The 253569-nt window shown below is 37.1% G+C and overlaps 3 protein-coding genes and 1 non-coding gene across 6 annotated transcripts; 1 reads left to right on the forward strand and 3 right to left on the reverse strand.

Moving 5' to 3' along the window:
- Positions 1–49261: 49261 nt before the first annotated feature.
- On the reverse strand, positions 49262–54660 carry LOC149838289 (protein kinase STUNTED-like). Its single transcript, XM_090007654.1, has 11 exons — positions 53918–54660; positions 52986–53080; positions 52733–52851; positions 52493–52611; positions 51551–52381; positions 51113–51361; positions 50861–51018; positions 50697–50773; positions 50453–50600; positions 50183–50332; positions 49262–49855 (listed from the first exon to the last, which is right to left on the reverse strand). Exons 1-11 carry the CDS (start codon positions 54090–54092, stop codon positions 49589–49591), a joined length of 2388 nt encoding a protein of 795 aa, XP_089863780.1. The 5' UTR covers positions 54093–54660; the 3' UTR covers positions 49262–49588.
- A 10305-nt stretch (positions 54661–64965) lies between these two features.
- TOP3A (topoisomerase 3alpha) lies at positions 64966–213494 on the reverse strand. Of its 3 annotated transcripts, none has more exons than XR_016431952.1 (25): positions 213019–213494; positions 212754–212932; positions 212605–212677; positions 212160–212282; positions 211948–212069; positions 211780–211852; positions 211233–211349; positions 187520–187603; positions 170827–171006; positions 170599–170727; positions 169237–169311; positions 139042–139131; positions 134544–134648; positions 131539–131573; positions 113632–113761; positions 97987–98039; positions 97826–97919; positions 97599–97637; positions 69704–69782; positions 69504–69600; positions 68124–68207; positions 66164–66316; positions 65933–66085; positions 65625–65745; positions 64966–65292 (listed from the first exon to the last, which is right to left on the reverse strand). XR_016431952.1 is itself a non-coding variant. In XM_090006501.1 (25 exons), exons 1-25 carry the CDS (start codon positions 213304–213306, stop codon positions 65064–65066), a joined length of 2880 nt encoding a protein of 959 aa, XP_089862627.1. In that variant the 5' UTR covers positions 213307–213494; the 3' UTR covers positions 64989–65063. The 3 variants fall into 3 exon arrangements, 1 of the variants encoding a protein (XP_089862627.1); XM_090006501.1 differs by having other exon boundaries at positions 64989–65292; positions 69529–69600; XR_016431951.1 differs by lacking the exon at positions 64966–65292 and having other exon boundaries at positions 65447–65745.
- Positions 213495–237802: 24308 nt separating this feature from the next.
- On the forward strand, positions 237803–244587 carry LOC149838291 (glutathione S-transferase TCHQD-like). The gene is made up of 3 exons (XM_090007655.1): positions 237803–237903; positions 243331–243662; positions 243740–244587. Exons 2-3 carry the CDS (start codon positions 243454–243456, stop codon positions 244329–244331), a joined length of 801 nt encoding a protein of 266 aa, XP_089863781.1. The 5' UTR covers positions 237803–237903; positions 243331–243453; the 3' UTR covers positions 244332–244587.
- Positions 244588–246813: 2226 nt separating this feature from the next.
- On the reverse strand, positions 246814–246885 carry TRNAP-CGG (transfer RNA proline (anticodon CGG)). The gene has a single exon. It is a non-coding gene; the product is annotated as a tRNA-Pro (tRNA).
- Between the last annotated feature and the right edge of the window lie 6684 nt (positions 246886–253569).

Consider the following 253569-nt stretch of genomic DNA (forward strand, 5'->3'; position numbering starts at 1 on the left):
GAATTGTCTAGACTCGGCTCAGTTCCAAGCTCGAGTTGAGTCGAGCTTGAATGACATTGCCAAAAGGAAGAGGGTTTGGAGAATATGGGATTCAAACACCAACCTCTGTGAATGTTGCACAAATGACCCACTGTTATGCCAGATCATGCTTTTTGTTTATTATGACGTAAAAAAAGTTACAAATACTAAAAATCCCTCCTAGATTATCATACAACGAAAAAGTAAAAGGCATGAATTTGAATTCAACACCTATTAAAGAAAAGACTAATGCCCTACCCATTATGATAACTATGACTTTGCTTTTATTTTGAAAACCTATTATATATATACTTTATGCGAGCTTAACCGAGTTCAACGACTTGATCAAGCTCGGCTTGAGCCTGAATTTGTATTAAAGCTCATATCATTTATATTCATAAACAAGCTCAAGTCAAGCTTAAACAAGCTGAGTTCAAGATAGCTTGGCTCATTACGCACCGCTATTGTTGACCAAGCCATCCAACCTAGGTCTATATATATACCCCATGAAAGGTCCCTTGTTTGTGTGTGACATGCTAGGTGCAAACTCTCTTATTAATATTTTCACTCTCATCATTTTTTTTGTTTTCTCTTCAAAGTGATCAAGGTAGTTGTTTCGTGGTGACAGTCTTCTCAATACTATGAGTAGTTGGTATTGCACGTGAGGTGCAGACTTGGTTGTATCCTAAAAGCGAGGTTGTGTTCAACCACACTACACTCAGATTCAATCTCAGTTGTGCAACTATCGCTTTTAAAAAAGCGACATTATTGTGCGCCTTCAAGCCAGTTCGGTTCTTGTTATTACCATGGTTGCCATCTTGATCATGCGAAAATTCCAACACTGGTCAAATCTTTCCAAGATGCTTATTAAATCCATGTTTAAGTTGGAACAATGAATTCTAGTTCTGGATTTTATTATTGTCACAGAATAATTGCTTTATCTAGTAAAATAAAAAATTCATCTTGGGCCTGGAAGAAAGTAAAATGGGGATTGCAAATTATAGTAGTAGCAACTAAAAGGACTTTTATGAATAGCTCGAACATTGAGTTTTGGTAAGACCCATGGGTGGATTATTGTTCTCTTGTATTTTATTTCCTTATGTCATTAATGTTAGGATTATAAATTGTTCCATCATATTAAAATTGCAGACATGCATGTTTTTTTTTTTTATAGGAAAGCTAGGGTTGGGCAAACCCCTACCAGATATCTCTTAAACCCTATGTGGCAGAGGGATTCGAACTTGGGCATTTAGCTTGGCACAAGACCCCACTTACCATATGGGGATACCACCTCAAGGGCTAAATTGCAGACATATTTTTATCTAAATCCCCATTTTGTAACTTAGCTAATCATAATTCCATCATTCCTCATGATGTACCTGACATTATGATTCATCAATGTCGGAACATCAACAAAGTTGATACCTTTGTTTAGACCATAGTTACCCGAAGCTTCTTCTTACTTGGGAAAACTGACTTCTTAAAAAGCTCGCTTAAGAAGCGGGAGGCTCCTCACTTTCCCAAAAGGAGGGAAAGCTTTGAAAACCCCATTTCTAAAATATGAGAAACTTGATTCCCTTTATTAGGTAGTTGTGATCATCGCAAAAAAATTTCCTCTCTTGTGGTTTCTCTCTCTTCCTTCTCTTTATCTTTCTATCCTTTATTTCCTCCTTTTTGAAGGGAGAAGATAAAAGACAGAAAAAAAAGAGAGAAGAGAAAAGAAAAGAAAGCAGAGAAAGAGAAATTATTTTGCGGTGTCTCACTTGACTTTAATTTGAAAATATTTAGGAAAATAACTCACCTCCGTTTTGAAAATATTTGCGGGAAAACTGGGAGACGGGATCCGCTCGTCGGTACGATGTTCGACCGTTCCTTGCGCCTTTACCAGGGGTAATCGAACCAAGGGCCGAATTCATGTCTTTTGCTTTGCCTTAATATTACCTAAGAATTTATCCTAAGTCTAAATGCACAAAGAATCATGCTTGTGCAATGCAGGGATGTATGCTCTTTTTGAAAAATGATTTGGAAATCTCCAAGTGTTTCTGAGATGAGTTTGATAATAGACTAAAGAAATAGTTTCTAACTCAGAACTTAAGAGATAAAAAATCTGAATTTTTGGAACAATCAGAGCTTGGGAAAATAATCTAGACTTTTGAAAGAAAGGATCTTGAAATTGAGATAAAAGGAGAAGAAAGGAAACTTCAAAGTCATAAATGGATTTTGGATTAGGGTTTAGAACTTGGATAAATGTTTTGAATTCTAACTTTGAAGTTCTAAGAGATTCAAATAAGGTTGATAAATGGAATTGGCTTTTGGATTTTTTTTAGAAATCAAGATAAACTTGGTTTTTGAAATCTAGAATGAAATGGAGTTGGATTTGAAAAATTGGAATTGAGAATGGATTTTGAATCCAAGGTCTGGATCTAAAATAGATTTGAAATCCAAGATGAAATTGAATTCTGGATTTAGAATGGAATTGGATCCAAGATCTGGAATAGAATTTGGATCTGAGATCTAAGGTAAAATTGGATTCTGGATCCTAAAGGGATTTTGGACCTGAAGTCTAAGATCCGAGAGGGAATTGGATTCTAGATGGAATTTGGACCTGAGATCTAATATGGAACTGGATTCTGGATCCTAAAATGAATTTTAGATCTGAAGTCTAAGATCCAAGGTGAAATTGGGTTCTAGGTCTTAGAATAGATTTTGGATCTGAAGTCTGAGATCCAAGATGAAATTGGATTCTAGATCCTAAGAATGGATTTTGGATCTGAAGTCTGAGATCCAAAAAGTGGAGGTTTGTACTTGGAAATCTGGATCCAAGTTGGGAAGAGCATCTAACTTGGGATTTGGATTCTGAAAGTCCAAATGGGACCTTCGAAGACGGATCTGGGTTTTGAAAACCCGTATTTGAATTTAAAGTTTAAGAAGAGTCAAGTTTTGAGATTCAAAAATCTCAAACTTTGATTTTGAATGAGAAAAATAAACTTGATTTCGAAATAGAAAATAACTTCAAAGTTAAATTGAACTTTTGAAGTTTGGATGTTGATTTGGAAATTAAAATTTGAATGTAAACATGGTTTTGAAATTTCAAAGTCAAATTGGACTTTGAAATTGAATTTTTGAATTTAGGAATGAGATAGAATTGAATTTGAATTTAGAAATAAGATTTGATCCGAGAAATGAAGAAAAAGAATCACTTGGAATTTTTAAAAAGGAAATTTTGAAAAAGATGATGCAATTCTATCCTAAATGATGAATGGATTTAAAGATTTTGGAATGGGATTTTGGAAGTCATATTTCATTCTTTAAATGAATATAAATAAGATTAATGATATAATACACTCCTAACTATGGTCATTGAATGTATTATATAATAATCATATCTAAATTCAAATAAAGAATCAAACATATTTTAGTGCTTTTATAGAGTTTAGAAAAAAAAAAATTAACTCTCAGTATACCCTCACTATGGCCATTGGTATACGTATTGAACTAATTTTTTTTAAACTAAACTCTGATAAAAGAGGAAAATATTTAAAGAAAGTATGATGAATTTTTAAAAATAATCCAGTGTGGATCTAGTGTTATTTTATAAAAGATAAAAATACTAAGTTTTGTTTACATCCTGACTATGACCATTGATGTAAATCATCAACTTAGGATTAATTAACTCTTACGAAATGGTGCACGTGCCATTCGTGTTCCCATTTGTAGATTTTGAGAAAAAATGATATGAAAACAAACGATTTATGATATTTATAATGCTCATTCATTCTAATCTAAGACTATAAAGTTTTCATTTAATATCTAACTTATTATAACATTGAAAGGGGATTTTGAGATGACAAAATTCTAATCTGAAAAGAAGATCAACATTTCTCATACATCCTTGCAAAATAAAGTTAATGTAAAACAACAGGCCAAGGATAGGGAATGTACCTTGGCAAAATTGACATATTCATTTGCTTTCATATGATATTTACCTCCAATAAAAGAAACTTATGTATAAATGTCAATGAGGGAAATATATACACGTTGATCATGTAGACAAGCATTTATATTAAAGGGGAAATTCATATGAAAAGAGATGCTCATATTACATAAAATAAAAATATATATTCTAGGCTAATGAAAGGGGGGGGGGGGCATATATATGTATATGCATACATATATACCTATATTATATATATATATGTATATATATAAGCATGATATTTATATTGAAATGGGGAATATACATATTTATATATGGTATATACGATGTGTTGAATGAGTACTAAGTGAAGGAAGAGTTGTATACAGGTGAGTGTATGACTCCCATAAGTAACTGTGAAAATGTGATGTAAATCATGGTAGTGAACAGTGTATGAAGGCAGCAATGTGAAGAGTGCTGGAATATGGGTGATAGGCATGACTGCATATATTGAGACTACATGTAGGTGCTGAGGAATCGTGAAGGGCTGGCTTAATAGGTGATGCTGAGCATAAGGTATGTCAAGAAATATTCATACAACAGGTAAATGGTACGATGACGGGTGTGTTTACCACGACGCTGCGGGGCATACAAGAGGCTACAACAATGCTTGACACTGCTGTAGATATACAAAAGGTTTACAACAGTGTTAAGCACTGCTGTGAATAGAGATTACAGCAGCACAACTGTGAGTGGACGAAACATCACAACAGTACTAGGCACTACTGTGAATGAATGAGGTTTTACTGCAGTGACCACTACTGTGAGTGTGTGGAAATTCCAGCAGTGTTTAAACACTACTGTGAGTGAGTGGACTGGGTAATGCTTGTACAAAGTATACAGATAATAAATAGTTTCTAAAGAGAAGCAATCATGATACCAGCCTCTTTCTGAATCCATATTGATATACTAAGTGAAGAGGATGATGTTGGGTGCCATAGTGAATACTGAAGCTATGGCAGTGGCAAATGAAGAAAGTGCAATACTGTGCACAGTGTAGAGGGCATACACAACATGTGTGTGCACTATGGGGTACAAAGAATTGGAGTGAAATTGTAACATGAGCATAGTGAAAATATTGTAGCAGACGAGCATGAATGATGCAATATATATATGTGCACAGGTTTTATCCCTCTTCAAGTGTTTTACAGGTCCACACAAACACTAGACAATCCTGTGTCATCAAAAAGCATCCCTTGAAGCTGCATTTCTTCAAAGAGTTCCAGGGCTTCCGTGAATTTGTCATACCAGTTGAGGAGCACATTGTAATATCACGACAATGGACCATTCTATGGTTGAAAGGCAACACACTTTGCTGCTGCTAAAATGATTGTAATAATATCACACGAGGTACTGGAACTGCTGACTTGTGGATCTGATTTATTCACTCTGTGGGAGTTCCAGAAGGCATCATACAATTGGATGAGGAGAGTCCACAGAAGGCTTCTACCAAGTTCTTATGACAAACCCAATGTAAACCCAATTCCACTTAGTTGAGCAGGGCATTTCATAGCAGATCGATTTATCCAGGAACGAACAAAAATCTGGAGATGAGGATGACGAACTAAAGTGATGCACACTCTCTAACATGAGCTTAAACTGACACACAGGGACTGTGCAAAAAATGTAATGAAGGGAGGTGGTGTTGTGAGGTGTTATGGCATACAGGTTCACAACACATAAGGTGCCAACATATATGCAGGGGGGACACAAGCGCCGGAGGTGTTGCACAATGGTGTGTTGTGTAAGTGATTAAATACTGCAAATCAACTAAGTATTCTAGTTACGAAATCATTGAGTGAATCTAGTATCCAAATAAGGAAGTCAGCTAAAAAAAAACTAATTGAATCTCGTTACTAAGTATTTCTAATTACGAAATAGTTAACAACTGGCTTGATTACTTGCTAACAACTAGTTAATTACTTAACTAAACAACTTTCTTAACTAATGACAGACAGTTTATTTAATTAATCAACTAACGATATTCGATTAACTAATACTGAAGATTTACATGGGGAATCAACAATTGAAACAGTAGAAATTACACTAAAAAGCATTTAACAATCAGCAAAGAAAGCAAGAGAAAAGTTTCTGTTTAAACTTAACAATAACAAACAGTATTAGCAAGACTCAATTAACGATATTGAAATTGCAATAGACTCTGAACATCCCAAAATCGCAGTGAAGTTAAACATTTAGATTATTCACCAGAACTTTGAACAACAGCTGGAATCCAAATATATACCGGAGGTCAACAGCAAACCATAATAAAGATTAAAGACAAAGTGATTCCAAGGATCAACTGCAAATCGTAACAAAGGTCAGCAGCTTGGTTTCAAAGATCAATAATAAATCGTAAGGAATTTCATAACAACAACAGTAATTCTGAAGCTTCAAAAAAATAAATAAGAAAAATATGTGGAAGCATCAGATGGCATCATACTCAATATAACCAAATATGTGTGTCCCAAAAAAATTTTTGTAGGCTGAGGATCTTTCTGATGATACATGTGGGAGTGTAGGTTTTGCAGAGAATCTAAAGAGAAACAAGAACAGAGACAACACGCAAGGCATGAGGATGAAATGCATCTAATGAGAATGATACAATGAAATACTAACTGTAATGAAGATGCAGCCATGTCAGATAATACTGGTATAAAAAGAACAGTCGTACAATGTGCAATGACACCATGATAACATAGAAATGCTATGGGATGCAACGAAAAGGTCAAAAATACCCTTAATCGAGGGATGCAAATAGAAAAATGATATGCTATGCTGTGATGAACCAAATTGAAGTAAATGACAGTTGTAGATGATGATCCAATGTTATGAACATAAATGAAAAGCATATAAGGAAAAGAGGCAAATGAAAATGCAGAAACCATGTAAACAGGGTAAAACTATTACAGAGAAAACAAAGTCTAGTGATGTAAACTTGCATGATGCAGAAATACAAGAATATATGATGTAAGTAGATCGGCTGAATAGGAATAAGATGTAGATGAGGATTTTTTTTTTGAAATGCAAATGGAAATACTCATTGGCTGAGAGAAGTAATTCTAAAATCAAATCAAGTGACCAGGAGACATTAGATGGGTATAAAAATGGGATGAAAATTAATGCTATGCAAGAACCAAAACAGAATGGTAATTTCTAGCCATTAGGTTCTGTACCAACAACATTTTACTCTTGTAAAAGGGGTTCTAAAAATAGACTCCACCCTGTTAATACGATGTCACCTGATTCCAGCAGTAGAGACCGAGAAGTGGTGATTGGTGATAGGCTGTTGCTAACGCTATATAGGGTGACTGTTTGAAGGAGTGGTATGATAGATGAGAAAGCAAACTATCCATTGGGACTCGGCTTCTGCGGCTCAAGCAATCTATAGATTATTTCGAGCAGCAGTAAAATGGTTCTTATACATTAGATGCAATATAAGGGATACGTAAGACAGGGATTGAAAATTTAAACAGAATTCCCTGAGCTAACGAATGATGAATTTTGAGAGATCAAATAATACTGAATAAAAAAAAATTACACAAAGAGATGCAATGGAACATGATCTTAACATAGATCTAAAGTTAGAGAGAGCTTGCAGATCTACAAAAAAGGAATACTCAGAACATAGGCAAATCAGCAGAGGGGAATTGAGAATACACTAATTGAAATGAGAAAAGAAAACCATGGTGAGACTTAAGAAATCATAACTCGAAAGAAAATACAAATCGGACATCGAAAAAAAGAAGAAGAAGAAAAAAAAACGTGAATAAGAAATCATGCATAAACAGATAACGAGAATAAAGCATGAAAGTCAAGTATGAATAAACAATCAATCGAAGGAGCAGAGACTTCAATAATTACGAAAGGAATTGTTGGAGTAATACTCCGTTAATCTTGCACAGGGATGGACTGAGGTTGATACGAGCAACTCAGCACCACCTATCGTGATTTTAATGGGATAGTAAACAAGAAAAATTCTGCAACTAAGAAAACTTCCAAGAGATGGGGGATGAAGATAAGGAATTGGAAATATGAATGACAAATAAAAGAAAACAGATAATGAAAACTAGAAAACGAAATCAAAGGAAATCATAAATTGGAAAACTCGAGAGTGAAAGAAAAGAAAGAGATGCTAAAAATGATCTCAATGAAGGGCGTATCCGCTTATTTGAGGCATAAATAAACCAGGGAGACTCTGACAAAGCAAAGAGGGAGGAGGCGAGTAACTTACCTCTGGCTATCGTGGGATTTTCTCTTCTTCAAGCGATTATGGCCTTACTGCCAAGGTGGATCTCCTTCCGCTGATGAGAGAAAGAGGGGGATGTTGCTTTGCAGAAGAGGATTCGTTCAGCTCTTGTAGAGGAAGCACTTGGTTCTTCGTTACCGGATTAATCTAGATAGCTGGAGGACCGATCGACCGTAGCCTTATTTTGCAGAAGAGGATTCGATGTTCAGCTGCTTGGTTGATGCTTCATGATCGAAGCTCTTTCAATCAATGGGGAAGACCAGCAGAATAGAAGAAGATGATGGATCAGAGGGTAAAAATGATTGAGAAATCAGGAAGCGTCGAAGTGGAGGGGTGAAAACAGGTCTTCTTCTTCAGCCGATTAGGGGAAGATCGAAAGGAAAAGAAAGAGAAATGAAGAAGAAACAGAAGTAAAAGAAGACACGGAAAAAAAGATGGAAGAAGAAAGGATCGATATACACATAAGGGGAAAGGGTGAAGATGGATGCCGATTGGGAGCCCTATGTGCTCTTTTTAAAGAGGAAAAGGGGAAGGTTCGGCAGGGTGGTCGGTTGGAGATGAGCGGAGGAGGAGGGTTTCGGTGGGTTCGTTGGAGATGGGTGGCGACGGAGAAAGGCGATGGGAAAAAGGGTTCCAAGGGTTTCATGAAAGGGAAGCCGAGAAGGGGAGAGAGGGAGAAGGAGAAAGAAAGGGTTTGGAAGAGGGTTTTTCCATAGGGGTTTTGTGAAGGCTCAGAGAGAGAGGCGATGCGAGAGAGCCTCTGTAACCCTAGAAAAAAAAATGAATTTTTCATTTTAAGAAAGTTTTTTATCGAAAATTTCAAAGGCCGGTTCTTTTTTTTTTTTAAGTTTTTTTGTAAAAACTAGTTTTTGTTAAAAAGATTGTTTTTTTTTTCAAAAAAATCGAGTTTTGTTTCTTATATATATATATATATATATTTATCTTTTTTTTTGTATTTTCCTACATTTTTTGTATTTTTAAGAATAAAAATTCTGGAACTAGGGAAAATGAGAGATTAAACTATTTTCGGAATTTTTTGAGAAATATTTACATAAGAGGGGTTTTATGAGAATTTTAACGTTGCGCTTTGGAAAATTCTTTAGAAAATGGGTTAGAAATGAAAATTGGGCCTGGTTTCCAACAAATCCGAGAAATGAATGGAAATTTTATCAAAAAATGACCTGATTATTCAAAAAGATGGACTCAGGGGCAAAGAAGGAATTTTTGGATTTTTTTGGAAAATTTGGGGTGTTCACAGTAGTTTGCTTTCTCTTTTTTCTTCAAACTGGTTCATTTTATCTTCCTTAAAGTTTTTCTCTCACTTATCACCTCCTACTCACTTTTCTCTCAAACTTGCATGTTGGTTTTATATCAGATTATATTTGTATTCATGTCATTCTTTATTTTGCTTTCACCCATGCTTTATATTGTTGTCTTAGTTTTCTTTTCTTGTGCTTGCATAATCACTTCATAACCGTATCTCACTTTCTGCTTCATACTACTTTTTAGTAGTCACTTTCTCGCTTTCACTGGCTCAAAATCACCAAATGTATTTTTATCTCATTGTTGGTATCTCGGTTTTACGTTGAGTGACTCCTCAATAGGGTCAATGAATGAGCGGAGCTTGGGTTGTTCAGGCCTGCCCTTTAAGGGCAAACTCCTATGTTGGTTTGATTCATGAGCTCATCACAAGCCGAGCGATATGATCCAATCACGATTAGCTAATTTTTTAACATAAATTTATTCTTAAGTGTTATTTTTATTTTAGTAATATATATAGGAAAATCTATAGTTGCCTACTACTCGCTTACCCCGAGCGAACATGTGTTTTTGAGTTGTTTTTTCACAAATCTAACACTGCAGATGTGACATGATCAATATGCTAGGAAAATACACTTGGATCATGGTTTTTGATAAAAAAAATATGTTTTTTAAGTTTAGATATTTATGAAAATATTAGATCATCGATTTTTAAATATTTTAAAAACCTACTTGTGTGTCCGAATCAAATGATTCAAAGAGTCAATTCCTATAAAATCAAGCATGCAGAACACATCTGTATGATCAAATTTAAGAAAAACATAGAAAAGCCTGAAACTATATAGAACACATATATATATATATATATTAAAGTGCCTAAATGTTGTAATTTGATGGTTAGAGACTTAGCAAGGTTAGCTGCATACAAAGGCTTCACTCATCTGGTAGGGGTGGCTTGTGAAGGTCACCTAGTTGACAGGATGTCACAAGTTCGAAACCCACAAATGGCATCCCTTGCCACAAGGTCGAAGCTGGGTGTACTCCCCAGTAAGAAGTGGGGACCCCAAGGGTCTTACCAACCAGTGGGTGTGTTTGAGGAGGGTTGATGTTCCATTGGACTAAAAAAAAAAGGTTAGCATTAGTTCCTAGTTATTTTAGGAAGGACAAACCCCTTTATTGGCATGCATCCCGCATCGGTATTGATATTTGCATTAGCAAATCACTCTCTTCAGAGACAACCGATAAAATTCGAACGATAAAGAGTAAATCATTTTGTCTTATCATATTTTCTAATGAACTGGTAGGGGTCGGCCTAACCTTAGCTACGAATGGGTTGGACCAAGGTCAGGTCTGGGTCGACCCTAATTTGCCTGTATTATTGGTGCCCAGGTTCAAGTTTGGTTTCAGATAATTATCGAATCAGCCATGAGAAGTCCCATAATCGACAAGTAAATATTTCAAACACTCTAACCAGAGTTACCAGTTACCACGGCCGGGTTGTAAATTTTTGTTGAGAATAATGAAGAGTTTTTTTTATAAAATCAATGAGGACGACGAGAAGTCATTGTATACAAAATAGAATGAGTGTGCCAACCGATGGAATAAGTACAGATGGATAGCTAGTTAAAAGATTACAGCAAAAAAAATAAAAGGACCCAAGAGGCAAGAACACATCCACTATAAATCCTGGCTGGAACCAGATTAGGTCATGCTGAACTTGAGCCTTCTGCTTATGCCAAAATCGTAGCCGACCATTAAACGTTTAGGATGAAGGCCGCATGGCACCTTAACGCACTCATTAACTGTTGTTTTTTCTTCAATGGTTGAATGAAAAAAAATATTAAAAAACAAGCATACAGACCCCCAAAGATGCAGTCCCTCTCATTTTTCTACTGGAAAGGGAATGTAATAGCTTCAATGAAGCACCTAAACCGAAATCGGACTATTGCCTTCTTCCAGTCCAATGAAGCACTAAAATTTCAACAAGAGGAAAACTGAAATCTGTGGATTAGCGACAGACGATATCCAACGCTAATCTGTCACTGAACGGTTTAGCGAAGGATTGGTGATGGCTTAGCGATGGATAGCGTTCGTCGCAATTCCTTGGTCGCTAATTAGCGAAAGAACTCATCTGTCGCTACTTCCATCGCTAATTTGCGACGAATTAGTGAATGTCATGATCCGTCGTGAGTCCGTCGCTAAATAAGCACTGATTTGGTTTTGCAAAAGATATATATCTGTCGCTAATTCATCGAAAAAATTTAATGATGAATACATATCCGCCTTTAAATTTTATCGCAAATTTAGCGATGAATTAATGTTGAATTATATTCCATCGCAAAACATCGACTGATTAAGTTTTTGAGATAGATAAATATCTGTCCCTAATCCATCACTAAATTTGCGACGGATATTATTCATTGCCAAATATCATCACCATTTTGCGATTGAATTTTTTCAGAAAATCCATCACTGAATATTAGCGACGGATAATATCCATCATTAATCCATCACAAAATTTAAAAAAAATAAAACAATTTTGTTTGAAATATAAATATCGAGAAAAAAATTCTTGTTATATAATTTATATAACTTGTGTATAAAAAATAAAGTACACATAAAAAATACATATACAAAGTAGGTGAAACAAATTTAACGCAAGTTATAAGTGAAACAAATTTAACAACCCAGTATAATCCTCGCCAAGTTCTAATTAGTTACAAGTGAACATATATAAAGAGTTTTGTTTGAAACAACAAGTACGTGAAACAAATTAAACACATGAAGTTACTCCTCGCCAAGATTCAGAGCATCATCCTCTTCATTGTCTCGATCTGCCCCTTCATCCATGCCTCTATCAGCTCATCTACGCTGATCATCTCCAGCATCCTACAAGAGAACCAAAATGTTAGTATTGATAAACAAAATATAATAAAATAAATTATATGCAATGCACCTAATTAAAGGCAATCAAAGTAACATGACTGAATGACATATAAACTAGCAATAAAGTGAAGGACATTAACAGAATTTAGAGGTTTGCAGAAAACAAAATTTCAGCAATATTGTTGTGAAAAGGTGCAAGGGGTGATCATATTACTGTAATTGCAGCAATATTGTTGTGAAAAGATGGGATATGTATATCTAAATGATGTGCACATGTAGTCACATATATTGACATGACATGCAGGTGGCAGAGGCTGAGTGTAACTGCTATTGTAGTTGCAGCAGTGAAGGGAAAGGGTATGCTCAGGCTGCTGCAAACAGTACTGTAGCAACCAAGTGGGTATGTGCATAGTGAAGTGAATATACAGGGGCAAGAAGAAGGTTGTGTATTGGATGCAGGTACAGATGGAGGGGTTTGCAGAAAACAAAACAATGTGGTAAAATGCTACAGATAAAAGAACTGGGTGCTGTGAAGTGAAGGTGGAGTAATAAAACTACAGAAAATGAAGTAGTTAAATTTATGTGTTGTGCAGGTTAGTAATGTCTAAAGCTCATCAGACAAGAAATCTTCTGCCATTCGATTTCATGAGAGTTACTAAAATGATCTGTTAGTCCCATCTATATTCGTGTTATGAAAGGTACCAAAATATAATGAAGATTGAGAATGATAAAGAAAGGGACAAAGCGTTGGAATTGTATTATATGAAGCAATATCCATCAGATATTGAGGCTGAAGATCAAATGAAGTATGAGGAAGAACTAAAGATGAAGAAGAAGAATGATGAAAAGAAGAAAATTAAAGCAAAGGAAAGAGGAGGAGGATGAAAAGCAAAGGCAAATGAAGGAGGAGAAGAGGGAGAGGGAAAGACAAAGGAAGAAGGAGGAGGAGGAGAGAGAAAGGCAAAGAAAGAATAAGGAGGAGGAGAAAGAGAAAGAAAGACAATTGAAGAAGAAGGAGGAGGAGGAAGAGAAGGAAAGGCAATTGAAGAAGGAAAGGCGAAGGAAGGAGAAAGAGGACGAGGAAGAGAAGGAAAGGAAAAGGAAGGAGAAGGAGGACAAGGAAGAGAAGGAAAGGCAAAGAAAAAAAGAGGATGGGGAAGATAAGGAAAGATAAAGGAAGAAGCAAGAGGAGAAAGAGAAGGAAAGGGAAAGAAAAAAGCAGGAGGAGGAAGAAAAGGAAAGAGAAAGGAAGAAGCAAAAGGAAGAGAAGAAAAAAGAAAGGAAGGAAGAAATTGAAAAGCAGAATAGGGAGCCGAAGAAGCAAAGGAAGGAAAAAGAAAGGCAAAGGATGGAGGGAGGGAATGAAGAGGAGAAAAGTGTGACCAAGGTACGTAAATCAATCATGTCTATCATGATTTACTATGATAGTTATTACTATGTATAGCAATTAATGTGAACAATTTATTGTTATAGGTATGATTATGTATAGCGATTACTGTGAACGATTTATTGTTATAGGTATGATTATGTATAGCAATTACTATGAACGATTTACTGTGATAGCGATTACAGTGAACGATTTACTGTTATAGGTATGATTATGTACAACGATTATTGTGATAGCGATTACTATGTATAGCGAGTATGCAACAATTATTATTTATAGCGATTACTGTATACAACGACGTGTAAAAGTACAAATGAGACTAATTTTGATTTGATACGAATAATATGTTATTTTGTGTTATAGGGAGGTCACAAGAGAAATAGAAAACCAGGTGAAAAGCTCATAGGGTGTTGTCAATGGCCTGTAGTTCTGTCGTGATATGGACAACTGAGTGAATATCAGAAGGATCGATTGTGAAATATGCACTTCGGCGGCCTTTTGGACCAACATTCTTTTAGAACGTGCTGGAACACCATAACACACCTAGTGAGTAAGTGGAATAATAAGACGAACACAATTCATTTTGATTCTTTTGAGATCACGATGACCCTAGAAGATATGACACGAATTCCAGGGCTTAAGTGTCATAGAAGTGTTGTCCTATTATAAAATTCAAACTATACCACAAGGGACAAGTGCATGACCCTTCTAGGAATGTCGATGGAGGAATGAAGGCAATGTATTTCTGGTGAAAGCAATTCCACATCGCTAAAAGTTTATTCTTTCTGTAATAAATGAGAAGGTCAGTTCGCTACATGTGCATCCAAAAGTGATGACCAAGAGTTGCTCGACTTTCTTCTTTATTTTTTTGGCTTTACTTTATTTTTTGATTTGTCTAGTTCGATGATAAGTTACCTGTGGTTGCAATTCTTGGAAGACTTAGATATAGTCGACAACTATGCATGGGGTGCTGCTATGCTCGCACACTTGTACAATCAACTTTATCGTGCGAGTAATGGTACAAAAACCATCACAGGGTTTTGGTCATTTGTCTAGGTAATTGTTTATTACATATTTTGTAGTTATAGACTAAGATAGTTGAAGGTTATAGTCTTACTAATATATATGATTTTGTAGGCCTGGTTGTGAAAGCATATTATCGCCTTGTATCCTCAGTGTGGCCCTGCACTTTGTGGTTTTCCAAAGATCGGCCGATGGGCTAGAATAAATGTAAAGCAAGATAATGCTAAGTTTATTTTAGATGATCTGCAATTAAATGAGGTAAATGGTTTAAAATTGTTTAAAATTGTTTCAATATTTATCATTCATTAGTATAAATCGTTGAAATGTTTAGCATTCTTAAATAATCATCGCTGCAAGATTTACACTTCGTTAGTACAAATCATTTTAATGTTTAACATTCTTAAGTATTGATCGTTGCATAATTTTATATTCCTTAGTACAAATCATTATCACTTTAGCATTTAACTTTTATTAGTGTAAATCGTTATAATCGTTAGCATTCTTAAGTAATGATCGTTGCATGATTTTGTATTCCTTAGTACAAATCGTTACCATGTGTAAATCATTGTAATCATTAGCTTTCTTAGGTAATGATCATTGTAGGATTATTTCTTCGTTAGTACAAAGCGTTATCATTTTACCATTTAGCATTCGTCATTGTAAATCATTGTAATATGTAGCATGCATGAGTGTAAATCATTTTAATACAAAGCTCTCATTAGTAACAATCGTTGTAATATATTTAGCACTTGTTATTATAAATTATTTTAATATTTAGCATTCATTAGCATGTATAATTATGTCTATACCTAAACCATAATGTCCAATGTACAGGTTGTGTGGAGACCGTAAGGAGATGGGAAGGACGAGGACCAAGAGATTATTGCTGAGGCTGCGAGACTGTCTGGCTACAATATTTGGCTGTTTAGCAATTATGAAGCTAAGTTGCAGCATGGTAGTCGAGTTCTCTTACAAGCTAGCTTGGGACAGTCTACCCCAAAGCAACCTGTGGAAGTGAGAAGGAAGATGAAAAGTGGTGGGGTCAGGAACATGAATTGGCATGATCGCTTCAGGAAATAATTAGATAGCTGGAACAAAGGAGGTGTTCGTGCCATAGCATATGATTATAAAGAACGATAATATGACCCCAACTATTTCAAAAAATATTGGGAACCTATGCGTCAAAATCTGAAGATTGAGAATAAGGAACGTGGAAATGTTGGGAACCTATGCATCCCTCCTATCCCCCATCATGTCATCTCCCATCATAGAAAACATGTTTATCGCGTCCATCCGACTACAACAACGATTCTCTTAGTTATAGTACACGATGAAGAGCAAACACAACTCACAAAAGAGAAGGTAGTCTTCGCCATAAGGTTTGAGATGCTGGAGAAGGAGAATAAAGAGTTATGGAAGCAGGTGAGGAATTTGGGGAGACAAATGCGGTCACTGGTAGAGCTGATTACCACTGGTTTTAATAAGATCACGAGAACCAAGAGGCCATCGAGGAAAGAGAGTCCACCAAGAAAAAGAAAGAGACGATTTGTATATCAAAGTCCATCTGAGTCGTCAAGTGCCACTGAATAAACATTCTATGACTTTTTTATCCCAATATTTATTTATTGTAATTCTATAATTCTTTGTTGTAATTCTATAATTCTTTTTTATAAAGTGATATTTTATAATTATATAATTCTTTTTTTAATAAGCGTAACACACAAGTGCTACTAAACAAATCGTTGATAAAAGGATGAAATGATTTGCACATATAAAGACTACGTACTATCGTGATTTGCTACATCATGATCTGTACAACCATGCTACAAAAACCCATCAAATAATCGAACCAAATCTGTTTGAATATCCTATTGTGATTTGCCTTTACGAGATTTGTCTAAGCGAACAATATGTTCCATCGCGATTTACACAATGACATTCATATATGGCAGAAAAGAAAACTAAACAAATTGACGCGATGTTTAAACGTAGTAAAAAACAAATCGAGTTAACTTCAAAAATACAAATCCACTTAGAACCATAATTCTTTAAGTATCATAATATAATAATATTTTCCTCTAGTGATTTGCTTTTACGAGCTATGTCTATGTGAATGATATGTCCATCATGATTTACACAATGACTGATTCATAAAAGGTGAAAAAGAACAAAAAAATTGACACGATGTTTAAACTTAGTAAACTACCAATCCTGAAATAGTAGCAAATCGATTTCACTATAACGATACTTGCTATAGCGATTTGCTTGATACCGATTGTCCTCTCGTGAATTAATTTTATGAACTTTGTATATATGAACAACATGTCCTATCGTGACTTACACAATGACTGATTCATAAAAGGAAAAAAAGAAAAACAATAAACAAATCGATACAATGTTTAGACTTAGTAAACTATAAATCGAGTTAACTTCAACGATACATTACAACCACATTCATTTACAAAATATATAAGTATTTAGTTGCAATACATGATCATCATCATCAAAGAAAATAGATACCATCATCAACATCATCCCCATGTCCAAATAGTTATGTGCTTCGAGTGCAATCCAGGTGCACATGAAATCCAGCTTGCTTTCAGACAGAACTGAAGTATATCGAAGGTATGGATTGTAACAAACAGAGAAGATGCAACCCACATGACTAGCATCTACAGTCCTAACTAAGTGGCCTTCGGTAGTCACTGGTTATGATAGAAGACAAATCTATCTACCAATGGAGGTCCTTATCTCTTTGGAAGTTTTTTTGCAGCACATAGTGATAATTTCAGTTGTTAGCTCCATTTCCTATGTGAATTTCTTGATTATGCATAGACTTGTTCCCATGTGTTCCTCCTACTACAAAATGATTGTATATGCAGCTGAGGATACATCCTCTCCAAAAAATGAACTCATTAGTAATGGCAGCCCACTGCACCATTTTGTCATGAAGTATATCGAAGATTAGGCAGATATTTTTCCAAATGCGAAGTATGGTATGCGAACAATAGAGAGACCAACAGTAGGAATATATCAAATAGATGGACATCAACATCACCCCCTGTCTATCATGCAGAATATCTGTGCTTGCTCTGGTATGGCGACAACAATTGAAGATGATTATGGTCGTTATATTCAGCGTAAGCTTCGATATACTTCATGATAAATACGCCATAGTCGTATATGTCATGAATATATCGACGTATACACAGAAGATTATACAGATCTTCCTCATAGAGTGAAACAACTACGTTATCAGCATCAAACCCCATATATCAAGCACAGGTAGAAGGAACACAAAAAAACAAAGAAGAAAAAAAATACAAGGAATAAGAAGAAGACGAAAGCGAATGAGAAAAAAGAAGAAGAAGAAACTGTGTTGCCGCAGAAAAGAGGAAGTGAGGTTAAATAGATTAAGGTTTTAGACCTGGACAATGGGTCAGGTCGGGTCAGGTAGGGTTTTGCATAGAATAGGGTTTTACACAGATCTATATTAGGGTTTTACATAGAATATGGTTTTTACCCACATGTACACAAATTGACACGACATTTAGACTGTTTTATAACTAGTTGATTTACATTTATGAGTGTTGTCTATGTGAACAATGTCCTATCGCGATTTACACAATGCTATATTAGTAAGAACCTGTTATTATAAATCGTCATCTCACGTTTAGCAATCATAAATAAAAATCACGATTTACACAATAATGCTATATTAGTAAGAATCAGGATTAGGGTTTGTTGTCCTATCGTGATTTGCTTTTACGAGCATTTTCTATGTGAACGATATGTCGTATCCCGATTTACACAATGACTGATTCATAAAAGGTAGAAAGGAAAAACAATAAGCAAATCGACACAATGTTTAGACTTAGTAAACTATAAATCGAGGTAACTTCATAAATACAAATCGACGTAACTTCATAAATACAAATCAACATCGTTCACAAAGACAAACAAGACATATCGTTGTCGTGGTAACTTCATAACTACAAATCGACATGATTTATAACCACATTCATTTACAAAATATATGAGTATTTAGTTACAATATATCATGACCAATGGTTTGGCTTAGATACAGTACATGACCATCATCGTCAAAGAAAATAGACATCATCATATGCCCAATCGTGATTAGGGTTTAGGATTTTATGGGTTTAGGATTCAGGGTTTGGGGTTTGCGGTTTAGGGTTTTAGGGGTTTAGGGTTTTAGGGTTTTAGGGTTTAGGGTTCAGGTGTTAAAGGTTTAGGGTATAGGATTTAGGTTTTTGGGTTTTATGTTGTAGGGATTGGAATTTAGGTTTTAGGGTTTAGGTTTTAGGGGTTTAGGTTTTAGGCTTAGGGGTTTAGGGTTTAGAGTTTAGGGGTTAGGATTTAGGTTTTTAGGTTTTATGTTGTAGGGATTGGGGTTTAAGTTTTAGGGTGTAGGGTTTAGGGTGTAGGGTTTAGGTTTTAGGGTTTAGGGTTTAGGTTTATGGGTTTAGGGTTTAGGTTTTAGGTTTTAGGGTTTAGGGTTTAGGGTTTAGGGTTTTAGGGGTTTAGGATTTAGGGTTTAAGTTTTAGGATTTAGGTTTAGGGTTTTAGGGGTTAGGTTTAGGGTTTTAGGAGTTTAGGGTTTAGGTTTTAGGATTAGGTTTAGGGGTTTAGGGTTTAGGGTTTAGGGTTTAGGGTTTAGGGGTTTAAGGTTTAGGGTCTAAGTTTAGGGTTTAGGGTTTAGGGTTTATGGTTTAGGATTTGAGTTTATAGTTTTAGGGTTCAGGGTTTAGGTTTTAGGGTTTAGAGTTAAGGGTTTTAGGGGTTTAGGATTTAGGTTTAGGGTTTTAGGGGTTTAGGGGTTTAGGGTCTAGGTTTAGGGTTTTAGGGGTTTAGGGTTTAAGGTTTAGGGTTTAGGGTTTGGGGTTTTATGTTTTAGGGATTGGGGTTTAGGGTTGATGAACTTTGTCTATGTGAACGATATATCCTATCGCGATTTACACAATGACTGATTAATAAAAGGCAGAAAATTAAATCGACACGATGGTAATGTGAATGATTTATCCTATCGCAATTTGTTGTTACGAGCTTTGTCAATGTGAATGATATGTCAAGAAATTCATGGTATAAATCGACACGATGTGTAGACACAGTAAACTACAAATCGAGACCTAGTTGTAAATCGATTTCACTTAACGATACATGCTATTGCGATTTGCTTGATACATCCTATCGCGTTGACTAGTTTTGTAAAAGGTAGATGAAACGATGTTTTTTAATTTAATTAATGAGCAATATAATTTATTTGCTCGTGCTTTTTGAAAACTGGTGGTATTTTTTGAAAACTGGCGGTATGTGAAACATCGTTTCCTTTATATATGAATGGCATGTCACACAAGTTCAAGAGGGTTTAGGGTTTAGGGTTTAGGATTTATGTTATAGGGTTTTATGTTTTAGGGATTAGAGTTTAGGGTTTTAGGATTTAGGGTTTAGGTTTTGGGTTTGGGGTTTAGGGTTTAGGTGAACTAGATAAAGTAAAAATTGAGGTAACTTCATAAATGCAATTTGTCATATAGCGATTTACGTTGATGAGCTTTGTCTATGTTAACGATTTGTCCTATCGTGATTTACACAATGACTGCTAAAAACAAAAAAGATGAAGAAAAAACAATCAAGACGATATTTATTGAAAAACTACAAATCTAGTTAACTTGATAAATACAAATCAACTTAAGTAAAGTTATAACAGAATTGAGTCAACTATTTCAATTAAGATGCAATATCTACTTCTAATTCAGGACAATCAGTCCTTTGTTTTTTTCAAGACCTTTCAACTCAAGCTGCTATGGTACCAAAAATACAAAAGGCATGCATCTAAAGAATGAAGTTGCTTGTTAGCATTCAAGGGACAAATATAAGAATCACCCAATCAATATGCATTTGCACAACCAAGTCCATATCAGCTTGACAACATAACGAAAAAAAAAGATACTGGTCACGTACATACGTGTTTCACATTTACTTCCACAAGCTCCACATGCTGAAGGAAATGTCATCACCTGAAACAATAAAGCAGCAAAATGATAAACCCAAAAATTTCATGGCACAATGTATTTAGCATGCCAATGGTCTCCAACAACATAAACATACTTCTTCAGGTGCAGAATACTTAAACAAGGCTGCAACAACTTCCTCACTAGTGCCCCGAGCAATAGCTCGATGACCTGCGGTAGCTCCCATTGAACCGTGTGATTCTCTCTTTGTTCCAGCAGGGACATATCTGCTTTTCTCTGCTAAAACTTCACTATCAGAAGGTTCAGCAACTCCAGATGATGATGGATCAACAAGAAAACCTAGTGAAGCCTGTTGTTCAGGTGTCCGATCATAAAACCTAATAGTCAACAATGGATCCACAGATGGTGCATACCTGTTAAAGCAAACAAAAATTTGAGCAATTTTGAGCACCTATTAAATGGAGTAAGTTAATTATATAATGGTGGTAAGTGGCCAACTTAATAATAGATTGTCACAACCATAACTGATAAATGCCAATTTGATAATATAAAGATATACCAAAAATAGCAAGAGAATTAATTTACAAATCAAATAAAGTTCTGTTAAACTTCATAATTGAAACAACTTCATACAAATTAGAAGTAGATATTAAACAACTGACATTTTTGTCTTTTTCTCAAACCGTCGTTTCTCTTCTTTTGAATGGAGGACATTTTTGTCCTTTTCTTGAACCATCATTTCATGACGAGAATAACAAGAAAGGGTACTTAAGTCTTTGCAACCGCACCAAACTCCGATGCTAAGTAATGCCAACACACACGAGGATACGAGCCCCACATGCTTATATACATGGCGCTCATTCGGACCCCAAACATGCACTGTAGCAAACAATGCATCTTTGGGGGAGAACACAACACCCTCCCAACACCCTCCAAAATGTGCGTTAAGTGCCACACTGTGCTCATCCAAAATGTTTAACAGTCGACCACGATTTTGGCATGAGCAGAAGGCTCATGTTCAACATCACCTGGTCTGCTTCCATGTTGGATGGCTCATGCAAATTTGCTACTGAGGGTTCATTACCTATAGGTTCAATATGCATTACTATTAGGTTTCTGCAACCATTATCGCTGAAACTAATGTTAGGGCATGTTTTCTTGCATCTCATTTGATTTGAAATTACATGAGATTTCATTTTTGTTACTATTAGGAATCAATCATATAATCCAAAATCACAAGTTGGAGAATCTGTCGTGGAATCATATGAAAAGTGAGTAAGAATGGGCTCAGATGTAATCTCAAATATAACCCCTCCATGTTCTCATGTTTACTTGCATATGACAATCATTTTTGTCTTCAATATGCTAAATAATGATTCTCATTTAGCGCCAAGCAAACGTTCCCTAAGGGCATGTTTGATAACTCGTTCTGTGTGTTACACGGGATGAAAAAGACATTCAAAATGGTTTTTGTTGGATGCGGCGGATGGCGTTTTGCACGTTCGCAGTGTTAACTTGCATTATTTTTTATCCACCTCCCCCATATAAAAAAAGAACAGAAACAAAGGGAGCTATTAAAAAAAATGCATGGACGGGCGTTGTTAAAAAAAAAAGAACAGAAACAGAGGGAACTATTAAAAAAATGCATCGACGGGCGTGCTCTCTCCACCTCTGGCATCAAGAGGATGGTGGGGACTCTGGAGGCGGTGGCGGTGGTGCGCCTTTCCAGCCCGACCTCTACCTGCGACCACCTCTTCGCCTCCACCACAACTCTCACTGGCTTCCCAGGTTCACCGCCCCCAATGGCTTTCTGGCCACTACCGTCGACGTTGAGTTTCGATGCCTCCTCCCCGATGATGAACGCACCCTCGCCAGGCACCACCACCGACGCTAACTTGATGAGTTTCTATGTATTCTGACGGTCGAAGCCCCTTCACCAGCCACCACCACCGACGACAACTAGGTGCACGCCTGAATGATCAAAACCGGCATCGAACGCGACACTTTTGCAGCCAGCAGGGTCATCATTTTCTCTGCAACCAGAGACTCCGGCAGCCTCGACTATGCGAGGTTCGTATTCCTCGGCGTCAAAGAGCCCAATTCCTTCATTTGGCATACCACACTTGGAGGGTTCATGAAGCACGAACTCCCTAAAGATGCCTTCAGTTTCTTTCTTAAAATGGTGGGTGTGTTGGGTCCGACTGGGGGTTTTTCGGCGAGGCCTCAATCGGCGTTCCGCAGCGTGGTGATGGCCCTGCATAAAAAGAAAACAGCAGAGCATACCTGATGCCGCCATTGATGGAGCTACTGTGGTCGCCAGAATTGGTCGCCGGAGTTTTTTGCTCAGCCGGACTGCAGCCCTTCACGAGCCTAGGCTACCAGATGCAGTCGGTGAGTAGACCTTCGATTTCCCGTCTTGTACTCACGTTTTATGGGTCGCTCATGATACCAAGTCTTTATAAAGCATACGGTGGGAACGGTTTGCATAACCGTTCTCCTTTATCGTATGAATATTTATCGGATGGATCATCCCTGATGTGGGGATGTATCCACATCGTGGATAACCACCACGTCTATCGTGGTGGTTAATCCAACATTCTCCCACTTGATTCGACGATAAATCTTTTAACCAGAAAACCTTATGGGAATAACTTGATGAATAGAATGGCCTTTATAATCTATTCTAAAGGTCCTTAGTTGAATCTCTAATCCTTAGGAGATTGACAACAACCATAATGAGAATCAAAACTGAAAGTGATCACTTTATTTATATGCATATGTCAAAAAGAGTTTAACAATCCCATCCTCATTACATGTTCGGAATATAATCCTGGTGCTAGCCCTTTAGTAAGAGGATCAACGATCATCTCTTTGGTACCAATATTAACAATATGCACTAAATGATTCTCCGTCCTTTATTTAACAACAAAATACTTCAATTCCATATGCTTGCATGACATAGTACTTTTGTTGTTGTTCGAAAAGGACACCGCAGCTTCATTATCACAGTAGACCTTTAGTGGCTTCCCAATGAAATCGACCACCTTTAACTGTGATATAAAGTTCTTTAACCATATAGCCTGCGATGTAGTCTCGTACAATGCTATGAATTCTGCCTCCATGGTGTGGGCAGCAGTGGTCGTCTGCTTTCCACTCCTCCAAGAGATCGCTCTCCCAGCAAGTAAGAAGACATACCCAGTAGTAGACTTTCTACTATCAAGGCATCCTCCTAAATCCGCATCTGAGTAGCCAATGACCTCGAGGTGATCAACTTTATGATACGTTAACATATAGTCTTTTGTCCCTTGCAAGTACCGCAAGACTTTCTTGGCAACCTTCCAATGGGGTAAACCTGGGTTAGACTGAAATCTGCCAAGTACCCCTACTGCAAAAGAAATATCTGGTCGAGAACATGTCTGCGCGTACTGCAAGCTGCCAACAACTGAAGCATATGGATAAGCACTCATCTGTGCTTTGTCAATATCGTTCTGTGGACAATCCTTTAGGCTCAGCTTGTCACCTTTTGATGTGGGTGTAGAACTAGGAGAACAATTCTCCATCCCATATCGCTTTAACACCTTTTCTATATAGGATCTTTGGGAGAGGCCTAAAAACCCTTTTGCTCGGTCTCGACGAATCTCAATGCCAAGAACGTAAGCAGCCTCACCCATATCTTTCATATCAAAATGTGATGCAAGAAACTGTTTTGTCTCTGAAAGCAACTTTATATCGTTGGTTGCAAGTAAGATGTCATCCACATACAACATCAATATAATGAACTTACTCCCACTTTCCTTAAGGTATATACATTGATCAATAATGTTTTTTGTAAACCCGAAAGTCACAATGACTTGGAAAAATTTAATATACCACTGTCGGGAGGCCTGTTTAAGTCCATATATTGATTTGTTAAGCTTACAAACCAAACAATCATTTTCAGAGAAACCAAGAGGTTGTTCCATGTATACCTCTTCATTCAGATCCCCGTTGAGGAACGTTGTTTTCACATCCATCTGATGTAGCTCTAAGTCATAATGAGCTACGAGGGTCAGAATAATCCTCATTGACTCCTTAGTTGAGACAGGAGAGAATGTCTCATTATAGTCAATGCCCTCCATTTGGGTGAATCCTTTAGCAACCAATCTTGCTTTATGTCTCTCTATGTTACCTTTGGAGTCCTTCTTGGTCTTAAAGACCCATTTACACCCTACGGGCTTTACTCCTTTAAGTAACGTGACAAGATCCCACACTTGATTTTTAGCCATAGAGTCTAACTCTTCTTTCATGGCTTCAATCAAGTGCGAAGATTGTTTGCTTTCAACAGCTTCTATAAAATTTAACGGGTCATCATCCATATCTATGAAATCACCAGGCTCCTGAGGGTACACCATATAATCAGGATGTATGGCAGATCTCCTAATCCTTGTGGATCTCCAAACAAGTCGTTCCTCAGGCTCAGATGGAACCTGATCATCCTGTTCGTGCTCTTCCGCATTGTCCACAATAGGTTCACTTTGGATTTATGCATTAACAATCAAATGATCAACCGCACCATCATTAGGAATAACAATGTGGTATCTTTCGATGTTTTCCATAACAGGTGATGAAACTGGATCCTGTATTTCCTCAAAACCAATGCTTTGAAGTGCACTTAATCCTACTGAACCATCTTCTAGGAATTTAGCCTTATTCGTTTCAACAATCTGTGGTGAGTGAGATGGGCAATAAAACCTGTACCCTTTTGATCTTTCTGGATAACCAATGAAATATCCACTGGTTGTTCTTGGATGAAAGGCTTTAATGTGGGGGTTATACAGTTTAGCCTTTGCAGAACATCCCCATATGTGCATATAAGACAATGATGGTTTTCTACCTGTCCACAGTTCGTAAGGAGTTTTAGGCACAGATTTTGTAGGAACCTTATTCAAAATATGCACAACGGTCCTTAAGGCTTCACCCCACAACTTTATGGGAAGTGTTGAATAATTCAACATGACTCTGACCATTTCTTTAAGCGTACGATTTCTTCTTTCAGCTACACCATTCTGATAGGCACTACCAGGCATGGTATATTGAGGCACTATGCCTTCCTCTTTCAGAAATCACGCTAATGGTCCTTCCCTTTGTCCCATCTTAGTAAACCTACCATAATATTCACCACCTCTATCAGACCTGACTATCTTAATAACCTTATCAGTTTGTTTCTCTACTTCTTTCTTAAATTTCTTAAACATCTGAAAAATATCAGATTTTTCGAAAATCAAGTAGAGATACATATACTAAGAATAGTCATCAATAAAGGTGACAAAATATTTTTCGCCTGTGTAACAGGGAGAAAACGGTCCACATACATCCGTATGGACTATTTTTAATATCTCACTACTGCGTTTGACACCCTCTTTATATGTGTTTGTATGCTTAGCCTTTATGCAATCAACACAAGGGTCATTGTCAGTAAAATCTAGAGATTGCAAGATCCCTTCATTTACAAGTCTCTTTATTCTCTTTTCAGAGATATAACCCAACCTTCGATGCCAAAGCATGTAAGATTTATCATTCATCATGCTACGTTTATTTCCAACTAATGCATATTCAGAAGTCAAAGACTCCTGAGTTTGGATCTTCACATTCAATCTATATAAACCATCATAAACTGATGCAGAACCAATTTCAATTGAATTTCTGAATATGAACAATTTGAAATTTTCAAACTTAAAACAATATCCAAATTTATCCAACTTTGAAATTGAAATTAACTTTCTACTATACGATGGAATATAAAAGGCATCATGAAGATCTAAAACTACGCCCGTATCCAGAGTAATCCTGCAGGTTCCAACACCCTTCACATGTGAACGCATCTTGTTTCCCGAATAAATGTTTTTCTCATGCATTGTTGGTTCCCTTCTGCTCAGGAACAACTGTTGACAGTTGTAAATATGAACAGTAGCACCAGAATCAATCCACCAGCTATTTTTAGGAATTTGTAATAAATTACATTCATGAGAAACAAATGACAAATTACCTCTCTTTTCCAACCACTTCTTATACTTTATGCAATCTGTCTTCATGTGTCCCTTCTTCTTGCAAAAGAAGCACTTTATGGGAGCAGAGTTGGATTGCTTGTCTTGGGATGACTTATCTCCAGTTGGCTTCTTCCTAGCATTTCTCTTAAATGCATTCTTCCTTGGTCCTACCTTGGACGTATGAGAAACCATATGTGCACTCTGCACCTTCTCACCTTTCATCCTCTCTTCTTCTTCAACACACTTAGACATAAGTTCATTAAATGTCCATTCATCATTATGTGTGTTGTACGAGATTTTGAAAGGTCTGTATTCCAAGGGTAAGGATGTTAGGACTAAATGCACTAGGAAAGAATCAGAGATGGTGAGTTTCATGTCATTCAGCTGAGACGCTATGTTTCTCATCTCCAAAATGTGCTTGCGAATGTTTCCCCCTCCAGTATATTTCATAGATATCAGTTTTGACATCAGGGTACTGGCTCTGGCCTTGTTTGAACTCACAAACTGTGCCTCAATGGCATTCATAAATTCCCTCACTGTTCTGCATTGTGGGATAACACTTCGAATGTTCTTAGCTACTTTAGATTGCAAAAGCAACAAGCTAAGTCTATTCGAGCGCTCCCACTTCTCAAAAACAATCTTTTGATCACCAGTACTCTGATCAGTGAGGGCAGCAGGTTCATCTATCCTTAAGGCCAGATCTAGATCCATATACTCTAATGCAAATAAAACAGTTTCTTTCCAATCACTAAAATTGGATCCATCTAGAAAAGGTATAGAGCGCTAGAGCCATCTAAAATCACAGAACTCGAAACTGCATGACAAAAAACACGTATCAAGAAACATTCTTACGAGACTAAAACTTTAGTGGAAAAAACAAAATAATAAAGGCCCTTGATATGCTTCTTTCCAGGCGAGTGAAGGGGGTCATCAGAGTCTTACTTTGGTAAGAGCTCCAACACGCGAAACCACTTTGCCTACCGACCATATTCGGTAAAACTAAGGTTCTTGTAAAGTTAGACCATCAACACAAGGTACCTTTGGATACTCATGTGTGATGTATCTCGACACATTTACCTTATTCTACCCTACTTAAATTCCAAACACGATAAAACTACCTTTGGGTCGTTTATCATTTTATGAATATAAGTACAATAGTAATATTGACTAAAACCATATGATAGTACAATATTTTGACAACATACGTGTATTCAGTCACTTTGGTGACATGAATACACTAAGTTATCTGACTATCCTTAATGCCAATATTATATATATAAAATAATATCTTAAAATAGTTCATAAACTGAATGGACTAGACATATGACTCTCGAAATGGTTCTAAAACTGAATGAATCTGTTATATGTTTCACGAATTAGTCTTAAAGCACTTTGAACCGGTCTGAAACAACCCCGAATCGGTCATCCAAGGGTCCGAACCGGTTCTGAACCTTATGAACCGGGTCAAGTATGAACAAAAGTTCATAAAAACCCTATAACCGTATGCCAAAATCCCTGTATTTCCTTATATTTAAGAAAACAGGGTCTTAGCATCTCGGAACCGGTGAGAAACTGGAAGGAACCGGCCAAAAACGGCTCTGAACCGGTCCCGGAAAGGGGCTGAGTCAGTCCCTGATCCGGTTCAGGCCAAATAGTGCCTGGACCCTCCTGGATCCGGGTCAGACCCGACTGCAAACTGGATCCGGGTCAGACCCGGGATTATCTAGATTCGGGTCAGACCCGATAAAATCTGGATCCGGGTCAGACCCGGTTAATACCTGGATCTGGGTCAGACCCGATAAGATCTGGATCCGGGCCAGACTCGGTTAATACCTGGATCTGGGTCAGACCCGGTACAAACCGAATCCGGGTCAGAACCGGTACAAACCGGATCCGGGTCGGGCCCGATAATGACTGGATCCGGGTCGGACCCAGTATTGTCCGGATCCGGGTCGGACCCGGTAATGACTGGATCCGGGCCGGACCCGGTACTGTCCGGATCCGGGTTGGACCCGGTAATGGATGGATCCGGGTCGGACCCAGTATTACTGGATCCGGGTCTGACCCGGAGTTTACTTTATCCGGGTCGGACCCGAGCGGGTCCCCACCCGAATCCCGAATCCGATTTGAATCAACTTTATGGATCGGATTCGGGTGGGCGTGTCCGGTTTAGAAAATGAACCCGACCTGAAACAACAAAAAAAAATTGAAAAAGGGCAGAAAACCCGATCTTTTAGAAAAGAGGGGTTTTCCCCTTCTTTTCATTGCCGACGACCAATGTCGTCGGTCGGCGACCAACGTCGCCTGCCGGTAGGGGTGGCAATCGGGTTGGCGGGTCGGGTTGGCGTGTCAGCATACCTCAACCCGAACCCGACCCGTTTATTAAACGGGTCGGCTGTGGCAAACACGAACCCGACCCGTTTAATAAACGGGTAACCCGACACGACCCGCCAACCCATTTAATAAATGGGTTGGGTCGGGTAAACGAGTTTTCAGGTTCGCGGGTCAGGTTGGCGGGTTGGCAGGTAGTCAGGTTGGCGGGTCGGGTTGACGGGTTGACGGGTCGGGTTGGCAGACGGGTTGGCGGGTCGGGTTGACGGGTTGGCGGGTCGGGTTGACGGGTTGGCGGGTCGACCCACCCGCCTAACCCGTTTATTAAACGGGTCAGCCGGGTTGGCGGGTTGGCATACCCCCAACCCGAACCCGACCTGTTTAATAAACGGGTTACGCGGGTCAACCCGTTTATTAAATGGGTTGGCTTAAGCCCAACCCGAACCCACCTAAGAGGCGGGTTGGCGGGTCGTGTCAGAAATTGCCACCCCTACCTGCCGGCGACCCACGCCGCCTGCCGGCAACCCACGCCGCCTGCCGGCGACCCACGCCGTCGACGACCAACACCGCCGCTCCTGATGGCGTTTCTCCCCCAGCGAAAACAACCACCGGCGAAAAACTGAAACCACAGAAGCTTTTTCAGAAATCTGGCGACTCAATAGTCGTCGGCGACGGTCCCAGCAGCGCTTTAATGGCGGATGAAGGAGTGAAACGCCGGCGGTGTCCTCGCCGACAGAAAAACCCCCAAAACAGAGGTAACAAAGATTTTTTTTTTAATCAGAGTGTCGCCCAACGGCGACAGTCGCCGGTGCCGGTGACCAGCAGCAGCGTCACCCCACGGTGACCTGCTTTGCTGGTCGACCCAGAGCACACCCCGCAGCGGAAGCGGGGTGTGGGCCCATAACCCAATGTTGGGAACGTTTGGGGGTTTTCCGGCGAGGCCTCAATCGGCGTTCCGCAGCGTGGTGATGGCCCTGCATAAAAAGAAAACAGCAGAGCGTACCTGATGCCGCCATTGATGGAGCTACTGTGGTCGCCAGAATTTTCTGCTCAGCCGGACTGCAGCCCTTCACGAGCCTAGTCTACCAGATGCAGTCAGTGAGTAGACCTTCGATTTCCCGTCTTGTATTCACTTTTTATGGGTCGCTCATGATACCCAGTCTTTATAAAGCATACAGTGAGAACAGTTTGCGTAACCGTTCCCCCTTATCGTATGCATATTTATCGGATGGATCATCCCTGATGTGGGGATGTATCCACATTTTGGATAACCACCACGTCTATCGTGGTGGTTAATCCAACAGGGTGGTGATGTGGTGGGTGATAATTACACGTAACCACTTGTGTTAAGAGTTGCAGCGGTTGAAAATATGGGTGTTGATGAGTTGCAGCGGTTTCTTTCTTAGAATGGTGGGCGGTGGTGTTTGTGCTGAATTCATTGATGCATTTGTACGCCTCGGTTGAAAATATAGGTGTTGCGCTCCAAGTGTTTGAACGGAGTTTTGAGAGAATATATCGAAGGGGAAATATATATAACGAAAAAACAATAAAAATTAATAGTTTTCCGAAAAAAAGTTATCCCTAGTTCCATGAGTACTGGCAACCTTATTTTGCATTTAGTTGTAATTTCAAGTTTGTCGATACAAATCCTGTGCATTTTGTTTTCTTAAATCTCATTATAATTTTTCAACCATTATATTTGGCTCATTAGAATGCAATTTTTCAAATTCATCATGGTGCAAAATTGGAAACATTAAAATGTTGTTGCCTAACTAGAAAACCGAATTAAAATTAATTTTAGTAAATATGTATATGGATGATGTCATGGTGTCTTAAGATGAGGTACCAAGCACATAAAGCATCCAAACCTTAGAAGGACCTGCGGCATGAAGACAGTTACATGCCTCCAAGCCATCTTTCTCTGAAGTTATTGTGCAAAATTATGATACCAAAGCTTTATCATGAAAACTAGAAGTTTACAAGAAACACGTAATCCTATTTGTTTGTTTAACTATTCAAATTCCACATTAACAAGGCTGAATTCACATCTATATTTTTGCTGTGGCAAAGACTACGGCTGTGTTATGCAACTAATGAACTAAAATCCCACGTGCCCAGATTATCTTGAGCTTTTCTCTCATTGTCTTCAACATGGTTGCTCAATCTTCTGTAATTTGAGTATCAATGAGGAAATCATTGCACCAATTTTAGATGGCAATCCTTCTTTGCCTGCTAAAGATGATCATAGGACATGAGATGCAAATTTGATCCAATGACCAAAGCCATTGAATCTTTCTGCAATGAATAAGGACTCTAACATACTCAATTGCTATGACTCAGGCTTTGTTTCTGACTTCAATATTTTATTCAGCTGCAATGAATAAGTCTTTGTTTCTGACTTGAATATTTTTTTGTTGGTTATTTTTCTTTTGTGCTTCTTTTGATGGGGAGAACAGGACGGCAGTTCAATTGCTATGACTCAGGCTAATTATGTGTTGTATGATGTACTAGAATAAACAGGTCTATAGGATTATCATGAAGAGTAGGCCTCTATTCTTGAACCTATGAACTCTGGCATGCATTTACTCTAAAGGCAAAATTAATGTGATCTCATTAATATGTTGATGCTATATTAGGAGATGGTTGAGCAAGCTTATTACAAACAAGGCACCATCTGTCTTTGTTGTGAAAAATCGTCAGCATTCTAGTGTTGCATGTGATTGTGATAGAATTAGTTTCTCCATAAAGCAGAGTCGCCATTGAGGAGTATTTTCCTGTTATTTACCTTATGGTGCAAAAATCTTTGATTTTAGATATAATTTAAGATTTTAGATATAATTTCATAATTGGATCCATATCCAGGCAAAAAACCATAATAAACTTGTTAAAACATGTAAAATGGTGGACGGGTTGGGTCATACGATCCAAAATGAAGTAATTCAACCCATATCCATGACTGTCCAAATTGTTCGTGTCATCAAACAACAAACATTTGGAACATAACATTTGAGTACGAGCTAAACAAACATTGGACTTGGAACAATTGTTATAGAATGAAAAAAACCAATGTTCTGTTCCGTTCTTTTTGTTCATTATGTTCAGCCCTGGACAAGCCATCAAACATACCCTAAAAGAGGGGAGAGGTTTTACTCATTCATTTCTCAAGCTTGTTGTGAAGGATATTTTATGGAGCCTTGATGACTGTCTCATAATTTGCAAATTTGTGTGAGCCTGTTTGGAGAGAGCAGATCAGGTGATCCTAAGTGATTTGCCATCTTCACCGTTCATTTCTTCATCCCACGTACGATGACCCCACGGTCTTTATGCAATTTGTGGACGGTGAGGATGCGTAATCACTTTCCTTAAAGTGATTTGGCAGATCACCTGATCTGCTCTCTACTGATGGTCAAGAAGCATTGTTATTGCTCTCTCCTAATTAGTTCTGAGCTAGGGCTCGTAAAAGAGCCGAGCAAAGAGAATGTGAGGTGTTCAAGCTTGGCTCATTTTTGTGGCGGGTCTCCAGCAGAGCTAAGGCCAACTAAATGAGTCAAACATGGGCCAGCTCATTATATATATATATATATAACCAAAAGTGATAGGATTTAAACTTTAGACATATTGACTATTGAAGCTCAAGTTAACTAGCTTACAAAAAAAATGCATATTGTTTCATAGCTGAAACCTATAGGATTTGAAGTCATACAATTTTACTTATTTTGCATGTCTTCTATCATAAAATATATTTAAAAATATACTTCTTACTACTTAACGAGCCTGTGCAATTCGACTTGAGGAACACCGGTTGTTCATGCTCAGCTGGTCGGGCCTATTTTAGGAGTTTGGATGAGCTCTTTACGAGCCAAACCACATGGCGGCTCATCTCATTTCTTACCTCTATTTCCAATCAAAAGAGCCGGACTGTCAAACTCTAGACCTTAGACTTGCAAAAAGTATGTTGAATCTTTAAGGGAATGGCCGGGATCGCCATAAGCATCACCTAGATACATAAAATTAAGCCGGAAACCTATATGTGATATTCAGGCCCTTCTTTCTGACAAAACCAAGTTCATTTTGGTGACCTACCCTAAAAATACACAAAACCAATTGAGGGGCAAATCTTGTTCCGAATCTCTCTCTCTCTCTCTCTCTCTCTCTCTCTCTGATACAATCCTATAAACAACAACCAATCACCACCCTAGGTTTTGCTTCCTGGCCATCCTTCTCTCTCTCCCCTCAAAAGTGGGGGATATGCAACCCAACCTTACCTTCCTACCCTTCCTCTCTTTGACCATGTCCACCATGTGAAACCCCACACCCCACACCCCAACCCTCCAACCCTCCCCATCTTGGCTTCCAATCCCAGAAGCCACCATTATCACCACCATTCTTCTGAACAAAATCCCATCTTTTTCCCATTCTGAGTATTTCTTCTTCATGAAAATAATATGAATATACATCTCAATTTGTTCTCTATCCCTTGGTGAGGTTCTTTTTTTATTGGTCATTCAAATGATATGAACATCTATCGATCCCAATGTGTTCTCTTAGAAATCCAATAACGACACAACCAAAACCAGCTTCGGAAGCAAACCTGCATCTGCATTTGCCTGTGTTATCATCTTCCTCGTGATCTCGATGCCGCCTTCCGATGAAGGGTCGGAAAGCATTTGCCTTTGGTTGGTCTCTTGTCTTCTATTCTCCGCCACAATTGTCGGCGGGATCCTCCTTGTGCTAGTGATTGCACTCCCAGAGGCTGATACCAAGTGGTTCCCAGAGATCGGGCTCCTTCTCGTTTGCAGTCCATGGATTTTTTGGGTTGTCACGGCGTTATATCGGTGGTTTCGTTCGGGTGCTACCGCTGGTGGTGGAGGCGGCAAATCACCGGAGACCGGTGCAATTGCTGCCTCAAAAGATGCAGCTGATGATGGAGGTGGTTCGCCGGGCGCAAGGCGGGTGCGGTTCGGATCAGCGATGGTCGTCGGCGACTCGCAGACGGCGAGTGGGACCAACACGTCGGCAGACGCCATGGCTCTGGAACTGCTGGAAGGTGATGCATCGGATGGGGCTGAGTTGGCCACAGGCTCAAGCGGGTCCATTGGACCAGACTCTTCTGCTGCATCCAGCATGAGCCGTGAGTGTGAATTGCCTCTAACTCTTGCCATGTCTTCTTGAGTTTGTTATATAGAAAACACACGTTCAATGTGAAGAAATATATATAGAATATGAGAATTATTTCCTCTCTCTCTCTCTCTCTCTCTCTGTGTGTGTGTGTGTGTGTCCTAGATCCACCATATATATGTCGCATGGAAACATTGTTTCGTAGAAATAGGCATCAAGCAAATGTTCCCTTAATAAAAAATTTAGATGGATCCCTTCCTTTAACTTCTGTTTAACATGACTCGTCTAACTGCGTTACATAATACTTATATATACAGCTCGATTGATAGATGTCATTATCTTTCTACACAAGATTTTGGGAGAGTGCCACCCGTTAGGCTACCTTGAAATAGCGTTCATTATATATTCCATGTTTTTTTTTTATAGGCAAGCTCGGGTTAGGCAGACCCCTACCAGATATCTCTTAAGCCTCATGTGGCAGAGGGATTCGAACCTGGGCCTTCAGCTTGGCACAGGACCCCGCTTACCACATGGGATACCACCTGGGTGGTATTATATATTCCATGTTAGATACATGGAAGTGCCCTCTTGGTTAGATTCATAGATGGATTCATGCAATAATAGTGTCTCAATGAAATCCCAATTTTGGTATCTTTATGAAGATATGTATCATGTTTCCTTCTTTCCTTTTAGCTCTATTTTTTGTCCATTTATTATGTTATGTACCAACCATTTTTTTTTTACAATAATGTATCGACCACTTGGTTAAATTAAGTAGAACTAACTATTAATAGAGTAATTTATGTGCTTGTGTGTGTGTGTGTGTGTGTGTGTGTGTGTGTGTGTGTGATGCTTTTCTCATGGAAATACTCTCTAAGTTAAAAAGCATAATATGGGTATTGTTGATGATAAGCGTAAAAATATGTACGTAAACTAAAGGATTACTATTGTTGGACATGAAAAGCGGTCCTAAAATGTTTGAATTTATGCATCTTGATATTCATAATATTGGATCAACTTGAGGTGCTAATAGGAATTTGCGCATCCATTGGTGATGATTTGAATTCTATTGGAATTTATCCTAAAAAATGTGTATTTTGAATTTAAGTTATTCCAATAACTACTTGAGATGAAAATAATCAGGCAATAGTATGATGTTCTATAGACAAGAAAGACCATATATTTTTTTATCCATAAAGTTATGTGATTATTAAATCTAGAATAAAACATTCTATAAAGTCATGAAAAGCACATGTTTGGCAATAAAGGCATAATTAGTGATTAATTGCGTAGGAACTTAGAAACACAAGAGTTGTACCTCAATTACTAAGAAATTATGAACTGATTCCCAACATTTTGACCCATTGAATTGGACATCTAGACTACTCATGCAACCAATAATATATCATCATGTTATGCATCTCTTTACATACTGTAATTTGTCCTACTTTAATTCATGAAACCAAAAGAAAAAAATTTGCAATTTGCAGTACAAGGAATGACTAAAGAACACCCCTCTTCGTTGTTTCATTTTTATAGAGCTCATTGGGCTTTCAAAATAAGGAACAGCCACTTTCCCCACTACCAAATGGTTGAAAATACCTAATTATTCTTTTCTCTTCCAATTGGTGATTTTCTCTCTTGTTTTATAGGTGAGACAGCCAAAACTAAGGGCACACACACATGCTTATAGATGTGTTTGATGGTACTGAAAGAGCTCTTTGTCATTTGAAATATTAGAGCATAATAATCAAGGCACACTTTTGCCTGAAAGATGACAAAATTGACCTTGTTAAATTGAAAAAGAATTGTTCCATTCATGTCAAGCAAAAACCTCCTATATATTCCATAATATGGGTATGTACTTGTTCCCCAAAACCCTTTTGGTTCTTGCTTGTTATCTAGCATTGGCCTTCAAAATGGCAGATGATAATGCTCCACTTGATGCAAACAAGCTACTCTAATCTGAACCAAGATTTGTTAAGGTGCCGACTGACAATCTATTCATAAATTCCCCTTTTCAGCATTTAACTCGCCGCCCCCGCCATGCAACTAAGATGTTCATTTGATTGACAAAAGTTCTGTGCTGCTCACCACTCCCAGAGGCCAAGGACGGAGTCGAACCATGGCCAGGATTTGCAGTCTGATACATTTCCATTATGTTACCTAGCCAAACACATGCACCACCTCATGTGATAAAGTCCAATGGTCGTTCTTCCTTCCTGGCTCCTTTTTCTCTATCCATGTGGAAAAACTTTCCATTGACATGCATCGATCTAAACCTTTATATATATATATGGTTGACTTGACTTCACATTTTCTGAATTCTGCCTAAATAGTTCTTTGGTGATACCTGGCTGATTTAATCCATATCCCAGACCCAAATGTAGCATCACACTGAAGCAATTGAAATCAAATAAAAGTCCGATCCACCGATCATTGACTGCAATGGGTGAACTGATCATTGTTCGTTTTTTTCAATGTCTGTACTTTGTTATATTTTGGTGTGCTATTGTTAGTCTGTAAATGGGTTATATCCATATTGGATCAATTTGTCTCCCTAGTTGACTTGTTCCAAATTCGCGTTCATACGAGCCAATGTGGTTGCCTCCTGGGCCAGGTTTCCTTGTTAGATCTTTTTATCTAACTTGGTGAAACTACTGCTATGGTTTGGATGTCCCGTTACAGACCAAAATGCGTTATGTTGACCATGGGCCTGAGTTGGTGTCCACAGTGCAAAACTCCATGAGTACTTTCCCCTGCCTACCCCATTTGACTTGGCCTTGCGGCAAAAGAACACCCCCAGTATCAAAGTCTAAGGCTCTGTTTGGAAACTAAGAGCTGGGATAGCTTATGCATTTGGGATGGGAAGTGAGGTCCCCTCTCACCTTTGTATTTACACTAAAGAATGGAATCCATAGTTAACACCTCCAAGAAAGAGAGAGGATCCAGGGAGGGCTTAAGTGCCCCTAATATATATATGTGATGCAGCCAATCACACGACAACATTCAATGTGGGGCCTACAATCTGCTGCTGCAATGCTGTCATGTGATTGGCTGTGTCACACACCCAGGGCACTTAAGCACTCCCTGAATCCCCTCTATCCAAGAGGTGGTAGCTTTCAAATCCAAGATTTGGCGGTTTCTACTTCCTCAAATGGGACTTCCTATCTAGGGATGGCAGTGGATCGGGAGAAAACGGGCTCCCGCCCCGCCTCACCCTGTTTGGACCCAGGGCATAAAACGGAGAATGGATCAGGGGTGGTAGCTTTCTTGCTGTGAACTAGAATCTCTTATTGTCTTATACCCCCAATCCTCTAAGGTGGTGTCATCTGTAATGCTGGGGATGGAGGAAGCCATGGGGATAGTACCTCATCTGTTGTTCTTCTCTTTGAACAAACTCATGGGCCAAACTTGAGTTGACATCTTTCTCTGAAAGGTCACTAAAATAACTTCAAGAAGCTTTTCGGCCGTTTTCTTCCGTCGTGCCCACAACATGATATTACGCAGTTAGTTCTCCAATTTTCATCTTTTATTAGTGTCAATTTACTTTACTGTTCTTTCAAAATATCAATTTGAGTACTAGTGCTACAAGGATTCCCAACAAAAATTGCTCATTTTTTTTTTCCTGCCAACCATGGCAAAACCATCCTTAAGGTAACTAGACATCACATGCATGACCAAGGAGTGATTTTGTCGTAACATTTTGAAATGTAAGACGATTTGGGAGATCAAATAAGGTAGATAATTTTTGGTATAAAATGGAAATTATAAAATGACTCTAAAATCTTCTTTACAAACACTGTAAAGACACTACTATGCTGTTATATGGCATGAAAGATTCTCCCCCAGGGAAGGGACAACAGACATGTTGCTACCGAGGCCGTCCTCACGCATATAGTTTGTAGCACATAAAGGTCTCCACTGTGAAGTCGATGGATGAAACAGGTGCATTTGTCACCACAAATGTGAACAATTTTATGAACCCATAAATTTTGTGCTTGTATCTTTCACTTGGCCATCCTGACATCATTACCAAAAAATTTGGTCATTCTACATGTTTCATGCTCAATACCATGGACCAAAGTACTTATGATCATACCATACAATGGTCTCAAACTGGACATCATTGATTGAAAATAGTATATATATATATATATATATATATATATATATATATATATATATATATATATATATATATATATATATATATATATATATATATATATATAGAGAGAGAGAGAGAGAGAGAGAGAGAGAGAAGTCCAGGGTCCAAGTCATCATGTTTATGCAAGCCACCTTGGGTCCCATCCAGGGGCGTAGCTAGGATTCATGTGTGTGTGTGTGGTGGTTAGGGGGGTGGAAATACGGGTGTAGCAAAAAAAAATTTGGTGTGATAGTCGGGGGTTCGGGGTAGCGGCCCCAATTTTTTTTTGAGATAAAATAAAAAATGGTTACAATTATTAATAAAAATATATTTCATATGGACAAATCAAACTATCTGTTGCAGTCTTTCTCAACCTCAACGGAAAGTTCTTAAACATTATCTAATGGCAATATATAACACTGGTGCGATAATTTGAAGTTCATAACAATGCATAAATTTTAACTATGATAAAATAAATCAAAATACAAAAGTATCAATTAAAATGGACCCCGACGGTTACCCACAACATAAAATTCATCTATATGAGAATCTATAACTAAAGTCATAGTATATTCTTGTTCGATGTAAAATGTCATACAGTCAGCAAGAAAACCATGGTCTATTTTGTTACGAATTTTTGTCTTCACATGCTTTATCACTGAAAATGCTCATTCTGTAGTGGCCGTAGAAACTGGTAATGTCAATATAAGATGAAATAATCTAGTTAGCATGACATAACTTTCTGACCTTCCACTTGCAACCAACTTTTGATACAAATTAGGTAGAGTAGGTACTTGAAATCGAGGATCAAAAACCACATCAATCTGATAATGATGTAACTCTGCTTTCAATTAAAATATATCTTGTGGTGTAAAATCTTGAGGATAAAACTTCTCTGCAAGCTTGCAAATATCAGCTATATTAAAGGATTCAAATGAGTTTCTAGGATCCAATGTCGCATTGAGAGAAAGAAGTTCGACTGATGTGTCATTAAATCTAGTATTTAACTCCACCAACAAGAAATCTATAGCTTTATTGAAAACATCAAAATGATAGTTATTCTCAACTGAGGGATACTCACGACAACAGGATCGACCAACCATATATGAACCACTGAAGTCAGGTAGGCAAATATCATTTGTTGAATAAAATGATGTTATCTATTGAAGGAATTCTTCCCAACCATCTTCTCTCAAAGCTTGAAGCACAGTCTTTTTAGTGTAGACAAATCTAATAGCAGTCAAGATATTTTAATTTTTTTTCTGAAGGGCCTGACATAGAATATCAGTAACTGCAAATATTTGATTCATCAAATGCAAGACAAATACAAATTTAAAACCTGTAATGCAAGTGTATGCACCATCAACTTCAGCCTCAGATCTAGCACTTGAAGAATTTTCAATCAGGCACTCAAATACTTTACATGTTGCAACGTACATATTCATCAAGCTCTTTACAGATTCATAATGAGAACTCCAACGAGTAGCTCCAGCTCTATGCAATTTCCCAATCTGATTAGCCCTACTTCCTATCGACCGTTCCCCAGTTTCTAACAAATGCTTAATTTATTTTCTATGTGTAGCTTTCAACTCACCAACACACTTAGGGGAAGAAGTAATAATGTTAACAACATTATCCAAATGAGAAAAGAATTGCCAAATGTCATGAACATCCTTAGATGCAGAAACCAATATTAATTACAAACGATGCGCAAAACAATAGACATAATATGTATAAGGACAATCCTTCAGAAATAAAGCTTGGAGCCCATTCCAAGCACCCCACATATTACTAGCACTACCGTACCCTTGTCCTCGCATATTCTGAATTTGAAGGTTGTGACTACTAAGAATATCAGAAATTTGATTTTTCAGATTCAACGAGGTAGTATCACAAATACTTTTAATTGCAAAAAATCGCTCTCTTAAAATTTTCTCTTCATTGACAAACCTCAATACAATGTACATTTGTTCTCGTTTAGATGTATATCGTGCTTCATCAACAAGGATACAATACGGTGCATCTCCAACTTCATTATGAATCATACCTTGTACTTGGTTTGCCATAATATGTAAAATCTTCCTCTGGATATCTAGAGAAGTGTATGTGACAATTTCTTAGAGCATTAGCCAAAAAAACTTTATCAACATCTGCATTCTTTTTTTCAAAATAATCAACCATTTCAATAAAATTTCCATGATTTAATAAAGATAAAGATTCATCATGACCCCTAAATGCGCAACCTTAGAGCGCTAACCACTGAAGAGCTAATATTGAGGTTCTTACTCTCAAACAAGCTTTCTGACGTTCCTCTTGGAATACAACATTCATCACTTTGTCAATGTGATAACCCAGTCTTATCCAAATCTCTGCATTTCTTATACATACATTATGATATGAAGACGGTGAAGAACCGACATGGGTAAGAAAAGCATATTTTTCTCCTTAACTAACCCGCTTCCAATTATTAAACCCAACCATTGCCAATGCTGAGAGATTCGAAGAAGGGCTATTATCAAGAAAAAGAAAGCAATAAAAACAATATGCTTTATCTTTTGTCGAAGAATACTCTAGCCAATGAAACTTATCATACCAATGTTCTTGACATCGACACACTTGTTTACCACATTGTCTACTTGAGTATTGTGCAAGTTTTGGTTGAAAAGGTCCCGCCCTTAGATAAACTCATCTAATTTGATCTATTAAATTAACAGGGTGATCACACATACACTTTCTTTTACCTGAATCTCTTTTAATATAAAAATTAAATTCTGAAGTTGGATTCGGAGATGGAATATGCTCAGGTGATAAAGGAATGGTTGGAGTAGGACTTGGAGTTTCCTCAACTTGTCCATCTGAAGAGTTGTCTAAGTTCGAAAAAAATGATAACACATTTTTTCTTTTCTTAGTGCTCGAAGATTGTCCTCTTTCCATTTCAAATTCTACAAATAAATAGAATACTACATGAGCATAACTTTGACTGTTTCAACTTATAGAAGTATTACTTTAACCGTTCAACATAAAAATTATACATAAGTACACCGAATCAGATACAATTACTGATTGGTGATAAATAATAAAAAAATAATTGAATAACATCATGTTAAGGTAGTGAAAAAACTAGAGAAAAGCAAGTATAAAATTTTCACCGAATCATATACAATTACTGATTTGTGATAAAATTATTAATCAAATAAGTAAACTATAAAAAATCTACACAAATAATCATTAAAATTCTACACAAGTATATCGAATCAGATAAAGTTACTGATTGATGCTAAAATTATTAATCAAACACATAAACTATCAATAATCTACACAATTAATCATTACAATTCTACACAAGTACATCGAATCAAATACAATTATTGATTGATGATAAAATTATTAATCAAACACATAAACTATCAATAATCTACACAATTAATCATTACAATTCTACACAAGTACACTAAATCAGATACAATTACTGATTGATGATAAATGATATAAATATACTAATATAACACTATAAGTCTATACCAATTAATAAATTAACACTATAGCAATTAACACTTAACAACTATAACAAACTAGTAATCGTGCATAGGGTATGGATGAGGATAAATAACAATAATAAATTTGTAAATTGAAACTAGATAAGAGTTAAGCATATACTCACAAGTCACTAGGAGAGTAACTAGATAAGAGTTAGCACCGCTGAAACAATATTCACTAATTCGCAACCTTCAAATATATCTTCTTGTCCTTCAAATAAATTCACTGCTTCTCCTACTGTCCAAAGATAATTAATTTGGATATCAGAACATTAAAACACAAGTTAGAAGTGAGGACTTTTATATAATTCTATATAATTTGAGTAGATAAAGTAGATAATGTAGATAATGGATTCTATAATTCAGAAATCAGGACTTATTCTAAAATTCAAAAGTTGCTGATTCACAGCCTTCTCCTATCTTTGTTCCAACTAAAATGAGTAGATAAAGTAGAATTATTGCACCCAAAAACATAAATCACCATCAACAGTCAACATTCATCTTCCACTTTAATTTAATTTATGAGTCAAACAATTAACATGAGATAAAAAACTGAAAGACATCTGCATATATGTATATATGTATATAATATATACATATATACATAGGAATATATGCATAGGAGCTCATTTAGGAACAAAAAATAGGATTTATCCCCAAAATGGGTAAATTGTTTTTTTATTTTAAATAAAATTTAATCAAAAATAAATTTAGTAAATTGTTTTAGGTTAGGATCAACCCTACTTCAGAGTTGATTTGATTAAATCTACTCTAATCCACATATAATTTGATTAAATCAAACTAGCACATATTTGATTAGTCAAATTACCCAAAAGATCGGTGTCTCATCGTCGTGCTCGGTCGGTGTCTCGTCATCTCACTCACTCAGAAGCACAAAAGCAGTGTTGGAGGCTTGGAGGAGAAGCGTGGGCGCCCGACGTCGGAGGAGAAGCTCGCCCGATGTCGGAGAAGAAGCTGGGCGACAAATCAATCATCGGGAGTCGGGGGATTTGGGGAAGACGAGGGCAAGGGCTAGGTCACTCAAAATCAAGATTGAAGAAAAAGAGGGGCTGAGGGGTAATAAGTTAAATGGGTCGGATCTAGCACGGGCGGGTTCCCGCCCTCACCAGGTGCTAGATCTGACTCGAGAATCAGAGCTGGGCTTTTAAATTTTTATTTATTTTTAATTGGGTCGGAAGGCAGCTGCCCCCCCCCCCCAGCTCCGCCTTTGGTCCCATCCTCATTAATATCATCAAAGAAATTTTCAATTGAGTGGCAAACTTGCAAAATTTATATTCACCACCAGAATTTGACCTTAAGTAACCAATCTTAGAATGAAATTCATCAGCAACAAATCCTTTGAATTGACAAAACTTTTCAAACTCCTTAATTTTTTTTCTTAAAAAAATATACCCAAGTCTATCTATTAAAACCATCAATAAATGATACCATATATTGCAATCCTTTGTGTGAGGGTGCACGTACCTTTTCAAACACATCGGTATGCACCAATTCAAGTGGCCGAGAAGTTATCGTGTTGCTCTCACTTAAAGAAAATTTGCATAATTTTTCATACTGACAATTAGCGCAAACTATGTATGGTTTGGCTTCCAACAATGGCAAATTGCGTACCAAGTCATGCTACTGCATATATATATGAGTCTACCATAACTCACATGATTAAGTCTTCAATGCCATAAGTTAGTAGTCTCATGTTTCAAAGTACAATCCACATAGTAGACATAGCATATAACTTATCAATCTTTTTACCATATCACCTGACTTTAGTGTTGCCATATACTTTCACATCATTAGGGTCGACCAAATATAAACAAGTAATATGAAGAACTTAGATAAAATTCTTTTTCATAACTGGCACATAGTATATGTCCTTCACTGGTTGAGAAGTACCTAAAGATATAGTCAAAACCAAGTCGCCCACATTGTCAATTGGACATATTATACCATCTACACAAGCATGTAAACAACGCTCTCCAGCTAGTCAAGTGATTGGAACACCCAAAATCAATGATCCAATCATAAGTGAAGTTAATTCCTTATAACTTTGGTAACCCAAAAGCACATACATCAATAATTGTTGAAGTGAGTGCCTATCCTTTTGTATCTGCCCCTCGAATAGTACTATGAGAAGCATAGGTACCCTGTTTAATCTTTGCCCAGCAATCTTTGTGAACATGGCTACTTTTTTCACATGCATGTCAAGTTCTTCTAAACTGACTTTTTATTATTATTAGGTCGATAAAAATTCCTCTGCTTATCATCTTAAGTGCCTCTCTTTTCCTTCTTTTCTTTTGAAAACTTATTGAAAAGCTTTTTTTCTTTTTCATAAAACAAAGCTTTATCCTCTTTCTTAGAGGATTCACCAACTTAATTCATTTGATTCACTAATAAATTTTTTAATTCATCTTCGATGTTGATGTGAAGATCCTTCTCTATGGTTGCTTGAATTACAAACATAGTTTTTCCATACTTGACCCTCCAATTTTTCTTTCTTTCGACATGTACATCATCATTGGGTGGCAGTTTGATATTCGATCCATTAACTACCCCCACAAAATTAACCCAATCAAGTAAAACTTGATGCAAGATTTTCAATATAAATAAATTTTTTTTTTAAGCTTCTTGATTCTGAGAATCATGCTATTTGATACATCCCCATGACTTAAATATGAAATAAATAGAGTTTCCAAACGATCCAAAACCTTGAATCAATATAGTGACAATCCTAACATCAATTGTCACCCTTTGATAAAAGGAAACACAATCCTCTACTCGAACTACTAATAAACCATGAAACCAATTCACAATCGTAACTTCTAAACAATAGAATCTCGAATAAATAAGGCATGTACCTCCAAGTGCCACCACTCCCTTAACTCAGATACCATGTTGGGATGAACCCATACCTTAAAGCCACCAATGCAAATATGTAAAATATGAGTGACTTGCGAGAAAAGATCGAGACAACGAAAAGAGGGGCCACCTTAAATTAAAAAAAATTAAACTTTTAATTTTCATTAACTCATAAGCATACTCATTGCATTCATGTTGACACCCTAACATATAGGCTCCTGTTTATAAACGAGGCTTCCTACCATAGGTAGAAGTCAATAAGGGATGTCCTTCTCTAATGAGTATCTCCATAAGACTCCTACATAACATTGAACTATTCACTACTCTAACAACTCTTATAATAACTCAACTACCATTAAGAAACAAAAATACCAAAACTACCCAACCCAATTAGAATTCAAACTAATACAAAAATAAACATGGTGAAAGACTCAGTCAACACTAAACTTCAACAAAAGCCTTTCATAGGAAAATAGATTCAGTCATATTCAATATCACCATTTTTTACAAAAAAAAAAGAAAAAGTATCACACTGCCCGTAAAAAGAAGAATTTCACTCATAAGGACTCCACCTTCATAGCTAAAAGGGACCATAGCTTGCCACTTTTTTTTTTTTTTTGAGATTTACTCGGAGAAATCGTCCAAGGCGCAGAGACCTAGCCATAGCTTGCCACTTGACATGGAACGACCACGGACCGAAATGTCATGGCGACATCTCTTGATGCAAGGTCGAAGCTGGGTGTACTCTCCGGTGAAAAGGAGAAACCTCACGCCAATCAGAGGCCTACCAATTGGCGATGAAAGGGTTTTCCTTATAATTGGCCTAGCCAAAAAAACAGAAAAAACCCTTTTTTTAAATTCTTATGATCAAGATTATACTAATGGATGCTACATTCCTCAAAAAGTAGTTAGAACGTCCTTAACCTTGACTACTTCTTTAAGGAAATGTGCATTACAGCCTTGAGTGTAAGAAAATGCCAAGAATTCGAAAAATGACCTACAAACCACCCATCCATGCCCCATGATTTTGTAAATGTTTACAAAGTGGAAAAAAAATTCCACAAGCATGCCCTCAAATCTCTCCTCAAGTAGCAGTAAGGACAAGGAAAACTATGTCAAGCCATCTTCCTTTCATTAGGTGAGGACCACCAAGGAGCCTATATGTGGTTGGTATTCTATATTACAAAAAATTGTTGATATTGAACATGACAGGATCGCTTCTGCAGTTATTCCATGGTCCTTATCCATCAATTACTGCTAATCCTTTCAATTACAGATACAATTTTTAGTGAGCAGTATGCTTAATGAATTCACAGAGCTATTTAGCTCCAGTCAACTTGTATAATAATTGACTTCAATATTGGTGTGCCACTACTGGTACGACTTTGGGTCATATTTCGTTTCTCCGTTCTCCATCATTTGATTATTATATAAGTTGTAAGGTCATTTTTTTATTAAAACAATGCAAAATCTATAAATGCATACTTTTCAAAAAGATGGGTTTTGCTTCTATTCTCTTGAAGCAAGATGCGGGGCAACCCCCCACAAGAGTGGTAAGGTATAACCCTGTCTAGATTATATTTGATTCCTCCATCCTCCATTCTTCATTCTTTTTTTGTTGTTTCTTTTGGAGGTTGTAAGGTAAAATTTTCATTAAAGCATCGCAAAGATTGCAAAAGTATACACGTTATATGTCCTCTTCACAAAAGTAAGGGTGTCAATGGGTCGGGTTTGGTTCAGAACCAGGTGGAACCCGACCCAAACCTGACTTGAGATGATGGTACCGGGTCCGGAATCAGGTCTAATCGGATCCACCATAAGAGAAATCATACCCGAATCCTATAGGCATTACATGAACCAGACCCGGTAAAATAATATTTTTTATCATTTTTACATTGAAAAATTATGGATCTTAATCGGAACTCGGATTGGGCCCAAGTCTGGTATGAAATTTCACAAACCATACCCGGATCAATATATTAATCAGACCCTTCGGGTCCAACCTGGATTCTAATCGAGCCTTCTTATTTACCACCAAACCCTGACCCTATAGGGTTTGGTACCAGTCGGGTCTGGGTCAAACACGACCGATTGACACCCCTACTCAAAAGGCACACATTTGGGTGAAAAAGATGTACATGCCAAATGTATCATTATCCACCCAAAGGTATAACCCAGCGTTCCTTTTCCTTTTTAATTGTCAAGATGGTAGATGCTGTCCCATGATGGAGTGCAAACAAGAGGCTAATCATTCTTCTTGGTTCCTTTGGTTACAAGTAGGAAAAATTCCATCTAGGGAGGGGGCCAACCTTTTTTTTTTTTTTAAATATTAGGGGCCAACATTTTCTCCTAAATTCCAGAATTAGGCCAACCTTTTTTGAAAGTCCTGATAACAGCCACAGGTTTCATGGAAACTATCAAATAGGGACTTCAGGTTAACATTCATCACCTTAAAAATCATTATTTATTTTGGTCTCCCATATTGCCTCTTAGAATTGAAAAATACTCACTCATCTTCATAAGAAAGAAAGAAAATGGAAAATATTTTGAATATAGGACTGGTAAACGAGCAGAATGAACTGAACAAAAGGTGTTCGGGCTCGTTTCATTTACCACTGAAAGGTGTTCGAGCTCGTGCTCATGTTCATATCTAAGTGAGCTCGATCCTGACCTTGAGCTAGATGAGCTGGTAAATGAGCTGAATGAATTGAACACGAAGGTGTTCGGGCTCAGTTCATTTACCACTGAAAGGTGTTCGGGCTCAGGCTCATGTTCATATCTAACTGGGCTCGAGCTTCACCTTGAGCTAAATAGGCTGAACATGAGTTGGCTTGTATAAACAAGGCACATGCATTTTAAAATACCAAGGATATTTGAACCCAAAACCTCTATTTTGAGAGTCTTCTGCTATATCCAGCTATACCATGTTACATTTCATCATGACATACCTTAAAACCTTTTTTTCATGAGGAACGTAGGGGTGATCTGCCCTCGGGATCAGAGACTAAAACCTATACATTTTTATCTATATAAGCTCACCCAAGCCAAGTTTATTTTTATCTAGATACCCACTGCGTGGCTGCCGGAGGGCGACCTTTGGGGTGGCGATCTGCCCTTCAGGGGTTCAGTTGGGATGGCTTGTTCTCATGGATAGGGTTAAGACAGGAGAGTTTTTGAAGGGTCGTGGTTTCTGTATGGCTAGTCGGGTGTTCGATGTGCCTGGCGGAGGAGGAATCAACGACGCATCTCTTCTGGGAGTGCTCCTTAGCTTGACGTGGGATATGGGGAGGCTCATCTCAGAAATCTCATCCTGGCTAGGCACCTTAATAAGTTAGGGGCTAAGTGGAAGTTTCATTAGGGAAGTGTTGGTTGCTGATAACTTGGAGATGCATCTGGTTCCAAAGGAATAATCAGGTGTTCAGGGAGTCGAGGTGCGACATAGAGGAGATTCTTCTCAAGATCAGATGGGAATTAATGTATAGGGCTAAGCTCAAATGGCCCAATGCTGACATCAGTTGGATTGGAAACAGAATTTCTTTGGATTTGTTGGACAGTGTGGGAAGCATACGTTCCCACGGATTGAATTCGTTTTTTTTTTTTGTTGTTGTTTTTCGAGAGTGATACCTCATCTCTTTGTAGATTTTCTGTCGTGATTAATGAATTTCTTTTTCTCTCAAAAAAAGAATAAAGGTAGGTCATTGTTTGCTAGTGAGAGGCCCACATCAGAAAATTCAGAAATGCGAGCTCATTTTGAGAATCAATGGCAAAAGGTTGCCCCTAAATGAAATTTTCCTTAAAACCTCCCCCTCTCTCTCTCTCTCTCTCATATGTTCCTTGGAAGTCAAAAAGCTGTAGCCTCACTAGAGACCACGTGATACACAGACAAAAGAGAAAACAAACGAATAGAAATCTAATCAAATGCGAGCAAGACATTGTGTTTGTTGCGTGGTCCACATTACAGACCCCACATTACAGACCCGTCCCAATCATGTCATTGGTTTCTAGTGCATATTCTTCAATGCGTCAGACTAACATTTTTGTGGACTACAGAAGTTGAATTCTCCATATCATTGCTGATCTACGCAACACCCTATGCATGCTTTGTTGTCAATTCAATGCGTATGCATGTGTGTGCGTGTGTACCTGTTGGACCATTTTTGACAAGGTCACAAGGTCGAGGGTTGTGTGTGTGGTGCACACGTCTGATTGAACATGCAGTAGACAAAAAACGGCCTCACATGACCAAGAGGCATATTACAAAGAGAGAAGGATGTCAGGAATTTAAGTTAATTATTTAGTCATATGAAGCTAATTTTCAGTTTTCCTAAGATAAAGCTTTTTACTGTAGCAAGAGAAACACACACACACACACACACACACACACACACACATATATATATATATATATATATATATATATATATATATATATATATATATATATATATATAACAAAAAAATGCAAAGCATATGTGGCTTGTAAAAGTCTTATGTGAAAACTATACAACAAAAGGGCAGTTTGCCTTCACATTAAAACCAAAAAATATTCTCAAGAGCTTTCTCTCATAAAGACAACAGGCTAACAATTTTTTCCAACCAGGCCAGACAAGCAAGAGATGTGTCTGATCCTTATCAGGCAAGGAAGAGGGCACGAGTTCCTCAAGCAACCTCTCATACAAGGCCTTGCGTAAAATGCAGAAAGCCTGAAAAAAATGAACAAATAAAGGGACTATACAGGATCATGTGCATGATTACAAACAATCAAACAAAGCTTGATGAAAAGCTTCCTCTTCTCTGCAGGTAATCCACCAAAGAGCTGTTTTCGGTGAATGAAGCAAAGCTTCGCTCCCTACTGCCAATTGACAGCAAGTCATCTTCTACATCAAGCAAAGCAAGGTCTACATAAGATTGAATATCAGATGCAGAGAACGATTCATCATCTAGCCCATCAAACTCCTCTGAAGCCACATCGACTTCAAACTTCGCCCACTTTGTTGTGTCTTCATCTCCTTGCAGTATCTTCAAGACCTGGATTCAGACATTGATCAATATAAGACATAAAAGGAAAACTATTATCTCATGAAGTTGTAGTTAATTCAATTCTGGTCATTCCAAACAACTTTAATTGATAATTTAAATGAAATATTCTTGTAACCTACTAGATTGTTTGGCTGTTGTGACAGTCAATGTTTGGGTGTGAAAAGATTATTTCATTTTAGCAAGCTCAACCAACTTCCAAAATGGTGATCATGCTGTTTAAATGGGTACTTTCCTGCAAGCCACATTCCTCCTACTGATATGAAAAATTTCAAGTGAATTACATTGGAGCATTAATCTTCAGAAGACAGTGGTTACCATTCCCATTCCAGGTCTTAAGTGTGGTGCACGTCTTAGACACATTGAAGCAGCTAGCATCATTCTTTGCATCTGGTTATTATCGTAGTTGTCCCCTAAACATGGATCAAGGACCTCAGTAATTTCTCCGTTTTGTAGAAGTGGCATTGCCTGTTCATTAACCCCGCAGGGGAGAAAAGAAACACAAAAAGAATGATCAGCTCAATCGAGCATGGAACCATTTATGTAAGTCCAGCATTTCAGCAGAAGAAATACAAAGTAGGCTCTTACCCACATGACCAAGCTCTCTTGGCCTTTTGGATAGTCATTACTGATTGGCTTCCTGCCAGACAATAGCTCAAGGAGGACAACACCAAAAGAGTATACATCAATCTTGTCATTTACCTTCCCATACATGAAATACTCAGGTGCCAGGTACCTGTAGCAAGGGAAGTGAACCACTTTAATAATCTCATCAGGCATACCCTTTCATAAGTTTTGATCGATCATTCATGAGTGAGGAGAAGATGCAAACCCAAAGGTCCCAGCAACATCACTGCATGTTATATGAGAAGCAGTAGATGCCCACTTAGCCAGGCCAAAATCAGAGAGCTGAAATCCAGTAAGAAACACAATAATGTTAGTAGATATACAGAAGCGATGCAGCACATGCCTTGCCTTCTATGAGAAACTCAGTACCTGGGGTTCAAATGCTTCAGAGAGAAGAATGTTTGATGATTTTACATCCCTATGTAGTACTGGATTAGAATTTCCATTATGAAGATAATCAAGTGCCCGAGCCACACCAATTGCCACCTTGCATCTCTCAGTCCATGGTAAATGTTTATCCTTTGAACCTGCAGAACATAAGATTGCAGATAAGAAACTAAACATTGTCTAATAATATTATCTTTTTGTCTGATAATATGATCTTTCTAAAATGGAACTCACCATGAAGGATTTCTTCCAGGCTTCCTCTAGATATGAAATCATAAACAAGAAAAAAGTTATTTTCTCTTAAACAAAAACCAACTAAGGATACTATGTTCTTATGTTTCAAGGAGGTGATAATTTCAATCTCCAGCAGGAATTCTTTCCAAGCATCATCGAAGGACTTCAAGATTTTCACAGCTATATCTTTACCATCACAAAGACAACCCTTGTAGACACGACTGCTTCCTCCTTTTCCTATTAAACTGTCTGAGGTGCCAGGGAAAAAAAAACAAAGAACAATTCAGGTTCAACCATAAATAAAATAAAAAACTGTCTAAATTCTGGTAAAATCATGAACATTTTGAAAAGACAATAGTTTGGGTAAATTTCTTGAAAAAGTTAATCAGAAAATAAAAAAGCTAGTGACATTTTCTAACCACAAAGAAGCTAAATAACCTGATGAGAATTGTGATGTAGCACATGCAAGTTCCTCGTAGCTGAACAATCTACACGCAGAAGCATGCTTTTCATAAAGAATCTTCATCTCCTTTGGCAAATTCTGATACTCCTTGCTCTGAAATTTACCATCTGCATTGCCAAATTGACCTAATTCCTGACTTCCATTACTGGTACAAGTTTTATCAAGGGCAGCTATGGAAGTACTCTTGTTCTTAGGCCTGTAGTCAGAATTTAATGCTGCGGTATACCTGCTTGGCAACTGCATTGCCCATCGAACAATAGGGATCTGCCTCACAGAATTTGAATCTCCCCTGTTTGGCAAGATCTCCCTTTTCACAAGAGGGCAACCAGGTCTCAACTCGGGAACCACTTTCAATAAGAGAGAAATGGAGCTTGAAGCAGCTTCTAACTTTTGCACAACTATGGGATTCTTTCCATCTTCTACAGTCGAGCAGTCACTTACATGAGGCCCATAACCTAAAGAACCTTTCATATCATTATCATTGGAATCCGTGTGTTCCACTTTTCCCTCCAAATCTGCCATGCAAATCTGGCAGGTTTTTCTCTGAGCATTCAACTCCAAGACATCAGTAAAAACTGTTCCACCCTCATCAATATTAGTCATAGAGGCCAAATCTCTGCCACTAGCCAAAAACGTGGTACAGCATTGAGGTGAATCCCCGGGCTCAGAGTATGTTTCACAGTCTGAATTCTTTCCACAGTCTTCATTTGTTGATGCATCATCAGTACTATCACTCAAGACCTTTGGCTTCTTGCGTAATGTCCAATGCAACACACCAAGTATTCTAGCTCTACGTGATTCATTCACTACACCAGTTCCAAGGAAACCAAAGTGAACAAGTGGGAAAACAGCTTAATCTCATTGTTGAAAACCAATAAATCTTAAGAAATGAACTGTTTTAGAAGTTGAAAATAAACCTTTATGATTCACTCCTGATGCTTCTCGTTGAAACATCACCTTTCCATTACAGACAGCTAAAACTGAACAGTTACGTGATAATTGTCTAGCACAATATCTAGCAATTGAGACCAAGGACCTAGGAGACAGGAAACACTTATCAAGAATGAGGAAGAGAAACAAACCGTTTCCCAGTAACAACTGTTCATGAAAGTCAATTAAAAAATATGGCAAACAGAAAAACCAATATCCGTTCATACCGAAGAGTGGTGCTCTTGGTTACACCGACTATAACTGCTAACGCACCAAATGTTTTTGCCTCCTGTACTAATGTTCTGCGAATAGAAGTTCCACGAGTGATCTTCACTTTAAGATCTACCTGTAGTAATAGGACACCATGTAAATTACATTCACTTTTCTGATGCCAATTGCAAGACAAACTTCCATCATTATTTGGGAGGAGAAGAAAAGGAATCTAGCAAGAACTTGGCAGAAAGCGAAACAAAGACATACCTGTTTCAAGTTGCAGAAGCCTTCATAGACTGAAAGAACGGTGTCAAATGTATTCACCAGACAAACCACAGAAGATTTATCCTTTGAATGAACTTCTGCAGAACAAATCAGCTCCAAAAACTCAATAAAATAAGTGTAACATAATTCTCTCTTAATGTGAAACTCAAAAAAGAAAAATCAAAGAAAAGTAGATAAATAGTTAATAAAGAACATTATGAGATGCACAATATGGACCAAATTATCCCAAAGGCTTAACAACAAAAACAAGAAAAACCTAGAAAAAGGGCAAGTTCCCTGCTCAAATTCCCAAGATGCCTTCATAACCTCAATGGCCCCGGGGGGACTCCCATTAAAACCCAGCCAACGCACAAACCAAAAAATGGAGAAAAAAAACGTAACACCTACGCCCTATGATATGAAAAAAAAAGAAGAAGGTAAAAGCAGATAAACTATGCTGAAAGGTGCAGAACATAACAAATGGAAGCCAAACTAGATCATTTGCCACAGGCATCCATCAGTATATAAATGAAAAGATAAAACCAACTATTCTTAATTGCACATTACATACAAAAAACCGAATAGCCAATGTACTCGAAACCACAAAATGGAAAAAAAAATCCTAAAATGTAAACTAAAAAGTGAACGAAGAAATAAAATGAGTATGCAAATAAACTAAAACCACATTTAAAATGCCAAATAATAGGACAAAATGGCAGAATCAAAGCCATGAAATTGCCAACATAGTTATCACCATAACACACAACAGGAATTTCCAGAGAGAGAGAGAGAGACGAATCAAAGATATCAACATTACGACAGGTTCAACAGACGTTGAAACCGGCAAACAAAACACACAGGACCCAGACCGACAAAGAACACATAAGCCAATGAGAGAGAGAGAGAGAGAGAGAGAGATCTGATTCAGGGAATACCTGGACCATTCAGAACATGAAGAGCGATAACTCGATCTCCCGGTTGAGCAACTTTGACAAGAGCCCATGTGAGCAATTCCTTACTCTGGGAATCCAAATTCACCCCAACCAGCACCGTCTTTCCTCCTGCAACACCCCTACCATTCTCCTCCTCCAAATTCCCCGTTCTAGTCATCTCACAAGAGAAAGGAATGAATCACCAACACAACCACCGCCACTCACAAAATCCCCTGCTCTAAGGCTTATAAAAGTGAACAAAACCCCATATGTTCCGCTACCACCATGGTGGACGTGGCTTTTCCTACTAAATGAGAGAGAGAGGACCTTTTGTTTATGCTGACCATAGATACAGAAAATGGGACGTTTGGCTCTTTTTCTTAGATGGACAACAAATGCGAATGCAAGGAAGCAAATCAAGTTCTCCGCTTGAGAGAGAGAGAGAGAGAGAGAGAGAGAGAGAGAGAGAGGCAACAATAACCGCTCTATATGGAAAACAGAACAAAGGGAAACCCAGAATTCTTCAAAACACACTCATGGTGATGAATGACCATCACCCCAGAACTCTGAGAGAGAGAAGCCAAGGAATTCTTCAAAACGTGCTCATGGTCATCACCATCATGCCGAAATTGAGAGAGAGAGAGAGAGAGAGAGAGAGAGAGAGAGAGAGAGAGAGAGAGAGAGTTTGTGGGCCTAAATCCCTTGGCCATCACTCTAAATAATTTTCACCAATAACAGACTGTCCCACGCTCCCCCTTGTTCTTACCAATTTTTATTCCCTGGGCCTTTCCTACTCCAAATATGACTTGGAATGATATTTATTATCATGTCTTTAGAAGTGAATGTCTTTTAACCTTATTAAGACAACTTCTTTAATTCAAAAAACCAAGAGATTTGCCGCTTTACAAGGGTGTGCCTGCAACTGTGCAAGGCCTCTTATTATGCTTTCCCTAGTTAAGTGCTTAGCCTCGTCCAAAACCCATCATGTTGTTCTCGTTCAACCCTTGCTTGCAGAAAACCCTTGTTTTCAAGAAATATCAATGAGAAATCCATGTGGTCATATATATATATATATATTGGGCTGAAAAGATATATTTTCAAAATATCACCATAAAATCTGATATATATATATATATATATATATATATATCTTGCAAAAATGCAATATTCTAAAAAGTAGATATTTTCAAAGTATCAATTGTTTTTGTATAATATTGGCCTCTGAAATATAATGATATGATCACGATATATACAAGAAATCGTAAAGAAAAATAGGTAGAAAATCGTAAAGAAAGATGCGAGAGAATCGTTTACGGTGGTTTGGACATATTCGGCGAAGGCCTAATGATGCTCCAGTTAGAAGGTTGGAGAAATGGGAAAATATATTAGTTAAAAGAGGTCGGGGTAGGCCTAGGAAGACTTGGATGGAGATGATAGGAAAGGATATGAATGCTTTGAACCTCACCGAGGACATGGCGTTGGATAGAAATGATTGGAGGAAAAGGATTCATGTGGAAGACCCAAAATGAATTTCTTTTTTGGTTCATATCGCTGACCCCAATTGTTTTGGGATGAAGGCGTAGTTGTTGTTGTTGTTGTTGTGTACTTTCATATCGGTATAAAAATGTGATATTTTTCATAACATGTGGTAATGGTCAACTGCTGCAGTGTACGGCGGTTCATATCTTTGGCTGGATTGACAAACCAAGATTCTCCCTGCCCCTGATTATATGGTAATTAATAAAATAATCCAAAAGATTAAGATAAAATCACAGGCTAACGTGACCCGTGGAACATTGATATTGGATAATGACTTAAGCAAGCCAATAGAAACCATGGTTGTTAATCAATCATTTCGTTATCTTAATTATTATTGTATTAAGTGTATCATGGTTAGTCTACCATATGATAACAATAGTCATAATTTTAATAAGATGCATGGATTATAAGCGACTGATATTTTTTTCTTTTTTTTTTGAGGAAATTAGGCGATTAATGTTTTTTACTTCTTTGTGCCTTGCACATTGGTCTTAACTGTTGCGTTGCGGGAACATCATCCTTCTCATTAGACAAAGACCAACCAAACGGGCCTGCACCCAGCATTTGACTAGACTGTACCTGACCCATTCACCTTGGTCTGGATTTATGCTCGAGTCAATCTCGGGCTAGTTTATCCAAGACTTGGAAGAAGTCCATAAGATTGGTTCGATCCGAGTCCTTCGAGTTTACTACTTTATTCTCTTAACAAAGTTGACAACTGTGTGCCATCGGGGCTCCGCTCATCTGGCAGGAGCAGTTAGTGGATGTCACCTTGTGTTGGGATGTTGGAAGTTCGAATCCCATTGGTATATGGTTGTATAACTGGTAGGGGTCTGCCTAACTCCAGCTTTCTCTGTCTAAAAAAAGTTCATTTAGGGTCCTGTGTTTAGGGGAAACGACATATGAGCACGCCATGATGTACCGAGGGGAATTATTTTACAACACTTCTATGGCTTTTAATTATATTTTCAATGATATATTTTTCATTGAAATACTTTTTAGTGTTTTTGATCAATTAAATAATAAAATTTTTTTGTGTAATCTTCTATTTTTCAAAATAAATTTCCAAATTCACGTCTCGTACTTGAGTCCTAGTTCGTGTGTCTTTGTGACACCGGTTGACTACCGGCTCAAGCAAACTTCAAGCCAAGAGACTTTCAGGAGTACCGACTCTCACATACTAGAAATCATGTTGGTGGTTGTATCTTCTCAATTAAACCTTAATCATGCTTTGGATCATGTTTTCAGAGCATAAAAGTAAGATTTTTTAAGTCATGAAATTTTGAGCCGTTGTTTTTTAAATGTCTTAAAAAATATACATATTTGCTATAATCACATGATCCAAAACTTGTTTTTTACTAAACAATGCTTTTATAGATCATATCAACACAAATATTAGCTTTTTGCGTTTATCAGGCTTTTATTGTGATATTGACACGATGAGAACTCTTTTGTCCATAGTTTTATATTATTATACTTCTACTTAGATTTATATATGTTTACATTTTATGTATTTTATACATTTTCTAGAGACCCACAAGTAAAAATTATTTTTTCAAAATATCGCTATTTTCTAGGTTGACAAAAAGAACACCCGCCTTCTTACAAGTCATTAGGTAACCCCCACCTCCACTAAACCCAGCTTTCATTAAACAGTTTTAAATAGTTGCATTCAAAATTCTAGTAACTTTGTTTGCTTCATAAAAATCAATTAAGAAACCCTAAATCCCTGTTTGGAATCTAGGTAGCTATGGAATCCACAAATCCAATAGATTTGGTACTTCCCATCTGCTTGTTTTTCCGGCAAAAACTTTCAAATCCATTATTGAAGCTGTTTGGAAGGATGTGCGGATTTCATAGTTACCTCTTCAGCTCCGCGAATTCCAAACAAACATGCAGACATGATATTTGCATTTGCCTTTGAGAAACCAATATATCATTCCATTACTCATTTCATATATTAAGCCAATATCACATGCATGAACTAAATTTGATGTAATTTATGAACTAAAATTTTATTAAAAAAGACATGTTCGAAAAAAAAAACATTATCATAAAAGCCTCTTGTCGCAATGGTTGCGTGTACCTCTCGACCAACAAGAAGATCTTGAGGGAACTGGGGTCGGCGTGGGTGTTGCCAACTACCACCTATCCATGGTGATAGTCGAAACGTGGAACTGGCTTTGGCTTTGGCTTTGGCTTTGGCTTTTCTCATGTCAGTTTCATGCTTTTACTTAGTCCCAAACGAAGAAAAAAGATGTGAATTCCCTAATTGATTGAACAAAAAAATGAAAAGGGCGAGGTAAAACCAAACCAGCAGGTTCAATCAAGTTCGTAACCTTGTCATGACAAGGCCGGTCAATGGGTTCGGTATGATCAGATTTTGACCCAAATCAGATCTAATACAGCCTGAGTTGAGATATAGTGAAAGCGATCATTTTTTATGCAGCGGGACTTAGCTCCGCTGCCGATGACCGTTCATCTCAACATTTATCGAGATGGACACGACACCCATCTTGAGAAATGTTGAGATGGGTGGCTGTCAAGCAGGTCGCTGCACGCCCACCATGCAGCAAGGCTGCATATAAGGTGAGGTCATAAATCATAAATGAAGTAGCTCATAGGGCCTACAGGATCCAAGTAGAGTATGGTTTACGAAATTTCCTAGTGGACCCAAGTCTGACCCTTTTACTGATCTGTTACTTCCAATCCGAAAAAATTGAGTGAATAAAATTTTATGGGTCTGGTTTATGTTATTTATAACCGAACTCTGGTCCGGTTCTTCATATGCTAGGCCCGGTAGGACTGGACCGGACTTGGTACCGGAATCTCAGAGTTGGACTGGGTCCGGTCTGTTACCAAGAACATCTTGGTCACTAATTAATAAAATATCATGTCATAGTTTCCCTTAAAAGGCACGGCTCATGTCACGGCTCCCGTCCCCACCATCCCTTGGGTCAGGTTTGGTTCAGACCAAGGTGGAACCAGACCAAACCCTGATTTTTGGGTATGGTATCGGGTCTGGAACCGAGTCTAATTGGACCCACCATAAGAGAAACCATACCCAGACCCGATAAGAACTACATTTACCAGACCTGGATCATACCCATTAAAACAATATTTTTATCATTTTTACATTGAAAAATTGTGGGTCTTAATCGGAACTCGGGTTGAGACCCGAGTCTGATATAAAATTTCACAAACTATACCTGGGTCCATGTATTAATCGGACCTTCGAGTCCAGACACAGCTCTTAATCGGGTCTTCTTATTTATCACCATACCCGAACCCTATAGGGTTTGGTTCGGATCAGGTCCAGGTAAACCCGTTGACACCCCCACCCAGAAGGCAACAGTTCGTGCGTTGCACGTGGGGTTAATTCATTTTTGTAATCTGCCAAGGGGACTTTTCAATATGACTTAACTACCCCTGTAATTATCCTTAATGACATTTTCTTTCTTTTTTACTGAAAAGAGGTACATTATGTGTAGGGTAATTTTTTTGGGAACAGACAGATATGGGGATTGTGTCTTTGAAAATCATAGTTTTAAGAGATTTATGCTAGTTTTGAATATTTTGAAGAGGTAAAAAAAAATCAATGGTTGATTTTGTACTAAAATTTGATGATAAAGTATTTACATGTTTACATCGAATCAATTTGAAACAAAGTTTGATTCTTAATAAATAAGCAATGATAAATACATCTAATGGTTCAGATATAACATAAAACACCTAAAACTATAATTTTAAGAGGGTCAACCTGACCTAACAAAAAAAGTAGCACAATCCCCATCTTCTCTCACTCTCCCTCTATATATATAATCACTAATTTTGGCACAAAGTAATTGTGTATCTGGCCCCTTATATGCTAGCATACAACTATCCCAATTGACATGGGCTTATATCATACCCCACTTTTCTAGCGAATCCATGTTGTACATGGACAGAATAATAGGCATCGTTTGGTATTTTATGATTTTGACACTACATGTGCAAGCTAAAGGTTTTATTTTAAGGAACAAACCATCTGTTATACAACTCATACCATTGGGTTTTCAACTTGAAACGTCCAACACAAGGTGACGTGCACTAACTGCTCCTACCAAACAAGTGGCGCAGATCAGGTCATGCTGAACATGAGCGCTTTTGCTCATGCGAACATCGTGGCCGTCTGTTTGCATTTTGGATGAATGCCACATGGTTTTGTTGACTTTAGAGCTTTTTAAAATGCAAATCGGATGTCAGCATGAGAAAAAATGCTCATGTTCAGCATGACCTGATCAGCTTCCCCAAACAAGAGCCATCCGTTGGTGTGCAAGCAGGTTTGTAAACACAAAGACACATGTTTGGCCTAAACAAATTCAATGCAAGACCATCTCTAACAAACATGTGTATATATATATATATATATATATATATATATATATATATATATATATATATATATATATATATATATATATATATATATATATATATATCGAAGCAGGTTATATGTTCCCCCGCCCCCCCCGAAACACGCAGGTGCGTATTTTCGAGTCTGAATGAGCGCCATGTATGTAAGCACGTGGGGCTCATTTCCCCGTGTGTGTCAACATCACTTAGCATCAGAGTCTGGTGCGTTTGCAAAGACTTAAGTATCTTTTCCCACATTAGCGCCAAAAAATGATGTTTCGAGTAAAGGAAAAAAATGTCCTCTCGCTAGAAAGGGTTAAAATCATCATTGTTTTCGCCTTAAGGAGTAAACTCCTCTGCTTTAACAGGAGCTACTCGCAATATGTCGCCCTAAGCATCCTGGATCACCCTTTGGTGATGCACTATCTGCTGTAACAAAAGTTTTGATTGACAATGCACCATTTGCCGTCGTCTGCTGTCATCGGAGCATCATTTGTCATTGTTTGCTGCCGTCAGAGCACCCTTTATCGTCGTCTATTATCGCTGGAGCACCCTTTGTCGTCGTTTGTTTATGAGAAATAGTTGAACTACCAGAAAAATCAGCATTTTGTCTATTGTTCATCATGATACGATGATGCAAACGTCAAACTGAGTAGACAGAGAATAACGATTTACAATAGAGATAATGATGACAACATCAAACTGAGTAAAGTAGCAATTTATAATAGAAATCAGATAAGAGAGTAACAATTTACAGTAGAAATCAAATTAGAGAGTAGCAATTTACAGTAGAAATCAAATCAGAGAGTAGCGATTTATAATATAAATCAGATAAGAGAGTAGCTATTTACAGTAGAAATCAGATAAGAGAGTAGCAATTTATAGTAGAAATCAAATCAGAGAGTAATGATTTACAGTAAAAATCAGATAAAAAAATAGCAATTTATAGTAAAAATCATATCAGAGAGTAGCGATTTACAGTATAAATCAGATAAGAGAGTAGTGATTTACAGTAGAAATCAAATCAACGAGTAGCGACTTACAGTAGAAATTAGATAAGAGAGAAGCGATTTACAGTAGAAATCAAATCAGAGAATATCGATTTACAATAAAAAGCAAATAAGAGAGTACCGATTTACAATAGAAATTAAATCAGAGAATAGCGATTTACAATAAAAATCAGATCAAAGAGTAGCAATTTACAGTATAATTCAAATCAGAGAATAGCGATTTATAGTACAAATCAAAATTTTACTGTAAATTGTTATTCTCTGATTTGATTTTCTACTGTAAATCACTACTCTCTGATCTGATTTCTACTGTAAATCGCTACTCTTTGATTTGATTTCTACTGTAAATCGTTACTCTTTGATTTGTTTTCTACTGTAAATCGCTACTCTTTTATCTGATTTTTATTGTAAATCCCTATTCTTATATCTAATTTTTATTGTAAATCGTTACTCTCTAATTTGATTTCTACTGTAAATCGCTATTCTCTGATTTGATTTCTACTGTAAATTATTATTTTCAACAGAGAGAGAATAAATAAAACCACGACCACTCAGAGAGAAATCTTGTTGCCATTTTCAATAGTTACAAGAGAGAAAAAAAAGAAAGAAAAGAAAGAATTTATACAAGGCAAGGGCGACAACCCTAACCCTAAACGACTTGGGTCTGATCCATAAAAAACTGAGTCTCAAACATAAGCAAAAAAAAATTCTTCTAGGGGGCATTGCCCCCCACGACCCCCCATCAGGCGCGACCTCCCCTGGATCCCCTCCCACTGACCGCGCAGCGGGACCCGCATCGGAGGAGCCCCCGAACTCCCTTTCTGTAAGGGCAAAAACTTTGAATCAGGCGTCACAACTCATCAGGCAGAAACGAGAAGGCGGTCACGTGTTGTAACACAAGCTAAAAACAAAGGCGAAATGTGCAAATCTATTTATGGGGAGCGGGAGGACATTTTCATCCAACACATATTTATCTTATCAGAGGACATTTCTGTCAAAAGCATATCTACCTTTTTTATATGTTATTTTATTATAAAGTGATCGTGGGCAACATTGGCATATGAATTATCGCGGATCCCAAGATATTCCTCCGTACACACAGGAACATGTGAATTTGTGTTTCGGAGAGAACACACACCACCCTCCCTATATGGGTAGGTGCTTAATGCATAGGTGCTGAACTCATGCTTAATCACGTTGACGAACAATCAGTATGAAAAAAAAATTGCTTCAAAAAACACTAAACAATGCCAAAACACACAAAAAGAGGTTTTAGTGGCTCTTAAAGGGTCACGGGGACATGCGCGCAACCTTGTGACAGTTTAGTGGCGGTTTTGAGCACCGGTAAAAGTTTTTTTGCTTGTTCCGAAGTTTTTTAGTGTTTTCTTTCATTTTTTGTACGCTAATCGTCCATCAACACACGCAATGGATGGTCAGCATGATTAAGCACGAGTTTAGCACCTATGTGAACTGAACATATTAGGCCCCATTTTCTCATTCTGCCCCATTAGGGCCTATAGTTTGAAGTGTTTTATGATAGATCTGAACCATTAGATGTATTTAGTATGCTGGATTTTGTGGGAATTGACTTTTGGATCATGTTTTTTTTTTACAAAAAAATTTATTTTTAGGAGCCTGAAAAAATTATGCCTTCATAGTCATTGATTTTGGATCACCAGAAAACCCTGTATACAGGTCAGACTCCAGTGATCCAAAAGCCGGTTTTCACTAAACAAAACCTATAGATCACATCTATGGTGTTAGATGTGAGAAAAAATCATAAAACTATGGTTTTTGAAGGGTCTTAACAGGAAAGAACGAGAAAAGGGGGGCAGCACCAGCTCATTACTCTCTCTCTCTCTCTCTCTCTCTCTCTCTCTATATATATATATATATATATATATATATATATATATATATATATATATATATATATATATATATATATATATATATATATATATATATACACGAATGTCATAATGCACCAGCTTTCACAACAAAAGAACAAATGCATGACGTAGTTATAAATATTCAAAAAAACAATTTTGATCATATATATTATTATACAGATAGATTACATTTGGCTCCTATCAATAGATACGGATGCAGGAACGAGACATGATACCAATACATTTGGTACAACAAGGCAGTTATCTTTAGCACAACGGGGTTTCCACTTGTCTAGCAAGGGCAGTTAGTGCACGTCACCTTGTATTGGGACGTTGCAAGTTCCAACCCCAAATGGTATGGTTGTATAACTGGTAGGGGTTTGCCTAATCCAGGTTTTATCTGTCGCAAAAAAAATGAATAAAAATAGGACTTGTTTACATTTTTGTCAACTTTCAATTTGCAAAAAACAGCACGTGTGGCAAAAGAAGGATGCCTCACCAATACAAAATGGTTGTCTATGCCGGTTGAAGTGTTTCTTTGACCCCAAAGCTCCTGCAAAGAGGAGAAAATACTATTCACCCTCACTCGTTCTTTTACCATTTCAGAGTTGGTTCAATTGGAAATGATTCAGAATTGATTGGGAAATCTAATACTGAATCAAGATTTGAGTAAGTTAAATAGCTAATTGGGTATAGCCTTTGCATCAAATTCAAATATCCATCACATTCAAAATCGGTTCAGACCACCGAGGTGGTATCCCATGTGGTAAGCAGGGTCCTGTGCCAAGCTGAAGGCCCAGGTTCGAATCCCACTGCCACATGGGGCTTAAGAGATATCTGGTAGGAATCTGCCTAACCCCAGCTTACCTTTCAAAAAAAAAATGGGTTCGGACTCGGATTTGGATTTCAATGTAATATTCTACGCCGATCGCAATCCCATTATTAATCGGACATTGTTTGTTCTGTCAAATGCAACTAAACACATTAGATTTTTGTTGAGTTCCTTGGATATCCTGACTGAATCCAAACCATTAACATGGGCTATAGTCATTGACGCATTATATTGCGCTGGCATTCAAGGTCTTCTAAGTGCCAATAGTTTTCAATGGAAAACAATGGAATATGGCAACAATAGTAACAGGAGAATTCTATTGTTTGAAATCAAACTTTAACAATGAACAGGTATAACAACACGTAAGGCTGGGTGGCCGTGAGTCCTCAACCCGGAGTTTTACCTCGCAGAGATGCAGGCCCATTAAATTACCCAATTCTCAGTGAGGTTTTTCCTTTATCATAAAAAAAAAACAGACAATGTACAGGTATAACAACTGAGCCATATGAACTTGGTGAATGAGCTACTTGAGCTACATAGGTTAGTTCTTCGACTCAATCTGATTCTGGTGAACATCATAGTGGAGAATGGTTTAATATGTTGAAGCATATCAAAGATCTTAAACACCAACGCTGCTGATCACAAAGAATTCAGGGCACGTTTGCTTGGCAAATGAGAATCATTCTCACAATGGCGAGAGAACAAATCCTGTTAGATCTGTATTTCATGTGCAAGCAAAGATGAAATGGGGCAGTAAGATTTGAAATCACATTCGAGCGCTATTTACTAGCTTTTCATGTGATTCCAAATCACATTCTCCACCTTATGGTTTTGAATCATGATTCCGAATCACATAAGATGGAATCAAGTGATTTCAAATCAAATGAGACGCAAATAGACTGCCCTAAATCGTCATGCTAAATATAATCATTTTTTAATAATGTTACATTTTTGGAATTTATTCCACGTTAAGCATCCGGCTAGGTTGTTAATCAGTAATTAATCACAGGCTAATGCCCACACGGGCTCGAACACCTAGTTGAGAGTGGATTGCTTTCCCCTGAGATGAAGGGACATCTTGAGTTCAAAACCTAAAGGGGTGTGTGTCCCTTGCACAAGCGAGTTTCAATTCTTCCATGCCTCCAAACAAGCAAAGTTCCAGGCATCAAAGATGCCTCCTACCTAAAGGTTTAAGCTAACAATGTTGAGGGATCGGAGTAGTAGCACCTTGCACATTCAAGTGGGAGAGAACAAACATAAAGATGCACCGTAGGTGCATTTCACATTCTAACATAGAGGGAAGTGGAAGATGCAAGTGATAGATCTACTAGATAGCAGGACACATGCATGCACACACACACAAACATCATGCAAAAGCCTCACATATATAAAGAGAGTATGGATAACCAAAATTCGAGAATGGCTCATAGAAGATTCAAATGCTTTACTGTACAACATTGCCCTTAAATAGCATCAAATAGTCATGAACCTCGATTTGGGCAAACATTTGCAAAGTGAGAAGGGTCGCCACACACAAAACACCTCCTCTCGGCAGGTTCACCAGTGGCCATCACAAAGCTTCCTCCAGCACTTCGTCCTCTTTGACGTCCCCGCCCTCTGCTAGCTTGATTATCTCTTTGGTTACGGTTCGATCGGCTGCCAATACGAGATGCTCCACCCTCGCTATTATTCTGAAGGTTATCTTCCCATCTGATAATTAACACATTGCTGGCTTAAATAAGAAAAAAGCAAATGCTGTGTGCAATAACAGAATAAGTTCCAATGAGATTAGGATGGAAATCTACAGTTCACTATTTAATTAAAAGAAGATTTTCAGTATCCTTTAAATGAATGAAGAATCAACATATTAAACCTCAAAAATTTCACTGGAAATTCAATGAAGTCCAAGAAAAAAGAGAAATCAAATGGTAACTTTACATGAATGGAAAACTCAACATGTCACTATATTCAATAGAAGAGAAGCTAGGTGCTTTCAACGTTTTAAGCTGTAAAATGTTTTGGAAATAAACGAAACTACGTACACAAAAAAATTGCACTCTCTAGACTGGCAGGTGTAAAACTTCCTTCCTCTGTTATTTGATGTATTAGCAGTTCGCATCACACAAGGCATTTGACATACATCACAGAGGATCTCTTGTCTCCCTGCAGTATCAGAAGCAAATATATATTCAAAACAAAACATGGAAAAACAAGGAAAAAGAAAAGATCAAGACTTGTTGGGGCCCCAAAGGAAGCCCATCTACACATGCAAGTGAGAATTTTCATTGTCTGCAGGAACTAAAATATTTTGAAGGATAAACAATTACTTTTGCTAGTTGGAGTTAATTACCAAGACTTGAGTCTGGAACCATTTGAAGGCTAGAAACTGAGGCAGGGCAACTGTTTGCAGAATGGCCCACTCGTCTGCACTGGGTACACAATACCTGTCCTGAGTTCCCTCTGTGAGTGTTTCTAGAGGATCGCACCGATCGTTGTTCCTGAGCTACACAGGAGAAGAGATTGTTTATAAGACCTAAATATTTTGAAAAAAAAAATACTTACGCGAGTTGGAGTTAATTACCAAGACTCGAGTCTGGAACAATGGGAGGGCCTGAAACCAGGGCAGGACAATTGTTGGCAGAATGGCCCACTTGTCTGCACTGAGTACACGATACCTGCCCGGGGTTCCCTCCATGAGTATTTCTAGAGGATTGCACCGGTTGTCGCTCCTGAGCTACACATGAGAACAAATAACTGTTTGATCCTCTAATTTCTTATCTCAACCAGTTACCTTCATGATATGTATAAAACGAATAATTTAATAGACATCTCACTGGATCCCAAAACTATGCCATTCTCATGTGTGTTCTGTGATTTCTTTGTGACAGTTGCAAAGCCTTTCAATCTCAGGGTTGATGGCATGTGATTTCCTTGAGATATAACCTCAATCATTCAAAGTAGCTGCATCAGGGTTGATGACATCCTAAAATACCTCAACATTCATGGGCCATTTTGTTCACAACAAATAATCTAAAAAAGTTTCATCTTTCATTTACTATTTTTTAGCGTTTAATTTTTGCAAAGGATGTGCCAGAACTCCATGCAGTCATGCAAAACAAGGCACCCCTCCCCTTACCCCCAGACCAAAGCATAAGTCTCACACATATTCATTCAAGCAAGGGAAGGTGTTTGTAAACATAATGGATCATATGTTAAAAACCAGGATAACCTGTAGTAACACTATTAGTTCATAGCTACCTTATTTTAGCTCAATTATTCCATATAGCAACAGAGAAAACCCAACTTTTGATCAACATATCCATTTCTCTTCTGCAATTTGCAGATGCTCACAGGTAACACTGAACAAAGTATATTCAAATTACTTTTGAAGCTATTGTGACAAAAAAGGAGGAAAATATGCCTGAGCTTTTGTCAGACCTGCTAAAACCAGCAAAAGGCATTGGTGGATTCTCTTTTCGACCATAACTAATGGAAATCCAACGTTTAAGAATCACACATCTTTGTAGATTTGGTAAAAAAACTACTAATTCAGGATGATGGATGTCGGCAAACATAAAGATGCCTTAAGAGACTCGGGTTGTAACTCAAATGAGGTTTGCACCTGAGACTATAGTGGACAGACAGCTGTATCAACACACAGATCAGCCACAGTTTGTCTCTTTGGTTCAGATTCACACACAGCCATATTTAGAACTGCATTCCTTGGTGAACTGAGGTGTTCTCCTCAATTCAATCAACTTTCTAAATCAAGCTATACACCACAAGATAAACACTGATGTCTAATGTTGGCCAGATGGCTTAAATAAAAACATGCAGCAAGTTTTTTTTTCAATATAAAACATGACTTTTTCCTAAGCGTGTCTATAATTTTTTTTTCCAAAATCTCCAAATGGAACATTTTTAACAGGTAGTTGGACATGATTAAGTTCGCCAGATGGCCCCAGGAGACCTACTATGCAATATGTGGAGCTTGAGAATGAATTTTAAGCCCAAAGAGCATGGAACCAGGTAAGACCAGCATATAGATAGGCAGAGCTTGTGTGTAGGTTTCCAAGCATACTTCAGGCCAATCTAACGCTGATTCCAAACTTTATTCTGAAGAGTTTCAGGATGTTCTATGGCCTAGGCTCTAGAAGTGGGAGTTGGTGAAACCCAATGTACTTCTAGCCATATTGAGGCCTTGTAAGCCTGGATTGAGCACATCTTGACAATACCCACCACTACCAATTGGTAGCCAAATCATCATTCAAATTATCAAGACTGAGGTCAACAAGATCATTTATAGGCAGGTATTTGCTCAACATATTGAACTTGAAATGACATTTTGTGCACTATGTTGTCCGTGCAGTTATCAGCAGAGCATTTCAAAAATTGGACTCAGAACAAATGTCCTCTAGTTCTTTCAGTACAAATTAGGTGAAACATTGACTTGACAAAGATAGAGGACTTTTGTCATAGAACAAACGGTAGTGATAGGCCAATACTTTCTCTAAACATCGGAGACATGCAAACCATCATACCTGGTGGAGCAGAATGATTCCGTGAGCCAGTTCCACATGCCTCCTTCAGTTCATGTAGGATCTCATCGCAGCCCCCTATGCAACCTGAAATGAAAAGCAACATTTGATCAAAATAACCCATTCCAGAAACACATGCATATCATTAATACAAGGAATAATTTTAGAGTGCTGAATTACTGTCAAGTGACAGTGTCCAAATACAATGCTTATTGTACCAGTCCCATCCAAAAGATAGGAAAACTTCTATGCTTTAAGAACTAAAATTCCTTTTAATTATTGAACCAAAAAAAAAACTTATAAATCATCTGTCACAAGGATACTACTAAGACCCAACATGAGACCAGAGTACAAGTGTACAATGCACGAGTTCCACACTTTATGAAAAATAGGACATGGAAACATGGATTTTTTATTTTTAATCAATAAAAAACTATTTTTTTGATACTTTATGAACACTATGAAACCAGTCAGTAAACGAGATCCAGCTGGGCAACAAATGGAGGTGGAAACTAAATACATGCCGTGACTTTGAAAGTGATAACAGATTCATCTTGTTAAGCATACCTAGCTTGCCATGAGCAAAACCTAACAAAGACACATTTCACTTTGATGCAACAAGGTGTCAACACTTTAGCCTCAAACACTTTCCCAAATAGACCAAGAAAGATCTTAGGACAAAAAATTAATTAATCAACAATACAAACCAAGCATTCAAATGAGAAAAGCTCCAAATATATTAAGCAAGTAGGAGGCAAATAAGGCCTGACCTACTCAGGAAACCATAAATAAGAATTCATATGTGCTAATCAAGTAAATTAGAACCTACACGTTTACCATGCTTTCTTTAAAGCAAAACATGCTTTGGGATAGAATTATTTTAATCAGTCTTAATCTTAGATCATGCAATCAGTGTGACAGAGGCCATTAACTCTTGTCAGACTTGGAAAACTTATTTAAACAAGTACAATCGACCTGAAGCACACAGGTGACTAAATGGTCTATGAAGATCTCATCTGCTGGATCTGGTTGACAAGGTCTTGCATTAGATCCATAGAAATTGACAGATATTACTAGATACTGCCAGACAACCTGTATGTGTGTGTCTTTGTGTGCATAATTCAAACTTCTAAAACACATTTATGAAATGTAAACTACCAAGTAAAAATGCAAGAATCTCCAGTATGCAACCATCTGCAGCATTTGAATATCTCTTACATATGCAAATTAGTTCTATCAAAAGTCTATCAACCTATCAAAATTTTTGTATTTGCTTAGGTGTATTCTTCATGTGGTTATCATGCATGATGCAAGTAAAAAAATCAAACCAAGATGCAAATGTACTCATGTGCAATTTTTAAAGCCTGACAAATTCATGCTCACACTTGATTTCTGAATTGATACACACCCAAGTGATCTACACTGAAGGTAGGGGGTATCTCCATTCTCCGAAATTTGAATTGTATCTTGAATATAGGCCCTGAAAAGAAACAGAGAACAAATGGGTGTGGTCAGAAAAGAAATTTATTTGGTTTATCTGTGAAGGAGCAGTTATAAGAGAACAATGCACATTTGAAATATACCTGGGGTGCAAGTATTGCAGATATTTTCACTAACAAATGCTTCTGAAATCACCCCTGGAAGCCAAACAGCATTCCTGCACTGTTAAATAAACATCAACAATAATAAATAATAACAAACTGTAATGTGTACATAGGAGACTTTCTATCTGTAAACAAGGACGATACCTTTTCAAACATTTAGGAAGATTTACAGGAGAAAGAGAAACAGATCACTGCTAAGAGAAATTACAGTTTCTCCACACAGATTTTGGACTGTTTTTTGTTACAAAACATGGTCACTCTATCTTTTTTCAGCTTATGTCCAAGTGTCATAAACTCTCAGTGACTGTTTCCTAAGATATGACTATTTTCAAGTAATTGTTTTCACAAATTTTCATTGTAATCATTTTAGATCCTTTTTCACTTTGAATAACACCTTTTTAAATAAATAAGGCTCTACTAAAGTAATATTCACCTATTTCATAAGCTAACAAAATAAAAAAGGAATCTTCTTTTAGTTTACTATGATTAGTGAAGACAAGAAAGAAGAGAACTATTATGGGGAAAAGACCCATTACTTAATTTTTGTGTTTATTGTAATAGTGAAAGTGATCAATAGAAGACATTACGGAACATATATTTTTAATCCTTAATACTTGTCAAAGATTTGTCCTTCAAATAGCCTAACACTTCTAAAACGCTTTATGCACTTGTAGTAAATATTTGACAGTTGATTTATTTTGCAATTTTTTGTGTGACTTATGTCTTTCTTTTTATTATTTTTTAATCTTTCATCTAAGTCTTTCATTTTTTATGAAAATAAAAAAAACAACATATTAAACAAAAGGCCACTTGTGACGATATCTCACAAGGGAAACAAAATACTCTAACCTCTAATAACATGTTCAACAAATATACTTTTACAACATCATAATTATGGTTGTCTTCATTTGCTAAACATTACATATTTATTCATATTCTATTTGTTTCATAATTAAGTTTAACCAATTTCCAGTTTAACTACAGAAATGAGTTTTATATTTGTGGTCATATTTTTTAATTTTTATGATTTTATTTTATTTTCTATTTTTAATTTTGTATTCATTTTAAATCTTTTTCTATGTATCTTATGATACGATGCAATATGGTACAATAAACCCAACCCTTCTGACATGTGTTACAATATGCTTTTCACAACACTAGATAAAGTCTAGAAAAGTAAAGTGTGACTAGTGCCTATGCTGTGTGTTTTTTACTTGGACGAATTTAGTGTATGTAGCTAAGTTTCTAAATTTATGCAGAAATAAAACTATATATAAATATACATATACATGTGAAATATATATGTATATATATATATATATATATATATATATATATATATATATATATATATATATATATATATATATATATATATATAACAGCCTATATATTTAACCACCCTTCCTCAAACTGATGGTGAGATCACCAAAAGTTTGGTTAGGAGAAAGGAGAACCGAGAGGATGGCTTTGGTGAAAAAAATCTTCAAGTTGATACTGTGAGGTGGCATATGGAAGTTGAATGGTGCCCCGCAAAAACTCATCCCGAATATAATGACAGTACATCTCGATGTGCTTTGTTCGTTCATGTAAAGTATGGTTATAGACAATGTAGATTACACTTTTGTTGTCGCAACACAACTTTGAAGGAATAGAGATGATGACACTCATATTTTTGAGTAGGCTTTTTAACCAGATAAGTTCAATTGTAGTTGTGGCTATTGCTCTATACTCGATTTTTGTGGAAGATAGAGACCAGAGTTACCGGAAGCGCCTAGGCAAAAGGGGAAGCGCGAAACGTCGCGCTTCCGAAGCGTGAGGGGAAGCGTCCCCCTTTTTTGGGAAGCGTGCTTCCCTTTTATGGGAAGCGTGTCCCCCTTTTATGGGAAACGCGCTTCCCATAAATGGGAAGCGCGCTTCCCCCACGTTTTCCCCACGCTTCCCCCTCGCTTCCCCATTTTTTCATTTTTTTCGCTTCCCCTCGCTTCCGGTTTGTTTCCTAGGTCGCTTCTGGTTCGCTTCCTAGGTCGTTTCCGAGACGGTTCGGAATTTTCTTCTAAGTGGTCCCACGCTTCCCCGCTTCCTAAATTTTTGAAAGTGCCTCGCTTCCAGCTCCCGCTTCCCGTATCGCTTCCCGCTCCCGCTTCCTCGACTGGTAACTCTGATAGAGACACATTTTGTTGCTTCTTACATCCCCCAAGAATTAATGATTCTATAAGAAAAGCACAATAACATGTGGTAGAAATATGATCATTGAAGATACAACTCCAATCACAGTCAATATAAGGAATTAAATTTGGAGATAGAAGAAGATAAGAATAGCCTTTTTATTATTGTTTCATTCAAATATCTGATAATTCACATGACAGCAACCATGTGAATAGTAGTAAGAGCATTTTCAAATTGACTTGCATTATGAACGGCATGAGCAATATCTGCCTTAATAGACAAATGTTAGCAATTCAATCAATTGACGATAAGGAGTGGGATCTTCTAAAGGAGTTCCATCAATGACTCTCATCTTAGCACTAATTATTTCTAGAGTCTCCACCTTCTTTTCATCAGTTAAGTCAGACTTGGCAAACATGTCAGATGCAAGTTTCATTTGAGAAAGAACATATACTCTAGGAGAATATGCAACTTCAATGCCTAGAAAATACCTTAAAAATTCAAGGTCTGACATATCAAAATTGTTTCTAAGAACATTTTCAATAAACTCAATGTCCCTTTTATCATTCCTAGTGATGATCATGTCATCCACATATAACAACAAAATAGTTATGTTGTCCCCTGCATTCTTAACAAAAAGAGCAGGTATAACAATAAATAAATTCACTATCAAGAACAACTTTACTAAAGCAGTCGTACCAAGCTTTTGAAGCTTATTTAAGACTCTAAAGAGCTTTATTAAGTTGAAGAGTTTTCCCTTTTCAATTTCAAGACCAGACGAGAGATCCATATAGAATTCTTAACAAAGATCTACTTTTAAAAAAACATTTTTGACATCCAATCGGTACATAGATCATTGTTTGTAGATGCCAAGGCTATTAAAGTTCTTACACTAATCATCCTAGCAACCGAGGCAAAAGTTTCTTCATAATCAATTTCATATTCTTGAGAATACCCATGACCAATCAACCTATCCTTATACCTTTCTAATGATCTAGCACTTTTTGTTTTTACTTTACAAACTCATCTGCACCCAATAGCCTTTTTTTTCAAAGGAAGAGTTACCACTTTCCAAGTGTCAACTTTGTTGAGTGCCTCTAATTCTAGTGTCATGGAATCTACTTAATGTGAATGTTGTTTAGCTTCTTTAAAGTTTGGGGGGCCGTGATGGGAATGGATCATCATTAGACAAGCTCTATAATTTGAGGAAAATGAATCATACGATACAAATCTTTGAAGAGGTCTACATTTCTAGGAGAATCATCTAAAGAGAGATTGTGAATATATACCAAAAGCATTTTGATGTTCATTTTTCTCATATCGTCGGGTATACATTAAGATTCTCATTAGGAGAATCATCCCTTTGGGGAGAATTGTTATCATAAGCAATTATATCATCACAAATTATATCATTAGAAACATTAGAATAATTTCCAGGTAATAAATCAAATAAAAAATAATAATCAACACCTTCCTTGGGCTTTTAGTGTTTAAATCCATTTTAACCCTCAAGAATAGTCACATTTCTTAAAATATAAACTTTGTTATTTTTAACATCATAACACCTATATCCTTTTTTTATTTTCACCATAGCACATAAAAGCACATTCAAAGAGCCTTTGGTGAAAGTTTGTCTTATCCTCGAAAAAGAACAAAACATTTACAACCAAAGATTCTCAACCTTTTAAAATCCAGAGACATTTTGAATAATTTTTCAAAAGGAGAAACATTTTTTAGAAGCGAAGATGGCATCCCATTTATAAGATGTGGAAAAAGCGGCTTCAACCCAAAAAGTTTTTGAAACATTTTTAAAATAAGAAGAGTTCTTGTAGTTTCAATAAGATGCCTATTTTTTCTTTCGGGAAGACCATTTTCTTGAGTACTTTAGGGCAGAATCTTTGATGAATAATGTCAATTTGTTTGAGATAATTTTGAAATTCATTTGACATGTATTTTCCTCTGAAATCGGATCTAAAAATAACAATATTATTTTAAATTGATTTTGAATAAGGATATGAAATTCTTTAAAAATAGAAAATATATCTAATTTGAACCTAAGTAAACCCAAGTGTATCTAGTAAAATCATCAACAAAAACAACATAACAAGAATATCCTCTCTTAGATACGACGGGTGTCGGTCCCCATACATCTGAATGCACTAGCTCAAAAGGTCGCTTTGAAATGAAGTTGCTACGTTGAAAATGAAGAGAATGCATTTTTTCAAGAATATAATCATTGTATGTAAATTCCTTTTTATTATAATTTTTTTTCTAAAAAAGAAAGAGATATAACATAGAAACACTAGGATGACAAAGCATTTTATGCCAAGTAATAACTTTAGGGGGAACATGATTATAAAAAAACTTAGATGGTAAAGACAAAAAATTCATATAATATAAGTCCCCTCTTCTATGGCCTTGCCCAATCCGCTTCCCGGACTGGAGATCATGTACAACAATTTGTAGGTGAAAAAGAAAATACAACCAAGATCAGATATTTAAGAAACCAAAAAAAGATTTAAAATGAGTTTTTGAATAATTTTAATTTTTAGAACATAAAACACTTTGCCTTTATTCAAAATCTTTTCAAGGTTTCCTATTCCATTAATATCTAAGGTTGTATCTGTCAGAAATCGATGTGGCACCACAAATTTATTCAGCAAGAGAATATGAGAAAGGAGAGGAGGAACAGAAACTTGACGGCAGCCACACCTCTTGTTTGGCGTGCCCTAATGATTTTATATTACTTTATGTTACAAAAGACATAAAGGCCCTTTGGTAAAAGGACTAAATTACAAAGTATATACTACACCTACGTAGTACATAAGTTTACACGATAACATGGATTTGGATCTATTTCAAACCCAATCCAATACAAGAATAAATCGCGTGTTCTCACCCTCCCTCAAGTTGTGCATGATCTTGAATCATGGACAACTTGTTCTTTAAGAACCAATAATGGTGTTTTGTTAGACCTTTTGTAAACAAGTCAGCTACTTGATTTTCAGTCCTAACGTGTTGAGGCATGATTTCTTTTTCCTCCACCTTTTGCCGGATGAAATGTGGATCAATCTCAATGTGCTTTATGCGGCTGTGGTGAATCGGATTAAAAGAGATATTGATGGCACTCTGGTTGTCACATAACAATAATGAGCTTGTGATAACTTCTCCTAGATCATGTAGTAAGTGCCTCGCCCAAGTTGCTTCTGTTGTTCCAGCTGCCATGGACCGATACTCTGCTTCTGTGCTAGATCTGGCAACAGTCTTTTGTTTCTTACTACTCCATGATACTAGGTTATTTCCTATGAAGATGCAATAACCAGAAACAAACCTTCTTTCATCTGGATCACCTGCCCAGTCTGCATCAGTATAAGTAAGTATTTCATGACCCTTCTTGCTTGACCAACTTCTTTGATAAGCAAGTCGATCTCCAATGGTTACCTTCAAGTACCTCAAGATTCTCTTCACAGCTTCAACATGTCCAGTTCTCGGTTCATGCATGAACTGAGATACTTGATTCACAACATATACAATGTCTGGTCTGGTGAATGTTAGATATTGTAACATTCCAACAATGCTTTGATATCTAGTGGGGTCATGGTATATGTCTCCATCTTGCGAACTTAACCTTTCGTTTATAGCACTGAGAGTAGTCAAGGGTTTGCAATTTGTCATCCCAGCTTTACTCAATAAGTCAAGGGTGTACTTGTGTTGTATAAGAGTCAAAACATCGCCCTTCTTATCCACTTCAACACCAAGAAAATATCATAATTCCACTAGATCTTTCATCTTAAAATCTTGCATTAGCAAACCTTTCACCACCTATATGTGATCGTCAGAATTTCCAGTGATGACTATATCATCAACATATATGAGCAACAAAGTAGTCACATGTTCATTTCTGTAAATGAACAAGGAATGGTCAAGAAAACACCTACGAAAACCATGATTTTGTATTTTGAATGAGAAGCTTTCAAACCAAGATCTAGATGCTTGCTTTAACCCATAGAGGGCTCTTTTCAGCCTGCACACATATGCTTGTGGATCTCCTTCAGCATAGCCGGAAGGTTGCTCTATATATACCTCTTCCGTCAAATCTCCATGCAAAAAATGCATTCTTTACATCTAAATGACTCAACACCCATCTATGTTCAACTGCTAAGGAAAGGAAGATACGAATAGTTCCCATATTAACAACAAGACTAAAAGTCTCATCATAGTCTTCTCCATACTCTTGAGTAAAGCCTCGAGCAACGAGCCTTGCTTTATGACGTTCTATACTTCCATTCGGCTTGTATTTAATTTTATAAACCCACTTTGATCCTACAACATTTTTGCCTTCAGGTCTAGGAACAATCACCCAAGTTTGGCACTCATGTAGGGCTTCCATTTCTTCATTCATTGCTTCAATCCACTTACATGACTTGATGGCTTAATGAAATGCAATAGGTTCGTCTTGCTTCTCAACCCGTGACATGAATAACTGAAAATCCAGAGAAAAGTTGTCATATCTAACCCATCTCTAGATTGGATGGTGATTCCTTCTAGACCTTCTTGTAGTGGGTTGGTTCATGCTCTCTTCTACATTGTCGAAAGAAGGATTCTTATCTCTTCTAGTATATGCTTGGGCTGAAAATTTTTTAAAACCTTCAGATGCAGCAGGCGCCGCTTCTTCTGATATGAGCTGTTCTTGATGATTTTCCTCTCTTATCTCAGTTCTATCACAAGAAGATTGGCTAAACTCTCTTTCACTGGCAAATAACTCTCCACTCATCCAGGGATCGTAGACTTCTATATTGCAAGGCTGACTTTGCTGAGATGAAAACTCACCTTCAAAATCCTGTTCATCAAAAATAACATTTCTGGAGATTTTAACACGTTTGGTAATGGGATCATAACAACTATAGCCCTTGTAGTCTTCTGCATACCCCCACAAATCTACATTTGGAGGCCTTATCCTGGAATTTGTTTCTTAGAGATTTATCAATGTGCACATAGCAAACACAACCAAAGACTCACAAATTATTATAGTCAGGATGACGCTAAAAAAGAACAAAATAAGGAGATTTATATGCAAGAACTGTCATAGGCAGGCGATTGATAACATGTAAGGCAGTGTGAAAGGCTTCTAACCAAAGACTAGCAGAAACATTATTGTCATGGAGCATGCTCATGGCACTCTCAACAATATGGCGATGTTTCCGTTCAGCCACTCCATTTTGTTGAGGTGTATGGGTGCAAGATACTCGCCGACTTATCCCATTATTTTGAAGAAAGTCAATAAAGTCGGTTGAGGAATACTCCCCCCCCCCCCTCGCATTGGAAATGCATGATATTGGTGGAAAATTGATTTCTAACCATTGCACAAAAATGTTGGAATAACTTAAAGACTTCAGATTTGTGTTTCATGAAGTGTATCCAAGTATAGCGGGAAAAGCTATCTATAAAAAGAACATAATATCGACTTCTAGAAGAGAAACATACAGGAGCAGGTCCCCATACATCAGAGTACACATTTTCAAAAGGTCTTGAAGCTCTTTTATTTATAGAAGAAAATGGAAGAACATGACTCTTGCATAACCGACAACTAGAACACTTCTTAACATCGGACTCAGAAAGTAGACTAAACTCTGGGAAAAAATTATTCGACACAAGCTTTTCAATGAAAGTACGACTACAATGACCAAGACGACCATGCCATATATATGCCTTATTGCATTGACTTATACTCAAAACATTCGAAGAACTCGACTCTGGAAGTTGTGACGGTGATTTTGAGACAAAAGATGGCTTCAAGATAGCAGTAGAAGGATCGTCGTTGAAGACGTACATATTCTCTTGTCGCTCCCCTCTAGCGAATGTCTCCTTCGTTTGAAGATCCTTGACATGCACAGAAGAGGGAGTAAATTCAACTAAAGAATTTGTATTATCGACAAGTTTAGATACAAAAATAATATTCTTTTTTATATTAGGAGCAAGAAGAACATGAGACAAATTAAGGTTAGAAGATGACAATGAAATTTGTGCATTTCCAGTGTGAGTAATAGAATGATGTGTTCCATCGCTAGTAACAATACTGCCTTTTCCAAAATAAGGAAATAAGTTAATGAGCTTACCCGAATTACCTGTCACATGGGTGGCTGCTCCAGAGTCTATATACCACTCTCCATGATCATTCTGCTTAATATTCATCTGTGAAAAGACTGCAAGTAAGAGTTGTTGTACATCTCCAGAAAGCTTCGATCCCTTAGTTTCCCTTTTTCTCTCTGCTATGTTATTTCCGCCTTTGTTTTGAGGGTTGAACCAACAATTTGCTTTGATAGGCCCCTTTTTGTTACAGAGAAAGCATGTAGGAATATTTTGATTTCCCATTGTAGAGTTTCCTGACATATTTACAGTAGGAAGAAGCCACGACCTCCTTGTCCATGACGACCATGACCTCTTCCACCTCGAAAATTATTCCCACCATGAGCATCACCTTGATATATATCTGTAACCAAAACATTTTGTATTAAACTGTTCTTTCCTAGTAGTCAATCTGTTCAGACTCATCTCATATTATAAAAACCTAGCTCAAAAGTCTTCAAAACATGGTAATTCTGGCAGGCACAACAATGATGTGGTAAGAGCATGATATTCTTCCCCGAGGCCATTCAAACTTTGTTGTACTATCTCCTTGTCTGATACTATACTTCCAACAATAGCAAGCTGATCCGTTATTGTCTTCATTTTGTTAAAGTACTCCATAATGGACATGATGCCCTTTTGGAGAGTTTGGAATTCCCGCTTCAAGAACAAGACTCTAGCCTCTGATATTTGGGAATATGTTTGAACAAGCTTATTCCATAACTCTGCGGCAATGCAATCATCAGGAATCGATATCAATGTTAGATTTTCAGCCTCCAGGTCGTTCCACGCGTGAGAGCTGAGAAAGGGAGAGAGAAGTTGGGGAAAAAAAACCGATACCCTATTATCTTAGGGTTGGCTGTTGTGTATACTCATTTATATTAACATGCTATTACAAAAATTAGGGTACTAAAGTACCCTCATTACAATAAATTATATTACACAATGCCATTAATGAGAAGTTAATGTCACGGGTCTGGATCTCCAGATCCATGACCCGTAACAAGGGAAAACACTTCTTTTCACCCTCCCTTAAGTTGTGCATGATCTTGAACCATGAACAACTTGCCTTTTTAACATCCAAAATCTGTCTTTTGTCAATCCTTTTGTAAATATATCCGCCACTTGATTTGTAGTTCGTACAAATTTAGGCTCAATCTCTTTCTCTTCTACCTTTTGTCTCACAAAATGTTGGTCTATTTCAATATGTTTGGCACGACTGTGATGGATTGGATTAAAGGACATACTAATGGCACTCTGGTTGTCACACAAAAGAAGTGATCGAGAGATCGATTCTCCTACTTCTCTTAGTAGGTGTCTAATCCAAGTAGCCTCAGCAGTGGCGACTACCATTGACCTGTATTCAGCCTTTGTACTGGATCTGGCAACAGCCTTTTGTTTCTTACTACTCCAAGAAACCGAATTCATCCCAACAAACACACAATAACCGGATACTGATCTGCGTTCATCTGGGTCTCCTGCCCAGTCCGCATCAGAATAAACAGTGATCTCATGTGCATTTTGCCCATTTGTCCTTCGCTTATATATGAGGCCATCCCCAACCGTTCCCTTCAGATATCGAAGTATCCGTTTAACTGCTTCCATATGCCCTTCACATGATGCATGCATAAACTGAGAAACTTGATTCATCGAGTAGACTATATCTGGGCGAGTAAAAGTGAGGTATTGTAACATACCCACTATGCTACGGTACTGTGTGGGATTATCAAATGGATCTCCGTCTTGAGAGCTAAGCTTTTGATGAAGAACGCTAGGAGTGCTCAAGGGCTTGCAGTCTTTCATACCCGCTTTATTGAGAACATCAATGGTATACTTATGTTGAGCGAGCTTCAACTCCAAGAAAGTACCGTAGTTTGCCAAGGTCCTTCATTTTGAACCTCTGATTCAAGAGATGTTTGACTTCTTCAATGTGCTCATTGGAATTACCAGTGATGATGATACCATCCACATATATCAACAACAGAGTAATTGTGTCTTGGTTCTTAAATATAAATAAGGAGTGGTCAAGAAGAGATTTCTTAAAACCATATTTTTGTATTTCAAGAGAAAAGCTGTCGAACCAAGATCGAGATGCCTGCTTCAATCCGTATATCGCCCTTTTTAGTCTGCAGACATATTTTATAGGATTACCTTCTGCGTAACCAGTGGGTTGTTCCATGTATACTTCTCTCAAATCTCCATGAAGAAAAGCATTCTTCACATCAAGTTGGCTAATAGTCCATTGATGTTCAATAGCTAAAGAAAGTATGACTCTGATTGTCCCCATCCGCACCTCTGGACTAAAAGTTTCATCATAATCTTGTCCTTGCTCCTGTGTAAAACCTTTGGCTACAAGTCTCGCCTTATATCGCTCTATAGTCCCATCTGGTTTACACTTTATTTTGTACACCCATTTCGAACCAACAGCGTTTCTGTCAGGTGGTCTTGATACGACATCCCACGTACCACATTCATGTAGAGCTTCCATCTCCTCATTCATTGCTTCAATCCATCTTCTGGAATTTGATGCTTGAGAGAACGTTGTGGGTTCATCTTCTTTATTCAATGTTGTTAGAAAGAGTTGAAAATCTAATGAGAAATTTTCATAACTGACCCACCTTTCAATTGGATGGCGAGAACGTGTGGATCTTCTAGTATCAACAATGTTGGATGTAGAGGATGCGTCCATATCCGAATTAACTATGGTGGGCGGCTCTCTTTCTCGTCGAGTGTAGACGAGGCCTTTATACCTTTCTGGATTAAAAGTTGGGTCTGTATTTTCATGAGCAATCATTTCATCAGTAGACACAGGTTTCTTATCCTTTTGAGTGCAGTTTGAGCAAACATCACTAGCTCCTGAGAGAAGTTCATAATTCAACCAAGGATAATAAGCTTCAACTTTAGGTTTTTATTCTGAAGAACTAGTACATCGACAATCAAAATTCAATTCATCGAAGATGACATTTCTTGATATTTTGATGCGCTTGCTCACCGAATCATAACACCTGTACCCTTTATAGTCATCAGCATAACCCACAAACCTGCACTTCAGGGTCTTGTCCTGAAACTTATGTCTCATTGAACTGTCAACATGAACATAGCATAAACAACCAAACACATGCAAATCATAGTAGTTGGGATGTACACCAAAAAGAGACAAGTAAGGAGACTTGTTTTCCAAAATAGTCATGAGCAATCGATTTATCACATGAACTGCAGAATGAAAAGCCTTTGTCCATAAAGTGATCGGAAGACTACTGTCATGCATCATGCTCATCGCACTCTCAACAATATGGCGATGCTTCCTTTCAGCAATCCCATTCTGCTGAAGTGTGTGTGGGCAAGACACCTTTTTCCTTATCCCGTGACTTTGAAGAAAGTTAGTAAAGTCAATGGAAGAGAATTCACCTCCTCCGTCACATTAGAAACTTAGGATGTTTTCAGAAAATTGGTTTTGACAAAAGAATGGAAGTTTCAGAACAACTTGAAAGTCTCAGATTTGTGTTTCATGAAAAATATCCAAGAATAGCGAGAATAACTGTCAACAAATAAAAGATAATATCTAATTCCAGATATGGAAGCAACTAGAGCAGGCCCCCAAACATCAGAACAAAGTCTCAAAAGGTCTTGAAGCTCTTTTATTGATAAAATGAAATGGTAAAACATGACTCTTACATAAGAGACAACTAGAACATTTGTTGTCAATGACATTTATTCCTAAACTTCACTTGGGAATGAGGTTATTTAAAACAAGCTTTTCAATGAAACTACTACTGCAGTGACCTATACGACCATGCCAAAGGTTTGGCTTATTGATTTCAGAGACACTAAAAACACAGGTAGGATTTTCAGAAGGCAACGATGATTGGAGCTTCAAGTTTGGGTCTGCAGAGCGAATATGTGTTGAAGGATCTTCTTGAAAGACATACATATTGCCTTGTCGTTTTCCTCTAGCGAATGTCTCCTTCGTGTAGAGACCCTTGACAAGAACAGAAGAGGGAGTAAATTCAACTGAGGCTTTGATATCATCAACAAGTTTAGAAACTGAAACGATGTTTTTCGTGATATTAGGAGCATAAAGAACTTTTGAAAGGTTGCTGGAAGATTCGGGCAAGGGTATAATGGAGTTTCCAATATGAGAGACAGAATGGTGTGATCCATCTCCAATAACTATACTACTTCTACCAATGTAAGGAACAAGTTTTAGGAGCTTACCTGCATCACCAGTAACGTGAGTCGTTGCGCCAGAGTCCACATACCAAGTACCTTGCTCATTTTGTTTCAGATTCAATTCTACTAAAGCTGACAACAATAACTCTTTTACTTCTCCGTTGGTCCTTGTACTGTCTGTGCCTCTTTTTGCTTCAGTTTGTGTTGATTTTCCTTTATTTAGGGGATTGAACCATCAGTTAGCTTTGATATGCCCATTTTCATTACACAGAAAGCAGGTAGGAATTGGCCTCTGTCTTTGTGGATTGGTATATGTGTTGGGTGTAGGCAATAATCCACGACCTCCTTGACCACTTCTCCCTTGTGCTCCCTTTCCCTTGAAATCATAACTTCCTCGTCCTCGTGCATAAGTAACCCCTGTAGCAAGAACTTCTTGTGCCCCAGTATGTATAGATGATTCTTTAAAAAATCCCTTTAGATTCATCTCATATTGTAACAATTTTGCACGCGAACCTTCAAAGTTGGGCAACTCTAGTAAACATAACAGGGAAGTGACAATCATATGATAGTCGTGTCCCAATCCACTGAGGGTTTGTTGTACCAAATATTTATCAGTTACTGTACTTCCAACAACTGCTAGCAGATCTGTGATAACCTTCGTTTTGTTCAAGTATTTCATGATGGTCATGAAATCCTTTCTTAACATTTGAAATTCTCTTTTAAGAAACATAATCCTGGCCTGAGAAACCTGTGAGTATGTCTGAACAAATCTGTTCCAAAGTTGCATGGCAGTGCAGTCATCTGGAATGGTTACAAGTACCTCTTGTGACAGTGTAGATGTAATATAAGCAACTAGCGCTTGGTCTATTTTCATCCAAGCCACAAATTCAGGATTTCTAACTTATACTGTAGTAGATTCCCCTTTGTTGCCCCTTTCTTCTCGTGATATGAACTCAAGAGGAACTGGAATAGATCCATCCAAATGTCCAGAAAGATCCTGACTCCTAATGAAAGGTATGATTTGTCTCTACCAAGTCAAGAAGTTACCATTATTTAATTTTTCAGACACGAGTTGGCTGAGGAAACTTGAAGAAAGAACCGACTGGCTAGGAAATGAATCCATGTTTCACAGTATTAAGAGTGTGTTCAGCACAATCTGCCTACAGTTTCTGTAACCTTTTTTTTTTGCAGAAACTAATTCAGATCAATGGCTATCAGATTGCTTATTTGAAACAGAAATTGAATATCTATAAGATTTGTGATTTGTATAGGAAATGGAATATTGGATATGAAAATCACAAAAAAATTGTGAATATGAATTCCCACTCGGTATTGACGCAATGCTTTCAAGATAAAGGAGATAAAATGGTAGAAATGAGAGTGTATCGGCTTGATCAGATCTGATCAAGGGTGTAGCTGGATCAAAATAGGGCCCCGATTGCGTGATTAGATCACGATGTGATCAAGAACGATAAACAAGGTATATTGATGACATAATGAAGAATGAAAGAAAAAGGTATATTCAAGAAAGGGTTTGGGGTCGAAAATCTGGGCTGAGTCACTCAGTCCTCTCTGAGTTGACTCAGATTAGGTAGGAAGATAGTTTGATCAGATCTGATTAACGTCAGATCTGAAAAAAAAGGAAGGAAGGCAGAAGAAGGAAGGCAGATCTGATTATCGTCAGATCTGAATAATGTCAGATCTGATTGAGAAGAAAAGAATGGACTGGGTCAGACGTAAACAGAAAAAAAAAATTCAGACGATGGGGAGACAGAAAAAAAAAATCTTGACTTAGAAGAGAAAATCGAGAAGAGATAGATCTTTCAGACGTACCTTTGAGATCGATTTCAGTTTCAACTGAAGCGTGGCTCTGATACCATGTTAGATTTTCAGTCTCCAGGTCGTTCCACGCGTGAGAGCTGAGAAACAGAGAGAGATAGAGAAAGGGAGAGAGAAGTTGGGGAAAAAAAACTGATACCCTATTATCTTAGGGTCGGCTGCTGTGTATACTCATTTATATTAACATGCTATTACAAAAATTAGGGTACTAAAGTACCCTCATTACAATAAATTATATTACACAATGCCATTAATGAGAAGTTAATGTCACGGGTTTGGATCTCCAGATCCATGACCCGTAACAAGGGAAAACACTTCTTTTCAATCAAGACCTCTTGTGACAAGGTCGAAGTAATGTAGGCCACTAAGGCCTGATCCTGCTTCACCCAAGTCGTGAACTCCAGATTTCGTGTTAACTGAATCGATACATTCCCTTTGTCATCCGTTGTTTCCTGTGAAATAAATTATGGTGGGGTAGGAATTGATCCATCTAGATGCCCAGACAGATCCTGACTCCTTATAAAAGGAACGATTTGTCTTTTCCAAGTCAGAAAATTAGAATGGTTTAATTTTTCAAACACAAGCTGACTGAGGAAATTTCAAGAAAGACCAGTATGGGAAGAAGAAAAATTCATATTAAGAACGGAAACGAAAGGAAAGATGAATAAAAAACTTGCCCTGCAGTTCAACCAAACCAGCAGCTGTATATGCCTTTCTTTTTGTTTTTGATGTCAGACGGTTCCCAACAGATTAGTCTGAAGCGCGATATCAGACGTTCCCAAACAGCGTAAGTTGTTCTTTTGTGGTTGTTCCCAAACAACGTGAGCTGCTCCAATCGAGTATACAAGTGGTGGCTTTAGGATTTATAATGAAAGTTGCTTGAAACAAAGGCTCTTGTTCCATATATGATCCAAAAGAAGAACAGAAGAAATCTTACCAGATCTGATGTAGTCCAGATCTGATCCAAAAGGACAGAAAGAAAAAGACATTCAAGACGCAGAAAGGAGATTTAAAATGAATTAAGATGTGAATCAGGTGTAGGAACAAAGTGCAGATCTATGTCACATGGGTGCGGGTGCGGGTGCGGGTGCGACACGGGTGCGGCACAATTTTAAAATTTTTGGACACGGGGACTCGGCAAAAAAAAAAAAAAAAAAATATATATATATATATATATATATATATATATATATATATATATATATATTTTTTTTAAAATGCCACAGTTGTCTGTGCACAGTCACAGACTGTGCACTGTGCACAGTCACAGTGCCTTTTTTTATATATTTTTTTTAAATAAAAAATATAAAAAAATAGTTTTTTAGGGACATTTTTGGACTCTGTCAAAGTTGACCGAGTCCAAAATGTGGACGGACTCGGCCTGGACTCGTTGACCGAGTCCGACTCGGCGTTGACCGAGTCCGGGCCGAGTCCGAAGCCGCACCCGAGTCCGCACCCGTGTCGGGGCGTGTCGACTCGGGTGCGGCACCTCCTTAGCCGAGTCCGTGTGACATAGGTGCAGATCTGTTGTAGAGACGAAATCAGATGCAGATCTGATCTATTAAACAAGAAGACCGATAGATCTGTTTTAGGGTTCGTAAAACGCATATCTGACTTGAAAGATGTGAGAGAGAATATTTGAAACAGAGAGAAGGTCTTCTAACTTGGAATTCAAACCGTAGATCTATTTAGGCATACCTTTTGGAAGAATACGCTACCCTTTGCTTTGATACCATGTCAGAAATCGATGTGGCACCACAGATTTATTCAGCAGAGGAACAAAAACTTGACGGCAGCCACACCTCTTGTTTGGTGTGCCCTAATGATTTTATATTACTTTATGTTACAAAAGACATAAAGGCCCTTTGGTAAAAGGACTAAATTACAAAGTATATCCTACACCTACGCAGTACATAAGTTTACACGATAACATGGATTTGGATCTATTTCAGACTCAATCCAATACAAGAATAAATCACGTGTTTTCAGTATCATGAGCCACAGACAAATGATTTAAAAGAGTTAATGCTTAATTCGGATAAAAGAGATGCATTTGGTGTGGAAGAGTTGTTTCTTATAAATTGTTAAAGTGTTTTCATAAGTTGAGTAATGGAGTCCTTAATGTCTCCATCCCTTTTATATTTTTCATTTGTATTGCTTAGGTTATCTCCAACAGAAGTCACATTTCTTTTAAGCTTAGGATAATCGGGTCTAAGATGTCCCGGTACATTACAAAAATGACAATTTTCTTCCTCTACCATTGTTCCTGTGGAAACTTTAATGGAGTACACAGGAACAGAGGCAGAGAGAGAGAGGTCGGCAGAGAAAGAGGAAAACTCGTTATTCACTTTAGGGCTAATCACCTCTAGTTTAAATAGAGGTCAGCCTAAAAGAGAAAAATTACATACGGGTCCCTCGTTATATATAAAATATCAAAGAACCAACTTTAAGAAAAATAAAGCTTGAAACTTTAGAAGGTCGACTAATCTTAACAGTTCCTATAGTTATTTTTTCAAAAATGAGGTTTATATGTCCTCATATTGTTGCCCGGGTAGAAACCACGTGAACATCAATATCTTTTCTAAGGGTCAGGCGAGTTTCTTTTTGGAATAGATCGGCAAGAACTTCAATAAGAGGAGTTGATACCCTATGAAGTAGGGATCCTCTTAGTTGCTCAAATTCCGGTCGAATCCCATGAATAAAAAAAAAATCCATCTCTCTTCATTTGCTCTTGCCTCATGAAAATAGCATTTTCTTCCCATTGAGGTTCAAGGAAAGCAAGTTCATCTCACAGAGGGGATAAAGTACAATAAAAATCTCTAATACTCGTATCCCCTTGCTTGGTTCCTCTTACTTTTTCTTGCAAAAAGAAATGCCTAGTAAGGTCTTTTTTAGTATACATACATTTCATGAAGAACCATGATTCATTTGCCTTTTTTTAAATTTGACTAGAACAACACAAATTTTGACATCCACATTATTCATAAACCACGTCAATATTTTAGCATGCTCACTTTCCCAATCTTCAACTTTAGATTGATATTCTTGAATAGCCTTGGATTTTTCTTCTTCATTCAAGGTTTTTTCTTCATTTCCTTCTTAGTGAGCTTTAATTGAGGTTCTGGAATGATGTCACATACATATCCCCAAAGTTTCTTGTCTTTGAAGTTGTTTTTCATAGTGGCTGCCCACATTCTATAGCTGGTCCCATTCAATTTGAATGAGAGATCAATCTTTGCATCTTTATCAGCCATTGTGGAAGAGAGGAAGAAAAGAACAAGTGTGTAAAATTTAAGCACACAAAAAACAATACAAAATTGACCCCCAAGAGTGTTCAAACACCTAGGGGCTCTGATACCATGTAATGAAACACAAGTACCAAAAACAATGTCTTAAAGTGACTACAAAGACACAAACACATAAACAAGATAACACTAATGGGCAAGATATAATAAGCCACAAAAAGCAAATCACCAAACACTCACAATATGAGAAACGAGACAATTAAAATATAAAGAATAATATATTGAAAATGCTTAGAAAAGCATTTAGAATGGGAGGCCAAAGACCCCCAATTATACAACTTATGGGGACCAAGGGAACTGTTTAGTTATACACTGCCGGTCCCAAGCCCGGATAAAGGAGAAGGGTTGCGGTAGGCCAGTGACAGCAAACATAAAAACTTAGTCACACCCTATGAATATGAACTAATATGAGAATTTCGTTGGGGCGTTCCTTATTGAGCGACGCGTTGTACTCTATAGGCCCGGAGGCAGTGATAAATGGGAAAGGGTTGCTAGGTTGTCGCCCAGAAGCGACGCGTCACACTGGCGCCCGGGTGTGGTGTCAAATAGGCAAGGGTTCCCTCACTTTGTTGGATGGGTGGGGGTAAAAAAGTTAGTCCAAGACCATAAAATTAGGTTAGCCAATTGGAACATAGGGTCTTTAACTGGTAAGTTGGTAGAGTTAGTAGATGTTATGTGTAGGAGAAAGATAGATATTTTATGTCTACAAGAGACCAAATGGGTAGGTGAGAAAGCAAAAGTGATAGAACCTTGGGGATTTAGATTTGGTATACAGGAATAAATAAGAATAAAAATGGAATAGGGATTGTTATTAGTCGTGAGTTTATAGATAATATAGTTGAGGTCCGTAGGAAGGGTGATAGGATTTCACTTATTAAATTAATATTAGGTATGGATATTATTAATATTATTAGTGTTTATGCACCTCAAGTTGGTTTAGATGATTCCATTAAGCGTCAATTTTGAGAAGATTTAGATGGAGTAGTACAAGGGATATCTCATGGAGAAAAGTTTTTCATAGGCGATGACCTTAATGGACATGTAGGCATTAGTAAAGATGGATTTGAGAGTATCCATGGAGGCTATGGTATAGGATAAAGAAACGAAAGTGGAGAAAGGATTTTAGATTTTGGTTTGTCCTATGATATGATCTTAGCAAACACTTGGTTTAGGAACAGGGAGTCTCACCGAGTAATATTTAAAAGTGGGGTTAATACGAATCAGATAAATTTTTTCCTACTTAGAAAGAGAGATAGGGGTTGTTGCATCGATTGTAAGGTAATACCGGGAGAAAGTGTAGCTACACAACATAGAGTCTTAATTTTAGATCTTAGAATTAGAAAATGCCGCAAAAGGGATAGACATAGGATAGATCCTAGAATTAAGTGGTGGGCACTGAAAGGAGCTAAACAAGGAATGTTTGTAGAGCATGTTGTTAAGGAAGTTGATTGGTGTCTCGAGGAGAATTCAGAATCAATGTGGAATAAGATAGCGGGTGGCATGAGAAAGGTGGCTAAGGAAGTATCGGGTGAGTCTAAAGGCGGTGCACCGCTAGGTAAGGATACATCATGGTGGAACGAGGATGTCAAATTAGCAATTAAGGTTAAAAGAGAGTGTTATAGAAATCTAAGTAAGATTCGTGATAATGAGAATTTGAAAAAGTGGTTCAAAACGCGAGGGATAAGGTATATAAGGAGGTTTATGACAAGTTGGATACCAAAGATGGCGAGAAGGATATTTAAAAGCTTCCAAAGATGAGAGATAGGAAATCGAGGGATCTGGGTATGGTTAGATGTATCAAAGATGAAACACAAAGGGTTTTCATCAAGGATGAGGAGATTAAGGAGAGATGGAAAGATTATTTTCATAAGCTATTTAATGAAAGTCATGATCAGGATCTTGGAGACTTCTCCATTCCTTTTCATGAGATGAATCGTGACTTCATGCGCAAGATTCAAAAGAAAGAAATTGCAGAGGCTTTGAAGAAAATGAAATCAAGAAGGGCAGTTGGCCCAGATGGTATACCTATCGAGGCTTGGAAATGCTTGGGAGATAAAGGTTTAAAATGGTTGACAAATCTTTTTAACAAGATTTGGTGGACAAATAAGATGCCTAATGAGTGGAGGAAGAGTACTTTGGTGCCTTTATATAAGAATAAGGGTGATATACAAGATTGCACAAACTATCGTGGTATAAAACTCATGAGTCATACTATGAAACTTTGGGAGAGGGTGATTGAGTCTAGGTTGAGGAAGGTTGTCATGATATCAGAGAATCAATTTGGTTTTATGCCTAGAAGATCAACTATGGAGGCTATACATCTTCTTAGACAACTTATTGAAAGATATAGATAGAGGAACAAAGATTTGCGTATGGTTTTTATTGATTAAGAGAAGCCATACGATAGAGTACCTAGGGACGTTCTCTGGTGGACAATGATGAAGAAAGGTGTTTCTCTCAAGTACATTAGTATAATTAAAGATATGTATGAAGGAGTAGTAACCAATGTCCACACTTGTGGAGGGGTGACAACCAATTTTCCTATAACGGTTGGGTTACATCAAGGATCTGCTTTAAGCCCTTTCCTATTTGCTATAGTGATGGATGCGCTTACGAGATCAATTAAAGAAAATGTGTCGTGGTGTATGTTGTTTGTTGATGATATTGTTTTGATTGATGAGTCTAGAGCTGGGGTTAATGCTAAGTTAGAATTATGGAGACAGACATTAGAAGCAAGAGGTTTTAAGTTGAGTAAGAGTAAGACAGAATATATGGAATGTCGGTTTAGTAAGCAACGAAGTAGTAATGGGAGTGTAGTGAAGTTTGGTGAGCAAGAAATACCGGTGGATGACTGTTTCAAATATTTGGGATCCATCATTCAAAAGTATGGAGAAATTGATGGAGATGTAAATCATAGAATAAAGGTTGGGTGGATGAAATGGAAAAGTGCAACTGGAGTGTTGTGCGATTGTAGAATGTCATTGCGATTGAAGGAAATGTTTTATAGGACGACAATTAGGCCCGCTTTACTATATGGTACGGAATGTTGGGCTGCCAAAAGACATCATATTCAAAAAATGATTTAGTCAAATAAAGAAAAGAAAAAGAAGAAGAATAAATAAAGAAACCCAGAAATGTCCCTAGTGGACATGAATATTTACCTAGGTACAAAAAGACTAAATTGACCCTAGTGGGCATTACAAAAGACAAAAATAAAACTATATAAATATATATATATATATGACAAAAGCATAATATATATATATGTGTATACGCACACACACACCCACATATATATATATATATATATATATGATAACCAATATATTTTAACAGGGGATACATTTTACTTAAATATTATTTTGTTTCTTTGTACAATATAAAGAAATGTATCATTTCCTGAACCAACTTATCATGTAATGGATATGGTAATTGTAGAAGCTACATAAATAGGGAATGTTCCTATGACTACTCATCAGTCTCCCGGTAGTTTTAATTTTTTTAAGTAATTGGAGTGTGGTGGCATAAATCTCGGGCTGGGTCAGGACGGGCCTATTATCTAATAATATTATGTTATATATAATGTACTTTATATATAAAATAATATTATATTCTATGTAATATATAATACATTCTATGTTATATATATACATGCACGGGCCGGGCTGGGCAGCAGCCCAGCCTGATGCCCATCCCTACATGTTGTTGCTTTATATTATGAACTTATGATGGATCTCATGATGGTCAATAATTTCCTGAGTGTTGATCAAGTTGTATGTGTTCTCCACCACACTCCAGCACTGACTATCATGGCAGAAGTCGCACACTTCTACAAAAATTTGTTTCTCAAATGCTGCTGCCCATGATTCTCACCCATGTAATATTTGTAGGGTAGGGTGGCAACTGTTAAAATATAGCTTGCGTATGGATCTGGATCCAGATCCATACGCATGGTATGTTAAATGAAACACATGCTGAATATAATCTCATTAATGGCATCCTTGTAATATCTCTGATATTACAAGGATCGTTGTATACCTGTTTTATATATATAAAGGTTAGGGCTTGGAGGTCGAGCAACTGAGTGTCGCCCCAGCCGATTCTCTCTCTCTTTCTCTCTCTCTCTCTCTCTCTCTCTCTCTCTCTCTCTCTCTACTTTCCTGTGCAGGCTGAACCACAGATACGAAATCTCATATGGTATCTGAGCTCAAGGTTGCGGAATCCTGTTAGAGGCGTGTTCAGCGAGATCTGAAGAACCAGGTTTTGGCTCGTCTTCCGTTTTTCATTCTTCTCTCTCAATCTGTCTATGCAACTCATCTCTTCCCCTTATTGCAACTCGTCTCTTCCCCTTATTGCAACTCCCAATCTGTCTATACAACTCGTCTCCCAATCTGTCACTCATTGCAACTCGTCTTTTCCCCTTTTTTATTCTCCTCTCTGACTGCAGCCATAAACGACTGATTGCAGCCATCAGTTGCTTCATTTTTTTGGTTGTAGTCACCATTTTTTTTTATTCTGATGTTCTCGATTCTTAACGTGATAGCAATCCCTTCGTCTGCTACTCATTTTTTATTCTCGTTCATCAACGACTGATTCCAAACAATCTCTTTGATTTCCACTCTTAACGTCTCTTAGTTTTATTCATTCTTTGATTCCAGAATTTTTGTTTTTTCACAATCTTTTGATTTCCACTTTTAACGTCTGTCAGTTTTTTATTCATTCTTTGATTCCAGAAATTTTTTCCTTCATTGCTATTTTAGTGTCCCCTGTGCAACGCCTACAGACAGATTGTAACTGTTTACAATCTCGATTCTGTTTTAAAAAAAAAAGGTTATTTCCAGATATCGATCGCACAGGTACATGTCTTGTTGAAGTTCTACTGATTGATTAAGTGATCTCAAACCTGTTTGTTTCTTCCATTCGTTTTGTTTGCTTATTCACTGTCCCATTGATATGGATTACTCATCGTCATCCGATCCCTCTGCAAATTTCTTGAGTCAACTCGTTACAGAAAAACTTACTCATTCTAATTTTTTGACTTGGAATAGGCAAATCCTTCCTTTTATACGGAGTCAGGATCTCGATGAACATCTGGATGGTTTAGTTCCTATACCACCACGACTTATTTTGCAGGAAACCAAGGACGAGAAGGGTGACACAATTACCATTTCTGTTAAGAATCCAGAGTATACAGCTTGGAGGAAGCGAGATCAGTCTTTGGTTGCTTATATTACATCAACACTCTCTCAAGAAGTGTTGGTTACTCTTTCAGATGATTGTACTGCGGCGGATCTGTGGAGTAAGCTGTCTCAGACATATTCTCAGATATCAGAAGCCCGAGTTATATACTTAAAAAATGAATTTCAAAGTTTGAAGAAAGGCTCCATGACAGTCATGGAATACATAGGCCGCTTGAAGAGTATTACTGATCAATTGGCGGTTATTGGAAGTGCTATTGCAGATAAAGATAAAGTTCAACAACTTCTCAATGGATTGGGTCCTGATTTTGACATGCTTACCACAGCTTTATCATGCCTTTCGCAGTTGCCCACTTTTGACGATCTTCAAGCGAAACTTCTCCATCATGAGATGATTATGAAACAAAGGGCAGAAGGAAATGAATTAGCTCGTCCTCATTCAGTTTTGGCCATGGACACTTCTGTAGGTTTAAGACGAGGGAATGGAGGGCATCAAGGAGGCAGAGGCCGCGGACGTTTTGGGCAGGGAGGACGTGGTATCTTGCCTACACCTAATATTTCAGGGGTTTTTAATACAGGGAATCAGATGAGAGTGCCCACTTGTTTCTTATGTAACAAAAAAGGACATGTGAAAGCTGATTGTTGGTTTAATCTACAGAACAGAGAAAAAATAAACAAAATTGAGAATAAATCAGCTACCACTGTGGACACAAAAGTGCCATCCACAGATGTGCAACAACTTTTGTTATCAGCATTGTCACAGATGACGATCAAGCAAAATGAACAAGGCGAATGGTATGTTGATTCAGGTGCTGCCACACATGTTACAGGTAATGCGGGTAAGTTATCTCACTTATTGCCTTATTTTGAAAAAGGTAGTATAGTTACGGGAGATGAAACTTATCACTCCATTAGTCATACTGGCAGTGCACATATCCCTATGTCAAAGTCCTCACTTCACTTGTTCAATGTCCTTCTTGCTCCTAATATTAAAAAGAACATTGTTTCTGTAGCTAAACTTGTTGACGATATGAATTCTTCCGTCGAATTTACTCTCTCTTCTGTTTATGTTAAGGATCTACGAACGAAGGAGACGTTCGCTAAGAGGGAGCGACAAAGAAACATGTACGTCTTCAAGGAGATTCCTTCAGTGTCTTCGTCTTCAGTCACAGTTCTCCAGTTGAAGTCGTCCAAGCATTCTTAGTGTCTTCACCTTCAGAGTCTTTGTTTTTCCCTTCATTGGAAGTTTTTAATTCATCTCATTGTAATAAGTCAGATATTTGGCATAGTCGTTTGGGAAATTGTAGTCGGGGTTTCGTTCAAAATCTTGCATCTGATGGTCTCCTTCCAGAGTCTAGTTTATGTTCATTTTTTGATAATAATAATAAATGTTCTTCATGCGAACTCTGCAAAAGTCATGTTCTTCCTTTTCATATTATAAATAAAAGAGCTTCAAAGCCATTTGAGATTATTTGTTCTGATGTTTGGGGACCCGCACCTATTCCTTCTCTTTCTGGCAGTCGTTACTATGTTATCTTTATTGATTCTTATTCCTGTTATACTTGGATATATTTCTTAAAACACAAGCATGAAGTTTTTCAAATATTTCGAGAATTCCATTCGATGGTCAAAACAAAGTTTGCTTGTGATATTGTGCATTTACAATGTGATGGTGGAGGAGAGTATTCATCGAATGAGTTTATTGCCTTTCTTCGGGATAAAGGAATAAGTCGACAGGTTTCTTGCCCTCATACTCCTCAACAAAATGGGGGTTACGGAGAGGAAACACAGGCATATTGTCGAGAGCGCGATGAGCATGTTACATGATAGCAATGTGCCCGTTAGTCTCTGGACAGAAGTTTTTTACACATCTGTTCATATCATAAATCGTCTTCCTATGGCACTTTTGGATCGAAAATCTCCCTATTATACTTTATTCGGGCAACATCCCTCTTACGATGACCTGCGTGTTTTTTGTTGTGTATGTTATGTACATGTTGATTCATCTCTGCGAAATAAGTTTCAGGACAAGGTTGTCAAATGCAGATTTGTTGGGTATGCAGATGAATACAAAGGTTATCGATGCTATGATCCTACTACAAAATGTATTAGGACCTCCAGAAATGTTGTTTTTGACGAACGAAATTTTCAGGTCCATGACTCTGCAGCGTTGCCATCTAGAGAATTAGAAGTATATGATTCATGGATGAGCGCAAATCTTTTTGCTAATACAGGAGAAACATGTCAGACAAATTGTCCTTCCTTTGGCTTGAGTAGGGAGTTGAATGACTCACAGATGCATGTTGAATTATCTTCAGTTGAGTCTCCAGTTGAGCCACCCCCAGTAGAACGCTTCTCTGGGCAGATATACACTAGACGGGACAAAAATACAGAGCCGAGGAATGTGGAAAGCATCGCCAATGATCCGGCTCAAAGGCCGTCACACATTAAGCATCCTATTCAACGATGGGTGAGTTATGAGACCTTCTCCCTTGATTTTCAGTTGTTTATGTATCAGCTCACAAAACAGGATGAACCCACTTGTTTTAATCAAGCTCTTCAATCCCGTCATTGAACTGAAGCTATAAATGAAGAAATGAAAGCTCTTCATGAATGCCAGACTTGGGAAATAGTCCCTTGGCCAGAAGGAAAGAATGTAGTTGGCTCAAAATGGATTTATAAAACAAAGTATAAGCTTGAAGGAAGCATTGACAGATATAAGGCACGACTTGTTGCTCGAGGATTCACACAACAATATGGTGAAGACTACAATAAAACTTTTAGTCCGGTAGTCAAAATGGGTACTACTCGTGTCATCATATCCCTAGCAGTCGATCGAGGTTGGAGCCTTAGCCAGATGGATGTTAAAAATGCATTTTTGCATGGAACTTTAAAGGAATAAGTGTATATAGAGCAACCTCCTGGTTATGCCGAGAAGGATCCTACTGCCTGGGTGTGCAAACTAAGAAAATCTCTGTATGGGTTAAAACAGGCGTCTCGTTCCTGGTTTGAAAGTTTCTCTATGCAAATTCAGAGTTATGGTTTTAGAAGATGCTCTACAAGACGTGAAGCAGTTTTTAATGAAAACTTTCAAGATGAAAGATTTAGGAGAGTTGAGGTACTTTCTTGGTGTGGAAGTTGACAGACAACAAGACACATTGACACTCATGCAACAAAAATACACTCTTGACCTTCTTGAAAGAGTCGGAATGACGAATTGCAAACCAGTCAGTACTCATAGTGTATTACATCAAAGGCTGAGCTATGAAGATGGTCATCTTTGTGTCAACCCTACAACGTATAGAAGTTTCGTGGGGATGTTACAATACTTGACCTTTACCAGACCTGATATAGTTTATGTTGTCAATCAGGTATCTCAGTTTATGCATGCTCCAACGGAGGGTCATATGGAAGTTGTGAAGCGCATTCTACGCTATTTAAAAAGAACTATAGGAGACAGACTTGTTTATCGCAAGAACGATAATCTGCATAGAGGACATGAACTCATCACTTATACAGACGCAGATTGGGCAGGGGATCCAGATGAGAGACGATCTGTCTCTGGATATTGTGTATATATTAGACACAATTTAGTGTCCTGGAGCAGCAGAAAACAAAAGGCAGTGGCACGATCGAGTACAGAGGCGGAATACAGATCGATGGCTGCAGAGCACGACAGAAGCCACATGGATTAGACACTTATTGAGTGATCTTGGGGAGACAATTATTTGATCTTTTCTTTTATGTGACAATCAAAGCGCAATAAACATTGCATGTAATGTTAAATGAAGCGTCATTTTTGGCTATTGCAAGACGTGAAGCGTCATTTTTGGCTATTGAAGAGCAAGTTGTACATGCTCCAAAATCACGTACAACTTGAGGGAGGGTGTTAAAATATAGCTTGCGTATGGATCTGGATCCAGATCCATACGCATGATATGTTAAATGAAACACATGCTGAATATAATCTCATTAATGGCATCCTTGTAATATCTCTGATATTACAAGGATCGTTGTATACCTGTTTTATATATATATAAAGGTTAGGGCTTGGAGGTCGAGCAACTGAGTGCCGCCCCAGCCGATTCTCTCTCTCTCTCTCTCTCTCTCTCTCTCTCTCTCTCTCTCTCTCTCTCTCTCTCTCTCTCTCTACTTTCCTGTGCAGGCTGAACCACAGATACGAAATCTCATAGCAACCACCCGTCGTGTGTGTCACAGTAACATTATACTATACCTCATGTACTGTTCATTCTTGTAAATTGAATACACATACAAGAAACAAGTGTAAAATTACTTATGGCTGATACCATACATAGAATATACAGAAGAGATATTCCATCATTCCTGGCTACCGATTCTCTTGCCTCTCTCTTGAACTCTTCTCTCTCCTATAACACGAATTCTGCTAAACCATTAACGGCCAGAATGAATAATATTGCAAAAGAGTTGACACTTCAACCAAAGAATGAATAATATTTTCATGAAAGCTTACATCAATAGACAAAAGAGTTGACACTTCAACCAAAGAAATCACTATGCCCATGTCCTACACCTTGATCTGGTGAAATTACAAATGTCAGACTGTCACACGGATACCCTATTTTGACTGCCGTTACATATCCCCTTGTATACTAGTTATATTGAAAACTTAATAAAATGGTCCTGTATCCCCGTATCTTCAGCTGTATCCATGTCACAGATGTCAGCTGAAGTATGCATGTTCTCACAAAATTTAACAAGTTCAAATGGTTACAGCAAAATGCACCCAAATAATAGGAACCCCAGAGATGAACTACATCAACTTGAAGCCAGAAAAGCATTCCCCGGAAAAAACATTGTATAATATGGTCCATGAAGAAAGATGTTCAAACTGTTGGTGGTTAATAAAAATGTTTAATATGCCTATGTAGTACTAAAAATTAAACCATAAATGTCCAATATGTCTATGTAGCACTGAAAATTAATCCATAAGGGAAGAATGGAAAATGAGTTCTAGTCACAGACAGAGAGAGAGAGAGTGAATATTAAAGGTGCCACTTATAACTCAATCAATAAAGAAAAACTTACAAGTGGGAAGCGTCGGCATCCAACCATGTAATTGCCATCCTGCAAATATGGTAGTTAATGTGCAAACATTAGATAAAATTAAAAGTTACTGAAGTTTAACTACATGATAATTTTATGGAAAATCTGAAGAATGTCGTGCTGTAAATTGCTTAGAAAATATTTGAAGAAACAACACGCCACTCGGTAAAACCAGCCAAGTCATGTTGCTAAAGATAAAAAAGACATACAGGTTTTCTTCTCAAGACCATCTCTGACTCTTGGCACAGATTACAAGAGCGCACGATCGTCCCATGATTATCATCACTAGTATTCCTGTTAGATCTATAGGAACAAAAGTTAGAAAATTAGATCACCAAAATTGTACAACAAAACATGGACCTGCAATCACCTTTCGAAAAAGATATCCATTGCTTCCATAAGCTTTACCTTTTGAACCCTTGCCTAGATAGACAACAACGATCAGTCAAAAAAAAATTAAGCCATTTATATGTAACCAAAAAAGAAAAAAACTATTGAGTTCAGGTTATTGAAATGGTTTTTATCGGCTCAAACACATAGAGAGAACTTTGTCAAATAGGAATTCAGTATAGAAAATCCAGTGATTGAAATCATCAAGCTTGCCGCAGGTCAAAATGGCATGTTTCTTATCTCCATTGATAGTGAAAACAAGATGAGATATATCATGAGGAACGGAACTTGGAACGTCCCTGGCAGATCTCTCACTGTGAAACCGATGGCAACCAGGTATGCACTGCAAATTGAAAGCAACTAATACTGTGCCTCAATGGTTCGTCTCCTAGATTTTATCTGCTGAATTTTGGATGCATGATTTATTTGCAGGTATTGCCAGATATCTTGAAACCAAGCTCTTAGAAATTGATCATATCACCTCTAACAGAGAGATTGCATTCTATGAAGATATGCATTGAGGTCCCAACAATATTCTCCCCAATTAGAGAAGTTGAAATTCCATAGAGAACGGAAGGCGGTTTTTGTAATGAAATCAGCAGAAGATAAATATGAGTCTACTAAGGGCATACAAAAAGCACAATTTAATGTGCACAATCACAGGTCCACTAGGGACAATACAAAGAGCCTACAAGGGCTTTACAACAAACATAAAAAATATGAGATTTTATCGATAATATGCTTAGCAAAAGCATTGAAGAATAAAGGGGGACAAACACCCCTATATATACACACATACAAGAGAGAGGACACTGGGGAGCTCCCAATGGTCATGTTTATGACCGTTGGGGAGCCCCCAACGACTCTATGGTAAAATGCCCATAGAGCTCATGCTCTATTTAATAAAGACAAAAAGGATAACAAAAAGTAGGAAATAAAAAAATTGTTCCTAATGAACAATGCCTATTACAAGTGAAAAAAGATCAAACTGCCCCTGACTATCAAAACAAATACTAGATATATATATAAATAAATATATATATATATATGTTATTTTAATTTTTAACACGTCCCTCAAACTTACAGTGTAAACACATAAAGTTTGTTGAAAAGAAACAAAAGACGAGGAATAGCAAGAGCCTTGGTAAAGAAATATGCAAGCTGAAATTCTGATGTGACATATGGAAACTCAATAGTTCCTCTCAAAAATTCATCACGGATATAATGACAGTTCATCTCAATGTGTTTGGTGCGCTCATGGAATGTGTGGTTGGCAATGTAAATTGCACTTTTATTATCGTAACACATATTCGAAGGTTTGGAGATGGCAACCCCCGAATCTCTGAGAATATTTATTAACCATACAAACTTCATAGTTGTCGTGATCATAGCTCTATACTCAGCTTCAGTAGATGACAATGAAACCTTTTGTTGCTTCTTGCATCTTTTTGTAATCAACGAAACTTTTAGAAATACACAAAAACCAGTAGTTGAGATTTTATCATTGGGATTTCCTCCCCAATCTGCATCAGTATAAGCAAGTAAATCTAAAAATGAAGATGAGGATAAGAAAAACCCTTTAGTTACGTTATTCTTAAGATATTTGACAATACCTAATACAACACTCATGTGTATGGTTGCTGGAGCATGCTGGAATTGACTAGCAAAATGAACTATATGAGCTATATCTGGTCTGGTGAAAGACAGAAAAGTGAGTGACCAAATCAGTTGTCTATAAGGTGTAGGATCTTCAAGAAATGTCTCATCTTCAAGTTTTAATTTAGCATTTACCACTTCAGGAGTCTCCATTTTTTTATCATCTGAAATATCAGATTTAGCACAAATATCTGCAACAAGATTTAGTTGAGAAAGAATGTACCCTCTAGGAGAATAAACAACTTCAATACCTACAAAATATCTTAAGAAACCCAAATCAGACATCATTTTTTTTTAAACATTTTTAATATCATTAACTCTTTGTTTGTCACTTCTGGTTATAATCATGCCATCTACATGTAGTAGAAGAATAACAATACTTTTGACAAAAAGGGCAGTGTTAGTATAACTAGAAAGCAAACCCAAATAAGTCATAGTATTAGTGAATTTATCATACCAGGCCTTGGGAGCCTATTTAAGACCATATAGGGTCTTTCTAAGTTTAAGAGTATTTTCTTTTTCAATATTAAATCCTAGCGAAGGATCCATATAAACTTATTTATTTAATTATCCATTGAGAAATGCATTTTTTATGTCTAATTGATATATAGTGTAATACCCGTAAAAAATACGATGGGTAGTTTTGTTCATATTGGACCCGGGATCCGTTACCCGGATCCAAAAAGGGAATATATCTATATATGTGTGTTAAAAATATATATAATAACAATATTTAATAAATAAATAAATAAAATTATTTTTTAAGAGAATAATATTAGTATAAAAGTGAATTACTTGGGGTTGGATCCGTGGTTGGACCCAAATGGATCCAACCTGCAGATCCAGAATCCGTTACAGATCCACATTCATCGTGGATCTAGGGGGAGAGCTAACCTGGATCCACACAATGGTGGATCCAGCATAGCGGGTCACTGGGTTCGGACCCGATGCCATTTTAAATGGGGGCCGATTACAAGAATCGTGCCTTGCAAAAGAGCCAAAGTAGGGGGAGGTTACATAGGGTAACCAACCCCACCCTTCTCGAAGAGAAGGGGGTGGAGTCGACTCGTTAAAGGGGGCTGGAGGGGGGTCTCTCCACCTCGTCTCTGTCGCTCATCTCTCTCTTTCCCTCCGCCTCTCGTCTTTCTCTCAATTCATCGGGCGAAAGCAGGTCCACGGCGCCGGCAACCTCCCCAACCACGTCAACTGCCTCCTGTGCTTCTCTAGTCACCGGAAAAAGGTAGGTTTTCTGCCTTTTTGTGAGTATAGCTTGAATCTGCCTGGGGTTGGGTCAGTCATGGGGAAACTTGATCGTGCTTTTTCAAGCATGTCAATGCCTTTCGTGGATGTTGGAAAAACCCAACTCTGTGAGTCAGGGATTTTCCGGTAGCAGGGACTTGGAGTTGGGAGCTCCTTTGCCCGACCCTACACCGGAAGTCCCAAATCCCCTTGATTTGGGGATTTTCATATTTAAACCCTAACATGAAAACCCCAAATCAAATCGATCGGGGGTTTGGCTGAGGTATTGAATGGCCAGCCGTGGGAGGGGTTTCCGAGTCTTGGTGTCTGATAAATCCCTGATTTGAGGATTTTCCTATTTTTGGATTCGATAAACTGAATGAGGAAGTTGGGGGTTCGGGAGATGTGATTTACTGGGAGATCTTGGTTCATAGGTGGTATGGTAGGGATTTCAAAATCTTTCTTGTTGGGTATAGATTGATCTAGATGAGTTGGGGGTTTGTCAAGAAATTGGGGGTCCCTGCAACTTTGGTACTCTGAGCATAGATTTATTTTCTTCTGTATGCTTTTTCTTTGTTTCCTCTCTGAATGTTCTTAACCGGCCTAGTTCTTGTTTTGATTTCTGTTTTTGTTTCTGTACATCAAGTGACTAACACTGGTGGTTCAAATTTCTTGTGTATCATTGGATCTTTTTTTTATGGCATGTTGGAGTTTCAAGGATGATATCTGATATTGCAACATGAAACTTCCATTACCTATTGGCTGTTATCTTTAGAGGAAATGTTATTAAATAATTGAATTAATGTTTGATGACTTTCCTCCTAATAGGTGCCTATGCTTAGTTGGTGACTTTATATGCTACGACTAGTATTTTTGAGCAGTACCTTAAATTAAAAAGGGTTTTGGATGGTTGTATGATTGTCGAGACCTTGCCCATTTGTATGTCTGCATCACTGTCCTGTTATCGCTAGTAGATTTCAATTGCTGTTGAAAGGCGGTGAAGGCCTCCCAACTAAAAGAGGATGGCAGAGAATGAGGGATGCACCTTACTGATTGGGAGTTGGTTATGCCTGGAGCAGTAAACTTGGACTAGGGATCATAAAATTTTGGACTACTTAACCATTCATGATGATGTAATGACTTGTGGATGGTGTTGGTTACGATCAGATGTGGACATACTGGGTACCTCTAGGTTTTGGAAAAACATTCTTGAGGGAAAAAGGATCAAACATTATTAGGGATTTTCAATATTGATTTTGGATGCTTTATAGAGGACATTAATATACATGTGATCCATATGCTTGTGGAAAAGAAATCTGGTCAATGTGCTTTTGGAAGTATTTGTGGCATTTGGGATGATCAGTTTGAAGACACTTGGTTGAAGCTTATTATAAGTTGTTAATAACTATTAACTTACAACTGAGAGGATATCATCCTGTGGATCATTGTAATCTGGTCTATGAAAATTATGATAGTGGTGTTTCATGCCTTTGCACCATGACTATATTTTAGGGTGCTATACAAACTGGCCCTGTTAGAGAATGCCTAGGTTAAGATATTTTCAATGTAAACAATGTCTCTACAATTTATTTGGTTGAGAGGGAAAACTATTTTTTTATGATATTGGTTGCATATCTCAAAAGATCATAAACTAGATCTTTGAAAATTTGGGAGGACTAATAGCATCTTATGTGCATATGACCACAGGGACTCGAATTTGGGATACTACCCAAACTATCTCTGACAAACTGAGCAATCCTTATGTTAATTATTGATTAACTGAATGTGTTCATTTTGTGGTATCGGCTCCTGGTATTATGCAAGCTGTATTCTTCTCTCATGGAAGTCCATGAAATTTTAATATGATTGGCTGACATATAGTCGGTTGGACTGAATTTAGTCGGCTAGACTGAATTGACTATTTTTAGCTAGAAAGATGGGGGTTCGGGATTGGCAAGCTCGACCACCCTCCTTAGCCTATGCAAAAACTTACACTTCTGCCTGGTGAATACGTGAAATGTTATCTTAGCATTTCATTGTACTGGTTGTGCATTTATGAATGAGATCATAGCTCGGTTAGTGATATTTTTGATGTGCACACTCACACACTCAAAAGAGATATGCATTGGTTAATACGCGTATGTGATGTAGGTAACACACATAGTAAGGATGCATATGATTGGGAAATGGCATGCTTATGATTGGGTTTGTATTTGCGTGAGTGCACATGCATTTAGGACATGTCAACATGCTTTATAATTTGCAACATGTGAGGTATTTGGTGCCTGTTAAACTATTATTGCAAAGTTGGTTAAGGAAAGTGCATACATGAAATCAATGTGTGTTTAGCATATAAAATCATGCATAAATGTTCTTATGTACTTATGAATTATGGATGAATGTATGTGTGTTAAGTGATTACACAAAAGCACTTGCATATGGATGGTGAACACATGCATATGATTATGGTAACTCATGCACATTGTTAAATTGGTTTGAATGGATGTGTATTTGAAGGCATGCTGACCTCATTGCATAAATTGCAAGTTGTTATGATTTCTAAATGAATCATCACAGGCCTGGAGAGCCTTGAGCTTTGGTTCGCTCTTTCTTTAATTGTTTAAATGCATCGCAAAAATCATATTTTATTTTATTGTTCTATATTGCATTGTTCAATATGTTTCTACAAGCTGGAGTCTCATGATGGTTCTCGCAGAGGTAGATGCAAGCTTTTGCCTTGTTTTTGCATGTTGAATTGCAAAACTCAATAATTGGCTTTTAAAAAAAAGATAATGAATAAGAACAGTGTAATATATGTTCTGGGATATCTCATCTGGAGTATGAGAATATTAGAGAACCAATCTTGGGGAGACTGTGAGGATACAAAAACTCTGTGTGCTGTTAATTTATCCCCTGAACCCGATATTGAGGTTCATTCTCCTGACCACTGTTTTAGGGGAGAGTCTGTCACTTTACCTAGGGGTGGTGTGTTGGTCACAACTGTGAGATTGTTTTGATACCAAGAAAGTGACACTTGTGGGCGTGGGGTGTCCCTTGTGTCCCCGACATTAGATGTAGAGGTCTAATGTTCCGAAGGTGATTCGGTTGAGGGCTAAGTTGGAACTCATTAATAAAATACAAATTGTGTGCTAAGCTACTCTGTGAACCTACTTGACCTCGAAGATTTTACCCGTTTGGTGTATTCGTGGCCAACGGTAATTAAAAAAAAGAACTTAAATTGTATCCATTTAATAGGGCATGCATATAGAAAAGGAAGACCTTAAGGAAAGATAATAAAGGATTCATGCATTGCACATAAATCGTGTATATTCATGCTATGCATTAGAACATGCATATGTTATATGTTTCCTTAATTGTTATATGTTTGGTGGATGCATGATGTTTAATTTCTAATGCATGTTAAATGCTCTGTTTTACTTGATTTGTAATTCATGGTATTGATTGGTGTTCTTTTATGCCTAGTGGATGTACCATGTGGTATGAATGCTTACCTGAATTATGAATTGTCATAATTGCCTTCCTCTGAATAATTGTGTGGATTCGTAATTGTTGTTGTGGGATATATATAAATGTTGCTATTGATGTTTCCTGCACGTTAGCTTCTGATAAATGGTTGACAGTCGTAATATAGACCTTTGTTTATTTTTGGTATATACTGAACATCATACTTGACACCCATATCACATACTGGATTCATGATGTATCACATTAAAAGTTACAGATTTCCTACTTATACAGTTGTAGTCTAAGTCCTATAAATTTTCAGGTGAAGAATTGCAGTTAGCAGCAGCTGCGGGATGAGACTTCAATCGGGATTTTGTATTTATTGTTCCAAGGATAGTATGAGAACTCTGATCTTAATTTTCATTGATATTGAAAAGAAAAGAATGTTGTTTCCGATGTATTAAAAAAAATCCTCAAAAAAATTGGGTTAAGATTTCGAGGCGTTACATATAGGCAAGTTTTTAGTAGAAGCAACCACTATGAGGATCCTAACACAAGTTATCATAGCTACGAGTGCAAAAGTTTCTTCGTAGTCAAGTCCATATTTGTCGAAATAACCTTTGCCTACTAACCATGCCTTATATCAACTCAGAGTTTCATCTCTCTTGGTTTTAACAATGAATATTAATCTCCAACCTATGGTTTTCTTTCCTAAAGGCAAAGTAAATATTTCTCATGTCTTAACTTTCTTAAGGGCATCTAATTTTACTTTCATAGCCTCAACCCAATGAAAAAAAAATCTAATTTTATTGTAATGAGATGCTTCATGATAAGAATGTAGTGCTATTAAGCAATCTCTATAGTTTGAGGATAAGGAGTCATAAGGCACAAACCTATTTGGTAGAATGGAAGCTCGAATAGATCTTAAACACCGGATTTTTCTATAGGGGAATACAACAACAACAACGCCTTCATCCCAAACAATTGGGGTCGGCGATATGAACCAAAAAGAAAATCATTTTGGGTTCTCCACCTGAATCCTTCTCCTTCAATCATTTCTATCCAATGTCATGTCCTCGGTGAGGTTCAAAGCATTCATATCCTTTCTTATCATCTCCATCCAAGTCTTCTTAGGCCTACCCCGACCTCTTTTAGCTAATATATTTTCCCATTTCTCCATCCTTCTAACTGGAGCATCATTAGGCCTTCGCCGAATATGCCCAAACCATCGTAAACGATTCTCACTCATCTTATTTTCAATGGATGCAACGCCTACCTTCTTACGTATTTCCTCGTTCTGAATCTTATCTCTTAGTGTCTTTCCACACATCCATCGAAGCATATGCATCTCAGATACACTCATTTTTTGAATATGATGTCTCTTGGCAGCCCAGCATTCCGTACCATATAGTAAAGCGGGTCTAATTGTCGTCCTATAAAACTTCCCCTTCAACCGCAATGGCATTCTACGATCGCACAACACACCAGTTGCACTTTTCCATTTCATCCACCCAACCTAAATCTTATGATTTACATCTCCATCAATTTCTCCATTCTTTTGAATGATAGATCCCAAATATTTGAAACAGTCAGGATTCTTCTATAGTGGAATCACGATCAATTTCTAAGTTACTATCTAAGGTCTTTTCTTTGGGAGAAGAGTATTTTTTAATGTATTTTTGAGGATTTCTTAGCTCACGCCAAGTATAAACACTTATATCTTTAGTAGGTCTCATATCTTCTATATCACTATCTTTACTCTTTAGTAGAACTATCACAAGGTTCTACACTTTCATCATTAGGATGATTATCACTAACAACTTCATAATTCAAAGATTCATCACAATTAGTCTATTTCCTCTTTTCTAATGCCTTTATCAAAACCATTTTCATTTTCTAAAAAAAGTCACATCTTTAGAGACATAAAGTTTGTTATTTTTTAAATCATTACATCTATATCCCTTTTGACTTTCTCCATATTCAATGAAAACACATTCAATGTCTTTTAGAGATAATTTATATCTTTGGTTTAGGAGTACAAAACATTTACAACAAACAATTTTTTACAAGAAGAAATATTTTGTAAAGATGATGATGCCATACGATTTATTAAATAAGTTGAAGTTAGAACGACTTCGACCCAAATGATTTTGAAATATCTTTAGAAATAAGAAGGGTCTGAGTGGTTTTCATAATATCTCTATGTTTTCTTTCCGCTAATGTAAAACCCGAAAATTTTTGTTACAAAATATTTTAAAATATGCAAATTGGGCCTAGATCCAAATTTCAGATCCAGGACCCATAAAGGGATTTTTCGAATAAATTACCTCATAAAAATGATATGTATGTATATGTACAATAATTTTTAATTAATTAAATAATTTGTGGGATAACTATTTATGATGATGCGTAGATGGGTCCGGGATCCACCTTCCGGATCCATATACTCGTATATATATATATTTTAGTATATATATATATAAAAAAAACCATAATAAAATAAAGAATGCAGTAAATAGTGGAGGCGGATCCACTCTTTATCCAGCCCGGATCCAAATTGGGATTTGGATCCTGAGTCGTAGAGTTCGGATCCATTACCCGAATCCGTAAATAAACCACAAATGGGGGTTAAATTATAAGTATAATGTTAAATTCAAATTAAATAAATAATTAATATTAATTATAAAAAAAAATTCTGGTGCGGGGGTCGGACCCACAGTTGGACCCACAAGGATCCAACTGAGGATCCGCTAGCTTTTGGCAACCCGGATCCAGTTGTAAACTGGATTTGGTATCGCGGGTCACGGGTTCGGACCCGGGGCATGCCTTATAAAACCTGTAAAAGAGAATCGTGCCTAGGGCACGATTCTTTCTATTAAGGAAAGGGGCAGGGGGGGTTACGCAGGGCGTAACCGACCCTGTTCCTCTCGGCAAGAGGGGAGGGGGTTAGTCGATAAAGGGGGGGTGGAGAGGGGAGTCTTGCCCTCTTCACTCGGGCTCTCTCTCTTCCCACATCTCTCCCCATCTCTCTCTCTGTCTGTGTGTGTGCGTCGGAGGGTAGAAGATCGCCGGAAAAAGCTGCGGCAACCCACATCCACCATCGCTGACCTCCAGCGAGCACCCTGTCACGGCAGTGAGAGGAGCATCACCAGTCGGCTCTGCTTTGCGTCTCCAGCCTACGATCGCCGAAAATTTCATAAAAAAATAAGGTACGATGCTTCTTGGATTTTGGGTGAGGAATCGAACAAGGGTTCGATTCCGTGCGATGATTTGAGATGGGTTCTTGGGAAACCCTTCCTGGGGCTATTCTTTTTCTCAAGAATCATGGGGTTTTCAGTTTCTTTTCGATTTGGGGTATCCTTCTCCTGGGTTGGTTTAATAAACTTTGATTTACATTTCTAGGATCGAATCCCCATGGTTAACTCTTGATACAAAAGAAAATCGCAAATATTTTTCTGAGTTTTATCCGGTATTGATATTCTGTGAATGAAGAAAATGACTATACATCATCTCTACCAACAGAAAAGCTAGGACAACACCGTGATCGCTAGGCCCATCTGTGTTTTTCATTTGGACGTTCTTCATGATTTTGCATAGTTAATGTTGATTAAGATATATATACAAGAACTGGACCACAGACTGTGTGATTTCACTCTTAATCTTATATGTATGTTGTATGTATTTCCTTTACGAAGGGGATGTGCGATTTCTATTTTTCTTATATAAAGGGGGTTTATTGGTTGCTGCATCCTGTCTTTGGAATTTGAGCATTTCTTAGGTTATGACTCAAAGTTTGCTCTTAAGTTGTTAATGGTCTGTCTCAGGCATTGGAATTTTTATCTTAGGCAGATATGGTCTTACTAGAGTTATGAGATATGAGTTGCTGGTTAGCAGATCAAGAGTTTCCCAGACATTGTGTGGGTTTATAATTTACTGGTTGTTATATTTTACGTGTTTAGTTATATGCAGAACAATGCCCTGTTTTGCTTTCATAATTAGTTATAAAGGATCAATATCACATGATACCCTTCACTTCCTAAAGGATGCATACAATCGAAGAATGACTTGCTTTTGCTGACCCATAGTGAACAAAGAAATAGGGCATCGACTTTTCTATCCAGAATTAAGAAAAGGGAAGTCTGAATAGTTTCCAACTAAAATTTTCACTGGGAAAATACTTGTTGGATAACCACTTTCTGTGGGCTATTCCAGTGCTAAACAGAAAATAAAACTCCTGTGTGTGTGGGCTATTCTGACGTGGAATTTGTGAAAGTAAACAGCTTGAATGCGTGTTGCGCATTAAGCCAAATATGCTGGTCATGGTTAGTGTTATCCATAACACTAAATCCATTCATGAGTAATAGCTGGAGTTATTGCTTAAGCTGGAGATTTCCTTTTTGTTCTGTTCTTGCAGCACATGAATATAGCTGGTTTGGTTAAACAGATTATTATCTGAATCACGAGTTGCTTTAAAGTATCTCAAGTTGGTTCTTGAGTGTGGCTTAAGCACATATTTGTAACATGCAGTGTGGATCATGGCGACATATTTGACATTTCCATTCATGTAAAAATATGGGGTCATCATACCCTGTTCAAGAAGGATGGGCACCTCAAACTGAATTTAATACATACAGTGACTTGCCTTGTTGTCTCTAGCTGAACATTATATTTTTGTCTAGAATCCATGTGTTATTTAAATGCTTGTGTATTAGATTGTATGGAAACACTTGTCGTGGAGGTTTATGCTTTCATTTGACGGTTATGATTATGGTACGCATGAGTGTGAGCATGATTCAATCATTAGTAATTCTTCTTGAACATGTACGCTTGATTAATATGTGAAATGGTACATGTACGCTCACACACTTAAAGAAACCAAGGATTTGGTTAATACCATATGTGATGTAGGTAACACACACATATTGAAAATGCATATGAATGAATTATGACATGCATATGTTTGGGTTTATGATTTCATAAGTGCACATGCTTTTGGCACTTTGGCTTAGTGTTATAAATAAAACACTACTTTTGTTTTGTGATGTGATGCCTCGATGGCCTAAATGGACCATCATCGGCCTGGAGAGTCGTAGGTTTGGTTTTCTTTTATTTATGTTTTTAAATGCATCACTTGAACCACATAAGATGGTTTGGCACTTTACTGCACTGTTCTAGTGGTTCATACGGGTTGGAGTTCCGTAAGGGTCCCTGCAAGGGAGGATGCGGGTTTTCACTTTACTTTTGCATATGGTGTTACAAACTTAAAGAATTAACTTTAATAAAAATATAATGAATAAGAACAGTGTAATATACATTCAGGGATATCTCATCCGGAGTATAAGAATCTTGGATATCCGGATTTGGAGAGACTGTGAGGATACAAAAACTCCGTGTGCTGTAATTTGGTCCCCTGAACCCGATGATGAGGTTTTTTCTCCTGACCATGGTTTTAGGGAGAGTCTGTCACTTTACCCGGGAGTGGTGTGTTTGACACAGCTGTTGTTAATGGTACCAATGAAGTGGCACATGTGAGCGTGGGGTGTCCCTTGTGTCCCCGACATTAGATGTGGAGGTCTAATGTTCCGAAGGTAATTCGGTCGAGGGCTAAGATGGAACCCAGTAATAAAATACAAATTGTGTGTTAAGCTACCCAGGGAACCTACTTGACCTCGGAGATTGTACCTGTTTGGTGTATCCGCGGACAACGGTAATTAAAAAGAGGAACTTAAAGCTGCGTGCATTTAATAGGGCATGCATATGGAAAGATGGAACATAAATGAAAGATAACAGAAGAAATCATGCATTGCACATAATCATGCATTTTTCTGTTATGCATTAGATCATGCATGTTTTGAATCATTCTCTATATCATGACATGATTTGGTGGTAGCATAGGATGTACTTATTGAAATCATGTTGCAAGGTTTGGATATTTAGTTCTTGATATATGGTACTGATTTATTGTTCTTGACTGGTGAGCATATGTAATTGTTGGTAGTTATGGATATTTGAATGTTGCAAATTTTATATTTGCACTCACTCAAATCACTGTATGAAATTTTATCCATGTTCTTTGTCTCACCTGATTTCTTTAGAAGTAGTTGTGCTCAGAATTTCGGTTCTGACACCCTAATTTGTTGGTTTTTCACAGGATGTGGTGAACAGTGATGTTGGACTGTCTACTGGGAAGGGATGAGAGTAATACTTAAGTTTGACCGCTTCAGCAGGGGACAGAGTGGCTTTTTCTTAAATTCTTCTTGTTTCTTTCCAATTCTCGCTTTATTTTCAGTTGAATAAAACCTTGTCTTTGAAATTTACTTTTACTAATAAATAAAGGAATTGGTTTGGTTCGTATGGATGATGGTTGCAACTTCGTTTGTGGTGTTTGGGCTATCTAGTTGGAATTCGAACTGTGATGACCCCAGGTCTCTGAGAAGTTTTCCACAACTCTTAGAAAAAAAAATATTCCGCATTTTTAAAGGGTATGGATTGGGGTCGTTACAGCTAACCCATTTTGTTGAGAAGTTCTAAGACAATATCTTTGATGAAAAATTCTATTTTGTTTTAAATAATTTTGAAATTTATTGGATAAATATTTTCCAACCGAATCGGATCTAAGTATAGAAATGTTATTTTGAAATTGATTTTTGACTATCATGTAAAATTCTTTAAAGAAAGAAAATATATCTTATTTTAAATTGAGAAAGTAGACCCATACATATCTAGTAAAATCATCAATAAATATAACATAATATGAATAACTCCCTTTCGATATGACCGAAGGACCCACACATCCGAATGCACTAACTCAAAAGGTCTTTTAGAAATAAAAGTTGTATTTGGAAATAGAATAGATTTCACTTTGCCAAGTATACAATCATTACACACAATATTGTTTTCATTACAAAATTTTTCCTTAAAGAGAAAAAGATGCATCATAGAATAACTTGGATGTCAAAATGTTTTACGCTAAGTTTCAATATCATTATCTTTGATATAATTATAAAAAGAATTCAAATAAAGAGACAAAGAATCCATAAAATAGAGATTGCCCCTCCTATGGCCTTGCCCAATCCATTTTTCAGACCAAAGATCTTGGACAAAGCAACCTTTAGATGAAAAGGAGATTTCACATCCATGGTCAAAAATTCGAAAGACGAAAAAAAGATTTAAATTTAACTTGGGAACAGCCCTAATTTTTGGAACAAAAATTTTTTTTAGAGTTTTAAGAATCTAAATTTTCAATACTTTTAATTTTTAAAGATGTTTCAGCGGCAGTAGAAACACAAGATAAATTTAGGTTAGTGCATATATCGAATAAGGCATTCTCATGTGAGGTCATATGAAAGGAAGCCACTGATTCAAGAATCCATGACCACTCACCAGGATTAGAAGAGGAAGCAATAGCAGCACCGGATGTAGAAGATTCGAGTATTTGTTGGAGTGTCATGGTTACTTGACAAAGAGTATTTTTTAGTTCACCTCGACTTTTGTAGTCTTTCTCCTTATTTGGTGTGGATTCTTCTACGAAAGCTACCTTGTTTCTATGTTTTGTACAAGCGGGTCTAATATGACCCGACTCATTACAAAAATGACAAGCAACCCTTTCTTATCCTCCATAGTTGTTGTTCCATAAACCATTTTCTCCCAAATTGTGGAGGTTTATATGCTCTTTCATTGTTGCCCGACGCAGACACGGTCAACACTTCATCTCCTTTTTTAGTCATGCCAAGACGAGTTTCTTCTTGGCATACTTCGACAACCGCATAAATTTTATGCTCCATTTTGAATGAGGGAGAAAGACAAGTGTAGAAAAATATGACCACTTGCAAGCACCACGAACACACAAACACTTTTAGATACTTTCTCACGAACACAAACACCTTATGGTCACTCTCCACAAAACCAAGAGCATTATAGCTCTAATACCATGTAATGAAATGAGCGAAAGATGAATACGAGCCTAATAAAGGCATATACAAAAAGCACAATTTAATGTGCACAATCACAAGCCCACTAGGGACAATACAAAGAACCCACAAGGGTTTTACAACAAACATAAAAAATATGGATTTTATTGATAATATGCTTAGCAAAAGCATTAAAGAATGAAGGGGGACAAACACCTCTCTATATATACACAATATAAGAGAGGCCATTAGGGAGCTCCCAATAGAGTCGTTAGGAGCTCCCAACAGTCATATTTATGACCATTGGGGAGCCCCCAACGACTCTATGGCCAAATAACCATAAAACCCATGCTCTATTTAATAAAGACAAAAAAATTAAAAAAAAATAAGAAATAAAAAAATTTGTAATTAATGAATGATGTCTATTACAAGTGGAAAAAGACCAAACTGCCCCTGACCATAAAAAAATACTATATATATATATATATATATATATATATATATATATATATATATATATATATATATATATATATATATATATATATATATATATATATATATGTGTGTGTGTGTGTGTGTGTGTTTTATTTTAACAGATTTCACAGAATTTAAAGTAAAAAATGGTCTCCTCTAGTGGATTGTGCTTAGCAGGTTAATCTAAGTGTTCTGGAAATACTAAAATGAATTAACTATTATAGGTTAAGAGGTTAATCTCTATTCCAGAAATAAATTGAAGTGTTTTGCATATGGTTTACTTTCTGTTCCACATTTCTTGAATTATTTAGATAGATACTCAATTCACTCCCGTCATGTCTTTTTGCGTACCAGTTTACTCCTTTGGCATCCCTTTACATATTGTCCTTAATGAGAAATTGCACAAGAATAATGTTGTATATTCTACCCTTTTAGCAACATAGCTCATGAACGTTTGAACCATTAACTAGCCCAAAATCAAATAAACAAGTCATTATGGATTGAACTAAAAAATACATAGATGCTCATATGTATGAAAGGTGGAATTGACTTGCACCAATACATGTAAGATTTTTTGCATTGCTAAAAGGTTCAAAAGGAAATAGAAAATATCAACAACATAAAACTATCAGGCAGACTTTTCAATGATACATAGGTGAACAAAATCAAACAGTGAAACAATAATAAAAAAGATGACGCACAAAAACCACATACAAAAACCACATTAGGTACTAAATTTAGGCAATTTTGAACTACAATCGTCGGCATAAAATTGGCAACAGAAAATCCTATACATTAATCAAACATAACCAAGAAGAGAAGTATGCCCAGATATATCAGAATCTTTTATGCTTAGTTAAAATAGTTTCAATGCTTACATCCAAGAAACAAGCTTCCATCTGTTCCAAGCAGCTCTCTAGAACTTCTGCTTTTCTCTTTGTGCCCATACTTACAGCTTTCATGTCACCCTCCATAACAGACCTTAGATATGGCTTCCAGAGTTCATACCTAAAAAAATGTGTCAAACTAAGAGATAAGAATGGTTCAAACCATATACATATGGAGAATGTGAATGTCAAAACATAGAGAACAAAGAATCACACCCACAAAGCACCACTAGAAAGCTGGTCTTAATACCTCAACAAACAAACTCATGGTAGTACCATAAACAAGTAGAAGTGTTACTTAAAGTATTAAAATATTCAAAATCAACTTTCTTTTGGCCAAAATGCCTTAGCATGCCCATAAAAAAGAAGGCATTAACTATTCATTCATGTGTAGACCAGCACCAATCGTCAATCCAATAGCAAAAGCAGTTGTCAAGGAAACAGTTAAGCCACATCACTTTCATCAATTGAGCTTATCAACATAGAATACCCCAAATTTGTTAATCATGTGCATTTGAATGGCTCAATTCATTCGAAGAGACCTATGTCACATGGGTGTGGGTGCGGGGATTCGGCACTTCCAAAAAACCCGGGTGCAGGGGTGCGGCAGGGGCAAAAATGTAATATATATATATATATATATATATATATATATATATATATATATATATATATATATATATATCAAGGGGGTCTTGGGGTTCCCCCGGCGCGGGTCCATTTCATAAAGCACCAACACTCTTCCCACATTCCCCCACCGAACAATAATTCTTTGTCGAAGAATACTTTACTGATGTAATCTCCTCCCCACCCCTACTGCTTTACCTTACTACTATTATTATATTCTTTTTCCTTGTAATACTTTATAGATAAAAGGTTAATGTTGGTCTTTCTATAACTACAAGAGAGGCTAAGGGCTAAGGGCTGTTCATGTTTTTACGACAGTCTGCATCAAGTTGTGGAGGCGAAAGCGACCTTACAATGTGCTTGGGATGCCCGTCAATCATGAATGCACCCTTGGGTCTCGGACTGTTCAAGTCAAATCCCTCATCTATTGCCCATGTGACTGGGGGCCCACACCTCTGCAAAAACCATTATTATAAAACTCCTTGGGGTTTCCCACGCACTTATTAGGTTGTCAGATTTATGTTGACGTATCTGCATTCGATTGAGAAGCTTGATGAAGAGTCGTCTTACGTGGCGCGCATTGGTTCCATTAAGAAAAAAAATTTAAATTTCGCAGCCCATTTCACAGGGCAAAATTTTAAAAAAACATCAAAAAAATAGACCAAAATGACACTGGGTGCGTTGACCGCACCCAGGGTCGGGTTGACGGCACCGGGTGCAACACCAGCACCCGCGTCGTGTCGCGTCGACGCGGGTGCGGCACATGTCTGGCCGAATCCCTGTGACATAGGAAGAGACAGATTATTCCTTTTATAAGGAGTCGAGGTCGCCTTGGTCATCGAAATGCAACAACTCCAGTCCAGCCAGAAATTGTTGCACGTGAAAGAAAGGATGACAATGGGGCGCCCTCAACTGTGTATGTCAAAAATCCAGAGTTTGAGACTTGGGAAAAGAAAGATCAGTCAGTTGTGGCCTACATCACTTCAACTATGTCGCAGCAGGTGCTCGTAGCCATACATGATGATTGTTCAGCCAGCCAGCTTTGGAATACATTAGTTCAGACATATTCTCAGGTCTCACAGGCGAGAATGTTTTTTTCTGAAGCGAGAGTTTCAGTTGCTCAGAAAGGACAATATGACCATCATGGAGTATTTGAATAAGATGAAGACTATCACAGACCAGCTTGCCATTGTGGGGTGCAAGGTAAGTGACACAGATATGGTTCAGTAGACTCTGAGTGGGCTAGGCCCTGATTACAACATGATCGTTACTTCTCTACTGTGCTTGTCTGTCCTCCCTACTTTTGAAGAGTTGTGTGCCAAGTTGATTAAGTATGAAATGACTCTAAAGGGTTTTTCTGAGGAGCCACATTCTCACACAAATACTCAGGTCCTTGCTACAGGAATATCATATAAGCGAGGACGAGGAGGTTTTGGGTTTCGTGGAAGAGGAGGACAAGGTGGACGTGGACTGCTGCCTACGCCAAATATATTTCCAAATGCGCAAGGACAAAAGACAGTACCCACTTGTTATCTTTGTAATAAAAGAGGACATATTAAGGCAAATTATTGGTTTAATCCTCAGAATAAAGGAAAGTCACCACAGGCAAATGTCAAGAGAGAGTCTGGTAGTGCACAGGCTAATGATGAAATCAGAGAGTTATTGTTATCTGCATTGGCAGGATTGAATCTGAAGCAGAGTGATCAGGGGACTTGGTACATTGACTCAGGTGCGGCAACCCATGTGACTGGTGATGCTGGTAAGATTCTCAATCCTATCCCTTATTTTGGTAAAATTAGCATCGTCACTGGAGACGGAACTCATCACCTTGTCTCTCATATTGGAAACTCCATTGTTCCTATATCAACCTCTACTCTTAAGATGTCTAATGTTCTTCATGCTCCCAACATTAAGAAAAACATTATTTTTGTTTCTAAGCTTGTCGATGATAATCATGCCTCAGTTGAATTCACTCCCTTTTCTGTGCAGGTCAAGGACCTTTGCACGAGAGAAACATTCGCTGAGGGAAAAAGACAAGGGAACATGTACATCTTCCAAGAACGTATCTAGGATTCTGCTCGACCTGCTTGTTCCATCTCGAAAACTTCACCTGTGTCATCCTCAGCATCGAATAAGTGTGTTATGAATGTCTTTGAATATAATAAGTCACATCTTTGGCATAGTCGGTTGGGTCATTGTGGGAGTCAATTTGTTGAAAAGCTTGTTTCCAATAATCTCATTGCTAAAGATAGTCTGAATACAGTGATGAGTGTTTCAGTTGTCGTCTATGCAAGAGTCGTGTATTGCCTTTTAATTGTGTTAATAAAAGAGCTTCAAAGCCTTTTGAGATTATTTGTTCTGACGTGTGGGACTTGCCCCTGTTACTTCTGGTTCTGGAAGCAGATACTACTTGTTAAGATAAGTCGACTACTTTAGAGTTTTATCCATGCTTAAGGTTGTTTTTTATATTTTATAAATAATAAGGGACCTAACTGTAATTTTATTCTTTTGGCTAATCTCTACTTAAACAGGAGATTAGACCTAATTCAATAGTGAGAACGTCTCTTCCGCTCTCTGCCTTTTCTCTCTCTCATCTCTTAGCCTTCTAGTGTATCAATCTACATGGTATTAGAGTGGACGTCCTTGGGAATGTGACTTCTGGTTCTACGCCAAAACTTGCGTGAAGGTCATCGGATCGCGTGACTTCGAGATCGCATGAAGGTGGATCGCGTGAAGGTGGATCGCGTGAAGAAGATCGGGTAAGGTGTGTTCATTTTTCTTGGTAGTACAGATCTGATAACACATCTGTAGTCTGACAAAAGTCATGACTCAGATCTGTAATCAGATCTAAAAGTCGTGGTGAAGCCATGGGTTTTCGGTCGACCCGATCTGGTGAGTATAGGTATGGGTGTTGTGCAGACGTCATGAAGCGGGTGACAGGCGTTATCTATGTTTATGTTTTGGTGATGATGGAATGACAACATGGAACTGCATATTGTATCAAACTATGTTACGCTGTTGTGCAAACGTTGTTATCAAGTTTTTTTTATCCAGATCAGATACAGATATGCAGCGTGGACCTGCATATTGTGGAGCACGTATTTGTTTTTTCTTTTGATTCCAATCTGATACAGATTTGGGTGTCATGGTGAAGACAAATCATTGTCGTCGATCTGCGTATTGTGGAGCAGATCGTCATTTAGTGAAAAACTCAGATCTGATTTCATAGTGGATTGGAGAGTAGATCATTTTTCTTTATAGTCGATGTGACTTTTAATATGTGACAGTTTTTTTTTGTGCTCGTGAACTTCTATTGCAGCAGCAACGTTTGTTGTGATTTCTGAGTTATCGTTAATCATTATGGGTGAAGCTCCCAAATCTGATTACAAGAATGAGTCTATTGGGGAATATAAAGCCTTTGTCAATCCTTTCTCATATGGTTCTTCCATGAAATTGAATGAAACAAACTATGCAAGGTGGTCCAGGATGTTTATGATGTTGGTGTCTGGACATCGTAGAAAACACATTTTATTGGAATGTGAGCCAAATGATAAAACTGAAAAATATAATACTTGGGAAGAAGATAATGACATTGTTACGTCATGGATCATGAATAGCATTGAACCTCATATTGCAGATGGCCTAATTTATTATAATACGGTTAAACAGATGTGGGATAATCTTCGAGATACATATTCTCAAGAGACTAATGTGAGTTGTATTCTCCAAGTTGAACAGGAGATATATAATTTACAACAAGGTGATTAGACATTGGCCCAGTACTATACCTCTGTTAAGGCTGCCTTTGAGAGACTTAATGCTCATAGACCTCTGTGTTGCTCAAAACAAAAAGATCATCAAGAACAGACTATGGTTGCTCGGTTTCTCACAGGCCTATCGTTAGAGTTCACAGTTGCTAAAGTCCAAATGTTGACCACGACTGATGTTCCTACTCTGGCTGATGCATACAATCGATTGAGTAGACTTGCCATCTCTCTTCCACAATCTCAACATGCATCTCAATCATCTGCTTTAGCGGTTCCATCTAGTTATAGACGAGAAAATACTCTGAATGTTAGAGGCAGAGGTCGTGGAAAAGGTTTGGCAGGTAGAGGTAAACTTCAATGTACCTAATGCGGAAAACCAGGGCATTTAGAAGATCGGTGCTGGGATAAACATGGAAGGCCTACCTTTCCTCCATTGAAGTCAAATGTTCCAAAAGCTAATGTTACAAAACTTGAGGTAGAAAATGAAACCAATTCTCCTAGTTATTCGATCACTCTTAGTCGTGTTGAATATGATGAACTGGTTGCTCATCGTCCTTCAAGTTTCCCTTCTCTTGTAGCTGGTGTGGCTTTCTCAACAGGAGACCATCTTTCTCCTCATGATAGTAAGTGGATTATTGACTCTGGTGCATCTAGACATCTATGTGGAAACTCTCAAAAAATTTCAGAGTTAAAGGCTATTACTGCACATCGAAGTGTTTCATTAGCTAATGGGAGTTCCTCCCCTGTTATTGGTCAGGGAAATGTTCCTATATCTTCTTCCTTGCAGTTGAACAATGTTCTTCATGCTCCTTCATTTCCTCAAAGTTTACTCTTAGTTAGTTGCCTTACAAAAGAACTGAATTGTAGAGTGATATTTGATCCTATGTGCTGTCATTTTCAGGATTTGCTGACGGGGAAGAAGATTGGTGGAGGCTATGAAGAAAATAGAGTCTACTATCTACATCACCCAGTGGCAAATATTTATGCTGCAGTCGATTATTCCTCGAGTCTTGTTCAGTGGCATCGTTGTCTCGAACACTCATATTTTTGTCGAAGCTTCGTCGTGTCATTCCTAAAATTCCGTTTACTACATCATTCCAGTGTTAAGCATGTCAGTTGAGCAAGCATCATAGGAGTTCGTTTTCCTCTAGTCAGAGTCAGTCCAGTCAAAAAGTCTTTGAACTTCTTCATGCTGATGTATGGGGAACTAGTAAGATTCCTACCAGGACCCAATGTCGTTATTATCTTGTTACTATCGATGATTTTTCTAAGTTGTCTTCGGTGTTCTTAATAAAAGAAAGATCTGAAGTTCCTAACATTCTAAAATCTTTGGTCATTGAAATAAAAACTCAGTTTGAGTCAGTTGTTAAGATTATTCGCATTGATAATGCTCTTGAGTTTAACCACAGCACTATTGCAATTTTATCGGGATCATGGTATTCAACCTCAAACCTCCTATGCCTATACTTCGCAACAAAATGGGGTGGCTGAACGAAAACACAGGCATCTCCTTGACGTAGCACGCACCCTTATGATTCAATCCAATGTTCATGCTTTATATTAGGGTGATGCAGTTACCACGGCCTGCTATTTGATCAACCGCATGCCTTCATCATCTGTGGAAGACCAAATTCCTTTACAAATCATGTATCTGAGTGCACCTCTCTTTCCTCATTCACCCAAGGTATTTGGGTGTGTTTGCTTTGTGCACAGACTCAGACCTGACTGTGATAAGTTAGCAACTCAAGCCACTAAGTGTATATTTATAGGTTATCAAAAAAACCAACATGGGTATCGATGTTATGATCCAATCACTCGTCGGGAGTATGTCAGTGCGGATGTATCTTTCTTGGAGTCCCTTCCATACTATTCTAGTACTGGTGCTCAGCTGCAAGCTGATCAAGATGACTCTTTTCCACTTCTTGTTCCTCCTTTTCCTTTGGAATCGGTGCCCTCATTACCGAATCCAACTCCACCTACCTCACAGTTTCACAGTCCTCCATTGGTGTATGTGCGTAGAGCTCCACCTCCTCCGGTGCCTCCATGTTCTTCTTCTCCTGAGGTAAGTACTCCTGATAGCAATGACATTCATGTTGATGATGACAGGCTAATCGTTCTGCAGAAGGGGACACGACAATGTACCTTATACCCTATGTCTAAGTTTGTTTCAGATGCCAGACTCGGTAATCAGATGAAAGCATTTATTTCAGCCTTATCTGCTAAAACTATTCCCATGAGTTATCAAAAGGCAATTCTTGATAGCCGATGAAAACAGGCTATGCAAGATGAAATGGATGCCTTACTGTCTCAACAGACATGGGATCTCGTTGATTCCCCAAGGGATGTGGACATTGTTGGATGCAAATGGGTATATACCATTAAGTATAACTCGGATGGTTCAAGTGAAAGGTATAAGGCCAGGTTAGTAGCAAAAGGCTATACTCAGACATATGGGGTTGATTTCTTTGAGACCTTTTCTCTTGTAGCACGAATGGGCATCATTCGTCTTGTTCTTTTTGTAGTTGTTCACCATGGATGGAGTTTGTGTCAACTAGATGTGAAAAATGCATTTTTATATGGAGATTTGTTTGAGACAGTCTCCATGCAACAACCTCCTGCATTCGAGGTTGAGAGGGAGTGTCAGAAGGTGTGTAGATTAAGAAAGGCGATATATGGTTTAAAGCAAAGTCCTCGGGCATGGTTTCAAAAGTTGTTTGAGATGATGTCAAAGTTTGGTTTTAATAGATCAGCATCAGATCACACATTATTTATTAAGAAAACTAACTCAGGCATAGTAGTTAGGGTGGTATATGTGGATGACATCATCCTTACAAGAAATAACATGAACGATATTGCAGCTACGAAGGCTCATCTTACAAAAGACATTGGTTCCCTTAGATACTTTATGGGCATAGAAGTGGCCAGGGGCAGTGAGGGTGTGGTTTTATCTCAACGGAAGTATGTTCTTGATTTACTAAAAGAGACAGGAATGTTGGGAGCTAAACCAGCAAATATTCTCATGGACAACAAAGTTCATTTGTTGGATGAGGGGTCAAAACTTGTTGATAGCAAGAGCTATCGCTCATTGGTAGGAAAGTTACAATATGTGACAGTGACTAGACCTGATATTGCTCTAATTGTAAGCAAGATTAGCCAATTCATGGACAAACCGATTGAGGTACACTGGAATGCAACAATGATGATACTCAGGTACTTATAATCCTCTCCTGGAAAAGGGTTGTTATTCAAGAAAGGAGGCACTCTGGAGGTAGTTGCATACTCTGATGCAGATTATGCTGGGTCTGTAGAGGATAGAAAATCTACCACAGGATTTTGTGTATTTGTGGGAGGTAAGTTAATCTCCTGGAGAAGCAAGAAGCAAACTGTGGTTGCTAGGTCAAGTGCTGAATCAGAATATAGAGCTATCGCCCAAACAGCAGTTGAATTAATGTTGGTTCAAACAGTGCTGATTGATCTTCAAGTGAAGGTTTTATCTCCTATGGTGATGATGTGTGATAACAAGGCAGCCACATATATAGCCAATAATTTGGTATTTCATGAGAGGACAAAACATATTGAAGTTGACTGTCACTACATACGAGATATGGTTCAAGCTGGACATATCTCTACCAAGCATGTAATCTCTACGGATCAAGTTGCAGATATTTTTACAAAGCCTCTTGCCAGGCCCAGTTTCTCAAAATGTTGCGGCAAGCTGAGCATGATTGATATCCATGCTCCAGCTTGAGGGAGAGTGTTAAGATAAGTCAACTACTTTAGAGTTTTATCCATGCTTAAGATTGTTTTTTATATTTTATAAATAATAAGGGACCTAACTATAATTTTATTGTTTTGGCTAATCTCTACTTAAACAGGAGATTAGACCTAATTCAATAGTGAGAATGTATCTTCCGCTCACTCCCTTTTCTCTCTCTCATCTCTTAGTCTTCTACTGTATCAATCTACACTACTTAATCTTTATCGATAACTACTCCCGTTATACTTGGATATACTTTATGAAAAGTAAATCTGAAATTTTTTCTTTGTTCAAAAACTTCTATTCTCTAGTCAAAAACTAGTTTTCTGAATCTATTCAACATTTTCAATCTGATGGAGGCGGTGAATTTTCCTTCAGTGACTTCATACATTTTCTCCAAATTAATGAAATAGGAAAAATAGTGTCTTGCCCACATACACCACAACAAAATGGGATAGCTAAACGAAAGCAGACACATTGTTGAGAGTGCAATGATTATGATGCATGAGAGCAATCTTCCTAATTCCTTGTGGACGGAAGCTTTTCATTCTGTTGTGCATGTGATAAATAGATTACCCATGACTATTTTGGAGAATAAGTCGCCTTATTTCTTCCTTTTTGGTGTCCATCCCAACTACCATGACTTATATGTTTTTGGTTGCGTCTGCAATGTTCATAATGATGGATCCTTGAGGAACAAATTTCAGGACAAAGCATTAAAGTGCAGGTTTGTAGGGTATGCAAACGAATACAAATGATACAGATGTTATGATCCCATAAGCAAACGCATCAAGATATCGAGGAATGTTATCTTTGATGAGCTGAATTTTGATCTTCAAACCAACATGACTCGTGCAGATTCCCCACCAAGTGAAATCTATCATCCTTGGCTCAGCACAGAACTTCTTACCAGAGTTGATGATAATTGTCCTTCGAGTTGTGTGCAGCCAAAAGAATGTACTGGCACAGAGGATGAGACACCGTCTCCAAGAGAAATGACATTACCGCTTGGACCAAACAAGCATAAGGGCATCGTTTAAACCTGACAAAATGGGGAGGATACACCTATTTCGAAACAAGGGACTGAACACTCATCCACTTCCTCGCATACTCTTGATGATAGGAGGTTCACTCGTGTTCGTCACCCAATTAAAAGATGGGTTAGTTATAACAATTTCTCTATGGACTTTCAGTTGTTCCTGACGGCTCTACAAAAAAGGGATGAACCTGTCACATTTTGTGAAGCAAATAATTCTAAAAATTGGGTGGAAGCCATGAATGGTGAGATGGAAGCTTTGCATGAGTGTAGAACATGGGAGATTGTCCCCAGACCGTCCAACAGGAATGCAGTAGGATGCAAGTGGGTGTATAAAATAAAGTACAAGCCGGACGGAAGCGTTGAAAGGTACAAGGCAAGACTTGTAGCTAAAGGATTTACACAGGCGCCAGGTCAGGATCATGACGAAACCTTCAGCCCAGTTGTAAGAATGGGGACCATTAGAATTATTATTTCCCTAGCAGTTGAACATGGATGGAAACTCAGTCAGCTCGACATAAAAAATGCCTTCCTACATGGCGACTTAAAGGAGGAGGTCGACGTAGAACAACCTCCTGGATATGTAGAAGGGGATCCTAGGAACTACGTCTGCCGATTGAGGAGAGCCCTCTATGGGCTGATGCAGGTGTCCCGCTCTTGGTTTGACAGTTTTTCGTCTGAGATACAAAAACATGGTTTCCATCGATCTCTTCTAGACCATTCCCTGCTTATAATCAAAAGTGAAGACGTAGTTACTTTACTGGTTATATATGTGGATGATATTGTTATTACAGGTAACTCAGAGGATCGCATTGCAAAGGTGAAACAACTGTTAAGTCGGAGATTTAAAATGAAGGACCTTGGAGACTTACGATATTTTCTTGGGGTGGAAGTTGATAAAAGAGAAGATGGTATGGCACTCACCCAACACAAATACACAGTGGATGTCCTGAGCAAAGCAGGTATGAAGGACTGTAAGCCTTTAGCCACTCCGAGCATTCTTCATCCAAAATTGAGTGTCCAAGATGGGGATTTATACGAGGACCCTACCAGATATAGGAGCCTAGTTGGGATGCGACAGTATCTTACATTCACCCGACCTGACATTGTCTGCTCAGTCAACCAGGTGTCTCAATTCATGCATGAACCGCGCATTGGACACATGGAGGTGGTCAAAAGAATCCTTAGATATTTAAAGGGGACAGTTGGTGATGGACTTCTCTACAGGCAAAGATCGACAAGACAAAGCGCGCATAAAATTGATGTCTACAGTGATGCGGATTGGGCCGAGGATCCAGATGAGCGAAGATCTGTCTCGGGGTATTGTATTTTCATCGGACAAAATTTGATTTCCTGGAGTAGTAAGAAACAGAAAGTTGTAGTTAGGTCAAGCATTGAGGCGGAGTACGGATCTATGGCTGCTGCCACTGCAGAAGTTACATGGGTCAGGCACATATTGACAGAAGTAGGGGAAGAAATTTTACGATCATCTTTACTATGTGATAATCAAAGTGCTATCAACATGTCTTTTAATCCAATCCACCACAGTCGAGCCAAGCATATTGAGATAGATCAATAATTTGTGCGGCAGAAGGTTGAAGAGAAGGAGATTGAACCTGAATTTGTGAGAACCGGAGATCAAGTAGCAGATTTGTTCACAAAAGGATTAACTAAGACAGATTTTGGATGCTCAAAAATAAGTTGTTCATGGTACAAGTGTAAAAGTATCTTTAACAAGATACTATAATCGATGGAACGATATAAATGTATGAACATACACACACCAAGAACACTTGGAACACTTGTGCTCAAAAGCACAAATCACGAAATCACAAATGTGCAAATGCACTCATAAGTTTCATAAACAATAAAAAGGTTGAGCAATAATCCCCAACACCCTTGAGAGAAATACAAGAGGGAGTGCCCATATTTATAGGGCATTAGGAGACCTTGGAAGGGGCTCCACATAGTCGTTGGAGCCCCTTCCAAGGTAGGTATAATGCATTTAATAAAAAGAAAAAGAAATAAAGAAAAAGAAAAAAAGGAAAATACAAAACATATTCTCGAAAAAGAATATGTGTAAAATGCCTAAACTACCCCTAAGACTAAAGATAGGAATATATATATTTTATATATATAATAGGTAAATACATATACATATATATATAATATAAGTATATGTATTATCTTATATATATAAAATATATATACGAAATTACAAGTTTGGTTTACATAATTTAACACCCCCCTCAAACTTAGGGCAAGATGACCGACAGTTTGCCAAGAAGGAAGTTGAACCGCGGAGCGCACAAAGCTTTAGTAAAGAAATCTGCCAACTGATATTCGGAGGTGACATAAGGGAGATCAATGACTCCTCGGAGATATGCTTCACGAACATAGTGACAGTCCATTTCGATGTGTTTAGTCCGCTCATGAAAGGTGTGATTCTTCGCAATGTAGATTGCACTCTTGTTGTCGCAACACAGCTTGGTGGGTCCTTCAATTGTGATCCCCATGTCTTCTAGCAATTGATGAATCCAAACAATTTTCATGGTAGTAGTTTTCATAGCACGATATTCAGCTTCAGTTGAGGAGAGTGACATCTTTTGTTGCTTCTTGCATCTCCATAAAATTAGTGAGTCTCCTAAGAATACACAAAAACCAGTGGTGGAGTGACGGTTATTTGGGTCACCTCCCCAATCAGAGTCAGTATAAGCAATTAAATTTAAATCGGATGAAGACCACAGAAAAACTCCCTTATTTAGAGTACCCTTTATGTATCTTACAACTCGCAAGATGGCACTCATGTGAACTGATGTAGGCGCATGCTAAAACTGACTTGCAGTATGGACTGCATGGGATATATCTGGTCTGGTAATACTCAGATACATCAAAGATCCTACAAGTTGTTTGTAGGGTGTAGGATCCGAAAGAGGAACCCCATCATCAATTTTCATTTTTGCCCTTACTACTGCAGAAGTTTCGCAAAGCTTCTCATCGGTAATACCTGACCTGTCAATGATCTCAGAAGCAAGCTTAGTTTGAGATAAGAAATATCCTCTAGGAGAGTATGCTACTTCAATCCCCAAAAAGTAAGTCAGAAAACCCAAATCAGACATTTCAAATTTATCTTTCAAGATAGATTTTATACTTTTAACCCCGTTAGAGTCACTCCCAGTGATGAGCATGTCATCAACATATAATAATAAAATCACAATCCCTGCATTGAATTTTCTAACAAATAGAGCAGTGTCAGTAAAGCAAGAAACAAATCCATTTTCGATCATTACAGAGTTGAACCTATCATACCAGGCATTGGGGGCTTGTTTTAGGCCATAAAGAGTTTTTTGAAGACGAAGCACTTTTCCCTTGGGAGTCTTCATTCCAGGTGGAGCATCCATATAAACTTCTTCGTTTAAATCACCATTTAAAAAGGCATTTTTAACATCCATTTGGTAGATGTTCCACTTGTTGATAGAAGCAACGGTTATAAGACATCGAACAGTGACCATACGAGCTACAGGAGCAAAAGTTTCTTCATAGTCAATATCATACTCTTGACTATATCCTTTTGCAACTAATCGAGCTTTATATCTTTCAAGGGATCCATCACTTTTAGTCTTTACTTTGAAGACCCATCTGAACCCTATTGTTTTCTTACCTTTAGGAAGATTTTGAAACTCCCAAGTTTTAGCTTTTCTCAGAGCTTCAAGTTCATTGTCCATGGCACTATTTCATAGGGCACTTTTGTGCTTCTTCGAAATTTCTAGGTTCTATATAAGAATGAATGGCACTAAGAGAGACTCTATGTTTAGGTGAGAAAGAGTTATAGGAGATAAACCTAGAAGGAGTCTTTCTACTTCTTTCGGTTCTACGAGGGATTACTTCGTTCTGAGAAGCACTTGGACCAGTATCATCATATCTTTCAAGAGCACTTCTAAAGTTGTTTTGATCTCTATGAGTATAGGTGATAGGGTCTCTAGGTAATCCTACATCAATATGTTGATGTGATGAAGGGAGCAAGGGGATGCTTTCTTCAGTTTCAAATTCATTCAAGTTACCTTGATCTGACTCATCATCACTAGGATCATCGTCTTAATTCAGTAAATCAAATAGAAAAGAATAATCCACATTCTCATTATGAGATTCACAACGTTCGACTCCACTAAGATTTTTCAAAAAACTCACATTTCTGGAAACATATAGTTTATCACTTTTAACATCATAACAATGAAAACCCTTTTGAGTTTCAGAATAGCCAAGAAAGGCACAAGGAATGGCCTTAGGAGAAAGTTTGTCATTCTTATCAGTAAGAACAAAACCTTTACATCCAAAGACCCTTAACCTGCTATAATCAGGTTCCTTCTCATATAATTTTACAAAGGGAGAAATTTTGCCAAAATTTTTCGATGGAAGTCTGTTTATCAGATAGACAGAGGTAAGGGCTGCCTCAGCCCAGAGATTCTTTGGAATATTTTGTGAAATGAGTAAAGTCCTAGTTGTTTCAATGATGTGCCTATGATTTCGTTCGGCTAACCCATTTTGTTGGGGGGGTTTCGGACAAGATTTTTGGTGAAGAATACCAAAATTTTCAAGATAGCTTTCGAATTCATTTGAGAGGTATTCTCCAACAGAGTCGGACCTAAGGATTTTTAGGGATCCATTGAATTGATTTAAAATCATCATATGAAAACTTTTAAAAGTTGAAAAAACTTCATGTTTATGTTTAAGAAAATAAATCCAACAAAACCTAGAGTAGTCATCCACAAAAATCACATAGTATGAAAATCCTCACTTTAACATCACAGGAGCCGGACCCCATACATCAAAATGGACAATTTCAAAAGGTTTTGTCGTAAACATGAATCTTTGAGAAAAGGGCAAACACTTCATTTTCCCAAGAATACATTCATTACATATAAAATCACTTTTACAAAGAAGTTTAATAAAAGGCAAATAGGAGATTTTAACAATATTGGGATGACCCAATCTCTTATGCCATACATGAATATCTTTGTTTTGAACAGCATTACAAAATTGATTCTTGAGGACTTTAAGAAAATCAACGTAGTAGAGGTATCCTCTTCTAGAGCCTTCCCCAATCAATCTCCCGGATTGGCGATCCTGTATCCAACATTTATTAGAAGAGAACTTTATATCGCAACCATGGTCCGAGAGTTGGGAGACGGAAAGAAGATTTAAATTAAGTTTTGGGATAAGACAAATTTTTGAAATAAAACAATCTTGTCTTTCAAAATTTCTTATTTCTTTAATCTCAAGAGGTGTTTCATCCGCGGTTGAGACAAAGGATGGAAGAGAATTTTTAGAAAAATTTGAAAGAGAACAAGTACTTGGGGTCATGTGAAAGGATGCCCCGGAATCTAAAAGCCAAGATGTCTTACCGGGGGAAGAAGATGACATGGTGGCTCCGAAAATGCCTCCCTTGAGAAGAAGTTGCAAAGCTTCTACGATTTGTTGAAGGGAAAGAGACTCACTTGATGAAGGTCGTTCTTCTGTTTGGGATGCCATAGCCGTTGCAATTAATTTCTTCCATTTAGGACATATAGGTTTGATATGTCCTGGTTCTTTACAAAAGTGGAAAGTCAACTTGCTATAGTCCTTTTGCCATACCGACCATTTCCTCCTTGGTTCTTGAAATGAGGAGGTCTATAGGTCTTCACGTTATTTCCCGGTCTTGACACGGCATTAACCAATTCACCATCTTCTTGAGTAGAAGAAGTAACAAGAATGCTAGGATTATTCTTGCTAATCCCCATACGGGTTTCTTCACCACTTAGCTTGGTGATAACATCTTCAAGGGAGGGAGATGTAAAAGCGGAGAGAAGAGAGGACCGAACTTGTTCAAATTCGGGTCTAAGACCATTTTGAAAATTGAAGAACTGATCTTCCTCAAGTTGTTTGTGCCTTAATTCGATTGCTTCTCCACTCCATTTTGGTTCAAGGATGGCAAGCTCGTCCCAAATAGAGGATAACTCGGCAAAGTACTCCCGAATGGTCATATCATTTTGTTGGAGGGTTAAAGACTTCTTTTGGAAAAAGTACTTGTGAGATAAGTCTCTTGAAGTGTACATTTTTTCAAGATACAACCAAGTTGCAGAAGCTTTTTTAAATTTGATGATATTGGTGTTTATCTTGGTCTCAACGGATGAAAAAATCCAAGATAAGATCTTGAAGTTCTTCATTTCCCAATCATCATGCTTTTTAGAATATTCTTCAAGAGCCTTTTGTCTGTCATCTTCTTCAAGGATCTTAATATCCCCTTCTTCAATGATGGTGATTTTGGGTTCCAGATCCAGTATAGATCCATGAATGTAACCCCAAAGCCCCTTTCCTTTAATATGGGCTTCCATATTACCGGCCCAAATATGATAGTTTGAGCCATTAAGCTTAAACCCAAGAGAAATGGGAGTCTTTTTCGCCCATTAGAGAGGAAAGAAGACAAGAAATAAAACGTACCTCAAGTATTTTCCACGTCTTCCTTGATAAAAGAGGCTTTTAAAATATTGCCCGAAGAAGATGATTCACTTCAATCTCAAAAAGCTTGAAGGCACGCTTTTCAAGATACTCAAACGGAGGAGAATCGCAATTCTTCTTCTTCAACGAGGCTCTGATACCATGTAAAAGTATCTTTAACAATATACTATAATCGATGGAACGATATAAATGTATGAACATACACACACCAAGAACACTTGTGCTCAAAAGCACAAATCACGAAATCACAAATGTGCAAATGCACTCATAAGTTTCATAAACAATAAAAAGGTTGGGCAATAATCCGCAACACCCTTGAGAGAAATACAAGAGGGAGTGCCCATATTTATAGGGCATTAAGAGACCTTCAAAGGGGCTCCACATAGTCGTTGGAGCCCCTCCAACGGTCACAAATGTGACCGTTGGGGGGTCCAACGACTAGTGTGTTGGGCCCCTCCCAAGGTAGGTACAATGCATTTAATATAAAGAAAAAGAAAAAAAGGAAAATACAAAACATATTCTCGAAAAAGAATGTGTGTAAAATGCCTAAACTACCCCTAAGACTAAAGATAGAAATATATATATTTTATATATATAATAGGTAAATACATATACATATATATATATATAATATATGTATATGTATTATCTTATATATATATATATATATATATACGAAATTACAAGTTTGGTTTACATAATTTAACAACAAGACCATGCACAACTTGAAGGGGGGTGAAAAACAAAATCGGGTTATTTGACTGGATTTTATTGGAGCCAGATCAGAACCTGTGTGTGTTATGCGTCAGCCACTTAAATAATGGCTTTGTTGTAATTTTTATTTGCAGTTGCAGGGTAGTTTAGTACCCTAAATTATTGTAAACCTAAATATATGTTAATGATATCTCCTCAGCAGCCAACGATTGCTGTTGTGGGTATACAGTTGATACCAGCCCTTCCCATCGTGTCTTCCTCTATTCAGTTCAACAAATCCTGATGATTCAAGAATTAACAATATATACATATATATACTATACTATATACACAAATATGTATATGTATATGTACAATTTAACAATCCAGACCCAAACTCTTTCTTCTCTTTTATAGAGAGAGGAAATAGTTTGGGTCTGGATCGTATGTGGGTCCAGACCCAAACTCTTTCCTCTCTCATATGGATCTAGGCCCAAACTCTTTCCTCCCTCTTATATATATATATATATAGTTGTGCCCTCGTACCTGCATTTTTTTAAATTGCTGTGTCGTACCCTCCGTACCCATACCCGTATTCATACCCATGTGACAGCTCTGTACCCGTATCCGCACCCACACCCGTGACATAGCAGTCAGTAGACCAAAATTTGTAAATCATGCTCCCGCTCCTCATATTTGTTTAAGGAACTCAGTGTGTAAAAATGAAAACCTAGCCTCTCTTTTCCAGCCGAGCACAATGTAAATAGTGGTAGTACCAATGTCCCTGTTTGTAGTGTTTTTGCCACCACCAAGACTAGATTGTTTTTAATATCATAATTCAGTACATGCTTCCACTGCATCTGCAATTTCTCTTAATAATCACTACATCTGCTAGCAATTTGTTCATATTTTCCATTAGACAATTAGCAAAAATGATAATCTCACCAGCTCTTATTGACCATATCATGAACATATGACGGTTCCAGATCTTGTTAATAATAAATGCAAGTGCTTCAAAAAGATGCTTGGCTAACAAAATAGTAAATAAAACATTCACAACCGGGATGCATTGAACTGAGTTGAACCTAGGTGATACTAAGGACTAGCCTTAGAATAGAGAACATTTGATTGCCCTGATTATACCAGAATGACCTCAAAATATTAAATCTTAAGATCATCAGTAATTCAGCAAATCAAATGAAATCAACCATGACAATAATATTCAATGAGCCCAGATAACTAAATAGTCGACTATCAAAGTGTGGCAATGTACTGATACACACTAACACATGCACACATGCACACAAGCATACAAATACATGAATGCAGACCACATGCATAAATACACAAAGTAACTGCAAATTACAGCACATATTTAATGGCCATGACAACAAACACTTGCCACCCAATAAATTTAAACAAAATTTGTCAAGTTCTACTTGTATCCTTCTCAATTTTGTAGCAGTTGCTCCAACTACAGAACACACACGAGCACAAGGTTCTAGCAATAGCAAAAGGAATACCCCATCTTATCATATCCCATCACCAGTGCCTCCCCCTGTAATCAAAAAAAAAAATCACCAAAATACTGCATTCAACTGCAATATAAAAATAAATAAATCCATCTATAACGAGAGGCAGAAAGAGTGATAGTGTGTGTGTGTGTGGCAGGTAAATAGATTGCCTCAGGTCTGGCTGTATCTTTGATTTTGGTCATACATAATGCTATTATGTGTGTCACCAGAGCTTAATGGTTTTGTAATTTTGGCACTCTATATTATCTGGTTCAAAAACAAAAAACTGAAAGATCTTTAGCCATGGCATTGAGACAGGCATATATAGTATATACCCCCAATGATTTACACGCTACAGTTACGAGGAACAATCCAAAGTTTACTTCTTCAGTTCAACCCTTAATAAGAAGCATTAGAATGGACCACCTTCCCTTGTCCACGTTGCAATTTTTGTTTTCTGATATAGCAGTATCCAAAACATTAATTTTCAATACGATGTGTGTTGAAGCACAAGCTAGTATTCCAGTTAGTCATTCAGGAATTCCAATCTCTTTCACGCCTTTTCTGGTTTTTATCTACAATCGGGTTGTATACTATGTTGTTATCAGTGTGACAAATAATTCCAATTTTTTGAACAAATCACAAAAAGTTCTCACAAGATTCCCAAAATATCACAAGAAATTCATTAAAATGTAAATATCATGTTTTTATCATGATATTTGCAATTTTAACAGCTACTTTCATGGAAAAATAATGTGCAATATTATTTTTATATATTTTGCATTTCTTCATAAAAACCATTTTTAATATCTTAATTTAATTATTCTTGAAAATAGTTTGCCAAAAATATGAGAAATATAATAACTTTTCAATTTCTCACGATATTATGGCTGTTGAGATTTGCCATTTCAAATATTTTGTCACTATGATTGTCACATATGAATATTCAAGGACGACATTACTTAATAAAATACAAAAGGGAAATTGATCCCACAGTATCCAGGTTCCTCTATCTGCACCATGTTCCTCCTGAATCATGCTATAACAAAACAATGGTTCGAATCAGCCTCCATTACGCTTGCAATAAGATGGAAGCAAGCTCATAAAATATACATTTACAACTAACAAGTACCTTTTCTATATCTCATTCATAAGTATAATGATCTGAATAAGCTTAACACAACAGCTTTCCCTAAGCAAAGAAATATATGCAAATATTTACACAGCGTTATATATAAGTCAAAGGTAATGGTATTGTACATCATACAAATGTATATAGCTTTTAAAGTCAATAACCAAAAATTAATAAACAATAAAATATATTTACATTCAAGAACAACATATATAGATCTTGAACACACATGCACAGTTGCAGACACATCCATATTTGATTCATTTGTAACTATTGATTGCCAAAAAATCTTGCTCCAGTGTTGGGATAAAACGATCCAATTGTTGATGCCCACTAGAAACAGAGCATGTAGATCACATCCATGGGGTCAGATTGACCAAAAAACAAGTCGTTTGTACATACAAAGTTACAAACAATTGTATCCAACATATTTCCTATATGTACAGGTGTGTGCATATGTGTGTGTGATTTTATTATCAAAAAGTACACTCACATGGAATTACCTTATTTAGATGCATGCCACACCACGTTTATCTTGCTTCTTGTCTCACTGTGGTTTTTTTGTGAGCAGTAATAAAGGCATGCATAAAATGGACTTGAATGAAAGGCCAAGGAAACTAAGGTCATGCTCATTCAACCCCCAAGCCACAAGCATCAATAGCTTACCACATATGAGCAATCCTTAAAGCATGTACTCATGTTGAATCATATTGCTATGGTCATCAATATCTTAAGACACTAATAGTTTAAAAAATAGTTAAATATTTTCTCATATTTTTTAAACTAATTTCAGACATGTCTAACTAAAATATGTTACAAAATAGATAATAGACAACCTAGATAAAAGAAAAAACAGATAACAAAAATGGAAATTTAAAAAAAAAACAGCAAATTTTACATGACTCTAGTACGTGAAAACAAAAGAAAGTTAAACCAAAGTTCACCTCTTGTCAAATGTCAACCCATACAAAAGGAAAAAAGTATCACATAATAAAAGTAAGAAAAGCATGAAATCAATTTTTATATTTTTAACAAATATAAGAGTTGCACAACGACAGTCACTTCAAATAGGAAAAGCAAGCAAACTTGCTCAAAAAGGAGATTAACTGGCTAACTTGAAAGCATGCAAAATATTACATAAAAGAAGATCACCAAGCAGAGAATAATCTTGTGCATAGAAACTCAAAACAAAAGAACTCCATGTCTAATAAATCAAAGAAACCTAGTATGAAGAATTTTAGAAATAAAAGGAACTGTTTCTCACTAGAAAATGTCAGATTTTAAATAAATAAATGTAGAGGTTCCAATTCTAAAGAGGAAAAAGCCAATGTTTTTTATATGATAAATCCTTTTAAGCAGAATGGTGCTCACATCAGCAGCCAACATCAAGCAACTGAAGCGATGATACATTCAACATGTATCAATGGCACTAAACATAGGAAACCTATAGTGTATATTCTGATTCAGGATTTGCAAAAGATGTTGGAACTTAATGATGTGGATTCACCATGATACCTTCCAAGAAAGACTGTTAAAGAAAAGAATATCTTGCTTAAACCACAAAAACATATGAAAAATACAAAATAAGGTAAAGATATCAGCAAGCATGTAATGGTAAGAATAACCGCATCAGGAAAATGGTAGAATACAAATATGCAACTGAAAGGCATAAGCAGAAGCTAACATTACCATTGCACAAAAAATGCATGCATATAATTATTACAAAATTTAAAATGGAAGACATACTATGAAGCTATGAACCTCAGGCTTTGGCTTGCATATACTTATGTTTGAACTCAAAATATTGTTCAAAGATACATGGGGAAAAGAAACAAAGTTTAAAAGTTCATTCTTCCATAGGCACAATCAAGTTTGTAATTACCAAATGTGTTGGCGAGAAGCGAGTATTCGAATCTTTCACCGCATAAAACCTATCAAGAAGCTTTTTAATATGGTCATGCATTGTAGCATCTGTGCCAATACCTGCCTGAACAATAGAACAATGGATAAATAAATAGCACATGTACAGACATAAGCTTGAATAAGGCACATAATAAGTGGAAAAAGAGAAGGTTTATTGAACTGTGTTAGAGGTTTTCTAAAAAACATTTCTCTTTTCTTTTTCTCCTTTTTGGACAGTTGTTGGGAAGAGCACGCCATGAGCGTCACCTGTATAGTTCAAGGCAATTTCTTGTTAAAATGTATTGATTCATATATATATGGTCATATACGAGCGTATATGTATGTATTATATATATTTTTTATTGTAATAGGTTTTTCCCATGTAGCGGCATTTTGGCCATTTGTATACATGTAATAAGTACTGCCCATCAGGGGCAGTTTTGTCTTTGTACATTTTTTTGTATCTTTTGTCATTTCCCTCTTATATGAGGGTACATTAGACTTTGTCCAATATAGTCGTTGGGATCTCCACAACGATTATATGGCCTCTTGTAATGCCTATATAAATGCTTTAAAACCCACTCTTGTGGAGTAATGTTTTCCTATGCATTCTATCGCAATAAAGATTATTATTTTTTATGTTTTTTGTGTTCATTTGAGCATGTTCTTTGGTTTCTCTTATGATCTCATGTATTTGCCATTGATTGGCTTGTGTATTGTCGCTTTGTGGACTTGTACTCATGCATATTTAGCATATTTGTAGCCATTGTATGTACTTGGGTGTTTTTGTATTGCCTTTGGCATTTGTATTGTCCCTTGTAGGACTTGTTCTTGTGCTTATGCACATTATGGTTTGCTTTCCGCTTGATTTCATTACATTTCTCGCCGAGGGTTTTCTTGGAGTATTTTTTTTCAATAAGTGATTTTTCTTGGGAAAATCTCAAGAAAATATCGGAATCCTGAAGTTTTAAAAAAATACAATATAATGAAAGAAATAAGAATTTATATCAATTTTTCTTTTGTGTTTGTGTGAATCTAGATTCAGTTATTATGGATCAATATTGAGAAGTTGGTTGGAGGGGTGTTTTTGACTTTTTTCTCCTCCCACCAACTCTCTTTAATGAGTCTCTCCTTAAAATTTAGCAAAACCCTACTCTAGCTATGGAACATCATCAGATTCATAACTAATTACTCAGGAAAATAAACTAAGAAAAATTTAGAAACCAATTATCAAAATTATAATCAACTACTTACCTGACGGACGCGAGGCTCTACAAGCCATGTAATAACCGCATTTTTCCATTAAAAATTTTAATATTTTAGGCGTAATTTGGGTGATTTGGGCATGGATCCAAGTTCCGGATCCAGAACCCATACCTAAGTGCAACCTCTTATACATATAAACCTATTAAATATATATATATATATATATATATATATACGTAAATAAAAAAAAACTAGGTAGGGAATTTGGATCCAACTGTGGATCCACATTTTAAGCAAGACCCGGACCCAACACATGGTTGGATCCCGAGTTGCGGGTCGCGGGTTTCGGACCCGGACCCGAGCTGCGCTACTGGTAATGATAAAGGGGAAATCATGGTTAGGGTTCTGAAAGAACCCTAACACAATTTTGGCAAAGGGGAGCGGTGCGGAGCCGTCGGGGGAAAGGCTAGCCCTCCTTCCTTTTCGGAAGGAGAGGGAGGGGAGTTGCTCCTCTTCAAAAGGGGGGGGGGGAGGGGGTCTCGCCCCTCTTCCGCCCTTTGCATCTCCCTCAGCCTCCCATCTCCCTCTCGTTTTTGCGTGCGCCAGCAGGAGCAACCGATGCCCTCTGCATCTCCCTCTGCCTCTCATCTTTTTGTATCTCTCCCTCTCGGTCTTCACCTCCCCCTCGACTCCTCTTTGCCCTTCGGATCGAGCTCCAGCCTGCTGCTCGAAGCCCTCGCAAGAGATGCCGACATCTTCTCCAGTGGTGTTGCTGTCAAGGCCGGCCGACCTTCCCTCGTGTTTGTCGCAGCCACTTCGCCGAAAAAAGGTAGGTTTTCCTGTGTTTGTCTTTTGGGTATTCGGTGGTGGTGCTGTGTTTTTCTTTTGCTCTAAATTGCTTATTTCAGTTCTATATTGTCTCACTTGTGCACCTACCAGTTTTTCGTGAAACTGACACATTTTATGGGCAGGTGATGTTTTCCGACTGCGATGACACAATGGTGTGATGAGATCAAGATGAGACTCTTTCCCTGACGTTTCGCTCCTGAGAACATTTCAGTAAATTTGCATAAAAGTTTTCCTGAAAATGTCTTCTTTGCACAAGTCTTAAACTATTAAGAAAATTCATTTTCATAATCTATTTGATTTCTTAAATGTACGGTGTTGCAAATCCGTTGTGAAAGAGAAAATTTGCGCTGTAATACACCCAGAGTTCATCGACTTGCTTTTTAAACACTATTTTCCGCTGAATTACTATTTAAAAACTCTGATAAACGAATGTTTTCAAAGCTTTCAAACTTTTCATAAAAAGTTACAAGTCTTGGATTTTGGGGTGCTACACACCATGTTGCCCCAATGAAGGGGAAGCATGATGAAACTCACATCTCATCAATGGGAAGTGTGTACCCAGTCGCTTCTACCTTGCTTTTTATTCTTCAGAAACGCTTTCACCTTGGTTTCTATTCTTCTTATTCGCTTCCACATGGCATCTTATTTTTTCATATTATTATATGTCATTCTCAACATAACAAGGCCTATATTTGCTTCCCACCTGCTTCCTATTTGTTTCCATGTTGTTTCCTATTGAGTTCCACTTTTGTTGCAATCTAGCTTCTGGCCTATGTTATAGATACAGCTGTCGATACGAGGATACGGCCATTTCTATGAAGTTTCCAATATGATGTGTATATAAAGGGATACAGAACGGCAGTCAAAATGGAGTACCCCTGTGACATAGATTCTAGCACATTTCCTTTTATCACTTCCTACATGATTCTTCAATGCTTGGTAAGACTTAAGAGCTTCACGCTTCACACTTCACATTCTGTTTAATACTTACTTTCTCTCTTTGTTTGTCGCTTCTTGTACCCACTTTGGATTCTGATAACTATGAACCTTACATCTGACAACCTATGACACATAGGTGCGGGTGCGGGTGCGGATGCGGATGCGGATGCGGATGCGGATGCGGATGCGGATGCAGTGATTTGGCACTTTAAAAAAACTTGGGTGTGGGGGTGCAGGGAGGGTATATATATAATTTTGAACAGTTTTAAGTTAACACTACGTGTATGTGTGTACATCTATGTCACGGGGATTCGGCTAGCAGGGTGCTGAACCCGCGTCGACGCAACGCGACGCGGATTCGAGTGCAGGTGAGGCACTGGGTGCAGTCAACCCGACCTTGGGTGCGGTCAACGCACCCAGGGTCATTTTAGTCTAATTTTTCAGACTTAAAAAAAATTGCCAAGAAAAAAATTTTTGCACTATATGTCACAAGGATTCTCTAACTAGGTGTCGCACCCGCACCCGATGTGGTCAACCCGACCCTGGGTGCAGTCAACGCACCCAGATTCATTTATGTCCAACTTTTGGACTATATATATATATATATATATATATATATATATATATATATATATATATATATATATATATATATATATTTTGTTGCACACCCGCACCTGGGTTTTTTGGAAGTGCCGCATCCCCGCACCCACATCCATGTGACATAGGTGTACATTTATGTATTTATATACATAATATAGATATAACTGGACTTAGTTAGGGTTAACCAAATCTACTTTTGGACAAAAATAGACCTTAGTGTGGTTGACTTCACCTGACACAAAGGAAGCCATGTCCAAGTGTCGCGTCCACATGGATGCGGGTGTGGTGCCCTGTTAGAAGAGTCCGTGTGACATAGCTGACAACACTAATTATGACATTACATCTATTAGAGTGACAAACAAAATATATATACATCTTTATCACTATGATCCAAAGAGGTACCCATATTGTCGGCTAAGACAGCATTCCTACCAATCACAAGCTATACAAGTTATCTAGCTCTTTAACATATACATAGAAAAGATCATTTAAACAACAGATGAAGCTCAATATTTATAGTATATGAGCTCAAGAATGGCGACATTCAAGAGAACCATTTGATACATATTTGCATCATGTAGCATATGAACCAATGACTAACCTGATTTTCTACCAAAAATGTGGTTAATATATCAAGGCTGGTCATTATGAAATTACTAGTTTCATGGATTCTACCACACAAAATTGTGTCAAATGCTGAGGAGTTGAACATGTTGTGCAGGCAAACACCATCATGGACACAGAGAGATAAGCATGTAGAGTGTAGTCATGATGCAAATGTTTGTAATTCATTTAAATGATTAAAGCCAAGGAACAAACAGTATACGTCCAGCCAACATTCTGAATGAAATATGGACACAAAATTTCAACAAGCTTCCCACCTTATCCATACAACCTAAGAGATCAGATTCACTCAAAAGAGGTGGAGGTCTTGTAATGCCAGAATCGAGTGTCAGAGTGGTTGGCAGGAACTGCAGTGACAGAAAGTATTAGGAACCTCATGGTTGTTGCAGTCTGTCACTAATATCTTGCATGTAAATATAGATACTTGCCAACACAAAGGAAAAGAAGATAATTATCTGTCGCAAACAAGTTTTTGGATAACATAAAAATTCACAAGAGGAAACATAACGTTCACAGAGAAACATGAACAAATAAAGATGCCCTGTGTGAAAATTTTGTTCCAACAAACATATACATGTAGTATATAAACATTGCCCATGAGTACACACTTTTATTGCAAGTATCTCTCCATGTCATATCAGCAAATGACTCAGCTTTTATTAATTACATTTGAAATGTACACATCCATTGCCTAGTTCTAAACCTGAAAGTTCTCACTTGCATTTGCACTATTACTTTAGAAAACCTGGCAGTTAGGGTCAGATTTTAAGTTACGGCAGTTCATGATTATTTTGAAATCGTGGGAAAAAAAAGAAATCTTAAAGATTGTTTACTTGAATCATGCTCGCGAAAAAAAAATTTGCATTATAGTATGTCATATGACTGCCATTTAAGCCATTTACTATACATCTTCAAACTTATAGTTCTCTAGAGCTACTTATGAGTTACCCTTAATGTCTTTGAAATCGTATCAGGATATCTGACCAGCTAATCCTGCCTTAGACAGCAATCAAAACCACAGTTACCAGGAAACGAAATGGATACGGGAAGTGATGCGTGAAGCGGAAGCATGGAAGCGAGTGATAAAAAGTAGTGTGAAGATGAAAGCAAGATTCGTTTTGGAAGTAATTGTGGAAGCGTGTGAGAAGCGAAAAAGGAAACGTTAAGGAAATGAGGGGAAACAAGTGGGAAGGGAAGGGGAAGCAAAAATAAATAAATAATAACACGAAAAACACAAAAAACAAAGTGGAAGCAAGAGGGAAACGAGTGGAAGACGAAAGGGAAGCGAGTGGGAAGCATGTCAGTTTCCCACAAATAGGAAGCATGCTTTGCATAAATAAGGAGCGAGTTTCCACCATGCTTCCCCCTTTTGAGGGAAGTGTGGCACTTCCTGCTTCAGAAGCGTGCATCCCCCCTCTAGGGGCGCTTCCGGTAACTATGATCAAAATCATAGTTTAGTTTTCTCATAAAAAATCATAACATCGTTCTTAATTTAATCAGTCTTGTAAGATGGGCCATCTGAAAACTGTGATATCAATTCAAAGCCATGTCAAATGTATACAAGTATCATCACGTGGTATGGCAATAATACAATTGGTACAACACGTGTATTTTTCAAAAGAAGGGTGAGGGATATATATATATATATATATATATATATATATATATATATATATATATATATATATATATATATATATATACCCGTGTTGATACAGGCATATAAGGAATTTTGAAGTGCCCATGTTACAAAGATCCAAAGTCATGGAATTTTGAAGTGCCCATGTTACAAAGATCCAAAGTCATCTTATATTGTTGAATATATTTCTAAAGTTGAAGAGCAAATCCTAGCAGACCAGGATTAATATTCATAGAGATCTTTCTAAACCTTGGGAGTGTTTTGGACACTTGAAGATGCACTATCTATGTAGTCAAAAGCACCGACTAGTCGGTCTAGGCGTAAGTAAAATGCCTAGGCTTTGCAATTCTTAAGTGGGTACCTTAAAAGGTAACAATTCTACGTTACCTGGGCACGGGTGCGGGTACAGTTAAGGAGGGTACAACATGGCAATTCCAAAAAATGAGGGTACGAGGACACGGCTATATATATATATATATATATATGTCACATGGGTGCGGGTGCGGGGATTTGGCACTTCCAAAAAACCCGGGTGCGAGGGTGCGGCAGGGGCAAAAATGTATATATATATATATATATATATATATATAAAGGGGGTCGGAGGTTCCTAGTTTTTCTGTTGTCAGCAGCTGACAGACAGCTGCTGTCAGCAGAATTTTTTTTTAATAGGCAATTTTTGGGAATTTTTAATAGGGCAATTTTTTATAGGGCAATTTTTTTTTTAAAAAAAAATCCAAAAAAAAATGGACCTAAATGATCCTAGGTGTGGTCAACGCACCCAGGATCGGGTTGACCGCACCCGGTGCCGCACCCGCGTCGAGTCGCATCGACGCGGGTGCGGCACCCTGCTAGCCGAATCCCTGTGACATAGATATATATACACACACACAATAAATTCAAAATAAACTGAATATAATATATTATATACTGACAATATATATTATATACCTAAAATATAATATAATATAGAAGACGCAAAATGGTGTGTCTGGTACCAGTGCCCGTGTCTACATGGGTACGCCACCTAAAGTGGCGTGTCCCGGTAACATAGTACCAATTTTTCCGACTATGCATCGACTAGGGTGCCTAATCACCGACTAAGCTGCCCTCGCCAAGGCGCGTGGGCAATTTAGTTATTTTTTATTATTGTATATATTTTTTAAAAACTGTAAGGGAGTGATGAATTTTTCTGTTAAAGGCTAAAAGTAAGATATATATGTGTGATTTTTGTTTCTATATGTGTGAGTTTTTGTAAATTTTTCTATAAAAGTTTGAAAGCATGTTTTTAGTATTACTGATTATGTAATATGTTATTTATATATGTATGTGATACTGTGCTTCTGTGGTTTTTTCTAATGAAATGCAGAAAGTATGTTATATATATATATTCTATGTTTTTTTTTAATTGGGGCACCGACTAGTCCGACTCATAGTTGACAATGTAACGACCCCAACTCATACCCATAAAAACATGACAAATTTTTTTTTAACAAGTGTGGAAACAATTCTAGAGACCCGAGGCCTTACAGTTAAACACGACCACCACCACAAGGGATCTTATACTCATCTTTCATACCAAACTAAAATCAAACCAAACTTCATTTATTCAAATGTAAAGAATCTGACACATAAGTAAATGAAAGTAAAAAAAGCAAAAGAAAGACAAAAGGAAAGAGTCACGTCGTTCAAAGAATCTGTCATGTAGTAGTGTAGTCCCCTCGTTATTCTTCTCAAACGCAAGTCCTCCCCACTAGGCATCTGAAGCTGCGAAAAACACCAAAAGTAGGGTGTCTGAATCCAAAGAATCTTGCGTGCAGGTCCTTCTAATGAATCAAATAAGTAAAAAGAATATAAATAAGATTCATGCAATATTTTAGAAAGACATAAATATAACGCATTCATAATTCAAATAACCATTCATGCAATAGGGAACATTTATTAAACACGATGGAACATTGAATAAATAACAGTGATCACAGTTTAAGCATTAAGACATTTAACATGCATTAAGAAACAACATTATGCATTCTTCAATATATCGCAATTAAGGGAACAAGTAAATATGCATGATCTAATGCATAGCAGGAATATACATGATTTCAATGCATATATATCAACACATTATTATCTTCAGTCAAGTTTTCTTTTTCATATACATGTTCCTATTAAATGCACACAATTTAAGTTTATCTTTTTATTCATCGTTGCTCGCGGATACACCAAATGGGTAAAATCCCCGAGATCAAGTTAGGTTCCCAAAGTAGCTTAACATAAAGTTGTATTTTATTACTGGATTCCAAACATAGCCCTCGACCAATATCAAGAAACAGCATCATCCACCGAAATATTAGAAAACAGCATCTAATGTCGGAGACACCAGGTACATTAGCATCCACAAGTCACTTTTCTTGGTATACCAAAACAAAAGTTGTGTCTACACACCACCCCCAAGCAAAGTGGTGGACTCTCCCTATAATCGTGGTTAGGAGAAGAACCTCAATATCGGGTTCAGAAGTAACAACAATGCACACGGAGTTTTTGTATCCTCATGGTCCCCAAACCGCTAAGCTCAATATTATCTTTCTGTAGAAGGAACATCAAAGGATCGTTAATTGCACTGTTATCTTTCTTATCATGTTATTAAAATCAATTCCATAAATTTGCAAATCAATACGCAATCATAAGCTCGCAAGTCAACATGCGCAGCTCTTCAAGGTCTACCACCCGTGGCAACAATAAAACAGTGCAATTAAAACCACAATATCAAATATGATCTTTGCAACGCATAAACATGTAAAGCAAGGAGCACATCGGCTCAAGGCATCCCACAGCCCATGATGATCTACTTTGATCACCCATGCATTCATATGCAAAAATCATTAGGAGCATGCCAATGCATTCATTATATATCACATGCTTTTCGATGCAGAATCATGCATGTCAATTCAGAGATGTGCATAAAACAACAATATTCAAACACATGCGCATGAGTTCACAACTTTATATAAATTGCATGCTTTCACTCAATACACACTTTCATATCCAATGCATGATTTCATTTAATACATGTATTCATGCCAATTGCATGCTTTAAATCCTGAATCCTTTCAATTAAAGCATGTGAACACTCATGCAATTGTTTACATGCAACAGAATATCAATTTCGCGTATGCTCATTCATAAGAGAACAACCATGTATCAACACTTTAATTTCAGCAGAGTATCTAGTTTATGCACGTGAGCATTTATGCAATTACTTATATGCAAAACATATTGATTACACGAATGCACGTGCACATAAGAGCTATTGTGCATTCACACTTCAGTTAAGCATAGTATACAAGTGTACAAGCATGCAGGTCTAATGCACATAACCAACCTCGAAATTAACATGCAAACATAACATGCCATTTTCAGATTAAATGAAACATACCATAAGAGCCTCAACAACATTCACAAGTACCCATCTGTACATGCCAACAAATTATAATCCTAGAATGTTGATGTTGGCTGAAGGATGGTGAATCATAGGAAAAGGATGGATTAAGATTCAAAGATGTTGGTTAGAAAGGAACTCAATATTCTTTAATAAAAAATCTATTATTTAATGGTGCTTCACAGGAGAACAGTGTCAGACATCCTTATTTGTATCAATGCAAAGTGGCCTTATGTTTCTTTATGAGGTTGCTGTTGGGAGTATTTCTTTCGTTCGCTGTGTCTTTTCCTCTACATCACATGGAATGTTCGCTTAACATGTGTGTCTTGTGTCACAACACCAGACACACCATGACATTTCATGGACATAGTCCAACTTGTATCTGATGGAGACAAGATCAACATCATGTCCTTAACTTTATCTATTTAGAATGTTTATTTTATATTTTCCTTGTGTTATATTGGATTTCAATTTTCAACTTGGATTTCTTATTGATTGTGTAGCTATAGGGATTTAGAATTGTTAATTTGCACTTACATTGTTTTTCATGCTTTATTGTCAAGATTAAAAAATTTAAATGTGCATTCATATAAACAAAATAACTCCACCTGTGTATAACTATTTCGTTAAGGTGTTCCTTACTGAGCGACGTGTTGTACTCTATAGGCCCGGAGTGTAACGACCCCAATCCAGACCCTTTAAAATGCGGAATATTTTTTTTTTCTAAGAGTTGCGGAAACCTTCTCAGAGATCTGGGGTCCTTACAGTTCCACTTTCCATTGGATAGCCCATCCACCACAAACGAAGTTGCAATTATCATCCATATAAATCAACTAAAACTCTTTTATTAATGAGTAAGAAAATTTCAAAGACAAGGTTTTCTTCAACTGAAAGTAAAGTAACAATTGCAGAAAATAAAAGAACTGAATGACAAAAGAACAAGCCAATCTATCCTCTGAAGCTGACAAGCCCAAGTGTAACTCATCCATCCCCAGATGCATGTTCCAACTTCACTGTTCACCATTACCTGTGAAAAACCAACAAAGTAGGGTGTCTGAGCACAGCTACTTCTAAAGAAACAGGTGAGAGAAAGAACATGAATAAGATTTCATGCAGTGATTTGATTGAATACAGATATAAATTTTGCAACATTCAAATATATATAACCACCAACAGTTGCATATACTTACCAGTTAAGAACAGTAAAGCAAGGTCACAATCAATAACTAAATAACTAAACCTTTCAGCATGATTTCACACAGTAAAGCGTATGCTACCACCAAATGATGTCATGATATCAGGAATGATTCAAACATGCATCATCTAATACATAACAGAAAAATGCATGATTATGTGCAATGCTTCTGTTATCTTTCATTTAAATTTCATCTTTCCATATGCATGCCCTATTAGATGCAGACATCTTTAAGTTCCTCTTTTTAATTACCGTGGCCCGCGGATACACCAAACGGGTACAAACCCCGAAGTCAAGTAGGTTCCCAGGGTAGCTTAACACACAATTTGTATTTTATTACTGGTTCCCACTTAGCTCTCGACCGATATCAGGAAACAGCATCATCCATCGGAACATTAGACCTCCACATCTAATGTCGGGGACACAAGAGACACCCCACGCCCACAAGTGTCACTTCCTTGGTACCATAAACTCACAGCTGTGACTAACACACCACTCCCGGGTAAAGTGGCGGATTCTCCCTAAAACCGTGGCCAGGAGAAGAACCTCAATATCGGGTTCAGGGGCAACAACGCACACGGAGTTTTTGTATCCTCACAGTCTTCCCAAGACCGGATATCCAAAGATTCTCATACTCCAGATGAGATATCCCAGAATGTATATTACACTGTTCTTATTCTTTATTTTTATTTAAAGTTCATTCTTTAAGTTTGCAACACTATATGCAAAAGTAAAGTGAAAACCCCGCATCCTCCCTTGCAGGGACCCATTCGGGACTCCAGCCCGTGTAAACACATAGAACAGTGTAATATAGTGTCAAACCATCTTATGTGGTTTAAGTGATGATTTTAAAAACATATATAAAAGAAAACCAAACCCACGGCTCTCCAGGCCGATGATGGTCCAATTTGGCCATCGGTGCATCACATAATAAAACCAAATTAGTGTTTTATTTATAACACTAGGCCAAAATGCCAAAAGCATATATATATTCATGCAAATATAAACTCAAACATTTGCATGTCATAATTCATTCATATGCATTTTCAATATGTGTGTGTTACCTACATCGCATATGGGTATTAACCAATCCATGGTTTCTTTAAGTGTATGAGTATACATGTGCAATTTCACATATAAATCAAGTGTACATGTTCAGGAAGAATTAGTAATAATTGAATCATGCTCACACCCATGAGTACCATAATCATAACAGCCAAATGCTCACACCCATGAGTACCATAATTATAACAGCCAAATGAAAGCATAAACCTTCACGACAAGTGTTTTCACACAATCCAATACACAAGCTTTTAAATAACACATGGATTCTAGCCAAAAATATAATGTTCAGCTAGGGACAACAAGGTAAGATACACTACATAAAAATTTCAGTTTTATGTGTCCTTCCTCCCTAAACAGTGTAACAGGAGCAATATTCTACACAACTGAAAATTTTCAGGTTATGTTGCAATGATCCTACGCTGCATCTTACAAGCTTTGAGCTTAGCCATACTCAAGAACCAGCTTGAGCTACTCTAGAATAGTTCAATGTACTTCAATTCAGCAAATTACACATTCTCAGACCAATACTCAATTCAACATAAATTTCCAGATCATAGACTGATGAAACTCAATTATGTCTATAGAACACAGCATGCCTAAACCAAAAATTTTAATATAAACCAGCCCCTGTTAATACAAGTATCATATAACTTAAGAATTTGTTCTAGCCGATTTATTTCCAGCTAAATGTCTTTTCAAAAATAGCAATTAAACTATCCTGAATTTGTGGTAAACTAACTTTCTTTGCTGACAACTGTCCAATATAGAATGGAGCTAAACATAGAATCCATTCTAAAACACACTTCGGTGGATTTTAAGAGTAATATGATATTTCCTACACAAGATTTCAGTATAAAGAAAACAGATAGTATATTGGCAATATTTACTTCTTCAGCCAGATTCAATTATCAGTCACCACCAAAATAAGATGAGATCTGATAACAACTCTAAATGTGACATTATTCAGGTCAACCATGAACTGAAATAATCTCTTACATACAGCTAATGGCCACTATTAAAATCAACTGCTAATAAAGTATGTAAGAGGAATAACACGGCTCTTCAGGATACATTTTTGTATCAACATGAAGTCGCCATCTCTAGCTAATCCAAACATAATAGAAGATTCAAAACCATCATGTATAGTTTTGAATGTGTCGGTTACAGTGTCAAACATTCTGCACACACACACACACATATACCTATATATATATCTTAAAGAATGATACATGACAGGCCATATGTCCTGATAAAATCAAACCATCCTCTTTCTGCTATTTATAATACAATAGCTAATAAAGGAAACGCAGAAGACACTCACTAGCATACAAGTAAATTTTTACTTAAACAATCATAGCTCAGTCACAGAATGGGTTCGGTCTTGTACTCAACCGAAAGAAACTCCTTGTATTCTTGAGCACTCCACAGAACTGAATACATTCAATGTTTTTAACACTAAAATTTTTCAGTTTATAATTAAGTTTAATCTATATTCACTACTGCTAATGACTATGCTGCAGTACTGTAGGTTTTAACAAGTATGCCAACAGCCAAAACAAGTCTCAAGTATATTCATATTGATTTCCACCAGCTTATCTAGGCATATCCAAAGTGATTATACAACGCTCAGGGTTGCGTTAAAGGACTAATGCATTCAGCCAGACTGTGACTTAATAATAGATGATTGGCGGGCTATGTTCTGGATCTAGACATGTACCACCGATCTGTCTTTAACACACCAACAAAAACATTTCATAAATAACTTCAAAATAAGCATGTGAGTTCCACTCATGCGTATAGTCTCTGGATCAGACATCGAAACCATAAAGTTGCAGTTCATTATATATATACCCTCACTATTTCAGATAAGGTCTTGCTGCTATTCTGGGTTTGGGATTTCACGCAGAACGATAACCCCAAACAGGATTTAACATGTATCATGCTTAAATTCCAAATCAAGAAAACCCAAATCGGCTGAATTAGGGTTTTCGTCAAACATCCCCAAATCCCTCATTCGTGACGACCGAAACCCCCAAATCAAAGATTTTGGGGTTTCCATTGTGGGATTTACCAAACTTTGCCCAAAAATTTGAAAACTGAGAACCCCACAATAGGAAGATCTGAAACCCCCAACCCACATAGTTGGGGTTTTAGGTTTAGGGTTGATATAAACCCCACATCCTACCCTCAAACCCCACATGGAATCGAACCCATGTTCGATTCCTCACCCGATTCCAAGGAGCACAGTACCTCGAGAAGACTTTTTCCGGCAATCCTTCCGGCGATCGGAGGCTGGGGACGTGAAGAAACGGTCGGCTGGGGTTGCTCCTTGCTGCTGCCGTGAGAGGGGAGCTTGCTGCAGTCGTTGATGGCTGCTGGTTGCTCGCCGGCGACCTCCTCCTCTTCGATGCACGCTGACCGAGAGAGAGAGAGAGAGACGGGGAGAAAGAGATGAGGCTGAGTGAAGAGGGCGAGAGCCCCTCTCCACACCCCTCCTTTATCGGCCCCAGGCCTCCCCCTTCTCTGCCGAGATGGGCGCGGGGTTGTTACGCTCTGCGTAACCCCCCCTACCCCTGCGCCCCTCTTTCTGTTTGTGTTAGGATTTATCGGGCAACCCTTATCGGGTTGCCCTTTCTGTTTTAAAAAGGGTTGTTATATGGGGTGGGGCTCGGGTCCGAACCCGGGACCCGTAACCCGGCCCCAAAACAAAATGGGTCCACAAGTGGATCCAAATGGACACTGTGGATCCTCGAATTAAATTAAAATTTTAAAATAGAAAAATTTTCATTTATCTATTATTACCATTAAATCAAGATTTCAATTAAATAAATCCTAATTACCCCCCCTTTATGGGTCCTGGATCCGTAATGTGGATCTAGGCCCAAATTGAAAATTTTGAAATATTTTCTAATAAAAATCTCGGGTTTTACACGGAGGCAGTGATAAATGGGCAAAGGTTGCTAGGTCGTCGCCCGGAAGCGACGCGTCACACCGGCGCCCGAGTGTGGTATCAAATAGGCAAGGGTTCACTCACTTTGTTGGATGGGTGGGGGTAAAGAAGTTAGTCCAAGGCCATAAAATTAGGTTAGCCACTTGTAACATAGGGTCTCTTACTGGTAAGTTGGTAGAGTTAGTAGATGTTATGTGTAGGAGAAAGATTGATATTTTATGTCTACAAGAGACCAAATGGGTAGGTGAGAAGGCAAAAGTGATAGAACATCGGGGATATAAGATTTGGTATACAGAAATAAATAGAAATAGGAATGGAGTAGGGATTGTTATGAGTCGTGAGTTTATAGATAATGTAGTTGAGGTTCGTAGGAAGGGTGATAGGATTTTACTTATTAAATTAGTATTAGGTACGGATACTATTAATATTATTAGTGTTTATGAACCTCAAGTAGGTTTAGATGATTCCATTAAGTATCAATTTTGGGAAGATTTAGATGGAGTAGTACAAGGGATATCTTATGGAGAAAAGCTTTTCATCGGCGGTGACCTTAATGGACATGTAGGCATTAGTAGGGATGGATGTGAGAGTATCCATGGAGGCTATGGTATAGGAGAAAGAAATGAAAGTGGAGAAAGGATTTTAGATTTTTGTTTGTCCTATGATATGATCTTAGCAAACACTTGGTTTAGGAAGAGGGAGTCTCACCTAGTAACATTTAATAGTGGGGTTAATACGAGTCAGATAGATTTTTTCCTACTTAGAAAGAGTGATAGGGGTTGTTGCATCGATTCTAAGGTTATACCGAGAGAAAGTGTAGCTACACAACATAGAGTCTTAATTTTAGATCTTAGAATTAGACAATGCCGCAAAAGGGATAGACATAGGATAGATCCTAGAATTAAGTGGTGGGCACTGAAAAGAGCTAAACAAGGAATGTTTGTAGAGCAGGTAGTTAAGGAAGCTGATTGGTGTCTCGAGGAGGATTCAGAATCAATGTGGAATAAGATAGCGGGTGGCATGAGAAAAGTGGCTAAGGAGGTATTGGGTGAGTCTAAAGGCGGTGCACCACTAGGTAAGGATACATCATGGTGGAACGAGGATGTCAAATTAGCTATTAAGGTTAAAAGAGAGTGTTATAGAAATCTAATTAAGAGTCGTGATAATGAGAATTTGGAGAAGTATATGATAGCAAAGAAGGAAGCTAAAAAAGTTGTTCGAAACGCGAGGGCTAAGGTATATGAGGTTTATGACAAGTTGGATACCAAAGAAGGCGAGAAGGATATTTATAAGCTTGCAAAGATAAGAGATAGGAAATCGAAGGATTTGGGTATGGTTAGATGTATCAAAGATGAAACGCAAAGGGTTTTAGTCAAAGATGAGGAGATTAAGGAGAGATGGAAAGATTATTTTGATAAGCTATTTAATGATAGTCATGCTCAAGATCTTGGACACTTCTCAATTCCTTTTCATGAGATTAATCGTGACTTCATGTGCAAGATTCCAAAGAAAGAAATTGCAGAGGCTTTGAAGAAAATGAAATCAAGAAGGGCAGTTGGCCCAGATGGTATACCTATCGAGGCTTGGAAATGCTTGGGAGATAAAGGTTTAAAATGGTTGACAAATCTTTTTAACTTGATTTGGCAAACAAATAAGATGCCTAATGAGTGGAGGAAGAGTACTTTGGTGCCTTTATATAAGAATAAGGGTGATATACAAGATTGCACAAACTATCGTGGTATAAAACTCATGAGTCATACTATGAAACTTTGGGAGAGGGTGATTGAGTCTAGGTTGAGGAAGGTTGTCATGATATCAGAGAATCAATTTGGTTTTATGCCTAGAAGATCAACTATGGAGGCTATACATCTTCTTAGACAACTTATTGAAAGATATAGATAGAGGAACAAAGATTTGCATATGGTTTTTATTGATTAAGAGAAGCCATACGATAGAGTACCTAGGGACGTTCTCTGGTGGACAATGATGAAGAAAGGTGTTTCTCTCAAGTACATTAGTATAATTAAAGATATGTATGAAGGCTTAGTAACCAATGTCCGCACTTGTGGAGGGGTGACAACCAATTTTCCGATAACGGTTGGGTTACATCAAGGATCTGCTTTAAGCCCTTTCCTATTTGCGATAGTGATGGATGAGCTTACGAGATCAATTCAAGAAAATGTACCGTGGTGTATGTTGTTTGCTGATGATATTGTTTTGATTGATGAGTCTAGAGCTGGGGTTAATGCTAAGTTAGAATTATGGAGACAGACATTGGAAGCTAGAGGTTTTAAGTTGAGTAAGAGTAAGACTGAATATATGGAATGTCGGTTTAGTAAGCAACGAAGTAGTGATGGGAGTGTAGTGAAGCTTGGTGAGCAAGAAATACCGGTGAATGATTATTTCAAATATTTGGGATCCATCATTCAAAAGTATGGAGAAATTGATGGAGATGTAAATCATAGGATAAAGGTTGGGTGGATGAAATGGAAAAGTGCAACTGGAGTGTTGTGCGATCGTACAATGTCATTGCGGTTGAAGGGAAAGTTTTATAGGACGACTATTAGACCCGCTTTACTATATGGTACGGAATGTTGGGCTGCCAAGAGACATCATATTCAAAAAATGAGTGTAGCTGAGATGCGGATGCTTAGATGGATGTGTGGAAATACAATAAAAGATAAGATTCGGAACGAGGAGATACGTAAGAAGGTAGGTGTTGCACCCATTGAAAATAAGATGAGTGAGAATCGTTTACGGTGGTTTGGACATATTCGGCGAAGGCCTAATGATGCTCCAGTTAGAAGGTTGGAGAAATGTGAAAATATATTAGTTAAAAGAGGTCGGGGTAGGCCTAGGAAGACTTGGATAAAGATGATAGGAAAGGATATGAATGCTTTGAACCTCACCGAGGACATGACATTGGATAGAAATGATTGGAGGAAAAGGATTCATGTGGAAGACCCAAAATGAATTTCTTTTTTGGTTCATATCGCTGACCCCAATTGTTTTGGGATGAAGGCGTAGTAGTTGTTGTTGTTGTTGTTGTAGTAGTAGTGTTTATGCACCTCAAGTAGGTTTAGATGATTCTATTATGCGTCAATTTTGAGAAGATTTAGATGGAGTAGTACAAGGGATACCTTATGGTGAAAAGTTTTTCATCGGCGGTGACCTTAATGGACATGTAGGCGTTAGTAGGGATGGATGTGAGAGTATCCATGGAGGCTATGGTATAGGAGAAAGAAACGAAAGTGGAGAAAGGATTTTCGATTTTGGTTTGTCCTATGATATGATCTTAGCAAACACTTGGTTTAGGAAGAGGGAGTCTCACCTAGTAACATTTAAAAGTGGGGTTAATACGAGTCAGATAGATTTTTTCCTACTTAGAAAGAGAGATAGGGGTTGTTGCATCGATTGGAAGGTTATACAGGGAGAAAGTGTAGCTACACAACATAGAGTCTTAATTTTAGATCTTAGAATTAGACAATGCCGCAAAAGGGATAGACATAGGATAGATCCTACAATTAAGTGGTGAGCACTGAAAGGAGCTAAACAAGGAATGTTTGTAGAGCAGGTAGTTAAGGAAGCTGATTGGTGTCTCAAGGAGGATTCAGAATCAATGTGGAATAAGATAGCGGGTGGCATGAGAAAAGTGGCTAAGGAGGTATTGGGTGAGTCTAAAGGCGGTGCACCACTAGGTAAGGATACATCATGGTGGAACGAGGATGTCAAATTAGCTATTAAGGTTAAAAGAGAGTGTTATAGAAATCTAATTAAGAGTCGTGATAATGAGAATTTGGAGAAGTATATGATAGCAAAGAAGGAAGCTAAAAAAGTTGTTCGAAACGCGAGGGCTAAGGTATATAAGGAGGTTTATGACAAGTTGGATACCAAAGAAGGCGAGAAGGATATTTATAAGCTTGCAAAGATAAGAGATAGGAAATCGAAGGATTTGGGTATGGTTAGATGTATCAAAGATGAAACGCAATGGGTTTTAGTCAAAGATGAGGAGATTAAGGAGAGATGAAAAGATTATTTTGATAAGCTATTTAATGGAAGTCATGATCAAGATCTTGGAGACTTCTCCATTCCTTTTCATGAGATGAATCGTGACTTCATGCGCAAGATTCAAAAGAAAGACATTGCAGAGGCTTTGAAGAAAATGAAATCAAGAAGGGCAGTTGGCCCAGATGGTATACCTATCGAGGCTTAGAAATGTTTGGGAGAGAAAGGTTTAGAATGGTTGACAAATCTTTTTAACAAGATTTGACGGACAAATAAGATGCCTAATGAGTGGAGGAAGAGTACTTTGGTGCCTCTATATAAGAATAAGGGTGATATACAAGATTGCACAAACTATCGTGGTATAAAACTCATGAGTCATACTGTGAAACTTTGGGAGAGAGTGATTGAGTCTAGGTTGAAGAAGGTTATCATGATATCGGAGAATCAATTTGGTTTTATGCTTGGAAGATCAACTATGGAAGCTATACATCTTCTTAGACAACTTATTGAGAGAAATATAGAGAGGAACAAAGATTTGCATATGGTTTTTATTTGTTGAGATTAAGAGGTTTTATGTTTAAGTTTTCCTAGATTAGAGGTTATTTGAATTTTTAGTTTATTGAGGGACTTATGTGTAATTTCTCTTTTTGGCCTATCTCTATTTAACATAGAGATTAGCCCTAATCATGTTTAACGAGTTCTCTTATTGTGCAGTCGTCTCTCTCTCTCTCTCTCTCTCTCTCTCTCTCTCTCTCTCTCTCTCTCTCTCTCTCTCTCTCTCTCTCTCTCTCTCTCCCTAGGGTTCTGCGCATCTCATCTAACCTTCTACATGGTATCAGAGCCACTGATCCCGGGAGCGTGATCGATCGTGATTGATCTACGCCAACGGAAAAAAAAAATTGGAACCAGGTGTGTTTTTTTTGCGTAATATCTGATAACAAATCTGGTGTCTGACTATGGTCATGACCCAGATCTGTCATCAGATCTAAGGGACATGGTGGATGCGTGTCTTCAGGTCTGGCAGTTGTAACCCTTGAGCCCTTGAGTTGTGGAATTTTTCCTAGAAACAGCTGCGGTGATTTTTGTGTTTGGGAGCAGCGGCAATCTCATTTCATGTGTTGTTGTTTGTGATCGAGATATGACTGGTTTTTAATCGTGCCCTAAAGAAATGAAATTCTTTTTTGGCTGTCGTACTCAGTAATGTTTTTGTCATAGTTTTTATTCAGCATTTGTTTATTACATACCTTGGATAATTTCATTAGTGTTTATTAAGTATTTCATTGCATAAGCTATTTACTCATTAGTTGTTTATGCTATTAGTGATTTTATTCCATTAGCAATAAGATAGTTAGCTTGGTTTAATAGTTATTTTTACTAGCCAATCAACATTGGGTTTTTTTTTTGTTGTTGTTTTGTTTACATATGCAGGATAGTTTAATTGTTAGTGAATAGGTTAGTTTGGAATTTGCCTTTGTCTGTGACGTTAGTTTATTTCAATAGGTTAGATTAATTAATGTCGATAGGATAGTTGACTACTTGGTTCAATAGGTCATTAGTTGTTATTAGTTATATTGTTTAATATTTTAGTTTATTTGTTTGCTTTGAATAGCTTAATTACATATAGCTTAGTTATGTCAATTCACGTTTTGCTTAGTTGTTAGCTAGGTAATTTAGTCATTTTAATTCAGGTTGCTATGCTATAATTAATTAGTCTATCATATTGTCGTGTTTTATCTCACATTTTTTTTGTCATTTGAGTTAAAACTTTAGTTAAGTTGCATAGCCATGTCATAGTTAGATTGTAGATTGATTGTGTTCATTTTCTTGTTTCCTAATCCATCCATCAAATTGTTATTTTAGTTGGATTCGAGTTTAGTTAGTCTAATCTAATTTATTTGATTAGTGAATTTGTTAAAGAATATCATAGTTTGTTATTCAGTTGGTTGTTTAGGTAGTTTTGCTATTTTGTCTTTTAGTGTAGGTTGTTTCAAGTTCGTTATTAGTTAATTCATAAAGTAGCTTAGTTCATGTTAATTGGTTCATTTTTTTGTGATTTATCTTGATTTTTTCTTTTGATTTTCTCGTAAATTTCTTTGTCTACTGTGTTTTTGTGTTTTGCAGAGAAGCGTTGGAAAGTGCGGTAGAGCCCTTTTCATGCCCTAAAGGTACCCTCTGAGGTTCCCTCAGGCCCTCAGAAGTGCCCTCAGGGAGCCCTCAAAAAAGCAAAAGTTCAAGAAAACATGCATTACCTCAAGAAAGGACAAGAAGACTCGAAGCATTGAAGCCTTTTCTTTTAGTTTTAGATTAGGATTTTAATCATTTTATTTTATTAATTGGGTCTGTAATAAGTCATTCAATTATTATTTAAGCCCTCTACGTAGGGAAGCCCTCTCGTAGTTATTTATTTAAATTCTTTTTATTTTGGCAATAAAGAGTAGTTTAGCTTGTGTGTTTGAATACAAGTATTTTCCGTTCCCTGAGATCGACCCGGACTCCACCACTCGTGCGAGCCAGTTTTTATTATTTGGTGTCTGGCTTTGACCCTTTTTTTATTAAAAATATTGCTTTAAAGATTATTTTCATAAAACTCACACCAACCACGATTTGTCTAGATCTGCCCGCCAAAAGCATGGAACAAAACTATCCAGACCTGTCCAAAGTGTCCATACAAGGCAAAAACATATATATACATCTATATACATGTTTATATATATATATATATATTGGTGAAAACATAAAAACATGCAGAAAAATCGTAAGAATATAAATCTCACATAATCTAACCTTCCTACATCGATTCCCATAGATTAAACCATGAAAGAACAATAGAATCCATGATTTCCCATAAAAATATCGCCTAAAGCTTATCTAGGCTCTTTTTCTCATCCGAGACAAGAGAAAGACTCGTACCTTATATATAAAATGAAGAAACAATGGTAGATGTTTTGAAAATGTGGATGGAGGGCTGAAAAAGATCAAATATCCTCCTCTTCTTCCTCCTTTTACCTCTTTTTTCGATACTCTCTCTCTCCCCCTTCTTTTTTTCCTTCTCTTTCTCTTTTCTCTCTCTTTTTGAAGTCTTTTTATAGGCCCCCATAGGAGAGGTCGTCCCTCCCTTTTTCTCCAGACCTCTCTAAGAGTTCCCAAAGGGTGGAACTCTCTCTCTCTTTTAGTTCTTAATTTTTTTCTAAATACTACCAAATGTTGACTTTTCCACATTTGGTAGTTTTTCTAACTTTATAAACTTTTACAACTCTCTCTTAGGTAGGAATAGGGACTCCTTTAAGAAGTCCTACTCAGCCCTAAACCAAAATTCAGAATTAATATTATTTAATTAATTAATTATTAAATATTAAATATTAAATAATAATTAATTAAAAATATTTAAAAACTTTCAAAAATAACCAAATTAACCCTAAAGGCCTCTTAACCCTAATAAACCCCAAAATAAAGCTTTATATTCACTTTAAAGCTGGAAAAACGTTGGGCTTGGATTTGGATCCAGATCCAAATCTATATCCAAGAACGAAAATAGATTAAGATCTGGATCAAATCCAGATTTAAGTAGAACGTAAATAAGACCCAAATCCATATTAGTTTAGATCGTAGGCCTTGGATCCAATCCGATCCAACTCCGGATCTGTCCCGACAAACTGGCCAATTTTTAGAAAAACGTGATTTTTCAGCTCAACCGTAGCCCGAATCAAAAAAAAATAAAATATCGTTGCTCTCAAAATTCTGAGACGCATCCAACGACATATAACACAAATATCAAATTTCGAATTTCGCCCAAAAATAACCTGAATTTTGCTCGAATTTTGCTTGAATTCAAAGGTCGAAAATAAAACTTTTTCTCACGTTTTGATTGGCTCGTTTAGACCTAGTTGATGAGATCTGGGTCAAACCCAGACTCAAAAACATCATTCTAAAATCGAGGTTCAAACAATTTTTCTCTCAAACTTAGCCAAAATTTCGAAAATCTCATATTTAACTAAGTGTGAAAATACGCGATATTACAGGCAAACCAGGCGAGTCAACTCGAGAATCACCCGAGTCGACCCAGATCGGATCCTAACTGGGTTATCGATTCAAGCCCACTGATCCACATGCTTCTTATGCGTTATTTGTCATGCATTTTGTGGTTTTAATGTGTCATGTTCATAAAAGAATACTAGTTATAAAGAATCATATGTTTTTAAATCATAAATATTTGCAATTATGTATAGTTGGATACTTATATAACTTAGTCATTGATGTCATGTGCTAAATTTAGTGTTTATACACTACAGAATTTGATTTTTCTATATCTTAACACAATAAAACGCAGTCATAACTCGTCTCAGTTGACTCGCTGACTCGCGAGTCAAGGATCGGGCAATCCGAATCCAAGTCACGAGTTTGCCAACTATCGTCCGACTAGTCCCGCCTACTCCTCAAACAGTCTTTTAAAGAGTCTACCGACTAGGCAACTCCTAGCGCTTTCGACTACATAATGCACTATGCTCTTACATTGATCAAAAAAGTTTCATGTTATAAATGGGTTGTCATTACCAATAGATTGACTATGTTAAAAGAAGTGTCATTAGAATGGTATAATAGTATACATACATGAAACAATACAATATTTATATATCCCTTGTATTGCCTTTGTTATCCATATTAAATTGTATCGTACGCTACATGGGTGTATCATATGATACACCCTGTATTGCACAAGTCAATGCCTTTTTCTTTAACTTTTTCAGCACTGGAAAAGTTATGATCGGCTTCTTATGGGAGCTATTCTAAAGACTCAAAATGTCATTTTGAACCCAATTTTTGGTCTTCACCTCCCCAAACCTCATTTTCAAGCAAACACTTTGCGGATTGAGATCAAACCAACCCTAAAAGCAAATGTGAGCTCTAAAGGTGTGATTTATTCTAAATCTACTCATTTCCAACCTAAACAACCATTTTTATTGCCCCTAGCCCTCAAAATTGAGCAGTAGAAGCTTGATTTGTGAGAGATTAGAGTTTGGAGGGCTTAAAGCAAAAAACTGAGGGTAGTAAGCTCATTCTTTTTAATGTTTTTACAAGATATTTCCTCATTTTCATCCCTAACCCCTTTTTCTAGCAATGGGTGTGTAATTGAACCTAATTTTGTCCATTCCTGCCCCAAAGCACCTATTTTTTATGTTTTTAAACCTCAAACCTATGCCCTAAGAGATTGACGGAGGGTGGAGGATACTGCCCAAATGATCCAGCATGGAAATATTGCAAAACGGCAGAGACTTGGAGATGGGTTTGAGAGGAATAGTAAAGTGTGACTTTTGTGGTTTTATAACACACGATGAATTTATAGATCTAATGCCACATTTTTGGGCACAGCAACTCCATCATATGATTATGTATCCATCGTATCCCATCTAATATTCATGTTGAGCTTCTTGAGAGTTTATAGAAGATAAAAGGCGCAAGCAATTATAGCATTTATCGGAGAAAAATTGCCACAGGCCGTCCTTGATTCAGAATATGAAGATGATCCATCACCAACTCAGGTTATTGAACATTGCAATAAATGAAGAAAATCATTGAGTTGAAGTCTAATATACATATATATACATATATATAAATTTTTGAGCTTTATATTATATCTTTATTGGTTTTAGCATCCTGTTCTATAAAATTGTAATTATAACTTTTGCAATGAACTATGGAAACTGTTTGAGTTTTGACTTGTGCATTTAATGATACTTTGTTTTAACTAATTGCATTTGTGGTGATTAAATTTACCAATGGCCTGATGTCCCCTACTTTCTGATGACTCAGCATGACGATATTGTGACATCCCTAAAGGGTATATGATTTTGAGATGTAGGTTTTGTGGTTATTGATTCACAGGGACTTTTATTGCTCAAAGCAGCACATTGCTCAGATTCCTGATCTGCCAGTCTGACCATGTCGCAGGGCTCTAGATGATGCACGGGATGAGATGTGAACCAGGCATTACAAACATTGGCACAACCTCAGGGCCTCCATGACAGTTGTAAATATCATCTCGGAACCCATATCGGAAGGGTTGGTGATACGGGTGCATTGTATCGTATTGTAAGATACAGACAAATCATAAAAAATTAAAAATGCCCAAAATCAAAAAAATGGAAAAAAAAACAGAAAAATGAGAAAAATATTAAAATAAAATAGAGAAAAAAAATCAAATTTAAGCATTATGAACAATTAAACATTACCATGTACTACTATAACATATGAAACGATATTGTAACAAACTAACAACTAACAAAACAAAAGGTTTACTACTAAAGAGTCACATTAGATAATAAACAAAAGCAAAAAAGTTTTGAGTAAACAAATAATAACAATCACATAATACAAAAATAAAATAAAATTTAAAATAACTAAAAAATAAAAATATGACCACAAAGATAATTAAAACATACTTTAGTCAAACTACAATATCAAGTAAACTTAATTATGAAAATTGAACATGAATAATTTGTCACGAAATGGCGCGGAACCCAAAACATTCCAAATTGTAATCCAAATGCCAAATCAAAATACATTTGAATACTAACAAGATACAAACTAATACAAGTTTTGTGAATAAATGATTTCATTCATAATGAACAATAAAATACATAAAAACCTCACTACAAAATGCACTCAAGAACACTCAAAAATATCTAGAACTACCCATCACTCTCACACCTTACAAAGGCACACACCCACCCATATTTATAGAAAAAAGTAGAGGACAGAAGAAGAGAAGAAGTGGAATGGAGAGGTGAAGTCCTCTCTCATTAAAGAATGAGAGAGAGCTCCCAACGGCTAGAGTTCTGGCCGTTGGGAGCAAATCAAACTAGCTTTGACTTGACTCCCATATATATTATATAATATATAATATATATTATATATTATTACAATATATACATAATATATATTAAACAATACATATATATGTATATATATACTTATATTACATTAATCTTAACATAAATATGTAACAACTATCAAATATAAAAGATATAATTTGTTAAAATATGATTGTACATATATATACATATCGATCACGACACATACACACATATATATATAATTGCATATATATATATATATATATGTCTATGTGTCTATCTACATGTATAAATATATATATATATATTTATATATTCCTTTGTAATACCCACTAGGGGTAAAATAGTCTTTTTACCCCCATTCACGCCATGTACATTTTTCCCTATTTCTTTTTCCCTTTTCTTTTTCCTTTTCCTTTTTCATTTTTTTCTTTTTCTTTTTACCTTGGAAAAGTCCCCCTTAAGGGACGTTGGAGCCTCCAACGGTCACATTTGTGACCGTTGGAAGGGCTCCCAAGGGACTTAGGAGCCCTTCCAAGGGTTCTCTTTTGTGCCGATAAATAAAGGGGTTCTCTTCTCCCCCATTGTAAGAATGCTTCTTTGAAGCCCTCTTGAGTGAAATATATTTTCTCACTTAATTTTGTGTGTTTTTACCACTTTTGTGGTTTGTTGTATTTTTTGCCCATTAGTGGCTACTCCTGTATGTGTGTGTTTTGCTCTTAGAGATATCGCTTCTCTCATTTGGCACTCCAATACATAATTATGATGTGATAACAATGTATCCATTACATATATCAAAAGAGTAAAGTAAAATTAATAATAATAATGTCATTTCTAAGTAGTAAGCATTAAAAAAGAGAAGTTTCTGTTAAAATATTATGTCTCTTTTAACTGTAAACTGAAATACCCATTAGGGGTATTTCAGTCCTTTTACTCAATAGGTGTCAGCCACCCTAATGGGCTAACATTTTTACTTTTTCTTTTTTTATTTACTTTTGCCTTTTACACCTTTTTCTTTTTACACTTTTTTTTTTTACTGTTGTGAAAGGGACAGCTCCATATAGCTGTTGGAGCTGCCCCAACAGTCACAAATGTGACGGTTGGGTGCAGCTCCAACAGTCATATTGAGCTGCACCCTGTGGCTTCTTTTTGCATTATAAATAGGCCTTAGTGGCCCTTGTTAACATATCCTTTTTTGTGAGTGCATATGCAATAACAATGCTTTTGTAAAGCCCCTCTTGGGAACTTATGAATTGAAGTTCATTTTGTTTCATGCTTTTGTGCATGTGTATCCGTGCCTTTGTGCACTTGTGAGTGTTCTCCTTTGTGCCTTTGTGCACTCTTTGTATTTCTTGTATTGTGGTGTTACACACAATCTCTTTTTGTAGAGATTTTCACAGTTTCATGTTGTCTTCATTAATTAGTTTCACTAATTACAATAAGCACAAGAGTTGAATAATGCATTCTCTTCCATAATAATATTTCTCTTCTCTTCTTTCTCGTCTTCACTAATCACAATAAATTAAGAAGAAACATCTTTTTTTTTTGTTCGCATAGCTTATAAAATAAGTGAATAGGACTCTATTAAAGTCTTATTTATATAAAAAGTTGTTACTAAAAGTGCAAAAGGATCCAAAATAAATTGCTTGAAAATTTTCAGCACAAAAAAGTGAAAAAGTTGTATCTTACAATACGGTCTGATATGCTGCATTTTCCTATTCAGGAGGCTATATTGTATCACGTGGACCAGCGATACTGTGATACATCGTAGCGATACTAATAGCACAGCTTTGTGCACTACCAAATGATGAATATGATGAGGTGGGGGATGTGGTGGGGTAGGACCCACAACAAAATGTATCTGAGGAAGAATATGGAATGTTTGATAATGAAGATGAGAAATGAGTTTTGTTATTTTGGCACTTGTCTCAAAACCTTTATGTAATGAAATTTTGTGGCATCTATGTTAATCACTTTATATAGTAAACTTTACTTGATGTTGGTGGCATATCTATGTTAGTTGTTCTATGACTTCTTAAATCTTATTTTTATTTTTCTGATTTTCTTAATTTCTGCAAAATTGTCTTTTTTCCTCATATCTTCCAATACAATATGATACAAAATAATACACTTGTATCTTTAACCCTTCTGATATGGGTTCCAATACAATTTTTTAACATTGGTTACAAGAACCATCACTAAAATAAGCTCTTATATACTTGCTAGGTATTATACAATTCTTGTCCATGCTTTCCGCCCACTCATTGCTAGCATTAAAAATACCCAGGTCATCAAAACTTCTTACATATTAAGCAATCTTCTCAATGCTATAAACTGAGAAGCAAATCTTGTTTTTCCATATTTTGATAACTCTAGATTTTCTTACTTCCAACATATAGCCATGACTTATAATGTACTTACATTTGTCCTTGCATCTTCACATGTTCATGAAAACATACACGTTTTCTTGCCAAGCCTTTGAAAATTCAGTTCAATGTGAACAATGATCATAAAATGAAGTGATGACACAACATGAGTGGAACCAAGCTACAGTAGAGGAGTAAGTTGGGATCAACAGAATGAAAGCATAGAACCTTGTTCCTTTGCCACTATGTAAGAATAGGCATAAGTGGGTATACAAGGCAAAGACAGAAAGCTAATGGATCTATAGAAAGATAGAAAGCGAGATTAGTGGCAAAAATGTTATAATCTGCAATATAGCATCAATTTTACAGAAACTTTCAACGATGATTGGATCATTTCGTGTAGATGCTCCAATTAGACAATAGGCAATGTAACAATCAGGTGCAAGGAAGGTCTTTCTATATAGAGACCTGAACAAGCTATATGGAATTACCAAAAAGAGCATTCTATTAAGATTGGACTGCATGCATATACGGGTCCAGATCTGGACCCGTATCTCTATCTTTATAATATTGGGTCTGGACTGAAGAGTCTCAGACCCGATCTGGTGGTTATAAGTTCACGTAAAGAAATAGAGCAAGTGTATTGGAGACTTATTGATCTGTTGTTGTGGTTCTCCCTCCTCTCCCTTCCAGCAACCAGCAGAAGAGCCAGATACCAAAAAGGTGTGTTTTTTTTCATGGTATCAGAGCAGGTCGAAGTCTAACGACCAGGTTCAGTTTCACCAACCTCTCTGCTTCTTCTTTGATAGTTTCTTCTTTGATCGTCCCTTGCTCCTGTGAGAGTTAACAAAAAAAATCCCATTTTCTTCTCTGCCTGATTTATCCTCCCTTGCTCCTGTGAGAGTTAAAAAAAAATCCCATTTTCTTCTCTGATTCGATTCTCCTCTGATTTTTCTGATCGTACCCAATCGTGCCCCCCTTTCCCTTGATCCTGTGAGAGTTAACACAAAAAAAAAGGACGTGGCCGACCTTATTTCCCCTCTTTTCTTCCTTTTCCCTAAACATGACCTTATTTCCCCTCTTTTCTTTTCCCTAAACGTGGCTGACCTTATTTCCCCTCTTTTCTTCTTATTTCCCTAAACAAGTTTCTTTCTATCGTTACCAGCCACGTTAATTTCATTACCTAATCTGTTCAGATTTGATAATTTCCAACAGGCCACGCTAATGTCTGATCTGATCATTCAGATCAGATCTTAACGTCTGAACCCCATATTGATTTTGATTGTGTAAAATCAGAAGGTTGTTCGTTTCTTGCATATTTCCCACTGCTCTCGCTCTATATCTGACTTTTGTTCCAAATCAGAGGTGCATATATCGTTCATTCACGCTATTTTTTTTAGTCAAAGCATATATCCCAAAGCACGAGTTGTTTTTGGACCATATTTGTAATTGTTCCTGATCTCAATTTCTGCAAATCATTTCTGAAGAAATATATCAAGACTGTCCAAAAAAAAAAGGAACGGACAAGTCTGGGTCATTGCTTTGCTGAGCAATTTTTCTTACATTTCTTTTATTCAACTTGTGTTCTTCTCCTTAGACAACTCATCTTGTCTTCATGGATTCCCCATCACTTCCGTCCAGATTTCTTGGCCAACTCATATCTGAGAAATTGAATAATTCCAACTACTTGACCTGAAAACGGCAAAATTTGTCTTTCATTCGTAGTTTGGACCTCTCTGGCCACCTTGATGGAACAATCCATGCACCATCTGAGTTCATTCTGCAGGAAGAGCGAGATGATAATGGGGAGGTTTCTAACAAACTAGTTCGCAATCCAGAGTTTACCACATGGAAAAGAAAAGATCAGGTTGTTGTGGCTTACATTACCTCTACTCTTTCTCAAGAGGTATTAGTGGTCATTCCAGATGAATGTTCAGCTAGAGAACTGTGGTAGATACTAGCACAGACCTATTCACAGATTTCAGAAGCTAGGATTCTTCATTTAAAAAGAGAGTTTCAGCTCCTAAAGAAAGACAATTTATCAGTTACAGAATACATGAACAAAGTCAAGAGCATCACAGATCAATTAGCGATGGTGGGTTGTGTAATTCCTGACAAAGAAAAAGTTCAACAAGCGTTGAATGGTCTTGGACCTGACTATCACATGTTGGTCACCTCTCTTCTATGCCTTCCTTCATTACCTAACTTTGATGATATGTGGGCGAAACTACTACAGTATGAAGTTACTATTAGAGGTGAGGAGATGATTCAAAATAGCAATCATGAGGTTCTCGTCACAGGTATGGTGGCAGGATGAGGACATGGAGGTTTTCAGGGTGGACGGGGATAGAGAAGAGGTAATCAAGGAGGTCGTGGATTACTTCCCACGCCTAACATGTCATCCAACTCACTTCCAGTGAACCAGTCCTCTAGACATATACCAACGTGTTTTCAGTGTAATAAAAGAGGGCACATTAAGGCAAATTGCTGGCATAATCCGCAAAACAAAGGCAAATTTAATGGTACTAGGGCTTCCACTAGAGGACAAGCAAGGGATGAAAATGAGAATGTGAAGAATCTCTTGATTTCTACCCTTTCTGAGTTAAGTTTTAAGCAGACTGAGCAGGAAACTTGGTACATTGGCTCTGAGGCTGCTGCACATGTAACAGGTGATGCCGGTAAGATTTCTAAAATCATTCCTTATCATGGTAAATTCAGTATTGAAACTGAAGATGGTGCCCTCCATCCTATTTCTCATGTTGGAAACGTTTCTCTTCCACTCCCAAACTCATCACTCCTTTTATCAAATGTTTATCACTCACCCAGTATTGTTAAAAATATTGCTTCTATTTCTAAACTTGATGATACTAATTCTTCTGTCGAATTTACTCCTTCTGTTTGTGTCAAGGATCTTCTCACGAAGAAGACGCTCGTTGAAGGAGAACGACAGGGAAATATGTATGTCCTCAAGCAGTCTCATACTGTTCGTGTCACTCCAATAAAGCCACAGAAAATTCAACCAGTATCATTCAAAGATTGTTTTAGTTTGTCTCAGTGTAATAAGCCAGACATTTGGCATCGTCGTTTGGGTCATTGTAATCGTTCATTCATTGAAAGACTTGTGTCTAGTGGACTTGTTCCACAGTCTAGTTTAAATAATGAGTCTGATATTTCTCTTTGTCCCAACTGTCATTTATGTAAGAGTCATGTTCTTTCATTTCACTCAATACATCAAAGAGCTTCTATGCCTTTTGAAATTATTTATTTTGATGTTTGGGGACCTGCCCCCACAATCTTCTTTGTCGGGTAGCCGCTATTATGTCACCTTTATTGATAGTTATTCCAGGTATACTTGGATCTACTTTATGGAACACAAATCTGAAGTGTTCAAGTTTTTTCGTGCATTTCGTGCCTTAGTTAGTAATCAATTCGCATCTTAAAACCAACATTTTCAATGTGATGGTAGGGGAGAGTATCTATCAAAAAAAATTACTGAATTTCTCTAGGATAATGGAATAAGTCGCCGAATATCTTGTTCACACACACCCCAACAAAATGGTGTGGCGGAAAGAAAACACTGACATATTGTAGAAAGTGCCTTGAGCATGATACATGGTACTAATGTCCCTTTAAGCTTGTGGACTGAAGCTTTTCATTCTGCGGTGTACGTCATAAATCAACTACCCATGAAATTGCTTGCAAACCAATCTCCTTATTTTACACTCATTGAGACTTACCCTGATTATAATGAATTACGAGTGTTTGGTTGTGTATGTTACGTTCATATTGACAGTTCCCAACGTGACAAGTTTCAAAACAAGGCAAACAAATGTAAGTTCGTAGGTTATGCTGATCAGTACAGAGGTTATCGTTGCTACGATCCTACTGCCCATCGAATCAAAGTCTCACGGAATGTTGTGTTTGATGAGACCCATACCGAGAGCTCAGGAAGGATAGAAGAACATAATGTAGTTGGTGACCGTTATCAACCGTGGCTTGCTGCTGAGGTATTCGATCAAATGGCCACCCTCGATACTTCCTTATGCCATTCTATATCGTCTGAACAAAGTAAAACTGATGTGTGTTTACAAAGGGAAGAATCACCAAATACCCAGGACACTATGCCTGCCATTTCAGATGTTGTCAAGTTCCAAGGAGTTGTCTATGTACAGCGGAATGAAGATAATGCTTAGCGAACTGATGTGCAGCCTAGAAGACATGGAAGGATTCGTCATCCTATTGAAAGATGGGTTAGTTATAACAACTTTTCTATGGAGTTACAGTTGTTCCTCTCTCAGATTGAAAAACATGATGAACCTATTAGCTTTGCACAAGCGTTTATGACACTTAAATGGGTTGAAGCCATGAATGAGGAAATGAGAGCCTTACATGAGTGTGAAACTTAGGAGATTGTTCCTAGACCATCAGACAAAAACGTTGTAGGGTCTAAATGGGTCTATAAAATAAAGTACAAGGTTTATAAAATAAAGTACAAACCTGATGGATCCATCGGGCGCTACAAGGCAAGGTTGGTGGCAAAAGGTTTCACCCAAGAATATGGGCAAGATTACGATGAGACTTTTAGTCCTATGGTCAAGATGGGAACTATTCGACTAATTTTGTCTTTGTTGGTTCAGTATGGATGAACTCTCAGTAAATTAAACCATCTGCAATATGGGGTTCGACACTATTCATGATCCATGACATAACTATGTCATTATCTTCATCCCAAGTAATGTATTTTCTCACCTTTTCGTTGGGTTCGTCTTCCAACAAAATATGTTTTCTACGATGTCCAGATACCGACATCATAAAAGTTTTGGACCACCTGGCATAGTTAGTTTCATTCAACCTTACAAAAGAACCATACGAGAAGGGATTTGCAAAAGCCTTATACTCCCCAATATGTTCAATTTTGGAATCACATTTCGAAGTTTCACCCATACTGAATATTTAATGCTATTGCAGCTGCCACAAAAAATCAGATTCACTCACTTGAACAGCGTGTTTTATAATCACACGTCAGTCAAGTCCACGACTAGACAAAGTTTGCCACACCAAAAATAAAATTCACGATAGGCTACAATTGACATAGAAAGTAGCGTGTTTCACAATCACGCATCAGCCAATACCACGACCGCACCTGACTATTCAACCCACGTCAGATACAATTGGTAAAACAGCTCAGAAATATAGATCTGAGAAAGCCAGAACAGCGTCCAACATGACGACTTGTTCATGGTCAGATTTTAGCACATGTACTCAACACATAAATCCCACGACAGTAGATAAAAGCTTCCCACACAAAAAAAACTTTCCACAAAGCAGGGAATCATGCCTGCTGCTTCCACGACACAGAAAAAAAATTAATATTAACATGCTGCTTCCACGGCACACAAGTTACAGCTGCCAAAAAAATCACAAAAAACAAGAATCATGATTGCTGCTTCCACGACACAGAAATGACAAAAAAAACTGATTAACAGGCTGCTACTATTGCACAGAAATCATGCCTGAGAAGAAAAAAACTTTCCACGACATATAAAAGCACGCCTGCTCTTCCGTAACTCCCAGCCGCAATCGATCTGTAGATCTGATTACAGATCTGTGTCATGACGTGAGTCAGACATCAGATCTGTGATCAAATCTATGCAATTAAAAAAAAACCCACACCTGTTTACGATTTGGTGTAGAACAATCATGTTTTGAGGCTCCCGAGATTCAAAGCTCTGATACCATGTTGCGACTTCAATAATGAGCACCCGAGTCGAGGCAGACGAGACGAGACGAGAAGAGAGGAGAGGAGAAAGAGTGAGAGAGATCGGCTCAGAGAACTCGTTAATTTGATTAGGGCTAATCTCTATGTTTAAATAGAGAGAGGCCAATGTAAAAATTTACACAAGTCCCTCATTAAACACTAAATATCAAATAACCTCTAGTTTAAGAAAACTTAAACTTAAAACCTCTTAATCTCAACACCTACTAATCTCTTTTGTGATAATCCGAGTGCCATAAAAATTGCCCTCAACCCCATTCATCACAGTCGTACCAAACATATAGAAATTGATCAACACTTTGTTCGACAAAAGGTGGAAGACAGAGAAGTTGAACCAGCCTATGTTCCCATGGCTGATCAAGTGGCAGATTTGTTTTCTAAGGGACTTACTAGCGTCCATTTTTTGTTTTTAAAAGGCAAGTTGTCCATGATACAAAACCATGCACAACTTGAGGGAGACTATTAAGATTGGACTGCATGCATATACGGGTCCAGATCTACGTATCTCTATCTTTATAATATCGGGTCTGGACTGAAGAGTCTAAGACCTGACCCGATCTGGTGGTTATAAGTTCACGTAAAGAAATAGGGCTAGTGTATTGGAGGCTTATTGATTTGCTGCTGTGGTTCTCCCTCCTCTCCCTTCCAGCAACCAGCAGAAGAGCCGGATACCAAAAAGGTGCATTTTCTTTCACATTCAACTGGCTTAAACAATGGGAACTTCATGTAGGTTTAAGCAAAGTTGATAGAATCCAGAACTATTGATCTCGAATACTAGCAAAGCAAAGTTGATAGAATACAGAACTATTTGTCTTGAACACTAGCAAAAAGTAGGACTCTCCCACTCCTATATGTTGATGATACAGCAACCATGAGACAAATGTTGATCTCTTACTTGAACATAGAATGATGCATATTTGTGCTTAACAAAATAAATACATGTAAAATAATAGAAGTCAGCAATGAATGTCAAGAGGTGGACATACTGAAGCAACAAGCACATCAAAGATTCAACCTGCATGGATGACTAAAGGCGTCACTGTTAAAAAGTACACAGGTATGACAGGAGAAATCATAAAGACCAACTACCATATAGCCACGAGGAGCACACTTTCAAGTTTTCCAACATAAGAAGGCCAAATGTAATGACAAATTGAATGAACACAAACCTGCTGACTGAGTTGGTACACTGGAATTGTGGAACCACCCCAAGACTCAAATCTGTACACGTCAAGGTAGTTTTTCTGTAGCAAAAATGATCATGATAAGAATATTTTGCAAACTAAAGGAGCAACCATGCCCTTTAGAATTAGCCAACACTCAAACTAATTGCTTCTAAAGGTTACAGCTTATCAAATGTAGAAGAGAACACTTTCATTGTTATGGCATCAGAAAAACGAATTCCAACTAAAGAACAGAACACAAGGCTTGCTCAAACATGCACAGGCTATTGATTTTCTCCATTAATTAAAAATTTGATGAGCTTGAATTAATGATGAAACTTGATATCATGCTATGACAATAATCATCAGGATCGTGCTTGGTTCCACCTGGTAAGAACAGACCAAACCGAGACCAATTTCAGCAGGCCCTCCTAGAACCACCTAATCCTTAGCAATACAAACACCACCTTCAAACAAAGCTATTAAGTGTTTACACCTAAACCAGGAAATGAAACTTGGATCGCAAAATCCAAACAGATGCAATGTGAACGAACGTAGATCAAGTGATATATGTATGTGCTTTATATGTGTGTGTAGCTTAATTAACTAAAAAGAATTTCAGACTTTGGCTTATGCATGTTAAGAGCTCAGATCTACACTGCCAGCTCCACCAAGGAACAGAAATGAGCTGTTCTCACGTGCAATGGAAAAAACAAGCAAAGATTGGCCTTGGCCTAATTCACAGGGATATGTTATTTTGCCACATGTTACTGATGATACGACCACAAAATTGATGGACGCAGTTAAGCACACGACACACATTTGACTGTCCCAGGTGCATCCAAACATATGTCCAAAATCATTTACATTCTTTTTAAATAAAAAAGATAAAAAAACATGCTTTCTAATTTTTATGACCTCTCTGTTTAAACTTTGAATAATAACATAAGCACTCTAATTATTTTAAAGGTAAATTTTAAAATATAACATAAAAACCTATTCCTAGTGTTAAAATGATGGAGAAATATTTTCATACAATCAAAGAATAGAATAGAACAGAAAGTGACACAATGACATGAAGCATTCTATCTTTTTCCATTTTGAAAGAGAAAAAATTTGATCGCAAAATACAATAACATGGATTATCAATCTTTTTATAGGTTTATTTTTCTTTTTTTTGCTATTAGGGTATCAATTTTGTGATACAAATGTTAGAAATGAAAACTAAATCCACTTCATTTAGGACAAGAAAAGGATTATAGGAAAGGAGAAGCAGAGGGGCCTTTAATTGGAAGCAAGTTCAATCCCCTCCTGCAACTGTGGCCCCGCTTGGTTCCACTTGGTAAAAACAAGCATAAAAATACATACTGCAAGTATCATTAGACCAGATGCTGTAAATGACTCGCCAGCAATGTCAATTTCAACCATTGTCCCAGCACCAACAGCAGGTTGCGAAACGCATGCAAGAAAGTGGCGGACAACAAGCTCATATAATCTCTGCAATATTAAAACTTTTATTTAGTAAATGAGTTTCACCTGAACATCTGTGTTCCTCCCATAAGGAAAAAGATTGCAGAATAAAGAGAAAAAACATGCATTATGATCTTGACTCCAACTGGTTTCTCCTGCTGAGAATTTTGTTGGATGAATGGGTGGATGTGCCTTGTCATCATGGCCACCATTACCAGGGTTCCTCCAAAGACCTGACTCTGGATCCAAAAGGCGTTGAGCATATGAACCCCAAGAAGGATGCCCCAGTTGTTCCTGTACTATTGTCTGTTTCCAATATGGAAACAAAACTTGTTATTTATACAAAGAGTCCATAGATCCGAAAGCACCAGAAAAATCATACAGCATGCAATATTAAACAGTTAAAAGAATTTTCAAATGCTCACACTAAAAGATACCAAGCAACGAGTGACAGCTCTGCAATTAAAAAGAAAAAAAATGGGAAAACCTGCGTTACTGGTAGCAACTGTAATGAAGTGCCAAATGAAATAGGTGAAGTCTCCAAGCGAAAGCACGGAAGCACGCACATACACAAGAGGCCACAAGTGGGCAAAATAAACCACAAAAAGTGGTCAAACACACAAAGAGGTAAAAAAATATATTTCACTCATAGAATGCTTCACAAGAAGCTTGAAGAATACATGGGGCCATGCCTCTTATTTATACACAGCAAGGGACCCAAGGAGGGGCTCCCATAGAGTTGTTGGAGCCCCTACAACGGTCATATTTATGACCGTTGGAGGGGTCCAACGACTCTATGTGGATCCCTCTCAACTAAATAAAAAAAGAAAAAGTAAAAAGTAAAAGGAAAAAAAAAAGAAAAGAAAGCATATCAAAGATATGCGTGTATAGGTGAAATGACAGAATTACCCCTATCGGGTATTACAAAATAAATATATATATTTATATATGTAGATAGACACATAGACATATATATATATATCATATATATGTGTATGTGTCGTAATCTATATATATATATATATAGATATATATATATATATAAACATACATCATATTTTAACACCCTCCCTCAAACACACGGTGAAATCACCGAAAGTTTGCTAAGGAGGAAGTAGAAGCGAGGCGATGGCAAAGTTTTGGTGAAGAAGTCCGCCAACTGATATTCGGTAGAAACATATGGGAGTTGAATGGTGCCCCATAAGAACTCATCACGAACATAATGACAGTTCATCTCAATATCCTTCGTTCGTTCATGAAAAGTGTGATTGTTAGCAATATAGATAGAGTTCTTGTTGTCACAACACAGCCTTGAAGGAGTTGAGAATGAGACACCCATATCTTTAAGTAAGCTTCTTAACCATATAATCTCAGTTGTGGTAGTGGTCATCGCACGATATTCTGCTTCGGTAGATGAGAGAGAAACTTTATGCTGCTTCTTACACCTCCAGGAGATAAGTGACTCACCAAGAAACACACAATAACCTGTGGTAGAAATACGATCATCGAGGTTACCCCCCCCCCAATCGGAGTCAGTATACGCAAGTAAAGTAAAAGGTGAAGAAGAGGATAAGAATACTCCCTTAGTTATGGAATTTTTTAAGTATCTGATAATCCTCATTACTGCTGCCATGTGAGTAGTAGTAGGAGCAGTCTGAAATTGGCTTGCACTATGCACTGCATGTGAAATGTCCGGCCTGGTGATAGATAAATATGTTAGAGATCCAATCAATTGACGGTAAGGCGTAGGGTCTGCTAAAGGAGTGCCATCACTGGCTCGCATCTTGGCATTGATCACTTCTGGAGTCTCCACCCTTTTGTCATCTGTCAGCCCAGACCTAGCAATAATGTTAGAGGCAAGTTTCATCTGAGATAGAACATACCCCTTGGGAGAGTACGCAACTTCAATTCCTAAGAAATACCTTAGAAAACCCAGGTCAGACATATCAAAATTTTTCTTAAGAATATTTTTAATAAGGTCAATACCTTTCTTATCATTACCTGTGATAATCATGTCATCAACATATAACAACAAAATTGTTATGTATTCATTAGAAGATTTAACAAACAAAGCAGTATCTGTGTAACATGAGGAAAAACCATTATCAAGAACTACTTTGCTAAAAAGATCATACCAAGCTTTTGGTGTTTGTTTAAGACCATAGAGAGCTTTGTTCAATTTTAGAATATTTTCTTTCCCAATTTCAAGACCCGGCGGAGGGTCCATAAGAACTTCACACAGAGTTCCATTTAGGAACGCATTTTTAACATCAAGTTGATATATCGGCCATTGTTTAATGGATGCTAAAGCAATTAGGGTTCGTACACTAGTCATTCTGGCTACAGAAGCAAAGGTTTCTTCATAATCAATCTCAAATTCTTGGGCGTAGCCTTTTGCAACCAAGCGAGCTTTGTATCTTTCAAGAGACCCATCACATTTGGTTTTGACTTTATATACCCATCTACACCCAATTGCCTTTTTTCCCAAAGGTTGAGGAATAATGCTCCAGGTTTGGGCTTTGTTAAGAGCCTCTAATTCGATTTTCATAGCTTCAATCCAATGTGAATGATCTTTAGCTTCCTTGAATGAGGTAGGCTCATGATACGAATGTATTAACATGAGACAAACCCTATAATTTGGAGAAAATGATTCATAAGACACAAATTTTTGTGGTGGCCTACTAGTACGAGAAGATCTCCTAGGTGGATCGTTGTCAATAGATTCTTCTAAAGAGAAGTCTTGAGAGTATCTGTCAATAGCAGGTTGATGTTCATTTCCTAACCGCCGGGCATATACATTTATATCATTAAGGTTTTCATTTTGGGAAACATTATCATGTTGTGGTATATCATTATAATGTAAGATGCCATCACAAGTAGTATCACAAATAATTGCCTCAGGGGACTCAATTCTAGGAGCTAAGTCAAATAGAAAAGAATAATCGATGTCTTCCCTAGATGTGTGGATATCGAAATCATTTTGTTCTTCAATGAAGTTTACATTTCTCGACACATACAGTTTATTGTTTCGAATATCATAGCATTTATAGCCTTTTTTATTCTCACCATAGCCAATGAACACACATTCAAGAGCTTTAGGTGACAACTTATCTTGTCCTTGACTAAGTACAAAACATTTGCAACCAAAGATTCTTAGTCTATTAAAATCTGGAGTAATTTTAAATAATTTTTCAAAGGGTGAAACATTTTTTAAAGAAGAAGAGGGCATATGATTTACAAGATATGTTGCGGTAAGAAGAGCTTCGGCCCAAAAGTTTTTAGGAACATTTTAGACACAAGAAGAGTTCTTGTGGTTTCGATTAAATGTCTATGTTTCCTTTCCGCAAGACCATTTTGTTGCGGAGTTTTAGGACAAGATCGTTGGTGCAAAATTCCATTTGTTTTAAAATAATTTTGAAAATCTTTAGACATGTACTCACCTCCTGAGTCAGATCTAAAAATGGCTATATTGTGAACAAGAGCGTGAAATTCTTTAAAATTAGTGAAGACATCGGAATTATTCTTGATAATGTAAACCCATGTGTATCTAGTAAAATCATCAATAAAAGAAACATAGTAAGAATAGCCCCCTTTGGACATAACGGGTGTCGGTCCCCATACATCGAAATGCACAAATTCAAAAGGCATTTTTGACACGAAATTACTATGTGAATATGAAAGAGAGTGGATTTTCCCAAGAATACAATCATTGCATGTAAATATATTTGTATTACAAAATTTTTCCAAAAACAAAAAAAGGTACAACTTGGAAATACTAGGGTGTCCAAGTCTCTTATGCCAAGTCTCAATATCTTTGGATTGAACATGATTACAAAATGATTTGGATGGCAAAGACAAAAAATCCATATAATAAAGGTCCCCTCTTCTATGGCCTTGCCCAATTCGCTTCCCGGACCGGAGATCCTGCACATAGCAATGGGTTGGTGAAAACGAGACATTACATTCAAAATCGATAATTTGAGAGACAGAAAAAAGATTTAAATTAAGTTTTCGAATAATTCGGATTTTCGAAACAAAAAAAATTTTGTTTTGGTCATAAGTTTTTTCAAGGTTTCCAATGCCTTCAACATTCAAAGATGTTCCATCGGCGGTGGATACATATGATTTGAATTTATTGAGACTTGGTTTTGACAAAAGTGATGCATTTGGAGTCATATGGAGAGGCACCCGAGTCAAGAATTCAAGAAGTCATACCTGGAAAGGAGGAGATGGCGGCACCGGAAGTGGAAGGTGAAGAGGAGCGTTCATCTTTATAAATTGTTGAAGAGTTTCGGTTAGATGAGTGATGGACTCCTTTATGTCACCATCCTTCTTTGAATCTTCAATGATGATTGGAAGAGTTTCCCCCACGGAAGTCACCTTCTTTTTGAATTTAGGGCAATCGGGACGAATATGGCCCGGTTCATTACAATTATGACAAATGATTTTTCTTCCTCCACCACCATTATTCTTCCAAAAATGTGGTGGTTTATATGATCTTACATTGTTGCCGAGTCTAAACACGGCATGCACTTCATCAACATCTTTTTTCAAGGCCAAACGGGTTTCTTCTTGACATAAGTTGGCCAAAATATCGCTTAGAGGAGTAGAGGCCCTATGAAGAAGAGATCCTCTAAGTTGCTCAAATTCGGGACGAAGCCCATGAATAAATTGAAAGAACCTCTATTTTTCCATTTGCTCTTGTCTCATGGCAATAGGACTTCCTTCCCATTGCGGTTCGAGAAGAACAAGCTCATCCCATAAAGAGGATAGGGCACTATAGTAGTCCCTAATACTCATATCACCTTGCTTGGTAGCTCTAACCTTTTCTTGTAGAAAAAAATGCCTAGCAAGGTCTCTTTGGGTGTACATGTCTTTCATAAAAAACCAAGTTTCATTAGCCTTTTTGAATTTTGCAAGATTTGCACAAATCTTCAATTCGACATTATTCATGAACCATGCTAAGATTTTAGCATGCTCACTTTCCCAATCTTCCATTTTAGAAGAGTAATCAAGAATAGCCTTTTCTTTTTCTTCTTCGTTCAATGCTTTTTCCTCATCTGCTTCAAACTTAGTTAACTTCAATTGTGGTTCCGGAATGGTTTCACATACGTAACCCCAAAGCTTTTTACCTTTGAGATTATTTTCCATAGCGACCGCCCACATGCGGTAATTGGTCCCATCCAATTTGAATGAGAGATCGATTTTTGCATCTTTGTTGGCCATTTATAGAAAAAGAATTTTTAAGACAACAGAGAGGAGAGGTATTACTTGTCAAGAGAGGATCCGATGAAGCCTTCTTCACTAAGGCTCTGATACCATGTAATGAAGTGCCAAATGAAATAGTCGAAGTCTCCAAGCGAAAGCACAGAAGCACGCACATACACAAGAGGCCACAAGTGGGCAAAATAAACCACAAAAAGTGGTCAAACACACAAAGAGGTAAAAAAACATATTTCACTCATAGAATGCTTCACAAGAAGCTTGAAGAATACATGGGGCTGTAATGAAACAAGGTACAATAGAACAATAGGGAAACAAACACAATGCCAACAAAGGGCTTTAATAAACTCACTTAAAGTTGGTCACTAATGGACCAAATACAATCTCAAAAGAGATAAAAATACAAAACAGCACAAGAGGCATACAAGCCTATAAGATGGGAAAAAACTCTAGAGAAAACCCTCAAATGCTTCTAAAAGCATTGAGGAATAACAAGGGAGTGAGGCTCTATTTATAGAGCCTCACTCCAACACATGGGAGGCAGTCCAACTCTTTGGACTGCCTTCCAACAGTCATTATTATGACTGTTGGGTGGCAGTCCAACGTCTAGTTGGACTGCTGCCCAACAGTCATATTTTGATTGTTGTGCACAACAGTCATATTTTTGACTGTTGTGCCTAAGTTGTATGGCAGTTTATTTATTTATTATAATGTTAAATTACATTTCAGTCCCTAGTGGACTGTACTATATGATAAAAGACAAAAATACCCTTATTGGGTATTTGGATACAATTTTATTTTTAACACTCCTCAAACTTATGGGAAAATCACCGAAAGTTTGCTAAGAAGATACAAAAATTGAGGTAGTGGAAGAGCTTTGGTGAAGAAGTTTGCAATCTGAAATTCGGACTGGACATATGGCAATGTAATGGTCCCCTTCAAATATTCTTCGCAAACATAGTGACAATCTATCTCAATGTGTTTTGTTCGCTCGTGAAATGTGTGATTGTTGGCTATATAGATGGCACTTTTATTATCACAGCATAGCTTTGAAGGTTCTGAGACATCAACACCCATATCGGAAAGTAGTGCTCTCATCCACACAACTTCAGTGGTTGTGGTAGTCATTGCCCTGTACTCAGCTTCCGTAGAGGATAAAGACACTTTCTGTTGTTTTTTGCATCGCCAAGAAATGAGAGAATCACCTAAAAATACACAAAAGCCAGTAGTTGAGTGACGGTTATTGGGATCTCCTCCCCAGTCAGAATCAGTGTAAGAAATAAGACTTAAAGATGAAAAAGAGGATAAGAATAGTCCTTTAGATATAATTTTCTTGATATATTGAACTATTCTTAATACTGCACTCATGTGGACGGTTGTGGGTGCATGTTGAAATTGACTTGCAGAATGTACGGCATGCGCAATATCTAGCCTTGTAATGGACAGGTACATCAACGATCCAATAAGTTGTCGATAAGGGATTGGATCATCTAATAATACTCCATCTTCAGCTCGCATTTTCGCATTTATTACTTCAGGAGTATCAGCATATTTTGTGTCCGTGATTCCTGAACGCTCAACAATATCAGCTGCAAACTTGATTTGAGATAAAATATATCCTCTTGGTGAGTAGGCTACTTCAATTCCTAAAAAGTATCTCAAAAAACCAAGATCAGTCATATCAAAAGATTTTTTAAGCAAAATTTTAATAGCTTCAATTTTCTTTTGATCATTCTCTGTGATGATCATATCATCAACATACAAAAAAAGAATGATCAATGAGGTACCTGTAGATCTCACAAAAAGAGCAGTGTCAGTGTAACAAGATTTAAATCCAAGTTTTAATATCGTACCACTGAACCGATCATACCACGCTTTAGGGGCTTGTTTAAGCCCGTATAGGGCTTTTTGAAGAAGAAGGACCATGTCTTTTTCAATAGACAGACCAGGGGGAGGATCCATATATACTTCTTCATTTAAGTTTTCGTTCAAAAATGCAATTTTAACATCTAACTGATATATCGGCCATTTTCGAATGGATGCTATAGCAACTAGAGTTTTAACTGTAGTCATACGAGCTACCGAGGCAAAGGTTTCTTCATAATCTATACCATATTCTTAAGAATATCCTTTTGCAACAAGTCTTGCTTTATATCTCTCAAAAGACCCGTCACTTTTTGTTTTAATTTTAAACACCCATCTACACCCTATTGTCTTCTTTCCGATAGAAAGAGGTTGAATTGCCCAAGTGTGAGCCTTATGTAATGCATCTAATTCAATTTTCATGGCTTCAACCCATTCGTTTATATTTTTGGCCTCGTTAAAGTTGGATGGTTCATGATAGGAATGAATGGCTAGAAGTCATGCCCTGTAGTTTGGTAAGAAGGATTCATATGAGACAAACCTACTTGGAGTTGGAGGCCTATGTGTTCGTTCTGACCTTCTAACACTAGTTTCTTCAGTATTTGTTAATTGATTATATCTGTCAAGGGCACATGGATGCTCCCCAGTATTTCGTCTAGAGTATTGAAGAAAATCTTGAGATGGTTCACTACTTGAGTCATTAATAGACTCAAAGGTTTCAATATCATTACTAATACCTTTATTGGGTAACAAATCAAATAAGAAAGCATACTCGGATTCTTTCTTAGGAACTTCAAAATCAAATCCACTGTCATTTTCTAGAAAGGTAACATTTCTAGAAACATAGAGTTTATCATTTGTTTTATCATAACATCGATATCCTTTTTTATTATCAGCATAACCAAGAAAGACACATTTTATGGCTTTAGGAGAGAGTTTGCTATATTTTTCAAGAAGCACGAAAAGGGGGCAGCTTCAATGAATTAAATCTTGCTCAAATAGCAGAAGCCGTCTCACAACTTCTTAAGGCTGCACCTTCTACATCCGGAGCTGCCATCTCTTCCTCGTCTCCTCCAGGTAAGACCTCTTGGATTCTAGACTCAGGTGCTTCTTTCCACGTGACTCATAATGAGTCTCTATTATCTGATTGCACTAAATCATATTTTTCATGTGTGTCAACTGCCGATGGTACCTCTTTAAAAGTCAAAAGCTTAGAAACCTTGATGATATTTCAAAAAAATTCTTTGTTCCAAAAGTGAGAGTCATTCCCAAACTGGATTTGAATCTTTTTTCGGTCTCTCAAATTGTTGACTATGGTTGTAAAGTATTCTTCTCATATAAGGCGTGTTGGGTGCAGGATCTCCAGTCAGGGAAGCTGATTAGGCAAGGCCATAGGCGAGAAGACCATTACTACATGGATTTCCTGTGTTTACCAAAATACTCATTTTGTAATCATGTCAAAGACATTAATATAGATCTTTGGCATAAAAGATTAGGACACCCAAGTATATCCAAACTATCTCTTTTTTCATTTTTGGAAAAATTTTGTAAAGATTAAAATTTTGTATGTGAAGATTGTATACTTGGAAAAATGCTCTGATACCATGTAATGAAACAAGGTACAATAGAACAATAGGGAAACAAACACAATGCCAACAAAGGGCTTTAATAAACTCACTTAAAGTTGGTCACTAATGGACCAAATACAATCTCAAAAGAGATAAAAATACAAAACAGCACAAGAGGCATACAAGCCTATAAGATGGGAAAAAACTCTAGAGAAAACCCTCAAATGCTTCTAAAAGCATTGAGGAATAACAAGGGAGTGAGGCTCTATTTATAGAGCCTCACTCCAACACATGGGAGGCAGTCCAGCTCTTTGGACTGCCTTCCAATAGTCATTATTATGACTGTTGGGTGGCAGTCCAACGTCTAGTTGGACTGCTGCCCAACAGTCATATTTTGACTATTGTGCACAACAGTCATATTTTTTATTGTTGTGCCCAACAGTCATATTTTTGACTGTTGTGCACAACAATCATAAATATGACTGTTGTGCCTAAGCTGTATGGTAAAAGACAAAAATACCCTTATTGGGTATTTGGATACAATTTTATTTTTAACAAGGGCCATGCCCCTTATTTATACACAGCAAGGGACCCAAGGAGGGGCTCCCATAGAGTCGTTGGAGGGGTCCAACGACTCTATGTGGACCCCTCTCAACTAAATAAAAAAAAGAAAAAGTAAAAAGTAAAATAAAAAAGAATAAAGGAAAAAAAGAAAGAAAAGAAAGCATATCAAAGATATGCGTGTACAGGTGAAATGACAAAATTACCCCTATCGGGTATTACAAAATAAATATATATATTTATATATGTAGATAGACACATAGACATATATACATCATATATATGTGTATGTGTCGTAATCTATATATATAGATATATATATATATATATAAATATACATCATATTTTAACAGCAACTACAGTTCTACGATTGTAAGCCTAATGAGGGCATAGAATGTGAAAGCTGGACTGGCAATGTGACACTGCCTTAATCGAGGGAAATCAGATTGAAACCAATTCAGACCAAGGTTTTAAAACCCGTGACTCGGAACTCGACTCGTTCTTTATTGACTCGTGACTCGTTGGGTCAACTCGGTGACTCGCACCGGGTTTTGTTAACTTTTGATTTTAAAAGAAAAACAATATATAATTTGTCTGAAACCATGTTTTTGATTTAACATAGTCTCCAAGTGTCTGTAAGAATATAAAAACAACTGCAAAGAGCTATAGAGGTTTGCTTGAATAATTGAATTTGATATCTATACAAGCACTTTGACTAATTCATGACTTGAATTAGAGGATTTGGTCACCATGAGTTCAGTCTGCTACTACCTAAGGTTCCTAAAATGGCCAATCATATATGCTAGCTTGTTTTAAAAGTTTTAATTCCCTCTCTAACAAATCCATAAATGTAAAACAGGGATATATGTGCATATTGAAAGTTTACAGAATGCCCAATATCAACATAAATAAGCAATTTTCTCATCTATAAAACTATGAAGGAAATATATTAATGGCACAACTATAAAAAGACTACTAATATTTGAATATGTGCAATGCTTGTTCACATAACAAATGGATGATGAAACCTAAATGTGACTTCCCATAGGCACAGTTGACCCGCCATATATAGTGAGAATCATTTCTTTAAAATATTTTGCTAGAATAAGTTGATAACACAGGGTGAACAGTAGTTCGAACAACATGGTGATTTTATTCTATGGATTTAAATGCTTTTTTATCTTTAAATGATTTTTATTTTTTTTTATACAAAATCTGGGGGTAACCCTTGTTAAAATATATGTACTTATATATTTCGAAACTGTAATTTGAAACTCAAAAAACAAATTTCAAACATCCCAAAACTCGCCCGAGTCAGGCCGAGTCAAGCCGAGTCAAGCCGAGTCAGGCCGAGTCAAGCCCGAGTTTTGGCAAACCGAGTTTGCCTTGCCGGGTTGATTCGCTGGAGGGGCGAGCCGAGCCGAGTCAGCTGAGTCAACGAGTTGACTCGGCGAGTTTTAAAACACTGATTCAGACTATCAAAGAAAGGCTATCAAAATAAAAAAGGGTAAGCCCAATGGAAGTGGTAGCAAGCATAGAACAATGGGCTATATGATCAAAGTGATCTTTGGCTTTGAATGTGGATCCAGTGCACGTAACTTATGGATACCAAATGGATCAACTTAACATCTGCTTCAGTTATTCGGGTCAACGACGGAATAAACTTGCTGTTCCAACTGCCAAAAGTTGAGTAAGTTCAAAGCTGCTATCTGATTGAAAACTTGTGGTGGCAATGAACCATAATGCCAACCACAAAAAGGCAATGCAAAACTTATGACTAATGAACAGTTAAGATATATGTATTGTTGGGTATGTATACAAATGTATACCTAGTGTACTTGGTATATCTTTTGTACTTCCTTTCATATATCATTTCCCTTTTATTTCTTTTGTTTTTTTTTGTATTCTAGGTATATCTATTGGGTGTTTAGTCAACAGACTGGGTGTTTTATAGATTGAGTATACTTAATAATACTGTTAGGGGTAGAATAGGAATTTCAATTTGTTTATTTCTTAGTCATTATTTAAATGGCCCTTTTTTGTATTCTTCTCTTTATTTTTATTTTTATTTTTATTTTTATCTTTGTCTTGGTCAGTTTATGTTGACCATATCTAGTCGTTGGCCTAGTCCTCTTTTTCCCTCTTTCTCTCTCATATATTTTGTGGGTGTGTTCATTTGTAAAGGGAGAGCGGATGGGTGTACATAGGGTGTGTGCTTGAGTGTATTGTAGTGAGGATGCTTTGTACATTTTTTGTTATTAATAAAATTATTTATTTTAATTTTAATTTTAATTTTTTCGTTCCTGTGAATGTACAATTATGTTATTCATTATTTTTGGTTATTTTATGCTTTAGTCCCTTTTTGTGTTTCATTGGTTATGTCTCAGATTTCGTGCCACTTCATGACATGAACACCATAAAGGGGCCAGAGGTAGAGGAGGCACTGGCAGACTGCGCAAGAAGTTGAAGTTGTTTTTGCATCGGTTCCAACTGATGGTGGGTGCTGCTCACAATTTCAGCTGAGCTCGACAAGGAAGGTGCACTAGCCTGAGAACCAATACTGCTCACATCAGATATATCAGGCTTTTCCTTGGAGCCATATTCCTCTACAAAAAAAGCTACTACTCCACCTTTCTTGAGCACTGGACATGAATTTTTCATGTATCCATAGCTCTTACAGTAACGACACTTGATGGAGCTCAAGCCACCACATCGTCCACTAGACCGACCTCCTGCTCTACCTCCACCTCAACCTCCAAACTGATGGATCATTGCAAGCACACTATCGGATGAAGGCTGACTACAAAGAGACTTGAGTTTAGTCTCTTCTGCAAGAAGTTCACCCAATGTCTGCACCATGGTAAGGAGAAAGGACTGATTGAGTGTTGTTGTGCACACCATCAAATTCGGAACGAGTGCCGTAAGAAAATCAATCACTTGCTTTTGGTCTTTGGCCTCAACATCCCGATTTTTTCATTCAGCACACCCATTGCATTTACAACACCTCAAAATTTCCAACATAGATGTCAAGGCATCTGATGCTTGTTGAAAGTGAAGTCATGAATGGACTTGCTCGCTTGCCTTAGAGACTACAGCTCTTGTAATGGGTACATCTTTGCCCAATTACACTACTCATACACTTGCTTCAAATAAGTCCAAGCATCTTTGGCAATTTCGTACTTTATGATATTCAATAAAATATTATATTCCACTAACCTCAACAACCATGATTTTACCTTGGCATTGTCCCTTTCCAAATCTACTACACTTGTCTCATAGTTGGCATCATCTGCATTAGGTTTAGACTTGGTCTCATCCAAGAAGCCAATGTATTCATACCCCGTAATCACCATTCGCATAAACTCTGCCCAATAGGCAAAGTTTGTCCCATCAAACTTCACGGGAAAGATATGTATGTTCTCCTTATCCATCTATACACACTCAGACCGCAACTACAATGTCAAACGGATGCACAAAAGCACCAACACACCCCATGTGCAGCTACTGAGCAAGGAGTTGGATAGGAGGCAGAGGGAGAGGAGGCAGCAGCTGACTGAGCAAGGAGTTGCAGCTACAGAATTTGTTGCATCTTCTCCAACAACAGAAGTTGACCACAACCTGATTGTTCTGAGGATCTCTCAGCTCATGAACAACAGACTGGACACCAATATCAGTGTGATCACCCTTAGCCTTAGTGTCGTCACCATCAAAAGATACTGCATAAGCTCCACCTTTCTTTTTATTGAGAGTTGGGCAAGAGTTTTTCATGTGACCAAAGCCCTTACAATAGTGACACTGAATAGACCTCAAGTCACTTCTTCTACCAGCTCTTCCACCACCTCTACCACCAAATCTGCCATCAGACTGCCAAGGAACTGCCATAACATTGACACTAGATGAGTAGGTTCCAAAAGACTTTATCTTAGTCTCTTCTGCAATCAATTCTGCTAGAACATTGGTGACTGAGGGCAAAAGAGGTTGATGCAATATGGAACCCCATCAAACTCTGGTCGAAGTGTCATAAGGAACTAAATAACCCAAGATGGTTCCTTGCGTTGATCAAGAATCTCCAAACAAGTTTGACATCAGGTGCACTTCTCACACATTGCACACTTCTCGCATTTTATTTTGCAGTCCATGAGTACAAGTGCATCACAAACTCTTTGCAGGTCAGAATAGAATTCAAATGACTTGTTTCATGACGCATACCATTTAATTCTTTAGTGAGCTAGTATTGCTAGCCCGATTCTCTTGCTTGTAAACTTGTTTGAGATATGCCCATACTTTTTTAGCCTCTTGAAATTTTGAGATATTCATAATGATCCTCTGTTCTACTGAACCTAACATCCAAGCCTTCACTCAAGCATTATTTACTATCAATTTGTCCTATCACGGGCATAGATCTTTTCGCAAACCCTCGACACGCAAGACTGCCCAGTCTGACTGGCCTAACGGCCAAAGGTTGTGCACCAACACTTTTCCATGTGCTAAATCATTTCATTGGCTCTGTGCACAGCCGCCTCACGGAAGCTGATCAAGCACATCTCCAAATGAGTATTCTATCTTGTCCATGCCACTTATGTGCATAGTCGTCCCATACCGGCTAGCAAGTGCACGGATGCCTTAGCCTCGCATGCCATGGGGCATATCGCGACTCAATGGGAACGCCCAAGAATAACCTCGCCACAGAAGGGACAAGGCCTTGCGACCCCAGTCTGAAGACTGGTTGATGATTGTATGTCATAGCGAAGAGCACCACCCAGACTCGTTCATCGACCCCTAGGCATTTACTCGCCTAGCTTCAAGTCACCATACTCGGTTTGAATCACCTAAGGTGATACCTGAAGGAATTAGCCATAACCCACACGCACTCCCGTGCATCCAAACGCTGGGCGTGCGTGAAAAATTCAACCAAGTCAAGAGATCCTTAACCAAAGCTCCAAAGGCAACATCCTCTTATCCACTGATGTTGATTAACCAAACAGCATTCCATATTTGTGCCACCATACACTGTCGCACCAATGATAATATTGTTGCCTATCGCATGTCATGCTACCACCGCACATCACCGATCAAGCCAACACATACCGCATGTTCCTACACTCAATGCATTTTCTACTCAGTAGAGCTCCACACTGCACATGCCCCATTCCGAAGGCTCAATCCGGAACACTTCCAATAGTTTCATATAATCATCATTTGTAGGCTTCGGTTCCACCAAGCCCCTTTCCAACAATTACGGTTGTCATAAAATCAACCCAATATGTATAGTCTATCTCTTACCACTTCACTAGGACAATCTAAATTCCTTTTTTTTTTCAAACCTCCCAACTACAAAGTGAAATAGCCCCACAAAGCACTACCAATGCCAAGGAGCCAGACGATGTGCAGCAGCCACAACAACAGTATCACTTGCTGCACATAGATGCCAAAGCAGCATAAACAAGCCAAATATGCTATATAGAGAACAGCTTCACAATACGCAGTCAATATATATCTTATGAAAAACTCCCAAAACAGAATACTCAATTACACTATCAAGACCCAAGAGGCAATGAGTCACAACTCAAAAATGTGAATACGCTTCGGATTTCATGCAGCCAATACCCAAAACATGCATTAAACATGCTCAGCAGACCATTGATACACAAAAACACAAACCCAAGCAGTCAATCATACTACAGAAGTTCAAAGCAGAGTGGGTCAAAACACAAAACAGTTGATTTCCTTCATATTTCATGCATTCAGTACCCAAAGTATGTATTCAACATGTTTAACAGACCAAACTTGCATCAATACAAGTCATTCTCAAACTCAATAGCTATAACAGCACCTAACTCATTTACCGCTAGCCATATACATTCCAAGAAATCTCAAAACTTCCTGTAAATCACAAAATAAGGCACCAAAATCACACCCAACAGTCTTCAAGCATAAAAACAACCTGAATGGAAACTTTTAGGGCAACCCAACTCCACCGATAAAATCAGAACAACCAAAAATATCAAATCTAAACAATATTCACCATAAAACTCAAAATATTGAAAAATTTGTAGAAAATCGGATATATGTCTGATTACCACATTTTCTTATTCAGTGATCTTATAAAATCATCCGCTATCAAAGCCCTAAATCAAATCAAGCAAACTGCAACCTTCACCGAGACATGCTAATGTCAGAATCTTGAGAACTGTGCCCACAAGAGAAATGCTAACAGTCCCAGAATGAAGCGTTTGATATTCTCCTTCCAATCTCAGATGACCTCTTGTTGAATATGCAATGGCTCTAACACCATATTCGAAGTAGAATCGTGCATTAGGGTTTCTCAAAGAAGGCACAAAGAAGAAGTAAAGAACAACTTCATTAGAAAGTAAAACTGAAGAGAGAATACACTTTATGGAAGTCGACACCCTAGATGCCACTAACAGATAAAATTTGTTGACCCCATAACTACATGAAATCATGCTATGTACAGAGAAACATGGTAAAGGAGTAGCACAAGGGACTAGTAATACATATGATACATAACCATTACACTGTTCAACAGAATGAAGATGTCAGCACCTTCTCCTCAAGCTGCTGCCACCCGGACATGTGAATCTATCTATAAAATATTATTCATTTATTTACATAAATACATATATATATATATGTGTGTGTGTGTGTATGTGTATGTGTATGTGTATGTGTATGTGTATGTGTATGTGTATGTGTATGTGTATGTGTATGTGTATGTGTATGTGTATGTGTATATATAGAGGGAGAAAGAGCATGTGTGTGTGTGAGAGAGAGAGAGAGAGGAAGGACAGTTTCACTAAGCATCTCATTGTCAATTTAAAACTCTGTAACACAATGTTCCACTTATCATGGATAACCCCCATGATATATCCAGGACCATTGTGCAACAAATATGCTGTAGCAATCTTAAAATTCAATTTGGAGACTCTTCTAAGCCCAAGCATTTTAAAGCATAATGTAAATAAAAGAGATAGACATTTTTTAAATGTGAAAAGAATAAAGGAGGGAAATCGTGTTTAAAATGTAAGAAAAGTAAAAAACTGAAGGATAATATCATGATATTATCAAAAATATTTTAAATGTTTTGGAAATACTGTGATATTTTACCTATTTAACTTTTTACCATATCACAACAATATCATGATATTTTCAAAATATCAGCAATATCTATGACAATGTCCCAAACCATCTTGTACGGATAATATATAAATTGTCACCATAAATTTCTGCTCTGAACTTCATATTAGATAGTAAAAGTGGTAAGTCTGCAACTTTAATAGAAAACAGTGCATGACATCACCTCTAGGAATTGTGCATTCAATCTAACAAGTACTTGAGTTAGTCAACTTTTAAAGGTTTTGACATGTGCAGTTTGTTGTTTATCAGTGTCTTTTATTGGAAATGACTGCTAAAACATATGGAATGCACAATATACATTTCAAAAACATGCAACATTTCATGGTGAATAGCTATAGAGGCAAGAATAAAATACAGAGATGTAATCAACGTGTGTGCAAACTGAAAACCACCCTATGGATGTTGAAACTTGAAACACAACTTTACTTTTTAAAAGCACTGTTACCAACATGTAAATTTGTGTTAACCGAGAAACTATCAGTCTCTGTTCGGGGATAACTGATGAATCCAGCTTGATAAAGGTCCTCAGCCACCTGGGGAGAAAAAATAAAATACTACCTATTATGTTTCTCAAATGTGTTGTGAGTGTTACAAAATCAAGATATTCTCAAGTAGATAATATCATACAGTTAATTTGATTAGATTAAAGAATATCTGATACGAAAAGAGAATGGAAGCCTCAAGAAAGTGCATGAAACTCATCTCCATTTTAATGACACAACAATGGAAGATGTTGAGGGGAGGGGAGAGAGAGATATTAAATGTACATTATATAATTGTTTTTGTACATATTATATATATGTATACATGTGTATACATATTAATGTATGTATGTATATATATATATATATATATTGAGTGAGTGGTAGCAGCACAACCCTTAATTGGGCAGCTACCGATGGAATGCATGTGGCCATCCAATCGTCCATAACAGGCATTACGGACAGCCACAAAAAAATGCGAAAAGGGGCAAAACGGCAGTTTTTGACTGCGCTAATGGACCTTTAGCGCCGGTCAAAAACCACTGCTAAAATGCTAAAACGTGCAGATAGCATGTTTTAGGGTTTATTGCGCTGGCCATCCATCAAGCCCCATGATGGACGGCCAGCGCAATTGCACAGGCAGCTATGCACTTAAGGGTTGTACAGCTACCACCTTTTTCATATATATTATATTATCTTTTATTTGTTTAGTTGTGTAGAATAGGAATTACTTTCTTTTTTTATTTCTCTTGTTTTGTTTTTTGTATATTAATCAACTTAGGTTGACTAGCCGTTAGACTAGTCTAATGGCTAGTTGGCCTCCATTGTGTGTATATATAGGGGACCTTCCCCTCTTATTGTTTAATTCATATTTTGTGCATTTTAAGTGTGATTAATATAATTAATATTTTTTACTTTGTGAGTGTTCTCTTGCCCTTAGTTGCTTGTGCTATTGGCCTTCTTGGCTAGTGTTTATGCCCTTAGTGGCTTTGTATGTGCTCCCTTCCTACTTCATCGCATGGTATCAGAGCCTCGTACTCTTGAACCTTAAAAATCTAGAGATCGAAGTGCTCGTGTGACCGTGAGTATTGTGGATCGTGTGATCGTGTGCTTGCAGATCGCGTGCTCTTGAAGATCTTGAGATCAAAGTGTTTGTGTGCTCGAGCTTCCTCTACCATCTTATCTTCTTTGTGTTCATCTTTTTGCCACCATGGATGACAAGGAGACCATAGCCGCCATTTCAGTGACACTCAGCGACACCAAATATGTTATGTGGGCATTCATTGTGAAGCACCACATATGGGGCAAAGGTCTATGGGGGCTAGTGGATGGTTTCAAAAAGGAACCTAAATTAGTCATCACCAAGGTCAATAATGGGAAGGAGGTGGCTCTCCAAGGAGAAAAAATGAATACAGTGGTAACGGAGTATGAAAAGAAGTGGAAGGAATGGAAGATGGGTCATTTAAAAATTATGTCATGGCTCATCAATAGTGTGAACATCAACAAATGCTCAAGTTTGCCCAAGTTTGACTACGCCAATGAAACTTGGAAATACCTTTGTGATATGTATTCTCTCAAGAATATTGCACGTGTGCAATCTCCAAGACAAAGTAAGGACGACAGCGCAAGGGGATATGAGCATTTGTGAATATCACAATCTATGTCCCTCCTTTGGTATGAACTCGCTCTTCTTGAGCCTAAATTTCATTATTTGATGGACATAGAGCTTTGTAAGAAGCAAATTCAAGCAGAACACTTTTATCAATTTATTAATGGTCTTAGGCCCGAGTTTGAGACAACCAAATTCACTATAATTCATAGGGAGAGTATCCCCACTATAGTTGAAACATTGGAAGAGTTAACTATGGAGGATAATACTCAAGAAGAATGCCTTCAAGAACGAAGATATTGTGTAATCAACTGTCTCTAAAGAGCCATTTGAATTGGCGCATTCGAACGTATGAGGTCCTGCACTCGTAATATCTAAAGGTGGTGCTTCGTATTATGTGAATTTTGTTGATGACTATAGTAAACACACTTGGATATATTTCCTTAGACTCAAATGTGATGCATTCTCTTGTTTTCAAAAATTTCATAATCTTGTCAAATATCATTTCAAGACTAACATTAAAATTTTTAGAACAAACTCAAAGGGAGAGTTTTTATCCAATGATTTTAAAAAATATTTTGACCAACATGGCATTTTTCATCAAAGACCTTGCCCAAAAACACTCCAACAAAATGGTTTAGCCAAAAGAAAATATTGTCATATCATTGAAACCACAATAATTGTTCTTATTTTGAAAAACATTCCTAAGAACTTTTGGGTCGAGACCGCTCTTACAACGGCCAACCTAATCAATAGAATGCCTTCTTTCTCGTTAAATAATGTAACTCCCATTGAAAAATTATTCAAAATTAGTCCCAATTATAAAAGATTAAGGATTTTTAGTTGTAAATGTTTTGTGCTCACCAATAAAAATGATAAACTTTTCCCAAAAAGTCATTCCATGTGTTTTGTTAGGTTTTGCAAAAAACCAAAAAAAAAAGCACATAGGTGTCATGACATCAAAAATGACAAATTATATGTTTCAAGAAATATTACGTTTTCTCGAAAACGAAAATGGATTTGTTAAACTTGAGTACAAGAAAAATTATGAGTACTTTCTCTTTGATTTAGTTAATAAGCATGGTGATTGTGATCAAAATGAACATGATGGTAATGTTGATATTCATGATAATAATGTGCATGAGAATGATAAAGTTGATTTTTGTGTGCATGAGAATGATAATGTTGATAATGATGTGCACGAGAATGTTATTGAACCTCATCATGATATTCAAGTCTATACCTGTCATAATGTTGATCATCCTCCATGTGCCTTAGAAAGGTATTCCAAAAAACAAAACTTAGGAAAACCTAGCATTAGAAGATCAACTAGGATATTCAAGGCACCTAGTAGGTTTGTGTCTGTTAACAAATATAAATATACATAGATATAAATGTACATATATATATAGACATATGTCATAGATAATGTAACTAGGAATAGTCTCTTTAAGGTTTTTCTCTTTTTTGGTTGCATTTAAACTAGTCAACATAGGGAACTGTTGGTGTCTCAACGGTTCTATTTAGAGTCGTTGGGGTCTCAACGACTCTCTATGGCCTCCTTCACTTGTGTATAAATATGGGGCAAAGCCCTACTACAAGGTAATGCATCTTGCATTTGTTGAGATAAATAAAATCATTATTTTTTATCTCTTGTTTTTATTTCTCTTTAGTAGGTGTTTGTGAGAGAACCCATTTTGTGGTTCTTTGAGTGTTCATTTTGGTATTTTGTTGGAACTCGCTTGAGTGTCCGCTATTGGTGATTGAGTGAACATCTTTGAAGGAACTCATTTTCTTACATGGTATCAGAGCTTAGTGATCAAGCTGAAATTATTTTTGGTACATTGGGAAGTGTGTCACTCCAAATTTGAAAGTGTTGAAGCTCTCTTGCAATTCCTATTCGAAGTGCTCGTGATTGGTGGCATTTGCTTGGTGGTAGAGTGTTCGTGACTTTCACCCTTACTCTCGTTCTTTTATCTCCTCTTTCTCTATTCTTTTATTTTGTCTTATCCTTGCAAAAATGGATGACAAAGAAAATGTCACAATAAAACCCATTAAGCTCAATGATTCAAACTATGTAACATGAGCTTCAATTATGAAGCATCTTATATGGGGAAAAGGGTTGTGGGGATTAGTGGATGGTACCGATCTAGAACCCAAATTAATCCTTACCAAAGTAGAAGGTGAGAAAGAGGTACTTCTTACGAAGGTTGAGAAAAATAAAGCAATGACCACTTATGAGAAAAATTTGAATGAATGGAGAATGGGACATGCCAAGATTATGTCTTGGCTCGTTAGTAGCATTGACATTGAGAAGTGTTAAAGTCTTGCTAAATCCGAACACGCAAACAATGCATGGGATTATCTTAAGAGAATGTATTCTCTTAAAGATATTGCACATGTGTGCAACTTGCAAGATAAGATACGGAATATGGTTCAAGAAGACAAAAGTATTAGAGAATAATATAATGGTTTGTCCGGACAAGGGAAGAGTTGGCTATTCTTGAACCAAAGTGCCATTGTCCGGAAGATATAGAACTCCGTCAAAATCAAATAGATGTGTAGTACTTTTACCAATTTATTAATAAATTGAGATCGGAATTTGAATCCACCAAATCCACTCTTCTCCATCAAGGGAAAGTCCCTTCGATAAAAGACACGATAAAAGAATTAAGTATAGAGAAAAATAAGCTTAAAAAGTAAATCTCTAAGAATGACGATGACTCGATTCTAGCCATATCTAGACTGGAAAACTATGTTTGTACCTACAACCCACCACACTATGAAAGCCAAATGATGAGAAGCAAGGCAATGAGTATCAAAGAAAGAAAGTTATTTGCTACTATTGTTGTGAACCGAGACATGTAAAAATATATTGTCCTAAATTGAAGAAACCTTATGAGAAGAAGGTTGAATTTGTTGGACCTCCACACGAGTCAAAAGAACCATCTATTGGAAACATGTCCTTAACACAATTATTGGCGGCTCTTCAACCTCTACTCAAACAGAAAAGAATACTCATTTATTTTTTAGTTTTCTCAATTTCAAAAAAAACTTTCTTTTTCTAAAAAAGATACATTCCTTGAAACATAGTCTTTTAGTTTTAAAGTCAAAACATATGTAGCCTTTTTGATTATTTGCATCAGTGTTTTAAAACTCGCCGAGTCAACTCGTTGACTCGGCTCGGCTCGCCCCTCCAGCGAGCCAACCCGACAAGGCAAACTCGGTTTGCCAAAACTCGGGCTTGACTCGAGCTTGACTCGGCCTGACTCAGCTTGACTCGGGCGAGTTTTGGGATGTTTGAAATTTGTTTTTTGAGTTTCAAATTACAGTTTCAAAATATAAAAGTACATATATTTTAACAAGGGTTACCCCCAGATTTTGTATAAAAAAGAAAATAAAAATTATTTAAAGATAAAAAAGCATTTAAATCCATAGAATAAAATTGCCATGTTGTTCGAACTACTGTTCACCCTGTGTTATCAACTTATTCTAGCAAAATATTTTAAAGAAATGATTCTCACAATATATGGCAGGTCAACTGTGCCTATGGGAAGTCACATTTAGGTTTCATCATCCATTTGTTATGTGAACAAGCATTGTACATATTCAAATATTAGTAGTCTTTTTATAGTTGTGCCATTAATATATTTCCTGCATAGTTTTATACATGAGAAAATTGCTTATTTATGTTGATATTGGGCATTCTATAACTTTCAATATGCACATATATCTCTGTTTTACATTTATGGATTTGTTAGAGAGGGAATTAAAACTTTTAAAACAAACTAGCATATATGATTGGCCATTTTAGGAACCTTAGGTAGTAGCAGACTGAACTCATGGTGACCAAATCCTCTAATTCAAGTCATGAATTAGTCAAAGTGCTTGTATAGATATCAAATTCAATTATTCAAGCAAACCTCTATAGCTCTTTGCAGTTGTTTTTATATTCTTACAGACACTTGGAGACTATGTTAAATCAAAAACATGGTTTCAGACAAATTATATATTGTTTTTCTTTTAAAATCAAAAGTAAACAAAACCCAGTCCGAGTCACCGAGTTGACCCGCCGAGTCACGAGTCAATAAAGAACGAGTCGAGTTCCGAGTCACGGGTTTTAAAACCTTGGTTTATACATAATTTCTCATCGATATTTTAAATTTTTTTTGTGTTTATTTCGGTTTCATATTCACATTGGATCTTCGATTTCATTTTATACATTTCCTTACATACGGATAATTGGCGAAGCCTCATAATGGCATCACTAATTCACCCAGATTTTGCATTTCGATCTACTTTCGGGTTTGCTTTCGTTTCCCCTTTTCATTTTGGTTCCCTTTCTTTTCTTTTCTTTTCTTTTCTTTTTTTTATCCCCTGTTCACATTTTAAATTCTCTCCCGGTTTCTGATCTCTTGATTATGTTTTGATATATCGTGTGGTTTTTGATTCCCCTTTTTTTCATGCTGATTTTAATTATTTGTTCATGTCTTGACTTATTGTTCATATTTGATTCACTGCTTCATACTGGTGATTTATTCTCACTTTCTTCTTTTGACCTTATACTCTCAACTTAAAACTGTCCATTTGCATTACTGATCTCCTGTGTCAATTCTTGTTTTCAATTTGTACTTAATCTTTTGTTTTCCATGGCATCATCATCATCAATCTACCCATTTGTATTTGGCTCAACCCTGTTTAAATCAGTATCATCCCATCTGTATATAGCCTCAATATCATTTTTACAACCCATTACGTTTTTCTCTTTTTCGTTCTTTTAGATCATACTAATCATTAGGTAGTTTCCTCTCTCACTGCATTTCATTTACTTTAGGACTCATCGTCACGCTTTCGTGCTTAGGCCACTTGTAAATAATCGAAGATTCGCTCCCCACCATTTGCAAAGGAGCAGACGAAGCAAAGAAGAGTGTTCACGCATAACACTCGCTTTTGATGTGAGTGTGTGTGTCTTAAGGCTCCAAAGAAGGGAGACATTGGCATATATAGAAAGGAGATATCGAAGAGGGGAGTTTAATTTTGAGGAAGACAACAAGTTTTACATCTTAGGAATTCCTGATAATGGCACATCATTTGATGAAAGTTTTTCTACAAATCCTAGAGATTGCAACATTATCTAGAGTTATGAAGAGATCGGATGAAAGAGCTTGTGTAATTGGCCATAGAGGGGAAAATTTCTTAAAAACAAGCTAGTCTAAGATTGGAGCAGAATATTCAGCTGAATCGAGTATGTGGGCGTGTTTGCAGCATTAAACTGTGGTATAATTGCATTTAGGATGTTGTCCTGTCCATAAGTTACGTTCTTGATAAAGCCATCTGACATTACGATTTTTAAGGTAATTAATTTATTTGCAGCTACAGATGCGCATGTGTGGTTACTAGTTTTAACGATCAATCAGGATGGTTGGTACATTTGCTTGGCCTCTTGAATTCACTATCTTCATGAAACTGTGCAGGGTTCATCTGAGTGGCAGAAGCACTACTCTTGAACGTCATATTTTTTTTTAAACCAACTTGATAAAATCCGCTGCATCTCTCTCCCTCTGTGGATCTAAACAGACGTTGCTGCTAAACCATTGGAATTTGAAATCTCCTCATGCTACAAGAGTTCATATCTCTGACATTACATGATATTACCATCAGATAGTTTCTTTTCAATACATTGCTCTTATCACGTAGCATTAGTTCTCATGCTTCTGGGTGCCTCATTAAAAATTTTCCTGCAAATGTTTCGGTTTATGCTAGATAATTAGTTTATACCTCGATTTCCCCTTAGGTGTCCAATTACCTGTTTATATTCTGATTGGTGATCTCCTGCTCTGCCTTGAATATCTGTTGATTGCAATTATACATTATGCCCTGATCTCTTAAGTTTATTTTGATCTGTATATGCACTATTCATGTCATGTTCGTTTTACCATTAATATAGGTTACATAGACCGCATGTCATCATCTGATTTAGCATTACCCTGCATCTCGGTTTACATTATGTTCATTACCTACTATGATGCTCCCCTTTGTGCCCATGTTCTGCACTCCTACCAGAAACAAAAAGAAACCTCCCCATCTGGCCTTCAGCTGGATTCAGAATTACATAACCAGGGTGTATGGAAAGCTGGTATTGCCAGAACGCAAAGGGCAAGCATGCCTTGAAGCACAGGCTCGTCCCAACTAAGGGAATCCTCAGTCTGACATCATTTATGCCCATGAATGGTAGACTAGTGGCCTGCCTTTTTCTGTACAGGGATATATAATAGAACTTTCCTGTTAAAAAAAAATAGATTGATTTTTCATAATCTGGAGCATTACGGGGAGTACAAGATGGAACGATTTAACTTGTTTGGTCTCGATGGAGCTACTTATGCTACTATCAACAAGGCTATCAATTGGACACAATCCTGAAAGATGGAGCTTACAGACAGAAACCAAGCCTGAGAGTTGTGCTTCAGAAGATGAGGCCCATTCTGTAAGTTTTAATCAAGGAAATTTCGGTGATGTTGTCTCAGGTATGTAGGATAACATATAATGAAGAGAGTTGTATGCTGGAGAATGTAAAGTCAGACCTACACGTTCCCTTCCAACTGAGACTCTTGTCCATGGGCATGATGAACTGACTGTCAGACATAAACAGGTGGTATCTATGCCATTTCAAACTTCAGTATACTCCCTGCATCTCCCACAATCACATGTGTATGTCCACTGTTACCATTCTCATACATGTCTCCCCAATTCACTGTTATCACATTCATTCCTCTACAATAATACACACTACCTAACTGTTATTTTCTCCAACCTTTACCTAGCCCCATTGTATCATCCCTTCATACCATCCTCCCTTTTCTGCATTCTCAGCACCCGGCAATGCTTACCACTACATCTGATGTTGCCATCTACAGCCAAATCCTTGTAACTTGTAGTAGCATCACTACTTCACCATCCGACTCATGGTAGTCCACTGCTGCTGAATACCCACTTAAAACCCATTTTCCAAATATCACAATCTTCCATCTGCACATCACCTACACTTCACACACTTGCTAACCCTTGGTAGCATTGCCCATAACTGCTCCTCCTCCCATCTGCCTACGAGCTCTTCAATCCAGATACCTACCCTTTATCTCCATCTAGGCATAGTTTGTACCGTATTCACAACCATCTCATTACCCATCTTTTTCATATACATCCCAATTCCCTCACTGTTTTATATTGTCATCAACATATGCATTTGTTGTATCATTTCCACTTTGCACTTTTAAGGTTGTTTTCCTCACAATCAATTTTGCACAACATCAGTTTCTCCATATTTCCTACATCATAACATTCATACATAGGCATGAGTATCCTTTCATGTTATCCACTGCTGCACTCAAGATTCCTGCACCTTCCTAGCACCCACTGTGTACATACTATGCTGCATCCATTACTTCAGTTATGCATCCGTTATATGCCTTTCCCTGCATGCTTCATCATGTTCATAAGCATCCCTTCATTCTCATGTATATTTAGGCATTCACATTCTTGTATGCATAACTAGTTAGCTATGCACATCTCATAGGCATCTTAAATTCCATTTCACCATGTATCTTCTTGATATCATTCCTCTTTTTCATTCATACTGATCCACTTGGTTTTGCAGGAAGTGTAGGGAAAATATTATTTCCCCTCTTAACTTAGAAACTGTAATTTCGATTTCAGAATTGTAATAGCTAGGATATTAATGAGAATGCTTATATTTCCTGTATTAGACTAGAATGTATGAGCATGCATATTTTCTAAAAATGCTCGCTACATGTCATTTTTCTTTTTTATGCCAAAAATTTCATGAATGGAAACACGAATGGCATGTGCATCATTCTAATAAAAGGTAATTAATCCTAAGCAAATAACCCACATTGATGGTCATAGTCAAAATGTGAACAATGATTAGGATTCCTATCTTTTATGGAATAACATTGGATCCACACTACATCTCTTTCAAAAATCATCATATTTTCTGAATTTTTCTTCATTTATCAGAGTTTAACTTGAAATTAACGCAAAATATATATCAATGATCATAGTCAGAATATATTGAGAGTTAATTTCATTTCAAACTCTATAAAGGCACCAAAATGTATTTTATTCTTTATCTAAATTTAAATACAGATTATTTTATAATATATTTTATGACCATAGTCAGAAATGTATTATATCTTCAATTTTATTTCAATTCACTTGAAGAATGAAATATGTTTTTCAATATCCGATTTTCAAAATTCTTTAATTCATTCATCATTTAGGATAGAATTATATCATATTTTTCAAATTCTTTTCAAAAATCCAAGTGATTTTGAGATAAACTTTCAAAATATCTTTTTCAAATCCTTTTCACCCTTTTATTTCTCAATTCAAATTCATTTTCAAATTCCATCTCAAAAATCCAGATTTCAAATCCAGTTCTCTAATCTAATTCATTTTGAATTCCAAATTTCACATCCAAATCCCATTTGAATTTCTTAAATTCATTCTATTTCCAAATTCTATTCTGATTTTAAACTTTAAAACCCAAAATTCAATCCCCATTTTTCAAATTCCATCTTGATTTTCAATTCTAGATATAAATTCCAACACTATTTCCAAAATCCATTTCCTTCAGAGATTTCAAGTCCTTTAAAATTCAAATTCAATTTCAGATTTTAAATTCAATCTCCAATTCAAGATTCAAATTCTATTTCAAAGTCCAATTTTGAAGTTCTATTTTAAAGATTCAATTCAATTTCAAATCCCAGATTCATTTTCAATTCTTATTTTCCGCAAGATTTATCTTAATCTTTGATCATTCCAAAAACCCAAGATTTTCAAGTCCTTTCTTCTAGATCTATTTCAAATTTCGAATTAGATTCAAAGTCTAAATCGATTTCAACTTTATAAAATTATTTTCAGATATTTGTTTTCAAATTTATTTCAGAATCACTTAGAAAATCCAAAAGCTTCTGAAACTTTCTTTCTCAAAAGCATACATCTCTGCATTTGCATCTCACAAATATAATTCTTTGTGCATTCTAGACTTAGAATAAATTCTTAGACAATATTAAGGCAAAGCAAAAAGGCATAAATTTGATCTGTGGTTCGATTACCCCTGGTAAAAGAGCTAGGAATGGTCGAACCTCGTACCGACGAGCAAATCCCGTCTCACAATTTTTCCCGCAAATTTTTAAAAAACGGAGGCAAGTAATTTCAAAACATTTTTTTCAAAAATTAAGGTCAAGTGAGACCTTTGCAAAAGGGTTCCTCTCTCTTTCTCTTTCTTTTTTTTTTCTTTTCTCTTCTCTCTTCTTTTCTGTCTTTTATTTTTCCCTTCAAAAAGTGAAATAGAGGCTAGAAAGGAAAAGAGAAGGAAAAAGAAGGAAACAAGAGAGGAAAATGTTTTGCAATGATCACAGGGGTCCCAACGACTCCCTATGGCCTCCTTCACTTGTGTATAAATATGGGGCAAAGTCACACTACAAAGTAATGCATGATAAAAAAAATCATTATTTTTTATCTCTTGTTTTTATTTCCCTTTAGTGGGTGTTTGTGAGAGAACCCATTTTGTTGTTCTCTGAGTGTTCATTTTGGTATTTTGGTGGAACTCGCTTGAGTGTCCACTATTGGTGATTAAGTGAACATCTTTAAAGGAACTCATTTCTTTACAGTGTCCTGTGAATCTTTTAATATGAACTCACGGCCATTTATTCTTATATTGAACCATCTACATATAGTAAAGCTAAGAACTATCAAGAATGGATTGATACAATGAACAATGAATTGGAGGCCTTCGAAAAAACTAAAACATGAGAAATTCAATCATTACCTTTAGGAGAGAAACCCATAGGATGTAGGTGAGTGTATAAGGTCAAGACCAAGTGTGATGGATCACTAGAACGATACAGGGCTAGGTTGGTTGCTAAAGGGTATAGTCAAGAATATGGGATAGATTATGAGGAAACCTTCGCCCCAATAGTTAGAATGACCATTGTTAGCACCCTCATAGTTGTTGTCACTATTAGGTCTGGCATATGGAAAGGTCCTTTGGTTGCGTAAAGCCTTGTATCGCATGAAACAAGCTCTCAAGGTTTGGTATGATTGATTTATAGATTCAAATTATGTTATACTGACAATGTGTTGTTTGTTAAATCCTCTGATACAAGTATGGTGATCTTACTACTTTATGTTGATGATATGATTATCACAAAAGGTGACAAGCAAAGAGTTAGTCATATCAAATCCATCTTTAAGGATAAATTTGAAATAACAAGTCTTGGTTTTCTTCGTTATTTTCTTGGTACAAAATTAGCATACTCACCTCTTGTCACAGAGTAAGTATGCAGCTGAAACAGTAGCTCAATCCGAAATTACTGATAAAAAGAGAGTTGATACACCTAAGGTCATAAATGCTAAAAGATAAACAAAGATGATGGAGAACCTCTAGATGATTCAACTCCCTACAAACACATGATTGGAGCTCTATCTTATCTCTCTATTACTAAACCTGATATTTCGCATGTTATTCATTATGTTAGTCAAATTCAACAATCTCCCACCATAATACATATGAGCGTTGTGATGAGAATTGTTCGATGTCAAAAATATTATTAATAATGAATTATTTTTGTCTTCCTCCTCTCCATTAGAAATGATTGCATACTCTAGTTCTTATTAGAGAGGGAATATAAATGATCGTCGCTCAACCATAGGGTTTTGTATTTTTGTAGGTGACCCTTTCGTGTCCTAGAGATGCAAGAAGCAACAGAATGTGTCCCTATTAAAATGTATTGATTCTTATTGTTAAGATATATATATATATATATATATTCATTTTGTATGTAAACTGAAGTACCCATCAGGGGTATTTCAGTCTTTTCCTTTAATGTAATAGGCACAGTCCAGTAGGAACTGCATTGTTTTTTTATCTTTTATTTTTCTGTTTATTTTTTGTTTTGTTTTAAGTCAAACGATTGTTGGCACGTGGACAGGGCAGGACAATGGGTCTCGTCCTGTTCGCAGATGTACATGGATGTCCAGGGACGTCCTGTCCACACGCGTCTGTGATTCAAATGCACCATGAAGGAACAACAGATCCTCCTGACAAACAAACCTCCTACAAGAACAAACTATTTGCACTAGTTTTTAATGGAGAAAACAACCTTAACACATTTCCTCCTTTCTCAAATAGCAAACTGAATGTAGATGTTTTCTAATGAAGAGAGCACCCAAGTGTCTACTATAGGACCATGCAACACCCACAAATAAACATCTTTGGCCATTTGATTTTCACAACATGCTCCACCTTTTTTGTGACCTGGCCATCACTAAAATGCATGTCATCATGGACTAATCTTATTCCTTATTGTCCATATTTTTCATATAACAACAAAGAAAACCAACTCCCAGCATTTTCTTACCCATGGCCACTTGTGATGAATAGAATACCACATTTCAGATCACTAATCAATGTGGAGTTAAGAGCCCTTCTTCTATCAATCTCCACATATTAGCAGCATAATTACAATTTAAAAGAAAAAATGATAATGACTTTCTTCCTCCTTATATAAATGGCATCTACTAGGAAGTCCAACAGCCATATGCTGAGACAGTCTGGGGTAGGCAGTTTGCTGCAGCAACATATACTGTCTAATACTCTTATGAAGCTGGCCATGACACCAAATATGACTATGTTTTATCAGCCATCTTGCATCTAACAAAATTTCAAATCAATTTCCTTGTTACATTATCGATCTCCTTGTTCCCCCATACTAAAGCATGTTGCTTATCAATTGGTCCAGTGACATGAGAGGCCCTCCAAACATTTGATAAGGACCAGGAGGCTAGGGCTGACAAAGAAGCCAAACAAACCGAACAGAGGGTGTTCAAGCTCGGCTTGTTTCTTGTGTTAAGCAGAACCATGCTTGAACTCATGAAAAGCAAAACAAGCTGGGCATGAGAAAGATCATTTACAAAAATATATTTCAGAGTTGAAACCCATAGGATTTGGACCCTAAACCTACTAAGCCAAGCTCAAACTGGTTCATTTACAAAATACATAATTGTTTCAAACTTGCAAGTAAGAGGATTTGAACTATAAACGTATTGCTTGCAAACCAAGCACTTCAACCATCTTCATTCTATGATATAAAATATATATATAAAGTACATTTATTATGCACTAATGAGAAACATTGGTTGTTCATGCTCGAGCTTGACGAGCCTATTTCATGAGATCGAACAAGCTCCTTATGCACAGAACATGAGCTGAGCAACAAGCAGCCCATCTCGTTTCCCAGACGCGTCACACCGGCGCCCGGGTGTGGTGTCAAATAGGCAAGGGTTCCCTCACTTTGTTGGACGGGTGGGGGTAAAGAAGTTAGTCCAAGACCATAAAATTAGGTTAGCCACTTGGAACATAGGGTCTTTAACTGGTAAGTTGGTAGAGTTAGTAGATGTTATGTGTAGGAGAAATATTGTTGATATTTTATGTCTTCAAGAGACCAAATGGGTAGGTGAGAAAGCTAAAGTGATAGAACCTTGGGGATATAAGATGTGGTATACAGGAATAAATAGGAATAGGAATGGAGTAGGGATTGTTATGAGTCGTCAGTTTATAGATAATGTAGTTGAGGTTCGTAGGAAGGGTGATAGAATTTTACTTATTAAATTAGTATTAGGTACGGATATTATTAATATTATTAGTGTTTATGCACCTCAGGTAGGTTTAGATGATTCCATTAAGCATCAATTTTGGGAAGATTTAGATGGAGTAGTACAAGAGACATCTTATGGAGAAAAGCTTTTCATCGGCGGTGACCTTAATGGACATGTAGGCATTAGTAGGGATGGATTTGAGAATATCCATGGAGGCCATGGTATAGGAGAAAGAAATGAAAGTGGAGAAAGGATTTTAGATTTTTGTTTGTCCTATGATATGATCTTAGCAAACACTTGGTTTAGGAAGAGGGAGTCTCACCTAGTAACATTTAAAAGTGGGGTTAATACGAGTCAGATAGATTTTTTCCTACTTAGAAAGAGAGATAGGGGTTGTTGCATCGATTGTAAGGTTATACCAGGAGAAAGTGTAGCTACACAACATAGAGTCTTAATTTTAGATCTTAGAATTAGACAATGCCGCAAAAGGGATAGACATAGGATAGATCCTAGAATTAAGTGGTGGGCACTGAAAGGAGCTAAACAAGGAATGTTTGTAGAGCAGGTAGTTAAGGAAGTTGATTGGTGTCTCGAGGAGGATTCAGAATCAATGTGGAATAAGATAGCGGGTGGTATGAGAAAAGTAGCTAAGGAGGTATTGGGTGAGTCTAAAGGCGGTGCACCACTAGGTAAGGATACATCATGGTGGAACGAGGATGTCAAATTAGCTATTAAGGTTAAAAGAGAGTGTTATAGAAATCTAAGTAAGAGTCGTGATAATGAGAATTTGGAGAAGTATATGATAGCAAAGAAGGAAGCTAAAAAAGTTGTTCGAAACGCGAGGGCTAAGGTATATAAGGAGGTTTATGACAAGTTGGATACCAAAGAAGGCGAGAAGGATATTTATAGGCTTGCAAAGATGAGAGATAGGAAATCGAAGGATTTGGGTATGGTTAGATGTATAAAAGATGAAACGCAAAGGGTTTTAGTTAAAGATGAGGAGATTAAGGAGAGATGGAAAGATTATTTTGATAAGCTATTTAATGATAGTCATGCTCAAGATCTTGGAGACTTCTCCATTCCTTTTCATGAGATAAATCGTGACTTCATGCGCAAGATTCAAAAGAAAGAAATTGCAGAGGCTTTGAAGAAAATGAAATCAAGAAGGGCAGTTGGCCCAGATGGTATACCTATCGAGGCTTGGAAATGCTTGGGAGAGAAAGGTTTAGAATGGTTGACAAATCTTTTTAACTTGATTTGGCGAACAAATAAGATGCCTAATGAGTGGAGGAAGAGTACTTTGGTGCCTTTATATAAGAATAAGGGTGATATACAAGATTGCACAAACTATCGTGGTATAAAACTCATGAGTCATACTATGAAACTTTGGGAGAGGGTGATTGAGTCTAGGTTGAGGAAGGTTGTCATGATATCGGAGAATCAATTTGGTTTTATGCCTGGAAGATCAACTATGGAAGCTATACATCTTCTTAGACAACTTATTGAAAGATATAGAGAGAGGAACAAAGATTTGCATATGGTTTTTATTGATTTAGAGAAGGCATACGATAGAGTACCTAGGGACGTTCTCTGGTGGACAATGATGAAGAAAGGTGTTTCTCTCAAGTACATTAGTATAATTAAAGATATGTATGAAGGAGTAGTAACCAATGTCCGCACTTGTGGAGGGGTGACAACCAATTTTCCGATAACGGTTGGGTTACATCAAGGATCTGCTTTAAGCCCTTTCCTATTTGCGATAGTGATGGATGAGCTTACGAGATCAATTCAAGAAAATGTACCGTGGTGTATGTTGTTTGCTGATGATATTGTTTTGATTGATGAGTCTAGAGCTGGGGTTAATGCTAAGTTAGAATTATGGAGACAGACATTGGAAGCTAGAGGTTTTAAGTTGAGTAAGAGTAAGACTGAATATATGGAATGTCGGTTTAGTAAGCAACGAAGTAGTGATGGGAGTGTAGTGAAGCTTGGTGAGCAAGATATACCGGTGAATGATTATTTCAAATATTTGGGATCCATCATTCAAAAGTATGGAGAAATTGAGGGAGATGTAAATCATAGGATAAAGGTTGGGTGGATGAAATGGAAAAGTGCTACTGGAGTGCTGTGCGATCGTAGAATGCCATTGCGGTTGAAGGGAAAGTTTTATAGGACGACTATTAGACCCGCTTTACTATATGGTACGGAATGTTGGGCTGCCAAAAGACATCATATTCAAAAAATGAGTGTAGCTCAGATGCGGATGCTTAGATGGATGTGTGGAAATACAATAAAAGATAAGATTCGGAACGAAGAGATACGTAAGAAGGTAGGTGTTGCACCCATTGAGAATAAGATGCGAGAGAATCGTTTACGGTGGTTTGGACATATTCGGCGAAGGCCTAATGATGCTCCAGTTAGAAGGTTGGAGAAATGGAAAAATATATTAGTTAAAAGAGGTAGGGGTAGGCCTAGGAAGACTTGGATGGAGATGATAGGAAAGGATATGAATGCTTTGAACCTCACCGAGGACATGGCGTTGGATAGAAATGATTGGAGGAAAAGGATTCATGTGGAAGACCCAAAATGAATTTCTTTTTTGGTTCATATCGCTGACCCCAATTGTTTTGGGATGAAGGCGTAGTTGTTGTTGTTGTTGTTGTTGTATGTTATAACAAAGAGTAGGGTTCATAAATAAGTCCAATCATTTCTTGCTAAGCTGACTCTGTTAATGTCTCCCAGCGGACTACAAAGTGTTGCCCACTCGATAGGATGTGACCATCTAATACCAACTTTATCCTGCCCCAAAAATACTTTGAGGAAATTTTCTAAAGTATGAATGATTGATGCAGGCATTTTAAAGGTCAATAATTAATACCTTGGAATGCCAGTTAATACAGATTGAATGAGAAGTCGCCCTCCTGCACAACAGGGAACTGACTTTCCAAGATTCTAGCTTCTTCCTGACTTGAAAATCATTGCTGAGCAAAGACTTGCTTTTAACTTTCCATAAAACAGTGGTGAAACTAGGTACTTGATTGGAAACAAACCTCTCAACCAACCAAGCATTCTACTTTTTGTTTCTTACCATGCTTCCTCCAAGTTAATGGAAGTGATTGAGGACACCCTGCAGAGAGCAGGCGAGCAAACATGTGAGACCGCATATCCAAAGTGATTTTGATTCTGGTAGGTGACCACATATGAACTGGTACCATAGGCACTTTGACGGAGAAAGAAGCATGTCTGTGCTTGGTTCAAACTTCAAAACTTTGAAAAAAAATTATTTTTTAGAAGTTAACAAAAAAGTAGTTAGCTTTACAAAGAGCAAAGCAAAGCATCATCTGCAAAAAAGAGATGTGAGATATTAAGCGACCATCATGGAAAAGAGAGAATTGATATCATCTCCCTTCACCGTCAATAGTTTTCCAGAAAATCTCTCTGTCACATTTAAGAGAAAATAGGGGCAGATTGGGTCCCCCTTGTCTGAGTCTGTAATAACTACGAAAAATAGGGAGATTTGGGTCTTGGATCCCTTCACTAGATCCAAATGGAGTAGGCAATAAGGTACGAACTATATGAGTTGGGTCGAATTCACCATGGACCCAAATGGATCCACTTAAGGATTTGCCCAAGTGGTGTCATTTCGAACCCACGTCATGGAGGGTCTGCCGGTTTGAATGGGTTCATAACCTATTACAGACCCGGATCCACTTTAGAGTAGATCCGGTACTGTGGGTTATCGGGTTCGGACCCAGACCCGTTTTCCTTTTTATTTAAAACTCGAGCATCAGAATCGTGCCTAGGGCACGATTCTTGCCCAAGGGTGCAGATAGCAAGATCGGGGGAGGGGAGGGGTTACAGGAGGTAACTGACTCTTCCGGTTCATCGAAGGCAGGTGGTCGCCGCTATAAAAGAGGTAGGTGGAGAAGGTTGTGCTCTGGCGCATCTCTCCTTTCATATCCCTTTTTCCGCCTCTCGCCTCTCATCCCTCCTTTCTTTACAGCATCAGAGTTTGCAGCAAGAAGCACGGTCTTGGAGGCACCTGAGATCGGTCGTCAGCCTCTTTTTTCTCTATTTGTCGCCGGAAAAAGGTAGGATTTTGTCTCTGATTTTGTTGGGTGTGGACTGAATCGGATTCGGGTTGGGTCGGTCAAGGGAAACCCCAATTATTATCGCATGTACGAGCTTTTCAATCTGTTCTTGATTGTCGAAAAATCCAACACTGTGGCTTGGGGTTACCGGTAAGGGTAACGATAGCCTTGAAAAAGGAAGATGTTTTCTTGCCTAACCCTAAACCAGAAATCCCAAAATCAAATCGATTTGGGGGTTTTCTTGATAAACCCTAACACGGCAATACCTAATCCCATCGATTTGGGGTTTTTGTTGTAGTATCAGGTAAAACTTGATGAGGGGTGCTGATTCTTGTTTAATTTTCTTGGTGTGATCAATAAAAAAAAAGTTGGGATTTCTGAGTGGATGATTCCCAAAACGATCCCACTAGGGGTCTGGCTGGCCAAGCCCTAAATCTTCAAATAATATCGTTTTGGGGGTTTGGTTTGATCCTATTCACTTTCTTGATAGGATTTGCTTTCTTTTCTCGGTCAGATTGATTTTTCTTGCTCATAGTTGATTTTGTGATGAATAGCATTTCTTGATCGTGCATCCGATTTTAATCTGTACTTGTCTAAGTTTCATTGTTCATCTAACTTCAAATGATAACCAAGCGGTAATGATAAGCCATTGTATATGTTTTTCCTTTCGGTTCATCTATTGTTCTTGATAATCCAAAAGTAACGATAGCTTCAAACTTCGGAAGGGTTGTATAAAATATATATATATATATATATAGATATATATATATATAAACTTCTCCAACACCCTTTCTTGATTGACTGGTTGTATGGGCATCATGCCAACACAGACTGTTTGATATTGTTCCGACATTTTTGTAATATGCATGATTGTATCGAATCTTTTATTTTTGATTTGCTGAAGATGTTGATTTCCTATTAACATGCAAGGGTAGCTTCATAATGAGTTTCTTTTCCTATCCATTAGCGGCTAATTCCGTCAGTTTACCTTAGCCATATGTAGTAAATTATGTCAGTCCATGAGTGACCTGAATATTGGTACATTTGGAGCCATTATCACATCTCATCTTAAATTGTTTATGATTGATTATTAAATCTGGCTGAAGAAGTAACCCTTACCAAATGTGTTATCTGTTTTCTTTAAAAAAAAATTTGTTCGATAAGCTACTGCACCCTTATGTATGAAATGTTATATTTCTTTTCAACTCCATCGAAGTGTGTTTTTGAACTAATTCTGTGTTCAACTGCATTCTATATTGAACAAGTGTCAGCACAAAGTAGTTTACCACAAAACAAACTCTCAAGGTACATGATACTTCTGTTAACAGAGCAATTGGGTCATATTTATCAGATAGATACATATGATGGGTACTCGTGTTTAGTATATGGTGAACAATGAACATATCGCATGACAAGGAAATTGGGACGCAATGTTTGGGTGTGTGTGTATTACTAAGAATGGGGTTTAATGTTATGGCAGTGATTAGAAGTTGTGGAAATGTTCTAAACTTCGGGAAAATAAATAAATTAATGAAACCCAATTACTCAGTTGAGACCTACCTTGGAGAGTGTGGGTGGTACAAGGCTTCGAGGACTTGTGTCTGGTGTCGAGCGTGAAGCGGCTCGTGGGTCCCCGTCCTCGGAGTTATTGACCAGGACTACGTATGTGTCCTAGGTGGTAGTCTCACGTCTTCTGCAAAAGTTAGGGATGCATCCTGTTTTGAGTTAAGCCCTTGGGAGATTCTCTCGACTATTGGTCGCTCCCTTGGGGATTCAGTCTCCGTTAGAATGTTCGGGTTAATAAATTACCTAGAATAATATAACCCCGAATGTTCTCTTCTGAGATGGTCACATGTGCCCGTGTGTACCCACGGGATAAGATAATTAAACATCATTTAGAAGAGTTAGGTGTCACAACCAGTGGAGACACTAAAGAGATATATGTAAGTTGTATGTCAGATGCATTATATTATCAACTTGTAAATTAGTAGAATTCTTAACTTGGTGGATACGAGATAATTAAATTGTTATCTGAAAGTGTACATGTTATTACATTGACTTTGTGGCATACCTCACCTACTTATTAATGTTGCATATTTGTTATTGTTAAATAATTGTTCACATTCATATTAATGTGGCATAGTTGGTATTGTTATATAACTGCTCACCTGCTCATGTTCATGAATTTAGATCTTCGTTACATAGTGCTTACCTGTCTTGATATACACTAAAGCTCAACCATGACACTCATACCACACACACTCGACTCACGATATACTTGCTCTATCAGTAGAAAATTAATGCTTAGACGTGGTAGTCTAGTTCCTATTTTATTTTAACATTCTGAGGTCCTGAGTACTCACCACAAGCGGTTACAGGAGAGATTTTGATATCTGTTTGATCTACTGGTTCCCTGGCCAACTTGTAACTGATATGTCATCATGGATTCGTTCTTTGTAAATGTACTTGTGTAAAGTTTCATGAACTAAAGTGGAATAAAGGATGTGTGGATTGTTTGAAGATCTTTTTACCTGTATCACTCCATTCACTTAACCATGAGTTATAAAATGATTCCGATATATGAAAAAAAAATCTCGGTGTTTCTGGGTTAAGTTTTTGGGGCGTTACAGAGTCTTTCTTGAATTATCGAATCTTTGGCTAGGCGAGTCATTGACAAAAAATAAGGTCATTGTCACACATGTCATGGCTCATGACATCAACTCTCCATAAAGCCAAGAAGAAGTGTTCAGGAAAAGCCTGCTCCACTATCATAGGAATTGGCAAGATCCATCTTAAGTAGGCTGAACACAAGCCGAGCTTATGCTCAAAAGGCTTAGTTTGTTCAAAAAATTATATGTTCAAACTGACTCGAGCTCAAGCCAAGCTTGAAAAACCCTTTGTACAAACTCGACTCTGGGTCAAACTCAAGCCTAGCCCGGATCCGCTTGGCTCGAATTGAGATGATTTCATTAAAAAAAGTTTTGGAACGAATGTGTAGAAGGTGGCATTTGTAGACGAGTCTGAGTCGGGCCTAAATAAGTTGAGCTCGATCTAGCTAGCTCAGCTCATTGTGCAATCCTAATCTTAAGTCACCAAGCTGCTTCACCATGACACACTAGGAGATCAATGGTCTCATGTACCAGTATAATGTTTTTCCTAATATCCCTTCCTCTGAAAAAGCTCCTTGGTTAAAGCAAATAGTCACAACTCAATGCTCTTTTGGCTAATATATTGTAACTCTATTCCTCTTGGATCTAGATAAACCTTTTTTCATGGAGTGAAATTATGAAAATTATGAAAATACTAGCCTTTTAACCATTAAATTTGTTTATAGTTTAAACATCAACATTATCCCCTTGGAACTATGTGTACAAGTCTATATCCATGTATCCAATTACTTTTAAGCCGCAACACTTAATAACTATATTTGGCACCAATACCCATCTCAACATCTAGTTAATATTCTCTATATATAATAAATTTTATAAAAAGACTCATGTTATGTACGCAGTAAAACAAATACATGAACCAAATTTGGCCAACTATTCTGCCAGTGAATATTGGGTTTCTTGCAAATATTCTACAACCCTACTAACTATGGAGCCTGCATCAACAACAAATTATGCAGGCCAGGCACAAAATTCAAACATCAGTTGACTTATATGTGGAAGAATTTTATTTTAGTCAAAATTACCTATACATTGATACCACAACTATGAAACGTCAGACATGTCGAACTTTGAAAATTAGCTACCTAGACATGGCTCTACGTATATACGAGACAAAAGAAAGGAAAAATGTGTAGCAAGAGAAAAGACAAAGAAGTGAGTAAAAAAAGAAAAAGAGAAGGTCACCAATTCTCAATCAAAGGTTTGAGCAACCCCATTGTCATGACAAGAATTGATACATGAGAGAAAGCGCTATGCGGAGGCCCAAGAAAATGAAATACTTTGCATGATAAAAAAATTAGAACATATATATTTTGTAAAAACATTGAAATTTTGATGGAAAACTTCTAGGAACTTTTTAAAAATGAAGCTCAAAAGGCTATTTGCTGCTAGAGGTCATCACTATTCACCATGTGACATGCCACATCTAGCATACCAATAGTATTGGACACTTTCGAGTTTGAAAATAATCATGCCAACTCGTGTCAAGAAGTGTTAGTGTCGGTGTCAGTATCAAACATGACTGAACACAAACATGTTGGACTTCTAGGCGTCTCCAAATAACATTTTGGTTTAGGATGCAAGAAACGGAACTTGGCCACACTATCTACATAGCATTGGTTTTACATTAACTTGATTAATGTAAAAACATGCCCTTATCTCAATTGTACATAAATAATCAGCAATTTTACTTTACCATCTGTTATAAGTAGTCAGCATATGTGAACCAAGCACTTACATATCAAAGTTATTTTAGATTAGCCAGAATAATCCTTGAAGATAAGTTCTAACAAGTGACCTACTTGGATTTTGTGAACTTTATCGACTATCATGGACTATAGTGGCCAAAAATCCTCTTTAATCAAGCATACAGCAGATAACCATTTCACGTCCACCTTGGCCTACTAATGAAACTATATATCAAACTAAGGGCATCTCGTTACAAATTACATACATGACCCACATGAACAGCCTAAGCATCAGCAAATCCACAGCTAGACCTATTAAGATGTTTCACTGAGATATCCAAAACATAGTATGTATCATTGTGGTACTAAACACAATACTGAAGATACTAATCTTACTCAATGCCAACCCCTAGATCAAGACAAAATCAATTACACATCTATGCATATGTGTGTCTACTTGCTGTCAGACTTATATTGGAACCAGAACTGTGTATGTAAGTGTGCATGTAGGTATATGCATGTGTTTGTGTATGTGTGTGTTGCCCATGTACTTGTTTTCAGGATTTGTTTTTTAATCAGAAAATATGCAACATAATCCAAATCCAATCAAATCAGATTGCTACCAAGACCATACCAATTGGATCAGGACCTTGATATAACAAACGATGAGAAAAATAGGACATAATCTGACAAAACCAAATATGTTGACAGAGCAATAGTGTAACCAAACATTCATGATATAATTTTTTCCTTCATTTTGTTGAAGAAAAAGAGATTGAAATAATAAAAGATAAAAGAACAAAAGCCAAACAAAAACACAGAAGCTGGAGTTGACATGAAATACATGTCAAACCAAAGAACCATAATATACACCTTTGCATGGCAAATAATAGCTGTAGAGATAAGGAACTGCTATCATATAAATACTATCAATCGTTCCCTGACCTTCATGGTATGCTCCGAACTCATCCGGAAATACTGAGAGGCACGCCTTTGCAGCTCAACTGTACTCAAAGGATAAGGAGGATATTTTCGCTTCTCTTGATGGTTGACCTTCGTAACCTTTATGTGAACATCAAAAGTAAAACAGCACTTAACTTGCTTTTAGTTTTGAGAAGACTTGCTTAAGGACACAAACAGCAAAGAAAATGATCATTTTTTAAGATAAGGGAAGGCATGGTTTAGTCCGTGAAACTAATAGCTGCAAAAGAACTGCAATGACTATTCTGTAATCCTAATTACAACATAAGCTAATCAAAAATGCAAAACTGGTGTACGAGACACTCGAGATGAAGGGTTCCAGCTCAAACCCCAGTGCTTATAAGATGTACCTCACCGCTTTCACCAGTCAGCCCCGTAAGGCATGAGGGTTGGTGGGCTACCCAGGGTTTCCTTCGTACAGAAACAGGCCCATTAAGTGACCCGCATCCCTAGGAAAGTTCCTCATCATCAAAACAACAAAAAAAATGCAACACATTAAATGCTGCCTTACTGTTGCAGTGGGTTCTTCAACACACATCTCATAAATTATCAGAGCACTGGAATAATCGAACAAATGACCACGCCTGCAAAGCATAGGCAAGAAAGATGTATGGGTATCACATATGCAACTCAAGCACATAACCACGAACTTTGATACTACTTAAAATAGGCAAATTACGTCCAAGTGAAAGAGGCGTTTCCATCCTCAGAAGCATGAGAACAATTGATCGTCCAAAATTCCTCCGGCTCATGTGACTGTATTTCCCAAAATCTTTCAACCACAAACCCAAGTGTTGGAAACTGAGCAGAATAAGAAATGAATCACGATAATTGTACATTTGTACATAATGCAATTCAATCATAACACGAAGATTTTGTTAGGCTTCCTACCTGGCAGGGGCCATAACTTAAAATAACATTTTTATCATCTCCAGCAAAATCAAGATTGAAGCTGTTTCTCAAAAACATAGTTTGAAACCTAGTGAAGGATGCACCAATTCGCAGATCAATTTCCTGTCACAAATTTCCAAAGCGAAAATTAGCATGAGAGGCACAAAGCGGAACAATTATCAAGAATTAATAAGAGAAAAAAACGTTTCAAACAAGAAGTGTGCAACGAATATCTGTTGGATGTGCGCATTCCCTCAGTATGTCGGTATTGAGGTACATCGGGATGCCACCTTTCAATTACCGGTGTAAATGATGTAGGGATAGACAAGACTCAAATCATTTTCGATCCACCGGTATAATAGCATCAATAAAGCTCCAAAACACAGTTTCAAAAGCAGAAAAAAAAACGTGGGAAGTTTCGGATATTAAAACGATCTAACGTAACCTGCCGAACATCCACAGCATCTGCGAACAATGGATTGGGTCTGCCAAGATTCTGCACGGCTTCGTGAATTTCCCTGGAGAGCGCGAAAAGTAGGTCATACAAACAGACCACCCAGCATAGGGAACGATTGAAGATGTGCTACACCCTACCTATCAATCAAAGCAGAGAAGCGTGCTCTCCATATGTTGAGGCGCTGGTTCACGGCTGCACAGACCTCAACCACTTCAAACGCAATGTTTTCACCTTCTCTGTCACAGTCCAGCCAGAGAACAAGCCACTGACACTTCCTAGCTTCCTCTTCCAATGTTCTCTTGATATCTAATTTGTCCTACGTATTTTCCAACCATAGAGGGAAAAAAAGTAAAAAACAAGAAAACAAAAGATGAATCGTGTTAGGAGCAAGAGGGAAGCAACCTCGGGGACGTGCTTTCGGACGGGGGCGGAGTAGAGAGCGGAGGGATCGCAGGAGTGCCACTTTCGGAAGCGGGAGTCGAAGTCGAGCTCCATGAGGTGGCCGGTGACGGAGGTGACGAGCATGTGGCAGGGCTGGCCCCTGATGGTGTAGTCGAACTCGAACACCCTGTTGAAGCGGGACCTGCCCTCGCGGGACCGAGGGTTGGCACTGCGCGACAGGATCGACGACACCGACCGCGCCACCGACGGCTTCTCCGCCACGTTCAGCACCCACACCGGCCGAGCCATCACCGCGCCCGCGGCCCTTTTCGTGCCCTTACGTCCCTCTCTCTCGTGGTGGTGGTGGTGGTGGTGGTGGTGGTGGTGGGAGACCCCGAACTATCGCCGCGACGGGAAAGGCACGAAGTACGAAGGATGCTGGTGCTGCATTTTCCTTCGTTGAGTCCTTTGAGCGTTCGGTCGTCTCGTCTCCCCCCGCGGGACGGCGGGAAAAACCTAACAATGTTTGTCTTCAGCCTTTTCGTGTTCGAAATTGTTGGGTTGCCTTCACCCCCCTATCGGTCCGCTGGGGTATGTTTGATGGCTTGGATAGATCGAACGAAATGAGAAAAAAAAAATGGAACATAAAACTTGTCCGTAACAAGTGTACAAGTCCAACGTGTACTTAGATGTATTCCAACTATCTGTTGTTTCATGACGATGCAGACAACTTGAACAGTAATAGATAATGGGTCGGATTACTTTATTTTGGATAGTATGACCCAATCCGTCCAACCATATGAGTGTTTTAAGATGTTTATTATGGATTTTAATGTCGAATATAAATATCCGATTGAATGCAAACTAGCCTAGAGTTGAAAACCTCCATCTTGGAACTAACCCATTATCATCCCTGTTCACAGCTCATGACCTGCTTTTGAACTTAATATTGGATCACCAATCCGATCTTGTATGTGATCCATGTCCAATTTGACGACCCCTGCCCATCTGTTGCTACGGGTGTGATTGGGTTGGTATACCTGCCCGGAATCGATTATACCTAAACTAGCCAAGAGTTACAAAACCTCAATCTTGGATCTGACCCATTATCATCCCTATTCACAGCTCATAACCTACTTTTGAACATGATATTGGATCACCAATCCGGCCTTGTATGTGATCCATGTCCAATTTGATGACCCTTGCCCATCTGTTGCTACGGGTGTAATTGGGTTGGTATACCTGCCCATAACTGATTATACCTAACCCGAAACAATGTTGGTGGTCCCATGGGTTTAGGTTGGGTCCAAAATATAGATCTTCAGTGAAATGGGTCAAGTCTTAGATATTATAAATTAAGACCATCGCCCGATAAGTTTATGTACCTGGACCCAAACGGTTATCCATATTTTATAATTGAACCTCACCCAATTATGTACCAGAGCCCGAACCAACACGTATTCGATAACAATATACCTGAACAGACTTGTACCCAAACTCGCTTTGTACCCAATCCATGAATGTTTCTAATCGGTAAATATTACATATTCAATTAAATATTTAGATATGTCCACAAACTTATAATTAATATGCATTGCATTTTAGTAATCTAAACTTTAATTCATTCTTTTATATACTTTTTATTGCCCTTTTATCCTGCCAGTTGTCAGATTCAAGTGAATCCCAAAATGATACTCAATAACTCATTGCATTTGATACATTTTGAATATGGTATATCATTGGGTTTTTTGTTTCAACTTAAAATGTTTGCTTGGCGTGGATAATTCTTTTTATATTCAAATTTTGACATTATTTATAATAGATATTAAGCTTTTGTTTTGTTAGCATATAATGTTCTTAATAAACGATTGATTTCATTCATTTACATATTTTTTATTGGCGAGTAATTAGGTCCATGATACAAATCATATCAATACACGAACTGTTGAAACATCAACCTATTACCCTATATGAATCTACTTTTTTTAGTCATACTCAGATCAAACATGACCCAACGTATATATGAACTCGTTAACTCATATGAGTCCACACTTTCTAGTTGAAACCAAACCCGAATTAGACTGGGATGGGTTTGGGTCTTGCTTTTATACTGGATTCAAAATTGGGTCTAATAAGGCTCAACCAGGTTACACCCCTAGTCGTCCTCAAAAATCTCTCTTTGTCTCTCCTTTAAAACTAGAGAACTTAAATATATTGGTTGTTGGATTCCAAAACTACATCATAAAATCTACAAGACTATGACCAGCTTTTCATTATGTTAGAACATTCGAGCATTATTTGAATGTGGATATCACAACTAGGGGTGCACACAAGCCGAGCTCATACTCAAAAAGCTCAGCTCAAACCTACTTGAGCTTCAAAGGCTTTATACAAACTCAGTTTGAGTCCAAGCTCAGGCTTGGCATAGCTCGGCTCGAGCTAGCTCACCTCGTTGTGCAGCCCTAATCACAACCATATTTGCGGATGTAGTCACGTATTTATGGATGGCAAACTTTGAAAGTTGTGAGATCTATGCGCAATAGCGTGCGATGCTCCCCACATCTGCAAATATATGACAACATTTGTAACTGAGGAGTTAACCTGGTCAATTGGATGGTATTCACAAATCAGAATGTGCAGACCCAAAACCATATTCGTGGATATCCATCATCTAGAGATGAGAGATCCACGCAAAAATAATGCACAAATATGATTACCATATTCATAAATATGCAACTACATTAGCAACTAAGGAGTTAACTTTATCAATTGGATGACATTCACAAATGAGAATGTGCTAATCTGTAACCATATTTGCATATGTGGTCACATATTTGCATATGTCCATTTTCTAGAGTTGCAGGATTGGCATGAATATAATTCTCATATCCGCAAACATCTGAACATATTCACAATTAAGGAGTTAACCTTATCAACTGCATGACATTCACACATCACAATGTGTGAATCTTAAACTATATTTGTGAATGTAGTCACATATTTGCAGATGTCCATCTTCTAGAGTTACTCAAAGGAGGTTTGCAAGTTATATTCATAAAATTTGTATTGTATTTGTAAATGTCGTAGTGTATTTGTGGATTTTTGCAAAATCTCTTTTTTATTAAAGGTTTGCGAACTTTGTACAACATAGCTATATATTGTGCAAACCTTAGCAAGTTACATTTGTGAAAGGCAAAAATGTCTTAAAAAAGTCAAGAATCAACAAATTTTGATATGAGAAAGATTTGATCAAATTGCTTGGTATTTCAGGATATGTGTCATTTTGCAAGACAGTAGTCATTTCTTTTATTCTATTCAATCAAATATTGAACACAATATTAAAATTGATTGCAAACTGTAGACACCCAATTTTCCCAAGATATCCAAAATACTAACATATGTTGAAGAATCAAGTTGCAGGTTGGACTTCACAGAGAGGATAGTACAAAAATATCTGGAAGATTCGTTGGATGACTAAAGTAGTATATCCATCCATCTCTGGATAACTATCTCAGTTTAGCCATCTGACCCTGGATGACTATCTCAGTTTAGTCGTCTGACCCTAGACGATTATCTCAGTTTAGTTGTCTCCTTGTACGACTATCTCAATTTAGCCATCTAACACCTATCTTGTTTTCAGATAACTACTTCAATTGAGTCGTTTAGCTAATCTAACATTTGGTTTATCCTTTCTAGACTACGACCAAACTTGTTTAGCCATAAATCTTCGGATGGACGAACCAAAATAGTTGTTCAATCAGTTCGAGTAAATAAGGCACATTTGTCATATCTCCAACTACTTTTGCATTATTTTGAGAGAATAATTCTCTCGAATAAACTTTCGTCTGAGAAGGATTTCTCCCAATTAACCTCATCTCTTAATGCCTATAAATAAGAGCTCATCCCTATGATCAAGAGTGGGAAGGAAGACGACCGAACGATAGTACTGAGAAGAACAAATGCAAGATTGTCGACACTTGCCGCTTAGACCTTTGTCACTTGCGTGGAGGTTCTGCCAAAACAACTGGAGAAAACTTTCACTTTGTGGCAGAAGTGTTGTTAAATGGACGAAAACAACTCAAAAGCCTAAAATGGACCTCGGGTCCAAAAAAAAAGTGTGTTTGTTTCTCCTTTCCCTCCTTTTATTTGTTTATTTTATTCATTTAGTTAATTACATTAGTTTATAGTAGATACTTACACGTTTCTTTTGTTTATTTGCATCATTTGTTGTGAGGGCTGCACTATAGAATCAAAAGGCATGCTCCAGTTTTACCTTCCTTTCGGCGAATGACGATCAAAGTTTGAACAACGTCCCCACATCTTTTTAAAAAAGTTTTTAGCTATTTAAAAGGTAAGTATCATGTTTTTTTATCAACATTTTTTGGCGATCATGATGGGACACCATTTGCTTTTAAAAATTTTTAGCTAGACAAGAAATTCGGTCATAACTTATTATTTCTTGCTCTATTGGACGGCTAAATCAGATGTAGCCGTCCACCCTATTCTTTTTGGAGACTGGGCAGTCTGAGGGCCTATATGCATCTGCATTTTTGTTGCTCTTAAGAGTATTGTTGTTCTATTTAGATGACTAAATTAGGTTTAGCTGTCCATCATGCTTTTTATGCTTACTTTTGTGTATGAGGGCATGTCTTCATTCCTACATTTTTAATGCTCTCCAGAATATCGTTGATTTGTTTGAATGATTAAATTAGGTTTAGACGTTGATCCTGCTTTTCTTGGATACTTGGCAATCTGAGGGCCTTTCTATATTCCTGCATTTTTACTACTCTCCAGAATATCATTGTTATATTTGGACTGTTATATTAGGTTTAGCCGTCTATCGTGATTTTTTCGCAGACTTGATCATTCGATGCCATGTCCATGTATTGCCTGCTTGTCGTCTACTTTGTTGTCTTTGACAGGTTTGGTCGTCCAGTCAGACTTTGTTCATGACAAGGTTGGTCATCCAACCAGACTTTGTTCTTGACAAATTTGGTCATCATGCTAGAATCAACCATTCTCTCATTTTCTGCTTTTAGAGTTTAGTTGTACAGGTCCTGCAGATCCTTTTCGCAAACTTGGTCTCCTTAGCTCTGCAACCTCATTGCATACTTGGTTGTTCTGGCACCGCAAGTTTTATGTAGATTGGTCATTGAGGTCCTGCAGATTTGTTTTGCAAACTTGGTTGTCTTGGCCTTGTGATCTCATTATGGACTTAGTTATTTAGGCTTTGAAAGCTTTTTATAAAGTTGGTTGTCCCGGCCTTGCAACCCATTGCTCTTTGGTCGTCCAAGGCCATTTTTCTGTTTTAGTCATCTGACCTCGTTTTGTCTTCAGGCACTATTCAGCCATTTGACTCTATTCAGCCATTTGGGACCCGTTATCCTGAACCTTGATTTCATTTAGTTTTTTTTTCTGAATATAGGCCTTTTTTGCATTTGTTTTATGCATAAATTTTAGGTTTAGACTTTTAGCATATTTTTAGACACCATTGATAGGGAAACTATATGACATTTAGAAATTAAAAAAGCATAACCTCCAACAATTATAGGATATTGTTTGAAAACCTTGTTTCTTAAATTATTGCACTCTCTTTTTATTTTCTATTTTAGGATTAAATCCCTTTTTTGCTTTGGGTTTTCAACTATCCTCTGTCCTATAATTTAGATCTCCAGATCCCCCCACATGTACCTTTAAGTTGTTAGCTTGCGTATATTAGTGTCGATACCATTCAGGGCTAGAACATCCATACCAGTCTCTTAAGTTGTTAGTATAAGTACATCAGGTATTTGATCCGCAAGAGAACCCCTATTCTAGAGCCTGAATAAACCTCGCAGATCCATGGAATGCTTTTCAAGGAGACTTAGGATACCCGTTCGATATCAAAATCTCACTATACTTGGTTGGGCTTATTCCAATCACCTATTTGGGGTATCATGAATACCTGATTACAAACCAAGAAAACTATCCCACTATCTATTTTGGAGGAACCATCTGAGAAAAATCCCACTTATGGGATGCCACCTCACTTGTTTAGACCCATGCAAGAGATGTCACATAAGATATTGCCAATATCGCCTACAATATGGATTCAGATGAAGAGATCCACACCGATGTCCATATAGAGATCGGAGATTCTTAGAGAAAAGGAAATGGTCCCGTACAGCGCGAGTCCAACTATCGTCGGTGCTCCATAGTTCCTCATAATATTTCTCCATTAGATTATGAGACGAACGACTCCACCTTAGACGAGTCAATCAATAAATGAGTCCATAGAACTTCCCACGTCAAACCCCCAACCAAGGAGAGTGATGAGCTAGCATAAATGTGACATCAAATAAGGAAGATAGAGGAAACGATAAGAAAATAGTACCAACAAACCCAAGAGGAGTTAGAAGAGATAAGGGATAGACATGCCCGGAAACAAGAGTATTGGGGCAAATCCCAAGTGTTTGATCGGAATAAGAGAGCTCACATACATCAAATGACCCATCTCGTTCACACTAGACCCTTAGAGTAGGACAAAAAAATAAAATCCATTGAGTACATGGTCCAGAATGTCAGCACAAGAATCAAATATTTGGATATGAACCGAACAGAGTATTCTACAGAGGACTTCTTACTTGAAGGGTATAATGACGACGACAATGAAGTTTCTTCTAAGTTTTTGAAATTCTAAGGGAAAGGTGACCCGAGAACTCACCTAGCACTATTTATGGAGACCATGACCAAATATCAAAACAACAATATGAGGCTAATCAACTCGTTTCCCAAGAACCAGAAAGGGAGGCATTAGACTAGTTTGCCACTATAAATCTCCAGAACATTTGAGAGTTCAAGCAAATTATCAACATGTTCATAGAGCGATTTTGTTTTAATGTGTAGGCCCTGGAAAGCGCCCATGAGTTTATAAACCACTAAAGGTCTATGACTAGCAAAATGAAGGAATCAATATCAGACTTGCATGTGTTGGTCATAATCATGAATAATGTTTCCCAACCCTCAAAAAGCCTTATCAACATGACTCAGGTGAAAACTTATGGCGAGCTCATAAAAAAGGCTATCACCTTTGAGGTAGGCATTAGAAGGGGAGTATATGACGGGTTTCTAAAGCGGAACAAGGACAATAATGTTTATAAAAAATCAGAATCATCCAAACCCCAACTCAACATTGTCAAAACCTCCAGACATGGTCAGAAACATAGTCATTAGGGCTAGAAGCAGAGTCACCAAGACCAGAGGCTTGGCCACCAGGGCCATAGGGGAAGTAACTAGAGAGATGCCCCCAACAAACAAAACAAGAAGAAAAGTGGGTTCGATGAAAATCCAAAATAGATTAGGTACAAGAGGTTCACAAGGTTCAAACCAACCTAATCATAGATTTTGGATTTGTTGTTGCAGGACGGTCTCACTAAATTGCCTGAAATATCAAACCCCTCGTAGATGAAGTGTAAGGATCTATCCAAGTATTGTAGGTTTCACAGAGCAGTGGGCCATGACACTGAAGAGTGTTATATCCTCAAGCACATCATTCAGATCAATATTAAGAGTGACGAGCTATTGGTTGATGAGGAACCACAAAACCAGAACAACAATGACTTGGGCATTTTTAAAGAACCATTTTCAAATCATTATTCGAAAGAGGACGTTCATACCTACGAACAAATAGAAAATTAGCTCCCATAAAAGACAATAAAGCAAAGGCCACATGCAACCTCAGTGATTTGCAAACCCTCAGTCCTCACATGCAATATTAATCCTCAACAACTTCCTGTAACTCCACAAATGTTTTTTTTAGGAGGGATCAGAGTACAAGGAAGGCAGATTTAAGGAAAGAACCAAGAGATATCATGGGAGTCCCCTCAGATAAGCACAAATTGTCTGGACCCTCTAGACAACAATTACACTAATGTTCTTCCCCTAGTGTCCTACCACAAAGACACTAGCACAAAAAAAGGATAGTCCGTGTACATTCTCTGACAAGAAGAGTGAGCTAAAAAATAATGTGAGTCAAACTGCATGCCCAAAGAAGACTTATCAATCAAAAGTTCTCAAGAAAGTACTGTCCTTGATGCCTCACCAAGTTGCCTCTCAATATAAATTTGGTAAAAGAGAGGTAACCCCTCTCCAAAGCTTAGTGATAAATAAGGCATCGTTAAATTTTTATCAAGGGTCCATTGTGGACCCCTCTAAAAAACCTGAGGACTTCCAAAACATGGGCATGATAGTTGACTCCCACCACAAGAGTCAACTTTTATACTGGCATCTACAAAAATATGGAAATGGATGAAGAATTGTCTTACACATGAGGTACCAACCTTTCAAAGTATTGGGAAAAAGTCAGTAGGGCATAAGAGAGCGACTCTCAGATCTGGTCGACACCCACTTCATACCTCATCACAACATCCAGACCTGTAACCATCAGATCTGGTCTACGACCACTGCAGATCTTCATTACGACGTGTAGATCTGATTTCAGATCTAAATCATGACCGAGGTCAGATTGCAGATCTGTTATCAGATCTGTCCCACGTTGTTCCAAAAAAAAACCTTTAGACGAACTGCAGATCTGATGTCCTTCACGCTATTTCAGACGCGACACACGAACTCAAGCACCCAAGCCCGTACGTGGCTTTGATACCATGTTGAAGGTAAGGTGAGATGCGCAGCAAACCGAGGTAGAGAGAGAGAGAGAGACGGCTGGAGAATAATCGAACCTTCTTTTTTCAATTAGGGTTAATCTCTATATTAAATAGAGATAGTTCAAGGAACAAAATTACACCCAGGTCCCTCATAAAAAAATAAGATTCAAATAACCTCTAGTTCAGAAAATCTTATTTACTAAAAACATCTTAGTCTCAACATACATAATGCACTATGCTCTTGCATTGATAAAAAAAGTTTCATGTTATAAATGGGTTTTGTCATTACCAATAGATTAACTATGTCAAAAGAAGTGTCATTAGAATGGTATAATAGTATACATACATGAAACAATACAATATTTATATATCCCTTGTATTGCCTTTGTTATCCATATTAAATTGTATCGTACGTTACATGGGTGTATCATATGATACACCCTGTATTGCACAAGTCAATGCCTTTTTCTTTAACTTTTTTAGCACTGGAAAAGTTATGATCGGCCAACTTTCTGAATTAGTCGACTCTTAATCAACCAGATAGAATGTTTGATTATTGAAAAATTTAGCTGGAGTCGACTGAAGGTTTTCTTAGTCGACCGAACATAATATTTGTTTTTAGAAAAAATTAACAATAGTCGACTAAAAGGTTTTTCAGTATACTGATGATTTTCATCAGTCGACTAACTTTTCTTTAGTCGACGAAGTTTCAAACTCCAAATTTTCAAATGTCTCTATTAAACACAGTAGTCAACTGACGATAATTGTCAGTCTGCTAATATTTGATTTCAGTCGAATAACTACTATTCAAGTCGATTAATATTGCATGTTTTTTGTAACTTTTAAAATGTGTCTTTTCACTTTTCAAACGAATTGACCATTCAAAAGTGACTGTTTTAACACTCTTTCATACCCTCAACATATGAAATCTTTTAACTGTAAATAAGAGTGCATTCCACACTCAAAAACATTGAATCCAATCGAAGTACATTGAATTATGAAGATCGAATTCTTTATTTTTCACTCCTATTTATTCAAGTATTTGTTTTCTCACTCACTTGATATTTTCACTCAAATTCCTTTGATAGATAGTGAATTCATGAGTTGAGTATTTCAATAACCTAAGAAGCCAATTGCATTTCATCTGCATTTATAAAAAAGGCTCGTTGGTTGATTGTAAGTTTGCTTATATTTTTCTACAAAAAGAAAAGATTCCTTAGTTTAAAGGAGTTGTTTGGATTCAGTAGGGTTGTTACTGAAAGTTGAACCGGATTTAGTTTGTATGTTCTTGTGGTTACACAAGGTTTATAGTGAAGATCTCAAGCGGGTTTTGCTTGAGGACTGCATGTAGGTTTGGAAAACCGAACTACGATAAATTCTTGTGTTGTTTGTGTGATTGCTTTGCGAATCTCAAAATTCTTCAAAATTCCAAAGACATTATTTAAAAGCACCCCCTCTCTAGTGCTCGTTGCCTTGATCTTGCAACACTTGTAGAACTAAATAGGAAATATATATTAACTTAAACAAAGAAGTGATTTCTTTTATTATTCCTTTGGACATGAGAATGAAATACTTCAACTTGTGTCTGAGCCCAACTACTTGGGAATAATGATGACCTCAAACGACTAAACATATGCACTTTTTCCTTTTTTAAGCTCTTGTTTTTTATGTTATTCGTTTGCTTAGTTTTTCAAAAATAACATTACGCATATTCATACTCGTGGTTCAAAATAAACTTTAGCATGCATTTACCATCATTTCTTTGAAATCCATATAAATGACCATACTTTTTATATTAGTGTCATGTTTTTTTTTGGGGGGGGGTGGGGGTGGGGGGCTTAAAAATTCTCTAAGATGTTGGATTATGTAAAGCATTCTTATTAGATTAAGAGTCATTCCTTAAAAACCTAATTTTTATGAGTTTTCATCAATGCAGATACATGGATAGAAAAAAAATTGGATGTGCAAACTACACCCACCCAATACTTAAATGACATTGTTCTTAGTGGCACTCCCTCATGCTTAGATGCAACTGAATGAATGTGTACTAAGAAACAAAAGACACACAAGGAAAGAGATAAATGTCATCTGATGTATACAATGAAAGTTGTTCTGTCACCTGTAACTCATAAATGATATCCAAAAAATGAAACATATACATGATCTATCATACATGTTCACAAAACAAAACAAAAAAAGCAAAAACTAATGCATTACTAAAATTACAACAACAGTCTGGGTTGCCTCCCAAAAGTGCTAAGTTTTATGTCTTTAGTCAGATGAATCTTTGGTTACCCTTCATCGTCCATGAGATTAATGGACTCAAGGTCATGCTCAATCGAGAGGTCTTAGCTATATGGTTTCATCTTTTGCCCTATCCACTACATTTCCTCCAATTCTACCCGTTTGGATCGAACGACAACCCTTTTTCCTGTTAGGAACGAGCTTAGTCTTGACGTTTGATTAAGAATCATGGTGAATATCATGGGGACGATTCTCATATGATGGTGAGCCATAAACGAAATATCTATCCATGCAAGTATCCAGCTGCAAATCGGATTGCTTCCATTTGACGTCTTTCACATGAAAGCATTCGTCATTTCTCGTCACTCTCATGGCAATATCAAAATATGTTTATCTACAATCACTTATTGTCAAAAGAAACATCCAACTCCCCAGTATGATAGTTAATACAAGCATTGGCAGTGGCCAAGAATGGTCTGCCGAGAATGATGGGGGTCCGATGAGCGACATCAGTTTCATATCTAGAACGAGAAAATCAACAGGAAAATAAAAGTCCTTGACTAGGACTAACACATCTTTCAAGATTCTTTGAAGAAGCATGGTAGACCTGTGTGCCAACTGTAAGATGATTGTGGTGAGTTTTAAATCCTCAATCCCCAAAATGTCATAAAGGAAACCCGACAATATATTTATTCTAACCTCAAGGTCGAGCAATGCACGATCAATAGTCACATTTTCGATGACACAAGAGATGATCGGTGCCCCCAGATCCTTAAGTTTAGGTGGTGCTTGGTGCCGAAACATGGGGCTCATCTGCTCAGTCAGGAAGATCTTCTTAGGCTGAGATCTTGATTTTCTCTTCTATGTGTAAAGTTTATTAACAAACTTTGCATAAGCGGTCACTTGTTGGATGACATCGAGCAAAGAAAGGTTTGATGAGTTGTGGAGCCTGATTCGAAGTTTTTGCCCTTGCAGTAAGAGGGGGGGGGGGGGGGGGGGCTCTCCCCAACGCAGGTCCTTTATATAATATTTGATGATTTTTTTTGCCATAATGGGGATAGGGTGGACTGTGCACAAGCATTCAATTAGTGTTATGAGGTTAAGGTTGGTTGTATATAAGCATTGAATAGGGGTTAGGGTTATTATGTGTAGTTGGTTTTCAATGTGATTTTTATATAGTTTTATTAATTGAATAAATGAGAGATATATTGATGACCTTTTTATCACATACTATTTTCATTAGATTAATGATATGTTGTGTGGCTTGTGTAAGTAGTTAATGATGGTCTCTCAAAGGTTTAAAATACACTGTCATAGCACTGATCACCCTACTTAGAAGATATATAGCGGTTTTAAAAAATGGTAGTTTTAAAGAATTTATTTTTTTTGATATCTCGCAAAGCTGCATATGTGAAAGAGTTATCGAGCCTCTTATATAGTTATTCTCCAAACATAGACAAACAACAAATATGAATAGATATTTTAGCCGATGATTGATGTAGAGTTGATGTTATTTAGTGGTGATGTTTACTAAGTTTCTCTCTAAGTTAAAGAAAGAGCGGGTAAACAAGAACCAATTGATAATGAGAATCCTATAGAAAATGTGCATCTATCCCAACTACCAACTATTGAGGTAAGTTCCTTGGCGAACATCCCAAGTACCATCTATTGAGCTCCCCCCCTCCCCCCCCCGGCAAGGGGTCTTAGGGGGGCAGCGCCCCCAAAAATATTTTTTTTCTTGGGCTTATGTTTGAGACCCGGTGTCTTATAGATCAAACTCGATTTGTTTAGGTTTAGGGTTGTCGCCCTTGCCTTGTATAAATTCTTTCTTTTATTTCTCTCTTGTATCTGTCGAGAAAGAGCAATAAAGTTTTTTCCTCTAGGCGACCATGATTTTTTACTCCCTCTCGGATTTGAGGAGAGGTTTTTCCACGTAAATTTGTGTCTTCTTGTTGTCTTTTCTTTCCTTTGGTTGTTTCTTGCTCACGGTTTTCGTAACAAGGTTTATGTGAACATGCTTACATATCTCAAGTATTTTGATCATGAATATATTTTGCATTTTATTGATTCTATTTTATGCATGATCCATAGAAAAATCACATTAAAAATCCATTTTTACCGTTAGTTTTGAGAAATTGTATTGAAATTAAAAATATCAAAAAATCATCAATTTTAAAGCTTGCCCAACATTTTTTTTAGTGTTTTATTTAATTTAGGAGTTTTTAATTTGTAGTTAAATTAGATTAGGAGAGTAGTTACTAATTTTAATTAGTTTAGGAAAAAACATCTTTTTGGGGAAGGCTTGTTTTAGATTTTTTTTTTTAAATAGACTTCCATAGAAAATCATATTTTGACCTAATTTTTAGTATAAATAATACTTTTCAAGTTGCAACCCACAATTTTCCCCTTATGAGAAAACACATGCATCTTCTCCCTCTTCTCTTCTCTTCCTCCCCCTCTTCGTTCCCAATTGGTTCTCTCTTGATCTCTTCCTTTCTCCCCTTTTTGATTCATATTGCTTCTAACATTGTTCTATCGTCGGTTCTTCTTGCCTTGGTTGACTGAGGTTCGCGTAGCTCAAAGATAAAAACCATGTTCTTTTTTCTCAACTCATCCATCAGAAGCAGATTGTACTATTTGCTTCTTCTTTCTCGTTTCATCGTAGTTTTAGTTTTGTATATCATAAATCATGTCATTGCATATCCATTTGATTTAATCTAGTTTAATTTAGTTTTTTTTGCATCTCAAAAACTAAAACTAAAAATAAAAATAAAATGTAAAATAATTATTTTTCTTGATTTATGCACTAATAGATAATCATTTTTTTTGTTTTTAATCTTGTTTCATGATAGTTGTTGTTGTTTTCTTTGATTTAGTTAGTTTAGTTTCAGAAATTAGTTTAATTTGATCGAGATTAGATTTAATAATATTAGCCAATTAGGGTTTCTTGTTTTAGTTTTGATTTTTTTTAATAGTATATTGTTAGATCTTGTTTTTATGTATGTATTGATGTTCCTTAGGTAAGTTTATATTCAGATTAGATCACGTTCTTGCGTTAGTCCAGTAGATTTGATTGCTTTCATTATGTTAGTTAGTTTATAATTGAATTATTATCAACATAGATAATTGATAGTTAAAGTAAAGTAGAATGATTGTTTTTTATTTCAGCCGATTTTAATAGAGCATGTTAGTTGCTGTTTTTCTTAGTATTTACATTATTTTAATTTCAGCATGTGCGTCTGGTAGTTTAGTTTAGAAACTAATGTTTAATCATAATTGCCATTTTTAATTAGATGTGTTATGTCTAGCCAATTTTCTGTTCTCTCTTGATTATCATTTTTTTTATTAATTAGCATAGGATCTTTTGCTTAGGGTAGTTCTTGATTAATTATATTTAGTTTAGTCTAGATTCAATCCATGTTACCTACTTTAGATTCACTTCTGATTTATCATGCATTCTTAGTTTTTCCTCTTGCATTTAGTTTAGTAACAAGTTTTAAATAATTCGGGTTAGTCGATTAGCATTGTTTGTTAGCTAATTATCTTATGTTAGTTATTGTTAATTTTTATTACTTATTGATGCTAAATTAATTAATTAGTTAGTTTGTCATATTAGGATGATTGCTTTCTTGATCTTTTGGTTTAATTAGTTTCTTGATTTATTGAATAAAGTCATAGTTAGTTGTTATATGAATTAGTTTCTTGATAGTTAGTTGGTTTTACTATTTTGTCATCTAGTGCGTTAGGTTGTTACAAGTTAGTTCATAGTTACATATAGTTAGTTGTTTCATGTTAGTTAAATTTATGTTTTTTGTGATTTTTAGCCGAAACTAACATTGAATTTCTCATAGTTTTCTTTCTCTGTTTTGTGTTTTGTTTTGTGATCTTTGCAGAAAAACGTTTAGACGTGCGGTGAGCACCCAAAAGTACCCCAGAATAGCCCTCTGAGGTCTCTAAAATGTTCCCTTAAAAGGCCATTCAGGCCCTCAGAAAGCCCCTCAGGCAGCCCTCAAGAAATAAGAAAACCAAAAGTTCAAGAAAAGGACTAAAAGCTCAGATCAATGAAGACATTTTCTTTTATTTTTATCTTAGTCTTTTGTTTTATTTCAATTCAGTTCAATTTGGGTTTGTAATAAGGCACTTTATTTTATTTGTTTAAGCCCTCTGCAGGGGCAACACTATTAGTTTATTTATTTAATTATTTCTTTTAGTTTTCAAGGCAATAAAGTGTAGTTTAGTTATTTATGGAATACAAAGTATTTTTCTCGTTCCCTGAGTTCGACCTAGACTTCACCACTAGTGTAAACTAGTTTTTATTATTTGATGCACGGTTTGCCAAAACATTTTTATTGAAAATATTTTTTTAAATACTCTATTGAAAAAGTTGCATCACATTTCCTATATTCAAGAAAGATGTTGAATAAAAAACTAACTAGTTAAAATTATGAACAAAGAAATTTAATCTAACTAACTAAACTAAAAATAATTTTTACAATACTAATAAACTAATACTGAAATATTAAATTAACTAATTGATAAAAAAATTTATGAAACCAAACTAATTTTATGATGCACGTATTCTAACTTACTATACAAAAAATGAAAACATGAAATCAAATTATCCTAGGTGATATAATATTGCTAAAAATAAAAAATAATGCATACACTAAATCCAAACTACTTATGAATCTAATAAAGAGATGGGGTTGAAGAAGCAAACCTTACATCCACTTCCGATGGAGGGGTTGAGAAGAAGTGGTCATTCTTGTTGGTGAACGCATGCTCCGACGACGGGGTAAGATGCATCGACGATAGCAAAGATCAGAAGAACGATGAAATCGAGATCGAACAAGGGAAGAGATGGGGAAGAATCGGTGATCAAACGAAGAGAGAGAGAGAAGAAACGAAAAGGAGAGGGAGAGAAGAGGCTGGCATTTTTTCCAATTGAAGGACGCCCCCCTTTTCCATAATGCTATTATAAAACAAAGTTAGGTTAAACTAATTATTTTATAAACACTCTACCTATTTTTATCAAATTTCTAAAACTACCTTTTCTAAAAAATATTCTCAAAAGAATGCTATTAAAAGAAATAAAAATTAAAAAACACTCGGGTAGACTTATTTTATACGATTTTTCTTCCTTTTGCAAATTATTTAATGCCCTAAAAATATTGTAAGTTTGGGTATTTATTTCATTTTTTCGATGGATCATGCATAAAAATGTGACTTTAATATGCATAAAGTGTGCATGATCAACATGCACCTGTTCTTTAAAAGGTTGATCTTTGACCTCCTCAAACTCTTGGAGATTTTTCTCCAATATCACCACATAAGCCTCCTTAGGATCCTTCTATGTACTCTCCTCCCCGACCTCCTCATTTTGTTGATGATCCTCATATGCAAAAAGACCCCCACTCTCTTTCGATTGGGACCATGAACATCAATTTTCTCCACCTTAGTTTTGTCATCCTCTTATTGTTGGGGTATCTCCTGCGCTTTTTCCACCCTCATGGTGTTCATAGCACCATTGTCATTGAAGGTGGTCATGTATTTTGCTTTATCTAACTGGGCATTGAGGTTTGCAACAACCTTAGACCCAGTCAATGACTCATCCAACTTCTTCATGACTAATTGCACACATAAATCACCCTTCTTAGATTCTTTTGGAACGAGAGACATGATGTTGGCCACAAACTCCTCAACCTTTTATGTAGCATCAACAATTGCTATTGATGTCACTGAAGGTGTTAGTTTCTTATTAATTAAACACATATTTTAGGGCTTCCCCTTATTGATGCATTTATTGTGAAACATGTCGGTTACCCATACTTTTGGCCATGTAGTAGGTTCTCTCTCTGCCCATATGTCGGGTCCCTTTCGTACTCCATAGTAGGATAAATCAACCTGTGGGTAATTTCTCTATTCCTTTGTTTTCTTTGTTCCATCAATAGGTGTTGGTGTAGGTGTTGTTGCCTTCATGTCAATATCTTCAATTGCTTTTTTTTAATCAATAAATAAATTTAAAAAAAATTAAAGAAATAGGTGATCCATATAAAATTCATGTTCATAGCAACTAATAATATTTTATATCTTTCTGCTTGACACGAGTTATAACCAGTAAGTTGATGATCTTGTTATATGTCAAGAAAAAGCTTTAAGGGTTCGTTGTTAAGAGAGAATTGCTATTGTTGAGGTAAAAGGAATAAAAGTAGGCATCAACTTTTTACATTCAAATATTGAATGCATGAAAAATGAGCAGACATAAATATTCATAATAAAGCAAAAGCAGTTCTTTATATTTCACAACAAAGTTACACTTGATAATAAAATATATGACCATAATGATAAAATTAGAAAAGAAAAAGGGTGCAGGATATGATCTAGTATAAATTTACCCATAAGAGGTTCTATAAAAAAAATATTGGCTCATAAGCTTGAAGATATGCAGAATCCATTAATCACTTCTAAAAAGGATCTATATTCAACAAATTTAATGATCAAAGGCAAATATTATACTAAATACATATTTTATGTAGTGTAAAGCTCATGAACATATGAGATACACAACCACATGAATATAAAGGCACACCAAATCAAGGAAACAAAGCAAAAAACAAAGCCTCACTTGAAAATAAAATTAAACAAAAAAAATGGAATAGGTTATTGAACATGCAAAGATAACTTAAGAACCATGCAATTCTTTTACAAAATAACTGATTCATGCCAATGTTTGAAAAAATATTTGATTCATGAAAAAACTTTAAAAAAACAACTAATTCAGTTGTTAAAAATATACTTACCAGAATATCTCAACATTGATGATGTCTTAGACACCCAAAAAAAGTCACTGATGAAGTATCGTTGCATGACAAATAACAATCAATAGTGCCAAAAAAATTTGTCAAAAATAGTCACTGGAAAATTTATTTTGGGTAAACATTGGTGAACACGTGTAGGGGACCACAAAAACCTTAGTTTATACGAAAACAATCCTAAAATATGAACCATACCACTTGAAGAAACGAAGTGTTATATTTAATTCTCATATGAAGATTCACTAAAGGAATAGGAAATTCACAGTAAAGACAACAAAGTTTGTTAATCTCATGTTAAATGTGAGAATGTTTCGCACACCCACAAATGAGGTACAAAGTTTTGCATATATAGAGGATATTCGTGAATCCTCAACTGAACGTCAAGAGGACGTTCGTAAATATGTGATGATATCCACACATGAAGCTCAGGACACTCACATCCTAGTTATATTTAGTTACAAGAGGTTCATACATTTTGGGGACATTCACACAAATTATTTTCTAATGTTATACTATATTTGTAGACATATGTATAATCAAAGAATGTTCTCACGTTTTGGGTACATTCACAAATAAAATTTATGGATGTCATAATATATTTGCATACATAATTGTTAAAGGAGGTTCACACGTTTTGGGGACATTCACACAAATTATTTGTAAAGGTTGTATCATACTTGCAGATGTTTGCCTGAAGTATTTAGTTAAAGGAGGTTTTGATATGTGCTTTTATGGTGGTTGCAACACACGAACTGGAAGACACACAGTTGGAGGAAGATGGTGGTGGCTCTTTGAGGCATGCGGTTAATGAGTAATGAGGTGTGTGTGAAGGGAAGAAGATAAGAGGGAGAGGAGATCTCGTTAATAGGGAAAGGAGAGAGAGGGAGAGGGAAAGAAATGGAAAGTGGAGGCTATGGGAAAATATAATAAAAAACTATGGGGTTGTGAATTTGGAGTAGAGGAAAGGATTGAGAGTGAGACGTGAATTTGGTCAGAGAGTTGGTTGAGGAAAGTGGGGTGATGCTTATTTGGCAAGCCAAAGGAGGCTTATCTCCTTCTAATGAATTAGCCTAATCCTAATTAAGACAAGTAAGGCAACATAAGGTAAGGAACCCTTTTCAAAATTCATTTTCTAATTCCTTTGGATTTACGTATGTATAATATTTACAGGCTCTTGGTTAGCATTAGTCAACTAGATTCAAGTTGAAATTCTACTTGGTTGTTCCCTTTTCAAGAGGAGAGATCTTCACTTCCACGTAAAGATTAAAATGCCCTTTGATGAACGTTCAACATTGCCAAACAACCAGCTTGCTCTTGAGGGGTGTTGAGTCTAGCAAAAGGACTTATTTATCCTCAACAATTCCAATAATCCCATATTTCCTTTCCTTGAACCTAATTACTGGTTTTCTTTCTTACTAACTCCAATTTCCACTTACACCTATATGGATCAATAGATCCAAATCCTACGAGGGCAAACACATACCTAATTAAAAATAAAAATACCAAATAATAGTATAATAGAAGTTTTTTGGGTTTGGTTGCTATCAATCCTGCCATCTTCAAAACGGCCTTGTCATCAAGGTCAGTAATTGAGGATGTCTCCCCAAACTCTGATCCGTCTCATCCTCCTGGATAAAAAATTATTATTGGTCATTCCTTCAAGTTGTAATAATAAGGCCTAATATAGGTCGGTTCAACTCATTAAATGATGACAATTTGATGGTCATGAGATCTTACCGGAAAAAGTTTATTTGGTTGAACAACGATGTCCTCAAAGATATTGAGGATATGTTCCCATTCACTATGGACGGTTTATTAGAAACCACTTTCTAAGGTGTGAAGAGGGAAGACATGTCCTCCTTGTTGCATGAGTTTGATCATGGACTTTGATCCCATGATCTTTGGATTGGGTCGGGGAGTAGTGATCTCAATATGATTTTCTCCTTGGTCGAATTTCATGATCATGGATTTGAATTCCAATATGATTTGTTCTACAATTTGCAGCTCTTGCTTTCCCATGAACAGAGTTACCCTTTTCATGGGTATGATAGAGGCATCTATCTTAAAGTTGTTGCCTTGGATGTTGATGGCCAAGTATGGGCACTTGGCTTGGCACCAAAGCTTGCTCCCATGACCTACTATCACACTAAATGGGACATGTGAAGTGGTGGGACATTTAACCTTATGATATGTTTGGGTGAATAGCAAATCATGTTTGTTGCCCATGTCAATGTTGATAGCTATATGGGTGCCTTTGAGAGTTTATGAAACTATCTTTGTTTGTAGCACAACCACTCCAACTCGTGGAAGCTCTTGATCTTCTTCTTTTCACCCCTCCTCTAACTTATTTTTATTTTTACTATATGAGATATAATACATGTGCAAGGTCTTATAATTGTGGTCAGGGCACCATGTTTCCTCACAATCATAACATAGTCCCTTGTTTTGCCTTTTGATCATTGCATCATTAGAGTCCTTTTTTACATTTACACGTATATTAAAAGAATTGAAAGGTATATTAGAAATGGGCTTCGACCCACTAGTGTGGGTTGATACTATATGAGATATAAGACACATACAAGGTCCTATAATTATGATCGGGGCACCATGTTTCCTCAAAGTCATAACATAGCCCCTTGTTTTGCCTTTTTATCATTGCATCATTAAAGTCTTTTTTTATATTTACAAGTACATTGGAAGAATTGAAAGGTACATTAGAAATGGGATTGGACCCACTAGTGTCAGTTGATACACTAGATCTGTTGAACCTGCCATTAGAAGGAGAACCAGTTTGGTTATGTTTGGATCTAGATCCTAATCCAATTTGAATGTTTTTAGACCCTTGCTTTTGCAACTTTTCTTGTGCCAATCGTGCATGTTGGGAGCACTCCAGAATGCTAGTCAGGTGGTTAAGAATTACTTTTGTAGAGGGATACTAATGCTCGTGAAAAGGCATACCAAGTTGATACCTCTGAGTTCTTTCTGAACTAGTGATACCAACACACAACATCTTCATCCAAATAGATGGAGGCAATGGAGACTTATTCTAGTTTCAGGGTCCACATTACTCAAAAATAATATTTGATTTTGAAGATCCAACTCAATGAATCCTTGCCAGCGAGGGTTGAAAAATTTAGACGAGGTTGCTTCATGTGACTTTTCCTGTTGGCATGACCAAACTATTGGTCATGATTTTTAGGTTTGCATTGTGTTCCAAATCCACATAGGATACAATAGTAGATGTGTATATCAGCCCATGAAGCATGTTCGTACCCAAAGGTATAATGTTGAATTGCCTTTGGTTACATGATCTGCTAGTTCCGCCACTTAGAATCAATTCCTTGTGGATTGAAGAGACAACAACTATGAGTATGATCATTTTCACCAAAGTGAAACGATAATGACCCAATTATGCTTGTCTTAGACAAGATGAATAATAAATGACTTTATATTTACTTTTTCAATATAAATCTTGTATAGAGCGATTAATCTTTCACTCACATGTAGAATAAAACAACTGCTCTGAAGGTTGTCTATGAGAAGTGAGAGTGTTCGAATATTCTTAGCCTTTTGCTTTTGCAATCGCGAGTGTCTCATAATATTTGAGGTATCATCTCTCACTACAGAACAATAAAAAAATTTCTAAAATCTATTAGGGCATAAATTATTGATTTTATACGAGATTTTATCTTAGGCCATATAGATTATAAGCTTCGCTGTGGATCTTGGGATTGTAGACTCTATTGAGAGACTACTAAAGATCTTTTGTGATAATGAAGCAGTTGTGTTCTTTTCATCTCAAATAATGATCAATAGTTATGGGCTCCACATAAGCTTTGCATATCTGGTTAGGTGAGTCAGTTTAAGCGGTTTAAGTTGGAAGATGTCAAGAGTTCAATACCCGAGTTGTGTATCTCTTGCCACAAGGTTGAAACCAACTGAAAACTATCTTTGATGGTCAGGGGGATTGTGCTCATATAGTTTTACATGACAGACACATAAAGCCATGGTCAACATGGCACCCCTAAGTCTGCGATGAAAATTTTAAAGAAAAAGGGGAAAAAACACTCCCTAAGGGTTTGTTCATGAGCGATTGTCAACCATGTTCAGGTTCTTCCTACACAAAAAACTGCAAGAATATAGATAATCAAACTATAATGACATCTTTCCGAGTAAAAGTGAAGAGAAGTGGGATGGTGTACCTACTAAATGGTCCACCCCTTGTTATTGCCTTTCAAATGTGTATGTTATACGTGTTTTTTGGGAAATCTAACAGTACGAATGTGATATTTTCTATTGAAAACTTGTCATTAGACTCTTGGATCAAATTTTTTTGTGTAGGTAAGATTTTATAGCTAGAATTTTTCAAAACCATTGATATTTTGATCCTTGTAAAATCTTATCTATGTATCAAAAATTGAGTAAAGAGTCTATCCATATGTTTTCAACCATAGAGATCACATCCAGTGTAAGTCGATTTTGCCAAAAAAAAAATGTATATATTACACACACTTTGAAGGAGAGGACAGGGTGGACCATTTAGTGGGTGGGATCACCCCCTTATCAAAAGTGAATCTCGTCACGTGATCCAATCTTTGACACAAAGAACAAGTGCATCAACCTAGAGAAAATAGCTTTTTTCAAAATAGATTTGGCAATCAACTTGGGATCAAAATCTATGAGCGCCACAGGTGCCATTTCTTTTCATTTGCTCTTGTAAAGTTCATGTAAGAGCTTATTGCACTGCCCTTCCTAGAACAAGCTTTTACTTAGGGGCGTTTGCATGTCACGGAATGGGGTGCCGTGGCACCCCCTTCTGTGGATTCCACTGCCACGAAAATGGAATCAGACCCCCCCTCCAAGGGAGCAGTTTTGGCGAAAAACCCTGGGTTGAGGGTTTTTCGTGAAAACAGATTTTTGTTGTTTGTGTTATCACCGTGAGCTCCGCAAAATGCATGCTCATCAATGTCTTTTTGCGGAAAACAATCCACTTTCAGTGACACAAATACGCTGCTAATGGCAAACACTACCTACAAGAGTGATGGTCTTCCATCAGATTTTATTCAAAACAATGCTGTGAGACTTGAGAAAACCACTAAATGACATAAAGTGAAAAGGGCAACACCTAGCACAAGGGGGTTGTTATGTGTGTATATTTGGGGAATTCTATTTTTAGTGTTGGACCATATTGGGGCAGTTATTATCACCATTATATCACATTTCAATCATCAATATCAATGTGAAAATATGTATTTTTTTTTTGTGAATGACAGAAAAGCCATCATTGGGATCCAAAACCTACGGTTGCTTTTGCAGTTTACCCTAGTGCACCCCTTGCCGTCAGGGCTTTGACTGAGCAAGGGCTTATCCTTGCCCTCATTAAACCCTTACCACCCTTCTTGTGGCGAAGACCCCCTCCACTGCACCAAACCCCTTTGGGGGCTATCAATGTAAAAAGATTGCTCCCATGAGTCATGACTGTGTGAGGCCAATGCTCATGTACCCGATGGGCTCTTGTGGAGGGTTTGTCCATGGGTGCACCCAAACTCGCCCAAATAACAAGAACTAAGGTTCATGTTATGTCAGGTTAAGAAAATGGAATTTCAAACTCAAGCCACATAATTTACAGCATTTATTTTCAAATATATAAGAAAACACTTAGGTTATCTGGTTGGGCAGGATATCTAGCAAAGATTATAGTTCAAATCTGACATACATTATTCTTAGGTTAGGTTCGGCTGGAACTCGGTTGAGTTACCGGCCAAGACAGACCTGACCCATTGACGGTCCTACTTGTACCCCTTGAAATTCTATATTAGTATGGTTTTTGGCATATCACTGGATTTGGATGGGATCTTAGTGGACATGGATCCAAGTGTGGATCAAATGTCACATAAAAAAGGTCTGCTTAATATTCTAGCATGCTGTATACTTTTAGCATGTAAATAAGGGTTCAGAATAAAAGATATGTGACAAATATTAGCACTATTATGAAAACATTGCAATTTAGTCACAACATTTCTGAAGATGAAATTCTCCTAAAACTCATGACATTTTTAAAACAATGTACTTTTGATATATCATGATTTTGACATGACAGCAAAGCACTAAAGCACTTTTTTATTGTTTGTTGCATATTTATTTCTTTTAGTGTTTATAATTCATATAATTTTTATATGTTTGTATTTCTTTCATCATTTATATAAGATCCAAATCCCAAACCCGCTATTTCAAAAATTGGATATAGTATGCAGAAAAACACAATCTCAACCATAAGTAAGCCGTTTTTATGTATAAGTGACTTTAGTCCCTGACATCCAAATCGAAAGTGAAAAGTTAAATTTGTCCTTGATTAATACTATTTTTTTTTATATTCACAAGAAGAAACCACCTTCAAAATCAAAGACTTAACCATACTGGCTCTGACTTACTATCACTGTAGGGATGACAGTGGACCGGGGCGGGAGCGGGAGACAAGGTCTCCACCCCTGCCCCATTTCAAAATCTGAACCTTCATCCCCGCATGGGGATGGATTTTAACCTCCACCCTGCCTCCATCCCCGTTTCATGTCCTCCATACCTGGTCTAAACGGGGTGAGGCGGGGTAGGGCCCCGTTCTCCTCGGTCTATAGTCATTCCTTAAAGGATTGGGGCGGGGCGGGGGAAAGCATAAGTCTATCCTGGCCTCCATTCCGGCACGGGGATAGATTTTAACCTTCATCCCCACCTCCATCCCTGTTTCATGCCCTTCATCTCCGGTCCAAACAGGGCAAGGCGGGGCGGAGCCCGGTATCCCCAGGTCCACTGCCATCCCTACCTAACAGCATAAAACTCCTTGAGCTTACCCCTTGCCCCCGTGGAATCGCCAATCTAAAGTCATTAGTTTATAGTTTATCCTAAAACAAGGTCCAGAACCGAAAGTCCAGTTTTGCACAGCTTTCACTTTCCACTTCTCCCTTTTATTTTAGAAAAATCAAGAGAAAGAAAAAAGAAAAAAAGAAAAAAACTTCGTTTAGAGTCATTTCCGTCCTTGACTGAAATTTCATGTACAATATAGTAATTCTCTCTCCTTCATCATGAATATGAAATAACGGACGCCTCCACGCGAGCGGGAGATTACGCGCCCATTAACTCAACAGAAGAAGAGTTTCGTTTCTCGTAATTCGTTCCCTCCCTCGTAGCGAAAGTTGAAGGAAGAAATCGAGGTAATTACTTCTTGACCAAAAACAAATTAATTCGATATATCTTTTTTGTTTGTTTTGTGCTATGAGATTAGTTCGAATGAAGGAATTCCGGAATTTCTCGCTTCTTTTCTTTTTCCTTCTTAATCTCCTTGATTTATTGTTGGTTTTCCCTTGTTAATTGGTCATTCTTTTCGGCCCAGGCGGTTTTTGTTTTTTTTTTCCTTTTTTTACGATCTATATCGGGATTTGTTGTTTTTTGTAACGCGCATGATGGATTCTGAATAGATCGTCGAAGATTTTGATTCCCTCGAGTTTTTATTGGGATAACTTGTGAATTGGTTATTTATGTAGGCTTAATTAAGTTTTTTTTGTGAGAATTTTGTGTTTTTGGAAGAATTGCGTTGAGAAATTACTGAGAGGATGAAAAAATGAGTGAAGTTCCCTAAAAGATTGCCGATCGACAACCAATGAGCGAAATAGCCTAGCGTTTGTGGATCAAGGTTGGGAGAGTCGACAATTAGTGCAACTTATCGATGAAATTTGGTTTCTTGGATTCTTTTGGGAATGATCAATAGTGATCAATGGATCTTTAAGAAAGGGCTTGAACTAAGGTTAGCTCTTAGTGATTGATTTAGAACTTTTTTAGTTAGCTTTTTTTGTTGCCAGTCAATTGATATTAGCTATGAGTGAGTGCGTGAATTGGAACTTGTATTGTCAATTTGTTGTTATCAATAGTTCAAAATGTTGGAAAACGAGGGGACCCATATACTCTGCTTGGATTTGCAAGCAAAAATCATAATCTGGAAGTCGGTTTTGCATGTTATGTCGATAGACAGTCGCGGGTATATGAACTCCCTGGATTAGGTTTTTGTGAATATACTCCCACTGACTATCTGTGTGTGCAATCTCAGGTTCAGCATGTTGATAGATATAGAAAGCACTTTTGCTTAATGCCCATGTTCTGGGACGTGATTGCAGCTCAAAGTAGAGAACCTGATGCCTATTTTATTGGGGCTCCATTTCTTATCCCTTTTATGTCCTTGTGAAGTTGTCATTCAAATGCATGCAACATATAATGACAACAAACATACTTAGCTTAATGGATCTGTTGGCCATTATTCAGCTCGTAAGCACCCAATGTGGAAAAGATAACTAATGATGGCTCTTTTTTGGTGTATGTAATACTTTTGGTTCCACCTGTTGCCAACAGAGAAAATAAACTGCTTATTGATAGCGACATGATCCATTTAGGCATCATTATCAGCTAAAAAGGCTGCCTAACTTGCCAAGGATAGTCTTATAATAAAAAGACTTGTCAAGTAAAGTGAAATTACATGATAAATGGCAATCTGGATGAACTACAAATACCTCAGTTTTGAGAAAAAAGTCAGGGCTTGAAAGTGGGGATTGATGAAGCTTGGCATGAAGGAAGGATCTTATCCAGAGTGCTTGTGGAGCATGAAGAACAGGAACCATTTTAAGGTGTCCTAACATGGAATTCTTAGGCTGAATGTATCAGATATGGGACAAAATGAATACTTATTCTTAAACATGACAGACATCATATTAAATGACTCACTATCATATAATGTGCATTCCGCACTAACATATTGATTCAATTGGAAATATGTCTGTTGTGGCAAGTTCAGAGGTAAAGACTTCTGCAAACCAGATGGTAGGTAGTGTTAATAACAGCCAATAAAGATTCTGCAGTAGAAATAAAGACAGCTCAAAGTGGTCCACTTGACCAGCCACCATGAATAGCTAGCAGAGTGATGGCAAACCTACATCTGAAATTTGACTGCTTGGTTTTCAAGAAATACAACAGAAAATTGTTGAAGACGGGTGGGTATTGAATATTGAAACATATAGCTGCTATAGTTGGAGGTATTCCAACGCAAAGGCTGTGGATCATAACATTTGCATGAAACGTTGAGCAAGTACATCATCTTTGAGCTGACATGGAGTGGGTATTTGGATTCAGGTAAGGTATCTGACATGGATCTGACCCATTGACAGCCCTAACTGCAGTTTAACAGGATTATTTGAAATGGCTTCATTTGTTCTTGCTAATAAAATATCTAATGAGCCTCACACATCAGTACTACTGAATTTAGAGACACAACAACTGCTGGAGTCAGCATTATGTGTGACAACATAAGAGCTTTCAGATAATAACTTTTTGGCAGAGTATGACGGTGAGGATGGTGGCATGAAGTATCTGGCATGTAGTTAATTTGTATGAAATTTGACATTTTACTAGCATCTACACTAATATTGACTGAAGGTAGCTTGATTAGCCCAAGCAAAAAATCGGTATGATTTTGGTAATTCCTGAAGATAGGTGCATTTTCTGAAATCCTTTCAAAAGAAAGGGAGGCATTCAGAAATACCCTTTCTTTTTATATGTCTTTAGTTGTCATTCAGTTCCTTGTGCATTTATTATATTTGTAATTTTTAATAGCTTTTTTGTTTATTTTCCTACACATTGCCCCCACTTTTTTCATGATTAAACTCTCCTTGGTTGTCACCCTTACAACTGAAAGCTTCTTTCAGTCAGAACCTAATTGAGTTCCTTTTTTAGTGATGTGTAGTACCTTATTTTCTGACCAATGTTCATATATGCAATATTTGCAAGTGAAAATAAGAAGTAAAGCTCTTGTAACCATAAGATCAATGCTGTTTTATGTAGTCTTAGTTGTGATTGTAGTTGTTGTTTTTGACAAGTTTGTAATTGCAATATCTATTTAAGATGTAACTTCTCTCTCCTCATGATACTCCAAGATGATTCTTTCTTCTGATAATTGGGTTAAGATCAATATATAATATGATAGAATGAGTACCAAGTACCAACCATCACAGCTGCAGGGTTTTTTGCAAGGGATATGCTACAGTCTTTGACATATTGAAACTAGAAAACATGTTATAGAAAATGGTTCCTTTGAACTCAAGTCCAGAAATAAAGAAAAATACAATTAGGAAGAAAAGAGTCAGTTAAAGTGAGTAGACTCGCATACATTGACTCTGAATCACCATGGAATTTAGAGCTAGTCAAGAATTTTTGAGTCCATATATCTTGAGGAGCATAGTGAGGATGAAAAAGTGTAGGATTTCCTACATGGAACAGCTTGTGGGAGAACCCTAGGTAGATGTATACTTGATCTTATGCCTTGTGGCAATTTTAAACTTCAAATCATAGTGAATGGAAACCTCTTAAAACCTCAAAAGCTTGCTTCAGAAGTGCAAAACTGCACACTTCTTTCACGCTTCCAAACTTTATTAGAAACTCATTTCCCTAAAATGAAAACCTTGCTTCTTCGATTATGAAAATGAACTTTCTTGATATGGTAAGCGCCTTTTTGTGTTAAAAAAATTTGTTGTCATAATAAAATCTACATATATAATGAATTTTCTATTGAATACTTAAAATTCATTTAACGCAAAACATACATATTTTAACTACGATTTTTATGTCATCTTCAACTTATTTCTATTGTTTCTTATTTTCTTCCCCTTACACTTCTTAAATGCTTCACTCTTCATGCATCCGAGCATTTCTTAAACACTCACTTCTTGCTTCGTGCTTAAGGCATTGCTTCTCGCACCTACTTCTTACTTCGGTAACTTTTGTTCAGACAACTTATGGATTTGTTATGGGGCCAATCGTTTCCTCTCTTCATGATAGATATGTGGCTTTGCCTTTTGGGTTATAATGTTTGTTGGGTGATGTTGGTTAAAGAACCACTTATAACTGAAAATCTGCAAGCAAGGGGATGAACATTGATAGGTATATCTAATGCATGTATTCGGTGAATGGAACTTCTAAGTTCTAACCACCTTAATCTGGTAAAGGCAGAGTTTGGTTTGGTGAGAATTGGATCTGATCTTGCTAACACACTTTCTGATTTTGGTTGTGTTTGAAGGGGAAATGGAGTATGCTTTAGAGGTGATGGAGTTTGATAGTTGGCTTGTTGATTTTCTTGAAATAAATATAGTAACCCTCCCTAGTAACATATCATAATTTGACTTTATATTTCAGTTTTATAAATGGACACTTTGGCATTGGCTCCATATCATGTATATGCTGTGTGAAACCTAGAATTGATTGTTGGAGGAATGGTCTTGGCTATATGCCTTTTTGAGCATGTTATCTTGGCCAGCCATCTTTGGTTTGTACTACTATGTTTTCCGTAATTATTTCTAAATAATCTTTTAGGAGAAGTCTATGTAAATTACAATGCAGGCTCATAGAAGAAGCATAAATATCCCTATAAAGAAGAATAAATGATCATGAGTGGGAAATGTTAGAGCTCTTTGCTTAACTTCGGTAAGAAGCATGACAACATTGTAAAAGAAGCATTTGAGTTCTTTCTCTTTATATATTGTAATGGGAAAGTGAGATACCTCATGTTTGGGATTCTGGGTAGATCTTCTTCATCCCAAAAATAGGAAGACATGTTAGGACAACAATACCAGAATATGAGGAAGTCAGTCTCCTTCATGCTCCACCGATCTTAGAGGTATCAGCAGAAAAAGCTTGACTGGTGGAGACACAATATTGCTTAAACATTCGGTATCTATAACTGCATCTTGTTCTTTTCAAAGTCCAACTGAGTTTGTATTTTACAGTGTGCATGTTCCTGGCGATATACCATCAATATAAACCATGTTACTCTCAGAGCTTTGTTCATATAGTTGTCATCACATTGCCTGCAAGATAATCAATCATGGTGTGGCAGCCTTCAAAGTATCAAATCACTTGGTGCTTGACAGGCCATGACTATTGTGTCTAGCATTTTTTCTTCCTGGGTGATTTGCTCTTATGGAAAGTGTGTTGTTTAAGTAGATTTTTGTGCATTCATGGCTTGTGTCACTTTTTTCTTGTTCAAGCTGCTGCTATTCTTGGATTATTTGTCAAAATCCACTGTGAGCAAGAGGAAGAAGAAGAAAAGAGAGCATTGACGTATGCTGCAGGGAGTGCTATGGAAGCCTTTTCTTCAAATTATTCATGGCAGTGAATAATACGAAGAAACAGCCATCAGTCCAGATTATTATGACATGCCCCTCCGTGCTACTGGTCGTTTCTGCAGCATATCAGAATGCCTGTAAGGGTACTCCTTTTCATGTGGATGAAGAGTGATGTTATAAGGGTATATCTTTGGTTTTACTGGTAAAATTGTGTTAAGCGGCTTTTGGCATCTGACACTTGTTTTGACAAAATGAAGCAGCAGTACATGTAAGATGGGAAATCTAATAATCAATGTCTCAGTTACATAGTTCAGTTAGTTCTGGAGGCTGTGCTCTTTATTTTACAAATACCTTTCTCTATCACTAAAACTGATGGTACATAACTTTTAAATTAGTTCAACTCTATATGCTGAAAAGCATTTATTCTGCCAACTGTTAGAATCTGTTCTTAGAATTCGTGTTTGGCACCATCACATGCAGGTTAACCTGAAGATTCTCTCATAACGCTGGGGGTTCTTCAGTTAGCTGTTTCCAAGTTCATAATTTCTGCCAGATCCTTCCCATTGAAAAAGGTTGTATGTAAGCTCAGATGTTGAGGAAAACATGCAGCTATACCACCATCCTTATTCCCTTGACAGCCAGAAGGTAAGGCTTGCATTGGAAGAGAGGGGAATTGACTACATCTCATACCATGTCAATCCTTTGAAGGGCAAAAATATGGATTGTTCATTCTTCCGTATGAACCCTACTGCAAAATTGCCAGTCTTCAAGAATGGTGGAACAGTCATTCTCAACACGCTCGATATAATCCAGTAATACAAATTCTTTCATAACTCTAGTGTTTTGCAGCATTTTTCTTTGAGTAGTATTATCTCTGATAGAATTACAGGTATATACAGATAATCAATGTCTCCTCCATTGATGGCTCTGCTGCCGCTGTTGATGACAAGTCTATGGAATGGATGCAGAAGTTTCAAAGTTGGAACCACAAGATATTCACCCTCTCCCACGTCCCTGAGAAATATCGCCTCTTTGTGTCCACTTTCATGAGGAGGGTGGTAATTGCACGGATGGCCGAGTCACCTGATCTGGCCAGCATTTATCGCTTAAGACTTCAATCTGCCTATGAAACAGAGGAGATTTTAAATGATCCAGATACTGTGAAGCAGAGTGATGACCAACTTGTTCGTCTTCTTGATGATGCTGAACAGCAGCTAACTGAAACACCTTACTTAGCTGGTGAAGAATACTCTGTGGTGGATTCTATGTTCATTCCTGTTCTAGCCCGAATAATGCTTTTAGATCTAGAGGACGAATACATAAACTGCAGACCAAAAATTGTGGAGTACTGGAAGGTTGTGAAGGGTAGACCAAGTTACACAGTGGTTATTGGGAAGTATTTTTCTGGATGGAGGAAGTATAGAACACTACTTACCACCATCATCACAGTATGGACAAGGAATATCCTCAAAAGATACTGAGAACAATGGAATTGACAAGCGCCTTGAAATGATTAAAGAACAGCAGAGAGAAAGGTTTATTTGGATGGAGTGATCTATGTTGGTTTTGCAATCACTGAATGAACCTCTGGTGAGCAGCTGTAATTGTAGTATAGCTATAAAACATTGTATAATTTTATCTTCTTTGGGTTTTCCTCCTGCCTGAATAAGCTTGTAGTAGGTGTTCATATATTTACACAATTTAAGCAATGCTGATGGGATGGATAATCCATACTAAGTTTTCTCTCTGCCAAGTAATTTCAAGTGGAGTTTGCATCTCAATAATATTCATTTTTTTCTCCATGTGTCTGCTTATGAAAAATATGTGGCATACTGGCTTGGTCGCTGTTGGCAACTAAATCATCTGTTGTGATTGAGTTTAGTTTTTTTTTTTTTTTTTTGGGGGGGGGGGGGGGGGGGGGGGGGGCTTCTTCATTGGTTTTAAAATCTCAGGATCTGAGTCTCAGACCTCAAATCGGTGGAGATTTCAGATCTAACATAACTAAACACCTACAAAATGTTAAAGTTGGGTTGTGGGTGGCCAGTTTTACTGCAGTTGTCCATTTGTTTCCACCAAGAATGATGACTGAAATGGATTCCAACTTATTCCTCCCGTGCTGAACGTGGGTTCAATTTTCCATATACAACTCATACGGTCACAATGGTTCCTACCAAGTACCATCACGCGAGCACTTCTATATAAACGTTGTTTACTCAATTCCGGGTCTTGAATCCGGTAAACGTTGTTTACTCAGATCCAGTTTGAGGCTTTTATTATAAGAATAGAATTGGATCTGATCTGGATTTGGTCTTATTTATGAGAAAATGGATATGGTTCTGGTTCAGGCACGATCTAAACCATTTGCTTCCCTGCATGGAACCACATCACACATATACTACAAACACAGGCTGCCACCAACTCATTTGATGTGTTTGACCTGGATTTGATCCATCTTTAGAAACTTTTAGAACCGCCATCCAATGCATTTTGCATTTAGAAGATGCTGGATCTGGTGCATGTAAGTTGGGAATCCGGATCTGAGCATGGAACCAGATATAGCTTGATGCTATATCTTCTGACCTAGTTAAGAACTACTAGAGGGAGGCCTGCCAATGGGACAGTCAGACTCAAGACGGACCAAGTTCTTCCAAGGCTTCCTTTGTTAAGTATGTCCCAGCCCAGCGCCTTCTAGATCAATCCATCATGTCAAATTGGACCAGTGATACTGAAACTGATCCATGTCTGTCTTGTTACTGAATGAAAAAAAAACTTTAGGTTTAACCTGGCTCCTATGGATGCAAACGGATTAGATCTGAATCAGCTAAATACATAGGAAAGTCGAAACCGGATCAGGTCCAAACAGCAAAAAATCATAAAAATGACATACTAGATCTGGTCTGTTTGCATTCCTATTGATTCATCGAGTACCCAAGGGGTTTGGTGCAGTGAGAGGGAGCCTAGGCCGCTCGGCGGGTGGTCAAGGTGCCGTTCCCAAGGAACCAGTTTCACAAAGGCACCAAGGAAGTCCAACGGCCAAACTTAACTATGGGTTTGAATAGGTTATGTCTAATTGGACCTCGGGCAGACCTCTACCAGTTACACTACACCATTGGGTTTTGAACCTGCAACATCCCAACACAAGGTGACATGCACTACCTGCTCCTACCAGACAAGCGGAGCCCCATTGGTTGTTGTTTTAAAGCTATAATCAATAAAGATTTTATCACTAAATTCCTATTGCTTCAAACCAAATGCTAGCCATTTTGAAACCCAGCAGTGGCGTCTCTTACCGCAAGGTCGAAGCTGGGTGTACTCCCCGGTGGGCAGGGGGACCTCAAGGGTTTTACTAATTGCACCACACTGATGAAAATCATAGTCACGAAAATCGCCAATATTTTTGAAAATGTTGTGATTTTATCACAATATTCTCAATGTCTGAGTATCACCAATTCTGAAAATATCATAAATTTAACTCAATACTTACACGATAAATTGCCTTTTGTAAACAAAATCTATTATTTACATGTATTCTACATATATTTTATGTATACTGATAGTTTTCTGATAAAAAATACCATGATATTTTTTTCCTTGGCCACAGAATAAGTTTTGTATATTGAAAAGATGGTCATGATGATCTTATACATAAGCCGTGATTCAATGCATGCTTCTCTTACACAGCTCTATTTGGCACCAACACATTTTTTAGCTTCAAAGTGAACTCTTCTTTTGTCAATCTTTTCCCTGAAAATTTATTTTTTGTCTTTCTTCCAAAAGGAGTGAATAAAAACGAATAATGTTTAAAAAATGTATTTTATCACCAAAAAGAGAATAATGCTTCCACTTTTCATGTGAAGAAGTCGTTACTGCGTCTGCGTGTTTGACAAAATAGGGAGAGCGTCAAAAGGTCTGGCAGTATGCATGGGTGCAGATAAGATCAAAACATGGAAGAACCTAAAATTCGGGGCGTTGCGAGAATCGAACACGCGACCTCTCGCACCCGAAGCGAGAGTCATACCACTAGACCAAACGCCCTTGCGATGATTGCATGGCATAGTCTTAGCTAAAAAACTTATTTTGTCTGCTTAAATTATTAAGGCCTTGAAATGGGTCTGGGATTGCATTAGCTTTTGGAAAATGAGGATAAAATCACGATATTTTCACAATGCCTAGTCATTTGTTACTTTTGTACAAACCATCGAACATACATTCTAACCTAGGAAGGCATTCTTGATTTCTGAAATATCACGATTTCAATAACCAAGCAATTTTGATAAATTATGATCTTTTTAAAAAATATCACTTATTTTGCTAATATCATGATTTTATCGTGAAATTATTGTGATATTAATGTGTTTGTGCTACTATATGTTTCAGCTCGTCACCCATGAGTAGTTTGCTCATCTGGTAGGGGAGCAAACAACTTGTGCGCATCACCAAGTGATGGTGCGTCGCAACTTTGCATCACAGAGTAAATAAATAAATATAAATATAAATAAATATATATATATATATATAGAGAGAGAGAGAGAGAGAGTAATGGGTCCGTCACGTCCGTGCTAAACCGGATGTAAATGTGGTTTTTGGACTTCTCCGGTGCTTTTTATGTGGTTTTGGCCCTATAAATGTGTTGGGCATGGTTGATTTACTAAGAATCCACTAAAAATTTTACAAAGATTTTGGACCCTTGATTTTTCAAACTTTATAAAAACTCACCATGTGTTGGTCCCTATAAAATCAAATACAAAGATCACATGTCAAAATTTAAAAATAAAATAAAATAATCCTGAAAGACCTATTTAACACGTGGTTTAGCACCAAATGGATTTAGCACGAACCCATTACTCTCTCTCTCTCTCTCTCTCTATATATATATATATATATATATATAAGTTTTGTAACTGGTAAGATCTCCCTAACCCAAGCTTTTCTCTTGAAATTAACAAAAAAGAGATTGAAGTGGTCATTCTTAAACGTAGTTTTTTTCAACAGAGAAAGCTGCGGTTAAGCAGACCCCTATCAGTTATAAAATTATACCATTGGGATTCGAACTTGCAACGTCCCAACACAAGGTGACGTTCCCTAACTGCTCCTCTGCTGGACAAAAGAAGCTTCTGTTGGTAACGCGCACGTAATCGCTTGACTATGACTCTAGATGGCAACCTTCAAGCATTTCACGAATGCACTTATCGACCAGTAACTTTATAAAGTGAATCATTCTACTATCATAATGAGGTATAGCCTGAAACTTGGTCCTCAATTTATTCCAAATTTGCTTCCGTGAAATAGCACAGTGTGGCAAATTAACCCAGGTAAGCTTATAAGGAGGAGAGCATAAGGATATCGATTTAAGGGGAATATTGCTGCCAGGGAGAATAGATAAAATCTCATGATCATTCTTGTAAACTTGAAGAGCTTGCTGCACACTGAAATGAAGCTGCACGCCGGTGAATTAAATCATCAGCAGGTGGGTCCAAATAGTTAATAATTAAGGGTTTTCTTTTGTTTTCATTGATTAGAGTTTTTTCCTTATGTTTTTATTGATCAGGGGGTTTCCTTTGATTGTCATTGATTAGGGTTATTTTTTTACTTTCTTTGATTAGGACATTGATTTTCTTTTATTAGCCTTTTGATTTTTATTTTATATTCTTAGTTTTTTTTAATAATTCAGTTTTTTTTTGCTTTTCATTGAATAATGTTTTTTTTCCTTTGATTTTTATTGATTATGGTTTCTTTTTTTATTGTCATTGTAACACCTGATATTTTGCTTTAGTTTAACTTTTAAATTCATGTTAAAAGCAGTTTTTTTTTGTCTCGACAAAATTTAAGAGTCTAAGTTGATTTAAGAGTGTTTTTGACCCAAACCAGGTTCCACGAGAGGCGCAGAGGGATTACACCCAGCCTAGTGGGGTGCCAGGTACGGTTAGGGTGGCTCAGGTTCAGGGGTGACTCAGGATTATTTAGATCTTGGATGTGTTAGGTTCGGATCCAAACCCGAGTTTGGATCTAATATTATTTTGGATCTTATGTTTGGATGTGGATTTTTAATTTAATTTTGGATTTGGATCTTTTGTTTGGTTTCTAGATCCAACCCAAATAGAGATTGAATCTGGATCAGGTTTTGGATCTAGATCGAGATTTTTAGATCTAGATCATTTTTTGATTTGGACCCAAGTGGGATCCACTCCAAGATATAGAGAACTCGTTAGGAGGGTCTTTAAACCCTAGATGACTCTAAAGAGGGTGGAATTCCCCCTCTAGTGGACCCCATAACTATTTAGGTTAATTAGTAGTTAATTAAGATAAAAATATTAGTTAATCAAATTAATTAAAAAGTTATTTAAGATATATTTAAGTATGACTCTTAAGAACCAACTTAGATCGAATATGTATGGATTTTGACTCTAAGGAGTGGACCCTCCACCTCCTCTGGTGGGTTTTTTTAATATAAAAAAGAAAATAAAATAAAAGTGAGGAGTCTCTTGTCTTCTTCTTTCATATTCATACACTTTTTCTTCTTCTTATTATTCTTCCTCTTCTTTCTTTCTTTCTTTTTTGTGCTTTTTCAGCATCCATTCAAGCTTATTTAAGGCTCAAAGATTGGAGACGAAGGCCGATCTACGTTTGAGAACCCGATTAAGGTAGGTACATCAATCGCATGGTATAAATTTTTTCAAATGCATGAAACATGTGTGTGAGGGTTTTTAGATCTGAACCAAGGAGAATTAGACCTTGAAATACCTCTCTAAGATTCATTTTCAATATGAAGAATACATTTTTATGGATCTATATTACCATGAAAGCAAAAAGAAAAATAATTTTTGAAACAAGACAATTTTCGGGCTTCTAATGTGAAAACGATTTGGTTTAAGTTTTTTTCTTATTATTTGCTAGATTTTTTTTATTTCAGCATGTTTAAGATGTTAATATTATATAATATTGGTGAAATACAAGTTCTATAAGTTCTAAAATTTGATATATGCTTGAATCAATGTTCTTGTATGCAAAAAACTGTTTTGAATAAGGTTTTGGCAAAAAATGTTTTTAAGGTTTTGATGTTTTTGATAAAGAAAGCTGATTCGAGCATATAGGGTAGATTATTTCATGTTTAGCATGATTTAACAATATGTTATTGCATAAAGAAATCATTTTTTCATGATTGTTTAGAGTTTCTTATGATTCTTGCATAGATGAAATCATATTTGAGATATTTCATGAAAGTTTTGTGATTTTTTAATGATGTATGTTATTGTTTTAGTAAGATTAGCTTGAATCTTGGCAAATATGTGTTATATGATGATGTAAAGATGTTTAGAGCATAAAAAATCATGATTGTATAAATTTTTGCCTTGAGTCTTGTTCTTACTTAATGTATCTTGTATGAGTTTGAATCTTGGTTTTTCTATCCTCATTTTTTTATCCTGACATATTCAAGAAGAAATTTACAATATCTATGAAAATGAAGTCAATAAATAAAAATAAAAATACTGAAGTGTTCTACATAGGGCTTGAATCTAGAAACTTGTTTTACTTTGTTTGAATAAGTTTTGAGGTGGAAACATCTATTTTAACAGAACACAGGTTTTCTGCCTCGTCTCCAAGACTGTTCCAACCAATGATTTTAATGGTTCTAAAGACCCAACCAAAACTGATCAAAATAAATTGAAAAAAATCTAAGTGAAAGGTAACATGTATAAGAAGATCTTGTAAAAGGTGTTTGGTCAAAAGATTTTCTTGTAGGTCTAGAGAAATTCTTAAAATCGGGATAAATTTTTGTAGTTGACAGGATCCGTCTTATATTTTTTCTAAAGATGGTTTAGTTTCAGAATGTTTCTAATTTTATTACAAAGATTTTTTCGGTTTTTTATCTTGAACTGTGTTTCTAAGATATGGGGGTAGTCTCAATAAAATTGGAATAATGAAATTCGATTCCTGTGATTTTTAGTGGGTTTTTCAATATTGGATTAATAAGGATCCGAATTTGCACATTATGACATGTATGAATGACTAATTGTATTTTACATTATGTTGCATGGTTATGGATGTTTATCTTGAAATTTGAGCTGATATACATACAAACTAAATGTATTTTATGTTATTTTTAATTTATTATCATTCATATGACATGCATGTTAATAAACATTGTACATCATAAAGCGTGATTAATGTAAAGTAAATTGTTGCACATGTTGTTTGCTTGTTTGAGTATGATCATGATTGCAGCCTTTATGTATGTATGTGGGTATATAACATAGTGATGATGATATGTGATATAAGCATGTGCGTGACTCAGGTTTGAGCCGGGGTTCGGTAGAACCTATGGGTGCTTGTGGTGTACCAGAGATAGAAAATACATCAATGCACATAATTACATAATTGCCTCTGGAGGGTGGGCTCACAGTATAAACTATGGGTTATTGAATGGGTCAAAATAGACTTGCTTATGGAATCTCCATTGAGAAGTTTGGGCTTGTGATCCCAGGTGTGTATTGTAAGCACATGTAATTTATTTGATGGGCCTAATAATTAAATAATACCCATGACCCATTCAAACTAGATCCTTTGGAATGGGACCCACTTTGGAGATAGTGGGGATACACATGACAGATTAATCGTTGTTTGGTTTTTTTAGAGTAATGATTCCTCCCTGATTTCCTATCTCTGGTCGTAGGGGACATAGACTACCAGGTGTCCTAGGTGGTATATCCAAAATCTCTACAAAGTAGGAATCAATTTTGTGCTAGACCATTAAGAGTTTATCTCGTTCACAGACCGCTTTAGTGGAACCTCGATGTGAGGTTGCAGATTCTTCAATTCAATGGGGTTAATAAAATACATGGCATAATATACCCCTTATTGAATTGGTTAAATTGAAGTTAGGAACCCGAAAGTATACCTTCAAAAGGAAGAAAAAGTGGAATATAAGAACTCATAATATAATCATATAAATATTCAGTTTGTACATAAGTTGTTATTTCATTGGTATGATGCATTATATCATGACAATCCTATAATGTTAATGCAAGCATTGGTAGTTGTGTAAATATGAATTATGCTTAATTTTGATATTGTGATGTTGCATGATTTGGATGTTATCTGAAAAAGTGCTAATGTTTATTTATGTGATTGAAATATTTGTGTTTGTATGTTTTGGTGATCACCTACTAAAGCTGTTGACTTATGCATCTGCTTATAATATTTCAGGTAATGAGTAGGCTGAAAGATGATGATAGTAAGCTCGAGGTGGCGCTAAGAGGGTCACAATTCTTTACAGTTTTGAGAGGATTTGATGCTTATTTATTTGGTTATTTATTTTGCTAAGTCCCGTGAACATTGATAATGTTTGAGACTGATATTTGATTTATTTTAATGCAAATTATGATTTGATTCAGTTGTTATAGTCTAACTTGTGCGTGTGTTGTATCTGTAACCCGCCCACGACTTGAACTGTATTTAAAAATAGTTTTCGCTGTGTTTCTTAAAAATTGTGTAAAGGGGTTTAAAAAAAAATGTAATTTTTGGTTTAAAAATTTGGGGCATTACAATAATTGATTAAGGTTTTTTTTCTTTGAATTGGGCTTTGATTTTTTCTTTGGTTTAAATATGATTTATTTTCTTGAATTATATGGTTTTATGATATATTTATGTTTTTTGCATGTGTATATAAAACAATATAAATTCTCATTTTTTCTCAAATTACCCAAAATCTAAATAATTTTTTCATACTTGGATCGAGAACCCACAACCTTTTTATAAACTTTCAAAATTATATTCAATAGGACACCAATTAAACATTTATATATTGAAAATATTAATTATTATTTTTTCTCAAATTTTCCAAATTTAAATATTTTATAGTTTCTGAAGTTGAATCTATAATGAACATGTTAAAACACTCACATAGTTTGCCCGATCAAGTCATATAATCCAAAACAAAGTTATCCGACCCATTATCCATACGTGTTAAAGTTGTCTACACAACATAAAAAACAAAAGTTAGACACAAGGAACACATCTTCTTATTCAATCAAAACTAACGTTGAATGTAATACAGTTTGATTGTTCGGTCCAATCTTGAATAAGCCACCAAATGTTGGCATGTAAACAATGGAAGCCCAATATAGTTAACGATGAAATTGAGACGAGAAGCTTCATGGTGGGATAAATTGAAGGGAATCAAACTAGATTTGTCTACTTTAATTTTCATCCTTGCTAAAACATCAAACTTATACAAGATATTTTTTAAGGCGGTTACCAACCATTGTTGCCCCTTACAAACGAACATGGTATCATTAAAATAAAACACAAAATGACATATGGAGATCGGGGAAATTTAAAATCACCACACCACCATGATCGATGGAGTAGTGAAGCTTGCAAAATAAACATTCGAAAATAATAAAAACCAGGTATGAAAAGGAGGTTGCGTTGTCTAGAAACCCAACATTAAGGGTAGGTTTGGTTGCATTTCATGTGATTTCGAATTACATGAGATTTAGGAAGTGAATCTCATTTGTAAAGTACCTCGTAAGCAACCAAACATGATTTTTTTTGGCACAAAACCCTAAAAACAAATCTCATAAAAAGCGAGTTGACAACAAACTCCAAAAGTAAATTTCATAAAGTGAATTTTATTTGTGTGAGATTCACTTTCTCATGAGGTCTACTGAGTTTGAAATCTCATGAGATTTTGAAAGTAAAACAATTTTGAAGAGTACT

The sequence above is a fragment of the Nuphar pumila genome, chromosome 5, assembly GCF_984573655.1.
Source record: "Nuphar pumila chromosome 5, dmNupPumi1.hap1.1, whole genome shotgun sequence".
Taxonomy (NCBI): domain Eukaryota; kingdom Viridiplantae; phylum Streptophyta; class Magnoliopsida; order Nymphaeales; family Nymphaeaceae; genus Nuphar; species Nuphar pumila.

What these genes read in the sequence shown, in the direction of transcription:
- TOP3A (XM_090006501.1), bottom strand. Translation starts at nt 213,306, where the DNA reads ATGGCTCGGCCGGTGTGGGTGCTGAACGTGGCGGAGAAGCCGTCGGTG. An exon ending in TAAGTTATGGCCCCTGCCAG is followed by an intron (nt 212,070 to 212,159) that starts GTAGGAAGCCTA and finishes TATTCTGCTCAG; the next exon opens with TTTCCAACACTTGGGTTTGT. An exon ending in GGTTCCAGACTCAAGTCTTG is followed by an intron (nt 65,746 to 65,932) that starts GTAATTAACTCC and finishes CTGATACTGCAG; the next exon opens with GGAGACAAGAGATCCTCTGT.
- LOC149838289 (XM_090007654.1), bottom strand. Translation starts at nt 54,092, where the DNA reads ATGACTAGAACGGGGAATTTGGAGGAGGAGAATGGTAGGGGTGTTGCA. An exon ending in GCTTCTGCAACTTGAAACAG is followed by an intron (nt 52,852 to 52,985) that starts GTATGTCTTTGT and finishes CTATTACTACAG; the next exon opens with GTAGATCTTAAAGTGAAGAT. An exon ending in CCTGGAAGAAATCCTTCATG is followed by an intron (nt 51,019 to 51,112) that starts GTGAGTTCCATT and finishes TATGTTCTGCAG; the next exon opens with GTTCAAAGGATAAACATTTA.
- LOC149838291 (XM_090007655.1), top strand. Translation starts at nt 243,454, where the DNA reads ATGCAGCTATACCACCATCCTTATTCCCTTGACAGCCAGAAGGTAAGG. An exon ending in AACACGCTCGATATAATCCA is followed by an intron (nt 243,663 to 243,739) that starts GTAATACAAATT and finishes ATAGAATTACAG; the next exon opens with GTATATACAGATAATCAATG.